This window comes from Nesoenas mayeri, assembly GCF_963082525.1.
Source record: "Nesoenas mayeri genome assembly, chromosome: 1".
NCBI lineage: Eukaryota > Metazoa > Chordata > Aves > Columbiformes > Columbidae > Nesoenas > Nesoenas mayeri.
Window position 1 is genome coordinate 2,984,382 of NC_137541.1, and position 276,397 is coordinate 3,260,778.

Genomic DNA, 276,397 nt, shown 5'->3' on the forward strand with positions numbered 1-276,397 from the left:
GGGGGGAGAGGGAGGAGCAAAAAGGGGGAAGTGGGGGAGGAGGTTAACAATACATCTGCCAGGGTTTTATTGTCACCCCGCAATCTAAACCCCCGACAGCAGTTCATTCTGCAGTCACTTAGACCTTTCTGGGTATTACAGAGACCAGTTGTAGAAATAAAATCAATAAACAAAGCAGAAACGAAAACCTCCCTTTTCGCCCTGGATTACCAGAAGCATCTCAATTTATTAAAACCAGATAAAACTAAACTTTCATTCCTTGTTTTCTGCGGGCTTTTCGAAACTGAAGTGAGGTGAGGTTCTGCCCTGTGCTGTGCCAGATTTGAAGGTTGCTCTGTATGTCCAGACACGTTTGTTTCTCCCAAGTATTTTTGCAGGTCTAATTTTTCATTCTGTGACCTTGTCACATTTATACTATAGCCTAGTAAAGATGATTTTTGCCATCAAGACCTTGGGCACTGCATCAACCTGACACTGGGGACTATCAGGACATCCCTGGGCTTGCTGTGCCCTCAGCTGGGTGTCCCTGTGACCACAGTGTCCAATGGCCAAGGGCCTCATGCCCAACTAACAATCAATTATGAGCTCTAGTCAGGAGGTGTTTTCTATTATTGCCCATACCATGAATTGCAGTGTAAAAGTGTCCTGAGTCTGCCATTACCACCTCCAAGTCTTCCCTTAAACTTGTTTTCACAGAAAATATCAGGAATGCCGGCTTGCTGAGAGCTTTGCTGCAAGAACCACAGCTGTCTATGTTGTCTATGCTTCATTTCATCAGCACAGACATTTGTTTGACTAACTACATCCACAGTGCAAGGATGTTACACCACTTAATTTTAGGTGCGTATCTGAGATGTCTTATTTAGCAAGGCAGTTGCTCTGGGTTGCCTCTGTAATTAATGACGAGTCATCTCGAAAGGTTGTTCAGGTTTTGGGTGCCTGAATTCTTGCTAATATTCAACAATAGTCTTTTATAGAATCATTTGTTTGGAAAAGACCCTTAAGATCATCGAGCCCAACTGTTACCATGTCACTAAGCCATGTCCCCAAGAATGTCATCTATGCATCTTTTAAACCCCTCCAGGGATGGTGACTCCACCACTTCCCTGGGCAGCCTGTTCCAATGTCTCATGAAGAAACTGTTCCATAATATCCAACCCCAGCCTCCCCTGGCGCAACTTGAGGCCGTTTCCTCTGCTCCTGGCGCTTGTTCCTGGGGAGCAGAGCCCGACCCCCCCTGGCTCCAAGCTCCTTTCAGGCAGTTGAGAGATCAGAAGGTCTCCCCTCAGCTCCTGTTCTCCAGCTGAACCCCTCAGGTCCCTCAGCCGCTCCCATCACACTTGTGCTCCAGCCCCTCACCAGCTCCGTTCCCTTCTCTTAACTCGCTCCAGCATCTCAAGGCTTTTCTTGGCGTGAAGGGCCCAAAACTGCCCCCAGGATTCGAGGTTTGTTCAGATAGAATCTGTACTGGAACCACTATTCCTGGTATGGATTGAAGACAAACCATTTCCCTGGTCTGCAGGAGACTCTGTCCCTTTTCTTGACCCTTTCCTTTAGCTGTATCAGCACTGAGCACCACGACACTTCTGGTTTTCAGCTTCATCCATCAGTGTCTAGAGAATGCCAAGAACATATTTTTGCTGTGCCTTTGTGCTTGCAGGCCTTTATGCAGTGCTTGGGAATTTCAGAATTATTTACACAGTCGTTGCTTGGAATTGATCAAATCAGGTGCCTCTTTCTTTTATTAATTCGGTCACCCGGGACGGCTGAGTTCATCATTTGAACAGGCCACCCAGATAAGACAGGCTTGGGAAAGATGGTTTATTGTTCCGAAGATTTAGTATTTAGACATTATAGACTTGAGTAAATTCTAATTGTGTTTCTAACTCTACATTTAATAAATGGACCATGGAGAAGCAAAAAATAAAAAGAGGAGCTGTGAGTAGTGGGAGGAAAAACAGGATATGAGACCATGAATCAAATCTGGTCTTGGAGATGACAGTGAGTCCGGCTACAAATTCTGCAGCTCACTTGCTACTGATGTGAACCACACCAGCCAGATAAAAATATATCAGCATAAATAATCACATAATAATATGACATAATATTAATATATTACGCTTTGAAGTCCATAGACAGATCTGAGGGTCCTGAGCTTGCATGATACGCATTAACTAAATACGATTTGCAACGGTTTGTGCCGCAAGGCTTGGAATCCAGGCTGTTCTCTGCGGAAAGTGGGGTGATGGATGTGGTCATAATCCAATATACAGCGCACAGCAGGCAATAGAGAAATAAAGACTAATAAACTATCCCAAGTACTCTAGAAATGATCTGGAGGAAGCGGTACAGACAGCACATATCACATGGAGCCATCTCAGTCACCAGTTAGAAATCCAGCCTCACTCCTGCAATGAATATGACGAGTTTAACTCACTTTTGGTTTTTTCACTTTTTTTTCTCAGAAAAAGAGGAATAATTCATCATTATTCATTGGTCAGCTTGTTAACCTTGATGACTTAGGAATACGAACCACGCAGATATGAGTCTCTGTGTGGTATCAGGTGGGGAGCGCTGAGCATGTGGCCAAATTGAAGTACGCGCTTGTCTTGAGCTACCGAGAAAAACACAGACTGTGAAAAGCAAAGCGATGATTGAAACCTCCATTCCGAGATCAGTCACGAACCTTCAGCCTCTGCAGGAGCCGCACGGGGATCAAAAGGGACGGTCTCCTGCTCGTTGTATAACCAGGCCTTCAATTACATTTGAAAAGCTCATTTAGCAGAATTCAATGGTTTAGCTTAATTTACCCTGCAGTTGTCACAGGTACTGAAACTTGTGCCAATAACACCAGCAGCAGCACGATTTAGGACACCAGGATTGCGCTGAAAACACATTTTTTCCTCATGAAATCTCATCTTAAGGCAGAAGGCACCGCGGACCGTTGCATCCGACGAGAAAGAGCAATTTCCAGATTTTGAGAACTTGCAGACTTTGCTATCACGGTCACTGCTGATAAATAAGGAGGAACCTCGGTACTATCAAAGCCCTTCCATGCTGAACATTTCCAAGGAACAGACGACTATCGAGGGATAACCAGGTAAAAGTCATTCAGTACAACATGCTCACCGTGGCGGTGACCGAGCACCATGATTCTCCGCAGAATAAAACCTCACAGCAGGTGTTAAATGAGCCTTTATATGTCAGCTCACCCATCAAGCGTTTTCATGGCATTTTTTAAATCCTGAGACAAGGGTCTGAAATGTAATAGTAACTTGTTCCTGGGCTCATTAGGATTTATTTGTTTGTGAGTATCTGGCAATGATGTCCTTCAATACTTTCTGGCTGTACTTATAGTGAACAGTTTGAGTATTAAGTGGCGCAAGAAATATGAAGACTGGACAACAACGTTCCCTTTTAATAAAGGATTAAGCATTTACAATCTGGCTGCAAAAATTTGCGTGGCATTTGGAAAAGCACATTGCACCACAAGAAGTAAATGTTTTTAACCTAATACGATACTGCTTGTTTTTCAGCCACACAATGAAACACCTCAAGTTTACTGGCTTGTGATGAATTTTCCACTTACACGATTCAGAAACAGGTTCAGATCAAACACGAACCAGAAGCAGATAATGGGTTTGCATTGATTGCTACATTTTTATTTGTCATTCCGCTCTTGCATTATCTTTTTTCTCTTGATAGAAATGTATTCTCTGGTAACCACTGCAGAGAACTGATACAGAAGACCAATGTCCTGCTGCTTTGGCGCTGAATGACCTTGGGCAGGTCACTTCACTATCTGTGTATTTGGAGAGTTTTGCTCCGACTGGAGCAGGACGCCGGTATTTGAGGTAACACACGTATCAGAAACGCCTGGCACAGAACTCCTGCACACTGATTAACGCTACCAAATAGGAACAAATTATGCGGTGCTGAGCCCTGTTTTGATCTTTTGATTGCTGCTGCTGCCTGCACTAGTTAGTTTAAGCTAGCTTGTGTTTTTCTGTGCCACACAGCAGCCAAATCTGTGCACCACATTGACAGACACGACTCTTAAAATATTATAATATTACTAATGGGAGCACACAAATTGTTTGAAGTTATCTGCAAAACAACTTCTATTTCTATTTGCAAATTGGTTGTGAGAGGTGTGAACTAGACATGAGTTTATTTGCCAGCCGCTAACGAATGGGTTTTGGACTGCAAATTTGTTGTAGCCTTTTCTAACATTAATTTCTAATACTTTTTTCTTCTAGCAACGTCCTTGAAAGAGCTCTCAAATATGCCTGGCAGTCCACAGGGAAACACTTCTGACATACAGATAACTCTGGCCTGCAGCGCAGCCTTTCATTTCCACCTTTTACAGGGGAGCCATAAATTCTGGGATACCTCAGTCCTGCTCTTTCTACAGCGACTGGACCTCCTGGACACAGCAAAATGACCCAAAGCAATCTTGAGACGTATTTCTGCCCACTTGTTCCTTAAGAATGTGCTTTCTCCCCCTCCTGAAATCTATGTATATGTCCCAGTGTTCTGTAATTTCAAGTCATACAAAATAATCATAAAAAACCCCTGGCAGAAAATAGCTGTTGTTAAAACCTTAATTCCTAAATCTAAATCTTTCTGTTCGGCGAGACAAGAGTATTTTCTCAAAACTCTCCCAACAGAGGACAAATAGATTAGAAGAGCTGCTTGGAGATGGCCATTTCCACATCAGCACCGTCACTAGAGAGCACTTAGAGAGCAGTGTAGGGGAAAGAGACCTGGGGGTCCTGGTGGACAGTAGGGTGACCATGAGCCAGCACTGGGCCCTTGTGGCCAGGAAGGCCAATGGCATCCTGGGGTGTATTACAACGGGGCTGGTTAGTAGATCAAGAGAGGTCCTCCTTCCTCTCTACTCTGCCCTGGTGAGACCACACCTGGAATCTTGTGTCCAGTTGTGGCCCCTCAGTTCCAGCAGGACAGGGAACTGCTGGAGAGAGCCCAGCACAGGGCAACAAAGATGCTGAAGGGAGTGGAGCATCTCCCGTGTGAGGAAAGGCTGAGGGAGCTGGGGCTCTTTAGTTTGGAGAAGAGGAGACTGAGGGGTGACCTTATTAATATTTATAAATATATAAAGGGTAAGTGCCATGAAGATGGAGCCAGGCTCTTCTCGGTGGCAAACAATGATAGGACAAGGGGTAATGGGATCAAGCTGGAATACAAGAGGTTCCACTTAAATTTGAGAAAAAACTTCTTCTCAGTAAGGGTGACAGACACTGGAACAGGCTGCCCAGGGGGGTTGTGGAGTCTCCTTCTCTGCAGACATTCAAGACCCACCTGGACATGTTCCTGTGTGACCTCACTTAGGCGTTCCTGCGCCAGCAGGGGGATTGGACTGGATGATCTTTTGAGGTCCCTTCCAATCTCAAACATACTGTGATACTGTGATACTAACTGGATAAATACACTTTGACTCCCTAAAAACATTCCTGGTGCAGAAGAAAGGAAAATTCAATCCCCTCAGTTTGTTGGTGCTTATGCCATATCAAGACAGATAGGCACACAGTCCATTTATTCCCTTAAAAACACGCAGCTGAATTCCTAATAGTGCCCCCTCATAGAAACTGGTTTAACATCTATAAAAACAGGCATAAACATCACGTCATATACCTCAAGAGAATGGCTCATATGTCCTTGATATATTTTCCAGCAATTTTTATTTGGTAGTACAGTGGCTATCAGCCAATGCTTCAGCAATATCTTAAGCCCCAAGGAAGGCAGATACTGCTGAAATGTTGCCTGACAGACACTTTACATCCAAATAAAAACCGCTGGAAAATATATCAAGGGCACGTGAGCAGTTGTGTTGATGCAGCCGACATGATGCTTGCATCGATTCCGAGAAATGAAATGCATCAGTTGACACAGGCTGCAATAATCCGTTCTGAGCGTTCCGTAAGCACTTTGGGACAAATTTCTTGCAAGAGGAGTGGAAGGATTCGGTGTCACTTCAGTACAAATAGCTGATCTTTTCTCAAGCCAAAAAGATGAAGGACTTGGAAGGGGGAGCAAGAAAAGATCAGGTTTCCCAAATATTGTGGTTATTATTATTTTACGTTGCTCCGCTCCAAATGTCTCAGCAGGAGTTTGGAGCTTCATTGGGTAAAGAAAGTGAAGAGACCAGATGGTATGAGAGACAAAACAATATATATTTGTATAGTCTGGCTATGTAAAGGTACTTCTTACCTCATGTTTAGGCTGGAGGAGTTCAAAGATGTGGCTGACACCACTGGCATCCAGAATGCAACACTTTTTCTTGTATTATACACTAAATGATAGCTTTTCTCTTTCCAGATGTCTTCCCAGCACACATCTCTGTGATTCTGGCCATCCAGATAGGCCGCGGGATCTACAGGGGGGATTTTCCTCACAGAACAGGCAGAAACTGTTGTGGTCTATACAGTAGCCCGAAAAGAAAACGTATTATGCGTCACTAACGTAATTCATCACTTGGAAAGGAAATTACATGCCTGGAGGGGCTGTGCTAATGGTAATTTTATGCCGTTATGATGTGGAAAATGGGATGAAGGAGCAGCTCAGGCCCAGCAGAATCCTGGGGCTCCCACCTTCACAGTTGGGCTGTGTGAGGCACCATTGGCGCGGCCTCGCTCATGGAGGGGGGAAACGCACCCCCCGTCAGCCCCAGCGGGACGAGCAGAACCTGGAGGGATCCCGAAAGTCCCCTCAGAGCGGGGCCGTGTCCCGGGAGAGCCATGAGGGACGGACGACACCGCCCCGCCCGCAGAGCGGCCCGGGGACGGCGGGAACTACATTACCCAGAGGGCACCGCGCGGAGGCGGCAGCTCCCGCCCCCGCCTCCTGCCGCTAAGCATCCTGGGACTTGTAGTCCGCGCCCCCGCTGAAGTTTGAACCGAAAAAGTTCCCTCACCCTTTCCGGGTAGCGCCGCTCTTCAGCAGGTGTGCGCGGTTTCCGTGGCTACGACCCCGCAGCCAATAGAGAGCGGGGTTCTACGCGCGGGGGGCGTGGCGAAGCCAGAGGCGCGCCAATAGAAGGCGGCATTGTTGCGAGGCGCCCTGGCAGCGGGGGCAACGAGTCTCCTTGGGGCTGTCCCTGGGCCGCGGCCTGGAGGCGCCGGGCGGAGATGGGCGGCGGGAGCAGCACCCGGCGCGTCACCTTCGAGGCGGATGAGAATGAGAACATCACGGTGGTCAAGGGCGTGCGGGTGAGAGCGGGGACCCCCCTGGCCCTTCCCGCTGGGGACACAGGGGGTCTGGTTCGGCCCAGGCTGCCTCGAGCTGGGCCCGGGCCCCTTCTCGCCTTTTTCTTCATCTTCTGCCCCCGCCGCCCCGTCCCCTCACGGTCGCTCCTCCGTTTTCTGCCACTTTACCGCTCTGATCCCTCCGTCGGGTTTTTCATGGCACCGGTGGGTGCCGAGGTGTTCGGGTTGGGTCTAGAGGCCTCTGTCCGTGCAGGAGTCACCCCCTGGGTGAGGGGGGATCTTAGGACAAGCGGCTGAGGGACCTGGGGGGTTCAGCTGGAGAACAGGAGCTGAGGGGAGACCTTCTGATCTCTGAACTGCCTGAAAAGAGCTTGGAGCCAGGGGGGTCGGGCTCTGCTCCCCAGGAACAAGCGCCAGGAGCAGAGGAAACGGCCTCAAGTTGCGCCAGGGCAGGTTGAGGTTGGATGTGGGAACAATTTCTTCCCCAAAGGGCTATGGGGCATTGGAACAGGCTGCCCAGGGCAGTGCTGGAGTCACCATCCCTGGAGGGGTTGAAAAGACATTTAGGCGAGGTTTTTAAGGACATGGTTTAGTGCCGGAGTTGGGTTATCGTTGGACTCAATGATTATGAGGGTCTGGTCCAACTGCTGTTGTTCTATGTTTCTATCCCCTGCCTGGATACCAGGGTTGGGTGGTAAAACACTTGTAGGAGGGATGTGTAACTGTAGAGTGTGTCTTGTCTTTCCCTGACCTCTATGTGTGACAGCTCCTCCCTTTCCTATGTTCTTTTCTGACTTCTCATGTACCTGCAGAAACATTCCCATTTTTTCCCAATTTCCAACATGCTGTTGCCTGTTATATACCAGAAGGTGGTTTGTGACACAAAACACTGAGAAACCTTCCAGCTTATAAAAGTTTCAATGGAAGACACCATAGTTATATCAGGAAGGAGAATAACTTTTCTTAGAACTGTTTTTAAGTTATTCCTTATACGGAGGAGTGTTGCAGAATGAACCTTGATAGTAACTGCTGCTGATTTCAGCATACTGATATTTTTCTGTTCTGGTCATTTAATGCTCTCAGGCAAATAGGTGACAGTTATTTAAGTGTTCACAGCAGAGTTTATCTGCTCTGAACTGTGTTGAGGTACTGGGAAGTGCTATTGAAGTGTCTAAAGTATCCTGTATCTTGAAATAATGGAAGTAAGAACTGAATGATATTACAGCCACTGCGAAGATGTAACTTCACTGAATAAATAGTGTTGGTCAATAGGACATCCAAAAGTGGATTTGTTTACATATGTGAAACTACCTGTGAGGTTAAGCTGAGAGTTTTAGTACTGGCTTAAGAAATGTATGCTGGGTATAGTATGCTGAAGGGATTTTTACACTCTGAGTTGTGTTTTGGGTTACAGATTCTAGCAATATGTAGGTAACAGATTTTTGCCAGTGCAAGACATCATGCTGTAGGTTTAGTAAACAGTTTGCTAATGGAATTAATTCTCATGGGCACTCAAAACAGTGTATTGATAAGAGCTGGTGTTTGAGGGAACCAGTAGTAAGTTACACATTGGAAAACAGAAGCTTTCATGTTAGAACTTCTTTATATTCTGTTCTTGTTTTTCCTGTGGGCTACAAGAATCTGCAACTGGACACTTCTCCAATTCTGGTTGATTCTGCATAATTTCTGACAGTATTTCTATGTGTGCCGATGTCAATATTAGAATGAACTCAATGGCTGATGGCTCTTGCTGTGACCACTGGTGTTGCACAAGTGTTTTAAGGGCTTGGTCAGGATGAGGTTTCTCCTGGGTTAAGTGCTCTGCACTGTGTGATATTTGACTGTCAGCCCAGCAAGTGAGAAAGGCAAAAAGGCTCATTAATTACAAGTGATATTTGAAAGGGTATTTTTAATTGTTCTCTTCCCTGTATCTTTTACTTTGTCATCAGTTTCGTGTGTTCTGTGAGAGCCCAATAATCTCTGTTTATATAAAGTTGTATTTCATTTTGTTTGTGGGAAGAGAGTGGTAATGGGGCTAAAGGAGGAGATGCAGTCTGACTCTGGGTTGGGGTTTATATTTTTCAGCTCTCTGACAGCGTCATTGATCGTATGAAGGAACCTTCTTCACCCGGTGGAAGAGCCCAGTCTCAGCACCGATCAGGATCTGGTGCAGGTACGCCCGTGGTTTTCTTGTCTTTAATGTACAGAAGAAAATCAAATGTACTTTCAGAGCATTGTAATGGACTCATTGCCGTTTTGTAAGGTGTTTTTTTTTTTAACATTAACTTTTTGCATGTCGTCTTTTGAAGAAGTAGTTTCTAGGCTTTTAGAGGAGTTCAATGACTTGTTGTTTTCTTCAGACATTAAAGTGTAAAACACAAGTGTTTATTAGACCCGGTTTTCTGAGGTGTTATCCGTTGTTGAAGGCTTAAAGAAGTAAAATAATCCAACAGAAAAAGCACATATTCATTCCAAATAATCTTCCCTTCAGAGCCTGATGCATCTTGCATACTTAACTGACACTGAATTTTAGTATAGTGAATTTCTGTTGAAATATACTTAGGCAAACACTGTAAGAGAAATATGCTATTTTCCTATAATGGAGTAGCGGAAATAAGTCACAGTTTATACAGATCAATGGCTCAAAATGATGACTCGCTTAATATTTTATTTTTCATTATTGACCCTTGTTCAAATGCATCAAACAAGCTTTGTGCCAGGCAGCCTGGAGTCTAATTTAAAATATTTCAGTACAGCAAACATGACATAATTACTGAAAGAGGGAAAATGAATAGCCAAGGTTGGAGCATGCAATTTGTATTTTTTGTCTGTGTGGAACCTGTAAGGTTCAAGTAAGGCTTCTTGTCAGTGCTCTAGAAATATTAATGATATCACTGTTCCCTAAGAAATTCCCTTTTGCTTTGAGACTTCTAAAAAATCCCACCAAACTCAGCACTGATTGAAAACCAGTCCTGTGGCTGTAGTGGGTCCTGCAATAAGACCTGAATGATTAGAACACAGCATCTTTATTTCATCTGAAGCTTTCAATGTTAGTCTTCTGTTGCTTAATTGAAGGAGGTGTAGATGTCTATATCTGAGCTGGGCTCCCTCTGTGGGCAGAGAAAAGATAGAGACATTTTGGTGGACAATTATTCTGGTTTCTTTGAAAACTCTACTCCAGGATGAGATGAATTGCCCTCCAGCAATACTGGGGTGAAAAGGAGCAGTGTGAGCATCTAATGATGTCAAGCGAATCCAGCACAGGGTGTTTTATAAATATTGAGGCTCCCAAATGGTGCTATTTTAGGAGATGGTTTTTCAGTTTTCACAGAATCACACAGAATGGCAGAGATTGGAAGGGCCCTGGAAAGCTCATCCAGTGCAATCCCCCCATGGAGCAGGAACACCCAGATGAGGTTACACAGGAAGGTGTCCAGGCGGGTTGGAATGTCTGCACAGAAGGAGACTCCACAACCTCCTTGGGCAGCCTGGGCCAGGCTCTGCCACCTTTACCATGAAGAAGTTTCTTCTCAAATTTAAGTGGAACCTTCTGTGTTCCAGTTTGTACCCATTACCCCTTGTCCTATCATTGGTTGTCACCGAGAAGAGCCTGGCTCCATCCTCCTGACACTCCCTCTTTAGATATCTGTAAACATGAATGAGTCCCCCCTCAGTGTCCTCTTGTCCAGCTCCAGAGCCCCAGCTCCCTCAGCCTTTCCTCACACGGGAGATGCTCCACTCCCTTCAGCATCTTTGTTGCCCTGCGCTGGCCTCTCTGCAGCAGTTCCCTGTCCTGCTGGAACTGAGGGGCCACAACTGGACACAAGATTCCAGGTGTGGTCTCCCCAGGGCAGAGCAGAGGGGCAGGAGAACCTCTCGGACCTACTGACCACCCCCTTCTAACCCACCCCAGGTCCCATTGGCTTCCTGGCCACAAGGGCCCAGTGCTGGCTCACAGTTACCCTGCTGTCCCCAGGACCCCCAGGTCCCTTTCCCCTGTGTTGATCAATTTTATTATTAGGAAGACCGGCATAGTTCAGACAAGGTAAAGATCAGTGGTAAAAGTGACTTAAATTGTCACCTGGCTTGTAAAATGTAGTTTGCCAAATAAATTTGCTTCTTATTTAATGAATGGGGCAGAGCTGTAGTTTCTTGTATGTGCTGCCAGATTGTCCGTCTTGTTTTCTTTTTTAGTAGTGGCCTTCTCATTATGTGCAGGTGTGTTACTCTAGTGAAGAAATGATTCTAGGTTGAAGATTTATATGAAATAATAATTGCACTTCTGAGCTCATTTCATGGTTGTGCTTGTTTCTTTTTTATTCTTCCACCTGAGTTATGGAAATGATCTTGTGAATAAGCATCTGATTTTGTGGTTTAGTGACTAGAGATTATGGCTGCAATAACCTGGCAATTCTTTGCTAATTCTTGGTGTGTGTTTATCTTGATCCATAATTTTGTTTCTCTTTGTGTGTTGGAAATAGTCCTTTTTTTATTCATTGATAGGCTTAATGAATTGCTTGGCTCTTTGCAAGCTTGGGAAACCTCATGCCTATTTGTGCTGTAAGAACTAGTGATTTAGGTGAATTGCTTATATTTCCCCAGGGAAGTATAATTGGTCTCATATCTTAATTGCTAAAATTATTTATATTGAAGACCATTAAGTTATACAGAAGTCTATGTTTCCATACCATCCATTCCCCTTTCATTGAGGTTTTTTTGTAGAAGAACTACAAACTATAGAATTTCTTTGCTGTGGGTCAAGCAATTTGTTTATTTTACAGCTAAATTGAATATGTCAGAGTCCACATTTGTCTGAGAAGGTGTCGTTACAGGAAGGGCCCTCACTTTGAAGCTCTGACTTAATGTTGAACTAATTGGTGGCTGTGGGGGTGAGATCCCACCTCTGAGCATCTTCCTTCCATGATCTGGCAGTGCTGGGGCTTTGTTTCTTGGTGAAGCTCTTAGTGCTGTTAACAAGAGCCCTATTTCCAGATAACTCCTTCCTTCTGCTTGATGAATCTGGTGTTAAAGACTTTGCATTTCTGACAGTGCTTTGCTTTTCTGCTGCCTCTGAAGAGAGTTTTCCAAGAGCTGGTGGCGTTTGGAAGCTGCCTCTGGCTTTTGGATTACTAGCTGGGCAACTTGAGACTTGACAGTTTGTTAGCCTGCATTTATATCTTTTTATATTCCAGACAAGTATAACTTTTCTACAAAAATAAAGGTGTCTAGAGGGAATCAAATTGAAGCTCCTAAAACCAGCCCTTGCTTTAAATCAAGTCTTTGATAGCTTTTGGTGGAGCAATGAGGTATTAGATTACATGAGAGAATGTGTATCTTACTGCTTGCCAATACATGATGAATTTATTGACTTCAGTTTGGGGTTGGAAAATGAAGTTACATACACTTAGAGTGAAATCTGACATCTAAATACTACATCTTAAACCATCCTAGTTGGCCCGGATTGTTTTTTGACTTCAGAGTAATAATATTAAATGCACTGAAATGTTTAACAAGTGTAGAATCTTTCAAGTATGTCTGTAATTCCTCAAGCAATATTGATGAAAAGTAATTTGGTCAGACAATGAGATTTTTTTTCCTGAGTGTGCATTATACCTAAAGCTTTACTCATAACAGACAAAGGAAATAGTTTAATTCATTTTAGCTTAGTGGATATCTAAAACGCTAATAGTCTATTACAGAAAAAAAGAACAAATGGTATACGAAGAGTCTCTGCATCTCACACAGACTTTTTTTCCCCTTTGCAGAAACAGATTACACTGAGGAAATGGGATTTTTCTCTATATTGATATATTTTTAAATTGTTATTTGTTTTTTTGCAACAATGTTGTCCTCATGAGAGCAAATTGGTAAAGGACCCATGTCATAAAGTACAATGTATTGTGTAGGTGTGTAACAAAGTGAGTTCTGCTGATAGCTCCTCAGAAATTGGGTTAGACCTTGTGTATTTCCAGTGGAGAAAAATCTCTTAGCCTTCCTCATTTGTGTGGTATAATGAGGACTTTTGATTGTGTACCCTCTTCTGTTGATGTCTCTGCCTTTTGATGGAGTTTTGGTGGCCCAGGGTATGTTGGTGCAATCAAACATGTTATCAAGTGTTGTTGAGGTGTACAGGAATGAGTATTTGAACAATTTGGTTCTAGCTGGAGATGTAACCAGGATTTAACTCAATTTTAGGAGAGGAAACTTCAGCTTGTGAAAAGAGTTGGTGGGATCGCATGATGGCAGCTCTGAGGGATAAGTTCAAGAAAGCTGTGAGGTTCTTAAGGACAACCTGTTCTTAGTGCAAAAATGGCCCATTGCGGTACTCAAGAAAATAGTTATTTTTTGGAGGCTGGTTTCGTTAAACAAGGAGCTTGTGATGGAACTTCAGTGCAAAAATGAGGTCAGCAGGATTTGGAAGCAGAGACAGGCTATAAAATGAGTGGATTTTTGGATGAGAGGAGGACAGTAGGTGTCATTTCCTTCAACTTCAGCAAGGTGTTTGACACCACCTCTCCCAATATTCTTACACCCAAGTTAGGATGTTGCAGTGTGGATGACCAGACAACAGGTTGGTATTAAAATACATTAAGTGGTTGGATGGTCAGGGTCTGGGTTGGTGCATCTTATTCTACCTGGAGACTGGTATCATGTGGGGCTTTGCAGGTATCTGTCCTGTTAAACAGCTTTGTCAGTGTCCTGGAGGAGGTGGCGTACGTGCTCCTCAATGCATTTCATCCCAAATTGAAGAGCTGCAGTCAGTGTGTTAGAGGTCAGAGCTGCTACCCAGAGGGACCTGGAGGAAGGAGCCAACAGGAACCTCATGGAAATTAAGATGGTGAAATGAAAATCCTGCCTGGAGGAAGGAGCAGCCCCTGGGCTTGGGGTGGGCAGGGATAGGGATTTGCTGTCCTGCAAATGGGCTGAGCACCCCAGTGGACAGCATGGTGTGTGAGCTAGCTCTGTGTACAGGTGGCAATCCATCTAAGAGCATCCTGGACTGTATGAGCAGGAACACATCTTGTAGATGGAGAGATTTGATTATCCTTTTCTATTCAGCGCTTTACAGATAATTTCTCAAATACTGCATCCAGTTTTAGGTACCCTCAGCCATTTAGTCAGCTGGAACAAGTTCAGCCAAGGTCAGGGGCTGAGGAAGCTTGGCTTGTTTGAGGTTGAACAGAGAAGGTTTTGAAGATGCCTGATAGCAACTTTCTCTGACCTATGGGGCTTGTTGAGAAGCTGCCAACACATGTTTGTGGTGATAAATCATAGAGATGAATCAAGAGTTCAGAGGAGGATGATGAAGCTGGTGGGAAGACTGGAGAACAAGTCTGAGGAGCAGTTGGCACCTGGGGGTTCATCCTGGAGAACAGGAGTTGAGGGGAGACCTTCTGATCTCTGAACTGCCTGAAAGGAGCTTGGAGCCAGGGGGGGTCGGGCTCTGCTCCCCAGGAACAAGCACCAGGAGCAGAGGAAACGGCCTCAAGTTGCGCCAGGGGAGGTTGAGGTTGGATGTGGGGAACAGTTTCTTCCCCAAAGGGCTGTGGGGCATTGGAACAGGCTGCCTGGGGCAGTGCTGGAGTCACCATCCCTGGAGGGGTTTTAAAAGATATGTAGATGAGGTTATAGGGGACATGTTTTAGTGTTCGAAGTGTTACGATAAGTTCTCTTCCAACTGGGATGATTCTATGGTTCTGTGTGAGGTGAACACACAGTGGACATGAAAGCAGGAGAGGTTCAGAGTAGCTTGAAGGCAAAATAGCCTTTGTCATGGTGGGACCACTCATGTACTGGAAGAGGTTTCCTGGTGAGGCTGGGAAGGCTCCATCTGTGGAGGTTTCCAAGGTGTGAGTGGATCAACCCTCGAGCAATCTGGTCTGATCTCAAGGCTGATCCTGCTGAGAGCACAGAGTTGGACAAAATTAATTCCTGAGGCTTCTCTCAACCTGAATGATCATATGATTTCATGATAGGGTGTGAAGATAAGTTTACTAAGTGCAACGGAGCTTTTTTAATCCCTATAATGTGGACAGAGACCAATGTGACCACCTGGACTGGTCTCTTGCAATGTGCAACCCAAGAGAACGTGGCTGAGATCTTAAAGTCATTCCCCTTCTTCCTTGTCTGGCTTTTATTTGAAGAATCACAGCATGTATGGGGGGTACTAGTCATTATGGATAGTCAGCTGCTAATGAAAAAATAGGACTAGTCTACTTAATGATGAACGTTGTGGGAGTTTCTGCTTTATTGCTTGTAAATTTTACTTGTTGTTTTATTTTTACTTTTTGAGTATGTGGAAGTTTAGAGAGTTTGGTTGAATTTATGCCAATTTAACAGAGTGGTCTGCAAACAAATCCTGTTAGTTCTGTACCCATTAATGTATTAATTTGCTTCTACTTTGTTGTAACAATGCCATATGTCTGCACATGCTGAAAAAGGAAGTGAACTATGCTGTTTAGTTTGCTGTGAGACACCTGTAAATATGTCGAGCATTTCCATTCAGCCACTGATGTTGGTTTTCAGCCTTCCTTCCTGTAGCAGCAACCAGGAGAACTTGTGACTGAATAGAGAGAGCATTTACTTGCCCTCCTCAGGTACAGCTCTGGCTAGTCTTTAGAAGGAGGTTTTAAACTTAAATGGTACTGAAAACCTCTGTGAAATAAATCAAGTAGGAATCCTCAGTCAGACCAAGCTGGCCTGTTGCCCACTTGTAGCCTGGAAGGCCAAGATTTGCATTATTTAGAATAATTCTGGTTTTGTTTGATATTATACTTGTGGCTTTGATTTCTTCTAGACTCTGGGGTGGGCAATAAAGATTTCAAAGAGGTGCAGAGAAATACTGATGATTTTTGATAATCTGAAAGTCATGGAAGCCTCTAATGCAGCTGCTGCAGCAAGAATAAATTCCAAAGAGTATTTGGCAGTTTGGGTGAGGATCATCCTACTCCTGTTAATGAAGGAAGCAGATAATAGGCTATAATGCATGCAATTTTATATATAAAATGCATGGCTATATAATGCAGTTCCATCAGAATGTCATTGATGCATGTTTTAAATTGGAGCAAGCTGTCCTGGGTATTTTTGCGTGTGTGATGCTGCAGCGCTCGCTCCTGCTCTGTGGCTTCTTCTATTGCCACTTGCTTGTCACTGAGTTTCTTGCAGGTAACCTGATTTTCAGTGCTGTGTATTGATGTTCTTTGGGTTAAAGGTTGCCTGTTGATGGAAGTATTTTATTATCAAAAGGTGAAACGTCTTGTAACTCCCTAGACTGCTAAAGACGCCCAACTTTAATGCTGTCACTGGAACAGCAAATCTTTAGTTCACTCTGACACTTGTGTCACTGGATTGCAGGAGCGTAGGGAAGATGGAATTACGCATGGGAGATGAAGCAAGTATTGCATAAATTCCAGTTTTTACTGTCTTTGTGACAGGCAAGGTGTTCTGTGAATGCTTTCAGGTGGATGGGTATGTCCTTGTAACAAGCTATTGAAATTAGAAGGAAAAAGTATCAGATGAAGCAGCTTATAGATCTGTTTCTTTTAGTTGATAGTATTTTGGAGTTGAGGGCTGTGGAAGGGTTTAGTTCACTGTGTCCTTAACATACAGTATTAATGTCATTGAGAAGGTGGTGTGTAATGAATGGAGGGTTGGGTGGATGTGATGAGTGTATTAGAGCACGCAAAAAGTCCTCATTTCATTATTGAGCAGACTTGGATTGTTGAATGTGGAACAGGTGCGTAATTAGGAAAGAGGGACATCCTGAACCTTACAAATGCTCATCTTATGAACAGGAGTTTTTCAAGGTGTGAATGGAAAAGCCTGGGTGCTCCCTCATATTATATCCCCAACATTTGTACTATTGCAAAGTGGTTTTGTCCTCAAGACTGTGCCTCAGCTGCCACTTCAATTGCATTTTGAGTGTCCTGTGGAACAACACTAATACTGATAGAATATTTTATGCTCTTCAAGGAAAGAAACTTTTTTCTAAACAAAAACTTTTACCAGTAAATTAGTAGTAACAATTAAAGAAGCCAACCCATCCAGCCCCCTGAAATACCTTATTAATATTTCATTGTAGCAATGGACTGCATGACATGCACACACTTAAATATGCTTCCAAATGGCATTTGTAAAAATGTTAAGCCGGAGTTTAGCACAATATAAATTTGGCTGAAGTTTGTGCAGTTGTTTCCTCCTTTTATTGTAATGAAATGATTATTTTAAACCTCATATGAAAAAAAAGTGGTTCATGCGTGGGAGGCATTTAAGGCTGGAATTGCAATAATTGGTTCCAACCCCCCTCTTCCCTGCTATTGCTTTATTTGTTGTTATTCAGTGTTGTAAAGAGAACTAAAGAAATGAATTTTGAGGCTTTCGAGGGTTCTGCAAATGGAGGAATTAAGTTTTTTGAGAGCTTGTGGGACTGAGTTGTGTGTGTGGTTCTTGTAGTATTTTCCTTCTCTCCCTACTCAAGGGTTGGGGTAAGAAAGCCATGAATATTGTCAAATCTGAAATGGAGATTTGATTGATGTGTTTAGGGTTTATCACTTTACAACTGATGGAGAACTTTTGATATTCTAAATGAAATCTCAAGAAAAATCACCCAGTGTCAGGTCCAGTCCTACTCGTATGCATAAGTAACCAGGTCTTTAGCTGAGGCAGATTTATTGCCATGATAATCTGCTTCCTTTATAGCTTTTTTGTTTTACAAATGGTTTTCTGTGTGTGCGGCTTTTTGCACACAGGCAGAATTTATCTTTCCATGGGCATCTATTTACAAGTGTCACTGTTATTTCCCTGTATTCTTAGGAACAGGTAATTCTTAGGCACCGCATACTGTGCACTTTTCGGTCTCAAGTGGATTTGTCCAAATTAAATTTCATGCTATTCTGCTTAAGGCTGCATGTGCTCTATTAGGGATTTACTGAGCACAGATGTTTTCTCTAAGAAAATAATCTTTGAGTAGTTGTGCAATACACATATAAAGCTGTTTTTGTCATAGCTGGTACAACAAGCACATCCAAAGTATTTGCGTAGGAATTACTTTGAGTTAGAGGTTCGAATCACCTGCTTCTTGATGTGGAATTCAATATTTGTATGTGCTAAACCAGCATCTTGCAGCGGTTAGTGGAAAATCATGTTGAAAAACTATTGGTGGCTGGCATGTGATAGTTGTATTAATTTCTAATGCTGCAATAAGCTTAATTAAGTAAGCCAGGGAAACTGTAAAGGTAGAGCGAGAATGTGCACAGTTCACGGAGCATTTTGCGAAGCAGCGTGTAATAATGAGGTTTAAGCACTAAATAGTGATGCATTTACACATGGACTTGGTGCCATTGCCTTTTACTAGTTCTGAGTACTGAAATGTTTTGTGGTTAAATCCTGGCAGAGTTTGGGACCTTTAAGCATAGACTAAGCCCTGACTTAGGCTGGACTTCTTGAAAGTGCAGCCCGAGTTTATCTAATGTTTGAGACAGACTTGTGGAAAGAATTGTGTTTTTGTGTTAAAATTGAATAAAAAGCTGTCTGACAAGATGCTATTGTTTTCCCCCTTTCTCTCTACTCCTTTTTAATGTTCTTAACCTCAATGATATTATCCATTGGAAATCAGAATTTGACAGAAGATGCTTGTTGGGGACACATTGGTTGCAATCTCTGTTTGAAATATCCCATTGGTGTTCTTGCAGACATGGGAGTTCTCGAGTTTTTGGATCCTCTTGAGAGCTGAATGTGCTGAATGTTGCCTGTAATAGACTCTGATATTAAATATATCCACTGGCATTTTAGCCTTTGCCTTCTCTAGTCCGTGCTGTGTCTGGGCAACAGAATAAACCCCAGTTGTTTCTCCTTCATCCGTCTCAGACCTTTTTGGGATTATAGGTTGAAACATAAGGTTTGAACACAAGCCCTATGGGGGAGGCTGAGGGAGCTGGGCTTGTTTAGTTTGGAGAAGAGGAGGCTTAGAGGTGAGCTCAGCACTCTCTAGAACTACCTGAAGGGCAGTTGTAGCCAGGTGGGGATTGGGATTGGGCTCTTCTCCCAGGCATCAGCAATAGGACAAGGGGCCATGGGCTTCAACTCTGCCAGGGGAAATTGAGGCTGGAGATTAGAAAGCAATTCTGTGCAGAGAGAGTGGTCAGGCATTGGAATGGCTGCCCAGGGAGGTGCTGGACTCACCGACCCTGGGGATTTTGAAACTGAGACTGGACATGGCACTTAGTGCCATGATCTAGTCAATGGGCTGGAGTTGGACCAAGGGTTGGACTGGATGATCTCTGAGGTCTTTTCCAACCCAGTCGATTCTATGAAAAGTCCAGATAGCTGGCTAAGATAAAAGGCTATGTAATTTAAAGGATTGTTTGAATAGCAGTCATTTGGAGTAGTTGCAATGATTTAGTTATTTTAAAGAATAAAAATCATGATGATGAAATGAAACCAATGCCTGAATTAGAAGTGTTTGCTTTCACCAGTATTAGTCTTAATAACACTGTGCACGAAAATTGTCATTCTACTCCATAGCATCGGCTCTGGTTTTATAAGAATATATTCTTATGCAAATTATTTCTCCACTGACTACAATTGTCAATAAAATGACAAGTGAGGGGCTGCTATAAGGGGAAAATATATCAAAATATTCTAAACCAAGTCTCCAGTGAACTAATAAGAGATTGTGCAGGACAAGGAGACCTGCAAGTAACAAAACCTTCTGGTTTTAATAGTAAATACTATTTTTCCATTTCAATTTATTTACCTGTTAGAGAATCTCCAGTGTGATATTAAAGAATCCTTTAAATGTATGGTTTATCACATTACAATGAAAAGCAAAGCTGTGCTTTATTCTTTCATCTCCAGGCTGCAGTGATGTGTTACTAAAACTCTTAATCGCTTGTCAGATCAGGCAGGTTAAGTGTGTTCTGCTGCTTCTTGAAAGCATTGTACTAAGTTGTTTTTTAGTTAAACAGGAGGTAAGAAGACTTACTTTCTTCTCCCTCAGGGGAACACTGTGCTCTTGCAGCCACTGCTACGATTTACTGTGCTCTCAGATGAGTTTGCATGTGTGTGGATTTTCTGTTTTTTCTTTGAATCATCTCATGTTGAGGTAGATCATGAAAGATTTGGGGAACACCAGACTGAAAAGTACAGTTTTTGGATGTTGCTACTTGGTTTTTGAGATCTAAATTTAAGAAAGAGAAGGACATGGAATGCTAGAGTAGTTTGGGTTGGAGGGAGCTTCAAAGCTCATCCAGTGCCTCCCCTGCCATGAGCAGGGACATCTTCAGCAGCTCAGGTTGCTCAGAGCCCCGTCCAGCCTGGCCTGGGATGTCTCCAGGGATGGTTCATCCACCACCTCTCTGGTCAACCTGGGCCAGGCTCTCACCACCCTCAGGGCCAACCATTTCTTCCTCGTATCCAGCCTGAATCTCCCTCCTTTAGTTTAAAACCATCACCCCTTGTCCTATCACAGCAGGCCCTGCTAAAAAGTCTGTCCCCCTTTTACTTATGGGCCCTTTTTAAGTACAGAAAGGCCACAATAAGGTCTCCCTGGAGCTTCTGTTCTCCAGCTGAACACCCCAACTCTCTCAGCCTGTCCCCCAGCAGAGCTGTTCCAGCCTTGGATCATTCCTGTGGCTCCTCTGGCCCCTCTCCAGCAGGTCGATGTCTGCTCTTGAATCATTCCATCACTTTGTCCATTAAATTTTGACGGAGGACCGTTGTGCGGTGTCTGGCAGTCTGTCTATTGAAGGGATTGCTGAACACAGCGGTTTCTTTTAATCTGTGCCATTTGCACAAGAGATTTTAACTCCAAGTGAGCCTCAACTATTTCTCTATTAGCTGGAAGCATCTTTCTCCTTTGGAATGTTGCATCTGGCCTCTTGCCTTCTAGAACAGACTATTTTTCCCTGCACCTTTTATTAAATTTCTGAATTCACTTTCTAGTATTTGAAGTGCTACTGGCTCTTGTATTTTCTCATTCATGCTGGTTAATGTGCTACTTGGTGGTGACTCAAGGCAGTTAATTCCTAGAATGGGATTGAATCTGAATTCCTGAATGGAACTGAATCCTTCTGTATCTTTTTTTCTTACTACTTAAAACTAGTAACACTAAAAAGCTGTTGGTGGGGATGCCCTAAGTATTTAGAGACCAGCCATTTGAAAAACTTGTTAACAGATCTCATTACCTGTTATTAAAAATGTAGCTGTTGGTTTACGGTTGCAAGAATTTAGAATGTTTCAACATTTGTCTTTTCTATAATTTCCGAAGAATAAAAATAGCTGTAAACATTGCAGTTTCATATTGTTTACAGTAAGTTTCCAGTTATTATAAAGAGTAATAGATTGCTAAATATTGGGCCGAAGATATTTCAGGTCAGAATTGACAACACTGTAGCTGCCTGTTGATGATTAAATATAAAGATGTGTTGAAGGAAGACGCATTACAAAGCTTTTAAAGTCACCAAAATATCCTTGCATGGCGTCCAAATGCTCTTGGTACTTGTTTGGTGCATATATTTGAAATGTCTCATCTGGCTTCTAATGTCCTACCATTAATATTACATGCTATATATGTTCTGTCACTTCATTACTAAAGCTTGACTTGGAGGTTATTCTCTAAGATCAACGTGCTGCTGTATGGGATGTAGGAAACTGGAAACATTATCCTCAAGACATAAGAAAGTACTTACAGATTGTCCTGTGTTTCCCTTTCCAAGTCAGTGATTCTCATGTACAGAACCTTGTTAAAATGCTGTTTAAATTCTTTTCCTTGTATCCTCCTCGAGTCAGCAATGATGGGACTGAATGCTCTAAGTTGCATCTCAGCTGAATAAACAAATTGGGGAATTAGTGTCTTTTTCGCACTGGTACTAACCACCCATGTATCAGCCTGTTATAACCTGAATGAAAGAACAGGTGATGAGATTTGAGCACACAACAGCTGCTTTATCTACTTGTTTATCAGTGCGAGCTTCCTTGTGCCTAATTTGAGGTGAAGTGGTTGCTTTCCGACTTGGTGCACAGTTTTAGTGCCCATCTCATGGATAGATTAAATAATGACTTGATATGGTGCTGGTTACACTTTATTCTGAACAGGGAGCTTCTGCTGGAATTTTTTCACTCCATTTAAAGTTTAGCGTTAAGTTTTTTAGATTGCTTTAAGCATATGAAGTAGAATTCTGGTGTTTTGATTTACTTCTCCATGTAACTCCAGCCTCTGAGAAATCTGGTTGATGGGATAAGCAGATTATTTGAGTGATATCCTTGGATTAAATTATTATCAGAGCAGTAGATTTCTCAAGGATAATTAATGTACTTACATGTTGTCAGAATATTTGTAAATGGATCAGTGACACTGCTACTATTGCAATGTTTCCTGATATGATTAATGACCAGACTTACATATCATTGACCAGTGTTATATGACATTATCTTCATACTGGTGAACCAGGTTGTCATTAGTGTAGTTGCTCATGGGAAGGAAAATACTGTTGGTTTTAATTTTACAAAGCAGAGAGACAATTTGCTTTGGCATTGGGAGTATGTAGCTGGTTTGGAAATGGTTTAAGCTGGGGTGTCCAACACATTTTCACTGGGGGCCACTGCAGCCTTGTGGTTGCTGTCAAAAGGCCATATGTAATTTTAGGACTGTATATATGTAACTACTTACACATGTAAGTGGTAGTGAAGGGCTTGAATGTCAGGAGGCTGCTGAAATATCTTGGTCACAAAGCTGTATGCTCCAGCAAATAGCAGTTTGTAGTTATCGTTCTTTATTTGCTCGCCCTCTTGCTACTGGTGATTGTTCAGACTGGTTTGCTACAAAAAGATGGGCACAATCATAGGGTGTAATAAAATCTTTTCAAGTTAGAAGTGAGTGCGAATGGAACTCAAATATAAATTTAGGTGGAAAAGTGGGGTGAATAAAAGTAGATCTTCTGCAGATACTTTTTGTAAAAGAGGAAAAGGTGTGCAGGGGTTTTGTGTGTGTACAGTTGTTTGCTCTGTGTATCTAGAATGCACAGTATCAGGAAATAACATGATTCTGCACCCTTTTACCTATTCATGTGAACTTATCCCATTCAGTCACTTGTAACAAGTTTTCATTGACCTTTTTTTGGTAGCAAGGGCTATACCCTGTATTTTGAACCACCGAGCCCCCTGCCCCGCAAATGGTTGGCACAGAGACATTTGGCAATAAAATTCAATACCCAGAGCTACTCTTGTGCTCCCACCAGTGGGTAGGAATGTGAAAATAACCACAACAATGACTTTTCTGATAAGCAGATTTGTGAGTCTTCTTATTCCTGTCCAAGGCAACTGCAATCTGGGGCTATAATTGGGGAAAATAGACTTTTCAGTGCTACTGATAATGTGCAATCACAGCTGGAGAATTGTCTTTAAAGATGATGGTGGTAGATGAACTGAACATAAAAATTTGCTGTTTGTGTAACCTTGAGTCCCATTTGAGAGTGCTGGCCTGTGCAATAGCAGTTAGTAATTCTTTGCAATAAGTGGTGATGTTAAGATGTAAATCTAAAGAGAGACTTTTAGTTTATAAACCCTTCGACTTGGCTATTATGTGTAGAAATACGTGATTATTGCACTGTGTTCTACAGCGGTAGGAGATGTGCATTGAAATACATGTGGTGGAAGGATTTAGAGATGATTGTGTCCAAGGGAATATAAGTGATACCAGTAAATGTGAAGGAACTTGAGCACAAGCCCTATGGTGAGAGGCTGAGGGAGCTGGGCTTGTTTAGTCTGGAGAAGAGGAGGCTTAGAGGTGAGCTCAGCACTCTCTAGAACTACCTGAAGGGCAGTTCTAGCCAGGTGGGGATTGGGCTCTTCTCCCAGGCATCAGCAATAGGACAAGGGGCCATGGGCTTCAACTCTGCCAGGGGAAATTGAGGCTGGAGATTAGAAAGCAATTCTATGCAGAGAGAGTGGTCAGGCATTGGAATGGCTGCCCAGGGAGGTGCTGGACTCGCCATCCCTGGAGGTTTTTAAAGTGAGGTTGGACATGGCACTTAGTGCCATGATCTAGTCAATGGACTGGAGTTGGACCAAGGGTTGGACTGGATGATCTGAGGTCTTTTCCAACCCAGTCGATTCTATGATTCTATGAAATTTCCCCATGTTGTTGGATAAAACAGCTTTGTGGTGAACTTATGAACCGGAAAAATCAGAAACCCGACAATTCGAGTTGCCCCCAGGGAGCGGTGTGTGCTTCATCCTCTTGAAAACAGAAGCCTCATGTCCTTCCCATCCTTGCTTAAAATATAATTGTTTCAATTGTGGCATCCTGATGCTTTTATCCATTGTATCCAGCAAGAAAAGCATTACAGAGCATGTATAGAAGGAATTACTAGCACAGAAAGCTGAAATAGCAACTGATTTTCCATTTAAGGGTGTTCTGCCAGTGATAGTGTTTTAAAGATCTATGATATTTCTATTTCATTATTACATATTTTTTATATGAACAGGACAGCAAAGTGACTTATGGCTAAATAGTTGCTGAATTAACTTATTTAATAATATATCTATATAGATATATTGTGGAGGTGGGTGAGAAGGATGGGTTATTAATACGGTTTGGTTGAGATGATTCACAACTTTCTAAGGGTGTTGAGAACAGTTTTAAAAGTTACAGTAAAACTTTCCATAGTCCTGTAGCTGATACAACAGGAATTCCAGGAGAAAGGAAGAATTATCTGTATTTTTGGTAACTGTCTTTAACTTAATCAACTTACTGGTGGTAAATGACTTATTTTAGCTGCTGTCATGTGTTTCAAGATCATTTGACCATATCTCATAGTTCTTCTCTTGCAGGGCTTCCCTGTATCTGTCACCCATTGTATCAAATTTAAGTCTCGTACGACAGGATGTTTGTGCTGTGGTAATTATGCTTATTTTTTGTAATTAATTGGAAGTTTCTGGAAGAAAATTCTTGACAGTTTTTTGAGAATTTGCTGCTCTGCCTTGAATACCTGTAATTTTTTTTTGAGTAATTGTAAAGTCTGGCAGAAGAATTTAACGAATAACATATTATTATTGTGAAGTGCAGCTGTTAAGTCCAGGCGGAACCCAATTCAATAAATCACAGGGAAGAAGCTTGTAATCCTCATCACCCCTGTTTTCTCCAGCCCTTCTCATAAGCTCGTTGTTGCGATTTACTGCTGAACTTACCACTATAATGGGATACTGAAAAGAGGATTTTCTGAATATAATTTGAACTAACTTGGTTCGTTCTTTGTAGATCACGTATTGTCTTATTTTTAATTTCAATCAGTATTAATTGATTGATATCCACATTTACATTACATTATCTATTTTACGATGTATGCAAGAGCGCCTTTGGAAAATAAAATATTCAATATTTCTAAGTTATGCACACTTAATTGCATTGTTTTCGCATTTAATTATCCTATGAGCTTAAGTATTGCTTCACATTACCAATATTTAACAGTTAATACAAATTTCTGTCCTTGGAGGCGCACTTTATATTTGGACTGAATCTGTGATGATAGGAAGTGCCTGGATTCTGAATTTAAATGGAGGAGTTGCTTTGTGTCTTGATAATTAAATTTGTATGAGTCTGCAAATAGACTTTATTCTTATACTATTCTTCAGAAATAATAATTAAACTTAAAATAAAAACCAGTTTAAATGCTGCTAATGCCCTGATCCTTGGGTCATGATAAATGAATATGGGCAGTGTGTAATTCACACAAATCACACACAGAGAATCGACTGGGTTGGAAAAGACCTCAGAGATCATAGAGTCCAACCCTTGGTCCAACTCCAGTCCATTGACTAGATCATGGCACTAAGTGCCATGTCCAATCTCAGTTTCAAAACCTCCAGGGCCGGTGAGTCCAGCACCTCCCTGGGCAGCCATTCCAATGCCTGACCACTCTCTCTGCACAGAATTGCTTTCTAATCTCCAGCCTCAATTTCCCCTGGCAGAGTTGAAGCCCATGGCCCCTTGTCCTATTGCTGATGCCTGGGAGAAGAGCCCAATCCCCACCTGGCTGGAACTGCCCTTCAGGTAGTTCTAGAGAGTGCTGAGCTCACTTCTAAGCCTCCTCTTCTCCAAACTAAACAAGCCCAGCTCCCTCAGCCTCTCTCCACAGGTCTTGTGTTCAAGTCCCTTCCCCAGTCTTGTTGCTCTTCTCTGTAATTAGGTCTCTCATGGCAGCGACTGTTCCTGCACACACAGGTTTCTGATCATTTACCTGTACAAATCTCAGTCAACTTCCCAATGGTGTCAAAAGGTTGCATTTGTTATTGAAGCAGGTATTTTGGTCTTTAGAACATATAACTTATTTCTGGAGTTTATTTCATATTAACGAGCCATCCCTTCATTCTGCTATTTTTTGCGTAGAGCATAAGGCTAATTTGGGCTGTTTATAGGGTAAAAGATGAGAAACAGTGTTTGAAATGCATGCTGGAAATACCGATATACTAAGTGTTCCACCCCTTGTATGCTGCCACCAGCACCTCCAGGCTCTTCCAAAAATAATTCAAGAAGGAAGAGTATATTTGATAGCGTCATTGGCTTATCACCTAATTGAAGCACACTGAATACTTTTGCTGTGCCTTCAGTTGACATTGAAATACTAGTTTGACTTCAGCACTAGAGATCTTGCTTTTTGCTGTAGCGTGCACTGAATATTTACATGGCTTTCTTAAAAATGGATGTATTTAGGAGTCCTGGATAGCGCTACTGATATCCAAAGCAAGCTGAAATTTGGAATTCTATATTTGAATTTTAAGTTTTCTGTTAGCTGATTGACAGCTCTTGGGAGCTGAAGCTTCTCCATAAAGACACATCATGGGTGGGTGTACGTGGGCTGATTTCTGTTGATTTATTATAACCTGGACCTCAAGTCACCTATTTCAGGAGTGAGACCCTGTCATTTATATAGTTGGCCGTTCTTTTGAAATTAAGAGTGATGGATTTGATGTTTTAGGGTTATTTTCTCCACTGTTCAACTTAAATGGCTACTGTTGATATTGATGTCTTTTGTGTGATGTATAGAATTCAGATATCAACCAAATCAGGGTGTTTATTAAGAGTCAACTGAGGATATTTGCATATTTGCATATTTTGCATCTTAAATTGGAAGGTGGGTGGGAAAAGTGTTGTAATTGTGTAAGACCCTTGATGTGTTTCTAAGCCCTCAGCTTGTGATGGTACCAGCTTCCCATCCCGTGTTTTCTGATTCAATATTTGAGGCTGTTAGAGCTTGGCCATGAATTTTCCTTGCGACACTTTCAACTTGACCATCTCCAAAGCTGCCATTGCTTTGCCAGATGGTGCGTTTGAACTCGTCATCCCAAACAAGCCGATTCGTGTGCTCGGGGACACCAGAACTGCCTTGTTGGATCAGATGGATGGTTTAGATGCCCCGATGCTCTGTCCATACCAGGTGCAACAGCGATAAATGCAAGAAAATACTCATTAAGTGATTATGAAATAGTTTTTCCAGCAAAAATGAAGTTGTCTTGTTTCTGGCAGTGGCTGGTGTGGTGCTATTAAATGTGACTTTGTCAGTAATACAGCATATTGGTCTTTTCCCTCCTTGCTTTTTACATTTGATTTCAGCAACATACTGTCCGCTGTACATTTGAAATATTATGGAAAATATGACAAATCCTTTTAAGTACTGCTCTGTCAGCTTTGTTGTGATCCTTTCTAATAGTGTGATATAGAAGAATGGATAGAAGCCCATAGCTACTTATTTTAAATTATGATATTCTATACCTTGTGTCTTTGTGTTGTGCCATTTTGGGTTTTCTTTCCATGACTCCCTAGTATTTTCCCAAAGGAAAAGAGTTGTGTGGTAGTGTTGTACATTTGCCAGTTACTTTCTGATAATTTGGTGTTTTATTTGTTAACTTCTACTAAATCTAATTGGGTTGGGGGGCTCAAAGATTCAAGGCTCCAACCCTTTTCTAGGTTGGGATAAATCAAGGGCTGGGTAGAAAATGGTCAATAGGATAAATACCTTTATGGAGGGAAGGTTTTCAGTCTTTTGGGACAAGAGGCATCAGCTTGATTTAATGTGAAGGGGAAGAGGAATGTGCAATGCGGATTTGGGATAAACCAGTTTGTTAGTGCTTCTGATGGAGAGAAAGAGGACAAAACCACCTCCAAAATAACAACAACCTACCAGTAAATCAAAACAACACAAACAAGGCAAAACCGAAGAAAACCAACCAAACCAAAAACCCAAAAGTGCACAAAACAAAACCTGTCCAAGACAACATTTTCTAATGTTTCCTTGTTGGAATAAAAAATATTCACATAAGCTACTGGACAAAATAGTTTGGAGAACTTTTCCAAGGGTTTTTTGTGCTAAACACAAAAATTTAATGTAGAACTAAACTACATCTGAGCTATTTTTACCCTTGATTTTAACCCTTATATGGAAAGACAGATAGAGGAACTGTGAAAGTGCATCATCTTCTATCTGTCACTTCCCCCCCTTTTCTTTATATATTCTATACTTATGTTGGACCTTCTCTTCCCCTTCTACTGTCCTCATTCATGCCCAACTGGTTGTTAAGCAGATGTTCTTTGAGCAATACTTAGGATTTGGGTTTTGCTTGGTTTTTAAATCAAACATAATCACAACTAAGATAGAAATCTCATTATGCTTTCTACTGTGTGACTATTCATTTTTTCAGACTTCACTTGTATATCGTTTTGCTGCTCAGCTTGTTTGGCCTAATTTTCTCCCTTTTAAAGTTTTCCAGTCTTAAAGTCTTGATTTAAATGATTTTAGACTGTTGACATGCAGAGTTTCAAGTCTGTTTGCCTTTCCTATTGCTAGTGCTGTGCCCTCTAGTTTGTTGTAGCACATTTCTAATCCCTGGCAGTAATTAACCACTCATTTTATAATGATGCTTTCCTAACAGCTTCTGCTGAATGGCCATGTAAAAGATGAACCAAACAGCATCTACAGATTATTATTTGCTGTTGTTGATGCATTCAGACGCTCATTTGGAGATTGTACCTTCTGGTTTTTTATCTTACCCTGTGTTCATTGTCTGGGTTGCATCCAAGCCATATAATTAATTTAAACGACTCGGGGAAATCCTTCGTTATGAGTGATCAGGTCTATTGGGTGTTGAAACCTGTTGCCCAGAGGGGCTGTGCTGTTCTATCCTTGGGGGTATTTTTGCTAAAAGTACATTTTTATAGCTTAAGGAAAATGGTTAAATATGCTGGAGAATATCTGTGTGATTCTGTTCTAGCCTTTAAAAAGTTGCTTTCTGGAGGATGTCCTGTTCAGTGGATGCTTTAATTAGCAAAGCTGGATGGAAAGGAAAAGTACAAGTAGTTTTTGCTTTGTAAATGGATTCTGTGACTGTTACTTAGCTAAGCATTTTCTAAAACATGCTTGATTGTATCAAGTCTAAGTGTCTCTTCATTAATAACTTAATGCACCTGCCCTTTTAAGAGGGTTTATTTAAGGTGCCTGATAACAAATGCTGTTTCCATTAATGACTGTTTTTGCAAATCCGAGACGAATGGGCAGCCTCCCAGCTCTGCATGCGAGAGGGTACTTGATTCCTTTGTATTTTATTCCTAATTTCTTGGGCCAATTTTTTGAGGCTGCAGGTGTCTGCTTTACCTCATGTGTGGTGCTTGGAGCTTTGGGTGCTGTTTTCTTGCTATAATCTTAATGTTGTGCTGAGTGTGGGTTTTCTTTCTGAGGCAACTGATTTTGAGTGAGAGGAGGAAGGTATGGATTTAAATTGTGACTAATGAGGATAGAGGTGTTGGAGAAAAATAGGAGAACAGCAGAGTTGTACCAACCTCTACTAGACTTAGGAGATAAAATTGCTGATTGATTCTCAAGAATTCACAGAATCCCAGAAAGTCAGGGGTTGAGGGGCCCTGGAAAGTGAAAGCTCATCCAGTGCAATCCCCCCATGGAGCAGGAACACCCAGATGAGGTTACACAGGAAGGTGTCCAGGCGGGTTGGAATGTCTGCACAGAAGGAGACTCCACAACCTCCCTGGGCAGCCTGGGCCAGGCTCTGCCACCCTCACCGGGAAGAAGTTTCTTCTCAAATTTAAGTGGAACCTTCTGTGTTCCAGTTTGAACCCATTACCCCTTGTCCTATCATTGGTTGTCACCGAGAAGAGCCTGGCTCCATCGTCCTGACACTCACCCTTTAGATATCTGCAAACATGAATGAGTCTCCCCTCAGTGTCCTCTTGTCCAGCTCCAGAGCCCCAGCTCCCTCAGCCTTTCCTCACACGGGAGATGCTCCACTCCCTTCAGCATCTTGGTTGCCCTGCGCTGGACTCTCTGCAGCAGTTCCCTGTCCTGCTGGAACTGAGAGGCCACAACTGGACACAAGATTCCAGGTGTGGTCTCCCCAGGGCAGAGCAGAGGGGCAGGAGAACCTCTCTGACCTACTGACCACCCCCTTCTAACCCACCCCAGGTACCATTGGCTTCCTGGCCACAAGGGCCCAGTGCTGGCTCATGGTCACCCTGCTGTCCCCAGGACCCCCAGGTCCCTTTCCCCTACACTGCTCTCTAGTAGGTCATTCCCCAACTTATAGTGGAACCTGGGGACTTATACAGGAACCTGGGGAGTTGTTGTAATTTTGTGAAGCCCTTGCTCCAGTGCCGCTGGTGGGTGACCTTTAAATTTCCAAGTTTAAGTGCATATTATATACCTGAAATCTCAGTAACTATTGGTAAGTGCATAAGCTCTTCAGTACCCTGAGCAAATTTGTTCTCACCTGCTGTCCCCACAATTATTCAAAGCCTTCTGGAGTCTGGAAAACAGATAAATTGTGTGTATTCTTATTAATGTCATTTTGAAGCATAAATAGAGAAATCAATACTAAGGGTTAAACAAATGGCTTTGCATGTTCTCTTTGTGTAATTATTTTTTTAATAGCAATCAGGTTAGTCTTTACATGGAAGACAGAAAGCTGTATTGTATCTATACAAGTGGCTCCCAAAACCATTTTCATAGTTCTTGTGGCCTTTTAATAAGGTGGCAGATTAAGCCTCCTTGAGGTTTTCAAAAGGATGCTGGATGGGCAGGAATATCAGTGTCTTCCTTGTCTGGAAAAGGCTTAATGGAAGAGTATTGGAACCCCACAATGAGACGGATGCTCTTGTATTTCCCTCACTGCGTCCTTTTCAAAATAAAACCTTAAGCAAGATAATTTAAAACCCTTTCTCTCTTGAAACCACCAGCAGTGATTTGATTGAGAGACTAAACGTGCTCTGTTATTTTGGAAATTGCTCTTCATCTGGTTGTTGGGCCTGGCCACAGATTTTGGCCAATTAATATGTATTAGATGTAATTTATCCATTCTTTACATCTCATCTTCGACTGTCTTATTCTTCTTCTTTCATGCTCTTCAAGCTTTGTTTTAAATGTGAAAGAAGCTGAATGTACCTCTGTGTGTATGTAGAGGGGAAGTCAACTGAACCAGGTGGAGAATCATGGAATCATTTCAGTTGGAAAAGACCCACAGGATCATAGTCAAACCATAACCGAACTCTGGCACTAAACTGTGTCCTTAAAAACCTCACCTAAATGCCTTTTAAACCCCTCTGGGGATGGTGACTCCAGCACTGCCCTGGGCAGCCTGTTCCAATGCCCCACAGCCCTTTGGGGAAAAATTGTTCCCCACATCCAACCTCAACCTCCCCTGGTGCAACTTGAGGCTATTTCCTCTTGTATTATCCTGTATTGTAGTACAGTGAAGTGGTGTGAATAAATGATTAATTTATCCATGCTTCTAAAAGGATGTATGTATAACATGATGCATGAATTACTATGTCTTTTGAACTTCTCCAGAAGAGTAGGTGGACAAATAAGAAAGGTCAGATAGTGCAATGCAGAGACCAACATAATGTTCATGGACAGTCACTGCTTGGTCTCCCAAGATGTAGGGAAGAGCTTTGTGGGTTTTATCCAATGCTGATATTTGGTGGTGGTGTCATGTGCAATGGTTTGGTCTTTTAAATATTGGGCAACCTGCTGTTCACTGTGAGTGTGGTAATGAGCCCATTGGTGATACAGCTGGGGTTCTGCTTTGCCATTATCCCCAAGAGAACACTCCTTATCAGACACCCCTCAGCATCCACCCTTCACATGCCAAGAGGACAGAGATAAGTTAGTTCTGGCTATAGCTACTACTGTCCATCTACGTAAAATGTCTTGAGATGTGAACTCTGCATTAGCACACTCAGGGTTGGGAGATGGAGCTACATTCATTTAATGCTCCTGTAGGACAACAAGAAAGCACTGGGATAAAAGTCTGACCTTCCTGTACCTACTTGCCTGAAAATATTCCGAATTTGCTCTAGGATGAACTTATTATGAAGCTGACACTGATTTTAGAACTTAAAATACAAAGCTGGGGAGGTGGTAGGAATGGCCGTGGAATTTTTCGCAAGTATTGTATACTTATTGTCTCCTAATTGTATTTATTTTATCAGTCTTGGACCCACCAGTTTGATATATTCCATTATTTTAATGGTTTTCATGCCCTATAATCTAAGCAGAGATTGCCATTAGAGAGAGGTGTTACTGCTTGTATTTAGGAACAGCTCCTTTTCTGATTTTCTTTATAATAATAAATGAACTTTTCTCTTTTTAAATGCTTCTCCCCCTAGAACAAATCCCTCCTCCTTGTAGAACTGCAATTTTTTACCGAAACATCATAAAATTCCCATTTGGGAGCTACTCAATTACATCTTACAATAATTCTATTGAATGATCTATAGCTGCACTTTTATTCCCTATTAGTATTTGGCTGATCGATGGGTAACCTAATTGATTGTTAAGGTCAAATGTCTTTATTGGCTGCTGCCTGAATCTTTTCTCATTATGACTTAAAAATAACGTTCTATGGTCTGCTGGACTTCTTGTACTTATTTTTGCCCAGCAGAACAATAAATTTCATGATGTAGATGCTGGTGAACAACACACTTATGCCACATTTTGTGTGTTTTTAGGTCTAATGTTAAAAGGGCACAGAGAGGATCCTTGCGTAGCCTTGGAGTGGTGTCAATAGCCGGATAGTCTCAATAAAATGGGGTTCTGCTTTTTCATCCTGGGTTTGTGATAGTCATTTGTTACGAGATTCATATTAATATATGTGAAAAGTCATAATTAAATACACTTTTAGGATGGGATCTCGTTTGCCATTCACAAATGTCCCCCTATTTTTCCCCAGCCCATTTCTGGTTCTGTCATCTCAGCATTTGCCGCATCTGACAGGATGGAGATCGATTCATTCCGCTGGCCTTAAGATGCTCATAACTGAATTAGTTGGCCAAGACTCCCATAAAGTTGATGAAGCTGCTTTGTTCATTCATAAAATTCACTGTTTTAAGTCTGAGGATGAGAATTGTGCACTGGACACAATTAACTATAATGAGAACATGGGCTGTTGTTGGATAATATTTGCAGATAAAGCCAACTCCTGGGGATGAGGTCACTGAGATCCGTGACTATTTGTCACTGGCTTTTTTTATCTCCCTTAATTTTAAATCTGATTGTGTTTATCTCACCATCACTTTGTCTTTTACCTGGAAATGTAGTTTTCTGGTGTTTCAGCTACTTAAGCAAGTGGTTGGTTACCTGAGGGTAGACCAAGGAGTTGTATCACCTTCTGGAGTTAAATTTCTATTGTGATAAGAGTTTTGGGGTGACATTGTATCTCTTAGCTCTGTGGTTGCGTGGAGTAGAATTTGAGCCAGATAGTTCTTATTTATAAGGGAATTATCAGTATATACGTATTGGAAAAATAGAGTATTATAAAGGTATAGCTCAGCTAGTGGAGGTATTTATACCTTTATTCCAAACAGGCAGGTCTAAATTAAGGTTTATATTGAAATAACCCTTGATGTGATGTAATTTTAATCTCTTTCCACACCTGAACTTTATAGTTTTCTCTTCTTTAGGAAAGCATGCACATTGACTTCCAAATCAACATTTAATGCCAAGTCAACAGCTGAAATCATTATAACTTTTGGTTACTGAGCTCCTATTTTTCCCAAGTGGAAAATGTTAGTCTGGCTATTTATTTTCTTTTTAGTTTCTGCTGTGTATGTGTCAAGTTGTATTTGGACAGTGATAGAACATAAAAAGCATCTCCCAAGTTGAGTTGGTCTTATTTTTTTGTGTGTGGTGGGTTTTTTTGGGTTGAAACAACCCAAGTATGGCAAGTCTATTGAAACACTTTTTATTGGCACAACTTGATTAAAGGATGTAACAACCAACTCTTGAGCTCCTGGAGTCGTGCTTTTCAGAGGAACGTGGTCACTTATAGACAGTTAATATTGATGGGGATCAGCGGAGGAGCTTGGGAATGGAGCGATTTCTGTGTTTCCAAACCTCACCGAATGGATTTTGTTGATCTTGTAGATGTCTCTCGAGTTTGTAGGATTAGTTGCTTCCACACTTTTCTACCTTTGTGTGGCAAAGTTTGTTTGTAGGCTTGAAGTTGCCTCCCTGATGTTTTCAATCCTTAGACTTTCAACTGCTTCATTTGGCAGAATCTAAATGAAGAAAATAGTGTCCACATCTGCTCATTTGAACAAAATTGGAGAATTGGAGGCAAAATATTAGGCTAACAGTAGAAACTATAATTTCCGAACACTAAAAACTAGAAGTATGGATATGTAGGGTGTTGTAAATGCTTTGTTGGGTGAAATGTGTCTGGAAATACTTGATTCATTTTACAGGAAGATGTTTCCCTTAGTTCCATATGAATAAACCCGTCATTTTATGACTTCGCTATTTAGGTCTTGTCATGTTTCCTTCCCCACCTCCCTGATTTTACTCCATAAAGGCATTTTTCTTAGGAAAAATGTATTTAACATATACTAATTGTACTAATTGCTAAGTTGGTAAATGAGTGAGTTAAGAACAACTTTTAGCATTGTATACTAAAATATGAAAGGTGGTTAAACCAGAAGAAAGCACTTTAACTACTATACAGGAAAAAAGCAAATAGAGCACTGTTTGATGCAGGTGTTTCTGTCATGAGAAATAGGTTGTGTTAACATATTGCTTAATTTTCTTCTAATTGTAGTTGATGAAGAACTGAAGAGAAGAATAGCTCAAGAACTGGCATTAGAACGGGCCAGGAGAGACTCTGAAGCTCAGAAGAGAAGGTTGGTTTGTCAATAAAAATATTCAAAGCAAACATGCATCTAATGCTTTTATTACTGTTTTGTCTGTTTTCTATAAGCAGATAAATTCTGTGCCCCAGGACATAATGGTAGGGAAGAATTTTAGGTGATATAGCAAGTTTTGTTATTAAACTCATGGTAATAACAACCATTTAACTGCAGCCGGGGTTGCTCGTAACCCCTCTGTTTGACCCAAAGGTGAATTTGAACAACAGTAGAAATGGCAATTCTTAATATTTCCATGAATTGTAGATATTTTATGAGCTGCTGTTAAATTTGCAGTGTTTTAATAGTAGGGCATCATGCTTTGAAGATCAAGTACTGTTTTAAAACAGTTTACTAGTAGAAAACTCTTTTGATGTGCTTTCTGTATCTGGATGTATTATTTATATGTGTGTTTCCAGAGATTGTGAAAGCCGGGGTAGAATCCTACAGAATGCAGTGGCAGATTTGGATACAGCTCTTTTAAAACACTCTTCAATGTTGAATATGATGGGATTATTAGCAATTAAAAATCCCTGTTGGAATTGGAAATAATGTGGTGAACTTGGTGGGTTTGTGTTAATTTGTGCTTCCTTTCAGTGATTTTCTTAAGTAGACAATAGGACACACTGAATAGAAATTTTAACCCACACCTTGTCCTCCTTTCTGAGAATGGGAAGAAAGGCTCATTATGATGGATTTCAAAAAATTAGAATGTAATTAGTACTATTTAAACTGCATATTTATCAGTTGTTTCCTACACATCATGATATTATTATTTAATTGAGTTAGGCTGATGAAATATAAAATTAGATAGGACTACATAAATGGCCCAGAAAACAAATCAGGCTGTTTTTTATATCAGCAGTAAAGGAAATCAATATGTTACAGTGAAATCTCTTCTTTTGAACTGTGCTTTGACAGGAAAACTTGCATTACATTGGAGCTTAATGTTGACTGAGGAGTTTAGCGAAATGTGATTACAATATAGAATTGTTTGGGTTGTAAGTTCAGTATTTGGTAACTTGTGAGTTTTCAGTAGCTTTCCTTAATTTCATATTTCAAACTTCAGTTTCCATGGGTTGTGTGTTGGTCTGTGCAAGGTAGGGAGCAGCTTGACTTGTCATATACCTGATTTTCTATTTTATATGGAACAATGCTGGCAGCCTTCCTTTTATTTGGCTAAGGATCGGTGGGAAAGATGTTCCGTATTAAAAGGCTTGTGTAAAATCTGTGTGGCAATTAGGTTGAAGAATCTGTGGTTTTGAAGTGTTTAACTGTAGAAATAAATTAAGACCAACATTAAAAAATAAAATGACTAATATTAAGATTTATTAGCCAAGTTCGTCTTGTTCTAGTTGTGATTTAGCATAAGGAAGGATTTTTATTAGTGCTTTCTACACAGTATAAAAAATATATATTAAGTGTATTGTAAAAGCTCTTTTCATATTGGATGAAACAACTTGAAAAGACATAGATGTTTAGTGAGCTGTTACTTCAGGTCTTTATGGGCCAAATGCTGGTTTGTGTTTTAAAAACATCCAAGCATTGAGCAATTGTGCAACAGTTCTCCATGTCGTGTTCTTCTGAGAACAAGGTGAATGCTGCTCTGCTGATCACTTTAAAATCAGATTTATGTTGCTCGGTTTCAGCACACCTACCCTTCCTGTTCTATTAGAATTAGTCATGGTGGTTGGAACAGATCCTCAGGATCATTGAGTCCAACCATAACCCAACACTGGCACTAAACAGTGTCCCTAAGAACCTTTTCTGAACACCTTTTAAACTCCTCCAGGGATGGTGACTCCACCACTGCCCTGGGCAGCCTGTTCCAGTGCCCGACAACTCTTTCCAGGAAGAATTTTTTTCTAATATCCAATTTTTTTGTAATATCCCATCTAAATCTCCCTGGTACAACTTGAGGCCCTTTATTTTTGTCCTATCACTTCCTGCTTGGGGAAGGAGGCCAACTAGTTGAGAAAAGAATCTCTCTACAAGGCATGGACATGAGAAAAATGTTTGTGCTATGTTCTTTTTCATGTCCCTAAGAACTTCATCTCCATGGCCTTTCAAGTCCTCCAGGGATGGTGACTCCACCACTGCCCTGGGCAGCCTGTTCCAGTGCCTGACAACCCTTTTGAGGAAGAAACTGTTCCCAATATCCCATCTAAACTTCCCCTGGCACAACTTGACACCATTTCCTTTCATCCTATCGCTTCTTACTCAGAAGAGACCAGCACCCACCATACTACAATCTCCTTTCAGGTAGTTGTAGAGAGTGAGGAGGTCTCCCCTCAACCTCTTTTTCTCCAGGCTAAACAGCCTCAGGTTCCTCAGCCACTGCGAGGTGTCTGTTTGCCCATGGGCCACATTGCAAGCATGCAGCCAGGTTGCGCATGGGCCCTTGTGGCATCAGGGCATCCATCGGTGGAGTTGGCCAAGGCCAGAGCTTCAATATACTGAGCACGCTGTGCAGTATTTTTGGCATCCTGAGCTCTGGCCAAAGGAGGGCACAAGCTTAATTAGCTTGTGGGGTTGAGCTTGGCATGTTGTAAGAGCTTCTACCTCCCTGAGTGATGTACAGTGTACCCATTATCCCTGGTTTTGTAGACTCTGGTCTCATGGTCTGATGTGTTGATGAGTGAGGCTTTGCTTGTTTGGAGAAAAAAGAACATCAACACAAGTTACATGCTCCATTCTTTAAGCTGAAAACATATATATATATGTATTTTCTACAAGCTCCTGTGCCCATCTGCTGGACACTCCTGCCCTGATGGAGCTGGTTAAATTCTTCATTGTTACTGGAATTCAATTTTCAAGCAAGTATGGACTTCAGAGCTAGATGGACATTGGTCAGATGTCTTGTGCACAATGTTCTAGGTAATAAACATGAAAACATTACTATCAGTTTTAATTGTTAATAATAAACACACAAACACATGGGTATAATATTGGAAAACAGGGTAAAACCTGAGTTACCGGCTGTACTGATGTTATAACTTAGAACAGAAGGAAACAATTTATAGTTTCCGTGTGTCAATAGTTGCACAAGAAAAGCAAGTGTAATGCAGGTTTCATGGAAGGATGTAATCAAGAAATGCGCTGGGGCTGTCCCAGGCCTGTGGGACTGAAGCGTGATGGTGTCTGAACAGCAACACATGGAACTGTGACTTTGGTTCTCTCAGCACCCATGTCAGGCCCTTGGATGGGGAAATAACTAGAGTGAGGTCTGACCACCTCAGGAGTTGTAACTTTTATCTAGGAAATGCTATGTGTTATAGTAATAATATAGTAATAATGCTGTTATTGTTCAAGTTAGTAATACCAGAGCGCTTCTTCATCTTCTCAGACCTATGGAAGGAACAGGCTTTTTTGCCCCTTGTCAAACATGTGCCACAGCTGCTGTTGTTCAACTCTGTAAGAGAAGACTAAAACACTGAGACAATAGGCTCAAGAACTTGAGTTTGACAGTAGTGACAGGTAATAAATGATGATTGTTGACCTATTTCTTTTTTCACGAAATTCTTAACTTCATTTGCAGTGTTGTCATAGAAAGAGATGTTTATGAAACCACTTATTTACTGTGACACGGAATAATGCAACATAACAAACTTATCAATCCTTTAGCTGTTTGGTTTCCCACCTGAAGCAGAGTCTTCCAAATGGAGATCATTCCATTGCCTTGTCACAGCTGTTGAAGTTTAATTGTTTTGTTGATGATGATGATGAGAGAGTCTGAAATAGCTGTTCCTATAGAAGTAATATAGAAGGATATAATAGAATCAGAGTTGTTTTGGTTGGAGAAGACCTTTAAGATTGAGTCCAACCATTGAGTGACCACTGTCAAGTCCACCTCTAAATTATGTTCCTAAGAACTGCCTGCAGTGTCCAACTCTTGAACTATTGCTACAAGCCTGCATTTTCTTTTCCAGTCTAATTCTTTGTCCAGCTTTCTGGACCTTCTAGTGGTTGCCTGGTGTGATACCTCTTTATCCCTTCCCTGTATTGGCTTCTGCTGATTTTTCTGGTATGGTCACCAAAGGGCCAATGAAGGGAACAAGAAAGGCGTGGATCTGTTAGAGCAGGTCCAGAGGAGCCCATGGAAATGGTCGGAGAGCTGGAACATCTGTGAAGAAAGGCTGAGAGTTGGGATGTTCAGCCTGGAGAAGAGAAGGTTTCAGGGAGACCTTTCTGGGGTCTTCCAATATATAAAGGGGGCATATAAGTAAGACAGTGAGAGGCTTTTTAATCAAGCCTGTAGTGGCAGAAGGAGGGACAACATTGGTTAACAGAGGGGGAAAGCTTAGACTGGATGTGAGGAAGACATGTTTTATGCTGAGGGTGGAGAGAGCCTGGCCCAGGTTGGCCAGAGAGGTGGTGGATGAACCATCCCTGGAGACATCCCAGGCCAGGCTGGACGGGGCTCTGAGCAACCTGAGCTGGTGAAGATGTCCCTGCTCATGGCACGAGGGGAACTGGTTGGGCTTTGAAGGTCCTTTCCAACCCAAACTATTCCAAGGTTCTACAAACCCAACCTCAACCACTTCAACTCAACCTCAACCTCTTGAACCTTCCTTGACCCAACTTCAACCCCACCTCAACCTCTTCACCCTGAGCTGGTGAAGATGTCCCTGCTCATGGCGGGGGTGGCACTGGATGACATTTGAAGGTCCCATCCATCTCATATCACTCTGTAATACTCCAGTGGCTTTTGGTAACTCTTAGTTTTCGTTATCTTTTGACTCTCTAGTCTCCTATAATGCCTGTGTTAACTTTTGTCTTGAAAAATGCTTTTCTTGAGTAATACAGATAATAGATTTTTCCAACATGCTTTGGTAATGAGTCACTGGAGTCTGTTCTACTCAGCTTGCTGGGCTCCATATGGTGTGACATTTTATCTGTCATTAGCAGGATAACTTATTGCAACCTCTGTATTTCTGAACATTCTCATCTGTTAAGAAAGATTTCTTAACTCTAAACTAGCTTTTAAAAATATGTACACTATGATGCACGAAGGTGGCTCTCGGTGGTAGGTTATTAGATTGCAGCCATTAGCTTTATGGGTTTTATTTCTTGTTATGTTTTGGTGCTTGAGGGAGGGTCTCTATATAAGTGCAATTCACTTTATGGTTTAATTGATACTCTGATGCATCCGAGTGCTTCCCCCCGGCCTTGTTTTGTCACGTCTCAGCGGTATATTGTGCATATGACAAGCTCTTAGTAAACTTCTTGGCATAGACAGTTTTTGCAGCGGAGAACAACAAATTGACCGGCGAGAATGTAAAGAAGAATGAAGAACCATATTACAGGAGAACCCTTTGGGAAACTACCCACCAAATATGCTACTTTAAAATCAATACTGGGGCTTGACCTTTTTGTACTACTGTGTATTTTCAAGCTTAATATTGATTTCTGTTTTAATAACATGTTTATTCTAGTTTACTGGCATAGGTGCTGGAGAACATAAGGAAAATTTCAAATGATTGATTTACTTACAATTTTCATTCTACGTTTTAGCGAGGTAAATTTATGAAGAGCATGTTAATCTTCAGTCTATATGGGTCATATATTCAATGTAGGGAAACCTTTTTTGAAGTAGGTTTATTTTCTTGATAAATGTTGATATTTTCCCTGGTAATTAACCATGGTAACTAACATGGTAATTAACCATGTTAAATTGGGAGACTGGCTTTTTCTTGCATTATTCTTCTTATGTGGGACAAAACCATACTGTGTTTCTAAAGAGTTGTACTGTAATGTTCTGCCACAGGGACCTCTTGAATAGCGTTTAGATTAAGTTTAAAAAGACTCAGAAAAATAATATAATATCTCCTAATGACAGTAGGATTGAAAGCTGGAAATAACTCCATGAAGCAGTAAAAGTGATTATAATTTAAAAGTGATTATAATTATTTTGATTTCTGACAGGTGAAGAATAAGAATTTAATGTTGTGGGGCAAACTCAACCCCAGCTAAAGGTATTTCCCAATTGATAATCCCATTTAGGAACGTGAGAATTGATACCATGTGCTTGCACCAAAACTTGTCTTCTCTTCTTGTCTTTTCTCTCACCAATAAGTATTGCAGAGAGAGATTCAAATGCTGTTTGAAAATACGATTGAGAGAAATTAACTTGGATAATCTAGTGTGAAAAGGTCTACTTTTGAAGTAAAGCTCTGTCAGTACTGTCACTTTTATGTAGCCTATGGATAATTCTCTTTGTTGCTGTGTTTATATAGTGTGATTTGTCTTCTCCATCTGCTGGGAAGCTTAACCTTTTCCTAGTATGACATTCAGTGTATCAGGAAGAAGACCTGGCTATTGATTTGTGAGAGTAAAACTTGGGTATTTTATAGTGATAAACAGGACTTGGCAAGATATGTCATCCAGTGGAAGATAAGTGATAAACTGCATGTGAACTGGAAAGAAAGGCTAATGTGACATCTAAAAAGGGCCTGTTTGTGTATGTGACACGTGTGTGTGTGTGTGATTCTTGTTCCATATCTGAAGATGTAGAGTTGATCAAGAGAGGACTTAAAAGAGTAGTTGGGTAAGATTGCAGAGCTGACTATTCTAGAGTGCAAAATCAGGTAATGCTGGGTGATGGTGAGGGCTATTTACCGAAACAAAGCAGTCAAGTTTGGATTATATTAGTGATTTTATAGAAATAAAGTCAACATATTTCTTTTGAGCGTCTAGAAGGTCACTTCAGTGTCAGGGCTGGGAACATGCACGGATAAAGTGGCAAGTTTTGGTGTCACTTCCAGAGCTTGAGTTTGTCCTATTCTCCCTTCTCAATAAAACACATTATGTTTTCCTCTCACAGCAGAAGCTTCACTCATCTGATCTCACAACCAGTAGATGATGGAGTGATTTTGTTCTTTAACAGCCATAGTGTTAATGAGGTCTGGCAGATGATGGGATAACATGGGACAAGAGGGAACGGGAAAGCTGAGGCTGGGCCAGGACTGTCTCTTTGCAGGCGAGGGAAGAAGCCAAGATTAACTGTGAAGACATCATGAGATTGAGCCAAGATTTACCTCTAAAACAAGTTGTGGGATCAGGTGAGTGGTTGTAACTGGTACCTTTTTGGAGAGCCAGCTGTTGTCAAGATAATCCCATTAGGGAAGCGTAAATCACCTTTGGAATTGCGTTGTACCCTTTTTAAAACTGTATAACTTTAGCACATGAGCTTTCCTGCAAAATGCCAAGGAAATGTCAAGTTATTTTAGAAACCTGTTCTACTTGCCTTATTGTTTTTGAAGAAGAACAAACAGTATTTGGCAATGGTGTAGTTATTTTCCAAGATGTTTGTTACTGGTCTGATTCTCCATTAATACAATTATGTCTAGTTCTTGGTATGTATGGAGATAAATCGTGGCGATGGGAAGCGGAAATTGGAGTAAGCGGTGCTATAATTCACTCCTGCTTTTAGAAATACTGCTTTTCGAGGGATTATTTTTCACTTGGATTTTCAAGCTTGCCATCTCAACTGACAAGTTGTATACCAAGCTTCTTCTTGATAAGTTTGTTTCTAGGAGAGATGTGGAAATGACTTGAAGCCATTGAGTTTATTTGGAGAGAGCATCAACAAAAATAATACTGCTTCGTAGGTTTGGATTTAAATAGAGAGGAGGGGAATTATTCCCTGCTGGCAATTTTAAACAAACCTTTGCTTTCAAACCACTGAGCTCTTTGATTTTGAGAAGCAGCAAATGAGTAGACATAGCAGAGAAACACAACTTCCTTTCTTACTATTATTTTTGACTGTCACTTCATTTTAATAGATAATTAATGTTGTCGTAGGTTCAAGGCTGCCTTTGCAGATCCCAAGAGGAGTGATATTAAATTTGAAAGTAATTTCAAGTGGAGTTGTGTGGATTTTGGGGAAAAGGCTTAGCTAAATACATCTATAAATTATGTAAACCAGTATTACTATTCTGACGTGGGGTCTCTGCTTGCCGCTGGCAGAAAGGTAGAAATTGGTTCTTCTGTCTCTATAGAATACTGATCGATATGCATATATTTATGAAGTATAATTACCAAGTCCTCTCAACCAACCTTCCCCAAAATACCTTCTAATTCAAGTATCTTCAAGTCAACTCAACCATTTCCATAGGGCATGAGCAGCCCTCATACTCAGAAGGGTCAGTGTCCATATTGCAACATGTATTAATAAGTTCTCCGTGGACATATTGTTGATAAATTGAAGAGCTGTATATAATTGAGTTTTGAAATGAGTGTCTGTGTTGATCAAGGATTGGCGCATGAAATAACGTGGCCATTAGTGAGGATATTCCAATTTACGGGTGTTATACTGAGGCTGGGAGGCAGCTGGAAAGTGGAAATGGATGAACGTGTTGAACTGAATGGAATTACTGGGCTAATTCTTACAGGTGATTTGGGCCATGTCACACTTGAAATAAGGGGTAACAGAGAATAGTATGAAATGGTGAAGTAGGGTGAGGTGAGACATACTCGTAATGAAGATAATTTGTATTGAGTTCAGTGTTTTATTGGGTTGGATAACAGCCCTCAGCCTAAAGAGAGTAAAGCAAAGCACTTAATACTTTGCTCTCCTTGTTATTACGAACGTGCCCAAAACTTAAGGAATTTTCTTATAATGTGGGACTGACAAAGACAAGTATATAATGAGACATGTTAGATGGAGGAGTTAACATATGGGAGAAGTTAACTTGCTTGCTTAGGCATCAATTTCAGAATCACTATCACTTCACTTTTAGTAATATTTATAATAAATGAAGCACTAATTTATATATGTGTATGGCCAGCATTAAGGAGGAACAGGTTACTGTGAGGAGGAAGTGGATATGGGAATAAAGCAGCAGAGTTCTTGTTAAAATTCATAATATCAATGGCAAGCATAAGTAACTAACAGTAATTATATATAATATAGTAGAAAACCATAGGAAAAGCTCACTTGCGTATGCAGTCCGAGGTAGAAGAGCCAAAAAGCCTCAAGATTTGTCATACTTTTCATATTTCTTTTCATTATATTGTGGCGCTCCTGTGGCTGCAAATGCTATTGATATCTTTGATCTCTTTCTGTGTGCACCATTATCATGCGACCTCTTGGTGATTTGTAGTGAATTTGTCCAAGTGTTTAGGTTGTGCTCTATAACTTGTAACTGTGTAGTCACCTGTGAATGGTTCGACACTAAACACTCATGAAATGATCACAATTCTGGCTTTGACCTACATGTTTCTTTTTTAATATGCCCATATTTTTGAAGCCTTAGACTTTTGATTTGCCTTCCATTTTTTCCTATTTTAATAGTCCTGATTCTCTTGTACTTAATGAGTGAGATGTTCAGTATGCCAATGTTTCAAAACCCACTTGGATAGAATATAAGTTGAGCAAAATTTGTCCTTTTTATGCCATAACTTCACAGTTTAGAAGGTTATTTTCTCTTAATGTTTTCATGATCTGAAATACAGGGCTTAGAAGTAGAGTTTTGACACAGAAGTTTAAATGAAGTGGTTGCTACTAATGTTAGGAATAGCTCCCTTCACCTGTAGTATGCAAAGACTTCTGTGAATAGAAAAGAACTGTTTTAAATGTGTAAATAATGTGAAGAAATGAATGTAGAAGAACTTCGTGTTGTCATTCTGAGACTTCTGTGAAGCAGACATTACCTTTCGGGTAATTTGTATGTATATCTTAGTCCTTAACCATCTTTTGCACAGGCAGCTGAATGTTACATGATTAATCTGACTTTGCAGCCAGGTGAATAATCTGTTACTAGAAATGGAGTAGGAGAAATATCTATTTCACACTTCTCAGGCTTCGGTTCAGGTTAAAGTTGTTTTCCTGATGTCTCTTGCATCTCTTTCAGATGCCTTGTCATCTCATTAAATATTTAAACTCGGCACTCCGAAACATTATTCATTCATTAATATTACATTGTGGCCTAAACTGCATTGTTAGAAACATTTTGGGATGTTCTGTGAGTCTGTCAGAATCCATTAACGAACTTGCTGGTGTCAAACTAAGCAAAAAACCTGATTAAAAGTTTCTGCTCTGAACACAGAATCCCAGAATGTCAGGGGTTGGAAGGGACCTGGAAAGCTCATCCAGTGCAATCCCCCCATGGAGCAGGAACACCCAGATGAGGTTACACAGGAAGGTGTCCAGGCGGGTTGGAATGTCTGCAGAGAAGGAGACTCCACAACCCCCCTGGGCAGCCTGGGCCAGGCTCTGCCACCCTCACCAGGAACAAGTTTCTTCTCATATTTAAGTGGAACCTCTTGTGTTGCCGTTTCAACTCATTGCCCCTTGTCCTACCATTGGTTGTCACCAAGAAGAGCCTGGCTCCATCCTCCTGACACTAACCCTTTAGATATCTGCAACCATGAATGAGGTGACCCCTCAATGTCCTCTTGTCCAGCTCCAGAGCCTCAGCTCCCTCAGCCTTTCCTCACACGGGAGATGCTCCACTCCCTTCAGCATCTTTGTTGCCCTGCGCTGGACTCTCTCCAGCAGTTCCCTGTCCTGCTGGAACTGAGAGGCCACAACTGGACACAAGATTCCAGGTGTGGTCTCCCCAGGGCAGAGCAGAGGGGCAGGAGAACCTCTCTGACCTACTGACCACCCCCTTCCAACCCACCCCAGGTCCCATTGGCTTCCTGGCCACAAGGGCCCAGTGCTGGCTCATGGTCACCCTGCTGTCCCCAGGACCCCCAGGTCCCTTTCCCCTACACTGCTCTCTAATAGGTCATTCCCCAACTTACACTGGAACCTGGGGTTGTTCCTGCCCAGATTCAAGACTCTACACTTGCCCTTCTTCTATTTCATTAAATTCTCCCCGCCCAGCTCTCCATCCTGTCCAGGTCTCTGGCAGCACAGCTTCCAGTGTCACCACTCCTCCCAGCTTGGTGTCATCAGCAAACCTGCTGACAGTCACTTTATTCCCTCATCCAAATCATTGATTAATATATTGAATAATACCGTCCCCAGCACTGCCCCCTGAGGCACTGCACTGGATCCAGGCCTCAACTGGACTCTGCCCCATTGACCATGACTCTCTGGCTTTTTTACCTCACTACCTGATTGTCCAGCCCGCATTCCCCCAGTTTCACAGCAAGGATGCTGTGGGAGACTGTGTCAAATGCTTTACTGAAGTCAAGGTAGACCACATCCATGGCTCTGCCATTATCTGTCCACCTCTTTTTGTCCTCATAAAAGTCAATGAGGTTGGTCAAGCACGACTTTCCCTTGGTAAAGCCATGTTGACTGCCCCTAATGACCTTCTTGTCTCTGATATGCCTTGAGGTGGCACCAAGGATAAGCTGTTCCATCTGTTTCCCAGGGATGGAGGTGAGACTGACTGATCTGTAGTTACCTGGGTCCTCCTTCTTGCCCTTTTTGAAGACTGGAGTGATATTTGATTCCCTCCAGTCCTCAGGCACCTCTCCTATTTCCCAAGACTTGGCAAAGAGCACCTTATGCTCTTATTTTCAGTCAGCGTCAACTTTTTGAATAGGAGGGATATCATATACAGGTATTAGTGATTGGAAATGAAAGATGAACAGAAGTGGATAAAATTAACTAAATCCTAATTGTGAGAAAGAGTATGGATTCTTTTATATGTAAATGTTTATGCTTTCCTTTCATGTCATGTGGAGCTCATTTTTAAGGATCATTTCCAACTTTAAAGAGTGGTACTTCTTAATATTTTTTCTATGTTTTATAGAGAAAAGGAGGGCATGAATTTCCTGATAGTGGACTTAAAAATGGGAAATATTTCAAGTTTGGTTGGTTGGAGGTATTGGAAAAATGACCCAGTTCATGCTTTGGACTTGACTGAATTTACCTTGGGTCACCACTGATCCTTTAGGACTGTAGTAAAGATGGAACAACTGGCAGGTCGTCATTTCCGTGCAAAATAACAAAAAGAGAATGTATGATCTTCAACAGCATAACAGATTTTCAATATCAGTAATAATGGCTGAAAATATTGCTCGTTTTGCTTTTAATGTACTATTATTTACCAATTTTAGATTTCCTATGGATTCTGATTAATGTAGAATAAGATGTGTAGTGGCTGTTGAAGCACAAAGCTGTTTTTAATAACACTTCTCAGCGTGTTGCTGTTGTCTTTGAATTAAAAGGTGCTTTTTGCCTTCATGATTATCTTTAATATCTGCAGGTGTTTTTCAAGAATGACAGAAATGAATGTTTGGAAGAAAACAATAGAGTGAAGTGTTCTGGTTTGACAATTAAATTCTTCATTTTGTTAGTGTGGCTCCAGTTGGGTGCTGTGCAGGGTTACACGACCGAGTCAGAAATTCAGGTGCTAAAATGAACAATTCTCTTGAATTCATTTAAGAAAATGGGTTGGAATAGGATGCAATTCTTTGTTGTTCAGAATGCAGTGAAGTTTTACCATGCATTTTTTTTCTAAGTATATTTATATCTCTTGGGACAAGTCACCTGTTTTCTCTATCTCCTGTCAGAGGTATTTTTGCCTCTGAAACTTCAAATTCTGCTGTGCAGTAATTAGGCAGACGACCTAATTGTGTGTTTTGACCTCACTTATTTTGCTGGACGTTATAGTTGCCAATTGTTCCTTTTATGTCATTACAGAATTGAGGGATTATTTTTGTTGCTACTATTTTTAGTCTTATTTTTATCTTGTTATTTAATACTAGTTTTGTTTGAATATAAATAATTTTTTAAAATTGATTTATACAGAAAATATAAGATTCTGAAGACCTAAAAATCACCTTTCTATGGAACCTCTTTAATATAGATGTCTATAGTCTATTCCTTACCATGCATTAATTTAGGCGGATTTATTTTAACTCCTCTGCTAACTGCAGTAAATGGCCAAGATGAACTAAGCGATTGAGATCATTATATACTTCTTTCATGGTGTTTGTGATGGTCAACCATGGTTGAAGAGACTGTTGCATCCTGGTTGGGTGCTCATGCCTGGTTTTTGAGTGACAATATATGGTGGAATGTCACTGCTGTGAAGTTCCCGCTGTTCTTATTGGGGCTAAATCAGTACTGCTGGTTTGGGGAAAAGCCATAATTTGAATTTATTTGGGCTTTTCCATAGCTATAGACAAGGAGGTTTTCTTCCTGGAGATGTGGGGTGGGTGTTCATGCTCTGAAATATGTGATGTATTCACATAGAGATTCTCTGTTTACTTCAGTTTGCATCAAGTATGTTCATAGCTACTTCAAAAACTCTGTAATATCTCAGAATCTCAGATTCCCTGCTTTTGTAGGGGGAAATAAATGAATAAAAGAGAAGAAGGCAGAAACAAAAAGGTTATTGTGCTGAAATCAGGTATTTCCCCATGGGTTTCACCCTAAAGATCGACTCCAGGAGATGGTTGGGAGACTTAAGCCGTAGTGAAGGAGCGTCAAGGTAGGAACACTTAAATAAGACAAAGTTCTTTGGGGAATGGGTAGCTCCCATGAGTGAGGTAGCTCATGTCATTGTAAGGCCACTCCTGATTGTCTTTAGGTGGTCATGGTGTTCGGACGAGGTTCCTGGAGATGTTTAGAAAGCAAATGTCATTCCCATCTACAACAAGGGCAGTTGGGGAGATCTGGCCATTAGGACAGGAAGCAATGGCCACAAACCGAACCGCATGAAATTCCATCTGAACACAAGAAAATACTGTGGAAGTGGCTGCACACTGGATCAAGTTGCTCTAAGAGGTTGTAGAGTGTCCATTTGTGGAGACAGTCACAACCCAACTGGACACAGTCCTGGGCAACCTGCTCTGAGGGACCTGCTTGAGTGGATCATCACACAAGGTCCATCCAGCCTGAAGAATCGTGTGGTTCTGAGAGCTGTGGGCTGTTTTTTTGAGTTTATAAAGTAAGGGGCAATCATCAAGCATTTAAAGGCTGAGTGAAATATGTTGTAATGCAGAATTTAAAGGCGCCAGAAGCTTTAGGGGTAATAGATAAGTGACTTAATCATAGAGTGTTTACTACACTGCACTAAGTATCAGTGTCATGCAAGAATAAATGTTCTTTATAGTGTTAACGAACTGTTAAAGTCCTCAAAGACGGTGCTGTAGATAAGCAAGAGTTTTTGCTTTTTGGGTACGATTGTGCTATAAAACAACTGAGCATGAAAAACCGAAGCGTTAATCCAAACTTTAGTACAGAAGAATTCTTGTTAATGCTTTATGTGTATTTTCAAATAGTGCCACGGCCAGCATTGCATACCGTAGTTCGTTAAGTCAGCTGCTATAACTAAATGGCCGTACGCTTCTTGAAACAGTAACGCATAATTACTTGGAAGTATTTTATTTAAACTATCAACTGTGTAGAGAAATGTATAGCTGGCAGCTTTCTCTGCTGTTTCAGCAGCTTTTTTAGAAATGCTTCCTATATAACAGATCAGCGTAGGGCCTAATGTCTCTCATTTAAGCTTTGTGCTTAAATGTGAGAATCATTATATTGAGTCTTTATATTTGTTGTAATTAAAAATGTCATTTTAAGTGGGCTGTTGGAGTCGTGGACTGTACTGATAGGCTGTGCTATTTAAGTCCTTTTAAAATGCACGTGTGCATCTATTTTTTTTTACTTTTGGCAAGATAATATAATTTATTACTGTAGATTTAGCTGATGTTTGCCTTTATTCCGCAGCAGTATACGCTGAATGCCAGCGAAATGAATTTGTAATGTCAAGGAAGAAAACTACTGTAAGTTGATGCAAGCAAATGTTTGAGATCAGCGCCGATCTGCCTTGTGTTTGTTTCATTAAGCTCCTACAAGCCACCCAATTATGGAACTCAAATAAATGAAAATGACTTCAAAATCCTGCTTCCTTTGTTAAAACTCTGGTGAATTTAAATCAGGTGAGATGGGTAGTTAGGACTTTTTTGGAGAATAATAGTTGACGTAAGTGAAGAGGTCTCAGGAATTTAACTGGTTATGTTTCGTTCTATAGGAGGTGGGATGTGAGATTCCTGATAACACAAATGAGGATTAGAGTAGATAGGAAAGACTTGAAATAGTTTATTTAAGGTGCTGCTATAAGCAAGGCCAGCTTGAATGTTATTGAGGAACACAAAACAAGTACCTTTATGGCCTAAATTGTTTAATATATGACACTTGGGCAATTAGTTAATTGAAATGAAGAGCTGCTCAATTCATCATGTAGAGGAGAATTGGAAATTGTAAGACAGATTCCAAGAGTTGACAAGACAGAACTGTGAAAACCCCCTGGCATTTCCAAGCCAAATAATAAGACAATTCCTGAATGGTTCTGTCTTGATCCAAAGGTCCACAAGACAGACAGACATTAAGACAGAGGGATCAGCCTAGAGGGGTTTGTGCCAAAGATCAAGGAAAGGAAGCTGAGAAGTCAAAATGAAAATTGCCAAAAGCGCAGGTTTTAATTTTGATCTTTCTGGTATGTTTTAAACTAAATGGATGTTTTTTTTCCTCACCAAAGAAGGAAGTTTTTGGGGGAGTACAAGGCAATCCAGACAACTTTGGAACAGTTCAAGTAAAGTTAGTGGCAAAAATGTAACAAATATTTAAGATTTGTTACTGAGAAGGGAATGGGAAGACGCAAAGTACATTATACTTAAGGGAAATAACAGCAGAGAATAAGTAATTGCATTCCCCCCAGCATAAGAAGGTATCTATTTCAAACAACACATATTGTCAGTGGCTGCTGAAACATTTGGAGTCTTCAGAAAGTTACTGGTTCAACTGGAGAAGCTGGAGATGTGCTGTGAATGAGAAATGCAGGTGATAGATCTGGAAGGTGGTTAGTAATGGGGTTTCTCGGAAAGCAGTCTTGGAGTTCATCGTAATATTATTATTTCCAGAAAATGCATATGGTACAAAATATAGTATAGGGAGATAAAGGTTCGGGTGTTATATGTGAGGAAATAAATGATTGATCTCAGTAGCTGAGTGGTATGGAAGTACCAAGGTACTTCTGCTAACAAACTTAAATATGTTTTGGCATTGTAAATATTCTATGTAGAAATAGCTGGGAATTAAGAAACTGGGAAGTATTGGTTAATCCAAGTGAAATCCTCTGGAAGTGGAACATGTATTTCTGTAGCTGGGGCAGGGAAGAGCTGATGGGTTGATCAGGGAAACATTTCTTACAAGAGGCTGAAAGTGGTTTTTGTGTTGAACATGAAGATGGAAAAGCAGATGAGACTTGTCTTGAAATGATCTTTGGTAAAACATTATTGGTCCCCAAGTGAATGTGTTTAAATAGGGTAAGTACAAATGGTTTTGGAGATGACAAGTGCTTTGGGGTTTTTTTTGGTTCTTGTTTTGAATTAAGTTTATCAATTTACACAAAGTATTACCTGCAAAACTGGTAACTGCCTGATGACCCAGGACATGCTTAATTTTGTTTGCATATTCATGCTGACTTTTTCACCATTCTAAGTACATTTTTAAAGATAACAAGAAATGTGACTTGAAGGAAGAAAGGTGGTTTGTAGCTAAGAAAATTGCATTTGGATGCACTGTGTTATGAGCGATGTAGGTAAGACGTTTCCATTTATGATATGGACACTTCACATCATTATTGGTATCAATGAGCAAGCTAGGATTAAATATTATTTGTCACCTTTGTGTGTGGGGAGAGAACTGTTTAGAAATATTATTTTACACATGAAGTTTGGGGAAAAGGAGGTGGGCAGAGGTGAATTGGTTAAAAACATACTTAATTACTGAAGGTAGGAGTTGGAAGTGAGGGTGTCTCCTCCATTCTCTGTTGTGATGGAAGTTCTTTGGGGATTAATCTGGCAATGCCAGTGAGATGGGATTTCCAACAGAGGATGGCATAGAATCCTTTTTTTGGGATTTTAATCATGTAATTTGCTTGGAAGGTCATAACTTAGAGGATCAGCTATGAGGTTCTACAACTTTGGCAGTGATTTTCTAGGTGCCAGTTCTGGGTGTCCTAACTCCATCCTGTGGTAGGACACAGCTCTTCATGGCCAAGAAGATATTTGAAACTGGAGTGGTTACTAAAGGTAGTATCAAGATACATGAACTGATTTTAAATGGATGGATTAAGGTCAAAATAACAAGTCTTGCCATGAGTTCTCTACATGTGGAGAGTTTTGGCAAAACAGGATGACCATGAGCCAGCACTGGGCCCTTGTGGCCAGGAAGCCAATGGTACCTGGGGTGGGTTAGAAGGGGGTGGTCAGTAGGTCAGAGAGGTTCTCCTGCCCCTCTGCTCTGCCCTGGGGAGACCACACCTGGAATCTTGTGTCCAGTTGTGGCCCCTCAGTTCCAGCAGGACAGGGAACTGCTGGAGAGAGTCCAGCGCAGGGCAACAAAGATGCTGAAGGGAGTGGAGCATCTCCCGTGTGAGGAAAGGCTGAGGGAGCTGGGGCTCTGGAGCTGGACAAGAGGACACTGAGGGGTCACCTCATTCATGGTTACGGATATCTAAAGGGTGAGTGTCAGGAGGATGGAGCCAGGCTCTTCTCGGTGACAGCCAATGGCAGGACAAGGGACAGTGGGTTTATTCTGGAACACAAGAGGTTCCACGTAAATTTGAGAAGTAACTTGTTCCTGGTGAGGGTGGCAGAGCCTGGCCCAGGCTGCCCAGGGAGGCTGTGGAGTCTCCTTCTGTGCAGACATTCCAACCCGCCTGGACACCTTCCTGTGTAACCTCATCTGGGTGTTCCTGCTCCATGGGGAGATTGCACTGGATGAGCTTTCCAGGGCCCTTCCAACCCCTGACATTCTGGGATTCTGTGAAACGTAGAAAAGAGTATCTTGTCCCTCTGTGGACACTTAGCAGGGAAGTTAAATGTAACAGTGATTGGGTTAAGCCATCAAAGGTCTTACCCTGTCATTAGGAACCCATTATTTAAGTGTTAGTAAAAGTGTATTTATTTTGTTTTTGCGAGAGAGGTTGAGAGGAGACCTTGTGAAGGTTCATAATTCCAGAGGCAAGAAGACAACTTGAGAAGAACTGAGCTTGTGTCAAATGTAGAAGCAATTTGCCAAGAATTAGATGTAAACATCTGAGGTTTATTTTTCTTTAATTTTGGAGAGTTAGTAATGTGGAAACCTCTTGCAACCTTTTCCAAATATTGTCTGATTTTCTATAGTTTCTTTGCTAGGTACGGCATGCATAGTGAGATGTTTTTAGGGGAAAACCACTTGTGGGCAGTAAAATCCAGCAGGGAAGGCGCTTCCCTCGGTCTCTGGCAACACTTGATGCCTTCGCTGCCGTATCTCACCAGGAAATGCTGCTGAGGCTTCTATTTTGACACATTTTTTTGCTCTTTAGACAAAACACGATTTCCGCAATGGCAAAGACAAGCAGCATGTTTTGACTGCGCCATCGATTGTGAGGAGGGTTTGTTCTATCAATGCTGCCGCAATAATTTGGGGGACCTTGGGAAATCACTTAATGGAACTTGGTCCATGTTTGCATAATGTTATTTTTTTTTTCCTAGAGTAATTGAAGATGCTGCTTAATAAACTTTTTATAAAGATTCCCAGTTGGTTGCTGCATTTCCAAGGGTTGTGTCTGAGCACACAACTAATACATCTTGTAATTGTCTTTTCTTTCTTACCTCCCCACCTCACTTAAATATTTTCCCTGGGGAAGAATCTAATGCACTGTAATGCTGGTACCTTTTACCAAGTGACCCTACTCATTATGATTTGTTCTCTGAAACTCCCTTGACAACATCTAAATGCACTGAGAATACTTAAGCTTCCTCTCCATCACTCTTTCAAAACAATCTATTTGAAAAAAGGGTGTTTCATAGTGTCATTACTCTTCTGAGTTCCCTAATGCTGACTCTGTGTTCAGTGTCACAACATACATGCAACAGCTGAGTTTTATTAGCTAAACAGTTTATATTGATGTATTTTCATGGAAATTAGATGCGCTGTGCTTCTATCAAGCGCTACAGTGAATATTTCAAATATATTGATGGTTGGTGACATTTAAATGTTGGAAATATTCTGGGACTGGAGCTGCCATTGTTAACTTGGCAACAAGTTCAATACTTGTTTTCATCTCATGTTTTGAAATTGCTGGGAAAGGTTTATTATGGGTTTTTGGTCTTTTTGCAGCTTGGTAAATGCAGTATTTAGGTTTATGGTATGTCCAGGGTTAGGCAAACATGGTCCCATTGCATAAAAGGAGGATTTACCTGGAAATCGGATGCCCCTGGCTGGTAGGAGAAGGATTTTCCTGGATAAAATGGTCCCTAAAACCAGATCAAAACCAACTAGAGCTTCACGAATGTTCTTCTTACTTAATGATATATATTCATAAAGCTCTTGAATTAGTTGTCGTTATATCATTTAACAAATAGTGGTGCTAAGGTTTTTGCGTGTTCCGATTTTGACACTTAAACCTGAAATAAACTTGAATTTTTAGCCAATATTTTTTAGGTGCCTTAAGCTGATAATCATGCGTTACGATGAGCGCTCTTAAAAGTGACTTTATCCTTTGAAAATACATTTGGAAAACAGCCCTTCAATGTGAATTTCCCTCCGTTTCCTGCAGACTGAAGCAAGAACAAGCGTATGTACGAGATGAGTTTGGGAAACTCCTGGAGCAAGAGCGGATTTCATCCAACGAACACCTGACTCGAGCCATTCTCCGCGAAAGAGCCGCCACGGAGGAGGAGCGCCAGAAGGCCCAACATTTTGTAAGTTCACAAACCCTTCTACAACTCCCAGATTTATTTTCCAACCATCCAGCTCTTCACACTTGCTTCAGATTATTGGTAGAAGAGGAAAGGAGGTATTTACTACTTACGTCATTTTTATTCCTTCTTCTCAAATATCCCTGTCGGAAGAAGAGACGATTAGAAAGGGCCTAACCTTTCTGAATGTTATAAATGTTATTTTTTGTATGTGGAAAATATGAAAAGCAATTCTTTTCCGGAGGGTGGAGTGGGGTGATAGTCTTGGTCTTTTTGATCCATGTGCTTATTCTGTGTTAAGAAGTTACAGAATAGAGAATTTTTCTAGGAATTCATTAGTTCATATGTCAAGGAGATCCATGATATTGCTGGTTAACAATAAGAATTCAAGAAGTAAGGTTTTTGAAGTCTGTTGGTTTTGTTCTGGTGTGTTCAAGTTGAGCTTAGATTGGAAGGAGCTTCGTGAAAAATTTTGCGTCAAAGCATCATATTTCATTAGAGCTGATGTCTAAAAACTTTGACAAGGAAGTTGTAAAATACGACTGTTTTCCTCTGGAAACTGACAGTATATATTTCAGTCTATTTCGACTGTCTGGCAGACTTATAACTACTTAGATATTGTGGTTTCTTGCTATATTGAGCTTCTGTTGACTCTTCTTTTTAACAATAATCATTACAGTCATCATTACAATCAGCATTATTCTCTGAGGTATGAATATGCCTTTTTCAAATATAAATAGCAAACCAATTGGTATTTTCAAAGAACATACTGATGTGAGCATTCCTATTGAAATAGATGGCGTTACGTGGGTCAGCATGCCTATAAATTTTGTTTGGCCCTCTGTATCTGAAATAAAATCAAAGCTTTCAAAGATTTATTGGTTGGTAACATAGTAAACCAATCACTTGGATAAGCAATGGCTTTATGTCGACTGTGTGACTAAAAATCTATCACCCATGGGGTTTTTCCCACAATTTAAAACTGAACAAGTTTTAACTAAGTGCACGTGTGTATAAGTATCTTCTGCAGACATTTCCTGATGCTTTTTCAGCTCTCTGGTCATGTTAGTGTTGAAGAAAAATTACAATATGCTGAACAAATATTGACTCTTTTGTTATATTAAAATATGGGAGCAAAGGAAAATGGAGAGCAATGATGACCAAGGTACAACCTTTGTCTTGGGCGTTAAACCCTTGGATTCCTAATATTATGCAAGAGAGATAAGGGATTTGTAGCCTCAACCTAATGAGCAGCTGAAGATTTTTAATGGAGAATATTAATTTGCATAATTACTGGGAGGTTTGCGTCTTTCACTTATTACTGCACTGAGCAGCACACGCTGCCTTTCTCATTGGCCAAACACTTGAGAGATTTCTTATTACGGATATTTATCTGGTTTATTTAGCCATTATGTCAATTTTATTGTTGGTTTTCACTGACTCTAGGATATTTGAATTTAGCAATCTCCATTAACTAGTGTTGAACTTGATCAACATGGGGAGCAGTGGCGCAAGGTGGGTGGTTTTGTTGCGCGTTGAGTTGGAAGATGACTTATATCTAATTTTTCATCATCTTACTGTTTTGAGCTGTGGAAACTGAAAATGTCTTTGAAAATCACTATGCACCTTGGCTGTTCCTACCGCAAATTTGCCATTTCCGCTATAGCTTGTTCTTTCTTTCAAGTGCATCATAAGGTGACAAAGTAGCAAGTTGGCTTTGCCTGTTTGTTTCCTTAAAATGGGTCTAAATATGAAAATGCTGAGTGATTCTGACATGCCCTTCTATAAGTTGCCTCCCTTATTTTCTTGCAGCTGTCTGGTTTGTATTTCCTTGGCTTCATTTTTTCCTCTTCTGGCTGTTTCATGTATCCAAGCTGAATTTATAAAACGTGTAACACAGAGGGATATATCAGTGTGTACCATTGTCAGGTAGAATGAGTAATTCCATGTTCTAGTAGACTTCTGCAGTAGGTTTATATTTTATGTAGGCTGGATTTGATTTAGCCTGTGAAATCCTATTTTTTGAGGAAAAAGTGTGTTTCTGATGTATCAGTAGCATTATCCACACAAGTAATTCCTCTGCTACTGATTCATTTTAAGTAGTGCACAGGATAAGGAATTATGGTTAGAAAGGAAGAATTTTATGTACTCTTTTCTTTGTAAAGATTGCTTATTCAGTTATAATAAATAGACATATTGTTAAATTGGAGTGTTATTGCTCATTCGTACACAATTTTAATACCAACTGCTAATTATAGATCCAGAAAGGAAAAACTTGAGTGTTAACACCCTATGAGCTCTTTGTACAAATGTAACAAGTGGGTAAAATGAAGCTAAAATGAACAGTTAAGTGAGTTAAGGCTTTTTAGGTGACAAGAACTACAATAACTGTTATTGGTGTCTTTAAGTTCAAGTGTTCTCCTTCTCAAAGCAGAAAAGCCCAAATAAACCAAAAAAGCCCAAAACCCGAAATGTAGATGTAGTCGGCAGGGCTTGGACAGCGAGGTAAGGCGAAGAAGGAAGGAATACTTTTAAATTATGTTGTTTTTTTCATTAAGCAGAATGAAGAAGGTTATGATACTTCTTAAGGGTGTTCATAAAGCTCCGAAATAAATTTGGAGCTGCTAAATGAGTTAATGATGGTTGATCTGCTGATGTGCTGTTGGAGCTGGGGGGAAAGCTCCGTGACTCCCTGTGGACTGGAAAATCGCCGTCTTCAAGAAGAGGTTGTGGGGAGGGCCAGAGGTTTAAAAACCGATTATTCTGATGTTTGTACCAACCAAGGTAGAAATTAGTTTGTTCTGCAATTTCCAGACTCTACACAAATCCTGAGAAAGCCCTTCTGGAGTCAGTGTGAGGATTTATTCAACTACTGGTGCTCAAATTCAGCAGAAATCAACCCAGCTGCTCTTGATTCCTTTAGTGATACCTTCAGATGTCATTGACATTGAGGAGTATGTTCTTATTTGTTTTTCCTTCTCCTGTCTAGCAAGTGATGTGAACTGTCTCATTCCAAAGGGTCAGATGTGCATCAGTGTTGGGTCTTAACAGTTGCTTTGCTCTGGAAGAGTTTCCCTACCTTTTTTCCTACCTGTTTCCATCTCTGCCCTGCAGTTCTCCTCCTTTTGTTGTGCCAGTGCCCATCTGGACTCAAGGAAATGCAACGTAAATCCATTGTGGAGGGTTTTTCCAATGTAGACGTGACCACAATCTGCTTTATAGCTCAACTAGAGAAATAATGGAGCTGAGGAGGTGAACTGTGCATGGAAGGCAAGTTGCCGGGGCAAGAAAATGACAACTTTTTGGTGGCGAGGCCAGTTCAACTAGTGGTTTAGTACCTTTAGCTTTACTTGTAGCCCATTTTCAGGTGTGGTATTTGCAAACTATCAGTATTTTCAAAGCACAAAACACCACGTGCTTCAAGTTGTACATGAGAACTGTCTGTATCAAGGTGATACGTATTTCTTCCATACCCTTAGCATGTATATGGTATTTTTTCTGCCCATCCTTCTTCAAGGAGGATGTCAGAATAAATCAAGTCTTATTTTAGTCCAGCCATAAAGAATTCTGGTACTGGTGTGATCCTCCTTAGCAAATATCAGTGTGGTTGAAGGCCCTGGACTTCTGAGCATCCCAACAATATTTCTATTAGATAGGCAGTGATCTAATCCTCCTTTGCCATATTTAATATTAGGGATCTTTGCACATCTAAAAATCACGTATAGTTGAGTTGGGCATTGAGTGGCTCTAAATGCGGTAGCTTTGCCATAAATAGCGTATTGATGTTCCATCACTTGAGTTATTATGTGAGTCAGGGTGAGACGTAGTGAATATGGAGGAAGAAATCAATAGTTATCCCAAGTGCAGAGGACCTGTTGTGTTTCCATCTCTTTATAATGAGCTGGAGTTTCTGGTTAACTTATTTGCTTCTCTGTCGGGACTGAAATGAACTGTCATTAAGACCCTGTATGTTAGAAAATGGTTTTATTGAGCTGCCAATGACATTAAAGTCTCATTTCCCTTTGAAGAGGCACAGAAATACTGTTTTGTTCATTTGCTGTAACCATAACATTAAAATTTGATTATTGCTATCATTAGAAATTTGTTTTCATACTAATAAAATTATCTCTATTTCCCCGTGTATTGTTCAGGCCTTGAAGTACCTGTTAGAGAATGAAGTCTCTTGTTGCTGAGGTATTTTTTGCTTTGTAAACTTATCTTCTATACAAGAAGGTCTATTGATAAATTGTGTTCAAAAATCCATTTGACAGGAGTGTCCTTATATTAAAAGGCCCTTTTTGTTCCTTAGGTGCATGTGGTAATCAGATTATTGACTATTTTTTCCTAGTGAAATCACACGAGATGTATAATTCTTCTTTTAACTTTTCTGAGCACGGAAATCAATAGACAAAATACATTCTGTGATATATTAGAGGCGAAGTGTGTTGAGTTCTTAGTGAATTTGTCCTATTGTCATAATTGAATACATATTGTTAAAATAGCGTTTCACTCCTCTGTGTCTCAACCATTTGATATTTCCCTTGTCATCCTTGCCTGGCTGGTCCTATGTACGCTACACAATGACCTTTGCTTCAGCGTTACATTTATTTGTCCTGTCCCCAATTCATTAATTTCATCAAGAGCAGGTCCCCTATTTTCCATAAACAGATTATTTAGTGACCCTTCCTGCTCTTTCCCAACAGTCCCGTCCTAACCGTATTTTAAGGCTGACTTCACCAGTAAATACCAGGGGGCAGAATTACTAAATGAGTTAAGGCATTAGTTCTCGGGAGAAAAGCAGCCTGTTTACAAACCTACAGTATTTATTACATACCTCATTTAGCTCATTCATCATCCTAATAGAAAAAAAATGCATCTTTCTAGATGAATCTGAAATAATTTGAGGTAAGCTACATAGCCCCAGGCAGAACATGATTGCTTACTGGAGCTTGTCGGAGAAGTACAGTACGATTGGTGCCCAGAATAAAGATACTAAAGGCTCCTATTGGAAAATTAAACTTGAATTTGGAAACTGCACGGTATAAAATGAAATCTAGTGCTGGTTTGTCTCTTGTTCTTCAGTTTTAGACGTTATAAAATAGTTATTTCTCCTCTTTGAATCATCAGAATATCATCAATGTGACTCTTCTTGTCTCACCGACTCTCCCCATCTCTTTCTGGCATTTCTACTGAGATGACTGGGACAGAAATAAGACTTAATATTTTTGGGATGTTAAATAGATGGTGTAAAACTCCACTGTATGAAAAAGCAGCTGTTGCTGTGCAAATAGAGATCAAGAACATTTGATTTCCAGCAATGGGGTTTCCTACCAGATATTTGCAAATCAGGAGTTTTCTTCTTTAATTTGGAGAAATAAATGTGCCTTGAAGAAACAGTCAAGACCTATTTGCATATCTAGGATAACTTGATTAACAAGAGCGAACCATTTTCCCTTCCTCTTGGTATAGTTAAACAGTAAAAATAATTTAAAATAGCCTGTGGGTGATGTATCTTGATGCTGTAGGTTGTAATCCCGGTGCGATATGTCATTTGCTGTTAAGGAGATGTTTTATTTTATCTTTGAAACTGCCGTTAAGTGCCTGTGAACTAGAAGTTTCTTACCTGTGTCTCTTTTCTCTCCCTTTACAATGTCCATTCCAGTGTTTAAAATACTTGTTTCAAGGGAACAATACAAATACTTCTGTCCATCAGCTTTTCACTTGGCAACATGTTATAGATATGTGTGTGGTTCTTAAAAATAATCCACCCCAGGTATTCGTTTTTCCAGTTTAATACCAACTTTTATATAATTTTTACATATTTGCATTCAAATGTACAGAGAGGTTTTTGGACTAATGAGTTTTTTGTGGCTTTATATGTGTCCTTTGATACTGAAATCTTTCATTAAATAAGAAGAAACCCACCCAAAGCCCAACAAAACAGTGTTGGAAAAATGGAACTGATCAATGGTTATTTTTTCCATGTCAAAGTTTGATGGGAGAAACGTAGTAAAACCAGAAAATTTTGAAGGCAAACAAGGTGCATATGGGGAAGATTTATTCTCTTGAAAATGTAGTTTTGAGTGTGTTGAGAAGAATGTGTTTTGATAGTCAAAAAGCGTTTAAAAGTGTTATTTTAATTCTATATAGCAAACCCTAAGATATTTGACGAGCAAAATGAATCACTGCGTTATCTCAGCATCCAGATGAAGATCTAGTGCTTTCCAAAGCCTGCTGCTCCAGCAATTTGTTCTTCTGCTTGAATTCCAATTGAGTTCATTTTTATAGATTCACTGCATAATGCTCTGCTCTCTCCTCCCTCATTCATTAACCAATTTGTTCTTGCTACTCCCATTTTATTGAACGGCGAACGAAATTGCCGTGCTAACTTCTCCAATGAATATCATCATTCCTTGTCATGCATGGGCAAAAAGTGTATTAATCTTTTGTACATATATTTTCCCTTCTTCCAGAGAGAATATCAAGTTGTCTTGAAAAGAAAGTTTTAAATAATGTTCTCTTGAAGCTTCGAGCACAATATTTATGTATAAATATTCCAATTCAGCTTGGTTTTGGTGATTTCTGGGCCTTGGGAGCACGTACACCCTGCCAGTTGTATTGCCCAACAAAAGGCAAATCCAAGGGTTGTCAAGACATGTCCTTGTACGTGATGTGGTACAAATACCTGTGATGGATTAAAATTGGGTAATTCACCCCATCTTAAAACATGAGACATTTGCCTCCATTTCAACACAAGTTTGGGTCTCGGAACTCCCATTCTAACTTGAATTTCTTCTTTAGTTGCTCTCAGGTTAATTTTGGTGAGGTAAATAGTGTCTCTCTGTTACTCTAGTTATTGGTCTTCCTTTGGGTTGAATTAGAAGATGTACAAAAATAAGGGGAAGGAGATTAAGGGGGAAGGAGATTAAGAGCAGTTTGGTTTACTAATGACCACCTCAATAATGAATGAAAAGCTTTACTTTATAGTATCTATAACTTACTGAGGACTTGTCACTGTCAGACATGGGTAACACCAGCTGTGAGAGGACCAAGCCATTGAAACAGGACAGTTTGGGAAGGATTCAGCCATCTATCCACCAAAAAGTCACTATTTATTAACAAGTCACTATACAGAGTAGTGGACTTCATGTTGCTGTTTTATGGTATTTGCTGTTTGCGTTGTGGTTGTATTTGGTACCAACAATTCATGTCATGACTGAAGAATCACGGTGATGTTTCCATGTATCTGCTATTTTAGTGCAGGAGGAAAATATCTCTAGAACATCAGATTTTCTTTCAATGCTTCCTGAGGTCAGCAAGAGGGATGTTGGTTCTGCTGTAGTAATGTGAGACTTATAGACTGGAAAAATGGGCCGATTCCAATGGGATGAAGTTCAACAAGGCCAAGTGCCGGGTGCTGCACTTTGGTCACAACAACTCCCTGCAGCGCTCCAGGCTGGGCACAGAGTGGCTGGAGAGCAGACAGACAGAAAGGGACCTGGGGGATTAATGGACAGGAAGCTCAACATGAGCCAACAGTGTGCCCAGGTGGCCAAGAAGGCCAATGGGATCCTGTCCTGTATCCAAACCAGTGTGGTCAGCAGGACAAGGGCAGTGATCCTTCCCCTGTGCTCTGCATTGGGGAGGCCACACCTGGAGTATTGTGTTCAGTTCTGGGCCTCTCAGCTCAGGAAAGAGATTGAAGTGCTGGAGCGGGTCCAGAGAAGAGCAACAAGGCTGGGGAAGGGACTTGAGCACAAGCCCTATGGGGAGAGGCTGAGGGAGCTGGGCTTGTTTAGTCTGGAGAAGAGGAGGCTTAGAGGTGAGCTCAGCACTCTCTAGAACTACCTGAAGGGCAGTTGTAGCCAGGTGGGGATTGGGCTCTTCTCCCAGGCATCAGCAATAGGACAAGGGGCCATGGGCTTCAACTCTGCCAGGGGAAATTGAGGCTGGAGATTAGAAAGCAATTCTGTGCAGAGAGAGTGGTCAGGCATTGGAATGGCTGCCCAGGGAGGTGCTGGACTCACCGGCCCTGGAGGTTTTGACACTGAGATTGGACATGGCACTTAGTGCCGTGATCTAGTCAATGGGCTGGAGTTGGACCAAGGGTTGGACTGGATGATCTCTGAGGTCTTTTCCAACCCAGTTGATTCTGTGATCTTGTGACTTGAAAAGTACTCATCTGAGTAGGTTCCTTGAATTTTTTTGTTTCACTTTCCTAGTAACTTGTGCAATATTTTAATTTTTTTCTTGTATCTGCCTGTTTGAAGTGTGGGGAAAAAAAATCTTAGTTATTTATTTTGAAAGTAATGATATTATAAGAAGATACTGAATCTGAGAAAATTCTTTGAGCGCCCTACCTGCAAGTGAGTTATTGTACAGAAAAATAGTGCCCGGCTTTTCTCCCCAAGCTCTGATGAAAAATGATTGAATTGTTGAGTCTGAGCAGTGTGGGGTGTGTTGTGGCCTTTTTTGTTTTAGAGGTTGATGGATGTTTAATTCGATTTTCCTGGAGGTAGGAGGATGTTCATTGAAATTGGTGCTATAGGCACCGCTGTCCTGGCAGATACCAGATTCCTTGGGAACTCTATGAATGCTCCAGCTTCTCAGCTTTTCTATAGATGGTGCAGACAACTGCTTATTTTCTTGATAGCTTTCAATATAAGTCCAATCAATAAATCAGTGGAAAAATACAGGGGTTCATTTGCAATTACTCACAAAAGGAGTTTTGCTACCTGTTCAGTTTTACTTTCCCATGCATGACAGTTAATTATACAGAGGATCAACCTAAATAAATAGGATTGTCTTCAATCTCTGCTGCCTTAAAAGCTTAGTATTGAGTTGTGTGTATGTGTGTGGTGGTGTTACTATCCCCTTTTAACCAAGTCTGACTGCCCTGTTCATTGGCAAGCAGAGGTATATTAGTTTTTAGCTGGTTACTGGTCTGCTCAACTGTTCCAGAACTGAGGATCTCTTCATGATCAAAGTGAAACAGGAGCTTTTAGGATGTGATTCTGACCTATTTTGCTTGTAAACGTGATGATCAAGTGTCCTTTCCTTGGCTTGAAGTGTCAATGTCTTGTTCTGTAGACAGTTTATTTGATTAAGGTGATTTGGACCCAAAAGGTGTAAATATTGCAATGGTGCCCGTATCCACATCCCACAAAATGTGCTGATAATAAATTAAAAAATGACTCACAATGGAAACTACTCCCATGCTGCATTTTTTTCTTATGAAGCATCTCCCTTGTCCTTAATTTAGTCTTGGAAGACTTCACCTAATGCTAACAGAGTTGGACAACTTCATCCCAGAGAAGAAGAGGTGATAGGGAGACCTTCTTGGGGTCTTTCAATGTATAAAGGGGACTTAGAATGAAGATGGAGAGAGAATTTTCACCAAGGCCTTTAGTGACAGGACAAGAGACAATGGTTTGATTTGGAAACAGGGTAAGTTTAGATTGAATGTAAGGAAGAAATGTTTTACGGGGAGGGTGGTCACAGCCTGGCCCAGGTTGGCCAGAGAGGTGGTGGATGAACCATCCCTGGAGACATCCCAGGCCAGGCTGGACGGGGCTCTGAGCAACCTGAGCTGCTGAAGATGTCCCTGCTCATGACAGAGGGGGAACTGGAGGAGCTTTGAAGGTCCCTTCCAACCCAAGCCATCCTGTGGCCCTAAATCAGAACACGTTTATTCTTTTGTGAATAATGGTTCTTAATCATTTGTGAGGAACTGGTGGGACTGAGTGTTTCATACTGGCTCCCTTTTATGTATGTGATGTACATTACACTTTGTAGTTCTGACTTTCTAAAGTTTTAACTGTTAGGTATTGAAAATCCCTTTGGTCTCACTAGTAATCACACTTTTATGCTCAGTCACCAAGTCTCTTTTCCCAAGTAACAAGATGGAGTACAAGAAGAAATGGCCTCAAGTTGCGCCAGGGGAGGTTGAGGTTGGATCTGAGGAACAATTTCTTCCCCAAAGGGCTGTGGGGCATTGGAACAGGCTGCCCAGGGCAGTGCTGGAGTCACCGTCCCTGGAGGGTTGGACAGACGGACATGAGGTTCTCAGACATGGGGCAGTGCCAGAGGTGGGTTATAGTTGGACTTGATGATCTTGAGCGTGTCTTCCAACCAAAATGATTCCATGATTCTATGATACTATGATTTCCTAAGGCTGAAGCGTGTTCTGCACAATTATGAAGTGCTGGTGGCCATGGGGGAGATTGAGGTTGGGCTCAGTGCACCATCCCACAGGGGTGGTTTTGATGATGGTCTCAGGCCATATGCAGGTTTTGATACAAGAATTTTCCTAAATTTCTGGAGGAAGTGACACCAGTCTTGCAATTGACTTGAATTTCATGCAGTTCAACAGTTTTCTGCTATGATAGCACTTTAAAAACATAACAAATAGGTGGCATACATAATTCCTTTAACTTAGTGTGTAGAGATCAATTTTAAAAATTGTTGCATCTGCCATAATTGTAAATGTGTAGAGAATGTTGCTGCGTGTAGGGGTGACAACAAAAAAACCCAGAACTTGTACTACCAGGGAGAAGAAAAAAAGCTATTTTATACTCCATTAAACTGTTACACATCATAAATAATTTATGCCCAGCTTGCTCTGTTCTGTGGCAATGATGATAAACTAGTCATTTCAGGAGCATTTTAATGAATATAATGGTTTTCCTGACTTTCTCTGTAACACAAACCCCGTTCCTCCAGTATTCCCCTGGTCATTATATGTATGTAACTGGGTTAAATTATAAGAATACATTAAAGTAAATTCTTGAGTCTTAGTCTATGAATTCCGCAGGTATCTAAGAATGCATTGAAAATCTATGTAGTTTTGTTCATTTCGTTTACTATAAGAAGTGTATATTATGGGTTTATGTGTCTACTTTTTGTTACCAGAAGTGTGTGAGCATGTCATCACAGAACTCCAGAATGTCAGGGATTGTAAGGGCCCTGGAAAGCTCATCCAGTGCAATCCCCCCATGGAGCAGGAACACCCAGATGAGGTTACACAGGAAGGTGTCCAGGCAGGTTGGAATATCTGCAGAGAAGGAGACTCTACAACCCCCCTGGGCAGCCTGGGCCAGGCTCTGCCACCCTCACCAGGAACAAGTTTCTTCTCATATTTAAGTGGAACCTCTTGCATTCCAGTTTGAACCCATTGCCCCTTGTCCCATCACTGGTTGTCACCGAGAAGAGCCTGGCTCCATCCTCCTGACACTCGCCCTTTATATATCTGTAACCATGAATGAGGTCACCCCTCAGTGTCCTCTTGTCCAGCTCCAGAGCCCCAGCTCCCTCAGCCTTTCCTCACACGGGAGATGCTCCACTCCCTTCAGCATCTTTGTTGCCCTGCGCTGGACTCTCTCCAGCAGTTCCCTGTCCTGCTGGAACTGAGGGGCCACAACTGGACACAAGATTCCAGGTGTGGTCTCCCCAGGGCAGAGCAGAGGGGCAGGAGAACCTCTCTGACCTACTGACCACCCACTTCTAACCCACCCCAGGTCCCATTGGCTTCCTGGCCACAAGGGCCCAGTGCTGGCTCATGGTCACCCTGTTGTCCCCAGGACCCCCAGGTCCCTTTCCCCTACGCTGCTCTCTAACAGGTCATTCCCCAACTTACACTGGAACCTGGGGTTGTTCCTGCCCAGATTCAAGACTCTACACTTGCCCTTGTTCTATTTCATTAAATTTTCCCCGCCCAGCTCTCCAGCCTGTCCAGGTCTCTGATGGCAGCACAGCTTCCAGTGTCACCACTCCTCCCAGCTTGGTGTCATCAGCAAACTTGCTGACAGTCACTCTATTCCCTTATCCAAGTCATTGATGACTATATTGAATAACACCAGGCCCAGCACTGCCCCTGAGGCACTGCACTGGATACAGGCCTCAACTGGACTCTGCCCCATTGACCACAATGTAATATTATGAGGGTGTGTGAGACTAGAATATTCATTTTTTTCCAGTTCATACTAAACTTTTATATAATTTTTTTATGCATTTGCATTCAAATGTACAGAGAGGTTTTTGGACTGAAGAGTTTTTTTGTGGCTTTAAGTATGTCCTTTGATACTGAAATCTTCTTTCATTAATTAAGAAGAAACCCACCCAAAGCCCAACAAAACAGTATTGGAGAAGTGGAAATTGATCAAACTTAAGTCCTTTGTATTCCAGCATCTCCTAAATATACAATTTGAAGTTGAATTTGACTCAGATTTCCAATGTTATAGATAAATTCCTTGATATAGCTGTAGTTATGTTTATTTGTATAGTATTTGGCGCTTCTGAGCGTGCCTCTTGTGTCTTGTACCAAAACGCGCTGTGTGTTCTGAGAATCGAAATAGCTGCAATTGTACTTAGTTTTTTCATTTGCTTTTGATAATGATAATATAAAATGTGATTCTACCAGGTACTGGGCTGTTTATGTGAGTAACTCAGCACAAGAGTCTTGGACTCATTTCGTTTTCAGCAATGCTGCTGGATCTAAACCTGAGTCTAGAGAGTCCTGGTTCCAGAAACTACTGTTGAGGATCAAGTTTTGGTAGCATGGGTTCATCCTTAAACTTGCAGCTCAAATACCATCAACCTTTGCTCTATTTTATTTTGCAATGAACTGAAATATTTTTGGAATTCATCTTTCTGACAATTTTTCTTGTTTGTTCTGCTACACAAAACAAAATGCCCCATATTCACTGATACACTAATACTTCTGGTAATACTATTGTAGTGTATTTAGGTTTTAATTTAAAATTGTTATAGATGTGTTTTCTCTTATTTTTTTTGTTATTACCTTCTCATTTAAAACCTTTTAAACTTTGCAGGTTGGATAAAATATTGCAGAAAATAGCGTATGGAGAATTAAATTCATGGTCTTGTGTAAGATGATTGGGAACTGTCCTGTAACAAATTAGCGACCATTCCCTCTCCGTCGTACATTGCAGAAACAGCAACCGCCATATTAAATCTTAATCAATAACGATGTCTCCCTAATTACTGGAGCGGGTTTATATATTGGATAAATTGCTGTTTGTAAATGTTGTATTATATTAACTAAAACAGCTAATTACCAGCAGCAGAATAAACATAAGGTTGGCTAAAAGCTTCCATCCGTAGCTTGGAGCAGTTGCTGCTGCCTAATATTTCAGTCAATGTGGAAAATAAGGTAATGACATTATAAATACATTTATAATGCAGGACAATTTCTTCTGAAATGCATGTAAGTATTATTGCTTTGCTATGAAATATGATTTATTTAATGCATTTCAGCCCCCATAATATTAAGATATAATTGAGATGGGGGGGAAAAAAATGGCATGTAGTCAGAGGCTGCATGAAAGTGAATCATAGTCTAAATTGCTTGTAATTTTAAAGGCACTTAGGGGAATCATGAAATTTATATAATGCAGTCTTTTGGTTTAAAAAAATGTGAAGATAGCAATGGGCCAGTCTTTCAAGTTTTATTGGACTTGAAGTATTTTGTTGTGCGCTAATGGGTCTGGCTCAGAGCGAATAAACAGAAATGCTCAAGTTTTACACCCGTATCGCGATGAAGAAATGGATCCAGATATGATGAAATGTGGAGATATATAGTGAATATTCAGTAAAACAGCCGGCAGTGCTGTGTAATTTGGCCAAAGCCACTAATCCAGCCATATGATGGGAATGAATGATCACGCAAATGATGCTGGAGATCCCAGACAGGAGTAATTTGAATGGTGCTGGGATTTCTGATGATTATTGCTTTCAAAAGACTGAAAATCACAGGTCTAAGGCTTTATGGTTTAATTACTTGCTAAACAATTGCTGCTGATTTGACTAAATCACCAAGCTCCCAAACAAGTAACAGCAGCAACTGCAGCTCTGTCTGAGCCGTCCCAATGGTTTTGATAGTGACCATCAAACCATGTGTAGCCAAACATGAGATGTTTGACAGAAACGGGTATCCCCAAGCATGTTTTTTAGTCTAAAGATGAAACACAATTCTTAGTAACTCATACTTTGGTGGCAAGGTTCGCTGTATTTAATATATGATAAAATGAGTGCCTGTAAAATAAAGCTTTTTGATTCTTTTTAATGATACGTCATAATTCCACTTGTGTTAAAAAAATTACTTGATGCTTTTAAGACATCTGTAATTTCTCGTGTCAAATATATTAGTAATCCTGCAGAATATACCACTGCATGTCATTTCACTTGGCAGCCACACCATCGTAGGGCTGAAATGAGAGTTCAGGTGACGTCTCATCCCCATCATTTACTGCATGGCCAGACCCCGGTTGCTTTGGCCAACATCATCTCCTAGATCCAGTGATATCAGTGGAGCCATGTCAAGGTTTCGGCAGCTCCTCATCGTTTCCCCTTCCTAGGGGTGAGTGTCTCTCACCAACCGGATGAGTAGCAATTCAAGCGAGCGCTTTTCTAATTTCCTTTGGGCAAAATCCCTTTGGAATAATTGGAATGAAGGGGGTGAGCCGCAGCGATTCCCTCGCCGCTGGATTCGCACCAATTCCGTGAGCAGTCAGTGCCATCAGGAACATGTTCAGCGGGAGCAGCTGTACCTGGAAGATGATGTCGAATCTCATTTGACCCAAATTAATTTAAATCTCTGCGAATGATTAGTTACTGTGTTAGTATGGACTAGAGAATTCTATAAAGCCTTTCTAATATTAACTCCAGATTACTGGATGTAATCACTTTTTTAATAAAGGAGGACTTTGAGGCTGGCAAACCACATTGGTTTTATTTTGTTTGATTAATTAAAAACCATGGTAAGGATGAATAATAAACATAAAGAATTGGTAGCTCGACTGAAACGCAACAGCTCCCTTGCCTCTGTATAGTTCCTGTACGCTGTTGCCAGGAGATTTTGTGAGGATTGATTAAAATAGTTTGAAATAAGGCACTGTCTATAGAAGTTCAAAGTAATTGGTATAAGTACTTTTATTAATAAAGAGAGCTTCCAGAGAATGAATTCCATCTTGGGGCCTCTCAAAGGGCTTTTACAAGTTAAATGTATAATTATATTATCTCACAGTATTCAGAGTTTGTTTTTTGTTCTGGGATAGAACACAGTAGCAGCTTATGGTGTGAAGGTCTATGTGAGCTTTTGCTGTTAAATGAGGAAAATACAGTAGCAGTATTGTTGAAATTCAGTGTGCCCAGCTGACTTAGTGCTAGAACAGAAAGAGGCAGACTAATAAAAGCTGAGCCTAAAGTCAATCAGCAGCATGAGTTTAGACAGGCAAGTATTGGTTTCAGAATAGAGGACGGTTAATTAACATCCATTATGGTCTGCAATTTTGTGTGGAGCTATAATGACTTCTAGTCGGGAACTTAACTATATCTAGAAGTCGTAATTGCAGGGCTATTCGTGTTTAACATAATGCTGTGCCGTGTAGCCATATTTCTGTGTTAGGTCTTATCTGGTTTAGCAGTAGAGATTGATTTGGGACCAGCTTTTGTGTACAAGTGCTAAACTGAGCAAGATCTTGCGTAGCCACAGAACTCTTAAGTTTGAGTTAGTGGAAACAACAGCGACACGTGAGGGAGGATGAAATGGAATCTGGGGCTGCTTTGGGCAGTGAGTTGAAGTTTCATCAGGGGAACTGTTGAGTGAAGTCCCACTAAGTGGCCTCAAGTTGCACCAGGGGAGGTTGAGGTTGGATGTGGGGAACAATTTCTTCCCCAAAGGGCTGTGGGGCATTGGAACAGGCTGCCCAGGGCAGTGCTGGAGTCACCATCCCTCGAGCTGTTGAACAGACATGGAGATGAGATTCTTAGACGTAGTTTAGTGGTGGACTTGACAGTGTTGGCTTAATGCTTGGTCTCAATCTTGAGGGGCTCTTCCAACCAAAATGCTGATATGAATCTACAATAATAGGGTTTTGAATAGATTGATTTGGTTAGTTTTTTCTAGTCCCTCTTTGGCTCTTGTATCGGTGGCTTTTCCCTCTTTTGTCCACCCTGGGGTTGCCAAATTCTTTGTTAAAATCCAGAATTAGTGGCTGCTGCCCATCTCCTGGCCTTACTAGGACCTGTCAGTCCTGCCTTAGTCTTGACCTTTGTGATACACTTGATGATGTCATAATGCCCACCTGTCTCCTGGCCAATCAGAGTGGTGTAACAGAACTGGCATCACAGCTGATGTCACCTTTAGGTGCTTCCTCTCCCTCCTCCTCCCCATTGTTGCTGTGACACGGGATGGGGCCAGTCCCAGGTAAGGCAGCAGGAGGTCGGTCTGTCCGTAAGGAACAAATGCTCCAAGGAAAATACGGTTGGTTGATGCCAAAACTAATAGTCTTGGTAACCGTCACCTAATGAGCAAAGATGTATTGAAAATACAGAATTGAAGACATGATGCATTTCCACAATGAAACAATTCCCCTGGCAATTATTTCTACACCAAAACAATTTCCCTGGGAATTATTTCTCATCTTAAAGCTTTTTGTCTTTCTTGTACCTCCAAGATTTTTATGCTCTTTAAACCTTCTGCTGGTTGTTGTCGTGACTACACGCGTAGTAGAAATGGGTTTATTTTCTCACCCCACCTACTCGCTCAGTGTGAGTCTTGTTTTGAAACGTATGAAGGTGGTTTAGCGTGTGTAAGTGTCTATATTGGAGTTTCTCACTTTGCCATCATTGATTCATTACCCAAGTATACTGCGGAATGGGGGAAAATACAAATTTCTCTTTACTGGGTGAACTATATTGTGCTGGATTAAATTGGTTTCTCAACACGAGGTAGTTCTTAAGCTGTGTACCGAAGAGTTACTGTATTATGCTGAGGCTTAGATCTAAAATCCTGTTTGAAATAACTCAGATAAATGCAGTTTTTTATCAATTAGTGTCCGAAGAGTTGTGGTGAATGGAGCCCAATCCAGTTGGTGACTGGTCATGAGTGGTATCCCCAGGGCTCAGTATTGGGGCTGGTTCTGTTTAGTCTCTTTATCGGTGGTGTGGATGAGGGGATGCACTGCACCCTCAATAAGTTTGCAGATGACGCCAAGTTGGGTGGGAGTGTTGATCTGCTGAGGGCAGGAGGCTCCACAGAGGGATCTGGATCGATGGGCTGAGGCCTATTGTCTGAGGGTCACCAAGGCCAAGTGCCGGGTCTTGCACTGATGTCACAACAACCCCATGGATGCTGCAGGCTTGGGGACAAGTGGTGGGAAAAGGAGCTGGAGGTGTTGGTGCCAGCGGCTGAACATGAGCCAGCGTGTGCCCAGGTGGCCAAGAGGCCACCAGCATCCTGGCTGGGACCAGCACTGGTGTGGCCAGCAGGCCCAGGGCAGTGACCGTCCCTGTGCTGGGACCTGGGGAGGCCAAACCGCTGATCCTGGGGGCAATTCTGGGCCCATCACGCCAAGAAAGGCCTTGAGGTGCTGGAGCGAGTGGAGAGAAGGGAACGGAGCTGGTGAGGGGCTGGAGCACAAGTGTGATGGAGCGGCTGAGGGACCTGGGGGGTTCAGCTGGAGAACAGGAGCTGAGGGGAGACCTTCTGATCTCTGAACTGCCTGAAAGGAGCTTGGAGCCAGGGGGGGTCGGGCTCTGCTCCCCAGGAACAAGCGCCAGGAGGAGAGGAAACGGCCTCAAGTTGCGCCAGGGGAGGTTGAGGTTGGATGTGGGGACCAATTTCTTCTCCAAAGGGCTGTGGGGCATTGGAACAGGCTGCCCAGGGCAGTGCTGGAGTCACCATCCCTGGAGGGGTTTAGAAGGGATTTAGATGGGGTTCTCAGGGACATGGGGTAGTGCCAGTGTTGGATTAATGGTTGGACTTGATGATCTTGAGGGTCTCTTCCAACTGAAATGACTCTATTTTACAATTTCAGTAAAATCCACTTCCAGATTGTTAATATAGTAAGATAAATGGCAATTGATAGAGCTGAAAAAAATCATTATTTTACCAATGTCTTCTATCAGTTACCTTGTACAATAAATGTTTTTAATGTTGCCATTTCATTAATTATGTGGTGGGGGGTGTTTTGAGAAGCTGACACCTGTATGTTGAGCATTTTAAGTTGAAATGGATGTTAAAAGAATTGAGAGTGCAAAAAGTACAAATTAGTATCCAAATTATTGGCAAATTATGGGTAAGAACCTGTTTTTCCTTCTGCTCCCACAGTCCCAAGCAGTGGAGTGAGGCCAGATTGCCTTCCCTTAAAGTATCAGATTTATCAAATGTGATTTAGTATAGACCTCAGACTTATTGCAAAGTGTCAATACATGTGAGTTCTTGGAATAATATTGAAAATAGTAGAAGATATGGATTTGAAATACATGTTAACATGCATTTGGGGGGGGGGGTGTATGTACATATATATAATTTTTCTGCTTGACATCTCTGCAAAGTAGAAAATATTCAAACACTGCAAAGAGGGAAATTATTGAAGCAATATACAAATCTAAGTCTAATATACAAATCTAAGTTGACTTTTCCAAAGCAATAAGTTAATGAGAATTATTTAAGCCGTCTGTAGAAATGCAGGTAGTTAGAACTGTTATTTTAGGAATTAATTGTCACTTTTTAACCTTTTCCGTGTCATGATCCTTGTGGCTTTTTCCTCCCCGTAACTTTTTCAGTCATTCCCATTGATTTGCAATCCCCCATGTGGCAAATCCCTGCAGCGCAGCGACTGCTGCAATTGCCACAATCCGGCGTTTATATACGTTGTCAGAAATAGCGGCGAGAAGGGATTGAGGTAATATATAATCAATATTTACTAATAGAAGTATTTAAGTATTCTTTAAAATTAATTCTTATACTCTGGAATTTCAAACGGAAAAGAGTATTTTTTTTAATACTTAAAAGTAATTTTATTTAGCACTATAGAGAACTAAGGCATGTGTATTACATTCAGTTTAACAATTTTAATCTTGCACTAATAGAATCACTGATTTCCCCAGCATAGCTATTTTATTCCTGTATTTTTCCTGTGCCTGTGAAGATCTCCACGTGTGTGCAGATTTATTGTGTCGAGGTTTTATTTCTAATAGTGCTTCTCATATGATACTTTGCAAAAATGAGCAGAATTACCTGAAACCAACTTTATTCAGGCTTGTTGACTTGGTGGTTGGGGATGATGTTGAGCATGTAGAATGTTCAGTGTAAGTTGGGGAATGACCTATTAGAGAGCAGTGTAGGGGAAAGGGACCTGGGGGTCCTGGGGACAGCAGGGTGACCATGAGCCAGCACTGGGCCCTTGTGGCCAGGAAGCCAATGGGACCTGGGGTGGGTTAGAAGGGGGTGGTCAGTAGGTCAGAGAGGTTCTCCTGCCCCTCTGCTCTGCCCTGGGGAGACCACACCTGGAATCTTGTGTCCAGTTGTGGCCCCTCAGTTCCAGCAGGACAGGGAACTGCTGGAGAGAGTCCAGCGCAGGGCAGCCAAGATGCTGAAGGGAGTGGAGCATCTCCCGTGTGAGGAAAGGCTGAGGGAGCTGGGGCTCTGGAGCTGGACAAGAGGACACTGAGGGGTGACCTCATTCATGGGGATCAGTATGGAAAGGGGGAGTGTCAGGAGGATGGAGCCAGGCTCCTCTCCGTGACAACCAGTGACAGAACAAGGGTTAATGAGTTCAAACTGGAACACAGGAGGTTCCACTTAAATATGAGAAGAAACTTGTTCCTGGTGAGGGTGGCAGAGCCTGGCCCAGGCTGCCCAGGGGGGTTGTGGAGTCTCCTTCTCTGCAGACATTCCAACCCGCCTGGACACCTTCCTGTGTAACCTCATCTGGGTGTTCCTGCTCCATGGGGGGATTGCACTGGATGAGCTTTCCAGGTCCCTTCCAACCCTTGACACTCTGGGATTCTGTGAGCTTTGCTAATTTAATTGGAAGAGTTTTGCTTGGATCAGCTGTTTTCTCGTGTTTTTATTAGCTCAGCAAAATTATTATGGAGGGCTACACTTAATAATAAAAATTTTGTTGAGGAAACTGGACTGTGGCCTTAAACTGGTAAGTGCAGCTGATAAGTCAGCGAGTGATTTCAGACACTGAGCTTCAGCAAATTGAGCTTTCCTTCCATAATCACATCTCCTGTATTTAATTTCCGTTGACATGACCTTCCCTTATCATTTGGATGTAATCTGTAGCATGGTAGATAATCATCTAACACCAACTTGTGTGTTTTAGAATGAAAAAAAGAAATGAAATACCTTATTTTAATTTTTCCCACTGTTTTCTGCAGTGTTTTCATGTACAGAAACGACAACTTTAGTGAAGAGCTAGGAAGGTTTCTTCAATACTTGTTTAAATTTGGAGAGGAATCAAATGGACATGAGGAATTTCCCCTTTATCCTTAAGTCAAAACTTCTATGGGCTGAGCTGAGAAATCACCTGTTTAAATCTGAATATTTATGGGGGAGAAAAGAGAGTGAAAATGTTCAGGTTTTACTTGGAACTCATTAAACTTTGAGTATTCAAAGGCTTTCATATGTGGCAAGATAAGTTAGGCCTGTTCTAATGGGTATTTTGTTCTCCCTTTGGTTGTTTCGGGCTCTTTATGTCCAAAGGTGAATTTTGATAGTGGAGCTAAAGGAAGAACATTTATTAAGGAACGGATAATTTTGGACCAAAAGCTCATTTTTTGTGGTCAGTTATGGTTTGACTGAGTTTCTTCAATAGTTAAATTGATTTGTAAACTTGTGCATATGAGCCCCTTTGCGATGTTTTCTGGTGCAGAAATGTTCTACAATTAGGCAATAGTGGCAATTCCAGACCAAAATTTAGGCTTCCATAAATATTTTAAAGCAAACTTAGACTTATAAAAGCAAAACAAATCTTGAGCTCTTCCTGAAGATACTAATTTTTCCCAGACCAAACTAGAGGTCACATCTCATGGTGTTTTGAGTTGTACTTCCTATTTTGGGGTTTGTTCAACTTGCAGAGCGGTGGATATGGTCTACCTTGACTTCAGTAAAGCATTTGACAGTCTCCCACAGCGTCCTCAGAGCTAAACTGAGGGAGTGCGGGCTGGACAACCGGGTAGTGAGGTAAAGAAGCCAGAGAGTCGTGGTCAATGGGGCAGAGTCCAGTTGAGGCCTGTATCCAGTGCAGTGCCTCAGGGGGCAGTGCTGGGGCCGGTATTATTCAATATATTCATCGATGACTTGGATGAGGGAATAGAGTGACTGTCAGCAAGTTTGCTGATGACACCAAGCTGGGAGGAGTGGTGACACTGGAAGCTGTGCTGCCATCAGAGACCTGGACAGGCTGGAGAGTTGGGCGGGGAAAAATTTAATGGAATAGAAGAAGGGCAAGTGTAGAGTCTTGAATCTGGGCAGGAACAACCCCAGGTTCCAGTGTAAGTTGGGGAATGACCTATTAGAGAGCAGTGTAGGGGAAAGGGACCTGGGGGTCCTGGGGACAGCAGGGTGACCATGAGCCAGCACTGGGCCCTTGTGGCCAGGAAGCCAATGGTACCTGGGGTGGGTTAGAAGGGGGTGGTCAGTAGGTCAGAGAGGTTCTCCTGCCCCTCTGCTCTGCCCTGGGGAGACCACACCTGGAATCTTGTGTCCAGTTGTGGCCCCTCAGTTCCAGCAGGACAGGGAACTGCTGGAGAGAGTCCAGCGCAGGGCAACAAAGATGCTGAAGGGAGTGGAGCATCTCCCGTGTGAGGAAAGGCTGAGGGAGCTGGGGCTCTGGAGCTGGACAAGAGGACACTGAGGGGTGACCTCATTCATGGTTACAGATATCTAAAGGGTGAGTGTCAGGAGGATGGAGCCAGGCTCTTCTCAGTGACAACCAATGATAGCACAAGGGGTAATGTGTTCAAACTGAAACACAAAAGGTTCCATTTAAATTTGAGAAGAAACTTGTTCCTGGTGAGGGTGGCAGAGCCTGACCCAGGCTGCCCAGGGGGGTTGTGGAGTCTCCTTCTGTGCAGACATTCCAACCCGCCTGGACACCTTCCTGTGTTACCTCATCTGGGTGTTCCTGCTCCATGGGGGGATTGCACTGGATGAGCTTTCCAGGGCCCTTCCAACCCCTGACATTCTGGGGTTCTGTGACTCAACGCATATGCTTACATGGCATTTTGGTGATGGTGGTGAAGCAGCTGGTGATTTCAGTGCTTCAGCTTCCTGGATGCTCAAAGTGAATAGTTTTTGAAGGGGGACACTTTTCCAGGGATGGCTGTTGAAGCAGATAACCCCCAATTGCCAATTATTTTGTTTCTCAATAAATGAGCCCTGAACTTGAGGTTCAGGCTGTTTAGCACAGCTTGGTGCATTCAGCCTCCTCCCCAATGTTACTGGAATGAATAGAAGAATTGCGAATTCTGCAGAGACTTCCCAACAAAATTTAAACAGGTCTTTTTTTCTACATGTGCAGATATTAAGACTGAAATTATCTGCAGTTTGTCTGTAGCACATGCTAGTTTTAAAATGTTCTCATGTTAAAGCAGCAGCTGATCAGTTGCTTTTCTTGAGAAATGGATAGTTTGGCACCTGATGGTACCCAAAGCTGTGCTGGTATTCCCGAGGGGTCAATAGTTAAGAAAGCAATGGGTACAACTTCAAATCTGCCAGAAATCAATAAAAATGTGAGTGGTAAGATTACCAGCTTTTGGTGGTTAATAGTTTTTCCGAATGAAAAGGAAATGTTTTCGTAGAATTGCAGAATAGCTGAGGCTGGATGGGGCTGTTGGAGGTGATCTAGTCCAGCCCCTCTGCTAAAACCAGGCTCAGCCAGACCAGGTTGCTTTTTCTCAATTGATTTTTAGCAACGCTTGTAAAAAGATTAAAACAGTTAGAAGCCCATTGCTGAAAAAATAATAAATACTATCTTTTAAATTACAATATTTTCATTGCTTTATGATGAATTATAATATGAATATGAATTATCACTACTTGGAGCACAAATGAATAAAAATGGCTTCTGAAAACAAACTCTAAGGTACCCGGACGTTGAATTATCAACCTATTTTGATTTTTTTAATGCATGTTACGTTACCTTGCTTGGATAGAAGAGCTGAGAGTTGCTTTGCATTCACAGCATCCTTTTGTAGCAGCCTGTCAAATGCCCTGTTAAATAGTTACATATCATTTTGTCTTTGTAGAAATAGAGACAGATATGGAGGAATTAAAGTTCACCCTGCAGTACTAATAGGGGGAAAATGCAACTCTTGTCCTTCCAGTTTTTGATTTTACAATATAAAAGTGAATGCTGCTGCCTCCAGTTTGATGTAGTCGTTTAATCACAGTTGCATTCGAGTTACTACAGAATGGCACATTAGGTACAACCTGTATTTTAATGTGTATTCTTTTCACTATGGTTTTCATATACGTAGTGATTAAAAGTAATTTTTTTTGAAGCAAGATTTTGCATGTGAGAAAAGCATCTGGGATGTGGCAAGAGCGCTGTAGAAATTAGTAATATTTATTAGTTTTTCACCCTCTGATTGTCCTAAACACATTTAATCCATGGAGTGCTCAGCCCTGCTTTCTTCTATTATAAATGATTTTCATTTGAACGTGTCGTTTTGCCTTTTCTGTTCCAATGCAGATCAAAGTGCTGCAGGTTCACCAGGAGCGTTCGGCCGCTCTTTGTGGTCCTGGACCTTGAAGTAATAGGATTAAGTTAATTTGTTCCTGTCTCAGATCTCTCTCAAGGCGCGTTGCCCTCGAATGGGTGGTTATTATTGCATGCAGAGCGCTTGGCTTTTTTGTTGTTATTTATAAAGAAAAATACACTCCATAGTTTGAAAGAGAATATTTGTAATATTTTTTTTAAAGCACTTACAAGCTCTGCAACGAGAATCGCTTAATACTCTTAAATAAGGAGTGTTTGTAACTGAACACTTCGACGTAATTTTATCCTTCATGAAGAGTTTGGAGAGTTTTGGGTCCACCACCAAAAATTTCAGAAAGGAGGATCCTGCCACAAATTTCTCCTTTTTTAAGCCCTATTTGCAAATATAGGCAATGATGGCATATTAGGTTATTTTTTTTGCTTGGGGGTTTATATGTAGATTGTTTGGGGGAGAAATAGGAGGGCAGATGGGAGTTGGGTTTTATGAGTTTTATTGATTCACTGCCATAATGTTATTGCGAAGATTGCTTGAATCAAGCCATGAGTACTAATAGTGAGAACAGCTTAAAAATCAATGGAGAGGTAGCTTCACTCTCCACTGTATTTCTGATATAATATTGTTAATAAGCAGATCATTAATTTTTAAAAAATTTAATATTTAGAACAGTGGGTAAGGTTGTAGACAGAATTTCTCTTTTAAATCTAAATTTCCTTGCTACTATGGTTTTATGACTGTATAAACCTTCGTGATAATACAAATTATTAACCTCTTCCATTTAACTTAATCTCTTAGATGTTTTTATTCCTTTTTATCCAGAGTATTTTAACACCAAGGCAATATTTGAATTGCTTACAAGACTAATTATGAATTCCTGAATACTTCCTATATATTTGTTTTTCCAGTGCTGATAATATTAGAAGTAACTTCCCCTCAGGCGACATGAGGAAAACAGCAGCGTGGTTGTGTCTTCCACCTCATGTTGTGTCTTAATGTCAGAAAATCCATCAGTATCCTAAAAAACAAGACCGATAATCAAACCCAAACCCCACACCCCACCGAGTTCCAATTCAGGATTGGCCTTTGACAACGGGGCTTATCAAACTATAGTTTATTTAGTTCCCAATGGCCTTTGTTGGTGACCAGGCCTCATCCAGTGCTGCCAGCCCCCCTCTGACCCTCAGCCAAAACTTGGCACTATCATAATTTCTGATTGATTTGCTCTTTTTTGACAGTTTTCACTGGTGGTTCGTCATAAATCTCATTTGGGTAGACTGAAAGTTTTTCTTGTCTCCTGTGTGTGGTCCTTGAGGGGGTTGATTACTGGTGAGAAGTGAAAGAGGCCTTCTGATCTGCCTCCTTCACTTGACACTTCATGAGCTGCATTATCATCCACTATTCATATAATCTTGTAAAATTACACCCTGCTTTGTTCTTTGCCCATGTTCGAAGTTTAGAGGGGAAGCCGTATGAGGAGCGGCTCAAGTGATTTGGTTTGTTCAGCCTGGAGAAGAGGAGACTGAGGGGACATCTCATGGTGGCTGCAGCTTCATCACAAGGGGAGCAGGAGGGCAGGGCTGAGCTCTTCTCTTTAGTGACCAGTGACAGAGCCCAGGGAATGACAGGAAGATGTGCCAGGGAGGGTTAGTTGGACATGAGGAAAAGGTTCTTCACCCAGAGGGTGCTGGACACTGAACAGACTCCCCAGGGAGGTGTCACAGCCTCAACCTGACAGTGTTCAAGAAGAGACTGGACAACGTCCTCAGACACACGGTGTGAACTGCGGGGTGTCCTGTGCAGGGACAGGAATTGAACTTGATGATCTTTGTGGATCCCTCGCAACTCAGCACATTCTGTGATTCTAAGTTGAGTATTTAGATGTGGAGAAGCCTCTCACCCCACTGTACTGCGGAGCTTTGTGCTTTAGCGTGCAGGATGCTTGGTCTCCTGGTAAGGCAGGGCTTGAGTTTTGTCCCTGTAGAAATAGAGAGAAAAGCATCTTTTCTAGCACAAGTTTTGGTTCTCCCACCAGCACCGGCCTTGGTGTTATCTCTCACTTGCTTTGGAAGGAATGTCTTCTACGTTCTCACTATATTCTTTTGTAGCCTTCAGGGCGAGGATTATATCAACCCTCAACATTTTCTGCAGGATCTCTTTTTGGTTTTCCCCATTTTGCCCTTAAATACTTACGCATTTCCGTGTCGTCGTAATTTATGACAGTTTTGATCTGAGAGTAACATCTGTGGAGGTTCAGGTGGCCCGGAGCAGATGGGCTGTGATGGCACTTGTACCTGAACCATCTCTGGTCCTCAGCCTCACAAATGGCTTTTTGCTGGTGATTAACTTGTAAATGTCTCTGAGCACACAGAGAAATAAAATATTTGTCAGAGTTTTTCTTCCATTAATACCAGACAGAAAAATGAACTTATATGCAGGGATTATGATAAAAGCTCTTGCTCCCTGATTGTACCTGCGCTTACATTTCTGATCTTCATTTGTACTATTTCTGTGTGCGTTATCCTTTTGAACCTGTGACTTCTAGGCTAGTTCTTCTGTCTTCTGATGGTGTTTTTTATTGTGCAAAGAAAAAAAAAGCATTTAAAATAGATACTGTTGCTACTTTTGGACATTTTCATGTTAATGCTTTGAAAAAAATTGGGTAGCTCAGAGATCAGTCAAATATTCCGTGTATTTGGTACTCCCTGTTATATTAAAAACAAACAGAGAAAGCCCTGCAGAAGTATCGAGGCTCTAGTCTTAGTCCCAGTAAATTCACTGGTAGATTTGTAGTTAAGTTTTTTCACAAAAACGCTGATCCTGTTGAAAATTTTGCTATTTACATACCCCATTCCCTCCCTATCAGTGCTCTTGCTGTATTTTGATTCCAATATAGTCCAGGTATCGTTTGGGAACATGGAAAAGAATTAGAAGATTTAGTCCAAATCCCTGCCTGCCTTTGTTATTTATTCACAGCTAAATGAGCTCTGCTTAATTTGGGCGTTCTGAATGTTAAATACTTCTATCAGTCCTTAAAAAAGCACTTGCTTGCTACTAGAATATAGATTTTGGAGTAAAATGATGTTGTCTACAATATTTCTTGACGATGACATCCAGCCTGTTGTTCATCTCATGAGATGATGGTCGGGGTGGTCAGCAATGGTGACCGCAAGTGCAGAAGACACGAGGCAGAACTACCTGATGTTAACACAGAACTGCAGCTGAAATTAAGAGGAAACCGTTCTGAATTAAGAGTTTGGATACACAGATTCCAATCTGATAATTACTTTGTTTTATTTCATTTTGGGTGGGTTTTTTTAGTCTTGTTTGATGATGCAGCTCCGTTTACATGTAGCATGGACCATGTGCACTTTGGGCTTTTTGCTACAGATTTTAAATACAAAAATCCATGTTTTTCTTAAAATAAGTTGTTTCTACCATAGTAAAGAGCTTAGATTTCAGGGGAAACTCCTTGATCCTTTATTTTGTGTTTTTGGTATTAATTCTTGTTAAGATATGACGCTATTGCCACATCACTGAAATAATTCTGCTCGCTACATGTTCCAGATTAAGGTTCTATAAAAGCAAACAAGACTGTCTATAATTTTAGCTTATAGGAGCAGAATTTATGCATCTGTGACAATATTATACATAATGTAGATTCATGTCTCCATCTCTCCTTTGGAGTGTGTGAGCTGGGACTATATGTCATGGGTGGTAATAACACTTGTGCTTTCACCGCAGTTACCTTGTCAGGATTTCAGTGTCCGAACACATTTTAACTTCTGCATGTAAATCTATTGCTTCCTCCACCTATAAATTGAGGCGGTGAAAGCAGAATGTGGCAGAGTTCTAATAGTGCTCGATGGCATAAAGAAAGAAGTGACAAATAGTCCTTACCGGAGACTGCCTGGTGGATTTGGAAAGGTGAATTACAGGTAATAAAGCTGAAATTCCCTCCGGGCAATGGGGGAATCTGATTTTTGCAGATGTCTCTAGATGTTTTGCTGACACTTGGTTAGGACGCTGTCGTTAAGTTCTATTTGAAAACAGTCTGGTGGTTTTGTAGCACCTTTTTGAGCCGCTGATTCTGTATCTGGAATGAAACCATCTCAGTTGCTAAAGTGGTGAATGTGGATTTCACTGTCTCACTCTAACTAATCTCATCTCCTTAAGTCATTGAGCTTTAGCAGGATCACACTGCATGGTGATGAATATACCAGGTATCTGTGTTTTCTCACATAGAAATAAATTGTGTGTCATTGTGAGTGGTCAGAGATTGCAAGATGAGGTCTGTTCTAAGAAAAATCTGTTTTCTGGTGGAAATTCAGCTCTTTAGCTTTTCCATCCCTTGGTCTGTTCGTGTTAAAAGCAGAATATCAGGTAAGCTTGAATAGCTGTGGATAGAGGTGATACCTTGCAGATAGTAGCAATATAATTAAATGTATTTATATATGTAAGATATATAATTTATTGATTTTTTTTCTTAGATGGTGCTATTTTTTGGTTTTGGACATTTTTCTGAAATCTTTTAAGTTATATTGTATGTCTTATTCCTCTAGACCCAAAATCATAATCAAGGAGAATCTCTTTAGAGTGGCTGTAGATACTTGCGCTCATGAGTGAACAATCGCAAAAATATTTCAAGAGCAGCACATGAAGTCTATATTTCTTTTCTACTGTTTGTTTGAAATCTGGCCGACTTTACAAGGTATAATGCGGTATAAAGGGGCCTCTCAGTTCCAGCAGGACAGGGAACTGCTGGAGAGAGTCCAGCGCAGGGCAACAAAGATGCTGAAGGGAGTGGAGCATCTCCTGTGTGAGGAAAGGCTGAGGGAGCTGGGGCTCTGGAGCTGGACAAGAGGACACTGAGGGGTGACCTCATTCATGTTTGCAGATATCTAAAGGGTGAGTGTCAGGAGGATGGAGCCAGGCTCTTCTCAGTGACAACCAATGATAGGACAAGGGGCAATGGGTTCAAACTGGAACACAGGAGGTTCCACTTAAACTTGAGAAGCAACTTGTTGGGGGTGAGGGTGTCAGAGCCTGGCCCAGGCTGCCCAGGGGGTTGTGGAGTCTCCTTCTGTGCAGACATTCCAACCCGCCTGGACACCTTCCTGTGTAACCTCATCTGGGTGTTCCTGCTCCATGGGGGGATTGCACTGGATGAGCTTCCCAGGTCCCTTCCAACCCCTGACATTCTGACATCCTGTTAAAGTGGATAAAACAAGAGTTCTGCCCTTTGCTGATATTTTTCAGTCATTTTTCCGGTCAATCTGCCTCCATTGTTTCCCTGTGACTTCTGTTTTAATCTGACACCAGACCAAGCCACTTGAAAGACAAGAAAAGCCCTTCAAACCTTAGTCCAGGTTTTCTTATTTAATTTCCGAGCTGTATCTTGCTTAATAACCTGAAACCCCAACAGGGTCTTGTGTACTTTGTATTATGACCGATGAATAAACATATTGTTAGGTCTTTTTGCCTATTTATGATCGGTCATGTTTTCTTCTGCGGAATTATTTTCTTTCTTTAAGGACAGAGCAGAGTTGTTACTCTTGTATCATTTCAGAATTAATCTAATTGGAACAATTCTTCGCTCTCCTTTATTCTGTGCGAACACCGGGGCCGTTAGTTCTGCAAGTCTTTGGTATGTCTCTCCACGCTTAGAAAATTAAGCGCTAATTCTCACCGTAGGCTGGAACAGTCTGTATTGCATGACAAATAAGGCTTAAACATGTGCTTTAAAACAAAAAGGGCACTTTACAAATGCAGAGCTTTACTTTCTAGCACTCTAAATATTGGGCAGTACACAAAGTAGTGTAAAATTGAGACGTTTCAGCAAGTCCCAAAATGTGAAAGTGTGGTTTATTTTTCCTTTTGCTGTTATGATAAAAGTACTTGGCAGCTCATATTTTCCTGCAGCCGTCTATTGCCTGGGATGAAACCTCTTTTCTCAAATGCATTTTTAAGTGCTTGCTTTCACTCACAGGCTTTCTCACAATGTACAATGGTCCTGTTAAAATACTAGTATAAATGTATAAAATGTATGGATTGTGGGCTCTCCAGGCACTGTGTTCAGACTTCTTCCAAACATCACAGACAGCCTGAAAAAGGTAAAAATAAGCAGGGAATCTGAGATTGCACAAGCAGCTGGACTGAGGCTTCGGCTCCTGCTCCTTGCCACTGGTTTTACTCCATTTTAGGGTCACTTCTCTTGAGATGCACAAAGGACCTTGTGTTGATGGGGAATGTCCGTGAGCCAGAAGCCTTTCTCAGTCCTAATTCTCTTTTGTTTCAAACTGTTAAGAAAAAGTAGTGAGTAGGCAACAAAGATGCTGGAGGGAGTGGAGCATCTCCCATGTGAGGAAAGGCTGAGGGAGCTGGGGCTCTGGAGCTGGACAAGAGGACACTGAGGAGTGACCTCATTCATGGTTACAGATATCTAAAGGGTGAGTGTCAGGAGGATGGAGCCAGGTTCTTCTCGGTGACAACCAATGATAGGACAAGGGGTAATGGGTAAAAACTGGAACACAAAAGGTTCCATTTAAATTTGAGAAGAAACTTGTTCCTGGTGAGGGTGTCAGAGCCTGGCCCAGGCTGCCCAGGGAGGTTGTGGAGTCTCCTTCTGTGCAGACATTGAAACCCACCTGGACACCTTCCTGTGTAACTTCATCTGGGTGTTCTCATCCCCTGCTCCATGGGGGGATTGCACTGGATGAGCTTTCCAGGTCCCTTCCAACCCCTGACATTCTGGGGTTCTGTGAGTATCAGGATAGTTCTGATGACTGATCAAATTTACAACTTGAAGTCGGTAGCCCAGGTTTCTTATTTGTTGTGATGCCTTTTACCCCTCACATGGAATGAAAAAAAAAGAATCCTGAAATACTTCAAAGAATGGTTTATTGGATGTTAATTTTTCTCTGATCTTTTCCTTACCTTTGTATCTCTTGCATAGATATTACATTAACTCTTGCAGGTGTTCTTCATTCCGCTAATTATCCATATTGTGTTTGTGCAGTGCTGAACGCAGCTGAATCCTCCTCCATGTCTGAGGTTGAGCTGCTCTATTTGTGATACAACAATAAACAATGAGGAAAAACCAACACAGTAATTAATAGTTTCTCTAGCGGTGGATCGTAGTGGGAAATTCTCCTCCGTTTCTACCCAACCCTTACAGTGATAATATTTGATTTTCAACTGATTGACTTGTTAATATTTAGATTGAAATTGCAGTCCTAATTTAGACTCACCCTTGATAGTAATTTAAGCAGCTGCAGTATCAGTGCAGAGTGTGAGTTAAAGCTGTGACAATTGTACTTGTTTTTGTGTTTGTGAAGATGAAGAGAAGAACAGAAATGTGAACAAGAGGCCGGAGAAACCATCGTGGTTGGTTTGCTTTGGCGAACTCAAAACACGGATTCGCTATCGTTGTCTTTGTGCTTCTCAGCTCTTTTTCTCCTCTTCAGACTGGAAAATGGTGCTTTTTGCGACCTAGATTTCTCTGTTTTAAGAATAATGGTAGGAAATAGAACAAGAGCAAGTGTAGAGTCCTATATCTGGGCAGGAACAATCCCAGGTTCCAGTTTAAGTTGGGGAATGAGCTATTAGAGAGCAGCGTAGGGGAAAGGGACCTGGGGGTCCTGGGGACAGCAGGGTGACCATGAGCCAGCACTGGGCCCTTGTGGCCAGGAAGCCAATGGGACCTGGGGTGGGTTAGAAGGGGGTGGTCAGTGGGTCAGAGAGGTTCTCCTGCCCCTCTGCTCTGCCCTGGGGAGACCACACCTGGAATCTTGTGTCCAGTTGTGGCCCCTCAGTTCCAGCAGGACAAGGAACTGCTGGAGAGAGTCCAGCGCAGCCACCAAGATGCTGAAGGGAGTGGAGCATCTCCCGTGTGAGGAAAGGCTGAGGGAGCTGGGGCTCTGGAGCTGGACAAGAGGACACTGAGGGGGGACCTCCTTAATGTTTGCAGATATCTAAAGGGTGAGTGTCAGGAGGATGGAGCCAGGCTCTTCTCGGTGACAACCAATGACAGGACAAGGGGCAATGGGTTCAAACTGGAACACAAGAGGTTCCACTTAAATTTGAGAAGAAACTTGTTCCCAGTGAGGGTGGCAGAGCCTGGCCCAGGCTGCCCAGGGGGGTTGTGGAGTCTCCTTCTGTGCAGACATTCCAACCCGCCTGGACACCTTCCTGTGTAACCTCATCTGGGTGTTCCTGCTCCATGGGGGGATTGCACTGGATGAGCTTTCCAGGTCCCTTCCAACCCCTGATGTTCTGTGATTCTGTGAAATGTGCTGAGCAGATAAACTCTGCATTCTGTCTTTCTGTGAAGTCATCTGAAGCGGTTTGGCATTCTGGTTTCTGTCTCAGCACTATTTTATTTTACTCATTAGCTATTTTTTTTCCTTGTTGATTAGATACCTTGTTTTGGTTTATACCTTGAGTTTCATTTAACGCCAGCTCCTTACGCTGTTTAGCTCTTCCCAACACACAAATTAGAGGCAGTTCTGCAGGAAAACTGGAAGCTTTCTGTCTAGATCTGTGTGATCTCTATATAAATCATCATCTTGATTGTGAAAGAAGAAAGTTGGCAAGGCTTATTTAGGTCTTTTTAATCTTTTTTGGGGCATGTAAATACAGCAGCCGACTCTAAGTGGCTGAAATTTTTGACTCTAACATTGGTTTTGTCATATATCACAAGAAACAGTAGTTCTGTGGAGACACTTGGCAACATGCAGATGGTACAGAAAGGTCAGGGAGTTTCCTTTTAATGTATTTTAACTCATGCATGACACACTGAGATACTTTAAATTATTGTCAGATTGAGGGTTCCTCAAAGGAATCCAGAGCCTCAGCCACCTTATAGGTGTAACTCTGGATATTTTCAGAGTTAATACAAACATCTCAACTTTTTTGGCTTGTGTTAAGCGATTGGCTTCACTGATAACTTGTGGCAATGAGTTCTGCAGGTTAATTATGCATTTAATTGGTTTCAAATCTGTTGCTTTTCAATTTCACTGTTCGCTGAATATCTCCTTGGTCTTGTATTATGAGAAGGAGTAAATAAGAGCCCGACTCACGTTCTCTGAACATTTAATTATTTCTGTGTACCTCTATCATGTATCCTATGTACAGAAAGAACTTTTGATGGTTTTGGTGTTTATGTATCTCCAGCTTCTTCCTTTGAAGCTTTTGGCTGTAGAGACCAGACCCGTATGTTGAATAATGTGGTCGGCAGCAGCTCAAAGAGGTGAGAGAAGGGAACGGAGCTGGTGAGGGGCTGGAGCACAAGTGTGATGGAGCGGCTGAGGGACCTGGGGGGTTCAGCTGGAGAACAGGAGCTGAGGGGAGACCTTCTGATCTCTGAACTGCCTGAAAGGAGCTTGGAGCCAGGGGGGTCGGGCTCTGCTCCCCAGGAACAAGCGCCAGGAGCAGAGGAAACGGCCTCAAGTTGCGCCAGGGGAGGTTGAGGTTGGATGTGGGGAACAATTCGTTCCCCAAAGGGCTGTGGGGCATTGGAACAGGCTGCCCAGGGCAGTGCTGGAGTCACCATCCTTGGAGGGGTTGAACAGATGCAGAGATGAGGTTCTTAAGGACAGAGTTTAGTGCTAGATTTAGGTTATGGTTGGACCTTATGATCTTAAGGGTCTCTTCCAACCAAAATGATTGTGTGATTCTTACAGTAGTGAGCAAGTGAGGGCAAACCCCATGTTGGTGTCCATCAACCACCTTAGAACCAGCTGGTTAAGAAAGGCGTTTATCTCTCTGTATTCACCTTGGGTTCCTATGTGCAGTGCTGGGCTCTCTGTTTTAGAATGATGTGAAGGTCCTTGAATGTGTCCAGAGGAGAACCTTAAGGTCAGTCTCTCAGATTCATCGTGCCAAGCTCCTTTGCTTGTGCCGACCCTGCTGGGATGACAGTGTGCTCTGTGGTCATCGAGATGGAAGGAGAAGAAGAGTCTTTGTGTCTGCTGCCAGCACAGAAGGTGTGAGACGGGAACACCAACCTCCATCTGTGCTGGTGAACTAACGTGGGCAGGACTCGGGCTGGCAGCACCACAGTGTAACCTGTGAGCATGACTTTTGAGCTTGTGGTCCAAGCCCACTAGTAGAGTGGTGAAATGATGCTTTGTCAGGGTTTGGGGTGCAGCAAATATCTCATCACCCCACGTTCTCTCAGTATCTGCTTGTGTCAAGGTTGTCTTCTAATTCATTCCTGTTCTGTTCTTTACGCTTGCTGGTGAAAGGTTTGGACAGAATGTCCTAGGAGGTGTGGCAGAGGACTCTGCATTTGTCTACATTGGAGAGAAGGAGGCCGAGGGGTGACCTCCTGGCTCTCTACAGCATCCTGAGGAGGGGACACATGCGGAGGGAGGTGCTGAGCTCTTCTCCCTGGGATCTAGTGACAAGACATGGGGGAATGGCTCAAAACTGCACCTGTGGAGGTTTAGACTTAACATGAGGCAGCATTTCTTTACAGAGATGATGGTCAAACACTGGAACAGGCTTCCTAGAGAGGTGGTCAATACCTCAAACCTGCCAGTGTTTGGGTGGCATTTGGACAATGCCCTTAAGGACACGTTTCAATTCTTGATCAGCCCTGAAGTGCTCAGGCAGTTGGACTATAGATGAGGTCCCTTCCAGTTGAAATAGCCTGTTCTAGTCTAGTCTAAGTTCTTGTGATGCTGTACATGGTCTTCATGAGCGAAGATGATCTCCAGTTACCATCATCTCAGCATTTCCCTGTTTCTAAATGGCTGAAGTTATCTCAGCTGTGAATTACCTGAAACATGGGACGCTGACCATGTCATCTTCTCTGCTTTGATTTAATTTTTTTGGTGTGTGCCATTTCTATCAACAAGTTTTATTAAGCCTTTGAGCGTCTCATTGGACGTTGTGATTATTTGCCTTTCAGTTTCTTTGTGTAAAATATTGTTGAATTATTTTCGAATATCTCATTACACAACTGTTTTGTTCTTTCCTTTTGCGTGAAAAATGTTTAGTAAAATGTAGACATGTGCTTTTCTAACAGCCACTCTCACCTATGTTAATAACTCTAAATATTTTGTCAAATTTGCATGACGAGGATGTCGGAGTGAGGAATAGTAATAGTACCATCTAACTCTCCCTTAAATATATTTCCTGCTTCCAATTACTAACTGGTATTTATAAGTTTGGCCTTTTTTAGTTGCTTGGTCCCAAATTATTAACACACTCAGCCGTGCACCATCCGAACTGGGCAGGACTTTAAAAAAACCCCATTATTTTCATTTGTTTTTCCAGCTCGATCTTTACAAAATGAAGTGTTTGTCTCCCTTGCTGTCTTGTATTAAGTCTGCTGTTTCCATCAGTTTTATATCTATTTTCTCTGCTTAGAATATTATTTCTTTCTGTTAGAGCAATACAGATTTCAGCAGAGCTTGAAGTATAATGATGTTAACCACTGCACAGATGTGTAGCGGCTTCCAGCCTCTGCCCTGGAGACTTTACAATCAAATGAGAAGAGAAATAAAAGTGCAATGAATGAAAGTTGGACATAGAAATTCAATGGCTCGTGTTATGGAATTAAACAAAAGGAAGATGCTCACCAATAATCAATCCGTAAATCAATCCGCACTCATTGCAGAGATGCTCTGTTCAAGGCATTTAGTCTCTTGTGGGTTTATTTCAGAATAAGTTGGTCAAACTTAAAAGAAAATTCTGATAGACCGGCATTGTAATTTGCTAATTAAAATACTAAGAGCATTACATCTTGCTGGATCCCCACAGATGCTTCCAGCCCTTTGCCTCCACTTTCCCAGGGCTTTGCTTGATCGTAGTTTGCATTTAATAATTTAAACAGGTATATTAGCTTTGCTTATAACGTGGGATTTTCACAATTAGTTAAATGCTGTAGAGATGTGATGACAAGGACTAATAATCCTATTATTGGCTGGAACTGAGTTTTCCAAGTGCTGTGAGGAATGAAAGAGAAGAGCTAAAAAGCAATGACTTGTCATTGGGATAAATGTTGTATAGCACTGATATATATGCCATATTAATTAGCTATGAGTATTTTCTTTACCATATCATTTCTTGTGTATCTTGATGGGAAAAGTCTTTTGTGAAAGCCGTAGCGTTCCTAAAACTGATACTCCCTTGGCAATGCTGAGGTTAAATACCTGAATGTTTCACTGTTAAGTCATATTTCTAATTTAAAAGATCATCTTGTTTCTGAGTTACAGCTTCTGTCTTAAATCATTTGCTATTTGCAATTCTTTTATTAGCAAGCTGTTTAGAAAAACCTCTGCTTTGCAATAATGGTAAACAGTATTGCTGCGTTATTGAAGAGTCAATGAGTTTTGATGGTTTGTTTATTATGAAAGAGAAGAGTTCAATTTAACAAGATCTGATTTAAAACAAATAGAAATAATCTATTGTCTTAAAGATATTTTGCAGCAGTCCCTTCTTGAACACACAATAATGAAAGTACTGCTTATATTGTATCTTTCCAATTGAGAAACACCTGGTGTAGTTATAAGTGATTCAATTTTGTGTCCTAAGCAGAAATCAATAACTTGAATAGCTGAGAAGAAATAAATGTACTCTTCTTTTGTATTCCAAAGCGGGTTTACCTACTTGGGCATCATTCTTTTTTGCCTTTAGTGGAAAGTGGTTACCAGGATGACAGATGGAGGAGCCAATTCCAATGATGCAACTTCTGTTGGAAGGAAATGATATAAATTCATGTATAGTTTTGATCAGTTGATACAAGAAGTAGGATATTTGCTGGTGGACAATAATAGTGGAGAACGTGGGGTCCTGATGCTGCTGAACCTCTGAAAAACTGAGATCAGATTAAGTTTAGTGTGGGATTTCAGATGAGATTGACTTTGAAGTAGGTTTCAATGAGATGTTGAGTTTCCATTGCCTATATTAGTGCGGTGTCTATAAGAATCATTGAGTCTATTGACTCTTTGGTTTATAAGGCAAAAGAAAGAAGTTGTGGCTTTTAAAACTATAATAATAATATAAATTCCACGTGTTGACAAAATATCCTGCATTCCTGAAGCAAAAAGTCCCGAGATGGAAAGCTTAGAGGATTTCCAAATTTTCTCTAATCTGAATATTGAGATATTAAGCAACAAATTTCTTCTTAATGATTCATTTTTGGACATCAGTGGTGATGTGGAGTGGGAGTTCCTTCTGGTTCCTTATGTTTTCCATGATATATTGTTTTAAAGTATATCAAATACTGGCTCATAGTGCTTACTAATACCTTTTCTTTCCCTTTCTGTTGTTCATTTCACCCAGGAATTTCCAAGTATTGCTTCAAAATTGTAGTTAGATCAATTCTGAACACAGTAAAAAGGACACAAATTTCTATTATTTATTACAATAGCGGTACAACAACAAAGGTGCAAGTAGAACATAGTCCTAAATCTCTTTAGTGGCAGGTTTTTTCATAAATTTTACAGCATAATAGTTCTCTTGCTCCATTTTTATAGAGAGAAATCCACACACAGAGCAGTGTATGGCTGCTTCTTGAAGATTAGTGGAAAACTGTACATATTTGACATATGACTGAAACATCAGAAGCTGTCAGAAATGGTTATAGACATTATTTGAGTTGCTACAAATACCTGGCAGCAGTACAGAAAGTCTTTAAAATGTTTGATCTTTTTGGACTGCTTTAGTTAAGTGAAAAGCGTGTATACAGCTTCAGAAATAAGTCATGTCTTTCTCTTATTCCTGTTGACATGCATATATGTAATACAGATCTATTTATTGTCTCTCTTTTTTTCTCTGAATTATGATTGGATGGAAACATGAGGCTTTTCTGCATATTGCTGATGTATATAATAGTCATGAATATATTTCAACTTCATTTTCAAGAAAATCTGTTGATCTCAAACTGATGAAACCAGATGGTTCCCTCAGTGAGGAGCAGAGTTGAAGAGAGCAGCTTTTCTTCAGTGCTCACATTGCTCATTTTGTGGTAGCATTTTGTAGGACTCATAGAATCATTTTAGCTGGAAAAAGACCTGTCAGATCATTGATCATTTGAGACCACACCTGGAATCTTGTGTCCAGTTGTGGCCCCTCAGTTCCAGCAGGACAGGGAACTGCTGGAGAGAGTCCAGCACAGGGCAACAAAGATGCTGCAGGGAGTGGAGCATCTCCTGTATGAGGAAAGGCTGAGGGAGCTGGGGCTCTGGAGCTGGACAAGATGACACTGAGGGGTGACCTCATTCATGTTTACAGATATCTAAAGGGTGAGTGTCAGGAGGATGGAGCCAGGCTCTTCTCAGTGACAACCAATGATAGGACAAGGGGTAATGGGTTCAAACTGGAATACAGGAGCTTCCATTTAAATTTGAGAAGAAACTTGTTGGGGGTGAGGGTGGCAGAGCCTGGCCCAGGCTGCCCAGGGGGGTTGTGGAGTCTCCTTCTGTGCAGACATTCCAACCCACCTGGACACCTTCCTGTGTAACCTCATCTGGGTGTTCCTGCTCCATGGGGGGATTGCACTGGATGAGCTTTCCGGGTCCTTCCAACCCCTGACATTCTGGGGTTCTGTGAGTCTAACCATTAATTCAACACTGCCAAGTCCACTGCTAACTCATGTCCCTGAGAACCTCATGTCCGTCTGTCCAACCCTCCAGGGATGGTGACTCCAGCACTGCCCTGGGCAGCCTGTTCCAATGCTCCACAGCCCTTTGGGGAAGAAATTGTTCCCCACATCCAACCTCAACCTCCCCTGGCGCAACTTGAGGCCGTTTCCTCTGCTCCTGGCGCTTGTTCCTGGGGAGCAGAGCCCGACCCCCCTGGCTCCAAGCTCCTTTCAGGCAGTTCAGAGATCAGAAGGTCTCCCCTCAGCTCCTGTTCTCCAGCTGAACCCCCCAGGTCCTTCAGCCGCTCCCATCACACTTGTGCTCCAGCCCCTCACCAGCTTCTGGTGAAATAGTTCAGACTGGAAGGAACGTGGAGGCCTCTCAAGTGTTTGGTGACTAAGTACTCAACTACTTCTGCTACTACTTTTCCTTGAACCCTGTGTCTGCACACAGAATCTGGGAGACCTTGCTGATGAAGACAACGTCATTGAGCTTGGTCAGTCTCACACTTGGAGGCTTTCAAAACCCACCTACATATGACCTTGAGGTACCAGGTCTGGCCTCTTGACCCTGTTGAAAGCAGCTGACCGTGTTTTGAGCGGGAGCTGCATATCTCCTGAGGTCCCTTTGAGAACCTCAGCTCTGTGTTGACTTTCATTAAATCATCCACCTTGTTCAGCAGATGTCCCTGAGGCACGGAATGACCTTACAACCCTCGAGGTTATAAGGAAGGTATGTATTTATTTATGATGCCGGACACACGGGGAATCATTTCACCTAATACATGTGTAAAATTACAGTACCTGTGAGCTTGGTTAAATGCAGTACAGTGTTACATATTCATGAAAGTTTTAGGAATGCCTATACATATTCATACCCTGTCCCTGAGAAGGTGGTTCTTACTACAATGAGTTCCGGGAGACCATTTCCATAGTCTCCACCTCCGGCTCCTCCTGGTTGCAGCTGCGCAGTGATCGTGACCCCGGGTCCTCTTTCTCTGTACACGGTACCTTTGGTCCAGTGTGATGAGTTGGTTGGGTCTCAGACTGCTGAGTTGGTTAAAACTGGCGTATCTCCTGTCCTGTGCCCAAGTTTCTGTAATCTAGTTCACCCAAGGATGCACCAAGGATTATTATCTTTGCAAGGCGTCTGTGAAGTCCTGTTTCTCATACAATAAGTTACACAGAGCTAAGCAAGGCTGGGCAATAGTGATGTGGGTTAAAGGGTTAGCTCTCTAAGTGTCTTTAGTGATGTGGGGTAGGGTTAGTTCTTTAAGTGTCAAGTCTTAGTTTTTTTAAGTGTTAATTAGTTAATTGTTAATTTCCTGTATCATCCCACATCTTCCTTGTTAAACTTTTTGACTTCTGATCTCATAGAACCTCTTCTTGTTGGGACGAGACGATTAACAAAGTTCTGTGTTGCTGAATAGCAACATGCCTCTGGATTTCAGTTACATGTTGCTGTGGATTACATTAAAAATGGGAATCCATAACTCTTTTGTTTGACACACTGTACATTTGCATTTTCTCCTTTGGTCTATAACTAGATTTAGTAAATGAAGCTTAATGTTACATGTTCTGTATAGACTGGATCTAACTTGTTCATAAATTTGTTTAATTTTCTCCATTAGCCTCCTCTCCATGTGATCTTTTTTATCTACACTATTTCTTTTAGGACTTCATTCTTTTTAGAAAATGTACTGTAGCACATTTCCTGGTAATTACAGAAGCTTGTTTTAATTACAGTTGTCAAAGAATATGTTTTATGCTGCATTATTGTTGCTGCTGTTTTTAATGCTTAACTCTTCCCTACACTTAGAAGTGGAAATGAACATAGTTTTTTGTAAGTGGTGTGTCTGGTTATTTTTTGTGGTGAGGAATGATCTTGGGAATAGCAATAGCTTCAAAAAAAAATCATTTTGTTGAGGGAAAGGAGAAGCATATGTTCCTAAGAATACCCATAAGTTATTTCCATTGCCCATTCGTAATGGTTTATGTATATATTTTGAAATAGAAGGTTAAAATTGAAAAGTGCTATAATCTGACATACATTAAATGTAGAAATTGAGAATCATGTTTATTTGGACACTGTTTTAGTGAGTGAAGATCAGTTTGGCTGACCATAGTAATTTATGGGTTATGAACATTTTCGTGTTTGATTTTGTCAACACGCAAATGCGAATGCCCAGGGCTGTATATGATGGTTGAGTGTAGGTTGTTACAGAAGAGTTTCTGGGCAGAACAGTATAGTGGACATTGAAAACTGAATAATTGCTCTACAACAAGAGTCATAGTACATGAGTGACATTACTGTCAACGAGCTCGTGAATCCCCACCCTGCGTGAAGCTACAGATGCGTGCGTTCATTCATCCAGCAAACCTCAAACTGTAGAACAAACAGAAAATCTCCAGCAGTGTAATGATGGAACATCTTTTTGAGATGTGGTGGTTGGTGCATCACATCAATCCTGACCTGCTGGCAGTTCTGTGAGATGCTGAAGACCAGCCCTCTGCCACCGCTTCACTTCATGAGTTTGTGAACCTTCTCTTCAAAGCACATGGAATCCTTGGTCCAACTCCAGTCCATTGACTAGATCATGGCACTAAGTGCCACGTCCAATCTCAGTTTAGAAACTTCCAGGGCCGGTGAGTCCAGCACCTCCCTGGGCAGCCATTCCAATGCCTGACCACTCTCTGCACAGAATTGCTTTCTAATCTCCAGCCTCAATTTCCCCTGGCAGAGTTGAAGCCCATGGCCCCTTGTCCTATTGGTGATGCCTGGGAGAAGAGCCCAATCCTCACCTGGCTAGAACTGCCCTTCAGGTAGTTCTAGAGAGTGCTGAGCTCACCTCTAAGCCTCCTCTTCTCCAGACTAAACAAGCCCAGCTCCCTCAGCCTCTCCCCATAGGGCTTGTGTTCAAGTCCCTTCCCCAGTCCTGTTGCTCTTCTCTGTAATTAGGTGACTCACCACAGCGACTGTTCCGGCACACACAGACACTTGATTCTGATCATTTACTTGTACTAATCTCAGTCAGCTTCCCAATGGTGTCAAAAGGTTTCATTTGTTATTGAAGCAGGTACTTTGGTCTTTAGAGCTCCCTCAGCCTCTCCCCATAGGGCTTGTGCTCAAGTCCCTTCCCCAGTCTTGTTGCTCTTCTCTGGACCCGCTCCAGCACTTCAATCTGTTTCCTGAGCTGAGGGGCCCAGAACTGAACACAACACTCCAGATGTGGCCTCCCCAATGCAGAGCACAGGGGGAGGATCACTGCCCTTGGCCTGCTGACCGCACTAGTTTGGATACAGGACAGGACACCATTGGCCTTCTTGGCCACCTGGGCACACTGGTGGCTCATGTTGAGCTTCCTGTCAATGAGCACCTATTCTATCTTATTGGCATTTCAAAATCAGTGTTGCTGTATGTTCCAGCTCATGGGTAAAATGGTGTGAAATACTGTTGAATTACACAGAGTCACAGAATGTTCTAAGAACTAAAACTTGACCGAATTCTCCCGAGCATTATGGAACATTAATTTTACATTTTCTTTGTCACTGGCCTATTTAACTCACACAAATGGAATGTTCTTGAGTTTGCAGATATTTCCCAGATCCTGAGGTGGTTATACAGAAAGTGTTTGTGTGTAACTATGATAATACATTGGAATATTGTTTGGGGTATTTGGAAGATGATGATTTGGGGAGGCAGAACCTGCGGGGGATTTTCAGCTGTTTGTGGAACAGCAGCAAGAGGTGATACAGAGATTATCTGGAAAAAGCAAACCTATGATCAATATGAAGCACACTAGTTAGGCCATAGGATATTTAGTGTAATCAGCTTTGGAAAAACCTATAATTAGTTTTTACGTAGTAAATAAAGGCTGATTTCAGTGGTGGTGGGCAGGGCTGTATCATCTGCTCCATGACATTATACTGGAGATGAGATGGTTGGGTGAGGATTGTTTTGTCCAACTGGAATTCAAGTTTGGCTGTGGACTTTTGGGAGAACAGGGAAATTTTGGTGAAGTTTCATTGAAAAATAACAAAAAAAACCAAACTCAAAACAAAAAGCAAAAAACCCACTGTCGAGGGTTTAGATTGCGGGGTGACAATAAAACCCTGGAAGATGTATTGTTAACCTCCTCTGCTCCTCTGGCTTCTCCCCTTTGCTCCTCCCTCTCCCCACTTCCAACTCAGCACAGGTGATCAGGGGGGAAAGAAGGACACAGAGAAGAGAGCTGGAAGAAATAAAAATGTTTTACTAATGCTACTAATAAAAATAGAGAAAATAATACAAAATATACCAAACCAATCTTGAAAGTCTCAGCAACTGCAGAGCCGGCACCCAAAGTCCTGGACTGGACTCTGCAGCCAACCGGAGCTGGATTCAGTCTGTCACTGGCCTCAGTTCGCAGGGACGACTAGCAAGGTCCTCTCCTTATGTCAGCCATAGCGAAAAGGGACGAGATCCTCATGATCTCCCACTTTTATATGAAGTATCATGTGAATGGGATGTTATACACAGTTGGTCAGTTTCTTGGTCACCTGTTTCTCGTTGCTCCTCTTGCGAGATGTCCATCCGTGCTTATCAATAAGTTTGCATTCCATTGCTGTGTTTACCAAAACATGTATCTGGTTCTCCAGGAAAATGCAGCGAATATGAAGCTTTAGCTGACAGGCAAATTCACTAAAAGAGAAACTTGTTCTTTAACAACACCAGGACACCCACCAAAACCCAAACCAAATCACTGCAAAGCAGTTTTCTGCTTGACACGTGTACACTCTTCTGCATTCTTTCGATTTGATATTATATCATTAATTCGACTTTGGTTTTCATTTTACATGCTTCAGGATATAGAGAAAAAGGTAAGTAATTAAGTAAGAAACAACCAAAACGCCCAAGTTATTTTATTCTTCATCTGTCTGCAAAAAAGTGCAAATCTTGACCAAGAGAATTAAGTTCTATATCTATAGAACAAATATCGCACAATGTATAAAGTAAGTTTTCTTACATCTGTGAGCATGACCTGTTAGAGTACAAGAGTTTATCATTTTCTGTGGTCCTGTAGAATAGGACTTTTTGCTGTTGGCTTTGTAGCATCACTACCTGGGTGAATACAACACCTTAGAGGTTAATGATGTTGAGTGGGCAATTGTGGTAATGACCGCTGGTAGTTAATTATTAGTCACTAAAGATGTTTTATTATTAAAAGATTATGAGCCTGGAATGAATCTGCGCTGATTACTCAGGCATTAAATCCTCCGCAGCTTGTTAAAAATCACTTGTCTGATATTTCTTTTGGAGGACTTGTAGCTTTGTATGTGTTTTGTGTGCTCTTAATGCGTTTTAGAATTCTTTGAGTCCCCTTAATACTACGTATTGGAACGTATTACAGATGAAAGGCCAAAATAATATCAGCTTGCTCAGTAGAGCTGGAAGCAGCATCTCTTAGATGAATACTCAAGTCATAGTAGTATTGGAAAGGTAGATATTCAAACCTTTTCTATATCTTTTGCATTATTGGCCATGGGAGGGATCCTGCAGGGAAGGGTTTTGGCTTAGTTGGACACCACAACCAATTTAGGAGTTTCTAGGAGAATAATTACTGATTAAACAGCGGGTTTAGATGTACTTTTTAGGTTTGCTTTTGCAAATATATAAGCTTTGGGTTTTTCCTTATCATTTGCTTAATAGGATTAAGCACACGCTGAATACATTCCTGAAAAGGGTTTTTTTGAGGGAAACAAAAGCTACTTTAAAAAAGTTCCTTATACCTCTGCCTACAAATATGTGGATGCAAGTTCAGCTCTTTTCATATCAAAACATCCACTTGATTAAGAAGTAAAGTTAAATATTCAGGCTATGTGTGTACTCGGTAGCTTGAGAAAGTTTCCTTAAGTTCAAAGTTTGCAAAGTTAATTAAAAAATATAATAATCTCAGCAAGATTCGCTTGGTTCTGTCTTCCCGGTGTTTCCAAATACATTTGGACAAACGGCCCAGCTGTTGAGGAGCAAACCCCATACAATAGACAATCTCTTTTTTCAATACCGCAATCACCGTCTTATTAATGCTTCGTTTGGCAAAAACTAATAGACCGCAGTTCTCAATCGGGTGCGATTTATAGGGGATGTTTATCGGGCTCACTCTTGATCCAGTTTTCTTTTTCCATATCTTTTTTTAGGCCAAGCAGCTGGAGGAGAAGGACCGAGAACTGAAGAAGCACGACGCCTATTACAAAGAGCAGCTGGCTCGGCTGGAGGAAAGGGTGAGCCTGTTTTTCCCTATTAATAAGAGTTCACTGTTCCCTTTTGCTCCTGACTTTCTGGTTATGTTTTACTGTTCAACAAGATGACTTTTCCAAAGATATAAAGATAAAAACTCTGACCACAGGGGTGCGGTTTTGGTATTAACTGCTGTATCTTCTGGCTTAACGTTGACAAGATGGAGGGTTTAACTAAGTACTCACGTTTGCAACGCGATTTCATGTCATCGTAATTACATACAGAGAAATAATCCCAGTGAGGTCACTTTTATACCAGCACTGACATAGTCAGTGTAAGCGAATAAGTATCACCATTTTATCCTTCAAATTGTATGTGAAGTGTGCAGATATATACTGAATACTTATAGTATATTGTCATGGTCTGTTCGGCGATGGACTTGTGATGGTTCTTTTCCCTTGATCTCAGAGCGCAAAATTAAGCTGACCAAAAAGCCAAGGGGTTATAATTCAATCAAGCAGTGTTATTTTGTTAATTTGCCCTTAAAGCAGCATGCGATAGAGAGACAGAGTGAGAAAAAGGGGAAAGAAATAGGGAAAAGTAAGGGTGAAGATGAGAAATCAGGTTGTGTTTATCACCATCCAGTTCCAGAAGCTCCCTCTGGTCTCCGGTCCCGTGGAGTCTGGCCGATCCCCCATCGTGGTTTGGGATCCTCTGGCGGGAAGATCTTCAATGGTGTCCATTCTGGAGTCACCTTGTATGCTTCTTCACCCTCCCTTGCTCCTATTGTTTCAGGCCAGTCTCACAACCCGGGCTCGTACTGCGCAGGCTCAAAAGATCCTCGCTTTCTTTTGCCAGCGCTTACGTGTCCAGCATTCAGGGGTCTTTCTCTGGTCCATTGGGTGAGCTCAGGCCCCTTGGTGAACTTCTGGACATGCTCCTTTTTGTTGGCCATTGTTTGGGGGAGCATGTGGGGGACATGTGTAACTGATGCTGCAGGTGAGAACACATCTTCTGGATGGCAGCTCTTGTCCCTGAGTCGAAGAGACCCTCATAACAACAGCTTTCAGGAGGCGGGGGCTGGTTTGGCTGAAGTCCATGCAACAGCCATTGTGAGCAGCAGCCCCCCCATATCGGATAAACCAGTGCAACACAATGGCCTCAGGCCTCTCTCCAAGTCATTGTCCATGGGTTCTTTTGGTCTCGGCTTCAGTTCTCTGAGTCCTTCATGGTGATGTTCAGGCAAATACTGCTCCATCTTCAGACTGACTCTCACATATATATACAGAATTCCTGCTTTTGTTGGGTGGAGTTGGTGTTTCCTCCAAAAGCCACCAATATGTGGGGGGTTGAATGTTAATCGCAAGTTGTTTGTGCCGTGTTCAGAAAGCACTTATGTGTCTTTTTGTCGCAGTCGGCTTGAAACTAAACGCACAGAACAGCTTGGTGAGCCGTGTGACGTGCTCACGATGTTTTAACATATTGCTGTGAACAGCCTTAGTCTTTACAGGTTATTATTTTATAGGATGTTAATTTCAAATAATTACCGCTGTCATCATTTTCTAGATCCCAGGTTGGTTGTAACCTTCAGTCCCCCTCTGCCTTCTTCCTGAGCCTGCCCGTTGTTGATTAATTTGGATATTTCTTTAGTTAGCTTGGAAAATGATATTAACAAGTTACATATTCATTTATGCAACGTAGCAGGAGAGAAGAAAACCCCTTGTTTTTATGGATTAGGAAGAAGAGCATGTTGCATGAATTATCAGTGTATATAATTGGTCTTAATGAATATTTTAAATAGAGGGCATATCAGATACTGTCTCAGTGTTTTGTCCTCCCTTTTTGAAGAGGATGTTAATGAAGCCATGTTTTTGGCAATGAAAAATAGTTTGAAAGGATGAGTGTAAATTAGTTTAATGATGGTAATGCTGCATTATTTAAACACTTAAAAATTAAGATCCTTCACAAAAAACCCACAACACAATCCTCACAGAATACCTTTCCTGTTTGCAAATAATGTTAGAGCACAAATCCACAAAGCAGACTCTCAGGAGGCAAAATTCTTAGGAAAGGCAGATTTAACGGAGTAGAATAGCAGAAGGGCCGGTTCAAGCTGGGAACCTGCACATAGAAAACTGCAAACTTTTGTATCTTTGCAGGCCATTCACACCATGATTCCGTCCGATAGTGATATTTCACGTTGAGGTCTTCTTGCTTCTCATTGGGTCTTTTTCACTGATTCCACGTGGGCCTTTGTTTTCAGCTGTAGATATTGGTTATGGTCCATAGCCTTGCAGATGCTGTTTTGTCTGAATGAATCCTTTCTTCTTAGCCAAGTGCAAAACGGGCCCCGTTTTGCCAGTGTCTGTAATGTCTCTGCGTTAGCCTTGGACGGTTCTTTTTCCCAGTCATTTATATTTTTTTTATCCCAGCAAAGTTCAAAATAGACCTTATCTTAGTGACACTCACACTTTATATATTTATAAATGTTAATGAGGTGACCCTCAGTGTCCTCTTGTCCAGCTCCAGAGCCCCAGCTCCCTCAGCCTTTCCTCATAAGGGAGATGCTCCACTCCCTTAATCATCTTTGTTGCCCTACGCTGGACTCTCTCCCGCAGTTCCCTGTCCTGCTGGAACTGAATTGGCCCAGAACTGGACACAAGATTCCAGGTGTGGTCTCCCCAGGACAGAGCAGAGGGGCAGGAGAACCTCTCTCGATCTACTGACCACCCCCCTTCTAATACACCCCAGGATGCCATTGGCCTTCCTGGCCACAAGGGCCCAGTGCTGGCTCATGGTCATCTTGTTGTCCACCAGGACCCCAGGTCCCTTTCCGCTACACTGCTCTCTAATATGTAATTCCCCAACTTACACTGGAACCTGGGGTTGTTCCTGCCCAGATACAGGACTCTACACTTTCCCTTGTTAAATTTCATTAGGTTATTCCCCACCCAACTCTCCAGCCTGTCCAGGTCTCTGATGGCAGCACAGCCTCTGGCGTGTCAGCCACTCCTCCCAACTTAGTGTCATCAGCAAACTTGCTGATAGTGCACTCTATTCCCTCGTCTAAATTGTTAATGAAGAGCCTTACAGGCTCTCCAGCCTGTCCAGGTCTCTGGATGGCAACACAGCTCCCAGTGCCACCTCTCCTCCCAGCTGCTCTTCTCCTTCCCCGCATGTCTCCTGGAAGGGGTTCTTGGCCTGGCTGCAGCTCAACCCTTTCCCTCCTCTGAGACCTTGACCAAACTGCTGCTGGTTTGGTCGGGGCGTCGAGCACATCGGCCACAGCAACAAATAAGTTGTTCTTCTTAGTTAATGTTACGTTAGGCTGCTGATACAACACGCTCACTTACTACTGTTCATTGAAGACTTCCAACGTGGAATCATGCTTTAATAGGCATGTGGAGTTATAATTCTTGTGTACAAATGAACTATAAGCAAGTACATTAGAGTACTAAAGTGTTATGCCCTGAGTGATGGGAAATAGGTGTTTGTTACCATCTCTTGCTATCTCTTCTTTGGCTTAGAAATCTCCAGGACTGCAGTTGTGAATTGAGTGTCCTGTGCCATGGACGATGTTTGCTCTGTCTTCAGAGTGGAGCTCTTGTGATATTAAGGCTTGTGTTTTCATTCTGACTTATTATTTGTAAGCTAAGGATCCTTTGCTTTGCCAGGGCGGCATCCAGGTTGTTTTCCAAGTACACGTGCGTATCTTTTCCACACAAAATAGAGTCGTCGGAGCTCTGAAAGGAGATGAACTCTGTGCTCACATCTGGCATTGAACTTTGTCAGAGATGTGACGATTACAGAGTGCAAAGCTGCAGAAGCAGAGGGGTCGCGTTTCCTGCTATCCCAGCTTTGCCGTTATTAAGGTCATTTGTGAGATTCTGCATTGGCCATTTTTGAGGCTGGAAATAGAGCTTTACGTAAAAAGGGAAGGTCTGGACAGGCTTAATGTTTTGGAAATTACAGAGCACAATAATAAGCTGCTTGTTTGTTCCTAAGCTTGTCCTGATTTCAGAGGTACACGAAGTCAAGAGTATGGGCTGTTCAGCAGAGAAAAATATCAGAAAAGGGGGATGTGAAGCAAGTGGAGCTCAGAGAAGTTATGTCAGTATGAAGAAATGTGCAATACGAGTCTGTCACCTGTGACAAAGAATGCTAATTACCTTCTCAGATCATTCGTACATCAAATAAGCACACTTGAAAAATACTTAAGTTATGCATATGTGGTATTTCTGTCTGTTGCATCATGGAGTGTCAGAGCTCATCTGTATGATTAATTGGCTTTTTGATTACTTCGCGTTTTCAATTAGAAGCTTCGTATTTGTGTTCTTCAGTGCTGCTGGAAAAACAATGGAGACATTGATAATAAAGGGAGATGACAACAGAACAGATTAGTGTCGGCGCAGTGTGCTCCTTATGGAGAAAATTACTCTACATATTCAGTGCCAGATGAAGTCTGTCAATTATAAAATATTTCAGTGACTGAGTGAAGATGCTCAACCTTTTCAGAGGATTAATACGGGACAAACTAACTGTGCACCAGTGACAGCTGTGATACTAAACCATAAACAATTCTATTCTCCAGGGCAATATCTCTTCATAAATTTGGTTTATGTGCTAAAAACCTTTTGATACTTTCCAAAATCCCAGCGATTCCCCAAACAGCTGCCAGTGTTTCTAGGTCAAAGATGGCACATGAGCGATGAGTTATTACATGCTCCACAGCAGCAAAGCCAAATGAGATAGTTTAACAAAGGAGTTAAAGAATAACCTTCTCATACTGTATATCTCACTGGGATGTAAAGCTGTTATTTAAGAGTTTGCACTTTGAGAGGAATTTATTGGTGTTTTTCATAGTCTGCTGACAGGCTAATGGTCCTTCTTGACTACAGCAAAAAACCCAGTATTCAAATCATTGACATACGTGTACCCTATGTTGTCTTAATTTACTGTAATAAGGTGACATTGATGGTATTTTAAACCACTTGGTTTTCTTCTTTTAAAATAGCAGAGCGAGAGAAGGGAAAACTGACAGATTGAGCAGCTGGAAGAACAATCCTGTGGCCTCTTTCTCTGACACCATCTCATACGGTTCTGTCCTCTTGTATCCATCATCGCTCTGTTCAGCTCCTCCACATCCATCACCCTTTCGTTGCATCACTGCTTTCACTGTTAATTCCAACCCAGGCTCCGTAACCATCTTCACATCTCTAATGTCACTGTGATCTGTAGGTTCCAGCCAACATCAACAGTTATATTAATTTTGTCTGAAGAGGAGGAGACTCCCTGTGATTTCTTCACTCAGTTGCTTTAGCTTCAGAATCTTTTCACAGAACCCCAGAATGTCAGGGGTTGGAAGGGCCCTGGAAAGCTCATCCAGTGCAATCCCCTCATGGAGCAGGAACACCCAGATGAGGTTACACAGGAAGGTGTCCAGGCGGGTTGGAATGTCTGCACAGAAGGAGACTCCACAACCTCCCTGGGCAGCCTGGGCCAGGCTCTGCCACCCTCACCCCCAACAAGTTTCTTCTCATATTGAAGTGGAACCTCTTGCATTACAGTTTGAACCCATTACCCCTTGTCCCATCACTGGTTGTCACCCAGAAGAGCCTGGCTCCATCCTCCTGACACTCAGCCTTTACATATTTGTAAACATTAATAAGATCTCTCCTCAGTGTCCTCTTGTCCAGCTCCAGAGCCCCAGCTCCCTCAGCCTTTCCTCACACGGGAGATGCTCCACTCCCTTCAGCATCTTTGTTGCCCTGCGCTGGACTCTCTGCAGCAGTTCCCTGTCCTACTGGAACTGAGGGGCCACAACTGGACACAAGATTCCAGGTGTGGTCTCCCCAGGGCAGAGCAGAGGGGCAGGAGAACCTCTCTGACCTACTGACCACCCCCTTCTAACCCACCCCAGGTCCCATTGGCTTCCTGGCCACAAGGGCCCAGTGCTGGCTCATGGTCACCCTGCTGTCCCCAGGACCCGCAGGTCCCTTTCCCCTACGCTGCTCTCTAATAGGTCATTCCCCAACTTACACTGGAACCTGGGGTTGTTCCTGCCCAGATTCAACACTCTACACTTGCCCTTGTTCTATTTCATTAAATTTTCCCAGCCCAACTCTCCATCCTGTCCAGGTCTCTGATGGCAGCACAGCCTTCTGGCATGTCAGCCACTCCTCCCAGCTTGGTGTCATCAGCAAACTTGCTGACAGTCACTTTATTCCCTCATCCAAATAATTGATGACTATATTGAATAATACCGGCTCCAGCACTGCCCCCCGAGGCACTGCACTGGATCCAGGCCTCAACTGGACTCTGCCCCATTGGGCACTGTGTAGGAAACGTGATTGGATCCTCTCTTGCTTCTGCTCGAGGTTTTGGCATCACGCAGACACGAGATGTGTCTCTCCCTGATTATGTCCCTTTGAGAACGATGCAAATCCCCCCAGTTCAAATTTTCTTCAGCAAACCCAACTATTTTCACGTTACGCTGCTTCATAATGCTATTAACGCATCATTACAAGAATCGTGCCTCTAGTCATGGGAGCAGAAGGAAATTAATTTTAATACGCTTCTGTATGACACAACTACTTAGTTTATCAGTGTGAATGAGCAAGATATGTATCCCAATATTAATCAGGATGTTTCTCACTTGAGCGCCGTTTCTATGCGAGTTTCTTAGAAATCCTTTAAGTGTTGAGTGATATGCCTATGGAGTAAGGTTAATACAATTATTCTGTTAGCGTTTAGAGGTTTCAGCTTTATGTTACATACGCTACAGATTTAGCGGCCAACAAGTTGCTGCCCCAATAGTTTTTCTTGCCTATTCTGTCATTTCTGTGCGTGTCCTTGCTGACTTGAGTGGCCTTTGTGCATCGGAGCCTGAGAATATAGACCTAAGTTCTGGAAATGTGATCCTCTTATCTGCAGCCATTTTTTCCTCGGCTTAAACTCCGAGGCAGGATTTGCAAATCGTAGGTTCGCCACTTAATTTGGGGATTCTACTTACCATGTAGGCTGTCAAGGAGCATTAACCTTAAGGTAAGATGAGCACAAAGCTGCGAGCTGATGGCTCACACTATACCAGGTGTTAAATAGTATTATCCATCCTGCTCGCTACGGTAAATAGGATTTTGCTATTATGATGTGTCAGGATTTTCAGAGAAATCAAATTTACTAGACGCTAAACTGCCATCCTCAGTACTGAGCGGCTTTATTCTGGGATCTTGCGTTCCCACTAATCCTGTTGGTAGGAAATGCTTATACCAATTGTGTGGGGAAATTATAATTTAATGATCTCTTCCTTTTTTTTCCTATTCAAGGCTTAGAATGGACCGACATGCTTTGCAGTGATAGCCCCAGCGCTCAGGGAAGATGATTTACAGTTCAGCTTCACAGCCAAGTATTGGCTTTTTGTAGGTGTTTATAATGAACATAAGTGCTGAGATGCAAACAAAGCGAGTTCCACGTTTGTTCAGATGCTTCAGAGCCTTGTTTACCTTTTTACATCTCAACAACTAAATAATCACAACCTGTTTGCTGGGGTTTATTGTAAACCGCAGTTTGCGAGATGCAGATAACAGAGGGGGGACTGTTATAAGGCAATAGAATAACCACAAACAATTTTATTCCCTACAATGTATTTTAGCAGTTCAAACGTTTTTGCTTCTATTTATTTTACCAGTCTGTTTACGTTCTTCGCTTTTGCATGACTATATCAGCAAGAATTTCACAACCAGAGGATGATCTTGTGTTTAGAAGTTTCTATTCACTAGAGCAAATGTTTATTCTCCACGCATTTGTACTTCATTCTCTCCTGGTTTTCAGACTCAAATAGCAGTGATGTAGGTACAGAGGTTTAAGGTTTCAAGCTGGATCCAGCAAAATAAAGAAAGGTTTTGGTTGACGACGCTGTTGGGTTTTGGTTGACGACGCTGTTGGGTTTTGGTTGACGACGCTGTTGGGTTTTGGTTGACGACGCTGTTGGGTTTTGGTTGACGACGCTGTTGGGTTTTGGTTGACGACGCTGTTGGGTTTTGGTTGACGACGCTGTTGGGTTTTGGTTGACGACGCTGTTGGGTTTTGGTTGACGACGCTGTTGGGTTTTGGTTGACGACGCTGTTGGGTTTTGGTTGACGACGCTACTAACTTTCAGTAGCAGCTTTGATTTATATGGCCAACTTTCAGAGTTCCTCCAGTTCGTGTGTATGGAGATATTTTGTAGTCCTGTCTGGAGAGGTACATTTAGTAAATGTGCTACAACTAAGAATACTTGGGTATGTTTTTGGCTGTTTAACCTGCTGCTTTCAATAATACCTTTGTCTTGGACTGAACCAGACTCCTGTACTTGAGAAAAGACTGAAAAGCAGTTTGTAGACCTTCATTCTCTACAAATTTTAATTAAGTGGCTATGCCTATGTTGTATTACTTAACCATAATTTTGAATTCTACCCAACAGTTTCTAAAATCAATAGTTTGAAAGCAAACAGTTCCATCCCCCTTCTGTATTTATGAGACTTTCTCAGCGTGTTATCTGTCTGACTATATTTCTCTCCTTCCCCATTCCAAATACGTGTCTGTATATATATCCTCCTACCCTTATATATATATGTATATATACAGCCTTATATCAATACATAACCCTATTTTTCTAACACTTTTCAAGTAGAAGCAATAAAATAGAATCTGTCAAATGGAAGCCATAATATATTATATATCAAATTATTAGCGAATTGTGTTATTTCTGTGAAGTTATTGATACCTTTTCGTTTTGAAATGGACTTGGGGCTGCAACAGCAGGTTCTTAGAGTTTTCCCCAAATTGTTGCAGCACGAGACCTGAGTATAAAATCAAGATATATTAATTTCTCATTTTGTTCTCGGGCCAGGAGACTTTTCTGTGTCTGAGCTCACACGCTGCACCAACGAGATAAAAGTCGGAGTTCATCAGAGTTTCCCAGTGCTTTGTATTTCCAGACCGTTCACGAAAACCACCTTTCTTAGTACTGACCGGAGCGTAATGTTTGTGTCAGTTTAGCATAATAAAGCTGTCAACTCAACCTGTGATCTTGCTTCATGTTGCCAATATTAGAAAATTTCTCTCTTCAAATCCCATTATATTTTGGGGATGGAGCTTTTGTTGCCTGGCAGGTTGAGATTAGGAAACTTGCTCCCAATTATAATATCTGAAACCTCAACCTGATTGACAAAGACGGAGCCTTCAGATTGGCACGTTGCGTTAATGCACCACCTCCGTATCTCGCTAAGCCACCATCGTTATTCTGAACAATTGTCTTTAAACCTCTATTTTATATTTTTTCTGCTCATTATAATTTATTTACTGTTTTCTGACCTGAGAGTTATTCACTGCACGTCTCACCCATATATTTTTCTTCATAAACCCACCAAAAGCACGTGGCTTTTCTGCGACATTTTTCCTATTAAAAACCACCTGTTTCAGTCTCATCTCTCACTATCACACATCCGATCAATAGCGATGCTGAAATGCCGCTTAATAACAAAATAAGGAGTTGTTCTACGCTGTATTGATGTTTCTCTAAATGTTTGTTTATAGATTATTTTTCCATTCTATATGTGTGTCTTTCATATAAATGGAGACAATGCAATAAGGAATATTCTGGTTTTTCCGCTGTGCAGTCAGACACTTCAACTTTTAACATGTAACCTGTAGCTTTGTACAGGTTGTTTGCAATCTTTTTGTTTTCTTACTGAATACATTCAAATACATGGATGGTTTTGATTTTTGGTAGTTTAAGTTTGGGGCTATAGGTGAGTAAGTCCGTGGAAGAATTCGCAGAAGACCAAGGGATAATGGTAAATTCGATGCAAACTCATAACTTTACAGCAGCGGGGAGGTATCTATGCAATTTCTCCTGGCTTTTCAAATACTCTCTGCTTTTTGTAATGCATTTATGTGGGTTTTATCCTCTATTTTATCTCCAATAGTACATCCCTCTAATGCATTGTCATTCTTATATCTTGTTTTCTGCAGTAGCTTCTGGTTTACAATATTTTCCTTGCATCACTGACCAGAGCCGACTCTATTTTCCCTCCACTCATCCTGCTATATTTTATTCTGTTTTTTGGCCTAAAATGCCGATTTAGACTCATCCTGAAGTGTCTTTTTTAGCCTACAATACGGTTTCCTACAGAATTCCAGCGCTGACATTTCCTCAGGTAGGGGGGCAGTGGTTTTTGGGGGTTGCACTGTTTGTATTACACAGAGATGCCCTCAAACTTTGATTGGAAATAAGGATGCTCAAAACCTCTGAAATTCAAACTCATTGAGATTTTGGTAGTTAATAAGGGATTTACTGATCCAAGGAACAGGAGAATTATATTTTTCAGGAATTGGCTATTTAATGCTTTGTGTTTCTCCAGCTCTCAAGGAGCTTTGTGAAGACTATTTCTTTGATAAGTGTAGAGTCTTGAATCTGGGTAGGAACAACCCCAGGTTCCAGTATAAGTTGGGGAATGACCTATTAGAGAGCAGTGTAGGGGAAAGGGACCTGGGGGTCCTGGGGACAGCAGGGTGACCATGAGCCAGCACTGGGCCCTTGTGGCCAGGAAGCCAATGGGACCTGGGGTGGGTTAGAAGGGGGTGGTCAGTAGGTCAGAGAGGTTCTCCTGCCCCTCTGCTCTGCCCTGGGGAGACCACACCTGGAATCTTGTGTCCAGTTGTGGCCCCTCAGTTCCAGCAGGACAGGGAACTGCTGCAGAGAGTCCAGCGCAGGGCAACAAAGATGCTGAAGGGAGTGGAGCATCTCCCGTGTGAGGAAAGGCTGAGGGAGCTGGGGCTCTGGAGCTGGACAAGAGGACACTGAGGGGGGACCTCATTCATGTCTATAAATATATAAAGGATGAGTGTCAGGAGGATGGAGCCAGGCTCTTCTAGTGACAACCAATGGTAGGACAAGGGGTAATGGGTACAAACTGGAACACAAAAGGTTCTACTTAAATATGAGAAGAAACTTCTTCCTGGTGAGGGTGTCAGAGCCTGGCCCAGGCTGCCCAGGGGGGTTGTGGAGTCTCCTTCTGTGCAGACATTCCAACCCGCCTGGACACCTTCCTGTGTAACCTCATCTGGGTGTTCCTGCTCCATGGGGGGATTGTACTGGATGAGCTTTCCAGGTCCCTTCCAACCCCTGACATTCTGGGTTTCTGTGAGAATTATTCTTTTTAGGAGACAAAATGGAACAAGCTGAAGAAAGCCGTTATTTGAATGTGAAAAGGCAGTTTTTATCGCATTTCATAGGGTATGGCAAAATGTTTTAACATATGGGTGGTTAATGAATAAGCAGCTTTCATTTCACCCAGGTCTGTTTTCCCCTCCCACCCTCTTTCCTTCACAGAAGTTGAAGTCTGGGAACAAATAGTATTCTGAGTTAACACCATATTAAGGCAACACTCAGTGAGATGGTTCGCTTGGAGTTCTTTGTGGAGGTAACACATTTAGAAAACACTGCAACTCTAGATTGAACCACCTGACAAGCAAAATACTGAATTTTTAGGATACCTTCTTAGCGTTGTTACTGGTTATATGATATCTGGAATAATTCCACAGGAATAATCCTTCAATCTCTTTCAATTCCATGAGACTCTGATAGAAATATTTTCCCTTAAATATATTTATTTTTTAATATGTTCATAGCTTTTATTTGCCCAGTAATTTTACTCTTTGGGCAAGATGAGTGTTGAATGTAAAAAAGTGGAATACAGACCAGTCCATGTTATCAGTTGTTTTCTGTTGTCTGTCCTTTGTGCAATTGCATTTCCTACCAAGAAGAGCCTAATTTTGGTTGTGGTGGGTTGACCCTTACTGGTCATTCGGATCCCACCAAGGCTGCTTTGTTGGTCCCTCTTCAGCTGGATGGGGGAGAGAAAATCCAATTAAATGCTTGTGGGTGAGATAAGGGCAAGGAGATGACTTAGTAGTTATGATTATGGGCAAAACAGATGCAACTTGGGGGGAAAAAAGTTAATTTATTACCAATCAAATCAGAGTAAGGTATTGAGAAATAAAACCAAATCTTAAAACCAGCTTCTCCCCACCCACCTCTTCTTCTTTTCCAGGCTTAACTTCACTCTGATTTTCTGATCTCCTCCCTCTGCTCAGCAAAGGGGGACAGGAATGGGGGTTGTGGTTGGTTCATCATGCGTTGTCTCCATCCTTCTCATGCTCCTCCCCTCTTCCACCTTGGGGTTCCTCCCAAGGAACACAGTTCTCCACGGACTTCTCCAACATCTGTCCTTCCTATGGTCTTCAGTTCTTCATGAACTGCTCCAGCCTGGGCTTCTCTCTGTGGGGCCACAGGTCCTGCCAGGAGCTTGCTCCACTATGGGCTCTCCATGGGGTCAAAACCTCATTTGGGCATCCCCCTGCTGTAGTTTGGGGTCCTCCATGGGCTGCAGGTGGCTTTCTGCTCCACCATGGACCTCCATGGGCTGCAGGTGGCTATCTGCTCCACCATTGACCTTCATGAACTGCAAGTGGGTCTGCTCCACCATGGACCTCCATGGGCTGCAGGTAGGTCTGCTCCACTGTGGACATGCATGGGTTTGCTCCACCATGGACCTCCATGGGCTGCAGGTGGCTGTCTGTTCCACTGTGGACTTCCATGAGCTGCAGGTGGTATCTGTTCCTCCATGGACCTCCCTGAGTTGCAGGGGGCTATCTGCTCTCCACCATGGACCTCCATGGGCTGCAGGTGGCTATCAGCTCCACTGTGGACCTCAGTGGGTTTGCTCCACCATGGAATTCCATGAGCTGCAGGGGGCTATCTGCTCTGCCATGGACCTCCATGGGCTGCAGATGGCTATCTGCTCCACCATTGACCTTCAAGAACTGCAGGTGGGTCTGCTCCACCATGGACCTCCATGGCCTGCAGGTAGGTCTGCTCCACTGTGGACATGCATGGGTTTGCTCCACCATGGACCTCCATGGGCTGCAGGTGGCTGTCTGTTCCACTGTGGACTTCCATGAGCTGCAGGTGGTATCTGTTCCTCCATGGACCTCCCTGAGTTGCAGGGGGCTATCTGCTCCACCATGGACCTCCATGGGCTGCAGGTGGCTATCAGCTCTACTGTGGACCTCCATGGGTTTGCTCCACCATGGAATTCCATGAGCTGCAGGGGGCTATCTGCTCTGCCATGGACCTCCATGGGCTGCAGATGGCTGTCTGCTCCACTGTGAACTTCCATGGGCTACAAGTGGATATCTGTTCCTCCATGGACCTTCATGGGCTGCAGGTGGGTATCTGCTCCACCATGGACCTCCATGGGTTGCAGGGGACAGCCGGCCTCACCATGGTCTTCTTCACCATGGGCTGCAGTGGCACCTTTGCTCTGGTGCCTGGAGCACCTCCCGAACCTCCTTCACTGTCCTTGGTGTCTGCAGGACTGTTTCTCTCACAAATTCTTCACATATTCACATATTTTTCCCTATTGTAACTGTGTTATCCCAGACTTGGCCTTGGCCAGTGGTGGGTCCATCTCGGAGCCAACTGACATTGGTTCTGTGGGACATGGGGGAACCTTTTAGCAGGTTCTGACAGAAACCAGCCCTGTAGCTTCCCCGCTACCAAAACCTTGCACACAAACCCAACACACAAGTGTATTTCCCATTTAAACAAGTATCAGTGATGTGCTTTAAAACCTCCTCTGAACACACTTTCTCTTTAAAACAATCCTTTATCTGCCTAAGCAGTAGGTGGTAATTTTTCTCATTATAAAGCAATAATGTTTATGTGAAATGTTGCTCTGCTTCTTTCTCTTTTTGGAAACAGTCTTGTAAACCTAAAGGCTGAAATAGCCTTCCCAAGCACATACCGGCTTAATTTTCACTGCTGTCAATCTGAGTGATATTTTAATTCTTTTCTGCCCCTAAAAATACTCCAGTCCCGCAACCGATAGATAAATGAGAGAATCCCCGGGAAACGCTGCACCATGTTTCCATTTGCCAGCGCAATAAATGCAGGAGCTAATAAATGTCTTCTTCCATCAGGAGGAGGCGTATAATGAGTAAATGATGGGAAAAGGAATTTGGGAAATGAATGATCAATCCAATCTAAGTCGACAAACAATTTCTTAATAACTTGGCCTTGGGTGGGAGTGAGGGCTCCGTGTGGACCGCAATCGCCGCTGAATTCTGGAGATGGAGCCGTTTGCATCTGGCAGCTGATGCGTTTTTGAGGCTTTTTTAGCTTTGTGGAACAATAAGCTGTGATTTGGATACAGCTTTTTGCTATGGGAGGTTTTGATGGTTCACCATTTGTGTATACGTGCCTATAGGGAAAAGGGGCAGCAGGTTGAACGCCTGTTTGTTTCTATAGGGTAAGCACAGAGGACGCTATTTTTGGGGGGAGTTTTGCATCAAGGACTCTTTTCACACTGTGCCTGAGGAAATTGGTGTTCTGTGTTATATCCTGGTGTAGGCATGTTGTCTTTTTAATCTCTTTTTATTGTGATTTTCATGTCTAAGACCTCAAGTCCAGACCAGGAACATTTGCATCTTTGTGATATTGTGAACATCAGGGCGAGTCTGGCCATGGTAAGAGTTAAACAAGATCTTTGGATGCGACCACACTTGAAGCCAACTGCAGCGAGTGTGTCACAGTCCATTCCATGATGGACTCGTGATGGTTCTTTTACCTTGATCTCAGAGCGCAAAATTAAGGCGACTGAAAAGCCAAGGGGTTATAATTCAGTCAAGCAGTGTTACTTTATTAATTTGCCTGTAAAGTGGCACGTGATACAGAGAAAAAGAAAAGGGAAAGAAACGGGGAAAAGTAAAGGTAAAGATGAGAAATGAGGTTGCGTTTCTCACCATCCAGTTCCAGAAGCTCCCTCTGGTCTCCGGTCCCGTGCAGTCCGGCCAGTCCTCTGTTGTGGTTCAGGATCCTCTGGTGGGAAGATCTTCAATGATGTCCATTCTGGAGTCACCTTGTATGATTCTTCACCCCCTTGCTCCCATTGTTTCAGCCCAGTCTGCCTTGATTTCGCAACCCAGGCTCGAAAGATCCACGCTTTCTTTTGCCAACACTTACGTGTCCAGCATTCAGGGGTCTTTCTCTGGTCCATTGGGTGAGCTCAGGACCCCTGGTGAGCTCTGGACATGCTCCTTTTCGTTGGCCATTGTTTGGGGGACCAGGTGAGGGACACGTGTGACTGAGGCTGCAGGTGAGAACACATCTTCTGGACGGCAGCTCTTGTCCCTGGGTCAAAGAGACCCTCATAACAACAGCTTTCCAGAGGCAGGAGCTGTTTTGGCTGAAGTCCACACAGCATCCATTGTGAGCTGCGGCCCCCCCATATCGGATAAACCAGTGCAACACAATGGCCTCGGGCCTCTCTCCAAGTCATTGTCCGTGGTTCTTGCTGTCAGGGCCTCAGTTGTCTAAGTTCCCAATGGCGATGTTCAGGCAAATGCTGTTCCATCTTCAGACCGACTCTCACAGGGTGAGATGGATCTACAGCTTTTATATCACATTAATTGTGGCCCAGATCTCAGCGTTGCTGCAGTAGGAGTGGAAGTTTCACTCAAGTTATTATTCTATATTGCGAACTGAATACAGAAATTCAAACTTCTCTCTTCTGTATTCTGTGAAACTGCCCAGAAACTGAAGTACCAGCTTTAAAGGTGGCAGAAGGGTCTCAGATTCAACATGACCAGGAGGGTTGAAGGAAGAAAACTGGGGGAAAAAGGGAACAAAATTGGAATAATGAACTTCATGACAAGCCCAGTGACAGCTTCTCTTGAGCCAAGTTTTTGCTTTCAATAGCGCGAAGCCAATTTCTCTTGGGCATTACCCGCATTCCTTTAAAATCCAGGGCTCCCATTCCTTTTAAAGGGACAAAATAAGCGGCATTGACTTTGTGGATTTGCGACATCTTTCCTGGAAAAATCATGTATCATTGTTACACTAATATTTCCAATTTTCTAATATTTCTTATATTTTATTCTAATTGTTTTCCTGGCTATTAATGGGTTCTGTATCTGGTAACTTGCTCCGTATGGAATTAGTTCAGCTGCAGGAGGGACTCGTCATTGCTTTTCTGGTTTTTAATTGGGATGTCAACACCCACAAGTGGTCGTGAACCATCAGTGGCTGCGAGAGGGGATGGAAATGATAATTCAGGGCTGGTTCAACTCTTCTGTGAATGTGTCAGAACTGAAAGTTTCCCCATCTTACGCCTTTTTGAGACTGAAAAGCATTTTACCTGAAAGCCGAGGCTTTTCGCTGCGTTTCTATTCACATGCAGATTTCTGTGCCTCAAAAGGCCTTTCCCTTTGAAATATGGGAAGATAATCATGTGTTTGAAATCACTTCGGAAATCTTTATGTTCTATTTTTCCCCCGTGTCACAGTTTAACTATTTGTGTTGCCGTTGGGCCATAATCACATAGGAATATGTATTTATGCTGACTAAACCACAGTAATTAGGAAGCCAATTCAAATGAACCATAGCAGAGAAGTTCAAACATATGTCTTAATTCCCAGAAAAGAATTATAGTTCTTTAAAAAGTCTTCATAACATTTCAGTGTTTTCCATATCTGCTACCACTATAATCTAGTTAAGCAATTTTTTCCCCTGCAACACCATTTATTGCTTGTTTGTCTATATATTTATCAAACATGAAGCCTAAAGAAGCTATTCCTTGTTCCCAATAGACTGTGAAAATAATACAGGATATTTTTTGGTGCTTGATGCCATATGTGTTTTTAAAAGCATCGCGGATAATGTTGTTCCATGGCAGCTCAAATGTTTGTTTGTGCCAAATCTGCTCCCGATTTCCATAGTTAATCCTCACTAGTTTACAATTTCAAAAGTGGAAACATATTCCTGCTTGATAGTGGTTAATATGATTTAAACTATAATTACTGCTTTCTCCATGTGCAAATAGTTGCTTTTTGACCTACGCTATAGAAAGTGCCTCTGTTCTTTGAATAAATGACAATTTTGTCTTTGAGTAACAAGCAAATGTTTGAGCAGAAAATGTTTGAAAATCCAGTTTCTGCTTCGTACCTTGGAAAATCTGCCCTTTTTTCATTGCTTCAGTTTTTCCAAGCAGGGGAAGAACAAGATAATCATCAAAATATCATCTCGAGAGTGAATTCTGTCAAAAGAGATATTGCACAATTGATTGTCTTGAGGAGTAAGCAAATTAAAATAAGCCATCTTCTCTATTAACCAGTTTATTCAGCGAATGTGTAGATGTGATTTTAAGTTACTGTTTACTTGTTTAACTTGCCTTACAGCCTTTTAAAGTGTTCATGGTAGCTGTGTTTTTGAACAGAAGTCATTTTTAAGGTGACAAATGGTTATTTTTCATATTAGGTGGCCGTGGTGTTGCATGTGCATTGGTGTTTAGTGTCATACGAGTTAGAAAAGCACATTTTAAACATGGTTCTAGACGGTAGCAAATGATACCTCATGCATTATTTTTCAGCAAACCCTGCTTGGTGGGATTTGCAGTGGAGTTGGGTGCTGGATGTTATGTGTGGCTTTTATGATTACAATAATAATACAGAGATTTTCAGTTCTTTATCCCCACCTCCCGCTGGGTTTGTTGAGCAAGGTTGGTATTCAGCAGGTCACGTTGGAATGATCTTTTTTAGTATATAGTAAAGCATAAGGAGAAAATACAAGGTCTTCTGGCACACAACAAGAGCCGCAGCCTTTAATCAGGACTCCAGGAGCCCCATTTTCCACAGGTCGGATGCTCAGGTGCTCTGTCTGTCCTTACCCAAGACACCTGGATAAATTAATATATATTATAATTATTTCCTGTAGTTGAAGCTGTTCAAATTGGTGTTTTTATAGAATAACGTGTTGCTCTCTGTGCTATCTTGTCCTCTTTAATCCCAGTTAACAGGTACATTATTTCTTTGACTTAACGCCACCAAATAATTCATTGCCAGCGTAACATGCTCCTTGAAATGAACACAGAGCAGACTGTGTTCCTTACACATTTCAAACAGCTTTCAGGATCTTCTTCCATCTTAAGAATTTACTGCTGCTGCTGTCACTTAATTATTTGAAACTTTCTTTAATTATATGTTTAAAATAACATGCAGAACACAGAAGCCTTGAGAATCTCTTACAGCTGAGCATGTGATGGTATTTCAGTAGGCTTTCAATTAAACAAAACAATATATTGCTGTCTATAGGTGAGATGGATTATTGGATAATGGGGAGTTGCGCTTCCTTTTGTTAGAAAATTCAGAGAAGTGTTTTAAAAAATGCTGTTTCAAAAGCAAAAAACACAGGCACAGAATCACACAGAATGTCAGGGGTTGGAAGGGCCCTGGAAAGCTCATCCAGTGCAATCCCCCCATGGAGCAGGAACACCCAGATGAGGTTACACAGGAAGGTGTCCAGGCGAGTTGGAATGTCTGCACAGAAGGAGACTCCACAACCTCCCTGGGCAGCCTGGGCCAGGCTCTGACACGCTCACCGGGAAGAAGTTTCTTCTCAAATTTAAGTGGAACCTTTTTTGTTCCAGTTTTGTTCCAGTTCCATTACTCCTTGTCCTGTCACTGGTTGTCACCGAGAAGAGCCTGGCTCCATCCTCCTGACACTCACCCTTTAGATATCTGTAAACATGAATGAGGTCCCCCCTCAGTGTCCTCTTGTCCAGCTCCAGAGCCCCAGCTCCCTCAGCCTTTCCTCACACGGGAGATGCTCCACTCCCTTCAGCATCTTGGTGGCTGCGCTGGACTCTCTGCAGCAGTTCCCTGTCCTGCTGGAACTGAGGGGCCACAACTGGACACAAGATTCCAGGTGTGGTCTCCCCAGGGCAGAGCAGAGGGGCAGGAGAACCTCTCTGACCTACTGACCACCCCCTTCTAACCCACCCCAGGTCCCATTGGCTTCCTGGCCACAAGGGCCCAGTGCTGGCTCATGGTCACCCTGCTGTCCCCAGGACCCCCAGGTCCCTTTCCCTGACGCTGCTCTCTAATAGGTCATTCCCTAACTTATATGAGAACCTGGAACCTTCTCGAGATGGAACTAAAAAACTGTTCAGACTAATGAATAAATATCCAAAAGGCTGTGCATGGATGGAGAAATACAGGTGTAAATATATAAAGGGTGAGTGCCACGAGGATGGAGCCAGGATTTTCTTGGTGGGAAACAATGATAGGACAAGGGGTAATGGGATCAAGCTGGAACACAAGAGGTTCCACTTAAATTTGAGAAAAAACTTCTTCTCAGTGAGAGTGGCAGACACTGGAACAGGCTGCCCAGGGGGTTTGTGGAGTCTCCTTCTCTGCAGACGTTCAAAACCCACCTGGACATGTTCCTGTGCGACCTCACCTGGGCGTTCCTGCTCCAGCAGGGGGATTGGACTGGATGATCTTTCGAGGTCCCTTCCAGTCCCAAACATACTGTGATACTATGTGTAACAACTGATCGCTTGGAATGGAAAGGAAAAATAAAGATAACAGGGGGAGAATATACATATATAGGACTGAACATACTCAATACCTGTGGGATGATTGGAAGGCAGAACAACAGCTCTGGCTTGGAAAGATGCACCAAGCTCTGCAGGAGGGAGAATTGAAATGGATAGTAGGAGTAAACAGAACCTGCGAATAATGCAGCAAAAAAGACGCCCACTAAACAGTGCGTATCATCTTTAGACATCACAAAATGTAGTTATAAATTATGATTATTTTTTTTTAGCACTGCATTTGAATTATTTCACCTAGCGTATCATCCAGCTGTAGGGATTTTGTGGCATGTTGCCTTATTACTTAAGAGCAATACAACTGCTTTTTTAACTTCTGAAGCAACGTGTTTGGTTCTAATGATGACGCTGTGGCGTGCTGAGACACTTAATCGCTCTCTTTTTCCGAGGTCCTGGGTTTTTTATTGAGCTGGTTGTTGAGTGAGGCCACCTGCCTTTGATTCTGGCTGCACTTCTTTCCAAAGGCTGCATTGACCAGAATGGCTCTGCTGGGACATGCTGGTTTGAGAACATTGAAAAACTCTCACGTTAGTTTGATTTAAACATGGTCGGAGCTTGTTTCGTTTCTTGCTTCACTAAATATGAGCGTTACTCTCAGTCCACATTGAGTATAAAACGTGGTTTTCTTAGATATAAGTACTTATCAATCATCCAAACAACTACATATATTTTTCACCGAGCAGTTGTTTCATATCCTCGGCGTTCTTGTCATACATGTCCTGAAAGGCTGAGGGAACTGGATCTCTTTAGTTCGGAGAAGAGGAGACTGAGGAGTGACCTCATTCACCTTTACAGGTATGTAAAGGGTGAGTGTCAGGAGGATGGAGCCAGGCTCTTCTCGGTGACAACCAATGATAGGACAAGGGGCAATGGGTATAAACTGGAACACAAAAGGTTCAACTTAAATTTGGGAAGGAACTTCTTCTCAATGAGGGTGATGGAGCACTGGCCCAGGCTGCCCAGGGAGGTTGTGGAGTCTCCTTCTCTGCAGACATTCCAACCCGCCTGGACATGTTTCTGTGCTACCTCACCTGGGCGTTCCTGCTCCAGCAGGGGGATTGGACTAGATGATCTTTTGAGGTCCCTTCCAATCCCAAACATACTGTGATACTGTGAGACTGAGGAGTGGCCTTATTAGTGTTTACAAGTATATAAATGGTGAATGTCATGAGGATGAAGCCAGGCTCTTCTTGGTGACAACCAATGGTAGGACAAGGGGTAATGTGTTCAAATTGGAACACTGGAGGTTCCACTTCAATTTGAGGAGAAACTTCTTCTCAGTGAGGGTGATGGAGCACTGGCCCAGGCTGCCCAGGGAGGTTGTGGAGTCTCCTTCTCTGGAGACACTGAAAACCCACCTGGACATGTTCCTGCGTGACCTCACCTGGGCGTTCCTGCTCCAGCAGGGGGATTGGACTAGAAGATCTTCTGAGGTCCCTTCCAATCCCAAACATACTGTGATACTGTGATATTTCCTCACTGCTCGCACATGATGTTCAAAGCAGCTGCAAAAGACCTTCCTTGAAGTACTTTAGTCACTTCATAATCACCAAAACCTTTTATTGGTACGTAGTTTTTTACAGTTTGGTTCAGCTCTTGTACAGCATCAGCTGTCAGTTGATATTTTGCGATGCAAAGACTTTCTCTCTTGATACCTTGTCCGTAGTTTGACAATATATCATGAACTTCATGTCATGACAGGATGGTCTCTGTGTTCCTGTCCTCTTTAGGGACCTGCTGATCCCAATATTATTGAAGTCCTTTCACCAGATGGTGATTTAACAACCAGGTATCAACATTTAGAGTATTTGTGCCAGCAGTATCCGAACAAGTTTGTTGGTCTGACCAAATGCAAATATTAACGTCATCCTGAATAATAAGCTTATCCTACTTGGGTACTATAACTCCTTAATTCTGTGATATTGGGGCTTTGGTTGTATCGATCAAACTTGTTCTTGAGTCTTAGTGTAGAATTGAAGCTGGTTGTGCTGGAAAAGGTAACTGACAAAGTTACCACAACCTGGTATCAGTTCAGAAGAGCTAAGACCAGACTTTTTCCAGCTGTGATACAGGGCCAGGAACAAGCCTGGGGGACAGCAGGGTGACCATGAGCCAGCACTGGGCCCTTGTGGCCAGGAAGCCAATGGGACCTGGGGTGGGTTAGAAGGGGGTGGTCAGTAGGTCAGAGAGGTTCTCCTGCCCCTCTACTCTGCCCTGGGGAGACCACACCTGGAATCTTGTGTCCAGTTGTGGCCCCTCAGTTCCAGCAGGACAGGGAACTGCTGCAGAGAGTCCAGCGCAGGGCAACAAAGGGAGTGGAGCATCTCCCATGTGAGGAAAGGCTGAGGGAGCTGGGGCTCTTTAGCTTGAAGAAGAGGAGACTGAGGGGTGACCTCCTTAATTTTTACAGATATATAAAGGGTGAGTGTCAGGAGGATGGAGCCAGGCTCTTCTCGGTGACAACCAATGGTAGGACAAGGGGTAATGGGTTTAAGCTGGAACATAAGAGGTTCCACTTAAACTTGAGAAGAAACTTGTTCCTGGTGAGGGTGGCAGAGCCTGGCCCAGGCTGCCCAGGGGGGTTGTGGAGTCTCCTTCTCTGCAGACATTCCAACCCGCCTGGACACCTTCCTGTGTAACCTCATCTGGGTGTTCCTGCTCCATAGGGGGATTGCACTGGATGAGCTTTCCAGGTCCCTTCCAACCCCTGACATTCTGTGATTCTGTGACACCAATTCCAGGGCTTCTGGTTTGAGAGAGACGGAGTATTTTAGAATTTCTTTCAAGGACTTGATCTCTTGAGGGTTGGTGGGTAATTGTTATTTGTGGCAGCATTGTGCTTTTCAAAAAATGGTAATGTTGCTCTCATTATGCCCTCAGGCAATGAATCTCGCTGAGCAGGGATAGTGGTAGATCTAATAAACAAAGCTTAACCCAGCAGTTTTCCATTTATTTCAAAGAAGATGTAGCTAATCTGTGATTCTTTATGTTGGGCTCCTGCCACAAGATGAATTTTGCATCCAGCTGCAGAGCACATTGCACATCTACAAGCCCAAATAGGTTTTCTTTCTGATGTCAGGTATATTGTTGAGTGTTAGCATACATATTCACAGAATTATTTGGATTGGAAGGAGCCTTGAGAGGTCCAACCTTCTGCTCAAAGCAGGATCAACACTGAGACAAATGAGGTTGTTCAGAGCTTGGTCCGGTTGGATCTTGGACAACTTCCAAGACTGGAGGTACCGCAGCCTCTTTGGATCCCTGTCCTCCTGCTTACTTATCCTTGGGGGGAAATATTTTTCCTTGTATTTATTGGAACATCTGTTTTGATGTGCAACCATTGACTCTTGTTCTTCCATTGCACATGAGTAAAGAACCTGTTTCCATCTTAATAACAGCAGCTTTTAAGCCCGAAGAGAAGATTAAGACCCCCCCTGATCTTCCTCTCCTCCAGGTTAAACAAGTGAGGTTCCCTTGGCTTCTCCTCATAGGGCATGTGCCCCAATTTGGTGTCACCTTCAAACGTGGTGGGCATGAACTCCAGCTCCGGGTCACTGATGAAGGATGTTCAACAGGGAAGGCTGTGGTGTGGACCCTTAAGGAACTCTACATGTAACTGGCCTCCAAATACAGCCTTGATGATCCAGCCATAATGATCACCCATAATTCAAAGAAGCGTTTTTCTCTTATTCCTTTGACCACTTTAATGGGATATGTCTGCCTCTGAAAGCTGCCCAAAATGAGCTTGAAACAGATGGTGTTTCAAGCCATTTTCCCAGACCATTCCTATGACCGCAGAGGATTAGCAATGTGATCTTAAAATTCGGGTGACTTTAGTCCCCAGGAGAGCTACCTTGGACTTGGAGATGTCTCTGTCACAGTTTTGCAGCAGCAGCTTTGTGGGGAAGCTCTAGTTGTGTCCCCTTGAGTCTCCAACACCGCTGGACTTTGTAAGAGTTATTCATGGAGCAGACAAGCTGCAATCACATGTGAATGTCATGGGAGACTTAAGGTAAGTTGACTTTATGCTACTGTAGCAAAAATACAGATTTTTTGCTACTAGATGGATATATACAGCTATATAGGTTGAAATAAAATACAGGAGTATCCTTGTAACCCATGGACAAGCATCCAAGGCTCATCCTGATCCTCGTTTGCTTGTGAGCTGATGTAGCTCCATGTGGTGCAGCTTTTGTCATGTAGAAGTGGCCCATTGGATCTGTATTTAAGAATTAATTCCATAAAGGCAACCGACAATGGGAATTTTCAATCCTTTACGAATGTGCTGTTCCTAGTGCTACAGTCTGTACCTGATGCCACTGGGAGGAAAGAATTCCTTAATGTAGTATTTTTGGGGCATCACCTCCTCAGCAGCAATACCCATTCCTACGTGCCTCAAGGAGAACACTTGGCAGTTTGGCATGTTCATATGATTTTTGGGGGCGAAAGTCTGCTTTAGAATGTAGAAAAATAATACCCATTGGTACCTTAGGGAGAATGTAGTTTTTGATATATAACAGTGAAAGGGATGAGACTGAGAAGCTGTAAATAAGAATCATTTGAGGTGATGCATCTTGTCAACAGCAGGAGATGTAAATATAGTTGTGCATTTACACGTGCATCTCGAAGACTGAGAACATTTGTATTAAAGACTCTACTACAATTACATGCAGATTAGATGCTTGGCTGAATAGCTGTAAGAACTTGGAATAGATTTGTCCTTTGCACAAAGGTTTTCATTTTCTTTGGCAGCTCTGAGCGTTAACAAATTAGAGATCAATGTTCTATTGGGGCAGGGAAGTGAAGCGAAGCATATCTGGGGAGAAACTTCAGAGATGTTAATAGTTAAATAGTATTTGCTAGTGGTGCCTGAAAAACAGGACTGGAAATTCAAAAGAAAAGGTTGGAGAATTTGCTTTTTTCCCTATTTTCTGCCGATAACTGAGTTAGATACTTGGCTCCACTTGCTGCACACTGGATGTATAGTCTTGGACAAACACACACATCATAAAATCAAACAAATGATGTTGGGAAAGGAATTGTTTTCTTGCAAAACGTTTGCCAAGATACAGCGTATGTTTCTGTATCTTTTTCTCTGGCATCTCCAGCACTGGTTTGAGTACCCGTTTGCCTTTTCGTCCTCTGTAGTAAAGCTATGTGGTGGCACTGAGTGTCCAAAGTCCTCCCTTCAGCCCGTAATAGTTCAGACATCTGTTCTGTCAAGGGGACACTCTGGTCTAGAGCCAATTTCTTCCAGGACATAAGAGGGAGATGGGGTTTTATGAAAGTTTGGGAGTAAAAGGCAGAAGAGAGGGAGTTGTACTTGAATTTGAGCCAACGCAGGCAATATGTTGCTTTAGGCAAACTCCACCAAAATCCTCAAAATTAGTCTTAGCCTTAACTTCCTTAACTTGCTTACCACCTGGATATCTTCTGTACGCTTAGTCCAAGATCCCCAATCATTGCCTTAACTTTTATAGCTACTCTTCCCCCTTCTTGCATATGAAAAAATTCTCCTCTGCTATGAAAGCACATCCCCAGATCTCTCCATTATCTTTTTCTCTCTATTTCTGGATTGTCCTAAACACCCTCGTTTCGTGGGCAAAGTGTCTCACTGGGGGATCTCTTGGATGCTTTTCTGTAGGTTACTTCATCTTGGGATGGAGGCAAAACAATACCGAGGGCAATTATTCAAACAGGAGCTCATAATAGCATGTAAAAACCCCAAAAAGGCAGAAGTCCTAAGCTATATGTAGGTTCCCTGCATGAGGAGTTGAACATCCTTTATTTCATCTTTGGAGTCGAAAAATAGAACAATTGCCTGAATAGTGCGGCTGGACCAGATGTTAGAAGTCATACCTTGTATAAAAAATAACTTATCTAAAAATGTGAGCAAAGGCCTGATTTGATGACTTTTCAGAAGAAATTACTTCATTCATACATCACTTTAATAGCATTTGAGGTAGAATAAAGATGTGGTGTTACTTGGGCAACTGGGTGATGCTATACCCTGTGTTTTCTGTAGCTTATTAAAATCAATTCAGACACAAATAGAGGGTTTTAATTCAAATAAAGACGCCATAGAAATGGTCATGTATTTATGAAGCTGTAATTTAATTTGGAACTGAGATGTATACGCACGGCAGTAGGTAATCTGTTCTCTTTTTGTTATTTCTCCTTTCCCAATTCCTCCTCTTGCTTCATTGTTGCCTTTAGTGGCAGCTTCACAGATGAAGCGTGACTGGATGTTTTAAGGCTATTTCTTCTAATAGTTAATCTTTCCTTTTTTGTTGTAATTCACGTGGTCTCCTTTATAGTTTATATAACAGTGGGGCCTGATGTAGTGATGCTTTCTACAACTGCCTGAAAGGAGGTTGTAGCATGGAGGGTGTTGGTCTCTGCTCCCAAGTAACAAGCACCAGGACGAGAGGAAACGGCCTCAAGTTGCACCAGGGGAGGTTTAGCTTGGATATTAGGGAAAATCTCTTCCCGGAAAGGTTTGTCAGGCATTAGAACAGGCTGCCCAGGGCAGTGGTGGAGTCACCATCCCTGGAGTGGTTGAATCCCAGAATGTCAGGGGTTGAAGGGCCCTGGAAAGCTCATCCAGTGCAATCCCCCCATGGAGCAGGAACACCCAGATGAGGTTACACAGGAAGGTGTCCAGGGGATTGGAATGTCTGCACAGAAGGAGACTCCACAACCCCCCTGGGCAGCCTGGGCCAGGCTCTGCCACCCTCACTGGGAAGAGGTTTCTTCTCATATTTAAGTGGAACCTCTTATTTTCCAGCTTGAACCCATTACCCCTTGTCCTATCATTGGTTGTCACCGAGAAGAGCCTGGCTCCATCCTCCTGACACTCACCCTTTAGATATCTGTAAACATTAATGAGGTCCCCCCTCAGTGTCCTCTTGTCCAGCTCCAGAGCCTCAGTTCCCTCAGCCTTTCCTCACACGGGAGATGCTCCACTCCCTTCAGCATCTTTGTTGCCCTGTGCTGGACTCTCTGCAGCAGTTCCCTGTCCTGCTGGAACTGAGGGGCCACAACTGGACACAAGATTCCAGGTGTGGTGTCCCCAGGGCAGAGCAGAGGGGCAGGAGAACCTCTCTGACCTACTGACCACCCCCTTCTAACCCACCCCAGGTCCCATTGGCTTCCTGGCCACAAGGGCCCAGTGCTGGCTCATGCTCATCCTGCTCTCCTCATATCCCTTTCCCTGTGGAGATGAGGTTCTCAGGAGCGTGGTGTAGTGACAGGTTTGGGTTAATGGTTGGACTCAGTGACCTTCAGGGTTTCTTCCAACCGAAATTGTTCTATGATTCTACACCTTCCATGGTCCCAAAAAACACACTCCTGGATGGGTTTCCTTTCCACAAATGCTGTAGTAGGTCCCTTTGGATAATGGTGGCCAGTCCAGACTTCTGGTCCCTATTCTTGGACTCCAGTCTGTGGAGCAGCTCTACAGGTATAAGGCTTATTCCTTCTTTCTTGCTCTGGAAATCTTCTCTGTTAAGGCCATCTCAAATCTTAGGCTGCATGTCAACAGAATGAACGAAACAAAATGCTTCGTATTATCCACAAATAGGTTCGTAAAAGATGCCGAGATGAAATGGCCAGAAGTTCAATTAAGGCATGAAAGCAAGCTTAACTTCAGCAGAAATGCATTTGAAAGAGGCAAAGAAAACTTTCCAATTTGCCATTCAGGGAACGTGATAATCTTTGCCTGCTGATGCTTTGAGTCCTTCCGTGGGGGAGGATGACAAGGAAAAAAAGTCTTTAAATTAAAAATTCTCCCCTGATTCTCAAAGGTGCTAAACAGCCCCAGCTCTTGGTTCTTTTGGTGGGTGGAGCAGGTGCTGAGCTGCTCTCAAGTCAAGCCGGGCTCATTTTTGTCTTTCACAGCACTAACTTGAAGCCAAGGCCAGATTTCTCTCTTTTGTGTGGAAGTCACACATCTTTTTCTTTGTCAGATAAACTGTTAACTACATCACTATTAAATTAAAAAAAAATAGGTTGCATGAATCTTTCTCTCATATTGAAGCTATTCAGGGCCAAGGGGCTTAAAAGAAAAAATTCAGTGCCAGGAAGAAGTGTAGTAAAAACAGTTTCAGCACATTTGGGATAAAATAGTGCATATAAGCGATGTAGCTTTAGTGAAATTAAATGAGGGCGCTCAAGTTCTCCTGGTTCTTTTGATAACCTTTTATCAGCTTGGATGACACGAGATCCTTCAGAACTTTATCTGGCTGAAAATCTGAGGATTTTCAGCAGAGACTAAACCATGCACTTGTGCTTTGAGGTCCCACACGCAGACAAAACAGCTGACCTGCTGAGCTTCAGCAAGAATTGATGTTCTTCAACAGACCTTTGAAATCAGAGCTGTCTGGCAAAGTAATTCTTCTCCTATTCCTCCACAATACGTTCTTTAAGAAACTTCTGCTCTTACTTTTGTTCGGGGAAGATTATTTTGGGTGCAAACATGATGAAAAAACTTCTGTCCATGGTCACATCTCATTTTTATCTACCGGAATTTAGACTTTATCTATTTATTTATGCTTGCTATGATTCTGTCCTGTCCTGTATCCAAACTAGCGTGGTCAGCAGGACAAGGGCAGTGATCCTTCCCCTGTGCTCTGCACTGGGGAGGCCACACCTGGAGTATTGTGTTCAGTTCTGGGCCCCTCAGCTCAGGAAAGAGATTGAAGTGCTGGAGCGGGTCCAGAGAAGACCAACAAGGCTGGGGAAGGGACTTGAACATAAGACCTGTGGGGAGAGGCTGAGGGAGCTGGGCTTGTTTAGTCTGGAGAAGAGGAGGCTTAGAGGTGAGCTCAGCACTCTCTAGAACTACCTGAAGGGCAGTTCTAGCCAGGTGGGGATTGGGCTCTTCTCCCAGGCATCAGCAATAGGACAAGGGGCCATGGGCTTCAACTCTGCCAGGGGAAATTGAGGCTGGAGATTAGAAAGCAATTGTGTGCAGAGAGAGTGGTCAGGCATTGGAATGGCTGCCCAGGGAGGTGCTGGACTCACCGGCCCTGGAGATTTCTAAACTGAGATTGGCCATGGCACTTAGTGCCATGATCTAGTCAATGGACTGGAGTTGGACCAAGGGTTGGACTTGATGATCTCTGAGGTCTTTTCCAACCCAGTCGATTCTGTGATTCTGTATTTATCAGGACAAATTAGATGGATTTAAATTAAAATTCATGTCTTCTTTTCTTTAGCTTCTTTTACACAATGCCAGCCTATGCTTCTCTCCTCTTTTGTTTTTTGAATATAACTCTTAACAAAAAAGAAGCAATTTTTCCCCAAGAATTACAAACCCTGATCTTTTTTTTTTTTTCAAAGAAGGATACTAAGTGAAAGGCATAGAAAATACTACTTGATTTGGCTGTATCCTGTGTCTTATCTTTGGGCCGGAAACACTTAAGTAACTTAACATGTGGTCATCCTATTCAGGTCAATTAGATTCAAGTCACACCTCAAATTAGTCACTTGACTAAACACTATGAGCTTTGCTAAGTTGTTTTCTTTCAACAAAACTCTTCTGACTGGCATTCTGCCTGTATGGTAACTAACATGAGGCTACAATAATTGAAAAGAAAACCTGAATAGATAATTTTGGAACTGCATTTTAAGAATTTTCTTTAAGGAAGCTAAAATTGGGCCGAGTTTGGATGCTTTCTGATTTCTGCCATTCCTGGGAAAATGCGCCTTAGCTTGTTGATATGGATATAAATATCAATTCACACATTTATTCAAACAGAAGTCTATCTCCTCTGGTTCAGATTTTGCTTATCTTGCCAAAAGCTTCTGCCATGCAGATCCAGGTGGGTAAGGAGAGAAAAAATACTGTTCCCTATGGTGTATTTATCTGCTTGCTGTTGCCCAAGTGCTAGTGAAGGTTGAGGATCACTCGCTCCTTGAGAACTTCATTCTCTGGAGACATTCAAACCCGCCTGGACACCTTCCTGTGTGATCTGCTCTGGTGACCCTGCGTTAGCAGGTGGGTTGGAGTGAATGATCTCCAGAGGTCCCTTCAACCCCAACCAGTCTGTGATTCTGTAACTGTCACTCTTGGGCTCTCAAAATACACGATGGCCAGTGCAAATTCTGGATGGTCAGAAGAACAGCCCAAGTACAACGTTATCATGCCAACATCAAGAGACTGAGAGGGACAGAAGACTTCAGCTGAGGACATCAGAGGAGAAGTGGGTACAAAAAGTTAGAGGCTTTGAGAAAGGAGGAGTTGATTATCAGGAGAGTCTCCTGTTTTGGAAATACAGGGAAGAACCTGATGAAGTTCACCAAGGGTCCTGCAACCCCAGGTTCCAGTACGGGTTGGGGTCAGACCTGCTGGAAAGCAGCTCTGCAGAGAAGGACTTAGGAGTTCTGGTTGACAACAGGGTGACCATGAGTCACCAATGTGCCCTTATGGCCAAGAGGCCAATGGTCTCTGGGGTGTGTTAGGAAAAGTGTGACCAGCAGGTCAGGGAGGTTGTTCCTCCCCCTCTGCTCTGCCCTGGGGAGGCCACATCTGGGGTTCGGTGTCCAGTTCTGGGCTCCCCAGTTTAAGAAGGACAAGGAATTACTGGAGGGAGTCCAGCGGTGGGATATGAAGTTGATGAGGGGTCTGGAGCATCTTTGTGATGAGGAGACACTGAGAGAGCTGGGGCTGTTCAGCTGGAGAAGAGAAGCTGAGAGGGGATCTCATCAATGGTTATAAATATCTCCAGGGTGGGTGTCAGAGGATGGACCAGACTCTGTTCAGTGGTACCCAACGACAGGATGAGGGGCAACGGGCACAGACTGAAGCACAGGAGGGTCCATCTGAACATGAGGAGAAACTTCTTTCCTTTGAGGTGGCAGAGCCTGGCCCAGGCTGCCCAGAGAGGTTGTGGAGTCTCCTTCTCTGAGACATTCAAACCCACCTGGATACCTTCCTGTGTGATCTGCTCTGGTGACCCTGCGTTAGCAGGTGGGTTGGACTGGATGATCTCCAGAGGTCCCTTCAACCCCAGCCATCCTGTGGTTCTGTAAGAGTAGACCAGTGCAAGAATGCAGTGTCTGGATTGAGGGAACAGGGCAGACAGCTTGATGGCTGTTGGGAACATCAGAACCTGTAAGACAGCTTGGCCAGCAGAACTCAATTCCACCTACTGCTGTGTTAGTTGAGGTAAAACAGGACTGTATTGAAGATCTTAAGCATCGTAACTTTCCAGGTGATGCAAGCTCAGTGTCATGATGTTACAACACAGCCTTTCTAGCATTTGGTGGATTTCTTCTTTGTTTTCCCCCAGCTTGCTCTTCAACAGTTTTCTTATTTTTATTTTATTTTATTTTATTTTATTTTATTTTATTTATTTTATTATTTTAATTTTTAAGCTCTCTCTGCTGGAAGAGTAGCCAAGTGCTAAAATCAAATACTTTCAAGCTGGAACACATCAGTATAGAAGGCAATGGGCTCCTTCAGATGAAACGGGCCTCTAAAGTATTGCCCTACCCGCTGGTGTAGTTGTTAAGGTTCCTCCATATGACTCAGTGTACTGCGTAGTGTGCACGACATCCATTATTTATTTCACAGCTTCGAAACTTTGAAAAATTGCTAGTTTCCAAGAGATCTTTTTGTTACCTTTCCTATAATAGTCAAGAAATGAAAATAAATTCCCTAATTCCTGTGGGAGGTAATTAAGACTGAAGTTCTTTATGCATGGAGAAGGCATGGTGAGTAATGATCACAAGTACCTTTTGTGCTCACATAGAGGTCGGTAAGACACAGTGTCTTGGAATCCATAGATTTTTCTGGCATTTTGTGTGTTGGACTCTCAGTTATTGGTGACGGTCACAGTGTAGTTTGGACCATACCCCTAGGACTAGATTTAATCCTTGTATGTGCTGGAGGATCAGCCAGCAAGGCTGAGAGGGTTGGGGTTTTTCAGCCTGGAGAAGAAAAGCTCCAGGGAGACCTTATTGCGGCCTTTCAGTACCGAAAACGGACCTACAAGAAAACTGAAGAGCGATTTTTAGCAAGGCCTGTAGTGTTAGGACAAGGGGTGATGATTTAAACTGGAAGATGGTAGATGTAGGTCAAATATAAGGAGGGAATTTCTCCCCATGAGAGTGGTGAGACCCTGGCACAGGCTGCCCAGGGAAGCTGTGGATGCCCCATCCCTTCAAGTATTCAAGGTCGGGTTGGACGGGGCTTTGAGCAACCTGGTCTTGTGGAAGGTGACCCTGCTCGTGGCATGGGGTTGGACTAGATGATCTTTAAGATCCTTTCCAACCCAAACCACTCTATGATTCTGTGATCACCATGTGCCTGTTCTGCTCTTTATCCTACACATGTACTGTTAATACTTGCCAGAGTGTTGAGCTCGGTGAGTGTTTTGTTTGATCCAGTACCTTAGTTTTTATTTTAAAGGTGGACAGTGTTTCTTCAGTCAAGAAGATGGGAAACGAGGAACAGGCACACAAGTGGGTTCGTTTCCCCTAACTTTAGCAGCCTTAAAGTTAATAATAGAACTGTAGTCACCTATTAATCATCTAATTTCATTTAGTTATTGAGGCACCTTTTGTGTTGGCAGAGACAGATCCCTGGAGACATCCCAGGCCAGGCTGGACGGGGCTCTGAGCAACCTGAGCTGGTGAAGATGTCCCTGCTCATGGCAGGAGGTAACTGAGGGAGCTTTGGAGGTCCCTTCCAACCCAAACTATTCAGTGATTCTGTGATAATTCAGGTCATTTTGAATACTCTGAGGTGGCAGCATCCTCTGTGATGCTGGAGCACATCTGAGTGATGAGTTTAGACCAGATATTTTGAAGAAGCAAAGACTTCAGTCATCAAGAACCAAATTTGCAGCTTTATTTTCATACTGAGGTTGAACAACATGCCCACATCATGCAAGAACGCCCTAAAAAATATAGAAATAGCATCTATGTAATCTAGGATCATGATTAATTGCCATAACCCTGACACTTCTGTCTTGGAAGTTCTTAGCATCTTTCATAACATATTTCTTGCGCTTTCATACTTCTTGGAACAAAGGAGATCATAGAAGTCTGCACAAAACCATCTCTCTTGTTATATAGCTACAGAGAAGAAATTAAAGAGGCGAAGGTGCTGTGTAACTATGTAAGTGGAGGCTATTTTTATAATGCATATACCTGAGGAACCCAAATCAAAGATCCAAGGGAACTTGTTTGTAGTATTTGCTACTGTTAGTGACTTGCACAGTTAAAAGGATCCTTTGAGTGCATATAGAGCATCTGGAATGTGATAAAAATAGCCGAGGTTTGTATGTTCGTGCTCACGATGCTTGATGCAGAATGGTTGGTGGTATCGCAGTTCTGTTCCCTTCCCTCCCTCCTCCTACCTGTGCAGACTTTGGGGAGAAAACAGCTGTATTTGGAATATTTGCTGGAAATTGTGAAGGCCCAATCCAGAGCTGATGGATCTGCCGCTGCTGTGAACCTGCGATTTGGATCATAGTGTTTTGTTTCTCTACTTCGAGTTGAACAGTATGTGAATATGCAGATTATATAGACAATATAAACCCATATATGTATATGGAGGAAATTATTCAGCAGTGCTATGTTATAGCACCTTTTTTCTTGTATTTAGAGTAATTACCACTGCAATCTTGAGGATTAGGGAGGACTTATAAAATTAAACTTCATCTCCGGATTAAAGAGCCTATATCTCTAAAAAAGAACCTGAATGAATTTCAAAGGGAGATGCGATCCAAGAAACATAGCCCACTTTTTATTTAAGATAACAAATTATTTCTCAATGGCTTGGGTCTACTGTAGCATTTAAAGTTCTTGGCATATATAGCAGCTCAGTTGATCGCTTGAACTGCAATTAAAAAGTAGACCAAGTACACCCAGAATATTGTTTTTATGTCAGAAATGCTCCTTCATACTTGAAAATGATAAAAAATTGCAATCGATCCTTACAACTGTTGTGTTCATCTTTATTGATCGGGCCAAAGAAAGATAAATCGCAGCCCAAATAAGATTATAGTAAATGTTAGCATCGTCGGGGACCGCGGGATGATAGAGGGCGATTCATCATCTCAAACGGTGACCTGTCCGCGCTCCCACCCGCGTCCGTCTGTCGTCTCACCGCGTCCCCATTGATTTCAGCTCCGGCCGAGGACCCTGGACGTGCCCGTCATTGGGCAGCTGAGATTGCGGAACGCGGGGGGAGCGTCACTGGTGTGCGGAGGGTTTAATTTTCGTTCCCTTACGGGCCAACGATGATTTATGAAAAAATAAATAACCCCCCCAGTTTGCACATGTGGAAACCTTGATTCCAGTACAAATGAATTATTAGGTCTGGGGCTCAGAAGCAAGAGCACAGGAGCCCCCCGTGCTCTTTGTGCTCCCTGCCTGACCTTTGACTGTGTTGGATGTTACGCAATTTATTATAATTTGCGGTAAAATATTAGGCTTGCAATACAATTTTACCCTTGCCCAGATTTGGTATTTATTTTCAGTGATTTCTATACATTTCAAGGTTATAATTTAAAGGAAGAACCTCCGACGATAAGATCCTCAAATGGAAAAGTAATTAGTTTTCCTTTTATTTTTGTAGATATTAATACGTTGCCTCTTTTGGAGTTTCCAGGTGGTTTTGCCATAGTATAACCTGTATTCCTTATAACATAATTTGGCACAGATAAATGTTGCTCAGGACATGTTTACTAATCCCATGGTCAAGGACACTATGTCATCTTTGCCTTTTACAAATAAATGATCTCTCCTTTTACAGGGGGTTTTAATTTTTGTTTTCCGTAACAATGTTTTAAACACACCTATTTTTCATACATCAGTGTCTTAAATGAACAAAATTGCTTACTTTACCCAAAAATAAAATTAGAATGATGCTTTCTCCAGGCTGCATTGTGCCATTTGTGTGTTAACTCTTTTAAAGACGCAAAATCACGTTGTGAAATGAATTGACCTTAAACACTCGTATTAACAGGTAGATTGTTAAAATAAGGATTCAGAATGGGGTTTGTATATAATTAGGCGGTGTGCGTGATTGTAAGAGTTTTGTTGCCATGTTAACGTGACTCCCTGGGATGCCAAATGACTCGAGAGCTGCAAAACCACGGAGAAGTTCTTGCAAGCGCCAACCAAACCTTTCTGCATTTCCACGACCTGTTTGTTTGTCCCACTGTTCAGAGAAAAATGCTCTTTGAGAACTTTTGAACTGCTTTAACTTCGCTTTATTCCTCCAACTGTGAAGCCAGGTGCCTTGGTTATTACATCTCAAGTCCAACTGTGCCAAGGCTATAAAAACCTCTTTAAAATACCAAGTATGTATTATCTAGACATGAAGCATCACAACATTATAGTGATTTGTGGTTGAGTATCTTGTGTCCCACTGAGAAACTTGGCCATTTTTAAGCATACGAAAGTTCTGTCGCTTGATGATTCAATCTCGTCTCGCCCGCATTTTGGAAATTAATGATTTGGTGGAACTGAGCGAAATCCATTCCTGGGTTTAGGGGAGATGCAACTATGTTCTGATGTTCAAAATTAAAATGAGCAACTGCTTGAGGCGACCTGGAAGGTTTTAATATTAAAATAACCTTGTGTGATAGAGAAGATAGATAGAGAAGGTCAAGCCATAGTTAATTTATTGTGTAAATTTGAAGTTTGACTCAAATACCATCTGCAAACTAAACGGGGATATGTGTGTAGCACATACAAGGGCACACTAAGAAGTAAGGGTTAGTATTTTGATTTCTTTTTTCCCTATTCTAATGAAGAAGCTTCAAAGGCAGCTTGTACTAAATATGTGATTCTTACTCCATATTTCTTTACAGTTTCCTCCTTAAGAGCCAGAATCCAGAACCCAGAGGACAGGCTTTCAAAATACACTTCTCATCTCCAGAACTTTGTAGAATATCTGATCTGAGCGTTATTTTTTGAGCAACTCAAATTGCTATAGCATCTAAATTAGCATTGCTAATTAGTAACGTGAATAGAATCGATATATGAAGTCTGCATTATTATTTGATTTTTGTTTTCTAGAGCGCCCAGTTCTACAAAGTCACCACGGAACAATACCAAAAAGCTGCCGATGAAGTGTCAGCTCGATTCAAGTAAGTCTTTGCTATTGTTATTTTGGATGAGTTCTTATCCCCATCAAAATGCACAATGATTCCCCTTCCTCCCAGTCATACACCTATCGCTCTGTGCTACTTACTGAAATGAGACCATTTAAAGAATTTGGAAACCAGTTCATGGTAACTATAAGGTGTAGTAGTGTACTAATCATTTATGTTTGACAAGATGCATGAAATATTCTAAAAATATATTCCTTAATGTTTGTTTTTCTAATGGAGAACCAAACTGGAGGTGAACTTCATGTTACAAGAGTGTTCATTGCTTGCGCGATGTGGAAGGATTTAAATGAGCAACGTCGCTTTGCCCTTAATAGTGAAGGTCAAATTAAATAATTGTTATTAGTCCTGAGGATGGGTAAATGAAGATACAGTAATTGATGGATCAAACTGGCCATTGGACTCTTCTCTTTCTGCTGCTTCATCCATTAGGTAGAAGGTTCCATTTATCATTTTAGTAAGGATGCACAGAGAACTTTTTACAACCTTTTAGTATCAGTAGTAACCAAGTAACGCTGCATAAAGTGAATTATTCTATGATGATTTTTAGACTCATGGAGGGGTTTTTCTTTCATTTTGCATTTTGGGTTGTATTTCAATGAGCACGAAGAGAAAAGGCCTTTTTGATCTGAAAATGATACAAACAAAATTCTTTACTGTAAGATAAAAATAGTTTCATCTCTTAATATCATGAATTGTTAAATATTCTCTAGTGTATATATAAAGTCTTTGTACTGGTCAATAGTGCAGAATATGTCGAGGACTCAATTCATGTGTCAGGAGGGACAAAGAGCCCATTGAATCACAGGCTGATGGAAGCAAAGTTTGGAGGGTTTCCCAGTACATATGGGAAACCTGAGATGTTATTATTCCTTGTAATGTTTTTCATCTGTAACAAGACCCCCATCAAGGGGGTATCTCTCCTTCCTCTGTTCTACTGGAGTATTTTCATGTTGTAAAACCTAATTATTGCCTAATCTGACTTGCTTCCCAAACAAGCTTTTGTTGTGATTTGAAGTACTAGTTGAGAGCTCTTGGTGGTTAATGTGGCCAGAGGTGGGAAATGGCTCCAGCTTTGCCTTTTAAAATGATTTCCTAAATAAATCAAATGCTTTTGGCTCTTTTTTTGCACAACTGAAGCTGGTATGTAGAGCAGCGGCCGGTCCTTATGATCGGACAATACCAAAAAATGTAAGAAAACCATTTTTGCGAAGGATGTTTTGGTCCATCTGCATAAACCAAAGAGTATTTACTGAAGAGGGATTTGGAGAGGGAATCAGGTGTTCTCAACACTTGGTCTTTTCTTCGTTTTCTGGAGAGTAGAGCTATAAATAGAAATCACCTACGCAATTAATCTTTGCTGAAATCCTATTAGTGAAATTGCAGTGCTGCTTTCGCTCTTCAAGCCAAATTTCATGAAAATTTATTTGCACACCTGGAATCTTGTGTCCAGTTGTGGCCCCTCAGTTCCAGCAGGACAGGGAACTGCTGGAGAGAGTCCAGCGCAGGGCAACAAAGATGCTGAAGGGAGTGGAGCATCTCCCGTGTGAGGAAAGGCTGAGGGAGCTGGGGCTCTGGAGCTGGACAAGAGGACACTGAGGGGTCACCTCATTCATGAGGATCAATATGGAAAGGGTGAGTGTCAGGAGGATGGAGCCAGGCTCTTCTCGGTGACAACCAATGATAGGACAAGGGGTAATGGGTTCAAACTGGAATACAGGAGCTTCCATTTAAATTTGAGAAGAAACTTGTTCCTGGTGAGGGTGTCAGAGCCTGGCCCAGGCTGCCCAGGGGGGTTGTGGAGTCTCCTTCTCTGCAGACATTCCAACCCGCCTGGACACCTTCCTGTGTAACCTCATCTGGGTGTTCCTGCTCCATGGGGGGATTGCACTGGATGAGCTTTCCAGGTCCCTTCCAGTCCCTGACATTCTGGGGTTCTGTGAACTTTTTGACCAGTGGCTCCAATATAAAAAAAAGGGAAAACATTAGTGAAAATAAGATATCTGAAGTACGTGCATAAATTGCAGTAAACTTGATACAGCGCCTGAGCGATCAACGTTACTTCACAATTTAAAAGTTTTCCTTTTCTAAAATCCTTTTAAATGTCTTTTTCTTGTCGGTTTAAGTTTGGCAGGTGTTGTTTTATCGCTGCCTTTTGTATGTGACTTGATGGGTAAATGATGTATGATTTAGTGGAAGCTGAAGATGATGCTCTTTTGGTGTCACCAGCCACTTCTCATGTGCAGTTTAATTGCGTGTAAGGATTGAGGACAGGGTTTCAAGCATCGGCTTTAAAGAGCCTGTTTAATTGGCTGTAAAAGAAGAATTAAATAAGGTTGAACTGCTAAATTTTGTTAATGCAGAAGCCAATGTGCTGCGTGTCAGTGTGATTTTGGCTTCTAAGCGTGAGATTAATAGATCTAATTGTGGTATTATTAGGAAATAGTCTTGCTGTATTTTAAACATGTCTGGAATTAGTTACTAAGTTTTACCAAGAACTTGCATTTCTTCAACTTTTTAAGCTACGTTTCCTTCCAGAGCAAAGCAAAGTGGATAATTACTTAAATATTTCCTGGATTTTCCTTTTCCTTCCTCCATTTAGTCCCTGAAATGATAATAGCTGTGGCTTCATCAGTCATCAGGGATAATTTGCCCCATTAAAAGGGGAAACAAAATAAATATGCCATATAGACTTGTCTCAGAGAACTGGCAGATATTCTGTATTTTCTCCGCAATCCTCATTGATGCCTCTTTATTACCTTCCCCAGCGCTGCCTGGATTAGCCTGATATTCCAAATGTTCATGATAAATGTTTTATCTCGGCGAGGTCCTGATTCCCATTGATCAAATTCTGAATTATCAAATGGTTCATCTGCTTCGGCCGCTAATTCCCATTGATCATCTCCTAAATGACCAGGTTCAGTCGGTTCCTGCAGTACACAAATTACATTAAAACAACATTACTGGGGCATGCTGCCTTTCCTAATGCAGGAGTTATGTTACCCGCAGTTACATTATAACCAGAATTATTATATTATGAAGATGTCTCTGCTCTAATGAGAAGTGTACACAAGAAGAAAAGAATGCGCTATTACAGGAAGAGCCGGGCTTTGGGCAAAGATTTGAACTTTAACTAATCAAATTGTACATTCATATTGTGTGTTTTTTCCCTTAATTTGAAGGGCTGGGAGTGGGAAATTTGGCAGCTGCGGTGGTGACATTTTATTCCCCCGTGGTGTCTAGAGCCAAGTAACATCTTGATTATTCATTTAGGAATAGAGTGAGCAGACAGGGCAAATTCTGCCGAAAATAAGCGTCTTTGCTTTTCTCTTCTATGGGTTTTGATTTCTGGTGGTAGATAATAGAGTTCAGAGCTGTGCACTGCTGCTTCTTCCAAATACTTTGCTGTTCCTGTCCTGTTTCAACGCTCTTAGACAACTTGGAATTGCTCCTTGCCGCTGGTTTCATGGCAAAAATGTATTTCCCAGCTGGCCAGACTGATAGAAAACCCAAGTCATCGATGGGGATCGACTGTTCATTTTGGTTCCTACTACCCCAGGTAGTGTTTGTGCAAAGCAAAGCAAGGGTGAGGTTTTCCCTGTAACTCAATGTGTCACTTCTAAACTCCTGTGTTTCCAAGAAAAGCCAAATTCTGGATCTTGTGCATCATGAGGGTTTTGATGTGTCTGTGTGTCTCCTGGATGGAATTGTCCATCTCTAACTGCTTGAATCACAGAGGATTCTTTGCATCGTTTGGAAGCTTGGGTGTTTATTGTGAATTACAGATTTTCATAGAGTCCCAGGATGTCAGGGATTGGAAGGGCCCTGGAAAGCTCATCCAGTGCAATCCCCCCATGGAACAGGAACACCCAGATGAGGTTACACAGGAAGGTGTCCAGGCGGGTTGGAATGTCTGCAGAGAAGGAGACTCCACAACCCCCCTGGGCAGCCTGGGCCAGGCTCTGACACCCTCACCATGAAGAAGTTTCTTCTCAAGTTTAAGTGGAACCTCTTATGTTCCAGCTTAAACCCATTACCCCTTGTCCTATCATTGGTTGTCACCGAGAAGAGCCTGGCTCCATCCTCCTGACACTCCCCCTTTATATATCTGTAAACATTAGTAAGGTCACCCCTCAGTGTCCTCTTGTCCAGCTCCAGAGCCCCAGCTCCCTCAGCCTTTCCTCACACGGGAGATGCTCCACTCCCTTCAGCATCTTTGTTGCCCTGCACTGGACTCTCTGCAGCAGTTCCCTGTCCTGCTGGAACTGAGGGGCCACAACTGGACACAAGATTCCAGGTGTGGTCTCCCCAGGGCAGAGCAGAGGGGCAGGAGAACCTCTCTGACCTACTGACCACCCCCTTCTAAGCCACCCCAGGTCCCATTGGCTTCCTGGCCACAAGGGCCCAGTGCTGGCTCATGGTCACCCTGCTGTGCCCAGGACCCCCAGGTCCCTTTCCCCTACGCTGCTGTCTAATAGGTCATTCCCCAACTTACACTGGAACCTGGGGTTGTTCCTGCCCAGATTCAAGACTCTACACTTGCCCTTGTTCTATTTCATTAAATTTTCCCCCTCCCAGCTCTCCAGCCTGTCCAGGTCTCTGATGGCAGCACAGCTTCCAGTGTCACCACTCCTCCCAGCTTGGTGTCATTTTGGTGGCTTTTCATGCCTTACTATGAGATTTTTGGTCACGAACCTCGCCATCAGGAGGAGGAACATCTCTCGAGAGCTGGAGTTGCTCGTTGGATGAAACGCAGAGAGGTTTGGGGTTTGCTGAGGCTGCTTCATGCCTTACGATCTCCACACATTTTGTGATGTTTTAAAAACAGTTTTACAAACCAAATCAATACGTTTCACGTGATCCTTGGTCATTTCCATTGCTCTGATCACTGATGGGTGATCTCCGGCCAATAGGCTATTACAGCCTTGAAAAATATATTCAGCAGGGGGTTTGATTCAGTTTAGAGTGAGTGGGAATAGCTGACAAAACATCAATATTGTGTCTTCCTTCAATTGGTAACTTCTGTATCGTGAAGCTTGGTTTATTAATGCTTACTGAAAATAAAATCTAATGCACAGTTGTGTTTGCTGCTTATCTGAAAGCCACAGAAACATGAAGCGTCCTTCCTTTAAGCTGTGTTTTACTTAATGTTCTTCTGAACAGGGAAGTGTAGCCATGTTGAATGAATATCCGTGATGCTTCAGTATTGAAAAGCAGTGATACCTTTTTTCTGGACATTGAAAAAAATGCAGTATAGAGAGAAAATGCACTTTTTTAATGACAACATTGGACCGAGACCAGGGAAGCGTGGGTTTATTTCACTGTTCGCTGTACCCTCGTGGTGATGGACACATATGGTGACTTTTAAAGGACTCTTCTGTAGATTAGGAATAATATTGATGGTTCCTTAATGTAAATATATTCAGTAGCTATCACGTGGGACTCAGATACAACTCTAACATAGAAATCCATGTTGGAGATACCAAGGCAAATGGTTTCTGCTTGTGCAGATCCACTCGGGAGAAACTTCTATTTGCTGGCAGTTCCTTTTGCTACCTGAATTAGCATTAGTTGGTTTTAAAAACTAAAGTTAAAAGTACAATCATTTGGGAAAATACTACATAGTACGTTTTCAGTGACAGAAAATAGCTGATTTGAAATCCTTGGGCAGAACCTGCAGTCTTGTCGTCTTCTAGTTGAGCTCAGCCAAAGACAATGGGCTCTAAATAGAAACATCCTGATTTAAGCTTTCCTCTCACAAACACAGCACATATATTTAGTACTTTGTCTTGAAACAGTCATTTCAGTCTTGTCTGAACGTATGATACTGTTGTTTTCTTCTTGAATTCTTTCTTCAAGTATTTCAGCTGAGGACAATGATCCCAAGTTATCCACAATGTAGGATTGGTATGTTTTTAAGTTATAGAATCATTTTGGTTGGAATAGACCCTCAGGATCATTGAGTCCAATCATAACCCAACTCTGGCACTAAACCATGTCCCTGAGAACCTCATCTCCACACGTTTTCAACCCCTCCAGGGATGGTGACTCCATCACTGCCCTGGGCAGCCTGTTCCAATGCCCCACAGCCCTTTCAGGTAGGAATTGTTCCTAATATCCAGTCTTCACAGTAGGAAGGAGCTTGAAGGAGTGTGCAATGTTAAATACCATAAACTCAGCTTAAACCAGGGAGCTTTTCTTAGTGGCGAAAGGTCCTTGAAGAGTGTGGCACAGCAGCGAGAGTCGCTTACGTTTGACCACTGTTATTCTCTGGTATTTAACGGCTCGACACTTAACGAGTGAAGTGTAAATGGTGTTTTGCAGGGTGGATGTGATATTGTCAGCTCTCATAGGTTTAAACCGAGCGGGATTCAGGACACGTAGAGCTGCTTCGGGTAGGAAGGGAAATGGATAAAGAGACTCCAAATCTTTCAAGTCTCTATTTGTCTTGTACATCGCAAATCCTGTTCCTTTTGAATGCTAACGGAATAAAACAGGATCTGTTTTCTTTGCTCACTCCTTTCAGCCGGTGCTTGATCCCGATAGACTTACCCAGGAGCTGGCAGAGCTCGTTCAGGCAACATGTTTGACTTTACTGCTGCTTTGTAGAAGTGATTTTGCTTTGACACAGTGTTCGCTTGGCTGGTGAAACCCTTTACACCCTGCATGCCTTATGGGTGCAGTTGAATCGGAGTATAGAAGCAGGAATTACGTATTTCTGCCTTTGGGATGGAGTTGCTTATTGCTTCATCACTTTGGCTCAATGAAGGGACTTGGGTGGTCAGTAGTTACCCATCTCAGTTGCTCTCCAGCCTATAAACATAGAGAAAAGGGTGTTCTTTGGATAGTTTTAGAATATAAAAATTCTATAAACCCCTTATTCAGTACATTTACCTATGAAATATGACAACTTCAGTTTTCCCTACAGCAACATAGATGTTTAACTTTCTTCCTTTGATCAATACAGTCCATTAGGAATGAGAGTACTCAACCGAGCTGGATGAAATATTAATTGTGCGCTTCTTAGGTGGATGCAGATTCAATCTAAACGAAGTGGGAGCAGGGGATTCCAGCGTAATATCTGTGTGTTTTTATGTTAAGCCCAGAACCATGAGTCTGTTTGCATGGGGACATGTGTTTTCATTGCAATATTTGAGCTGTGATGTGAAATTTAAATGCTCTTATGTGGTCAGGAGATAGGTTTGAAGCATTGAATGTGAGTCTTTGAGAGTTATATTAACTTTTAAAATCCATTATTCAAAATTTAGGCAGCACATTGATTAAGAAGGTTAAGCCAATTCTTTCCACGTTTGCCATAATCCTTTTTCTTTGTTTCCCTTCTAGAAATCATGGGTATATTAATTAAAGTTCCCCTTGGGCTATCACCAGTTTTTCACACAGTTAGATACTTTACAGTCTGGAATGAAGAAAACCATCTTAAAATTAATTGTAGCCAAGCACAAAGTCATGACTAGGAGTGGGTTTATTTTAATATACAAATTAGTACTTAAAATAACAAAATATTTTCTGGAGTGGAGTGTAGTTATAGTAGGATATAGGTGTAGTTATGGTTGGATAACCAGGTGGGCAAACATACCTCTCAATCCGAACATCCCTTCCCTCTCCAGGTGAGTCTGGTCGGTATGTTTGAAGGGGAAAACACGCCACAGATTCTATTTGCTTACATGTTAAATAGTTTTATAGGCTTCCTTATGAAAGCGAGCGAGCAAAACCCTTCATGCATCACTGGCCAAGGGTTAAATAGGCGCGTTTTGTGTGCTGGTGATCAACCGAGCCCCCTGAAAATTGCTGGGTGCCCTCGGTAGGGGCAGCTCCCGCTCGGGACCGACTCCTTGTGGCGTCGCCGACCCGTAAATCTCTACCACGGCACATCTGGCTCCGCGTTCCCTTTCAAGGACTAAAGCCTCTTGTTTTAATACGTTAAGCATCCTTTGTTGGGATTTTGTGGAAACACAGGTAAATAATGTCCAAATTACAGCATTAAACCAAGGAAGGTTAAACCCTACAGTTTCTTCATTATTAATTTGTTGTGTGTTTTGTAATCTTCTGTTGCTGAGGTTTAAAAATACCTTTTCTAAGGATGTTTTTGGCGGGTCCAAGCCATCTGTAGGATCAAAGCCTACAAATCCCACAGCCCCCACTTTGCAGCACGCAGCAGCAAGCCTCTCTTTCTGGAAAGGAGCATGTTTTGCAAAGTCAATGGTACATTTTATTTCAAGCAGCATACACCTGTTTCTGGTTACAGGCTGAAGAATGAATCACTAATTACCTGTACACGTTAGAATACAACACTTCATATTGCAGGAGGTGGTGCGATCTGTTCAGTGAAGGCCCCCAACTATGGAACCATCCGTTCCGAAATCACGGGCCGGAAAGACGGCGATTCCCAACCGACCCCTGATATTTGTGCGTTTGAGCTGCGGGGTGGGAGGTCAGTGCCACCGACCTTTGTTTTCCCATCGGAGCTCTGGAAGGAGATGAAACAATCCGATTGGGATGCCGGGACACCGGCACCATCTCGTTGCTTCGCAAGCTGCTTCACAGATGCTGCTGGTGCTGCATTGGTCATCACTGATTTACATTCACAACACCATCGTTACAGCTCATTTGCTGCTACTTCTAATTAACCACTTCTTCCTTTTTTTTTTTTTCCTCTTCCAGTAGTATTGAGATAAATCCCAGAATGTCAGGGGTTGGAAGGAACCTGGAAAGCTCATCCAGTGCAATCCCCCCATGGAGCAGGAACACCCAGATGAGGTTACACAGGAAGGTGTCCAGGCGGGTTGGAATGTCTGCACAGAAGGAGACTCCACAACCCCCCTGGGCAGCCTGGGCCAGGCTCTGCCACCCTCACCGGGAAGAAGTTTCTTCTCAAATTTAAGTGGAACCTCTTGTGTTCCAGTTTGTACCCATTACCCCTTGTCCTATCATTGGTTATCACCGAGAAGAGCCTGGCTCCATCCTCCTGACACTCACCCTTTATATACCTGTAAACATGAATGAGGTGACCCCTCAGTGTCCTCTTGTCCAGCTCCAGAGCCCCAGCTCCCTCAGCCTTGCCTCACACGGGAGATGCTCCACTCCCTTCAGCATCTTTGTTGCCCTGCGCTGGACTCTCTCCAGCAGTTCCCTGTCCTGCTGGAACTGAGGGGCCACAACTGGACACCATATTCCAGGTGTGGTCTCCCCAGGGCAGAGCAGAGGGGCAGGAGAACCTCTCTGACCTACTGACCACCCCCTTCTAACCCACCCCAGGTCCCATTGGCTTCCTGGCCACAAGGGCCCAGTGCTGGCTCATGGTCACCCTGGTGTCCCCAGGACCCCCAGGTCCCTTTCCCCTACGCTGCTCTCTAATGGATCATTCTCCAACTTATACTGGAACCTGGGGTTGTTCCTGCCCAGATTCAACACTCTACACTTTCCTTTGTTATATTTCATTACATTTTTCCCTGCCCAGCTCTCCAGCCTGTCCAGGTCTCTGGATGGTGGCACAATAACCACAATGCAGTTGTTCTGCTTCAACTCCATCCAAGTGAATTCACAGTTGCAAAGCCAAAGTGTACATTAAACATTTTGGGAAATAATATCTAATAATATGCTGTGTTGCGAAGTGCTGTCATACTCAAAAGAATAAGGTTTGTTAAAACAGTGTTAAGATGGCTCATGAAGTGATTATTCTGTCTTCTGTTGCCTGCTAGTTCCCGTGAAATTATTTCAGATTTACAACTTTTCTCTTTAGGTGCTGGTAGTAAAAGTTACTACTGGACGTGAAAATTGTGGCATCTGATGGGTGTATTGCACCTACCTTACTCTGTAGCTCTGAAAACCTAACTGGTATAACAATATATTTTATGTATTTATTTTTGCTGTGGGAAATTGCAAAGACATTGAGCATGTGGATAACAGGTATGTTCTAGTAGCTCCTACTCTGTGCGGAGCTGCCCTTTTAATTGCAGTTTATCTTCCCATATTACTTTTTATCTGCCTGTTGGCTCAGGTCAGTCCAAACGGAGATGAATCTCAATCAGATTTGGACCTTGCTTAGCAGTTGGGTTTTCATAATGTGTCCATCAGGACTGGAGTGTTCATCAAGCTCCTCTGCATCTTCTGATGCTCACCCACCTGGTTCATTTAACTTCTAAAAATACGGTCTTCGTTGTCAATACAGCAGAAATGCTGCTGGTACTGGAAGCAAATTGCATTTATTTTATCCTGGTCCTTGTATTTGTGTCTCAGCACGTTGCAGATGTTGTGATGCAGAGCGTCAGCTGGCAACATCTGGAGAAGGGGCTGCTGCAGTTGTTGACATCTAGGAGGTGACAAGATTATCAGGTCACGGGTGTCGCTCCTCTGTTGCGATAAAGGTGCAAGTTCATTCCTTCGCTCTCATTCTGTGCTGCCACCAGGCTCAAACAAATCAAACTGTGCCCAGTTTCACTTGATTAAGTCTCATTTTTTTGCTGAATAGAGCAAAATTGTGCAGCAAGCAGCTGGCAACACGGATGCTCCATGGGTGTTGGGTCATGGAGAAGCCTTTATAAGTCTGCTTAGGATTTATGCTTTTTTATGTACTAGAATGCCTGACAGATTGGCTGCCTGATGTAAATTTACCTTTAATTAGTCCATCTAGGTACTACTGTAATAAAAATAATGAAAGGACCTGTGTAATGTGACAACAGTGCATACAGTTATCTCTTCAGGTTAGGGGACTTGACTGAGGCCATTTTTTACACAAACTTTATAGACTATTCCTCCTAATACAGTTTATAATTTTTCAGTGACCTAATCAGTTTGGGTCTCATTTACAGGTATGATAAGAGTCCCCAAACTTTTGTTTTCCCTCTTAATTAGAATCAAGCAGCAATATTTTGGCTTTGTGGTTCCTGTCAGCAGAACTTCCAGTGTAAGATAATTTTCTTTTATAAGAATATAATCTTAACAGAATCCCAGAATGTCAGGGGTTGGAAGGGCCCTGGAAAGCTCATCCAGTGCAATCCCCCATGGAGCAGGAACACCCAGATGAGGTTACACAGGAAGGTGTCCAGGCGGGTTTGGAATGTCTGCACAGAAGGAGACTCCACAACTACCCTGGGCAGCCTGGGCCAGGCTCTGCCACCCTCACCAGGAACAAGTTTCTTCTCATATTTAAGTGGAAGCTCTTGTGTTCCAGTTTGAACCCATTACCCCTTGTCCTATCATTGGTTGTCACCGAGAAGAGCCTGGCTCCATCCTCCTGACACTCACCCTTTCCATATTGATCCCCATGAATGAGTCACCCCTCAGTGTCCTCTTGTCCAGCTCCAGAGCCCCAGCTCCCTCAGCCTTTCCTCACACGGGAGATGCTCCACTCCCTTCAGCATCTTGGTGGCTGCGCTGGACTCTCTGCAGCAGTTCCCTGTCCTGCTGGAACTGAGGGGCCACAACTGGACACAAGATTCCAGGTGTGGTGTCCCCAGGGCAGAGCAGAGGGGCAGGAGAACCTCTCTGACCTACTGACCACCCCCTTCTAACCCACCCCAGGTCCCATTGGCTTCCTGGCCACAAGGGCCCAGTGCTGGCTCATGGTCACCCTGCTGTCCCCAGGACCCCCAGGTCCCTTTCCCCTACGCTGCTCTCTAATAGGTCATTCCCCAACTTACACTGGAACCTGGGGTTGTTCCTGCCCAGATTCAAGACTCTACACTTGCCCTTCTTCTATTTCATTAAATTTTCCCTGCCCAGCTCTCCAGCCTGTCCAGGTCTCTGATGGCAGCACAGCTTCCACTGTCACCACTCCTTCCAGCTTGGTGTCATCAGCAAACTTGCTGACAGTCACTCTATTCCCTCATCCAAATCATTGATGAATATGTTTCTTAAGCGGTACCATTCTTGGCAGCCCAACTGATGTGACCACACACACACTTTACACAGAGTATTACACCACGTCGTAGGAGACAGAATCTCTGACCCATAGACCACAAAATCCAGATTGTAACATGGCTCTGTATCTAATGGCTCATATGAAATGAGCCTTTAGATATTTAATAAGGTGTTATTGTGCATTTTAGCCATGGAGCCAAGGGTAAGTTGGAAGTCCTCGGGTCCAACAAGATAGTCCATCTCCCTAGCCGAAAATTCAAGTTTTATTTATTTCCCTTGAAATACTATGTTGCCATTTACTGCATGTCCTGTACAGATTTTTTCCCTTATATTCTAGCTGTATTTTCTTTCATTTTGCCCTGTTATTGCCGGTCCTCCTCATTGCAAAATGCTGAATTATTTTCCAAACGTGCTTTTTGATTCTTTCAATGGTTATCAGTGCGTTTTTAAAGCATGCGTCCTGACATTTATAGGAGAAAGCACATCTATTGATCATGAGATATCCTAACCAATATTTAAAGCCTTTCACAGTATCTACTCAATGCATTATTTAATTCTCTTGAACTTGAGCTTCATTCTGTAGCAAATGAAAACTCTGATTTTGAAGAGGGGGTTTCCTAAATATTTTCGCCTTCCTTTTGGCATTTTAAAACATTTTGGCTTCTGTAAATGTGACCTGATCTTTATGTTCCGTGCTGTGCACTTATAAGCATAAAAAGCACAGCACATTCTAACCCTAAAAACACGACATGAAGCTGGTCAGGAGGAGAAATTTTTCCCCATTTAATGGAGAATAATAATAATAATAATAGTAATAACGATGATGATGATGATAATAGCAATGATAAAGATGCGTGCGCTCTATCAGTACCCTTTGCCTTTCCATCCATCTGCCCGCAATCTAAAATCAAAGTACAGCCCTGAAACATTTAAAACACACGTTTAAACCTGGGGGAAAGGAACCGAACCAAATAGATAAAACTAATATGTGTATCTTTAAAGAGACCACTCAAGTGCCATGGCTGGGGCTATAAAGTTTATAATGATGGACTCCCCTGTCAAGGGTGCGTTAAGACGGATAATATTGCGTAGCAAGTGCTGTACTGCATTACGGGAAGACGGAGAATATCAGGATCGAAAGGTTTTGCGAGACAGGCTTTATAGATCTGTGTGTAATAGACCATTTCTCTGTCTGCCCTGCTTTACCGTTAGTGAAATCTCGCTCTTGCATGGGCTGATGGAACACAGTCTTTTTGTCTTCCATCATGTATATTCTTCTCCCTTTGCCTTGACTAGACACAGTACTTAGGTCAAAAAACTGGTATAACCCTCTCAATAAAAAGTTGCAGTCGACGTGGTCAATATAGATTTTGAAAAGGAGTTATTTATAGATTAATTCAGTGTCAAATGAATCCAGTTTGCTGACACTACTAAATATTTTGGCTCTTTTAGGTAGGGACATTGCAAATATTCCTCTAGACAGTCTACAAAATGTTTTTTTGTGTGTTTTCTTTAGGAGGGTTGGTTGAGGATGAAGCAAATAATGGCTCTATCCCAAGTTCTCTTCATCTTAAAGCTGGAGACTTGTTACTCCTCTTTGCATCCTGACAATATGCATGTGTGAAGGTCAAACTGCAGGACCAGCCTCTTCTTCTGGATCTGCACTGTAAACTAATTGTTTTCAGATATTAAAATACCCAAATTAATGTGGATTGAGCATTACCCCTTAATAAGACGCGTGTACTACTGAAATAGTTTTGCTAATTCTGTCAGACTTTGAGCTCTTAGTGTGAAAATCTGTGTTGTAGTACAATACACATTTCTTGGGCTAGAGCGGCTATAAAGTGCAATCATTTGATTGCGTATCGAAAGAAATGAGAAAAGCAGTTATTCCTTTAAAACTTCCCTCACCACTTAACGCAGGTCCTAGTTTCAAGCCATTTAGGAGATCCATTAAGCCATTGGGTCGCTCCTGTGCATGCATTAGGAACAGACTCGCCGTAATATGGAACGGGCTTTGCTATATCATGGACACATTTATGAAGATTGATAACACCAAGGGTTCAGTGTTAACTTTTATTGTCAAACAGGCTGCAGGAGAAACTGCCTCATATTGCTTTTGCTTTGATTTATGAAAAGGTTGCTGCATGAAGAAGACATCACATAAAATAGCTCTGCTGGCAGTAGCGGTATAAAATAGGGCTGTAAGTAGACCAAACAATAACTATAATTATGTTCATTATTGTCTCAGCTCTCCGTGCCTTTTGGTAGGGTGTTTGTATTCACTACCACATCAGCTTTAAAGTGGACTCACCTTTCCCACTAAGTGGGATGAGTGATAAAATCCTGCTGGTTTTTATAGGCAATACCCCTAAAGGAGACCTTTCTTGTTTGTGCCGTGAAATGGAAAAGGTTGTTTAGGTTTTACCTACTAGGAGGAAGAGGAGGGAAAGGTCTTTAGTAAAAAATTGCTTTTCTGTTACAGTTTCCATTTGGTCCTAAATTATTACTGCTCTCCTGGAAGGGTTATTTCAGACTGCGTCGTATTTAAACTCTTGAAAACAAAACCGACAAGCCCAGCTTGATGGCAAAGATCACCAGTTTCTCTTAGCCATCCTTTCTAACAAGATGTGCCATGAATCAAGTCGAATTCTTCAATTAGCAGCAATTAGCAGTAAAACTTGAGTGAGAACCAGCTGAAATCAAGGGCCGTGACCCAACTGGGGAAGATTCAGTGGTTGATCTAAAGTTTGTCAAACTTGAGATACTTTAACTAAAAACCATTCCACTACCAAACTATCTGAAGACGTTGACAAAAAAGCGAGAAGGTTATACGGTGACGTGATAAAGTTATAAACCAGAGTCACTTTATTGGATAAGACTGAAGTTCGTCAATTAACCCAGTGTCTAATTAACGCTGCCAACACACAACAGGTGTGTAAGAGACTTTTGGAAGATCTTTGTGAGCTGCCAATGATGTTTCCCTGCAATATCCTCCGCCTTCTGGTGTTCAGCTGCTTTCCAGGTACCATCATGTCTTATAATAACCCAGAGAAATGTCTGTCCAGTGAAAAGTAATGTAAAATAATGAAAAAAAAAAATGGAAATTATATAAATGTATGCTGTGCTTTACAACTCATCCCTCAAATTTCAGTTCATGGTTTGTTCATGGTGAGGGGTGAATTTTCCCTACCAGGATGCTAAAGGGATGTTGGGGGCGTTATGGTTTAATATTCTACAACGCACTGTAAAAGCACATTAAAACTAAGATGTGCTACAGTGAGATCCAGTGCTCATGTTCAGAACATGATGATTATTCTTCATGTGTGTTTCCTAACGCATTGTTGGTTTGGCAGCCCAGCTGATTGTATTTTCTGAAAAAGGTGGTCATGAAAGACCTGGGGAAGTGCACGTAGCCTTTGTAGCTTATCAGAATGAATCCAAGCCTTTTTTTCCTTAAATAACTTCATGCCCAGATGAAAAATTGGCATTTATTCTACTATCTCTTAAGATTACAACCCTCAGCTCCCTGAAGTTATTGGAGCCCACAGGAGCGGCAATGCTTGAAGTGTTTAACCGTTGATTGCTTTTTCTGTTATGCTAGTTCTGCTCATAATATCTCTTATTTTTGTGGTCAGCAACAGGCTTTCAGGCCTCTTATGGCTGAAGAAAATAGTTAAACATATATTGCTCTAGAGAGCAGTATTCGGACAATAATGTGCTGGGTAATAATAGTATCTTGTGGTGCTTTGCATTGAGTGCAGTAGTTGACCTTTGCTATAGATGAGAAACGTTGTCTCCTTATTAAAACACATTAAATAGCACCTATATAAAGGAAAAACTCTCTTTTTAGTGTAAAGCAGTGTAAGGTGCTGTGAAGGTTTTATTACGGCGATTTTGGGACAATCGTGTTACTCCTGAGTTTACAAAGCCTGAAGTGAGTTGTGCAGCTCTTGGGAAAAAGCAGCAATAATAAATCTACAACGTGCGACACTGTTGTGTATTTAGTTTATGCTGCACATTTTGGTCTTTAAGTCTGTCTATATTCTTGTGTGTGCGCCTTACATAGTAGTGGAACATTGTAGAAAATTTAATGCAGGGACAGGAATAAAATTCAAATGGAATAAAGTGAAATGAATTGAATTGAAAATTCAAATGGAATAAAATAAATGAGTCTTGAATCTGGGCAGGAACAACCGCGGGTTCCAGTATAAATTGGGGAATGACCTATTAGAGAGCAGCGTAGGGGAAAGGGACCTGGGGGTCCTGGGGACAGCAGGGTGACCATGAGCCAGCACTGGGCCCTTGTGGCCAGGAAGCCAATGGTACTTGGGGTGGGTTAGAAGGGGGTGGTCAGTAGGTCAGAGAGGTTTTCCTGCCCCTTTGCTCTGCCCTGGGGAGACCACACCTGGAATCTTGTGTCCAGTTGTGGCCCCTCAGTTCCAGCAGGACAGGGAACTGCTGGAGAGAGTCCAGCGCAGGGCAACAAAGATGCTGAAGGGAGTGGAGCATCTCCCGTGTGAGGAAAGGCTGAGGGAGCTGGGGCTCTGGAGCTGGACAAGAGGACACTGAGGGGTGACCTCATTACTGGTTACAGATATCTAAAGGCTGAGTGTCAGGAGGATGGAGCCAGGCTCTTCTCAGTGACAACCAGTGATAGGGCAAGGGGCAATGTGTTCAAACTGGAACACAAGAGGTTCCACTTAAATTTGAGAAGAAACTTGTTCCTGGTGAGGGTGGCAGAGCCTGGCCCAGGCTGCCCAGGGGGGTTGTGGAGTCTCCTTCTGTGCAGACATTCCAACCCGCCTGGACACCTTCCTGTGTAACCTCATCTGGGTGTTCCTGCTCCATGGGGGGATTGCACTGGATGAGCTTTCCAGGGCCCTTCCAACCCCTGACATTCTGGGATTCTGTGAAATATCCATTGGAGTGGATAAAATTATAATGGTGGGTTTTTTTGGCCACTTTTGTATAGAACAGGTTTCAAACTGTTGCAAAATTAATTTGAATTTACATGATGAAACGCAAACGTCGATGTGCTGATCACATATGCATGAAGATGGGGGGGGTTTGCTCAATTCAGACCCAGCAGATTTGACTCTTGTGGTGGGATTAGTTTGGTTTTGGTTCTACTGAGTGGTTGAATGGATTTATCCATGTTCAAGATGATCCTTCTTCCTCGCTGAGTTCCATCATCGCAACACCAAAAAGTCCTTTTTGCAGTGTATATAGAATATAGGTGCCTTACATGGGCACGGTACATTCAGTGTAGATAAAACTCCTCCTTCCGGAGTTTCTGCTGATTAAAGATTATAGTTTCTCTTTTATTCTACGCTATAAGACATGCACACCCCTGTTAGGAGTCTGAAATTTGTGTCATTATCATCCATGTGTTTGTTTATTTTAGTATCCTGGAAGTCAATACAAACTATTCGTTAAGCTAAAAAAAAATGTGCATCCTAATTTTGGGTAATTGCAACATGTGGTTCCCTTTGCAGCTGCAAGGACCAGCTGTGCGTAAGGTACATTTCTATAATAATACGTTGATGTGCTTTGTATTTTAAGGGGTTTTTTGTTCTTCTTTTCAGGAGGGGAATTTTATAAACAGTTTGCAATAATCAAAGTCAATTAATATCAATTTAAATGAAAGTATCCAATCTGATTTTGCCTGTTGGGGTTGATGGGAGTCTTGTGTTCACTGAATGACTTGCTTGTCAAGCTGTTGGGAGTATAAGCAGCCACAGCAGGTCAGATCAGAGGTTTCCCTGGGTTGTTGGGCAATAGCCACGACTGGGATATTTGGGGAACACTGTAAAAATCAGGGGAGTATGCAGTGATACCATTTTACCTCCAAACAAATAGTGGAGCAGGGCTTTCCTGACCCAAACGTATTTTTGCTTATAATCTCTTGATGGACATCTGTTATTTTACTGTATAATTATCTTTTGAACCCAAATGTGCTTCTGCTAACCCCCGTATCCCTTAGCAGTACCAGCTTTTCATTGTGTGCTGTTTGGAAAAGGCTTGAATTTCTTTTTTCATTGTAAATCTACTGCTGGAAAACTTCATTGGTACCTCTCTTCCCTATGGTGATTTCACAGATCCATCTCACGTTCGCTTGTGATCGTCTTCCTCTAAGCTGAAGAAATCCAGTCCTAACGTAATGTCCTAAGAGCCCGAACACATCCCTTGGCAACTAGTTCGTCAGTCTAATTAGGATTCACAACCAGGACGTCTTCTCTGATCCTTATCCTAATTTCTTCCTGTTGTAAGTCCCAGCCCAACAAGGGGTTTAAGGATGTGCATAACTTTGCACATGCAAATGTGGGATTACTCACTTCTCCAAGTCCTGCTCGTATTTCTTTGCTTTGCCAGATTTAAGGCCGTAAATTCTCTCTGTTAGTCTTTGAGGTGCTTTTTCCTCCCCGGCTGCAATAAATAAGTTGTTGCTATACAAGGAATGGTTTCTACTTATGCTGAAAGCTGACCCAGGTAGGAAACATTCACTAGGTGGACAAAATGCATCTAAAAAGGTCAATAGTACTATCAGCTGGTCTTTGTTGTTAAGCCAGGTCTTTGTCAACATTTTGAACTTGACTTAGGACTCTCTAGATGTAATTAAATGGGAGTGTGGGGATACGCTGGGATGTGCCTTCCATTCTCATCTCCATCCCAAAATTTCAAAGGCTAGAAAGATTGAAATGGATTTTTGTTCGACTGTGTGATAATTGGAAATAAATGAGAAGGTGACAAAAGTTTGTCAGCACCAGGATTTTAGGCAAAAGAATCTAAAGATACCATTGGCAATATTAACACTGGAACTGATCACTGGTAGCACAAAAGCCGCGTATCAGCAGGTGGATTAAGTTGGATTCCAACTTCTGCGTAAGTCATTTATTTAGTGATATTACACCCATTTAGCATTCTTAATTGTAGAGCAGAAAGGACCGCGCGTCCCTTCTATTTTATCATCGATTCATCAAGCAAATTCTTTCTTTTACACATGTTGCAAAAGTCCCAGCGTGTAGTCAAGTGTAAATAAAAGCAAGAATCAGCTCTGCTGCGCTTGATCTTTGCTGGCAGCGCTTCCCACACGGTAATTTGGAGGGCTCTGTGTGGGCACAGTTTGGTTAGGGACCGCTTCATAGCATCACTTGGAGATATTCAGCCATCAGATCCTCGCTATTCCTTTTAGCAGAACGGAACCATTTGGTTTGTGCTGTACACGTTTCATAATGCGCTTCCAAGCCGTCGCCTATTGAACGCGTGCAGGCGATTGTTAAAAATAATTTAATAAAAGGAGTAAATTAATTTAAAAACTAAAAATAATGATGCGGCAGTAAGGACCTTTGTTACCGTATGCCCTTTTGTCTCTTTTCCACTGTTTTCTGTTTAGCAACGATTTTCGATACTGTAAGCAAGTCCTGCAGATTCACTGCTGTTGGAAGTGGCTCTTTTTGGAGGAGGTAATATTAAAAAAGGAGAATAATCCCCTCTCCACCACCTTTTTGTGTCGTGGTGGAAAATACCACTGTCTTGCTGCTGGTTTAGATTTATCACTTACACTTTGAGCTGACCCTTCTGTTTGGGTTTGCTCAGCTAGGCGTAGGTTTTATTCTTGCTCACCCTATGCAAAATATCTCAGACGTTTCTTTCATGTCCATCTGCTCAGCTAAATCCATCATAACTCAGGCTACTAGTTACTGCTTCTCCATCAGTTTTATCCCGTGCAAGTCGCACGTCTTCACTTTTGAAGCCCTTTATGTCCCTTTTCTGCTCTTTCAAACTCCCTATTTATTTCCCTCTGATGCCACTTTCCATCCCTCACTCATCCCGGTTTCAAACAAGCACCGAGTTTCTCTTCTTCTTGTTCTTAGAAGGAATTTCCGCTCAATGTAGAAAACATTAATTTATTAACTTCCCACAAATCCCTCTAAAAATCCTCTTGGCTGCTCGTAAAGCACTTGAAAACCATTAGTCCGTTGCTATACTTAGCAGGCTGCCCGTCACGAGAGCACAGATTTACTCAGTTTCCTTTTGTTTCACCATCAATTTGGTGGGTTTTTATCTTTGCGAGCATTATAAGCACATCGAGAAAAGAAACATCCTGCTTTATTTTTCTTCCTTTTGCATGTTGTGTGGCACAGTTGGGTCTGCTCCGAAACCAGCAAGAGAAAACAAAACAGGTCAGGGCATCATCTCCAGCGCTGGTACGTCGGGTTTAATTAGTACCACGCTCATTTACAGGGGTTTGTTTTGGAGCTAACGCTTCCCTGGACGCCACCAGGCATGGCCTGGGGAACAAAAGATGCTGGAGACCTGGTTTGCAAGTTGGACGTGGGTTTGCTGTTTGGAAAGGAGGATTTTACACTAAGAGATGCCGCTTGGCTGTGGACCCAGGGGATCGTCTCTGGGCTGGTTTATTTACTAGTACAGAGGTAGCCTTAGATGCCAAGGGTTACACAAATAAAAACAGATGCTTTTTGATAGCTGTCAGCATTATAATGAGGAATAAAACCAAGCCCTGGATACTTCTGGCCATCTAATGGCAATATTATTTTGTAATGCTCGCTCGGCTTCTTTTCCCCCCCCACCCCGTATTTTATGACAACCGCCTCAAGTCCTGATCTGATGGGATTACGCCAGATACCAGCACAGTGGGAAACTCATCAGCGATTCAGATTCCTTCAGTCAGAATGTCAGTTTTATCACAAAAACTTGCAAAGCTTACCGTGGCGATATCAAATTTCCTCTTTAGTCGACATTTTGTTTGAATGCCATGAAGAGGCTCCTTTCTCGGAGCCCCCAGCAGTACAATAAGCGATGCTCTTTGAGGGAGGCTCGATGAATACCAAGTTACCTTCATTAAATTTCCCCTTCATGCCTTAGCATGGAATATTTCTTTTTAAAGCGCTTTCTCATTTTCTTTTGTGTCTTCATCCTATTACCTTTATGAGATTGCGGCGCATCAGCTTGATGGAAAAGGTGGGTGCGCGACTCCCTCCGTGGTTTATTCCAGCGCTCAGAAATATTCTGCTGGCGTCTGAGGTGCTTGAGGAGCAGCTGGGAAAGCGAAAGCACATCAAGTAATTGTAAACTTAATAAAAACACCGCGTTCCTGGCGTGCCGTGTGGCGCACAACGCGGATCAGCCTGTTGCTCCTATTGACTTTTGTGCAGAAAAGGCCGGTTTAGATTTCATGTGTGTTTTGATTCTCTAAAGTAGTTATTGAGTCAGGGTTCCCCGGCGCTCCTGGTTCGCTATTATGTTGTATATTTTTATTTTTCCTTCAGTTTAGTTGTGAAATTCCCGAGTGATTAAAAATATGTATCATAATAATGGGATATTTTCCCTGCCATGTGTCCCAAAACACAAATCTCAGGACATGGGACAGTTCAGGGAAGGGACCTCCAGCTCAAAGCAGGGTGAGCTCTGCGACCAAACCAGGTTGCTTTAACCATTCAGGTATTTAAAGCCTCCATGTTTTTACTCCAGACACCCCATAATTACTGGTTTTGCACTATCCCCCTTTTCCTACAAGCCTTTTTTTATCAATCAAGCCCCACAGACCCTTAAGTGCTTCTATAAAATTACCCTTATTTATAGGAACATTAGAGAAGTTTTCTTTTAGGGAGATATTTCATTCCCTTTTGAGGAGTTTCCTCACTGTTGGCTGCTTCTGACCGTCCATCCGAGAACCGTGTCATCCATCACCAACCAGAAATCAATCGCAAACCCTTTGCCGGGGTTACCATAATGCACATCGCGTCTTCTTTCCTGAACGGGCGATCCTGCAGCACGTGGTTTACGGCCATCTCATCTTAGACAATAATCTCATTTAGCGTTTTCCCAACAGCGCAAATGGTGCATTAGGGGAGCGCAACAAGCTTGGCAGATCGATACGGAGACGACGCTGTCCTTCAACAGATTAATCCAAGAAAATGGGCTTTGTTGACTTGAAGGAAATGGTCCCGTTGGCATTGACCCACGTTGGGTCTGCGATGTCTGGAAGGACGGGCAGCGCTTTGATAAATCACTAGCAAACTGTCATAGTATGAAAAGAAGTAACTGGGGCAGGAGGTGATGATTCTTATATCTCAACATAAAGAGGCCATGGATGCATTCAAGTAAGATATGATACATGGACTTTGAATGGTCACTGATCATAGAATCATTTTGGTTGGAAGAGACCCTCAGGATCATCGAGTCCAACTATAACGTAACCTACTGGCATGGCTCAGGGAGAAAAAGTAATCTAAAAAGCTTCTTGATGTGGGTTACAGTACAGAATTTATTCATTTTATTTATTTACATAATTTATGTAGCAAGTTTACAGCAGCCCATTTCATTTGCTCTTGACTTAGAAGACACACTCTGTGGAGTCACTTTACAATCGGTTATGAAAAAAGGCACAACTAGGTTTACTGTGCATATTTTTTTTGTTAAGTCATCATTTATTGTATTGCTTTATCAACCCAGACAGGCATTTCAGGCATTTAAAACCAGCTCTACTTTAGTTGGACCTAAATCATCGCCGCTGTGAGTCTTGGGTCTACAAAGAGCGTACGTGGAGCTTCCTCTTGTATTCCATCCGGACACACACCTTGCCATGATCAGGCAGCATATAGCGGCTTATGGACATACATTTTGATGCTTAACACACTTTTGAAGCACTTGCTGATATCAGCAGAGGGGGGATTAAGGGAAAATCCTCATCCGTAAGACTCTACAGAAGTTGGATGTTTCGCATCATACAGTGTGTAAGCACCTGGGACCGCATTGAAATTCTGGTTTAGGCATTTCACAGGTGTATGGTAATGAATGAAAAGAGTAAGAGGGGTGTTTTATATCAAAGTATATACTGTAACATCAAGGTAACTTATTTTTTTTATTTATTTTTTTGGTACTACATCTTGAGTGGTTGCCAAGAAGTCACTTCCCTTAAGGACCAGCATTGTGCTTCGCATTTCACGTTTTGACTTCAGTTAAATAGAGATTCACCTTGGACAATTGGCAAAAAAAGCAAGGAACAGAATATTTATCTGAGCAGACTGTGGCTCATGAGTCTCTTCTTTTTTACAGCCTTATTTGAACTAAAAATAATATAAGCTGGAATGGATGTTAGAGCAGCCGCTGTTGGGCTTTCCTAGCGGGGTAAATGGGAAGCTGCATTAAGTATTAAGTTCGCACATATAAAGCAAATGGTTGTCCCTTAATTTTCATGTGTTTTTCTATTTTCTCGAGCATTGGAATATTTGATCTTTGACTTATTTTATTCCCATTTTAATTCTGTGTTGCTATCAGTGTGGATCATGTTTTATAGATTCATGCCAATGACAAGATTTTTGTCCAAAAGAAGTTGGATTTCCCAGGATGGACTAAAGAATCTTCCATTCCTTTGGCTTCCATCGAAGGCAAAATGTGTATTGCATTGGGCAAAAAGATGGCAACAGTAATGAAGCTATACAGGAAATAAAATTTAAAACAAGCAAACAAACAAAAACCAACTGAATAATTTGCACATCTGGTGTCAAGATTAGAATTGAATGGATGGGAAAGAGGATGCAGCAAAAATAGAGGCTGTTATCAGATCCGCACAAGTCGGTTGTGTAATTTGCTGACGTGTTTTTATATTCTCGAGGTCAGCCCAATGGTCATTTCATTTGTATGCAGGAGCAATATTTAATATTATATGTAGCAAGACGATATGGTCGTAGGACTGTAGAGCCATTGAAGCTTTCCTGTGGCTCTGTGGCTGCTTTTCTAATGTGGGTGAGGTCAGATGCGCTTTGTCGTTGCTGAGATTTTCAATTAAAGATGTATGTTTATATTAATTTGAATATTAATTTTCTTTGTCCGGTGGAACCAAGGCAGTGGATCAGGAGGACACTTGTTGTCCTAATAGCCAAAGTTCTACAGTTCGCCTTGATGTTTGCTTACCTTAATAAGCTAAATAGCTCTACAAACAGCATTTCTTTATAACTTTAAAGTGTTTCTCCTCACTTCTATTAGTTCGCAGGAAACCAAAAGGTCCTTTTTCTCTTTCCCCAGGCGATATGAGTCTCATCCCATTTGCGCGGATCTGCAGGAGAAAATTCTCCAGTGTTACCGGCAACACGCTCAGGAGACGCTGAGCTGCTCTGCCCTGGCCAGCCAGTACCTGCGCTGCGTCAACCACGCCAAACAGGTGAGGGGGGAAAAATCATCGCTTAATTAACGGCGGAATGAAGAACACACTTGGATTATCCAATTAGTCCTCCTTACAGTGCAGTTCCCAGTCTGCGTGTTCTCCCAAGCTCTGCGGAGTCCACTTTTGATTTATTTAAACGCTGGATTTTCCATCTCTTCCCTTGGGAAGTTCTAGTTTAGTGTATTGTTGCTCTTTGCAGATCTTTCCTGATTATCTGCAGTTTTAGCGGTAAAACAAGGTTTAAACTACGTGCTACTGTTTGTCGTAACGAATGAATGGATGTCTCAAACTAGATTGCTCATCAGTTGGAAGTCTCAATTTCTTTTGTATTATGTACTCTCATAGTCTAATATTGCCATTTACATGCTCTTGCCCTCCTCTTATCCATTTTCCTAGGGTATGGGTTCTTAGGGTAAATTAAAACCTTTATACTTTATTAATGCAGCATAAAAGAAAATGATAGTAATACCCTGTTTCTCCAATAATAACACAGGGTCTTATATTAATTTTTGCTCCAAAAGATGCTTACTTTTTTACATGTATAGCTGCCTGGACACTATTTAAAATGACTTTTTTTTTTTTAAATGAACTGTAAGTAGGGCTTATTTTTGGAATAGGACTTATATTTTGAGCATCCTGAAAAATCGTACTAGGGCTTATTTTCAGGGTAGGTCCTATTTTTGGGGAAACAGGGTATGTATATTTTCCAGTTAAAAGAAGCTCAGATTTCTAAATATTATTCTTTTCCACAAGCTTATGTCTTTCAAATGTAGAGAGATTCATATATTGACCTCAGTTGTATTCTTAAAGAAGTGAGCTGGAAACGTGCTTATAGCGTATGCAAAAAATTGCTTAAATAAGTCTGTTGATCGTTATTTCTGCTAAAATCTATGAGTTAATATTTAAACACATGAAGACACACGCTCCAATGCGTTAGCAGAGACCCGCTAAGCGCATCTGCTGTTCAGTAATGTCTACAATCATTCTTGGTGACTTTGTCGCGGTTACACTGGTGCTATCTTGCTCTGGTATTACTGAAGGCAGCTCTAAAATCACTTTGTGACATTAAACATCGTTATAATCACTGAAAACTGTAAAGAGGATCCATATGATGAAAAAGAAAAGCCAGTGAGACCACCCTGTCCCTTTCAAAATCGCCTCCTTCCATATATCCTTTGTCAATATATTAGTTAAAGGTTGGACTTGGTGATCTAGGAAATTTTGCTCATCCCTAAACTGTACAGTTCCCCATGAACTTCTGACCTGGATTCTTAAAAATTTAAATTGAATTTCAATTTTTTTCATTAATTAAGTTTTCCTTAAATGTGATTTTTTGTATTCCCAAACCCAGTCTGAAGTTACTGGACCATGGGTGGGTTTGAGATGTTTTAGAAAAAAGGCCAGTGAATAATATTAGGTTGTTATGTAGTCAACTCGATTTTCCCTGTGCTTTGCATCATCTGGAACACTAGTTTGCTGTATTTATAATTTTATATTCTTTTTAAAACCAAGAAATTTAGATTAATTTCCTATCCACGTTTAAGTTTGTATCTGATAGGAATTTCTTCAGAAGACTATGATGAAGGCGAATTAATTCACGTTCAAAAGTTGCAGGAAAAGGAAATTGCATAAATATGAGCATTAGGTTTTTGAACCCTTTTAAACACCTTTTTTGTTGAAGATCTTCAAGCAAGCCTGTCAAGTAGTTAAAAGTGTTTCCTAAATGCTGCTTATTCTCTTTCACACATGCTTTAGGATGAGAATTCAGAGAGGTTTCTCTTATGATAACAGAGAAAGCGAAGCCTTTTATGATGGAAATATTTGCAAGCAGGAGCAATTGTTTTTCATAATGAACATCAGTCCTGTGTAGCTCATCCTCCATGTGTCGCGGCATAATTGTAATTATTTTATGGTACTCGCTGATTGCCCAGAAGTCCAGGCAAACAGTTACTTTGAAATAATTGCTAAACACTGCTATAAAATACTGCGGAATTACCCGCTGCGTTGCGCTTGTTTGGGAGACAGAGGAGCGGGATAAATAGCGGCATCAGAAATGAAAAAGTGAACTGATGCTGGCTACAAGAACCGAAGAAAGAAGGAAATTTGCTGGAGGGAATAGACCAAGATATTGAAAAGCAAATAAGTGAACTAATCCGATTTCCTGGCAGTGAGTCTGGGCACTTGTGCTCAGGCTGAGCACACTCTGTGCTTTTCATAAATTGAATTTATTGACTCCTCTTTCTTCCCTATCTTGCTTATAATTATCTCACCCTCTCGTCTGTGCGCTCCTTATTTCTCATCCTGTCTGTAATCTCATGTCTCTATCTGTCCTTTTCTCCCCTTGTTAGAAAGGCCCAGAGAGCTGTTAATTCAAAGGACTTTGACACATTGTTGTATCTCCACTTTAAATCTTTTCCCAAAGTCATGAGAAGCTGCCGAGATAAATTAAACTCCATTATTAATGTTTGCATTTTATTCTAATAGCAACGGAGAGAAAAAAAACCTACTTAATGGAGCCGTTAAGGGGAAGATATTAGGATTGTGTGTGTGTATTTGTGCTCCCACTGCTGAAATAACTCCAGCCGGACCAGTCACTAATATGGGCCATCCAGCGGTGTTTTTATCACTTATCTCAGTCCACTATCCACTGATATGGATACAGTGGCTGTTAAAATACCCTATGAAAGTTATCTTTATGTTTTTCTTTCCTTTGGGCTATAGGGAGTCCCAATTCCTATATGGGAACACAACTAGACTATAGCTTAATGAAGTCTGCGCAATAGTTTCCCCCTAGACCATTGAATTTCAGAGGGATTCAAGTCTCCACGGGCAGGTGAGATTCAAATGTGCTTCAAAGAATGAAACCAGCAGCCTGGTTATAAAATGTTCTCTAAGCATTATTTTAATCTGTAGGATGGAATGGTCCTTTATCACACTTCCTAGTCAGAATAAACCCATTATTTTAGCCTCATCCTTCAGTATTGTTGCTAGAGCCCATCCTCCAATCTAATAGAAAAATATGTAAAATTAATCTAGCTGGAAACACTGAACTGAAACGCAATAAAAAGATATTGTCTTTTATGGCCACCATTTAGCATTCGCTTGACTGAAAGGAATTTATCATGGAAGAGTCAAACCAGGTTCGCTTCACACCTATATTGGTGTAGTGACAAAAACACAAGGACAACATTTGAAATACATTCATTTCTTAGATGATATTAAATGGCAGGGTCAGTAAAGGCAAGTAAAAAGCCCCCAAAATGTAGAAAACCAAAGCAAGGCCTGGAAATGTCCCAGCTCTCTGAAGATGAAATTTTGGGGGCAGAAATACACACGCGCTGCACAAATACCTGTGATTCCTTTCCTTAGGACGCTAAATAAAAGTAACACGATTTCTCTTGGATCTTTGGGGAATTTCCTGCGTTAACTTATGCAGTATTCAATTTATGTAAAGTTAATATTCACCCCAGCGATGGCTTCAAGCAAGTTTTATAATACCAGTGAAAATAAAGAGTCTTCCAGTTCAAGCACACCCCATCAGTTTTACGGAAGTCTCCATGGGGATGCTGTCAAACCAAGACTGGAGATTTTGTTAACTAAAATAATTTTCCCTTATTTTCTTCTGTTGTAGCATCTAGGGACTCCTTTTATTATGTCAACGTGTGCTTGATCCTGGAGAATATCAGAGACCACAAGGACGTTTACCACCTTCTCCCATGCACACTGTCCTGCCCCTTGGTGCATCTCTTAATCCTCACAGAAACGCTGCTCGATCTAGTTGAACAGTTTACTGAGTTATATTTCGAAATACCATGAGAATTTGTTTGAAGGCAAACGTGACAACACCTTTTTAATTCCCTTTATTTGGAATTTCCCCAACCCGTGTGGCTCTGATGGTGCAGTCTGGACTCACAAGACAACGTGCCCTGTCTGGCCAGATACTCCTCGGATACTCAAATCAGCTGTTTGTATGTGTCCTGTAAGGTTTCAAGGTTTACATCTGGTCTTGCTCCTGCCATAAACCCCAAAATTATCAAATCCCTTCCTACCATTTCTTAGCAGGAGACTCTTAAGTACTTTCTTCCCCGTTGGCTGCATTTTGAAGGCAAGAAGTTGGCCAAAGTCTTAGTCCTCCAGCGAACATAAGTGACCTCTGGTGTGCTTTTTCTTCCTAGCCTGTCACTGTCCTATTAGATCCAACTTTTCTGTTCTCCTTGCTGATCTAGGCAAACAGTATCCGTACATGTGTCTGTAGACACTTTATTTCTAGATGATGCTGTAGGAAGTTCTTAGTAGAGCCCTACGTAGTGTCCTTGCAAGTCTGTGTTGTTGTGGTAGAGGCCAGGACCTCTCTGAAGAGTCAGGACCTTGATGGCAGAGCTCTGACGTGTGGCAGGAGAAATAACTCTTGGATTACTTGACAAATCTATACTTTTATCTCTTGGTGGCCTGATTGCACAGGACATGATTCATAGAATCACAGAATAGTTTGGGTTGGAAGGGACCTTCAAAGCTCATCCAGTGCCACCCCTGCCATGAGCAGGGACATCTTCACCAGCTCAGGTTGCTCAGAGCCCCATCCAGCCTGGCCTGGGATGTCTGCAGGGATGGTTCAGCCACCACCTCTCTGGCCAATCTGTCCCAGGCTCTCACCATGAAGCGCAAGGTCAGTGCAACATGTTCAGACTTTGAGATTTCGATGACGACTAAGACAACAGCTTGGAGGTCGTCTGGGGAGACACTTAGCGTTGTACGACTTCAGGATATATTTGCTTGAGTATGTAATGGCTGGAAACACGATTTATCTTATTGGAAGGCCAGACGTTTTAATTTCTTTAATAGCCATATCAAGACTAGACCTGTGGCAGCATAAGGATGGATGAAAAGTAATAATTCCTGCAACTCTTCAGGTTTCCAAATGGCTCAAATACCTTCATTCTGCCACTGTGTCTTCTCTCTGATGATGTGCATATTGGCAATGTTTCTTTTTCTAGATTTTACCTTAAAAAATATTCATTTCCTAGGGAGGAATTGTAGCCTGACTTTACTGGAATAACCGTGAGTTACTGAAATATGTGTTTTTCCTCTCTCTCCCCTGCCCCCCAACCTTGTTTTTTTAGCAGAGCATGCTTGGGAGAGGAGGATAAAGGCATCGTCCAAATCAAGCACAAGACCATCAACTCTAATTTCAGCAGAAGAGCATTTTTTCCCCCAAGAATGATATGACAGCCCATTTACAGGGCAGACCAATAAGGAGAAGAACTGGAAGGGCCATTTCGAGAGCAGCAGCCATCACGGCTCAATCAGTGTGACCATTTGAAAAGCCAAGACCTGTATCTTATTACATCAGAAATCGCACATCGGAAGATACTGTTCAGTCTTAGTAAAATCCACTTATTGGTGATTGAAGGAAGGAAAAGAAAAGAACCTTTCACTGACCTTAGAAAGGGGAAATATCCTTCAAATGCTGCTATTTCACTGTAGAATCTCCTCAAAAAGTTGTCGCTGTCAAAGGCGCAGGTTTGTAACACTTGGTGTGCCGGGACGCGGCGGCACTTTGTGAGTCAGGCAGCTGCTGCTCCTCACTCTACAGCCGCGTTCATCGCTCGTATTAAAGTTTTCCTTACAACGTATAATGATATAAATCATACTTTAACTTATTTCACGAATTATGGAACTTAATGAAGTCTCTCTCTGGGCCTTCTGCTGGAATGATGTTAATGATCCAACACTCAAGTTGTAACATGGCCTTTATTTACGTTAAATGATTCTGTTGTGCTCCTCCTATCAAGTACTGACGAACATGCCTCTCTCTTTACCAACAATAAATATATTTTATGCACAAGATTGAGGTTTCAGTCTCTCTTTCCACCTCTCAGAGGCGGGTGATGTTCCCTCTGCTGTGCCAGTCATGTTTTTCCAGGTGATGTTATTGCTGCAGCTTTTAAGGCACAGACTGTGATGCATAACCAACCTTGATTTCGGGAGCGGTGCTTACATAGAACTGTTTTCCACGTGACAGCGCCGTGATTCATGCACCACGAGATCTTCCTTTCTTGGAAAGTGTGTGTGAATGAAAGGGCAAACCGCCCGAAACTGCAAACCCTCCTTATGCAAGTACTTCCATTTAATTGTTTGTGCTCAGATAACAACTGCAGCATTGAGCTTACCAAGCGATCTTAGCAAAAAGGTTTTACACAATAGCAAGTGTCGAATGAGCAATGTGTCCAGAGCCTTCTGCTATTTATTTACCTGTTCTGTTTCTCTAATTAGCTACGTTTGAGCTGCATCCTGCCGTACAACTGCGAGCGCACCTGTGGATCTCATTTGTATTCAAAATATTGCCAGTGACTCTCCTATTCTAATTATCAAGATGCTTTGCGAGTACTTTTTAATTAAGAAATTTATTTTTTAATGCTGCAAAAAGAAGCTGAGCTGCGAAGCAACTGTGATATCAGTAGGAGGGGAAGATCCTGAAGTTCAACATCAGGTGCCAGGTAAACTGCTTGACAGAAATAAGAGGGATGTAAGCGACATGTTTACACGGTGACTTGCTGTAGTGTTTACAGATCAGCTAACTCGCAAATTCTCCTTTATAATGTTCTCTTTTGTAACAGAGAGCCAAGAAGTTGGCAGATCCACCCTTGCCAGACTTTGAATTGGCAGCAAAACGCAGCGTAGAGGAAAAGCAGACGTTTTTAAGGCCAGATGATTCTGTAAAATGAGGAGAAGAGCTGTGTCGGGAAGGAAGGTCTCTGTTATTGCCAAATGTTGATCGGTTTCCCGTCCTGACAGCCTTGAGCAATGGGACTCAGTCGTGCTTGCTTTGTTCCAACCGTGTTTCGGGCTTCAGTCGAGATGTTGCGTTCTTTAAACATCTTCTGTGTCATCAGCAGCATCATCTCGAGTGTGTGTTGCTGGAGCCTGGGGGAAGCTGATGGCAGCAAACAGGGTGTAGGTTTTAAGTTGTCCACACTCTGGACAACTTTTTCCTTTAAAATAGAGCAGCATGGTTTTGGAACGAGCTTCAGTTTGTCACCTTTTCTGCCTTTGCCACCCCTCCTCCTGCGTTCCTGCATCCTGCTCCTCTTGTCGGTCTGTTGATTCTTCCTTCTTCACACTTGCTGGTGCGGCCATCAAGCAGGACACACTTCCATTGAAAACAGAGGTGATGGTGGACATCAGCAGTGGGGCTGCATAAAACAGAGACATCAGCCGTCTTTTGTTTGGAAACCAGACTAATGATATTAAGTAATAGAAAAAGCAAGGTTCGTAGGATCTGAAGCACACAAACAAAAGGAGTGTTTGCAGCTTATGGTGCTGGGGCGAAGGAGGAAAAGTGCTGGGTCTAGTCTGTTTTGGACAATGTTTTCCCAGCCAAAACTTACCGTATAGCTGCATTTCAATATTTTTCTCTGTTTTTTTTCCAACGCAAAACCTGTGGGGAGGTCTCGACCCTTCTCAGAAATAACCAGATCTCTCTAAGATAACTCACTGCCAAACTGAGGGTTTAAACTCAGCTTAATGGATCCTGATCTCAGAAGGGATGATAGAGGTGATATTCTCTAGGGATGAGATATATAGGTATAGAATTCTTTAGGTTGGAAAAGACTTTTAACATCATCGAGTCCAACTGTTATCATGACGCTCTACCCACAGTAGAGAATAGTTTCAGATGTTCCTGTTGGTCATTCACAAGCTCTGATCAGCTGTAACCGAAGGGCAATTTTACATAGGGTTTTAAATGAAAACGCAGTGTTTTAACAGCCAAATCAAAGCTTTGCATTGTTTGGTGTCAGTGGAACAAATCGCAGGTCTTTCAATGGTGTCAAAATAATCAGCGTTATCTGGCTCTCATGTAATTTAGCAGCGTTAGACTCTTTCAAATACTGGACTTTTCCTCAGGAGTTGTGTGTGTCTGAGACACATCACATAACCTTGCATTGCTGGGGTTTTTTCACCTGCTAGGATGTTTCTGCATTACAGTTTAAAGCAGATATTTGGAATTAGCTTTAATATGGAGGTGGCTGTGGGTTGGGATAAATGTTACAGCTCAGACGGCCACTGCTTTGTTCTCTTTCAGATCCTGTGCCCTTTTCTAAGAGAATCTAAAGAGGGGAATGGAGTTTCAGGTGGATTCCATCTGATGGAGTTCCACGTCATCTCTCAAGCCAAAGAAGCGATAGCACGGGGAGCCTTTCCCTTTTCTATCCTATTTTATTTTCCCTTTGAAAATTTCGGAAATTCTAGACAATATTCTTCTCTGCAAACTGTTACAAGGTCTTCCCTCCAGCTGCAAATGCTGAACAGGTTTGGGCAAGGCAAACAGATTATCTCTAGTGTTTTCTTTACATACGTCTTCCTATTCTATGAGAGCCTGGAGATCCGTAATCAAACCCAGCTATTCCGTGCAGTAGATCCTGCAGGGATAGAACAAGACAGCCTTGCTTCCCAAGTAGCAGAGACAGAAGACTGAAGGGTGCCAAGTCATTTGCCCATTGTGCTTAATGTCATTTACAGGACCCAGGAATCACCAGGCGTTTGTCCCATGCCTGTTAATGACGCACTGCAGCCCGTAATGTTTCATCAAGTGGTGGGTGTAAGTTGGCTGAAGGCACAAGAGAGGGGAGAGAGGGCATGTGCAAGGTGGGCTTCCATCCTACAGTCATGAGGGTCCTTTTCTGTTCATAGAATCATTGAATCATTAAATCATTTTGGTTGGAAGAGATCCTCAAGGTCATCAAGTCCAGCCCAACACTGTCACTACCCCATGTCCCTAAGAACCTCATCTCTGCATCTGTTCAACCCCTCCAGGGATGGTGACTCCAGCACTGCCCTGGGCAGCCTGTTCCAATGCCCCACAGCCCTTTGGGGAAGAAATTGTTCCCAGATCCAACCTCAACCTCCCCTGGCGCAACTTGAGGCCGTTTCCTCTGCTCCTGGCGCTTGTTCCTGGGGAGCAGAGCCCGACCCCCCTGGCTCCAAGCTCCTTTCAGGCAGGTCAGAGATCAGAAGGTCTCCCCTCAGCTTCTGTTCTCCAGCTGAACCTCCCAGGTCCCTCAGCCGCTCCATCACACTTGTGCTCCAGCCTCTCACCAGCTCCGTTCCCTTCTCTCAACTTGCTCCAGCACCTCAAGGCCTTTCTTGGCATGAGGGGCCCAAAACTGCCCCCAGGATTCAAGGCTCAGGCTCTAACATCTCTTCACACCAAATCCTCTGCAGGTTACGGTCGGCATTGATGAAACCATTTGTCCTCCTGCTTTAAGAACAATGATTTTTGTTTAAAGAGCTGGGGGCTGTTTCAGGGCTGAGCACCCAGTCACATGGACGTTCAGGAGAGTGATGAGTGACTACCAGACCCTGGCTCTTGGGAGCCCAAGGTAAGATTCAAGTAGAGGTCTGGAAATGAAGAGGGAGTACCTTTGGGGTGGGGACTTGACCTTGATGTTCACGTTGGGTTTTACTGGGTGATCACTCTGCTCATTTCAGCTCTGTGTTGGGGTTACGTCTGTCATCTCAAGTCACCTTCCTGTTTGCTCTCAGCTGCCGTTCTCATTGGAGGGAGCAGCATCAAACCGGGCCTGGAGGCAAGCGCATCTCTAGTTTGATCATCAGCGCGGTGAGGATCTTCTCACCAGAGAAACCTGCGTATAGCAAAGGTACTTCGGTCTGCCTGGCAGAAAACGGTCACTGCAATGCAAAATTGTGTTCACTAACCAGGATCAGCATCTACCCCTCCATGAGGAAGAGGGAAACATCCTGAACCTGGTGTGAGGAGAACCGTGGTGTGAAGAGGACCATGGCGTGAGGAGGACCTGAGTCTTCAGGTCATTGCAAAAGAGCCAGGCAGGTTCCCAGAGACCATGGAGCACTGAGCCAGTCAGCTCCATGTGAACAAAGGAGCTGGGTAATTACAGAGGTAATTAGTTTGGTAATTACTGAGGTAATTAGTTTGATTCTCTCTCAAGCCAATAACTGCTGGGGAGAGAACACTCAGCCCTCCTGCTGGAGGGAGCACCTTGAATTGCAGTGCTGCAGCCACCCCCCACCTGGTTAACCCTTCGCCCTCCTGTACGGGAGGTAACATCTGATGTATTGCGGAGAATGGGGAAAGGGTGCATGTCAAGAGAGTGGGACCAGACTCTGTTCAGTGGTGCCCAACGACAGGATGAGGGGCAACGGGCACAGACTGAAGCACAGGAGGGTCCATCTGAACATGAGGAGAAACTTCTTTCCTTTGAGGTGCCAGAGCCTGGCCCAGGCTGCCCAGAGAGGGTGTGGAGTCTCCTTCTCTGGAGACATTCAAACCCATCTGGACACCTTCCTGTGTGATCTGCTCTGGTGACCCTGCGTTAGCAGGTGGGTTGGGCTGGATGATCTCCAGAGGTCCCTTCAGAGGTCTTGTGCCCTAAAACTTTTGATCCACCTTCTGGTGACATCCAAAAGTTCTTGTGCTGTAGTCAGGGGAGGACCTAAGGCAGCAGGTAGCCCAGTGGTGATGTGGTATTTGTTATGAAGACTTTATATATTGTTAAGAGAGCTAGGGACACTTTTTGGGTAACCATTTTGAAGCGTCCCCATGTCATCATTGCCGCTCATCGTTGAGATGAAGATTTTTCCACCGCTCCTTGTATCAGATCCTCCACATCCCCTCACCATGGGTTGTCTTGCTGGTTTGATGCAGGTGTTTCTACCAGCTTGGGGTGTAAATCGACAACTGGAGGTGAGGGGTTTTTCTGTTGAGATGTCATATGAAACCACAGTTATTTTCTGTCCACCCTGTGCAGGAAAACCTTCCCTCCTTCCTTTGCGGATCTCATGTGGGGACGGGGACAGCAGCTGTCCCTGGTGTCCCCAAGCGAGAGTGACAGCACAGATCGAACGACAAGTGCTCATTTGGGAAATGGCATTGGAGCCGCAAGAAGCAGATCAAATTCCCAAGTAAACTGCAAGCTAAGCAAACTCTTCTTTGCGTTTATCTGGTACTCATATAGAAATAGCAGAGCTGGAAGAGAACTGGCAAACGTTGGAATCCACTTCTCCACTCCTGCATAAAACCGAATACCAAGAAATTGTTCTCATGTTCCTTAAACCAGGTCTTCTCCTTGCAAAGGTGTTCTGAGGTTTGTTTGATCGTGGCAGAAGGTTTTAGGTCTGCAAAGGGTTTAGTGGGAGAAGTATAATGACAGGCAAGGAGATGAGGTGCTGAAGACCCATGAATGGACAAGAACATTTTTGGCTGGACCAAAGAATTTACTGGATCTCTCCCATTTCTTATGTCAGGTAGCAAGCTTTTTTGTTTTCCCCCTCTGTTTTAATATTATTAACACTTGGGTTGTTTTGAAAACGTCAAAGTCAACTTAAGTGTCTTATAATCTGACTCTTCTTAAAAAGAAAGCAAACAAGAAATCTATATTCGACTGTAGCTGCCTTTAAATAGCAGAGCCTGATGTTTGATAAAGGAGATACTTGCAGAGGTGGGTAAGGTCTGAGGGCAAGCAAATGCTTGTGGGTAGAGAAAGGTCTTGTATCTCTTTATTTTTGCTGAAGGTTCCTGATTCTTGAGGAACTTGAGGCCATTTCCTCAAGGAAATGGCCTCAAGTTGCACCAGGGAAGGTTTAAATTGGATATTGGGAAAAATTTCTTCCCAAAACCAGTTGTTGGCCATTGGAACAGGCTGCCCAGGACAGCGGTGGAGTCACCATCCCTGGAGGGGTTTAAAACACACGTAGATGAGGTTCTTAGGGACATGGGTTAGTGCCAGTGTTGGGTTAATGGTTGGACTCGATCTTAAGGGTGTCTTCCAACCAAATTGTTCATGCGATTCTATAATCCTGGAAACAGGCGGACAAATTAAAATCTCTGCTTTTGCCTGGAAATATTAGCGTTGCGGGGAGGAAGTTTGTGAACAGGATCCAAATACAGCTCCAGGAGCACAGAAAAGGCGAACGGAACAGGGCACATCTCTATTTGTGGTTTTACTCCTTAGAAGCTGATCCTGTTGCTGTTATTAGGACTAATGTGAGATGCTGGAGAAATGCTGAGCACGGGACACACGAGCGGAGGCTGGAGCAGATAGATGGTAATGCGGTGACTTATGGGGCAAATTCCTTCTTTCTTTAGCATCGAAGAGGAAGGAAATCTCCCAGCTCCTGTTCTTTGGTCCCGATTTACCACCTCGGAGGGAATGCCACAGCAAACCTGTGCCCACAGGGTTTGTTCTTGCAGGTTTTGGGGGAAAGCGCAGACAAGAGGAGGCGGTGGAGAGGCAGAGTGTCAACACAGAGAGAATATTAAGTAGCCTCTAGTAAAGCGAGAAGTGGCTGCAGATCCACTTCAGGCTCTCAGGATGGGTGATGTGCGGCTGCTGCTGATTTTACCGTAAGCCGCGTGTGTTCTGGGATCTGCCCATCGACCCGAGCGCGCTGCTTTGTGGCACGGAGCCTTGCAAAATCATTCACTCGACGCACCGTACATTTTCCTTGAATGGAGAGTGTACCCATTAGGGAGACGGTAAAACAGCGTCATTATGAATCACTACCAAGTCTCGCCTTGTTGTTGTTGTGGTGGTTTGGGTTTTTTTTTTTCTTTAAATGGAAGCTTTTTAATCTGACGTTGTGGCACTTTTAGGGGTTTAGAATGAAGCTGATTGCTGCCGCTGCAGCGTGGTCTGTTGTTACCAAGGAACCAAACAGCAGAATAAACCCATGTGAATCCAGCACTGGTGACTCAGGGTTCCCCCGAGAGGCAGCGCTATTTGCTGTGTTGCACCTTCTGCTACCTGGGGTCAGACTTTCAGACCTCATGGTCTTTCATGTCATCTTCCTTATGCTGTCCAGTTGGGTTTGAGGTTCCCACAGGCCTGAGGGGGCCCCATGCATGAGCTGAGATGGTGGGTCTCAAGGCAACGAGTCAAGAAGGGTCTCACTTTGCTTCCCCAGGAGGGGAACAACCAGTTTGTTAGAGCGAGATAAGGACTAAGCAAAACAAGTCGATTCAATGTGAATCACGCTAAGCCATTTATTACAGAAACAAGTCTCCTTATATACGTAACTATATTCTAATCACGCATCCACGCTCCAAGCATGGATTCGTTAAATGAGTATCGTGGGCTGTCCATGCTCTGGAGTCTCACTGATGATACATCTGATGATTCACGCCACGCCAGGACCCCGGTGGTTGAGGAACGCCCCTCTTTCTCACAGTAGATTCTGTTCTCAGCTTCTCGAAGCGGCCTTGAGTTCCTTTGAGCCTGACTAATTCAGCAACAGATCTTTATCTATCAAAACCCCTCCACACCAATTGAATGATTTTGATTCACACAAAGAATGCTAAGTGCTCCATGGGGGTCACTGAGGCACAGAATCATAGAATGGTTTGGGTTGGAAGGGGCCTTCAAGGCTTATGCATTGCAACCCCTGCCATGAGCAGGGACATCTTCACCAGCTCAGGTTGCTCAGAGCCCCGTCCAGCCTGGCCTGGGATGTCTCCAGGGATGGTTCAGCCACCACCTCTCTGGCCAACCTAGGCCAGGCTCTCACCACCCTCAGGGCCAACAATTCCTTCCTCATGTCCCGCCTGTATCTCCCTCCTTTAGTTTAAAATCATCACCCCTTGTCCTATCACAACAGGCCCTGCTCAAAAGTCTGTCCACATCTTTCTTCTCGGCCCCTTTTAGGTCCAGAAAGGCCGCACTAAGGTCTCCCTGGAGCTTTTCTTCTCCAGCTGAACACCCCAACTCTCTCAGCCTGTCCCCCAGCAGAGCTATTCCAGCCTCGCATCATTTCTGTGGCTCCTCTGGTCCCTCTCCAGCAGGTCCGTGTCTTTCAGGCATCAGGCTATTTGGTTTCTATTTTAAGTATTACTGTGTTTTTCATGCCCCTATTTCTGCAGCGAGGTGGAAATGGAAGATGCTAAAAGACTGGCCACTTTCCCCAGCTTGATTTAAAAATATAAAAATATGAAACTATCCAGTGTCATTGCTGTCCCCAGTGCCCTATGGGAGGTGTTTAAAAGACGCATAGATGAGATTCTTAGGGATATGGTTTAGAGGTGAACTTGGCCGTGCTGAGTTAACAGTTGGATTCGATGATCTTGGGAGACTTTTCCAACCTAAACCATGATTCTATGTGCTACTCGTTTTGTTTCCTTGGATCTCAGCCTGTAATAACGCGATGCACCTACTCAAGACTATGAGGTGCTGAGGGCAGGCACGGGGGTCCTCCAAAAGTCACGTGTGGGAAGTTAAAACCCATCGAGCAGAGCCAGCCTTTTATATTTAACATATAATGTACAAAAGCAGTTGGGTTGGGATTTTTTTTTGGTACATCATGTACAATGTGGCAAGTTTTGATGTCCGACAATGATAGGACAAGGGGTAATGGGTACAAACTGGAACACAAGAGGTTCCACTTAAATTTGGGAAGGAACTTCTTCCTGGTGAGGGTGCAGAGCCTGGCCCAGGCTGCCCAGGGGGTTGTGGAGTCTCCTTCTGTGCAGACATTCCAACCCGCCTGGACACCTTCCTGTGTAACCTCATCTGGGTGTTCCTGCTCCATGGGGGGATTGCACTGGATGAGCTTTCCAGGTCCTTTCCAATCCCTGACACTCTGGGATTCTGTGTGATTCTGTGAATTTAAAAACGAACAGCAGAAATGCCACACTGATATTCTGCCCCTCGAGGCACCTTCAGCCCCTCCGTGCCCTTCCGAATTTTGCCCCTTGATTCTGCCTCTGGTTCTTAAGCCAACGCTTCCCCTGGACAGATGTTACTCACTGGTTGATTTATGGGATTTCAGAGACGTTCATTTCACAAAGGTGCATCTCGGCTGTCTCTGGGGGGCTCATTTCCTCCCCACTGCAGGAGAGGAGGGGGAGCAGAAGGCTCTGGACTCCAAGGCACACTCTAAGTGGGCTCCTTAATTTTTAAATCAGCTTTCTGCTCAGAGGTTAATAATTTCATCTCTGATCCTCCTTAAAAGTGGCGATTCATCCCCTGCACATAGAATAGGCACAAAAAAAACGTGGCACTGGGCATTTTTTCCACCGGTAATGAGAGCTATTCATAACCCAGCATCCTTTAAAGATTCCAGTTACCGTGCAGAAGACAGCATTGTTCATAAAAAACAATTCCAAGGTGTTCTGCTCCCCAGTTTCCTGTGGGGAAAAAGTCTTCGGAGAAAAGTAATTGTTGGCTTAAAACTTCAGGCTGCATTCAGCAGCAATCCATCACCTCCATGTGTGTTTTCAAGCTTGGGTTACTCAATATTCAGGCTGGGAATACTCGGTAGGAACGAACGGACTAGGAGCGGTGTGGAATATTGCCAGCGAAATTCTCTCTAAGCTGCTTTCATTTCATGCTTTTCTCTTTGCTGACTCTTGGTCTTGGGACTCCGTGGAGGGAAAAGGAACAAAATCAAGATTCTTTTTTGTGTTCCCATCCTAGAAAAAGTAGGAATGGGGTGATGTGTGGACCCACAGTCTCCAGCTCCTTGATGCCTCTCTGGGATGCTGAAGTGTCCCCCATCCCTGCAGAGTGTTTGTGATTCTGCAAAAAAAGACCAAAATGGCCTCAATGTTATGGCAAGAAGCATCAGATGAGCAGTTTTGGAGGGGAAAGAGTTCTTCATTCTCAGCCTTCTCAGAAAATACCATTTTTCTGCTCTGCCTTTAGAGCCACGGCCAAGGGATAACTCCAACACACTCCAGAGATCAAAGCTCATTAGCTAAGTACATAATTACAAGCTCTGCTGGTCTCAGCCGCCGTGTCCAAGGGCTCTCCCAGCCCTGTGTCCTCGTTGCCCAGGACCTTTTGGTTTGTACTAAAGTTTCTGACACTCCTGAAGGTGTTTGCAAAAGCAAAGATGGGAAGAGGCGTGTGGACATGAGGAGGACGAAGTCACATCCTAGAAATGTGTCCCTAAACTTGACTTACTCATTTTTTGCTTCGTAACTTAAAAAAAACACTATAAACCATGATGTTTTCCCACCTTACAACTCGCCATGCTTTTGCTATGTGCAAGGATGCGTGTGCAGGATCTGGTCTGATCCCTTATCCAAGATGGGGGCTCACCTTGGCGATGTTGGATATCCAAGACTCCCATATCTACAAGTTTTTAGTTCAATAGGACGTGTTTCTCTTTCTTGTTGATGAAAAAGGGTGTTTTTCCTGAGGGCGCTTCAGCTACTGGGTTTGTATGAACTGCTTCTGAATGTGCTCCTTCTTCCCATTATCTTGGAGGGAGCCTGGATGATTGTCTCTCATGCAGGGACTTGAGGTGAATCCCACCCGATGGCAAAAGCTATTTCAGAGAAGCATTAACACCATCCTTGGAGGGCCAGAAAGGACAAGAAGTGTCTTTCTTGTCATGAGGGGCCCAAAACTGAATATAAGATTCAAAGTGCAAGGTGCCAAGTACAAGGGGAATATCTTATCATGGGGGTTACAGCAAATGGGGATGGAGTAAGTCTGGACAACCAGGGATGGAGTCCTTGTGCTTTCTCTGTCCCCATGTTGTCCTTATGATGGGTGAGTTGTTTTAGCAAGGCCAAAAAAAGATGGCTGTTTAGGAACCAAAAAGCCCATCAGACCCCATCTGGGTCATGCCACACACTCCCAACAGGGACCATGGTCCCCAGGCTGGGAAGTTGGATCAGAAAGATTTCCAACCCAAGCTCTGAACACACTCACCTCTGTTAAATAGACCTTTAAATCTAAAAACCTAAAAAGTCTGTAGTTTCAGATGACCACCAGCATCCTCGGCAAGAGTAAATAGAAACGTGACCGACAGTGTCTTTGTCCCATTAAAATAGACTCGGAAAGAAGCCAACCGAAAGTAAAATGCTAAAGAAGGAAACACAAAACTCACTGGTACCTCATATAAATTTACATCATAAAGGCTGTTTCAGGCTCCAGTGTATCAGAGTTGTGCCTTCATTTGGAACCGGCCTTAGTTTCATGTTAATTTGCTGTAGTTACAGCTACCTAAGTGGATGTGCAGTGCCAAGCCTTTCATTTCTTTATGATAATTTTTAAAAGCTATTATTGATCCATTTGGTTTGAAAGCTTGCTGTAGCTCGAGGAAGCTGGGGAGATGTCTGCTCTGCAGCACAGACAGGATATAAGTGGGTTTTAAACCAATTTTGGTCTCTCCTTGCCATGGTGGGCGTGAGGATGATGTGCAAATCCCGTGCCATTTTGCATCTGAAGCTTCACGGTGTCTGAAGGTTGAGGATGGCTGGTTTGTTCCTGGAGTTCATCAAAGCAACACACGTGCATGAGCACATATGTACCCATCTCTCCTTAAGCCCTACCTCTTTCTTGTTTCACAGAATCACAGAATCGACTGGGCTGGAAAAGACCTCAGAGATCATCGAGTCCAACCCTTGGTCCAACTCTAGTCCATTTATTAGATCATGGCACTAAGTGCCATGTTTAATCTCAGTTTAAAAACCTCCAGGGACAGCGAGTCCAGCACCTCCCTGGGCAGCCATTCCAATGCCTGACCACTCTCTCTGCACACAATTGCTTTCTAATATCCAGCCTAAATTTCCCCTGGCAGGGTTGAAGCCCATGGCCCCTTGTCCTATTGCTGATGCCTGGGAGAAGAGCCCAATCCCCACTTGGCTAGAACTGCCCTTCAGGTAGTTCTAGAGAGTGCTGAGCTCACCTCTAAGCCTCCTCTTCTCCAGACTAAACAAGCTCAGCTCCCTCAACCTCTCCCCATAGGTCTTATGTTCAAATCCCTTCACTAGTCGTGTTGCTATTTACTATTTTCCATCCCATCTGGAAAAACAAACCAGGTCCTCGTGAAGGCAAAATTTATATTTCTTTATTTTTATGCAGAGAAAGTCTGAAATCTGTTGCTGTGCATCCTTACATGTTTTTTTTTCTGAGCTCAGGGTCTGGAGAGATGTGGAGATAAATGACTTGCTGGCTGGAAGAGGAGTATTCAAACTCCTTCAAAGTGTGTGTTTAGGATGGAGGAGGAGTTGGAGAAAGAAGCAACATTGATTCAAGGGCTCCAAGCTGTAGGTAATGAGGGGATGGTAAAACCATCAAATAAAATTCTCCTGATGTTTTAATTTCCTGGATTTATCTCTGTGTGTCTGATGTCTCTCAAAAGCCTGATGTGACCACAGCAGCTGAGAGATGGTGACACCTTGGTGGTACTGAACAATCTTTCCTCAAAACAAACAGGTTTATAATAACCATTGCAAGGATAAGCACCAAATAAGAGAGTTTCTCCTGGAGAAAGAATCCTTTGAGTCTTCTGCCACATTAGTAGCTGCACTAGGACCAGGTTCAATGTGTCTCAAAGCGGGAAAGTTTCCAACTGTGGGATGATGGAGCAGGAATGGTCAGTGGCTGGACAATGGCTTCTCTCAATTCATCGCACCCTTTTTGGTGGAAAAAGAGGTGGGAGAAAGGAAGAATTTAGTAAGCTTGTATGTATGTTGCAGTGACAGCCTTATATGACCATCTCCAAAGAGGGTCTGGTCACAATTGCTAGGAAGGGAGTGGTGAGGACTGTAACCACCGCTTTGGTCCATCAAGGTGAACGGACCCTCAGTAGCTCCTGAGGCCAGCAGAAGATGCCCACTTGAGGGAGCTTTCCAGACTCTGCTGTATGAAGTGCATTTATTCAGCCAGGCTTTGAGAATACCAAATCCCATCTCTTCACCCCATGCAACAGGCAGACTTCAACCATCTTCATGTTCAGTGCGACAAGGGAAAGAAGAGGAGGTACAAGCCACACAAGCTGAAGGGTTGTATTGCCACAAGAGCTGGCCTGAGCTCACCAACCTTGAGGTACTGATGTCTTCTCCTGCTGCCACGTGTGGCAATTGGAGTTGTAGCCACCTCATGAGGAAGAAACTGTTGGCCCTGAGGGTGGTGAGAGCCTGTCCCAGGTTGGCCAGAGAGGTGGTGGATGAACGTCCACCTGGAGACATCCCAGGCCAGGCTGGACGGGGCTCTGAGCAACCTGAGCTGCTGAAGATGTCCCTGCTCATGGCAGGGGGAGAACTGGGTGAGCTTGGAAGGTCCCTTCAACACAAACTGTTCTGTGATTCTTTGCAAGCATCCCAGGGACTGAATCCACAGCTTCCCCATGAGAACCACCTCTGATCCACAGCTGCTGGGACAGGCACAGACCAGCAGATACTTACAGGCACCATGAACCTCCCCAGAGGAAGCTGGAGCCATTCTCCTCTTTTTGTTTCATATGGAAGAAATGGCAAGTTTGACGCATTTAATAAGACTTGAATCACCATATTGGCCCCAGTGCCCTGTTATGAAGGTGACTGAAACGCCAACGGAGCCACCCCTGTTGCTCTGCTTTGCTCCTTCTTCTCCAGACAGCTCGGGCACCTCACTCTTCTCTCTGCTGGTAGATGCTGATGGGACCCCTGGGAATTGCATACACCCACATACAGGTCCACAGACTGTTCTGGAGGAGGCTGCTGGCTCCTCTTTTCTTGCCGACTGAGCAGGGTTTGGCATCACAGGCTGCTGCAACCCATGCCAGATAATCGATTGCTAATCTGTGGCATAAAGCTGACCTGTAAATCTGAGTTATAGGCTGGATCACAGTACAGAGTGATTGAGCGGGTTGTCACTTGGGGTATTATAACGGTTTATGTCTGGTAATATCTTGTAGAATAAAAATAAAATCTGACATAACATCCTGAACTATCATCCGATGGAGATCAGGATTCTTGGCTGGATGCGGTCTAGTATGCAGTGATGTCCGCATCGTTACTGTTGGCCATAATTAGCTCCCTTGTTGGCAGTATGAGAAAGGAGGCTGAGCATTGAATTTGCTTTTGGATACTCGACTACTCTTTTGCCTTAAGCAACAAGATGAAGACATGCAGACGAGGATGTTTCCAATGCAGGCAGACAATTACCTTTTGGTGCTGTTAATTCAAAATCTCTCGTCAGGATTAAATAGCAACAACAAAAGTTTTGCTCAGCTCTTTGTAATGGAAAGGAAGGAACAAAGCAGCATTTCTTACTCCCCCACAAATTGTTTATTGGATTAGATTGATGCTTCTGGGAACAACCTGTTTGCATATGAGCGAAACTTGAGTCTTGCTAAACATCTTCATTAATTAACTCCATCTGGCTTGCCTGCTTTTAGATATAAAAGATATATTGCTTTGATCATTTGCTGTTTACATATCTCTTGCAGTTTGTTAAAACACAGCAGCAAACACACAATAAATACTCTGCGGAACAAAACAAACAAAAAAACCCTGAAACATGCTGGAAAGACAAACACCTACAAAATGTGAATCCTGCTCAAGTGTGGGCTCAGTTTCCCCTGAGGACTGCAGAGTATCAACCTAAAAACTGTATGTGTAATTTAAGGTGGGTTTTACCACCTCCAAGCATTTCTTCAGCCCCTCCAAGAGACAATGGTGTTGTCCCAAGAGCTGACCCCAGCCTGCAAGGACTTATATCAGCCATTTGAGATGGTGGAGATGGGATCTGGACCACAGGTCCATCCATCCCCACCTTCCTGGGAGACAGAAGAAGGAGAGTTTTACTGCTCCCTGTGAACAGCCTTAGGGTTTGGGATGTTTGTCAGTGCTCAGGTCAGTGTTGGCTCGAGTGTTGGGTGAGCAGAAGACACCAGCTGCCCTCAGGAGGGCACCATGGTGGGCAGATGCATGAGGGCAGCTGACATGGATGTGCATGATTTACTGCTAAGCAGGATACTTTATCTGGATATTTTAACTATACTACTCGCCTTACCCTCACCCCTTCTCTAGCTGACCTGAGCCAGCAGGTCTCCTGGTTGTCTGTCTCCAGGAGGACATGCCCCATGATGGGTAACTCCAGAGTAAGTGACCAAAGGGACTTTTCTTCTGACCTTTTATCAGTTGACAGCATCCCCAGCTGACACTTTTCCACCACTTGCCTCCCAAAATGCCCTGGTAGGCTCTTCAGAGGCTGCCCAGCCTTCCTGCTTAGTGCCAGGGCTAACGCGGGGATTGACTCACAGATGCGCATGGCTGAGGTGTGCAAAGCCTCATCCTGATCTTGTCGTTTCCACTCTTTCTTTGCTGCTTCTGCCCCATGGGGTGGTTCTCCCCTGGGGCTCTATGGCCACCCCATGATGTGCAGAGCCATCCCTTAGGGCAGCTGAGATGCTGGGGAAGGAGTTTCCATGGCGACAGGCAGTGCATTGAAAAACTCGCAGCATGTTCTTTTCCCCAGTCTGGTCAGTTTGAATGCCAGGAGGAGATAGGAGAGCCAGGATATCCCCCACAAACATGCCCCACCATCACATCTGCCCCATCCACCGCACAGCGAGGGCTGCCACACAGCTCTCCTCCCCAGGGATGGCCCATGGTCCCCTGTCACCTTGCTTTCCTGGAAAGGATTACATCAAAATCCCCTGCATGCCTCCTTGCTGCTTTCCTTTCCATGAGCCGTCTTTTGCCACCCCCAGGCCACCTTCATGCCCTTGCTTTCTGTCATAGAATCATTTTGGTTGGAAGAGACACTCAAGATCATTGAGTCCAGCTATTAACCCACCCCTGGCACTACCCCATGTCCCTGAGAACCTCATCTATGTGTCTGTTCAACCCCTCCAGGGATGGTGACTCCACCACTGCCCTGGGCAGCCTGTTCCAATGCCCAACAGCCCTTTCCATAAAGAAATTTGTCCAAATGTGCTCTCCCCATTGCTCCTTCTTGTGCTTTTGCATGTTGTGCACGTCCCACAGGCAAATGCAGCTCACAGAGGGTTTCTCAGTTTTGCGCTTGACAAAGATGCAACGAGGTGACTGTCAGAGGCAGGTATGTGGCTGCGTGTTGTATCACCCTTTGGTTCAGCGGGATGTTTGGTGACATGGAGGATGGTCACCGATCACAGACACGTGTCACACTGAACTCTTCACACTGAGCGTTTACCTTTCTCCAGCCTTTGCGTGTCCACATCCCATACAACCCATCACAGCAGCAATGCCCTCTGCTACTCCAGTCCATGAAGAGGCCTTGTCTTTCTTTGTAACACTACAAAGAGACTGTAAATTATAAGTAAAAGCACATCAGGCACTGAAGACAGCCAAGTGTTGGCTTGGTGTGCACAGGGACAGGTGAGAAGGATTTGTTACAGCTCTTCCAAACCAGAATCACAGAATGTCCTGAGTCGAAAGGGACCCACAAGGATCATGGAGTCCAACTCCTGTCCCTGCACAGGACAACCCCACAGTTCACACTGTGTGTCTGGGGACGTTGTCCAGTCTCTTCTTGAACACTGTCAGGCTTGGGGCCGTGACACCTCCCTGGGGAGCCTGTTCAGTGTCCAGCACCCTCTGGGTGAAGAACCTTTTCCTAACGTCCTGATGGTGAGTACGGCTTTGTCCTCAGCCACCAGCTGATCTCTGGTCAGAGCTGTAGGACGGCACTTGAGATGCCATGCTTAGTCACTAGAACTCATGGTGCACAGCATGGATGTCTGCTCTCTGTGCAGAAGGCAGAATTCCTCTTTCAAACCTCTCCTCCACCTTCTCCTTTTGTTATAAATGAAGTTATATGTGACTTCCACCCTTGGCAATTCCTTGGTCCAAGCAAGGAAGTCATTTTCAAAGGAGAAGTTGCAGAAGAGCCCAGGGCTGTTTGGCTCTGACACAGTGTGGCATAGTTATGTCTTCATGCTTAAATTTTCTTTTCTCCAACACAGGGTGACCAAACCCCGTCTGTGTTCTGGGAAAGGTCATTTGGCCTACATAGACCTCCAAGGTCTGGCCACTGTCTGGGAGCTTGCTCATCATGGTCTGACTGTGACAGATAGCCCGCCAGTAGCTTAAAAGTATGTGTAATTGTGTGCTGGAGTTGGATCCTGTGCCCTGACCCTGTCTAGTTTGCTATAATAGATGTAGCTTTGTACATCTGCTCCTGTCAGGGCGGCGGTGGGTCGCGGTGGTGAATGTCAATAGGGTTTGGATTGACCTAAGGACACATTTGTTCACAGCCGCTGGGCTCTCCCCACCAGTGAATCCTCCTGTGTGCTCTTTTTAATAAGTCAAATGCTTATTCTAGTCATTTCCTGAACATTCTGGGGGGGGTGAAAAGGATTTCAGAATTTAAGATAAATATATAAAATGTGATATTGGGGTCTCCTATACTGAAGGTGCAGAAGAAAGGAAGGGTGAGGTTATTGTGACTGGGGGGTTGGGAATTAGATTTTGGGGCAGGCGTGCAGCGTGGGGTGCTTAGGGAGAGTTTTATAGAATCACAGAATAGTTTGGGTTGAAGGGACTTTCAAAGCTCCCCCAGCTCCCCCCTGCCATGAGCAGGGACATCTTCAGCAGCTCAGGTTGCTCAGAGCCCCGTCCAGCCTGGCCTGGGATGTCTCCAGGGATGGTTCATCCACCACCTCTCTGGCCAACCTGGGCCAGGCTCTCACCACCCTCAGTGTAACAAATTTCTTCCTCATGTCCCACCTGAATCTCCCTCCTTTAGTTTAAAACCATCACCCCTTGTCCTATCACAACAGGCCCTGCTAAAATGTCTCTCCCCGTCTTTCTTCTCAGCCTCTTTTAAACACTGAAAGGCCGCAATAGGGTCTCCCTGAAGCTTCTCTTCTCCAGCTGAACACCCCAACTCTCTCAGCCTGTCCTTGTAGGAAAGCTGTTCCATCCCTCTGATCACCTTGGTGGCCTCCTCTGGCCCCTCTCCAACAGGTCCATGACTTTTGAGGCAGCAGACCCTGGTAACTGGTGTGCACTGGTTTCCATCTCTTTCGTAATTGGCTCTGTGTTGATGGAAAAGGAATATTAGCTGATAAGGGTGGGTGTGGTGGGAGAGATGCTGCTTTGGCTGCATGTTTGTGTGAGAATGACATGGAATTAAAGGACCTTTTACATATTTCAGTGCTTCCCGCAATTTCAAACAGTCTGGTAAATAACAAAATAGCTGCTTCTCTGCAACTAGAGCTGTCAGGTGTTAATTTATAGTGTTTGGGGCATGGGTGCATTTTCTACAGAGGATGCAGCACTCTCAGCCAAGCTGGACATGGAGGTCCCTTGATTTGGGAGGATGGTAAGCAAAAGGTTGAAGAAAAGGCTTTGGACTCTTTGGACAAGACTCTGTGTGCGTCTGGATAGGTCCAGAGGGGATGTCACATCTTTCTCTAAGCTGGGGCCAGATGAACTCTTCCTCACCCTTTCCTGACAGATGTTTGGCCACTGCACAAACTCTTAATTTTGCCCATTAAAGGGGAATTATTTGCGATCATCAAAGCATCTCTGGTCACGCCTTTGTGGTTAGCACCACATGGACTGGCACCAGACATGCTCTCTGTGTCCAAGAGTTTACAGTCCTAGAAATGTCCCTGAAGAATTAATCTTCCAAACCTTCTGTTTTCATATCAGCATTAGTTAAAACATCCTGCACTAAGCCTGCTAGGCCTTGCCATAAAGTGGATATAAAGGGGAATTGCTTGAATTGGTCCCAGCACAGATGGATGACCTCCCATCAGGACATGGGTCTCTGTGGTCTTGGAGAAGCAGTCCAGAAGAAGAGCTGCAGTCTCTGATGGAGATTCTGTTTCTGTCCTTTGCCCTTTTTAGGAAAACAAAATGATTTATTCCTTTTGCTTGCAGGGGAAGGGAAATGAATGCAACTCCTCCATGGTCAAGAACAAGCATCGTCAAGAAGATGCAACTTGTCAACGTGATTTCAAACCCATTTGTCTCCTCTTCTCCCCAAGTGCTCTGAACATCTCCAGCCTGGAGATGGGGGAGATAAGTCTCCCCTTCCTCATAGGGATTAATTAGTTAATGTTTACACAACACTTTGAACCTCTAGCCTGTTGCCAAAGTGCTAAGTAAGGGTCTCAAAGCACCCTGGATAGACAGGCAGATGAGTGAGACAACCCATCTTCCTATTTCTTTTTACAGATGCTCTTCCTGACACCCACCATCCTGCTAAAAGAAACAACTTATACGGTCATTGATGCCACTTGATTGCTGCTGATCCAGGTCCTTGCAGTTGCTTGGAGTTTGAGGTGAATCAGTGATGAGTTCCCCACCAAGCAGCAGAGCAGAAGGACAGGAAGGACTTGAAATGTCCTGGTTGTGACATGTGTGGAGTTATGACTTCAAACAGCTCTGACGTGCACGAACTGTTGATGGTGGTAACAGGTAAACAGTGCTCCCCATAATGTGTGTCCTGGTCTTCATGAAGAACATGGGAGTGTCCATGGGGCTAACTTCAGGTTTTGTCCTTTCACTGGATCTCTCAGGCATTTGAGGAGCTCCTGCTCCAGCCCCTCTCTTCCTCCTGAGCTTGGGAATGACCTGAAAGAGCTGTGGGATTAGAAGTGAGGTTGTGGTTTTAAATCTAAGTTCAACTCCAGGCTCCTCCTGGTCTCCTCATGTGACCCTGGTGAGCCCTGAGGATGCTCAGGAGCCAGTTTCTTACTGATTTCAGTGGGTCTCTGCTTTGGTGTTTCTGGCCAAGATTCAAAGCAGCTAAACTGGGAGGTGGAGGGTGGTCCTTTTTCCCCCAGCGTCTCCCAAATCCAGATGTGCACTTCTGCATTATTCCAGGCAAAGACAGGTTGAAACTGTGACAAAAATATGAGTGACTTAAAATTGCCCACCACAGTGTGCAGGCAGCCCAAAACAAGTGCTCTTTGAGGTGTCTGAAAGGTGGGAAAGTCTCATTAGAGGACTCATGCATCAGTGCACAGGGAGATGTTTTGCAGGGTTCAGTACCTCCTCAAATCTATTTCTTATAAATTTAGACTTTGTACTTAAGCACATTGAATTTCTTAGAGCTGTCTGATAGCCGTGGTCTTAATAAGCTTAATAAACTGGCGCAACAGTTGTTTCTTAGGATGGATTATTTGTGAATTTGCGGCAAGGAGAGGGTGGCTAAGCATGGATGAACTGGCAGGCTGTAAAACACCCTTGTTTCAGACAACTGGGCTGGGGAGAAGACAAACACCTCCCTCAGTATTGCAGAAGTGCCTGTTGTCAGGTAAAACTGAACTCCAGCCTCTGTCGAATCCAGCTAATGCTTAATTTGTATGCTCAGAAAGAAAAAAACCCAAAGGATGCTAATCGCTGAACAGAAGGACTGGAAAAAAAGAATCAATGTTAAACAGAGCTTAATAAACCTTAGACTGTTGCCTTAATAGTCACACATGCACTTCAGCACAGTCTGGCTCCTTAATAAAGCGGTGACACAGAGAGATGGTGACACAGACGGTCCCTGAGAGTCTCTTCTGTACCCCATCAGAGCTAGAATGAAAGCAAGGATACCTGGTTGTCTATGGGCAGGCTTGGTACGTGCTCTCCATCCCCATCTATAAGGGAATACTTGGAGGCTGGGGATGCCTGACTGATCACAGACAAGAACCCAAGTAGCAGCTGAGAGCAGAGCTTCTGTCAGGCAGATTTTGGTGTAAACTTCCGCTTTTTATCTTTTTCTGGAGGGTTGTTTCCATTTCTTTTTCTAGTTTTCCTTCTCAAAGTTCAGCCATGGGGTAGTACTTATCCCCTCAGTGTCCTTTCCTTAAAGTGAGACTAAATCCTTTCATTTAAAGTTCATTGGGAGACTCTGTGTGACCCAGTGACGATGCTGGAGGCAGCTGGGAAGTGTTTGCCTCTTAGGGAAGGGAGAGGGACCTCGTGTCCTGTTACACATACATCCCAATTTGTATTAGAATCATAGAATAACTTTTATTGGAAAAGAACCTCAGGATCATCGAGTCCAACTGTAACACAAACACTAGCAAGTCCACCTCCAAATCGTGTCCCTAAGAACCTCATTTGCATGTCTTTTAACCCTTCTAGGGATGGTGACTCCATCACTGCCCTGGGCAGCCTGTTCCAATGCCCCACAGCCCTTTGGGGAAGAAATTGTTCCCCACATCCAACCTCAACCTCCCCTGGCGCAACTTGAGGCCGTTTCCTCTGCTCCTGGCACTTGTTCCTGGGGAGCAGAGCCCGACCCCCCTGGCTCCAAGCTCCTTTCAGGCAGTTCAGAGATCAGAAGGTCTCCCCTCAGCTCCTGTTCTCCAGCTGAACCCCCCAGGTCCCTCAGCCGCTCCATCACACTTGTGCTCCAGCCCCTTCCCCAGCTCCGTTCCCTTCTCTCCACTCCCTCCAGCACCTCAAGGGCTCTCTTATCTTGAGGGGTCCAAAACTGACCCCAGGATTCAAGGTGCGACCTCACTAATGCCCAATACAGGGGCAAATCCAGCTGCTGCCATTGTAAAAAGCGCTGCCAGCCTTGTGACTGAAATGGACATGTGCCTGAGTGTGACAGATGTGTTGATATTTTCTTTCTTTCTGGAGTTCAAACACTTTGCATTGATTTGTGTCTTTGTTTGTATATTGTATGAGCGGCTCAGACTGAAGGCAGCTCCGCTCGTCATCCATCAAAACCTCCAAGTGCTTTGTCTTCATTTCAACTTGGCTGCTTCTTCACCGGTTTGTGGCCGGGCTTCTTCCAGACGGTGGTGGGTCTAAATCTGCTGCTGGGAACACTTCACCACAGGCTCACAAAACAAGCAAAAACATGATATGAAAACCACCCCTTTGCTCACTGTGCTGGCTGCTGAGCACAGCTCATTGTCTGGGGGTCCGGGGGTGCTTGTCTCTCATGGAAGGTGGTGGGTGAACTCCTTTGGTGTATGGATGGAGCATCTGTGTTCAGATGAGTCCTTTGAAACCTGAATATGGAGAGATTTATCCCTTCCCTCTAAAGTTCTGCTGTGTTGCTAGAGGCTTGTGATCCCTGTTTGTCCCCATCTCCATTGAACGTGGAACAACAGCAGGGTGAGCGTTGGTGTTTGTAATAGTAATAGTAATAGTAATAGTAATAGTAATAGTAATAGTAATAGTAGTAGTCATAGTCATAGTCATAGTCATAGTCATAGTCATAATGATGATGAGGATGATGATGATGATGATGATGATGATGTCCTGGAAGTACCAGCTACTGGGGTGGGAGCTTGTTTGGGCAAATAAGCCTATCCTCATCTTCCTTGCTGATACTGTTTTTTGATGAATGCAGCAGCTTTCTTCCATGAGACTAGTTTTATTTATTTTCCCTTTTCACAATGAAACTGGGCAGGGAGAGTCTGGAGCACTTGGTGCTCATTTGATGCTGTATTTTTTTCTGTCCCAATGACTTCCTTGGTTAGGTGGGTATTTTAACCTAAAAAAAATTCCAAATTTATTGGTCTAGAAACTGAAATTACTTTCAATTCTCCCTTTATTAGAACGTGCACAGTGTCCATCATGTGTCACACAACCTCTTCAGACCCTGTGCCCAGCTTAGGACATCCCTGCCCAATATTAAGTGGACTAAGGCGACTGTTGCCTTCTGCAGCTGTTGCACATAAAGCAGATGCCACATTCAGCCCTGACACATTTCTCAACAGTCCCCAGCAGCTGTTGTCTCAGTAATACAAGAAAGGGGCACAGAAATGTCATAGGACAAGGTCTCCTGGGTAGTCCTCATAGCACCCGTGACTGCTCCCAGCGCAGACTGGCGGGCGCGGATTTCACCCCACCCCAGACCAGCGATGCTGTGTTGAAAAACCATATTGAGAAACAAAACTTGCTGTGGCCACACCAGAGTGTGTGTATATCTGTGTGCTTGTGCTTTGACATCTCTCCACCACACAGCACAAGTTCTCATCGAACTCAGTAAGTGCTCTTCAGATACCATCACTCATCTGCGCACAAAAGCGTGCAGACCTCTTGCTAGTGCTGTTCACTCTGGATTTAGCTGAGAGAGATTTGTACAGAGTCACTAATTGCTCCCAGCATTGGTGGCCATGGCAGAAGAGCCAGGACCCCCGTTATCCAGGGAAGATGGTTCTCCTTCCCCCATGGTGATACACCAGGGCTCTATGTGATCTGTGATGATGTAGCAGTGTTGCTCTGGAGACAGAAAACACTTGCTGTAAAAGCCTGAAACATGGAAAGGATCTCCAATGAGAAATACCCCCAAATATCCCCTGTTTGGAGGCACTAAGATAAACCTTCCCCAGTCAGGCTAATACAACATCTCTTGGCCACAGGCCAGTCCAAGCGCTGGTCTTGAAGGCACCTACCTGGAGATGGTGTGGCTTTCTGTAACCTTAACACCACCAGTTTCCAGGAAAACAAATGACATGGGGCACTGGGGTGATGCAGGAACATCTCAGGCTGAAACTGGCAATATCTTGGGGCTGTCTGCCTTGGTTTATGCTCTAATGCTTGGAAGGTGTCTGCAGGATGGGTGATGTGACCTGCGGGGACACACGTGTCCATGCTGGCAAGGCTGAGCTAAACAAAAGGTCAGATTTGTGACCTGAAGTCCGAGGCTCTCGGAGCTGAGTTAGTAGAGGAAGTCAATCCTCCCATGATAATGATAATTTTGAGCTGTCTCTTTCTTTCCTACCATCTAGGAAGCCTTATCACGAGTATTGATTAAGCTTCATTCATTAAGTAGCAGTGGTGGAAAAATAAATAGTCAAGAAACTTGCAGGCAAAGCGCCAGGGGGTCTGCCCAACATTGATGGGCACCGAGCCACAACCACTGAGGAGACACTGGTGAGGGTGGGAGGCGAAGGGTCCCAACTCAGCTGTAGTGCACGTTGGCCCTTTTCGGGCTGTGGCTTTTATGTGCTTCGCTTGAAAAATCGATTTTTGTCATGTTGTTGCTGTTGGTTGTTTGTTGTTGTGGGGTTTTTTTGGTGTATGTGTGTGGTTGATTGGTTGGGTGTTTTTTGTGGTTATGGAGAGTTTTTTAATTTATTTGTTCGGCTTTTTTTTTTTTTTAAGGTGAAATACTTTGATGTTTGAGACATTTATAGGGTTGTGCCTTGTTTAGCTTTAGAAGGGTTGGGCATTACATAACAGCATTTGATTTTGTTTTTGCAGCAAGGGGCTAAGCTTTGTAAAGCCCTCCTCCTCATCTTAAAAGACACATGCTCAAGCCTCCTCCCCTGCTTTATCATGCTGCCCATCCCCAAACTAACTCTGTCTTTTAAGCCCCAGCAGTGTGGTGCGGCACCAGGGATTTGCAACCTTGACCGTGCTGCGGGCAGCCTGTCCTGGGGCTTACCCACTTGCAGGCACCCCCCTTTCCTTACCCCGTGGATTAGGGACCCCCCTTTCTTCACCGCATGGATTAGGGATCCCTGTTTCCCCACCCACAGATTAGGGACTCAAGACTACACAACCTTGCATTCGCTGTGATGAGCCCCATGTAGCTTAGCAACAGTCAAATCCTTGTTTGCCAACATTTACCCTCCACACAGGAGACAGGGATAGAATCATAGAATCACTTCGGCTGGAAAAGACCCTCAAGATCACTGAGTCCAACTGTTAACCCACCCCTGGCACTACCGCATGTCCTGAGAACCTCATCTCAGGTCTGTCCAACCCTCCAGGGCTGGTGACTCCAGCACTGCCCTGGGCAGCCTGTTCCAATGCCCCACAGCCCTTTGGGGAAGAAATTGTTCCCACATCCAACCTCAACCTCCCCTGGCGCAACTTGAGGCCGTTTCCTCTGCTCCTGGCGCTTGTTCCTGGGGAGCAGAGCCCGACCCCCCTGGCTCCAAGCTCCTTTCAGGCAGTTCAGAGATCAGAAGGTCTCCCCTCAGCTCCTGTTCTCCAGCTGAACCCCCCAGGTCCTTCAGCCGCTCCCATCACACTTGTGCTCCAGCCCCTCACCAGCTCCGTTCTCTTCTCTCAGCTCTGGTGGCTCAGCACCCCACTGACTCCAGTGCAGCTCCAGTGAATATCTGGATACTGAGCTGCCCTGGCCACGGCCACCCCCCCCAGAAATGTTGTGTTTTTTTCCAGGTGGATTTTAAGCTGGCAAAACAAATTCCAGCCTCTCCATGCTAAGTGTTACAATTCTGGGGACAAGCAGCCCAGATAAGGTCTCAGCCACAGGCAGTTGTGCCAATGGATGCTCGTCCTGCAGTACATGCAGGGCAATCTCAGGTTCAGCTTCCTGGGATATGATGGAGGGATTTTCCAGCACAAAGAGAAAAAAGAATAATAATAAAAAAATCCCAGAACTCTGCGGGGGGAACAAGATCTGACCTATATTTTATCTCATGACCTGGCTACAGATGAATCCTTGATTCCCTAGAGAAAAGCAATTTTTCCAGGCCAAATGTGACATGACACATGGGGAAGAATGTGGTTTTCCACCCTGAGGTGTAAAACTTGCATATCCCCCTCGAACTGCATGCAGCTGACTTGGTGCTTGCAAAGATATGAAGATACTTATCTTTAAAATTCAGACTCAGGGCCAAACTGAGTGGACGTGGACTGGCTTAGTCTGGCTTTAAGTCGTCCTGCGCTGCCTAATGTGATGAATATCTGGGTGGGCAAGCTCAGTGCATGGTGCCTGTATGCAGCACTACAGTGAGCTAATGGCCATAAATGAATATAAAATGAGGTTGAATACTATCGTAATGTAACGCAGTGCTGGCACAGAATAAGAAAGTAGAAAACGACTGTTAAAAGCATGTAGGTCATCTGGAGTAACATCAGGGTAATCAATGCTCATGCATCAGGATCTCATCTAATCACAGCGGTCAGGAGGAAATTGTACTTTCAGGCCATGCATTGCAGCCTTGCTTGATTTTTTTTCTTAGCCTTTTGAAGCACCACCAGCGCCAACCTTATCTGGGAGAATGCTGCGGATGGAGGGGTTGATGCTCCGCTCCCTTGACTTGCCTTGGTGTTGATGCATGTCTGTTGTGCCCTCAGTAAGGACTTGATTGTGTCCATCCTCATCACTTTGTCCAGGATGCTGACAGGGAGCTGGAGGATCGGAGCAGATTCTTATTGTGGGAGCAAACTCATCCTCTTGCCAACTGGAATGAGATCTGCTCTTGGTAAGCCTCAAACTTGCATCTTTCCAATCCCACTTTAGCCAACGTTTCTCCTCCTGGCCCTGAGGACATTTTGGGTGATGGTAGGTGTCTATTTCCCCCATGTAGGCTGCAAGTGGTGGGTGAGCAAGTACTATTGGTGCGATATTTCCCATTATCACATCAATACGTTGCATTATAAATCATAATCACAACACCATGACGGTGGCCGTGATCATTTCTCACAGCTCAGCCTTCACTCAGGCCAGGGCTTGATAAAACAAAAAGCTGCCTTTGGCTTTGCAGGGACCTGACATGCTAAAATTTTCCCTAGGTTTCCTTTTAGGATGGAAAAAGCAGCAAAATTGGTGCAGAGGCTGGAGTTCATCTCACCGCTGCTCTGCAGCTCAGCCTCTCCTCCTCTCCCATGCACCTCTACATCCACCCCGATGTCTGCTGCACCCCTACATCTACAATAATTCAGCACTTCTGGGCATTTTCAGCAACAAGGGCTTAAGCAACTGCCTCCATCAGTGTTTTCTTTAGCCACAGACTTATATTTTTGTGGGCTGTTTTATCATCAAGGACTGCACTCTGACCTCTAATGATCCTCCTAATAACATGGGAGGAAAGGAAGGATGACTAGCTGCTGAGGCTTAGTCCGTATTTTAGAGTTTTAGGGATTCCTGAGGAATAAGAGGGCGAGCCACGAGGAATGTGGATTTTCTTTGTTTTCTACTTTGTCTATTTATAAAGCCTTTTTTTTTCTTTTAAAGCAAACAAACGAGAAGTACCAGCACACATCTCAAGTACTGAAGTGCTCTACACCAGGAAACGTCTAAAGATATTTATTCCTTGCCTGGGTACCCAAGTTTTTTAAGCACACAGAGACTTCCTGGGCACATATCAAAGCAAAATAACGGAAAGGAGTGGTAGGAAGGGCGAAGACGAAGAGAAAAAGCAGGGAGGTCGATATGGATTTATTTCGTGCCTTTCATCTGGGTCTCACAAGGGTTCTTTGGTCAACGAAAAATCACCCTGTGTGGCTTGAATGTTCACCTTTCTTTAAAAAAGAGGTCCCCTGGTCAAGTCACCGTGCCTTTTGGGAGGGTTTTCTGACACAGCGAACCCCTTTTGCAACCCACAGTGCTCCATTTGACCATCCACTTTAATGTGACTCTCACTACTGTTTGATGGGTGAAACAAAATCCAGCCTCCTGCAGACCCCTGAGATTGTGCTTTGATACGAGAGCAAAAGCTCAGGATAAAAGGGCACAGCGAAAAAACATACATACAAACACAGCTTTTCGGCGGTAGCTTTTGTAACCATCACTTGTGGTAGGGGGACTACAGTTTTAACTTCATGGAGGTTTTTGGGGTGGTTGTTGTAACTTAATATTATTTTTTCTGTTGTTCCATAAGGCACAGCCAAAGGTCCAAGGCCATTTCTTTAATTGCTTTATTCCACTATGGATGACATATTTGCTGTTAATTCTTTATCCCATTCATGCCTCATTACACTCAGATTAACTCTTTGGTGGGTCATTAGGAAATAACACAGCAAAGCAAGTGATCTGGAATGGGAGGGAACCTGACTGTGAGCATTACCTGGCTAAAATCTGGACTCAGGAGATGAAGGCTTTGAAAGCTCATTTCTTGGCAGCACTTCCTAATATGTATTGCAGTTTATCAGATGTAAACTCTAGGATTTGTAATCACTGTATATATAAAAACTGTATCATATTTATTTTATTTCAAATTGTGGCCCAGGATTCCTGTGAACCATTGAATCACGGAATGGTTTGGGTTGGAAGGGACCATAAAGATCATTGAGTTCCAACCCCCTGCCATGGGCAAGGTCACCTTCCACTAGACCAGGTTGCTCAGAGCCCCGTCCAACCTGACCTTGAACACTTGCAGGGATGGGGCATCCACAGCTTCTCTGAGCAGCCTGGGCCAGGGTCTCACCACCCTCATGGTGAAGAATTTCTTCCTTATATCAAATTTAAACCTACAGTTTTTCAGTTTAAAGGAGTTTGGGCTGGCAAAATAAACAGGTCAAGATGAGACAGCCTAGGTAGGTGGCAGAGATTAATTCTTTTGGGAACCACCTGTAGCCTGCACTTAAAAACATGTGTGGGTGAAAATATATTAGTATTACAGGTGTTCCCTCAGTGTTTGCTGACTGATGTTTTATATCCATCCAGTGGCTTCAGGCTCCGTAATGCTTCTGTGCTCAGAAATTTCCCTCTGATTTGGAAATCTAAACTCCATTAGTTCCATTGATAACTGAAATTGCTCAAGGAAGATACTTGGTGCTCTTTGTCTAACACCGCTTTCATTTGATCAGTTAATTTAGGAAACTAGATCCGGATGTCTTGGGGCATACCACAAACATTTGCGAGTTCTTTTTCATTAGACCAAACCAGAAGTCTTTAATTGTCTATTTTATTTTATTTTATTTTATTTTATTTTATTTTATTTTATTTTATTTTATTTTACCTTTATAAATGGAATATCAGACCGTGACCATCAGCAAGATGAAAAGACGAGACCGGAAATAACTAATTGCCTGCCAGCCAAAGTATTCAGCAGGAATGTGCCCAGAAATGGATAAATGGCTATTCTTCAGTGAATACAGCTTTGGATGCTGAACACAGATATATGAAAGTTCCTGCTGAAAGTTTCAATAAAACCTTCCTCTGAAAACTATTTGTTTTGAAATATTGGCATTCTGCGATGAATAACAATGTCACTGAAAAAGTGCTTTTGGTGTATTTGCAATGAAGTCCCCTGAGTCTGTGTATTAATCCAGGTAGCATGTTCATTTTTATCAGGTTGATTCTTCCCTAGAGGCTGAGCCAAAGAGCTTCCAATTTACCCAGGTCATTAGTGATTTATATGATAATTGGATCTAAGTTGATTTTAACTATTTGCTTTAAATCTCTGGAGATTTGTATTCTTAGACATTTTAATGCCATTGGAAATTTTACTGATTAAGCAAAGCCAAGTATATGTACTTAATTAGTCCTGAAACCAATTAGTCCTTTGTCAGTCAAATTAATCTTGTATCTGGACCTTTAAATGAGTTCTAATAATTTAGGCATTGACCTTTTCGGGCTTGAGAATGGAGTCAGACCATTGCCTACATCCAACTGGGGTACAGCACATCCACCCCAGCTGGGAATCATTTTGATTGGAAAAGACATTTAAGATCATTGAGTCCAACAATTAACCCAACACTGTCACCAAACCATGTCCTTAAGAACCTCACCTACATGTCTTTTAAACCCCTCCAGAGATGGTGACTCCACCACTGCCCTGGACAGCCTGTTCCAATGCCCCACAGCCCTTTGGGGAAGAATTTTTTCCTAATACCCAATCTAAACCTCCCCTGGTCTTCCTGCTCAAGAGGCTCTGTCTAGTGCTAGGACAGACTATCAGATCCATAGGTCCCCTGTCACTGTCTGACTGAAGCTTGAATGTATTAAATGTGACCTTCTTTCCATGCATAATGCAAGTTAATACCTTTTTTTCCAGTCTTTTAAAATAGGATTGGGTGAATCATAGAATCACAGAATGGTTTGGGGTGGAAGGGACCTTTCAAGATCCAACCCCTCCTTGAATGAGCAAGGACATCTTCAACAGGTGTGCAAGATCAAGAGAGGGAGGCACATTAGTAAGACTGATGTCCCAGAGAAAAGGAGGAAGGTGCAGATGTGGGGTATGGATTTTAACTGTGAGGAAGTGGAAGAGGCTGTACTGTGGAGAGCTGTGGTGTGGAGACAGTGAAGGTACGGCAATAAAACTGCACAGTTCTTCAATTCCTCCCAGTCCTTGGCCGTCTGAAACGCTGGAAAGTCCAGAATTAGATATTAGGCTCAAGTGCATCAATATAGGCTCCAGCCAAACTGCATCCTCCACCCTTTGATCTTCCTACTGCTACGGGCACTTCCAGCAGATGCCCACCACAGCAGGGTACGACCCTGTGCAACCCAGGAATAGACAGAAAAAGTCATTTTGTCGCAGGCTGGAGAGGAAGTGTGTGATGGACCCAAGAATAGACCCCTGCTTGGCTCAGCTCCCAGTTGCGTGCTGCCTCCCCGCTGCTCTTCTTCCTCCCGGCGAGCTACGAGACAAGTAGCTGGACACATCAAATCCAATGAGATCAGGAGCCGAGTCAAAGGTCAGTGGTTGGGCACAAAGATGCTTCTGTTCACAAGGCGCTAATCTGGGCTGCTGCTGAGCATAAAAGTTGGTTTCGCCATATAGATGAGGTCTGGGGTGGGAGGTCGTGGCGGCATGATGATTAGCTGCTTTGAGGAAAAGAAACTTGGAGAGACAGAAGCATGAATGGATGAACGGGTGGAGACGGGGCAAGTTACGGCTCTATGGACCAGGCAGCATATCCCACAATGAGCCTCTCAAACCTCCCTTCCAGCCCTGTCTGTCAGTATAGCCTTCCACTTCCTGAGCAATGTGGACATCCTGCTTGCCATGGACCTCCACAACCTGAGCTTTCATCCCTGTAGATCTCTACACCATGATTCCCATCATTTTCAGGAGAGGGCTTAGAGGGCTTTGCTGTGTCGCAACCTCATGGAGGAACTCTGTGGTTTAATTGTCCTTGCTGGTCCAGCACAACCATCCACGCTCAACCTTCCTTGGTGAGTCCTTTGTGGAGATGCTCAGGATTGTCCTTCTGACCGGGAGAAGGTTTTAGTATACATATGACAATTAGTATAATAATTTTTGGCATATGAAAGGGACAGAAGCCCTGTGTGGATCCTTCAGAGGGAAAGGCAGTAAAGGCAGACAGGGGAAGGAAGCAGAATCAACTACATTGGCTTTGAGGTTTAACTCAGGTTCTCTCTCCATGGCATTTCTTTAGTTAGCCCATGTACTTGTGAAGCACTGCTTGTTGGCCTTCACAATGCGTTTTCCACCTTCTTGCTGTGCTACCTCCATAAAGGGCTTTGTGAGGTTCCTTGGACACCAGGTTTACCAGTCTGTGGGACTGCCTTCAGCACTGCAGCTTTTTGAGACCCTCATCACCATTTGGAGCCCTCTACTCAGCACACAGAGAATGACCTGGATCTCCAAATCCTGCCCTCAGACTTTAGCATTTGTTGCCCACCTGGACTTAACTAGCTTTTAACCACTAAAGGGCCTTAAACCACATAGGTATTAATGAATGGCCCTTCTTATTCCTCCCCTGATAACCATTCCATCTGTGCAGGACAGGAGAACAGGCACTCTGCCTTCCTTTCACTCCAGAAGCTTCATCTCCTTCCCCGACCTAATCCCACATCCTTCTGAATCGGTCGTTGTCTCATCCTGTATGAGGCTGTGAACTCCATGTTAGAGGACAGAATCTGGCAGATTACTTTCTGATCAGGGATTTCCTTAACTAAATGGTGACACCCCCAACCTTAGGACAAGCCTTTAGCAGGGTTGCCACCAGCAGAGGAACAGAGGGTGGTAAAATACTGGTCCAGATTGGCCAGAGAGGTGGTGGATGAACCATCCCTGGAGACATCCCAGGCCAGGCTGGACGGGGCTCTGAGCAACCTGAGCTGGTGAAGATGTCCCTGCTCATGGCAGGGTTGAGACTAGAAGAGCTTTGAATGTCCCTTCCAAGCCAAACTGCTCCATGATTCTACAACAGCTCAGCTTGTTCGCAGATGCAGTGATGGAGAATTGTGGACCAACTGGCCAAAGAGCCAGCTACACCATCTACAACAGCTACAGGTGGAAGTGTGTGCTGGATGGACACTTGCAGACCGTGCCTGTCGTCAGTCAGTGTGCAAGGAGCCAAATTATGAAAAGCAGCCTGCAAAGGTGCTACCCAGCACACAGCCTCACAGTATCACAGTATCACATTATGTTTGGGATTGGAAGGGACCTCAAAAGATCATCCAGTCCAATCCCCCTGCTGGAGCAGGAACGCCCAGGTGAGATCGCACAGGAACATGTCCAGGCGGGTTTTGAATGTCTCCAGAAGCCTCTTGTCCTCCGTCCAGCTGGAGAGGAGCCGGCTGCAGAGAGCTCGGGTTTAATTCATTCCCGAGTCTGAATGTATCGTCTGCTCCTGCATGCCAGTTGCCATTAGAAGCCCTCTTCTAGGATGTCTGAGAGCTGTCATTTATTATACATAGGAAACTATAAGATGAAAACTATAGCTGCAGCTTCAGTCAAGGATAATTCACAAGGGCTTGCCTGATGGAGATGAGAGCTAATGCTGTTAAAACGTGACTCTTCCTGAAAAAAAACCAACCCTTTAATGACTCTTAAATGCAGCTTATACAACAAACACAGCACTTACATCCTCTCCAAAGATCCAGACTCTGCTAGATGGATTAACTGCTTAGTGAACTCTCCCAATGTGGTGTCCGAGCTCCGACCTCATAATGGACCAATTAAAAGGTCATCGTTACTTATGGTTGCAGCTTCCTTACATGAGAGCTTCCCCACTCCCATCTGGCACTGCATGCCACCGAAGGCAAATATTGACATTTTAATGTGCTAATAATAGAGCAATAAATTAATCTTTGAGATTCCTCTCTTTGCTTTCTGGAAGGTACTAAAGAGTTAATTTGAGAGACACTTACAAAGCTGGGAAGCACAGGCAGCAATGAAACCTTGTTGTCAAGGCTTTATCATTAATGAAACTCTTTCCATGCTGGGGAGATGCTTTGTCACCTGGTCTGGAACTGAGCAGAGCTGGGCTGGATTCACACCAGGCAGCTCCTGCCCCCACCAAGCTGATTCTATTCTTTGACTTTTTGGCTAGAAAAGGCATTTCATGTGGTCCCCAAGCAGCATGAAGCAAAGAAGCCACCATCAAGCCTTACCCATGGAGGTCGTTACACCCCGGTCCTGACCTGTCTCTCAACAGGAAGGTTCCAATGGCCTTGGATGTGTGGTACCCTTCAATCCATGGTTAGATCTTCATGTCTAGTGGCAGGAGACCCCAAAGCATCTCTGCTGTGTAACAGCTCTTCATACCAAGCCACCCAGATGGTTGATTTCTGGGATGCATGTTTTCCTCCAGGCTGTTTAAAGAAACCCTGCTGAGGATGAGAGATGAAGCCTTTCCCATCTTTAGAGGACTCTCCCATTCCCATTTTTTATTTTTTTGGCAAGCAATGAGGAGGCTAATTCCTGGCAGAAACATTGCCATCCTTCTGCTGTCACCTGCCTGTCCGGTCCCTAACCTTGAATGATGCACCCTGGTATCCCAAGGGGCCTCCTGTGATTGATTGATCCCTATCTAAGTTGGCGGATGAGGGAGGATATTTACTACGCAGCGGAGAGCCCTTCAGAAAGATGTTTTATTAAGGCTGCTCACAAAACAGGAAACGCAATAAAGCACCAAGAGACAAACGAAGAGAGGTAAATATACCTCCTACCTATCAGTCCAGCCTAACAGCTATAATATACCGGCCTGCACACTCACATAGGTCATTCTTTGGCCATCACCTGAAGAAAGGAATAGCTTCTGTTTTCCAGCTGATGTATTGAACCAATAAAAGGTATTATTACATTGCCCATCACCGCTGACTACAGAAGAACATTTTTAAGAGAGTGATGGCTCCCTTTGGAGAGTCACAGAGCAGGAATAAGCGTGTATGGATGCAAACATGTCAGTGAGAGAGAGATTCCTCCATCTGGAAGGAGCAGGGCTCTCCAAAGACATTTGGCTGGGTTGCTTTTACTGCAGGGTGACAGGAACAGCTTCTCCTTCCTGGGGTGGATTTTGGAGAAAGTGGAACGAGACCTTTTGCCTTTTTAATTGAGGTGTAATCTGTTAAAAGCAGAGCCAGTTTAGATCCCAAGAATAGATATTCACTGCTCCTGAGTGTTTGTTTCAGCGAAGAAGATCCCAGTCTGTTTTAATCAGCAAGTTTATTCCTGCAGGTGATATGGGGTGACCCACTGGATCAGAAACATGCTTATTGCCAGCCACAGGTATGCATTCATGCACAGTCACACACACATGCTCCCATTCACCTTTCCCCACATAAGATGTGCTTCTTTCATAGCAATGAGGAAATGGGGGATTTAGGAGCTGCTGAGATTGCTCCCAGGTTTTGCTCATTTCTTTGATGCAGTGACTCTGTATGAGAAATACATGAGCAGCCCAGACACTCGCACAGCTCCTCTCCCTCCCCTCAGATACTATGAGCACAAGGCTACAGCCTCAACCATCCTGTTTTTCCTTCCCCCTGGCCCTGCAACTTGCACCTTGAATCCTGGGGTCAATTTTGGGCCCCTCATGCTAAGAAAGGCCTTGAGGTGCTGGAGCGAGTGGAGAGAAGGGAACGGAGCTGGTGAGGGGCTGGAGCACAAGTGTGATGGAGCGGCTGAGGGACCTGGGGGGTTCAGCTGGAGAACAGGAGCTGAGGGGAGACCTTCTGATCTCTGAACTGCCTGAAAGGAGCTTGGAGCCAGAGGGGGTCGGGCTCTGCTCCCCAGGAACAAGCACCAGGATGAAAGGAAATGGCCTCAAGTTGCACCAGGGGAGATTTTAGATTGGATATTAGGAAAAATTTATTTCCAGAAAGGGTTATCGGGCATTGGAACAGGCTGCCCAGGGCATTGGTGAAGTCACCATCCCTGGAGGGTTGAACAGATGCAGAGATGAGGTTCTTAGGGACATGGTTTAGTGCCAGTGTTGGACCAGTGTTAATGGTTGGACTCAGTGATCTTGAGGGTCTCTTCCAAACAAAATTGTTCTATGATTCTATGATTCTTAGTGTAGCAGCCTGGTACTACTTACGGATTAGAAAGTGATTTCCCTTCCTAGCCAGTGTATAAAGTCATGGTTAAGACCTTTTCTCAAGTGATGGAGGAGACGGCAGTCTCATGGGTGAGCTGTACCACTGATGCTGTCCCATCTGCAGGGCACAGGGCAGAGGGTGCTTTCCCATGTGGGTTCTGCATTACTGGTCAATAGGGTCACCACTATACCATCAGCAGAGAGATTTGAGTGTGCCAAATGGCTCTCTGCTCTATGGCCTCACCCCTGGAGTTCATTACCTGGAATTATGCATAACGAGATCCTGGTTGATGTAAGAGCTGCTCTTGACAGCATAATCCTTCCCGCTTCCTCTCCTGCCATAGGGCACATGTGACACACTTCAAGGCATGACCCAAGAGGATTAGCTGGACGTGGCTTTGTTCCCTCCACTGGAGGTGGATGGATTACACGGAGGGGCACGGGGCCAATTAGTCATCACTGTGATACTGTGATTATCTCATTCATAAAAATGTTCCTTTTGGAACTTCAGATGGTGCTTCCGAGCTTTGTGATGCAAGAAGTCACAGAGAGACAGAGAGGGATTCTAAGCAATTCAATTCAGAGCTTTTGTGGCCAAATGCACTGGAAATGCTATGGTAATTATAAAGCTTGCTGCACATTTCCAGCACTTTGTGCCTGCAAGGCTTGCAAACACCCTTCCCCCTCCCCTTTTTATTATGTTTTATTTTTTTGTAAGGGCTTATATTATATATGTATATTTTATACACATGCAGACACATGCACACTGAAAGGAGCTAATAGCAGCTTTAAATTCAAAATGGATTTTCTCTCCCTATAAATCATGGAGTAAATTTGCTATAACAGGCTGAAACAACCTCCCCCTTCCCACCCCGTCACGTTGCTGGCTGGAGGGAGAAGCAGACCAGGCTTTATGGCTCACGTTGATCAGCCAGGACTCCACCACCAGCCACCATGCCCCAAAAACATCTGCAGCAGAGGTCAGAGCCGGTTCAGCAGCAGCCTGAGGTAATTCCAGTTGAGATGCTGGAGGTAAAATAAAGAAGAAAAGGAGAGGAACTGGCAGGGAGGGAGCGTTAATGGAAGAGTTTCCACTGTTTAGGTTGTGGATGAAGGCTCCTGGTGGCCCTTAGTTACCTCTAACAAGTCCCTATGTTGCTGGATATAAAAGCAAGTGCCAAGATTGCCTTACTAATGCACGGCCTGTGCTAAGGTCCTGATGCCCTCCCAACACACACTGAGTGCTCTTTTTTCCTGTTTTCCCTCTTTATTGCTCACTCTCATCTGTTTTCACCCCACAGGGTCTCTCCAGCTCTGTTTTTCCTTTCTCAGTGGGAGAAGTCCAGTGCTGGTCCAGTGCATGGTGGTACCAGAGCTGGGGCACAGGACAAGCCAGAGAATCATTGAATCTCCTGCCAACCTCTTAATGCAAAAGTCCTATGGTGAAACTAACCTTTCATTTCTCATGTCTCCACCATAGGAGCTAAGCCCTGCTTCACCAGTCTCCATCCAGGCTCCACTCTACATGGAAGTTCTCCAGCTGTATCCCTCTTAGGATGCAGCGTGCGATGATCAGTTAGGGTTTTTTTGGGTTTTGCTGCATTGGAACTCTGCCTCTTCCCTCCATGCATCAAATGTGGAAGGATGGAAACTAGCTGGAACATCAGGATGTTCATCTTGATTTTCTTTGACCATGTTAGCGTGGGTTATACACCTTCAGGACATGGCCACATGATGGTACATCAGAGTTTGGAGGACGGCAACAAGGCTGGTGAGGGGTCTGGAGCACAAGCTGAGGGAACTGAGGCATTTGAACCTGGAGGAAAGGAAGCTGAGGAGAGACCTTCTTGCTCTCTGCAACTCTCTGAAAGGAGGTTGCAGCATGGACGGTGTTGGTCTCTTCTCCCAAGTAGCAAGTGACAGGATGAGAGAAAATGGTCTCAAGTTGTGCCAGGGAGGTTCAGATTGGATACTAGGAAATTTTTTTCCTGGAAAATGTTGTGAAGCAGCAGAACAGGCTGCCCAGGGCAGTGGTGGAGTCACTGTCCCTGGAGGTGTTTAAAGATGCATAGATGAGGCTCTTAGGGACATGGTTTAGTGCTATATTTAGGTTATGATCGGACTTGATGATCTTAAGGGTCTCCTCCAACCAAAATGATTCTATGATTCTGTGATTTAAACTAATTTTCCAGGGTCCTCAGAGGCACAGGTTCATGCCCCTTTGCCAGATGGGCAGAGGACTGCTGAGCAATGCATGCATCACAGTTTTGACATGGTGGACCATCAGAAGGGACTCTCATTCAAGCAGTCAGTGACTTTCCACAAGAGCAAAAAGATCTGAGGTCTGTTTCCATGCCCACAGCTTCATGAGCATTCATGAGAGCATCTGGGCTCTTTTGAATAGCTATGGATTATCAACTGTAAATGAAGGATTCACATCCTTACGCCCAGACTCTGGTACAGTTCAGGCCTGAAGGTTTTCCCTGTGTTTTGCTTTTCTCCTCTTCTCTTTGCTCCTGAGCAGGTTCACTGGTCTGTCTTTCTTAACCGTACACAAATTTGTCTGACCCTGGGCCAACTGGCACTGAGCCCACAGCCACAGCAGCAAGTGGTTGGAGTGGCTGGATGCCAAAACCTGCTGCCGTGTCACTTGGAGCCAACACAGTTTGCAGGTGTTGGGGAAATGTGGGCAGGGAGCACCGAGAGGAGCCTTGCACTCCGCTCGGCTCACCCTATACCACCTCTCCTCCCTGCAAAACCCTCCCTCGTCCAAATTATCCTGTAGACAGAGAAGTCAAAGATGATGTGACAGGCAGAGCTGTGAACTAGTAAACCTATGAGAACAGGTTGAAGTTAATTCGGCAGTTCAAGGGGTACAACTGAGAAGCAACTGGGATGTCTCAGAAATCGCTGCCTGCGACTCCATGGTTGTTCTATGGAAAGAGCAAAGACATCGATCAGCCCTGTGCAGGCACCAGGACTGTCTGTAAGAAAGGTACTGAACTAGGTGGGTTTTTTCCCAGTGAGGACCCACAGTGAAAATGACAGGGAAGAGTCGTGGGGATGCACTTGGGTGGAAATGAGTCACAAGTCAGTTGTACTTGGATGGGAGAGTTTGTCAAGTACCCCATCAAAGGTGCCAACAAAGGGAAGGATGTTGTGTGTCAGGAACTCAGAGCTACCTCTGTCCACCTCTGGCTCAGGTACCCAGAAGTGAGAACCATAATCTTGTGTAGACATTGACCTGTTAAATAGACTATTGGACTGGGAGGAACAGGATGGACTTGTGGAACTGCAGGTCAACTTTTTGTTTAGCCATAGTTTTATTATATCACTTTGAGCAAGGGCTGCAGAGTCAGGGGCTAGAATTAACATGGAAAACTCTTAGATAGTATTTTAATCTCTTTGTGGAGTAGCAATTGGTAGAAACCAAAATGAAACACATCACTGATCTGCAAAGTGCTGGAACATCTTCATGAAGGAATGAAATGAGCATGCCACTGGTTTCAGCCTGTTTTGCCAGCACTGGGGTTTATTGAAGGGTGACCCACTATATCTTCTGGGGTGATGTATAATGAGCAGTGCTGGCCACAGAGACTGTGTGGCAGTGCTGGGTGTTATGGGAACTTTGCTGTCATCCTGTGATGGTTATGTTAGCAACTCTCTGCTCTCAGACTGCACTGAGCCAGGAACAAGCACCAGGACCAGAGGAAATGGCCTCAAGTTGCGCCAGGAGAGGTTGAGGTTGGATGTGGGGAACAATTTCTTCCCCAAAGGGCTGTGGGGCATTGGAACAGGCTGCCCAGGGCAGTGCTGGAGTCACCAGCCCTGGAGGGGTTTAAAAGATGCACAGTTGAGTTTCCTAGGGACATGGTTTAGTGCCATTGTTGGGTTCACTTGGGATCACTTTACTTTCCACATCTTTTTTCCTTAGAGGAAATCCCCCTGTCTCTTCTAAAGTACCACTTGGATGTGGCATTTGCTCTTAAAGTTCTGCCACATCGCACCTCCAAGGAAGCCATTTCAATAATGATTTATCAGTGCCCATAAGTACTCGAAAGTGTTTTGAAAACTGTCTCTAAGTGCTTGATTTACCTTAAAGCACCCCCCAACAGATTAGAGATTCTTGTTTTTCCCTTCTAGTTCCCCAACAACTAAAATGGTCGTCTACTTTTTGCCCATAAGCCCAGCATGATTAAAAAGCCTTTTTTTTTTTTTCTTTTGTAGTGGCTTGATGATTTATAGACAATGAGATTTTATCAGTAGAGCACCACATTAAGAAAATGCTTGTTAATTATCTGCTGGTTAATATGATAATTTAGCAAAAAAACACTTATTAAGAGCTTCTCATTAGGTGGAATGCTTCTCATTTTTAACACACAAAGTGTCCAAGTTAATGAGGTTCACCTTCGATTTGTAGCTTGCTCAGAGATTAAAAGCTCCCTCCATTTGTAACTCTTCACATCGCTCCATTTGTAAAAGCCGACACAAGCCAAGCTTGAATACCTGACTGCTGCACTGTCTCTTCAAAGACGAGATGACAAAACCCATCTTCCTTCATGAAAGCCTTTCCAGCCCAACACACCTCTCCATCAGTCCTTTGCTGTTTCTATTTTTGCAGAGCTGGTGCTACTGAGGTGGAAGTTAGAACCAGAAAGCGAACCAGATGCCCACGGTGTTAGGAACGATTTGAGGACTACTCTATCAGATCCATGTCACCAAGACCAGCTTCTGATCTCACTAACATCAGTGCAAATCTGACTAAGTTCTCTGAAACTGGTGGAGTTTGTCACTTCCAGAAAAATCAAACTTTAGCTACATGGATTGGAATTCCTTCTTTTTTTTATTCTCTATTTGAGGCAAAACTACTTTGGGGGTTAAGTCTGATATATGCAACACTTTGAGGCAGTTTTGCCATAGACACTGTGGTGAGGTGGGTCTTACATTCTGGAAAATGGACCCTTTAATGAGACACACCCCATAAGCACTATGTTTGCAAATCTCAAGCCCTGCAGAATCACAGAATAGAATCATAGAATCATGTCGGCTGGAAGAGACCCTCAAGATCACAGAGTCCAACTGTTAACCCAACACTGGCACTAACCCATATCAATGAGAACCTCATCTCCACATCTGTCCAACCCTCCAGGGATGGTGACTGCAGCACTGCCCTGGGCAGCCTGTTCCAATGCCCCACAGCCCTTTGGGGAAGAAATTGTTCCCCACATCCAACCTCAACCTCCCCTGGCGCAACTTGAGGCCGTTTCCTCTGCTCCTGGCGCTTGTTCCTGGGGAGCAGAGCCCGACCTCCCTGGCTCCAAGCTCCTTTCAGGCAGTTCAGAGATCAGAAGGTCTCCCCTCAGCTCCTGTTCTCCAGCTGAACCCCCCAGGTCCCTTAGCTGCTCCCATCACACTTGTGCTTCAAACTCTTCACCAACTTGGCATCTTCATCAAATGTATTCAGATGCAACTTAATAATTTTCTCCTCTTTCTGGGCACCTTCTCCTGGATAATGCCTTGTGAATGTGCTGATGCTTTTTTTCCCACATAGTTTTCATGGAGAGCCTGACCTTTACAGGTGGGAGTAGGAGGCAGCTACTACTCTTCAGGAGTCATTTTGTAATTCAGAGATACATCTTATTCCCTTTTTTTTTCACCTGGAGAATGTTTTCAAACTCCAGTAAATACTCTTATTTTCCACCTCTTTCTTCCTTTCTTATTTTGGAGCAGATAGTAAATTCCATCTGCATACTAAAAGCAAGTATCATCCAGCACTTGCATGTGAACAAACATTAGAAAGGTTTAGGGAAAATATTTTCAAACTCTTCTCCCCCAAATTAAGACTTCCTGTTGCTGTGGGCTTTTTTTTCCCCTCACCATTTCTTCCAAACTTCACCCTTCACAATGAATATTCAGGCTGACTTTGTATAAACTAAGCAATCAAAACAAATTCCTTCATCTTCCCCTTTTACATCCTTCCTTTTCATCCTTCAGCTATTCAACCCTTGCCTCTATCCGAACAGATCAGCCAGTTTAATTTCATAGTGGCCCGTGGATTAAAGATTGTATCAAGCCTGTGAAACGACTGTGATAATCTGATTGCGAGGGCCCACGTTTATCTCACTTGGCAAGTAGCAGCTTAGATAAGCTCCACTCTCAAGAGAAGGGCTCTTTTTGTTTTGTTCTTTTTCTTTTTTTTATTCTATCAGTCTTGCAAACTCATCCTGAAATCCGAAACGCAAGTTGGGTCCTCTCTGTCTTGCAACACGTCACTAGTAATAAAGGCTCAGCAGCCCAAATGAAGAACTTCTTGACAGCTCTGTAAAATATACTGTCTTCAAATTATGCCTTTGGGGACCCGTCTCCCACCTCGCTGCTGTCAAGAGACTAGTGAAGGTGTAGCTGCCTGGAAACGAGTCAACAATTTGAGCGGGCAGCTGGAAGGAGTAAAACGCAGTGCACGCTGTATTTGATTAATGCCAAGGCAATGAGAAGGAAAAGAAAGAAGAATTTCCTTTTTGTCGCTGCGGTTAACAAATCTATCTCTGAACACAGACAGCAGCTGCGGCGTGCAGGAAGAGGGCACTTTACGCGTTGCCCTTTTTTAGGACAGATCGCTTTAAACACTTTAGTCACGCTGCTTTAATCATCTTCTGCAAAGCCTGAGTAATCTCAGTCTTCTCACGCAAGCCTTGTAAGCGAGCCCCTCTAGGCTGCACGGTCATGTAAATAAATAATTACATCAAAAATTCTACATTAAAAGGACATTAAAGCTACAAAGACGAACTCTGAAAAGCTGAGGAAGGGCAGGATGATGGTGGCCGGTGCCCACATGGGTACATGCATTAGGATAACGTCTCTAATTGCACAATGGTAGGGGACAGGAGGGTATCATCTAGACTGCCTCTCATAAGATGCTCCCATGGCCTGGCAGATCACCTTTCTCATACATCTGGCTGGTTACGCGCTCGGTACTTGTTTCTCTGGGATTACATTATATTGAACATACTAATGAATAGAATTAAGCGTTTGTGTTTTAGACAGCGTCTGTGAAGTTCTTCAGAGAGAGCAGGAAACGTGGTTTGCAGTTATTCCATCTGTAGATTAAAGCAGGTTTAGTAAAAGTTCATGAAGCTCTTACAAAGAAGATGGAGACTCCCTTTTTAGAAGAAGTCACATGGAAAAGATAAGAGGTGATGGGTACAAGTTACTCCTGGGGAGATTCCCATGGGAACAATCAGGCATTGAAGTAATCTTCCCAGGGAAGTGGTGGGTTCCCCAGCACTGGACACTTCTAAGATTCGGCTGGACAGGCTACTGGGCCATCTTGTTTAGGAGATGGCCTTAAGCAACCTCATCTAAATTCAAAGCTGGATCTAACTTTGGAGTTGGCCTTTCTTTGAGTGAAAAGCTGACCAGGCAGCTCCAGAGGTCTCTTCCAGCCCCTGGTATTCTATGATTCTGCACTTTTTTCTGTTGACTGTGTTGTGCTTTTGCCTAAAGCTTTAGGGTTTACCAAACCTGTAGTTTCTTTGACTTAAGAGAAACAAAACTCTCACAAAATCCCCATTTTCTCAAACAGGTTCTGCCTTTTTTACTGCAGAGGGGATGTGAAGGATACAGTTTGCCATAGGGGTCCACTGCACAGCAGTGGCAACAGATGGGAGCAATGAAGTGAGTGAGATACTGAAGAGGAGAAAAGCTGATGGAGAGATTTAGACTAGGAAATGTAGAGCTGGTTTGAAATTTTGTCCCAAAATGTTTTCTTGATGGAAAAGTGTGACTGAGCAGGAAGGCTTATTATGATTAGGATAGGGTTTTAAGTGGCAGATAGTTAAATTTGAACACTCATTTGAAGACGGGAAAATCCAGAAGCTCAAATGTGTGTGATTGTACAATCAGTCTCTTACTTAGTGAATATTTCAGTTATTTAAATTTTGCTAAAACTTGGAGCAATTTCAGAAGACCTTGATTCTTCTTGACTTGGAGCAGGGACTAAAGCTAGACCTAAGCTCATTCCAGAAGGACAACTTAACCATGACTCTACTTGTTGCCCCCTTGGCCATTGCAGAACATCTCAGATTCACTGAAACATTTTAAAAATGAAATCTTGATTATTCATTTCTCCTCATTCAAAAGAGAATTTTTTCTTTTGTGGCCAGCCCTATTTCAGCCCTGACTCTACCGCAAAAGTCCCTTCATCACTCACACACAGAAAGCAATTTAGACTCAAATCTTCTTTGTTGACCATTCATTGAAACCAAGCAGGCTACTTTGTAAAAATGTTGGATAGTTAAAATTGCAACTAAAACGAATGGCACCTTAGATACCTAACAAAGAAAGCTCTAAAAATGGCTAACCTTTTGGAAAAAAACAGGTCACAGCAAGCTCAAATCAAATAGTCATAATGGATATACATTTTTTATCTCTGTGTCTCAGCTCCTAGCACTTACTATGGGGATCATGCTACAGCTTCATCTCAGGAGAGTGGTTTGAAAGCAAATTCATTCATATTAGCAGAACTGCTGGCATGGGGGATCAGCAGAGAAAAGAATTTGAAATTCGTAATACTGCCTTTTGAACAAGGTTCATATACGGTGCAGAAAAGTAAGAGTTACCTACTGAATGACGAGGAGAAACTTGATGCTTGATTCAATAAGCACGTTGGACCCCATGAGCCAAGTTCTGGAGACAAAACTCATGTAAATGAGTAATTAAGATTATAATATAATGAGTATATAAAAAATAAGTTGTCTTAAAGTATGTACACAGGCATTTTTGGCATTTCCTACCTTTAATTTTAAAAGTGGTTTGTTTTTTTTTTGGCCTCAGGGTTGTAAAAAACTTCCTCTTTTTTTTCTTTGCTCCTTTTTTTTCAAGGAAATGGGCTACATTTCCCTGAATTCCTCCTTCTTTCCCATGCTGTTGATTGTCACTGGGATTCATCTCTCGGATTCATCCTGCAGAGCTCCTTTGCTTGTGCTGACCCTGCTGGGATGACAGTGTGCTCTGTGGTGATCAGCACGTGAGGAGTAGAAAAGTCTCATTTACGTCTGCTGACAGCAGAGAAGGTGTGAGACAGGAGCACCAACCTCCATCTGCACTGGTGAACTAACGTGGGCCAGGGCTCAGGCCACCCAAGCTGTGAGCATGGTTCTTGGTGAGGTTTTGGTCCAAGCCCTCTAGTACAGTCCCAAAATGATGATTTATCATGGTTAGGGGTGCAGTGAATGTCTGTCCCATCACCCCAGGTCCACTCAACAAATATCTACTTGTGTCAAGGTTGTCTTCTAATTCATTCCTTTTTTGTTCTTTGCTCTTGCTGGTGAAAGAGCTGGAAGGAATGTCCTATGAGGACTCTGGATTTGTCTAGTTTGGAGAGAAGGAGGCCAAGGGGTGACATCCTGGCTCTCTACAGCTTCCTGAGGAGGGGATGTGAAGAAGGAGGTGCTGAGCTCTTCTCCCTGAGATCCAGTGACAGGACATATGGGAATGGTTCAGAGCTGCACAGGCGAAGATTTAGACCAGACGTTAGGAAACATTTCTTTACAGAGAGGATGGTCAAACACTGGAACAGGCTTCCTAGAGGGGTGGTCAATGCCCCAAACCTATCAGTGTTTGGGTGGCATTTGGGCAATGCCCTTAACAACATGCTTTAATACTTGGTCAGCCCTGAAGTGGTCAGGCAGTTGGACTAGATGATCTTTGTAGGTCACTTCCAGCTGAAATATCTTCTCTCTTCTTTCTTCTTCTTCTTCTTCCTTCTTCTTCTTCTTCCTCTTCTTTTCTTCTTTCTTCTTCTTCTTCTTTCTACTTCTTTTCTTCTCCTTCTTGTTTTCTTCTCCTTCTTCTTTCTTCTTCTTCTTTTCTTCCTCCTTTCTTCTTTCTTCTTCTTCTTTTTTTCTTCTTTTTTCTTCTTCTTTTTTCTTCTTTTTTCTTCTTCTTTTTTCTTCTTTTTTCTTCTTCTTTTTTCTTCTTCTTATTCTTTCTTCTTCTTTTTTTTCTTCTTCTTCTTTTTTCTTCTTTTTTCTTCTTCTTATTCTTTCTTCTTCTTCTTTTTTCTTCTTCTTTTTTCTTCTTTTTTCTTCTTCTTATTCTTTCTTCTTTTTTTTTCTTCTTCTTCTTTTTTCTTCTTTTTTTTCCTTCTTATTCTTTCTTCTTCTTTTTTTTTTTTTCTTCTTCTTCTTTTTTCTTCTTCTTCTTTCTTCTTCTTCTTTTCTTCTTCTTCTTCTTATCTTCTTCTTCTCTCCTCTCCTCCTCTCATCATTGCACAGAAAACCAAAAGGGACCCCAATGACTTTATGGAGAAAAGTTTCCTTGCTCCAAGTTGTTGTCCTAAATAAGAGGAGACTGCTGAAGGAAAGTCCCAAGCTGCTCTCAGTGTGGAAGGCTGGCAAACCTCCATGGTTTAGCCACCTGCTTTGCTGGATGGCTGAGGGGAAGGACCATGGTCAGTGCAAGCAAGTGCCTCAGGGGATGTAGTCACCATGTACTAACAAACCTTTATTGAGCAACTGGAAAACTGTAGGTTTTGGAGGTTTTTAACTTAGCAAATACACAACACCTAGGGAGTGGGAAAAGCCATTCCCCAGGCATTGGGATGGCTCCATCTCTTTTCTCTCATGTCAAATCCCTATTTCAAAGCAGGTAAGAAGCAATGCTCCTCCCCACTGAAAGCTGTAAGAATATTTTTTTAGTGGTTTGGTCAATTCATTTTGACTCAGAATGAGCTGCATTCAGTTCTTATTGAAACTCCAGTTTCCCCTCCCCACTTCCCACTTCCACCTCTTCTGGCAAGTAAGAACACAACTAACTAACCAGCCTGCAGCAGACACCCAACTCAAGAAGCATCAGCTGGGCCAATTAAACTTTGGCAACGTAATAAAGATCAGAAAACAGGGTGTGAGCAGCCCCAGTTGCCTGACAGCTTTAAGTGGCAGCTGAAAACAATGCTTGGCATCAGGAAAAGCTGAACCAAATGAGTCTCCCTCTAACTACCATAATGGTCATTATCTGAGCCCACTGTTACCCTCACCTGCTTCTCCTGTTGACCTCCTGGAGAGGCCTGACCCTGAGACATTATCTTACATCACTGTACAACGACGATAAATGTTGATTCCCTCAGTTAAGACCAGATCTTATTCCTTTGTATTACTAATTCAGCACCATTTAAAATGCTCTCAGCTCGGAGACTGCTCTTACCCCCATGCATCACTTCACACTTAGTCACATTAAATTTCATATTCTACTTCTGTACCTATTCACCTCCTCTGTTAAGATCAGCCTGCAAATTGGTTACATCCTTCTGATTCTTAACCACTGTCCTTATTTCATTATCTCGAGCAAATTCAATGATCTCCCATGTCTGAGTCATTAATAAAAACCACCACAGCATACCAGCTCAAATCAGGTCCCTGTGAGATTTTATCCTTTTCCAGCTCTGCAGAACATACATGATTCCAAATCACCTTTTTACAAGACCAGATACAAAAATATATTAAAAAGAAAAAAGAAATTCAGTCATGCCTGCATTAGTTTCTGCCTATATAGATGGAAAACGCTGCACAAAAGCCTCTTCCCTTTCTGGCCAAAGGAATGGAGGATTATTCCAACCATGATTTTTTTATCTAGCAATGGTGCATAGCATTGGTCACAACTGTTTGCCATGTTGGACTGGTATCAGGTGTTATGGTTTCTATTTACAGGTCCCAAATGAGGTCAGAGATATTGTTTGAGCCCCTATAAATCCAGACTGAGTGGTCATCTGTATCCCAAAGACAAACACTGCTGGTACCACTGTATTTGATGAGAAGAAGCTGTCAGACCAGTGCCTTGCTTTAAATTGACCCAACTTTGCCAAGTCTTGAGCAAAATATATGAGACACTGGTGCTGTTTTGTCATGTATCTGCAAGGTATCTGCATTGCAGGTCAGCAACTAGGAAAGTGGTGGCTCACACTCTGTGTGGAAAGTGTTATTTATCCTAAATAAGAATGATTTTCTCTCGTGCAGCTACCTCCCAAGAACCAAGATGCCAGTATTCATAATCTGGCATGGTATTAATCTGTATGATTTGGACAAACCAGAGTGAATTCAGGAAAAGGCAGCAAGATGGTCAAGGAGCAGATGTGCAGTTTTTCTAGGCAAAGACAGGAGCCTATCCTTAGACACTAAAGTTCTCTGAAGTGTGTAAAAAACAGAAAGGGAAAGAAAACTATATCGTGCAGTAAACTGGACTGTGACCAGGAGAGAACCGTACTTCAGGCTAAATATCAGCGATATCAGTTCCTGATGATTGGGGTGCAGGGCAGTCTCTAAAAAATGACGGACACTCCAGCACTTGAAGTATTTAAACTTATTACTAAAGGGACAGTCTCTTCGTGCTGTAGCGAACTTGCCTCTGGCTGGAGGCCATGGTGGTATTCTCAGCTCTGAAACTAATTTCCAATATGATCTTGAAAAGTCAGCTCACCTCCTTATGTATCTTGTTCCCTTCACCCATTGTCTGGACTATTTGAATTTTAAGCTCTACGGAGCAGAGATGGTCTACTTAATTGTGTTGTTTCTAACATAAAAAGGCCATGGTTTTTGGCACTACTGAAACAAAAATTGTGTTTTTAAAGATGCTCCGTGGAGCAAACCTGCCAGAGGGAGACTGACTGCCTGAGAGGAGGGTTGATTTTATGAATACAATATAAAGTTTGCCCTTGGGATCCTTCTGTCTGTTGTTACTAATGATCGGTTATTTTCCTGTTCACCTGGCATCGAAAGCAACACAGAAAAGCAGTGAACAGCCCAGCTGCATTATAAATGAGGTGGACATGCAGCTGGGGTTGAGATGGGTTGCCCTGTGTCACTAAGATGTCACCCTCTCTACTTACCCACCCTGGGAAGTCGGATCAGTCACTGCTCCTGCAGCAGCCGTCCCTTCTTAACTAATTGGCTCTGTAGATATCGTAGCTGTTTGCTGGCTTGAATACTGAATGTACAGACCCTGGGTCCTCCTCTGATGGCAGATCTTCTGGGAGGGGTGGTTAAGCGGGGCTGAAGAAAGGCTGTCCATCATCAGAAGAAGCAAAGGCAGCCTCAAGGCTTGGTTTGACTGCAGGAAAAAGTGTATTTGTAGAAGGTTTGAAGCTTCATTATTGATCAGCACCTAAAAGGATGTAAGAAACAAAGGCTTCCTCCTCTTTAAAGTTCGCTTGTGGAGAATGGTATCACTTGTTACTTGGGAGTCTGCTTCCCAGGGAAAGGTTGATGTGCTGCGTGTTCCTGCTTTGCACAGGCCATATGAGGGTGGGAACATCACTTTGTAGCGTGGAGGAGGAAGCACTTGAAAAGGGGAAAGATTCCGCTCTTCAGACCCTTTCTCCACCTGAATTGAAAGGGAGGGCCAAGGCTGGGCTGAGAGCGAGAGATTATTTCTGTTTAAACAACTTCACTAGTATCTGCCACAGAAATTCTCCACAGTGGTGAAGGCTTCCTTCACAGAGACTGTCTATGGGTAAGTCACTTGGCTGACTTACGTTTAGCTTTGATGGTAAACCATCATTCTTTTGCTGGGTTGCTCTCAAATACTGTATTTGATATAGAGGTAAGGTTGCAAATGCAAATACTGCAACAGAAAGAGGACACCCGGATTTTCTCTCTATTACAATGTGGGTTATTGGAAGCCAAGCTAGCTCTCCTCCAAACAGGAGAAGGTGTCAGAGGTTCCCAAATAATGAGTGTTGCTACTCAAGGGGCAAGCAGGACTGTGGCTGGAATAGGATGAAAAGTGACAAGACTGTGGAGACAGCAAATGAAGGAGCAGGGAGTGGACAGAAGTTACATCATGTTTCCATGTCAGGAAAAGAGTCTTAGAAAACAGCAAGCACAACTGGATGAGGTTCAAGTGACTGCTCAGGGTTAGAGAGTAAGGAGCTGAGAAGGGTTGGATCAGTGAGCGAGATATGGACTGGGGTGGGTATAGGACAGGGATTCAAAGCTGACCTCTGCATCACAGAGATGCTTTTCACAAGCTCCTGCTTAGTGTCTGACTGCTGAATACAGATCTGGTGGCATCTGGTTTGGATTTAGCTTCCCGCAAAAGGACTTGTCCCCATGATAGAGTTGCTCATGTTATTTAAGCACCAACCAAGCAGCCAGCATGATATGAGACAGATCCTGCCCCAGAAAGTTTTCTCTACGGTTGTTTCTCTGCCATGCACCATAGCTGCTCACGGCTTTACAGAGATGAAATTCCCAACCTTTCTACCCCCAAAGCTCTGCAGTTCGAGCTATAGGAAGGCTTGTTTGTTGATTGCTATACAGGCTGTGATAAAGCTGTGTTGTTACACAGTTTGGATTCCATCTCCTAGTGGGGTTTTAGTGCGTATTTTTCAGAGCTAGTTTGTTACAGTGCTATAGTAATTTCATTTTTAGAAGCTGTTGATAATTTTTCATAATTCACTGTGCCTCTGTTGAACCGCTCCCTAAGATTTCTGTGTGGTTTAAGAGTGGATTTTTATCCCTAACAAACCCTTGTCCCCTTCTGCTGCTGATCCTGGGGTTTCCCTCAATGGATTTAATAAAAATGCTCTTCAGGCTTTTTATCAACTGAGAAAAATGAGTCTGCCTGCCTTGCTGTGGCTCTGCAAACTTTCCAGCTGATTTTGTGACACTGCAACCAATTCTGTTCTAACGCCCTGCGATGTTGGAAGCCCAGCTTTGAATTTGTTGCATGCTGAGAGCAAACGGGGGATGGAGAGAAAGTTCCCATGTAGATCCTCGTAATTGCACCGAGGACACACAAATAAAATGCAAGCGTGGCATTGCAACAAGCTGGCTGGAGCAGATGGAGTCCCCACCGGCTTCTGCTGGACTGAGCTCAAACTGCTCCAATGTGCACTGCATGCCCTAAACCAATGACTTCTGATGGATTTTGCCTTTAGCCCAGATAATAGGTCCATAATTCTATGACTGAGCTCCAGCTCGAGGGAACAGCACAGGGTGAACTGTGGATTTGTTGGTTTTTGCCCTAAATGGATCATGCTGCAGAATTTGCCCTTGGAGTGCATAGGTTTCCTGATAACAAGATTTTCTGGTTTGGCAGGTTTTAGAAGGGGATTTGGTGATGTGGCTCCATTGTCTGAAGCCCAGTTGATGGTTTGGTCCCAGAAAGGATTCTGGGGAAGGCAGTTACCTCATTGACCTTGTCCATTGTTGTGGAGAGAAGTTTCTTCAGTTCCATGACCACCAACATTCATGGCCTTTTGGGTGAGGTGGCCGCCTGGATGTTGATGTGCCCACTGTACCCCCACCTAGACACTTCTGAAATGTCAGCTCTCTGCCAGTGTCCTGCTACTCCTCAGCTAAAGTGTTTTTGCTGCAGCTCAAGCTGCAGCATCCAGTATGTTATCTCTACCATGGTGTGTCAGTCAGGATGAAGATGCTTGAAGTTTCCTTGCCCCATTGGCCACCAGGGCTCTGTGGGATCCCAGGTAAGGCAGCAATACTAACAAACCTGGTGATCCTTGCATTGGAATCAGCATGAGCACAAGGACTTGGGACTGATTTGAGGAACTTCCAGCTCTTGAAACATAACTATAGAATCATAGAATGTCCTGAGTTGGAAGGGACCCACAAGGATCATCAAGTCCAACTCCTGTCCCTGCACAGGACAACCCCACAGGTCACACCGTGTGTCTGAGGACATTGTCTCTTCTTGAATACTGTCAGGCTTGGGGCCGTGACACCTCCCTGGGGAGCCTGTTCCAGTGTCCAGCACCTCTGGGTGAAGAACCTTGTCCTCATGTCCAACTGACCCTCCCCTGGGACATCTTCCTGCCATTCCCTGGGCTCTGTCACTGGTCACTAAAGAGAAGAGCTCAGCCCTGCCCTCCTGCTCCCCTTGTGATGAAGCTGCAGCCCCATGAGCTCTGCCCTCAGTCTCCTCTTCTCCAGCTGAACAAACCCAGTGACTTCAGCCGCTCCTCATGCAACTTCCCCTCCAAACCCTTCACCGACTTCGTAGCCTCTTCTGGACACTCTCCAGTATCTTCATCTCCTTTTTCTCCTGTGTCCCCAGCCCTGCACACAGTGAATGCTCCAGGTGAGGCCGCCCCAGCGCAGAGCAGAGCGGGACAATCCCCTCCCTGCCCGGCTGGTGATGCTGTGCTGGATGCACCAGGACAATGGGTTCCTCTTGGCTCCAGGGACACTGTTGGCTCATGTTCAACTTGCCATCGACCAGAACCCCCAGATCCCTCTCTGAAGAGCTGCTCTGCAGCATCTCGTCCCTCCGTCTGTGTGTACAGCCAGGGTTGTCACATCTCAGATTCCAGGGTCCTGTAGCTGCAGCAATCTTGCAGGGTAGTTGCCAGGGGAGGAACATAAAACACCCACTGAACAGCAGGTTACACTGAGGTGGGAATGGGAGTGCTGGTGAAGCAAGGACTGCAAGAACCAGGTCTCTAGGCCCTTGCAGCTCCAGCTGTAACACTGACCACTGAATCCTCTCTGCTAATGACAGTCGCTCGACAGTGCTCACCCTGAGCTGAACTGAATTAGCAATCTGTTCCCAGTGAGCCAAGATGTGCATGCTTATTTACCAGACTTCAAGCCTCTGGCGAGCTGCCTGCTCAACATGTAGATGGGAGATATATTAACTCCATCATTGCCACCAATGGGGTGCACAAGTAGTGCTAGGAACTGCCCTTGGTCCTCCTGTCACACTCTATGGCTATGGCTCTTCCTAAATGCCTGAGGTTTTTTTCTGAAGGGTTGAAAAGTACTTTATGGCTGCAGAGTGGCACAGCAAATTTTATTTGTCCAGGATTTCCTCAAATGAAGGCCATATCTACATGATGATTTCCAAGAAGGACTTAAGTACCATCTGCAGGTCTACAGCAGGCTTCCCTATAGTGATGGGCAGCTCAGGTCTTGTGTTGCATAGGACCACCACATCCAGATTCCTCATAGTTGAAGGAGGGAGGTAGGCTTCATGTCTGGAATATGGGCAATAAGGGGATTGCTCAGACAGCCTGCCCACGTCTCTACATTGACAGGAGGACATGAAGGTCTGGCAGCTTTGGATAGCAGAAAGTCAGAATCACTCCTCTCTTGAACTAAAACACCATGGCACAGCTCTAAATTAAACCCCCACACCAGCTTAAATACACTGTGGCATGTCTGTCACCTAGTTGCCTGTCTTGTGGCTGAGTGGTCTCCACAACCAGGAATTTGTCTTCAGATCTACCAAGACAATGAATGTCAAGACCTCTGCACCTCCCGGATTAGAGGAACAAATTTATTTCATATTTTGCTTGTTTGACCTTCCAAGGTGTATCAGTCCCTCCTGATTCATAATTTCCGCTCTCCAAGCTAATTCTCCTACAATACAAAGAGGTTTTATTATTACATTTGCAATGGACATATCTTAATAAACTACAGCAGGTCTTAGGTCATGAAACCAGGTGGCTCAGCAAAGCCACATCCACACACCTAAACTCTATTCTCCTGCAAAACAGAATAGCTCCATCCAAACAGTCTGCTGAAGGCATCCTTTGGCATGAACTTTCCTCCAAAGTGAGTCTGGGTTTTGTCCTCACACAAAGGACGTCTTTCCTTCTCTTGAAACTTGAGTCTGGTACATAAGCTTGAGGTTTCTGAAAGTACTGGACCAGTGCTAAAGGGCAGAGTCTTGGATTTCAGTCTTGTGCTATTTGTATGGGAAGATTAGCCAGGATTTGAATTGCCTGATCATGTTTTGCTCCTGGGAAAGTCACTCAGGAAAATGATGCTCACTGCTGTCTCTTTTTTTCTACAGCAACAGTGAGCTGAACTGCTTGTGAACAGCAACTTCTCCTGCCCCTCTGAACTGGGAACTCAGGAGCAGCAGCAGCAGGGTGTTAAACCGCTTGCAAATAGCAATTCCTCCCTGAGAGCCCAAGCACCGAGTGAAATTGTAATTAATGCAGTTCCACATCGCTTGACTCCATGCTCTGCAGCAGCATGTTACAAACACTGATTCTTCTCCCCAGCATGGAGTTAGTTATTTGAAGATTTTATATATATATATGAAAATTTTATATATATATGATCTATTCTGCTCTTTAAGGCTATAAACCAATGTATAAATGTCTATCTTGTGGTTTCTGGTCATATGAAGGTTGTGGTAGAAGCTTGTAAGATTTTATCTTTGTCTTTTAAGGCTGTGCAGACAATGTCTTTTGTATATACTTTAGCACTTCCCTGGTCAAAAGTGAATATAGCAATCCTAATGTAAAAGTAAAGCCAAACGTGGATCTTCTTTGATGGCTCAGCCCTGACAAATCAAAGGAAGTGTTCCTGACACTCCTATTCTGTGCAAATCTTTCCTCATTTTTCTGCTTGTTTCTAAGAAACAAATGTATTATTATGTAAAACCCACTTGAGACCAATGGCAGACCCTCCTATGGTCTGTCTGATTACTTTCCAGAGGGGAGCAGGATTTTGTATGTGTATATCCACCAGATGAAGCTGGTTACTGCCCTTCTTCATTACAGGATCAAACTTGCTCCTCTCTGTCACGAGCTTCTTGTTCCTCTGAGCACACTGAATTTGTCTTTCATCTCATCTGTGCTTTCAAGAACTAAGAATAATACTGTTCTTAGGCTTACGAGGCTCTGTCCATACTAGCTAAAAGAGCACAGATTCACTGTATGACATACAGCTGATAACTATGCATATGACTAAGACAATGACTGTCTGAAGTGTATTCATCCACAGAGGCAGAGCTCAAGGCAGGAAAAGAAGAAATGTCAAATTAAATCTGCAATATGTATTTGGATGGTAGAATATTTTTTACAGTGAAGGTGATGAGAGCCTGGCCCAGGCTGCCCAGAGAGGTGGTGGATGCCCCATCCCTGGAGACATCCCAGGCCAGGCTGGACGGGGCTCTGAGCAACCTGAGCTGGTGAAGATGTCCTTGCTCATGGCAGGGAGTAGACTGGATGAGCTTGGAAGGTACATTCCAACCCAAACTATTCTACGATGCTATGATTCTATGATTCTACGAATATGTAACAACAGCTTGGATGGGAGTCTGTCCAGCCTGGAACCCCTACTTTTGCCATCCCCTTTTGTGATCATGAGTGAGTGTTGTCCAGCTGAAGGATGACTGTGTAGCAAATGTTTGGGGCAACCCCTGAGATCATCTGGATGCAGGTCCTAGACTGACAAGCCCAGAGGTGAGTGTCAGCAGGACTGAGCAAGTCTGTGCTAGATGGATACAGGCCAGTTCCCACAAGCTGGTGGCCATTGGGGCAGCACTGTGCTGAGCTGATATGACCTGCCTTCCTCATACAGCTCTTATGGTGGTGAAACCAGAAAGGGTTTGTATCTGGCCCACTGGGGAGAGACGAACTGGATCTCAGGTCTGTTTGCCTCCATCTGTGCCCCTGGAGACTGAGCACTACCTATGGAAAGGCAATGCAAAGAAAGGGGGGATGCTTCTTTTAATGTTTCTTCTCTCCTCCCACTAGAAGAACAACTATTTCCAGTAAGTGAACAGGAAGACTAGCCCCTGCCACCAGAGAGTATTTAGAAGTAATTGAATCACTGGATTAGCTAATGCAGCATCCATTAGGAGTCCATGCCATTCCCAGAGGATGCTGCAGCCATAAAGGAATGCAAGGAAGCCCTGTGTATGAATGCACGTAAACCTCCTGCTTCCAGGCTATAACTTGCTTCCCAGGTGACATCATGAAGGTTGGCCCTCCTCCACCTCCCTTAGCACATGGTCTGAGGTTGTCCAGATGGGCCTGAAAGGTAAAGAGAAGCCAAAGCAGTTGCTTGCTCCTGCTACAGCTGATGTGGAGGCAGGGGAAATGACAGCAGAGCTCCCAACTTGGCTCCTGGCTGGGTTGAGAAGAGCAGTTGGAGTGTGCAGAAGCACTTGGACATATCTGGGGCTGGGGGAGCTTGTGTGGGGAGAAGCAGCCGTCACCAGACTTGGCCGGGGGCACGGTGCGCCTGGCAGATGGCAGGAAGGAGTGGGTGTGCGATGTGATGAAAGATTTAAACACAGAAGGCCAAGCGCTCAGCCAGGGGGAATGTGGCTTGTCGAGGATCCATTGAGAGCTATTTCCATTCAGTGGCCGAAGATTGTGTTAGCCACAGTGTTATTTCAGCTGGTTTCTGACACTAAATCTGTGGTGGGGATTTTCTGTGTTTTTTTGAGCTGGTTCTGTTCCTTACGGAGCAGCATCAGCCTCCAGATGCTACAGACTTAGTCTGTGCTTTTCCTGGTGGAGGAAAAAGGAGGAGCCAGCTTGGGTGATGGGGCAGAGTTTTGAGTGTTGTAGGTGGGTCTGCGGCTCCACTTGCTTCCAGGTGGCTCTGCTGGGTTCAGAATGGGTAAAATTGGTTTAAATAATGTAGTTTTCCTGTATGCTTTCCAAAAAGATCAGTGCAAAACCAGCTACTCGAGAGGCTTAAATCTCAGCAAAACAATACATAGGACTGCTAATCCTAATTCACTTGCATGAGATGCTCTATCCTTTCTTCCACTCGTAAGTGTCCTTATTGAACAAGCGAAATAGCTAAAAGTTTGCATCATTGATTCTTTTCCAAACTGAGAGCTGGTGAGCCGTTTCTGTGTCTCCCTCTCTCCCATGGTGACCAGTTCACACACTCAACGATGGGTCGCCTTGTTTTGCTGTGGTAAGGGGAGGCTCTATGGCAATCTAAATATAGATGCACATAAGGAAACAAATGCTACCCTTGTAAATTTTGCCATCAGCAGCTGTGGTGGGACATACTATTGCTTGGCAGGAGATTAGTTTTGTGGGCTCTGTGTGTCTAAAGGGAGAATCATCTATTGTTTGCCATTTAAGATTTATTGCATCTCCATTTAGACTGAATAATTTATCCTGAATGAGCCCTGAAACCCTTTCGCCAGTTAAAGGGAGATAAACACTCCCCAGAAAAGAGCTTCACCCTAATAGGAAAAAATCAGCAGGCGACAGACAGTGCGGAGGGGGTAGGTGATGGGTGGCGGCTGGTTGCACTGTTGGAAACCTCAATGGTTATGTATCTTTTGTCATTACTTTATAATGATGAACTCCATCGTTAGCAGCCATTCATTACCACTTAGCCTGTGTGATCTGATGCTGATTTGATAGGATCCAATTTAGCAGTTCACTCTGGGCGCCATTCCATAGCCATTTGGGTTTGGATGTAAAAGGCAGTTTGATGCCGCCTTGATAGTGTTTTAAACTGCCGTAAAAAATGCTGGCGCCGCAGTTCAATAGACTTCTGACTAGGGGCAACATCGTGGGCTTGCACTTTGAGACAGCTGCTTTTCTTTGTCCCAAAACTTAGGCAAAAAGTGGGTGGCGGGTAGCTTGTGCCTATTTTTGGATCATCTACATGGTGAAGTACTAGGATAGGCAGTGCAAGTAAGTGGGTGGCCCTACAGCTCTCTATAATACCTGAAAAGGGGTTGTAGCATGGAGGGTGTTGGTCTCTTCTTCCCAGTAACAAACAATAGGATGAGAGGAAATGGCCTCAAGTTGCACCAGAGGAGGTTTAGATTGGATATTAGGAAAGATTTCTTCAGAGAAAGGGTTGTTGGGCATTGGAACAGGCTGCCCAGGGCAGTGGTGGAGTCACCATCCCTGGAGGGGTTGAACAGACATGTAGATGAGGTTTTTAGGGACATGGTTTAGTGGCAGTGTTGGGTTAACGGTTGGACTCGATGATCTTGAGGGTGTCTTCCAACCAAAATGATTCTATCATTCTACGATTCTGTGATTCTACGATTCTATGATTCTATACACCCGCTCCTGGGGCTCAAGCAAATTGAGGAAACTTCAGAGGCAAACCAGCAGGAGATCGTTCTCCACCACTGAGATGTGTGCATGGGCATGGATTCTAGTTTTGTCTCTGTTTAAGACAGGAGAAGTGCTCTGAAATTCCATATGTTTTTTGGGAAGGAAAATTAGGGGTGCAAGACCTACCTCAATTGTTTCCCATTTCTTGATAACTCTCAAGATCAAGCTTCCTCCACTGCCAAAACACTGGAGACGGGTGTATGGATTATGAATAGGGCAAGACTTGCCCTAAACCACATCATCAAACTGTTGATTTAGTTTAATTTTTATTTGGATTTGGGTTTTTTCTCCTCCCTCCCCGCCCCCCACTTTGATTTCTCACTTTAATACTGCGTTTGAACTTCCTGGTTCTTGAATCAAATGCAGCAAAGCACTTCTGTTTCCATCCAAATGGAAGTGAGGATAGAAAAGACTCTTCTTTGAACTCAGAGTCATCAGACACATGGACCCAAACACCTGAGGGCAGCTTTTCTCTAGATTACCCCTGGAACATCTTCTGGACTACCTTAATCCAAAATGATGTGTCTACAGACTATTCAGCTTTCTAAATAATGGGTCCCACCCAAGACACTCAATTTGAATAATTTTCACAGTATCACAGTATGTTTGGGATTGGAAGGGACCTCAGAAGAACATCTAGTCCAATCCCCCTGCTGGAGCAGGAACGCCCAGGTGAGGTCGCACAGGAACATGTCCAGGTGGATTTTGAATGTCTCCAGGGAAGGAGACACCACAACCTCCCTGGGCAGCCTGTTCCAGTGTCTGTCACCCTCACTGAGAAGAAGTTTCTTCTCAAATTTAAGTGGAACCTCTTGTGTTCCAGCTTGATCCCATTACCCCTTGTCCTATCATTGTTTGCCACCGAGAAGAGCCTGGCTTCATCCTCATGGCACTCACCTTTTATATACTTATAGACATTAATAAGGTCCCTCCTTAGTCTCTTTTTCTCCAAACTAAAGAGTCTCAGCTCCCTCAGCCTTTCTTCATAAGGGAGATGCTCCACTCCCTTAATCATCTTTGTTGCCCTGCGCTGGACTCTCTCCAGCAGTTCCCTGTCCTGCTGGAACTGAGGGGCCCAGAACTGGACACAATACTCCAGGTGTGGTCTCACCAGGGCGGAGTAGAGGGGCAGGAGAACCTCTCTCAATCTACTAACCACCCCCCTTCTAATCCACCCCAGGATGCCATTGATCTTCCTGGCCACAAGGGCCCAGTGCTGGCTCATGGTCATCCTGCTGTCCTCAGGACCCTCAGGTCCCTTTCCCCTACACTGCTTTCTAATAGGTCATTCCCCAGCCTATAATGGAACCTGGGGTTGTTCCTGCCCAGATGCAGGACTCTACACTTTCCCTTGTTAAATTTTGTCAGGTTATTCCCCACCCAACTCTCCAGCCTGTCCAGGTCTCTGATGGCAGCACAGCCTTCTGGCGTGTCGGCCACTCCTCCCAGCTTGGTGTCATCAGCAAGCTTCTTCCAAGAAGGACACATAATTTCATCAAGCCAATGCCACCGGTTTCTTCCATATTTTCTAGGCTGATGTGAATCAGAGTTAGAATAAGATATTCAAACATATTTCCACCTTGAAGCTACCTACCCACCACATGTGCCACCCCACTGAAGAGGAATCAGAGATGTTTTGTGTAGAACTATGGGTAGCGATATACTTTCCCATCTCCTGCCAAATGCAGCATGCAAGTCCCATGAATGGTATGATGGGTTTGCCAGCATCATGTACTGCAGACTGCAGATGAAGCTTCTAGTTTGCTCTCTTCTTTTGTGGTAAACATAGTAATCATCTGCTCTGTAAGGAAAGACATAACTAATTGTTAAGAATGAAAACTAGTGAGAGCATCCTTGTTCTGTAGATTAAAGTGGTGAGTCCACATCAGACCGTGAATTAAAGCAATTGCACCAAAGGAAACAGATAGACAAGGGACTAAGGGCATGAAATGAGAGACAGAAAAGCCTGTTAGATCACCTCATGACCAGTACAAGACTTCCGTATTTGCAGAGAGCAACCCAGCTTCAAATAACTCTAGTGACCAGCGTATTTACCCGTCCTTTGGGGAGAATGCTCAATGGCAGCTGCCAAGAAATATATCAGTATAAAGCTCCTATTTTCCTTTGCTTAGTTCCATCCAAACACATTATCTCCAGAGCTAATCTCAATAGATTTAGTGTCTCCTTGCTGTTCAGGACTCAAAATACTTGTGGATATGCCCTAATATCCACCATCCTTTTGATCAGAGAGAAGTGGAAATGACAGAACAGAAGAGAAATTGCATCACTGGAATCGTTCGGTATGTTTTCTGTCATTCAAAGTTGGGATTCCAAGTTCCTTTCATAAGAATTAACTTCAAAGAAAATGTGAAAGCCAGTAAGAAAAAGTTTTGTTTTGTTTTCATTTGTTTTGGTTTATTTTTTAGGGGAATGCCATTGCAGTTATAGCCAGATGAAGATGTTTCTACCTCTATCTGCGTAGATGTTTCTGGGAGGAGTTCAGTGTAAATATCAATATGGGGAGAGAGAGGGTCTCTGGTGCGTGAAGAGATTTGCTGTTTTTTAGTCTGCATCTTCCTCTATCATCATAGTATCTCCTGAAAAGAGTACGTAGTTCATTGTTAGAGATTTTTTCCAGACAGGGAATCTCACACTGTGGGAGAATGGGGCTAAAGGCAAATGAGCAAGACTTTCATCCAAACATTTCAGATTTGTGACACTGAGCTGTTGGTTTCGGTTTTGAAGATACTGTTGGAAAAACAGTGTAGTTTGAGGAAAAAGTATGATGGCTTTGAGAAAGGATTTGTGACAGAAATTTTTCTTTGATTAACTTATAGTGTCAGATTTCCAGGAATTCATATTTTCAGAAGTGCCTGACCCTTGAGAGCTCCCAGATTTCCAGACCAGCTCCATACCCAGACTGTTGAGTTGTCCTGAATATTTGTTTCTGGAAAATCTAGTGAGTCTTTTCCCAGTAGTTTGATTTGCTCTTATGTCAACAGTTTACCTAGGAAATGTGGTAGCACAAGAGAGAACATTGGAGGAACATGGTCCATGTAGTATGATTCTCTGTAGGTACAAAGAGTATACTCCACAGACATGGGCATGATGTCAACTGGAAGTTGATACAGGAGTTAGTTTTTGCTAGGTTTTTGTTCCCACTCGAGGGTAAGTTTTGAATGCAACCGTGAGGATGTGGTTATGACATGTAGGAAGGTCCTTTTAACAAGTACATTGTGGATGAGCTCATGGCCAAGAACTACCAGCCTCCAGCCATACTCTACCTTCAAAACTACACATTATTTGTGTTCCCAAACATGACCTACTTTGTTTACTTTGCAAATGCTTTGGGCACGTATGGCACCATGCACTATGGAGTCTACATCAAAGAAAAACCTGTGTGAAGGTATATCTCCAGCTGGGGATAACAGGGTGTTGTGCTGGGGATGGAAAGAACAGTTGCGGTCTCTTGGAGGCCAAATCACAGCTGTTCCATTGTCAGATTAACAACTTGTTGGAGCACTTCAGAGTTGTAACATCACCGTTCTAACCTGGGGAAACTGAAAACATTTTGAAGGGCTTTGTAAGATGAGTATTTGTGGACTGCAATGGCAGTGAAAGCAAGCAAAGGTGTTAGAGAATACTGAAGACAATTTGGGCTTTTACCTATCAGTTTAACCACATGAGAAAAGCCTTTTCCCTCACAGCCCAGACTATCTCCCAGCTTCCACAGGCTCCGAGTCCTTGGGAGCATCAATGCAGGTGTGAGCCAAACCAGTGCATCCACTGCTGGAATTTGTTGAGAAGAGATTTGTCCAGCAAAATAGTTCTTTTCCAGCCCAGGCATATAACTGTATGGACAAAAACGAGGAAGAAAAAGATGCTTTTTGTTTGTTCGGCAGGGGATTTCTGTTTAATCAGCAGTTGTTTTCAAAACCAAACACTGGCTGCCACGAGCCAAGGTCCAGGAATATAAATATCTGGGCCTTCTTCCAGGGCTGTGGCTGAGTTCCAAGCTGTTAGTGAGGAGGGAGGAGGTGGGAAAGTGGCTCCCGAAGCTCTGCAGTTGGCAGGACTGGTGTCTGCAGCAGTATGGCGACAATATTAATCTTTTCTGGCCCATGGTATAGGATTGGGGTTGCTTTGTAAAGCTCTTCACTTATTCCTGTGTAATGGAGCCCCTATACTGACCACCCAAAATCAGAACACAACATCTTACATCCCAAGGAAAGGACCAAGTGCAAAGACTCCAACAAATCTTGTTTGAGTCCCTACAAAACAATAGGAACAGTTTCTGATGGCTGGAGCTTTCCTGGTACAAATGGGGGTTCACTTTGGGAAATCTGAAAATCTGATCTCCTCACTTGGATGCTTAGTAAGGAGCCCTAGAGCTTCTTCCATATGAAGTTCTTGGATTTGTTCACTTAATTTCTGCTGCTATTAAAAACAAACAAACAAAACCACAAGAGAACAACAACAAAAAAAGGGGTTTCTCTGAAAGGCATGTTTTCGATCAAAAGTCTTTTGGAACAAAAAGAAAACGTGAGATTTTCTTCAAAACTGAGAAATACACCTTTTCCAAGTGTATGTTTTTTCAGCAAGACCTCAGCAGGATCTCAACATGTTTTACAGGAGCAACAGATAAACAAATCAAATTGTCGTACAGCTAGCTGAAGAGCTGGGTTCTTTGGGAAATGTACCTGTAAGCAAGTGGTCAGATTAAAATATTTTTAAAAAAAGAGAGAAAATCCATGATTGTCATCTATACTTTCTGAGCTGCTGACGAGTGTTGTAACCAAAAGACTTTCTCACCACTCATAGTTTTTCAGCTTGTATTGTGCTCTACATGCTTGTGTAACAGCAGAAAAGAAGTAACTCCACCGAGGTATTATAAAGGCTCTGTATCTGGATATCTTCAGGGACTTACTCCATTCCACATCAAATACTACATCTTTTTCCTACCTGTGTCTAGTCCAATAATACAGGCATCATCTTTCTTTCCATGCAAGCTTAGCACAAGTGACTTGAACATCCACCAACTTTGTCAGTCTGGGGTACCGTTGTTTCCCTTTCTGGGTCTTTTAATCATTAAAAGAATACTTTTCACCCTCTGCTTAAGCTCTGTTGTTGATCTTCTTGCTGTCTGCTGTCTCATATGGTACTTTAGTGCCTTCGTTCTATGCAGATGCTTTTGTTTTTCATTATAATAACAATTTGATGCTGCAGTTGAAATTAAAGGCCAGTTGAGATGGGAATAGCTGGGGACCCCAGTGATAGACTTCAGAGTATGTAAAGACTAGAAGAGAAGTGAGTTGCTCTGGATTATACATAAGAGCTGAAGGAGGCTGTGAGAGAATTATCTCCCATAGTACAGGGTGTTTCAAAAAGATGGACCAAATTTGAAATCATGAGTAGCTTGAATTGGGTCCATCTTTTTGAAACACCTTATACCTCTGGAAGATACTTCTGGAAAATACGTGACACTGGAAGGTCCTACACATCTAAACAGGTACCATATTTTTGCCTTTGCAAAATTCAAGCTGTAAAAAGTTCATCACAGTCAAGTCAACAGCACAAACACTGCAGCACAGATAGGACAAGAATGAGAGTTACCATCAGCAGCAAGAAGACTGATGATCCAGGAGGTGGTTGGTTTTTTTCTCCCTTTTATTGTTGTTGTATTTTCTCTGAAAGACTTGGAAAATGTCAAGTTTCCATCAGTTTACAAAGGAGGAGACTTGATGTGGCAGATTCAGATTTGGATGCCATGGTAGCCATTGTTGCAGCAGACTCAAAAACGTGACTGTAAGAGGTATAGGTTGACAAGCACACTTAAAATCTTACTGTATCTTTTCCCTATGAATAAATAAACAAAAAAAATTATTGAGAGTGACACTGATGAGAGAAGGTAGTTTAAGAATAAGAAGATGTAAGATTTTTCTTTGTAGCATAGAGGCAAGGTCACTAGGTAGTGAGTGAGGGCATCTACCCCAACCACTGACATTCTGGATGACTTTGGTGGAATCCCAGTCCTTTACTTCTCTTTATTGTTCAGGCCACACGTTCTTCAAACCTGGAGATGCATCTTTCTGTCTGGTGTGCATCTCTGCTGCAAATCAGCTTCATGCTGGAAGGAAGTCCAGATTTTCCCCAGTGCTTCTCCAGCACCTCACCCTGGTCCTGGTGAGAAGAAGGTCTGGCTTTCTTGGCCACCAAACAGCAGTGATGAGGCCTGAGAAGTCCTTTGGTATCAGTCCTAAAGGTGCAGGACCAGGATGGCTTTTTATCCCAGCTGTATAAAGGCAACTGAGGCATCAAGTGTGTTGGCCTGCCCCTTCCAGTCCGGTTACCTGCAGATTTTAGCATGGGTAATAGCAACGCAGCAAGCAGGCACATGCTTTTGGAAAGAAATAATTCTGCTGGCTTACCTGAAGTCACTAAAAAAATATCAGTAGCAGAGGCAGTAATGAAGTTAAGGTTCAGATAAGATCTTTTATTCCATGCTTACTTTGACCACACTTTGGGGCTGAATTTGTTCAGCCAATCTGAGATTGCAAACAGGTGGGGGAGAAGACAGGGAACCACCATAGGCAGTGCTAATAAGGGGCCAGCTGGGCAAACTGCTGTGATGAAAACAATTTGTAGGGCAAATGAAGGTGGGAGAGAGTAGGAAAGTTGCACTTGTGCATTCTCTGTTTTCCTCTCTTTCATTTCTTTGCATGTCAGATAGAAGGAGAGGAAAAAAGCCAAATAAATTTGCTTTGGATCGGCTGACACTTTGTTTAAATTAAAATAAAAAATCTGTTCTGTTTTGTTTTTCCTCCAGCTGAATATTAAAAGGTGGCATAACTGACAATGCAGCCCACTGCAACTTCACCTCCTGTTTGGAGCTAAAATGGAACAAATATAAGTCATTTTCTTACTGTGGGCATAAAAGGGACTGTGGGCCTCTAATCAGTGCCTGTGGGTTTGACTCAGCCATCCATAAACTGCAATATTAACTCATTTATTCCTTTTCATTCAATTGCCTCCAAATTGCTTCAAACAATCTCCATGGCTTCTGGGGAAGTAGCAGCTCTGCCTGGTTCTCATTAGAGTGGACAGGAGAGAAATGGGAGCTCTGTGCTGTCTGTTTGTGTCCGTCCTTCCTTCCTTCCTTCCTTCCTTCCTTCCTTCCTTCCATCCATCCATCATCCATCCATCCATCCATCCATCCACCTGCTGAGCGAGGGTGCTTGAGGACACCCACTGTTTGCTGCTCTGGGCTTTGCACAACCCATTAAACACGTCGCTGAGCAAGTCTGAGTGTTGTGTGAGGTGTAAAGCTGCTTTCTGTGCCTTTGGATGAGGAGTAGAGCAGGAGTAGGTGCTGCTGCTCTGGGACAAAGCTCTCTAGGTATGGCTGGAAGATGTGAGTGGTTGCAATGTGAGGGGTGGAGGCAAGTTCCTATATAAAGGCAGGAAACCACAGCACAATTTGTACATTTCTGCAATTTTTATGCACACACAAACCACTGTAGGGCTGAGTTCCTGCCAGAAGTAGTTGCAAGAGCAATTAATGAGGTTGTTTTCCAAAGGTTACCCAAGAGTTTTGGGGTTGCAGCCTCTCCCTAGAAAGTCAAAGGGATGTGTCTACACGGTCAGCCTACCTCCCTGGGTAGTTCCTACACCCTGCTCCTGACACTGCTCATGGTGCATGTCTGTTAGCTCACTTATTATTTCATATTTCTTGTGTGCAAATCCCCCTGTGCTTTGGTACAAAACCTGAACACTTTTTTTGGGAGATAGATTTTACATCTCAGGCATTTTGGACAATAAAATACACCAGGACATAATTATTATGTCTTAGCACCATGGACAGACATGGGTCTAGTTCTCTGTGACATAGATATGGCCAATCCACACTAAAGGAGCTATGCACGAGGCGGTGAATACAGGCCTGAACCTATTGCTGGCCAGGAAAAATCTGAATTTACCCAGCTATTTTTTCTCCATCCTAGATGTGACAAGCTATGCACTACTAGTATCTTCTCTAATCCCTCTCCACATAAGTTGGCACAAGGAGAAGCATCGCAGTTAGCAATAGGACAAGGGGACATGGGCTTAAACTCTGCCTGGAGAAATTTAGGCTGGAGATTAGAAAGCAATTCTGTGCAGAGAGAGTGGTCAGGCATTGGAATGGCTGCCCAGGGAGGTGCTGGACTCACCGGCCCTGAAGGTTTTTAAACTGAGATTGGACATGGCACTTAATGCTGTGATCTAGTAAATGGACTGGAGTTGGACCAAGGGTTGGACTTAATGGTCTCCGAGGTCTTTTCCAACCCAGTCGATTCTGTGATTCTGTGATTCTGTGATTCAGAGATCATGGTTGAAGTCGGTGATCTTGAGGGTCTCTTCCAACCAACATGATTTTATTATTCTGTTCTTCTATGATTCTCTGTTTTCTGATTTGCATGCTGGTGCTCTGGACAAAAAAACATCCCAGAAACTGGGCTCCCACATCAAACATCTTCACTGGTCCTTTCCCAGCCTTCACTTTGTTAGTAGAACTGGGGCAGAAAATGTCTTCCTCATGCTCCTGCTTGATCACTGGGGTAAACATGGACCCTATGAGGATGGGAATGGCAGCTGCATGCAGGGAGGATTTACAAAGCAAACCCCTCATTATCTCTAGCACTTGCAGGGCTCCAGCGAGCAAAGCAGCTAGAGCAGAAAATACTGCATTGCACCAAAGGCACAGAGACAGGGAGAGAGAGAGAGAAATCCAACAGTCTGACAGGCAAAGGCTGTGACTGTCCCACTCCTGACAGGCTGCTGCGCGATGCGGCGGAGGAATATGCACCGTGCTCAGAAGAGCATCACTCCAGCCCCGCGAGGGTTTATTTTGGTGCATTTCATGATGAGCTGCCCCAAAAGTTTCTGTCTCGATGGAGGGACCGCTGGCATCTGCAGACAGGGAAGGAAACATTGCCAGCTTGCTGCCTGGAAATGAAAACTCTGATATTGGCTTAGCAGAGGGAAAGGGTCAGCGGAGACAATGACAGCCCATTTTCTACAAGCAGTTTCTCTGCTGAGCTTTCCCATTTCTGCCCATTTGTCTCTACCATGGCCATGAGACCCCTTTGCTCCCTGCCCTTGGCACTCTGAAATGAGCTGGGTCAGTCACGTCCCCTCCATCCACCACCACAGAAAGTTTCTTTAGACACAGATAAGAGTAGCTGACCCAAAGTAGAAGCACAGAGTTGGTGGCAAACACCAGCAGCTGAGGCTGTTTACCATCAGTATTACTCTCAGCTCCCTCCTCCCCAGCATCCTCAGACTGGTTCTGGTGCTATGTTCACATCATCCCTACTGAAATCAGGGTGAGTTTCTGGCACAGCGACAGCTGAACGCTGAAAAGGGAAGAGAGCAGGTTCAGACCCATCCTAATGGTCACAGAATCATAGAATGGTCGGGGTTGGAAGCGACCACTGGAGATCATCTAGTCCAGCCCACCTGCTAAAGCAGGTTCACCCAAAGCAGATTGCAATGTCTACGACTGACCCAAAGAAACCTGCAAAGCCAAAAAAGGTATAAAATGTATAATGCTCTGATATTATCAGTGATCAAACTGATAACTGAGAGCTACAGCTTAGCTGATGTTTCAAAATAAAGCAGTCAGCCAATGATTTGATCTCCCAGCCTGGCACCGTGTCCCTTGTGCTAGTGCATGAACATGCATGAGACTCCCACTTCTCACACCTGTCACTACTACACAGCGAGGTCTCAACCGTACCTAGGAAGCTTTATCTTTCTCCAGGAAAGGCTGGTGTGATCTTTCTATTTCATAGTTGGCAGAGTGGGGTGAGAAATCTGACATCCATTTTACACATTTGGAAAAACAGGAGAGGCACATCAGTGCCCATGGAAATGAAGTCATGTATGAAGTTACTTCTGTTTAGTGTCCAGGGAAGCTGGATATTCCCTGCTAGAAGACCATCCTGGTCTTATTAAAATAAATTACCACTGTCACTGGGAGACAAGTCAGGTCTCATACTCAGAGAGGTGATTCAAATTGCAGATCATTAAATTTCAGGCAGGATCTTTTTCTCCCCTTGACCCCATGGGTTATAATTGAGGTGAGTCACTGAATAGCCCTTGGCTGGTGATGCTCCTGTGTTGTGGTACCAAAGCAAGGCACCTAGAGTAGGTTATCTCAACATGACCAATTTTCTTGCACACATGCTTAAACCCTTGCACACATGCTTAATATCTTTGCACACTAAGGATGTGCCATAAGGTTTGTCTCAAAAGTAGTTTGAACATCCAGGTGCTCTCTAACTGGGTAATGAAGGCAAGAGGGAAGGTTGGAGATGGAAAAAAAGACAAACAAATGTAAAAAAAAAATCATGAATTTAAGCTGTGAGAGGCAGTAATATCTCCTGTGGAGACAGTAAACAGAGAAGAGCTGTTTCCAACGAGTACTCGGTAACAGATTCTTGAATCACTGAAAACTCAGTGTAAGGAGGAGGAGGGAGGCAGGAGTACAAACTGTATCTTATTAGCAGTGAAAATTAAGTGGATCTTTTCCTTCTTCATTGTCATTGCTCATCTGAAAATCAAAATCACACAATATTGTGTGTCTCAGGAAAGACAAATCACAGTGCCAGCAGAAAACAGGATGGGGGAAGCATTCAAAACCTCCTTGTCGATGGATTCCTGAGGGAAGCAGCAAGGGTTCAGTCCTGCACATGTATGGGATGGCACCCAATCCATGCTACTCTGGATGGGTGCTGGGTGCGTGTACAGCTGGCGGGCCTTGCCCAAAGTGCTCAGCACCCCCAGAGAGGTAGAAGTAGAGACAGCACGGTGTAATAAGATGATAACAAGTGGTCACAGCATACCGGGAAACCATATCATCTGTTGACTTTGGAAAATGCTGGAGAAGCCCAAAGAGTGGGAGAGCTTCCCAGTTAAACCTGTAAGATTGTGATGCAGGAGACTAATCTTGCTCAGTGCAAATTCTTTTGAGATATTCTCAGCCATTCTTTCTGTTTTCTTCCTGCTTTCCCTTTCAAAACCAGAGAGTAATTCTAGCCCCATTTGTGTAAGGATCAGAGGCTTTAATCTGTTCCAGAACTTCCAGTTATGACATAGTGGACAAACCCTGAAAAGGGTCGGGCCTTATACATTATGGTACATATGGAAAAACCAAGTGCAGACTGGAGTACAGAGACTGAAAATCAACTTTTTAAGGGAATTTGGAGGAGTTAACATTTAGGTGGCCTGTAGGAAACACTTCAGAGGGATCTGACATCCAGAGGGATAGGCTTGTGTTTCCTGAGGCTCCATCCCTTTTAAGGCATTTGTAATTAACCCGGGGAAAAGAAACCACCCAAAAATCTCTAGTTATTTTCGATAATTGGAGAACTTTTTGTTAAGAAATGGTCAAAGGCATAAGATAGGATTCATTATACTGTCAAGCCTAGCAGAGCAATAAATTCATGCAACTCCTCCATCTGGGTGGAGATGTCACATTTCAATTGGGAGCGAACTTCTCCTTCAGCCCTGCTGGTACCTCTCTGCTTAATTGATCTTCATCAGCTTGCTACCTCTACTCTACATTATGTCTACAGTGGGATTTTCTGAGGTGTCATGCCTTAGGACTCCCTTTTCATGAGACCTGACTCCAATAATGCTTTTCAGTGTCTTATGGAGAGATGATATAGATATTGCATCAGAGCTAATCAGCCTTGTTCCCTTTCTAGTCAACGGAGAACAAGCTTTTTCAGGGCTCAGGTTGACTGATCTGTTTACCAGCTGGATTTTAAGATGAGTTACACTTACTTGTGGTTATTTGTCTTGAGGGAGCACCAGGTAATCAGTTTGGATGTGGCTGGTGGGATAGAAGCCCACCCTTAACATCTATGGATTTAAGTGGAGCAACAAACAAAGGGCTGTACCAACGGTGACTTTAAACTTGCTCGGCTGTTGCTGGGGCTGATGCTGTGCAGGGAAACTTTCATTTGCTCTCAGGCTCGTCCAAGGGCAGACAATGATAATGGGTTAATATGGAGATGCTCTCATGTGTGCTTGTCGTTAATTGTGAATGTCTGGCTGAAGACTCAAGGTTCAAACCTTGCCATTAGCAGAAGGGATGGGTCAGCAGCACAACAATGTCCTCGATCTTTCACGCAGACCCTGGAGATTTGTGCTTCCAGAGTAGGAAGTGTCAGGTTCAAATCCCTCCATCAGCCAAATGAGGGGCAATTATATTTGAAGGGCAAGTATCAGGTACCAGTAGCTTCCTCACATTTTCTTTTGCCTTCCCTTATGGCTCATAAATATCTGAGCCGTGTTATCCATCTTCCACAAACTTCCCCAGGCTGAGATCTTGTTTGTCGGTGTCAGTGTCTCTGGATAAATCGGCCAGGGGTGTCCAACCTTTCCAGTCCGAGGGCTGAGTACACTTTTTAACAAAGGCCACAGGGTCATCATCAATGCTGTAACTAAGCCAGGCTCAGCCAGCTGAGCTCCAGCCCTTTTCTCCCTGAGGCTTATGAGCCCTGCTGGGAGAGGTGACAACCAAAGCTGCCCCCATCCTCATCATGTCACGGCAGGCTACCTGCAGAGCCATGGCTCAGGACTGCTCCCAGGACACGTGAAGACAGGCTCTCCTTTCCCCCAAACCTGTGTGGGATGTGAAGGTTCAAGTCTGGGCTCCGACACCTGCAGTGCCCATAAGTCAGATCAACGCCGTTAACAGTGTGAGCAGAGATGACTTAGGGCAACAAGTCAGTGAAGGGACTGGAGCACAAGTGTGATGGGAGCGGCTGAGGGACCTGGGGGGTTCAGCTGGAGAACAGGGGCTGAGAGGAGACCTTCTGATCTCTGAACTGCCTGAAAGGAGCTTGGAGCATGGAGGGTGTTGGTTTTTCTCACAATTAGCATGTGATAGGAAGAGAGGAAATGGCTTCAGGTTGTGCCAGGGGAAGTTCAGATGGGATACTAGGAAAAATCTTTTCCTGGAAAGGTTGTTGGCCATTGGAACCGGCTGCCCAGGGCAGTGGTGGAGTCACCATCCCTGGAGGGGTTTAAAAGATGCATGGAGAAGGTTCTCAGGGACATGGTTGGGTTAATCTTTGGACTTGATGATCTTGAGGGTTTTTTCCAACCAAAATGACTCTGTGATTCTATGACTTGCATGGCTTGCTTTTTGCTGTCAGATCCTCCAAGGCCACCTCTCTTTACCCAGTTGTTCAGAGCAGCTGAGCCGAGGGAGAGAGGGGGAGAAGCTTGGAGTCAGATGTGACAAGGAAAACACCTGCCAGCATCCACAGTGCTATTTGCTGAAGCTGAGAGTGTCTGAGCATCCCTCAGCATCTGAGTAGCGTATCCAATTCCCCGTGCACAGCACGGATGGACCCGGTGCTGCATATTCAATAGGTTAGTCTGTGTATTCCTGAGGATCAGTGATGAGAGGTTTCCAGATGCCAAGTTTTCTCTGTATCTGCTGAACTGCTCTGGACTTGGCTACCGTACATCTACTAGTGTGGTGTTGCTGTGCTTGCGGCTGTTTACAACCGCTCTGTGTGAGTTCACCCTGTTTTCCTGCAGGAATTAGTTGCCTTGGTAGTGAGTAAAGGAAATTCAAAATGTTTTACAGAAAGATGAATGTGAATGTGTGATACAGTTACCATAATCTAGCCTTTAACTGACTCCCACTCAAATACATTCATTGAACAGGCACTGTTCTCAGCTTCTTTTTGGCATATTTCTCCCTACCCCCAATTCCCCAACACCCCTTAAATCCCATGTCTGCAGTTTTCCATGCAGCCAGAGGACAGATGTGTTTATTTGCCTGGTGCCAGACTGTGATTCCTGACTCTATTGCTGACTTTTTGAAGCACTGGGCAAGTTATTTGCCTGACAACCTATATATCCAGTCCCGCTCCTATAAAACAAGCAGGGGATGATGCTGGGAAAATAAACATGGCACTAGCTGGCTGTACATAAAGTAGCAGCGATGGTGGGGAAATTCAAGCACCAAGCTATGTGCTTGTTTTGCTAAGGACTTGCAATGAATTGGGCTTATTTCATTCAGATTCTGTGAAGCTTTGTGGGAAATCATCCTGGGGCTATCATCATCCATCCTGGCCTTTAGAAAGGCGTCAAGGTACCCTGGTTCATACTAATAGAAGAGAAAAAATTTTCTCTCTTTCACAAGCTACCCAGAACTAAGACAACACAGTGTATCAGAGTGCTACAGACTGAGACTACTGTTAGCTGAAGTCTTTGCACATCATTAGTTCAAGAGCTGTAATTGCAATCACAGGTCCCCTCTCGTCATGCCCTGCAGAAGAAACCCAGCTTTCATGTTTCTGTCCCAGTACAGTGAAAAATGAAGGGAGAAGGGGTGGAGAGTGCAGGAAGGATTTGCTTTAGGATCTGAAATAGCCTTGAAAGCTGGGCAAGAAAAAAATCAGAGCTAGGCTTGCAGGGAGCAGGAGGGAGATGGATGCAGCTGCCTTATGTCACCCCAATGACTCTTGACGTTATTTAGGAGGCAACTGAGGTAAAACCTCATATGCATATGAACACTCTTGCATATATATGTGCTCCCCCGGCCTTGCTTCTGACCACCACTATAAGCCAGATTTTCTCCCCATTCCTCCCTCTGGTTCATCTGAAAAGAGCAATATGAGCCAGACCTAAATCAAGGCTGTGTTGGGGGCCTTTAGGGGGATATGGGTGCTTTCTAAGCAAGATGGGGGTGGAAGGGATGCTCTCCTGAGGGCTCCTCCTGACCTCATCACCAACACCGCAGGCACTGCTCACAGGTTGTGGAAAAGGATATCACATAGTCAGGGCAGATCTCTTTTTCTTGCTGTCACTGTTGATTTTTTTAACCTCTTTGGGACTGCAGAGGCTGATCTGGGAGTAAAAGAATAAGAGAGAGTAGCTGCCTTCATCTTAGGATGGAATGGCAGATACTGCTCCATCAAAAGCTTGATTTTTGGAGCAGGGAGGATTTTTAAAATCTTGATTCAAAATAACCCTTAAATACCCACCCCACCTTCCAAAAACACACCCACAACCTCCAGAAGGTTGTATTTTACCCAGATGTCTCAGTGACATGGTTTTTGGCATGGTCTCACAAGTAGCTGTCCTGTCCCACTTTGTGGATGTGGGAAGAAGGAGCTGGACAGTAGAGGCAGGGTTTCCTCAGCTGACTTTGCTGCAGGAGATGAGATGTTGTGAAATTGCCCTGTAAGCAAGATGTACAAATCAAGAGCTACCATCTTGAGTACAGGAAAACCTTCAGAAGCCCTGGAAAACTGTAGTCTTGAAACTTAATTGCAAGGAAATGCTTTGCATGAAATATATCTTTGCCTTGTGCTTCAAAAGTACCCTCAAGATTTGTGCACGTCCAATATTTCTTATCATAGAATAGTTTGGGTTGGAAGAGACCTTCCAAGCTATCCAGTCCACTCCCTGCCATGAGCAGGGACATCTTCACCAGCTCAGGTTGCTCAGAGCCCCGTCCAGCCTGGCCTGGGATGTCTCCAGGGATGGTTCATCCACCACATCTCTGGACAACCTGGGCCAGGCTCCCATCACCTGCAATGTAAAAGATTTCTTCCTCGTGTCTGGCCTGAATCTCCCCTCTTCTAGGTTAAAACCTTCATCCCTTGTTGTATCGCTACGGGCCCTGCTAAAAAGTCTGTCCCCATCTTTCTTGTTGGCCCCTTTTATGTCCAGAAAGGCCACAATAAGGTCTCCCCAGAGCCTTCTCTTCTCCAGGCTGAACACCCCAACTCTCTCTTCAAGAGACTAAAAGAAAATGAGCCTTGTCTCCTCTAGGGTGCCCACAGACAACAGCACATCTGTTGGGCACCAAATATTGAGAAGAGGTGGCTGGTGTTGCCAAAAAAGTGCACTCATGGGACAGTCCCCTTCAGGGAACTAGGCCCATCTGTGGAGCAGACATCATTTGGGATGGTGTCATTAGAGATCATAAATAAAAAGGGACATGTGGACCTCTAGGGAAATAAGCCCTGGTTCCGAGCGCAATGCAAAAAGACAGACGCTTTCCTTTTATTTATAACAATGCTGTGTGCCCATCTGACCCCTACTCACACACACATACACACGCTGATGCATGTACACTATTTCAGGGCAGATTTTTACCTCAAGCAACGGGAAATATACAGTAAGTTCGAAGTGGCAAGAACCAAACAAATATTATTTTCTTGAGAAGCCACTGACCTCAAGCCATTTCAGATCTTACAATGTATATGGGGAAGTGTGGAACCACCCCTTTGCTCCAAAACTGGAGGTATAGGTGCTATATCCTGGTATTTTTTATAAGCAAGGCAGAATAATGCCCCTGACTTGGATATTTCCTATAAGCAGTTCCTTCAGAGAACCCAGGAAATCTGATTTTCTGTCTACCAAAATCTGCGGGCAGCCCAAGAGCAAATTCATCTCTTCTTATTTTCTCACAATGAAATTTAGACTTTCATTCCCAGCACTGCCGAGGGTCGCTGCTGCAGCATCACTGTCTGTCTGTCTGTCTCAATCATTGCAGCCCCATTATTTCATATCCTCTCTCTGCTCTGCTTATTTTGTGCCTTTAACATTTCAGTATCGATATTTCCTTTCCACTATAGCTGAAAACTGCCACCTTAACTGAGCTTACGGTCAATAGCAATAGATCCAGCAGGCTCCGGCTGTCAGTCTCTCTGCTGTCTGCTCTATTTCATTTTCCATATTTTTCATCCACCGAAGAAGATTTCATTCCTCCCCTCCCTTCCTCCCAAGCTCCAGCCCAAGCAGGATAGTCAGCATTTCGTTTTGCACTTCACTAAAGCAGTTCCTAGATGACCAGCAAAACGCTGGGATAAACTGTTCCCTGGTGTCAATGTCCCATCATTGCAAGAGGTGAGGTCCAAAGTAAGAGCACAAGTGTGATGGGAGTGGCTGAGGGACCTGGGGGGTTCAGCTGGAGAACAGGAGCTGAGGGGAGACCTTCTGATCTCTGAACTGCCTGAAAGGAGCTTGGAGCCAGGATGGGTCGGGCTCTGCTCCCCAGGAACAAGCGCCAGGAGCAGAGGAAACGGCCTCAAGTTGCACCAGGGGAAGTTGAGGTTGGATGTGGGGAACAATTTCTTCCCCAAAGGGCTGTTGGGCATTGGAACAGGCTGCCCAGGGCAGTGCTGGAGTCACCATCCCTGGAGGTGTTTAAAAGACATATAGATGAGGCTCTTAGGGACATGGTTTGGTGCTAGATTTAGATTATGGTAGCACTCAATGATTTTAAGGGTCTCTTCCAACCAAAATGATTCTATGATTCTAGGATTCATCTCACCACCAAACTCAGCTTTTCTTTAGCGATCAGTGACAGAACCCAAGGGAATGGCAGGAAAGATGTGCCAGGGATTTAGGTTGAACATGAGGAAAAGGTTCTTCACCCAGAGGTTCTGGACACTGGAACAGGCTCCCCAGGGAGGTGTCACGGCCTCAACCTGACAGTGTTCAAGAAGAGACTGGACAACGTCCTCAGACACACAGTGTGAACTGTGGGGCTGTCCTGTGCAGGGACAGGAGTTGGACTTGATGATCCTTGTGTGTCCCTTCCAGCTCAGGACATTCTATGATTCTATGAGTGCCTACTTCTGTCCCTTGGATGTGAAGGTAGCCAGGGAGGATTTGGTCAGCTAGAAATGCTTCCGTGGTTGATCCTTGAGTATGTGTGGGATATTGCTTTGAGTGCCAGGTGGGAATGCATCTTACTGTTGGGAAACTGTCCTGAGTAAGCTATGGGCCACAAGAAACTGCTTACTGTAGTGTCTACCTTAGTTATTAGCCCTAGCACTTTACAGTGGCTATCTGTAGAACCAAGGTGAGAAAGCTCTCGTGTAGATGCCAGGTCAGTTACAGCATCAAAATTAGGCTTTTCTACAAAGAAGTTTGATTGCAACCCTGCAACTCCACATGAGACCTTGCTGCAAAGAAAAACAGTGGTATTGATAACCACATTTCTTCCCTGCCATTGCCAAGGCAGTCGCCTCTTGGAAGGACAGGATGGAAACTGAAGAGCTGGAATATGGAGCTGCAAAGACCCATCTGATAGGTGTCCACCTGGTCACTGCAGGGCATCCTGGTCTCACTTGTCCCTCAACTTCCTTGGAAGTTCTTCATGAATGCATTTCTCATGATCCCACCCAGACTGTCATAGGTGACAGCAGGTGTCACGGGTGTGCAGTGTCCAGGAGTTTGGGGGCTGCATGGGCAGGCAGAGCAGCTGAATTGGGAGTCTGCCTGAGACCACATACAAAACAAGTTCAAGAAGAGACTTGGAAGGATTTGTTTGGTCAAAACACCCCCTTAAGGAGTCAGAGAACTAGTTTTGGATATGAAAGTGCTGCAACCCAAGGAATCAGGAGCATAAATGTTGCCTCCATCACCAAATCAATCAACCAACCAATCAATCAGTCAATCAATCAATCAATCAATCACCCTTCCCTTCTGTTTAAACTGGAGCTGTTTGTGAGAAAGCAAAAGAAAAATAGAGCACAGACATGTAATTCATCTCATCAAACACAGGCCAACTAACGGTTGTCTGTCCAGGCTAGGCAAACCTCAGGTCTCACTCCAGAAGAGTTTAATTCCAGCCTAAGGTCAGCATGTGGGATGAAACATCCCCTGAAGATGTCTCCTTCTTACCATCCCCTAGCTGAGAAATCAATAGGAGTATTTATTCAAATAAAACTGGGGGTTTCTGAGTTTAAAATCCCCTCAGTCTTTTTCCAGGAGAGACATGTGAAGGTCGTCTCAAAGCCATGGCTGATTCAGAGTCCTGTGATGACTTCCAGTGTCAGGCAATATAAACCAGCTTAGATATCAGCCTAACCCCTGGGGACCTACCCAGCACCCAAGGAGGGTTCCCTCAGGCTGTTGAGACACTGAGAGCAGTTCGATTAAAATTTGATATTCCTTCCGGCACAGTTATGCTGGTGAGGAAAAGCATCCAGGAGGCTGAGGAAGCAGCATGCAGAAAAGCTTGATGAAAGGAAGTCTCAGGGCTCCTCACTGAGAGAGGGTTTGTGCTCAGAGCAAGGGTAGTTTGGTGGTTTGATTACTTTTGTAATTAGCAAAATAGGTTGAAGGAATTGTATTTCTTTAACAAAGAGAATAGAAGGCAAGTGGAGATAGAATAATAGTCTTCCAGGAGACTAAAGGTATTTGAAAAAGAGATGAGAACAATTCTTCTACTCCACTGGGAAAAAAAAATAAGAAGAACTGAGCTTAATTTTCAGCGAAGAAGTTTTAATTTGGATACTGGGGTAGACTAGCAGTTGTGTTCACAACAAAATGCTAAAATGGCTTCACAAGGGAGGCTGTAGAATCTCATTGATTAGGGGTTTTGACAGATAGTATGGATAAACTTCTGTTGAACATGATCTAGGTGTCCTTGATTCAGTTTTGGTCCAAAAGACTCAATTGTATTTCTGTGATTCTGTGGCTCGATACATTCCTTGCAAAGAAAGATGATTACTTTAAAAAATTTCTGGTTCCACAGTTAATTTCTCTTCTTAGTAGGAGCCTTGAGGTTTTTGGTATCTTCTCGCAAGGGTAACCATAAAAGGCTTCGTTCTGCCTTAGTGTAATATATTATCTCTGCACATTCAGATTTTAGGTTGAAACCCCCCAGTCTAGGGCTATACCCCAATTCTGCCTCTGTCTCTCTATATGTTACCTTCTATGGGCAAACTCAGGATTCTTCTCTGTACTTCTTATGAGCGCTCCCTGAGTTACTCTCAAAGGCACTACCAGTCCCTAGTGGGACTGTCAGATTTAGAAGCACCACCTTAACACACCCTGAAGTGCAAATTGTTTCCAAAAGCATAAAATGGGACTAGTCCTGCATGGGCTGACTTGATGACGAAAGGTTTGGGAGTCTGCTGCCAACCCTGTGGCTCCCACTTCCATAATCATGTGTCTTTTTAACGACTTGGCTAGAGGTGCTGCCTGCACAGCAGCTCTGGGAATTCTTCCCTTTTTGAAAAGCCAGGTTAGGAAGATAAAGATATTCAATGATCAGTATATGCTAATGCTAAGCTATCAAGTTACTGACAATTGTCAAGTTACTTCCCTTTAGACTGGTTGTATCTGGTGTTTCTGTACAGTGTATTATAGGCTAATTAATGCTGTTAATGATAATGGTTCTACTGCAAGAAGCCTGGAATATTATCTCTATCTATCTTCTTGTCACCTTGCTTTTATCAAACCATTAAAGGAAAGCAGGCTATCTAATGGGACTATCAGCCCCCAGCACACTAATTCACTTACATCCATATGGAAATAGAAAGCACTCTACAAATGCAGGATGGATGCTTACACTAATTGCAGAGACTACGCATTGGTCTTCTGGCTTTCGCTGTGAGCCGTCCCCTCGCACTTTGAGCCACGATCCAACTCTTCTCAAAGTTGGAGGGCAATTTATCATCTGCAGTGCACATCTTCAGCAGTTCAGATTTCAATCTGTCATCTTTAATATCAGTTGGAGACACATATATTGTACATTCTTCTAAACCACAAATCAGCAAAGCTGCCTCTTCTTTTTTTCAATCTACCGCGAAGCAATTATAGTGGTCGGAGACCATTCGTATTACTGGCACTGCAAAGAAGAGGGTAAGTGATATTTCATTTGGGGAAACTAATACTCAATTGAGATGTTCTTTCCAGGTCAGTCACTACCCCCAAGTGAGAGAGAGCAGGAAATTCATGACATTGGCTCCTTGACAAAAGGAAAAGGGGTCTTTTGTGTTTCTGTGGTGGTGGAAAGAGCCAAAGAGACCTTTCCCAGGGGAGAAATGATCACAGCAACAGAAATCCATCGGACACATAAAAGCAAACTAACCTCATGCTCAAAAGCAGCATAAATAGAAGCTGGGGAGGTCTGAGGCACATGTGGCATAAAGAGCCCCTTTCTGATATGTGTCTCTTCTTGGAGAAAACAGCTTAATATTTTTCTCAAATGCAGGGTTGAAAGCTGACTTTGTAAAGGAAATGTTTAAATAGAAAGAGCTTGAAGAAGATGTAGGGATAATCTTCAGGGATCAGACATTATCGCAAGAAACTTCGGAGAACACAGGTACAATCCAGCCATTAATCTCATCGTTGCCAATCCTGAGCACAAAAATAAAACAGTTCAGGGTTTGACAAGCAGTGACATCTGGGGTCCTTCTACAGCCCTCTGGTTTCACACCCTTGAGGGCTCTCATTTCCAAGTTTGCTCCTTAACGACAACGGCATGACATTTGCTTTTTAATATACGGTCCTTTCACTGATCCAAGACCCCGCTGGACATTGTGAGGCTGGCAGTGAAAACACAAATTTTGGCACAGCAGCACTAGCATTTTTCACCAGCTCTCTACAAACTGTCACCCTATTATTACTTTATTTTTTTTCCTTTTTTTTTCTTATTTTTTTCATACTTTTACACCTGGGGAGCTGTGATTCCTGCAGATTTCCTTCTGGCTGCCGTGCTGGCGAGAGCCAAGTCTCATCTATATGCGACAGAGAGGCCTCGCTTCATGCGACAGCAGTGAAAGACAGATGCACAACCCCGGTTCTCATCAGCTGAGGACAGGGAGTCAGGAACAGCAAAGTGCTGTGAGATGTGAATCAACAGTATAAAATAAAATAAAATCTAAAAATCCAATTAAAGTTAGTCATTGGGAAGACATGCAGTGCATCGAGACACCCTCTTTGGATGTGGTTTCCCCAGTTATGCACTGAGTTTAGTTCCAATACATCACGCGGAGGAGATATTGATACAGGGAATTGACAATTAACTAATTAACACTTAAAGTACTAACCCTTTAACCCACATCACTATTGCCTAGCCTTGCTTAACTCTGTGTAACTTACTGTACAAAAAACCGGACTTCACGGATGTCTTGCAAAAATAATAATCCTTGGGTGCATCCTTGGTGCATCTTTGGGTGAACTAGATTACAGAAACTTGGGCACAGGACAGGAGATACGTCAGTTTTAACCAACTCAGCAGTCTGAGACCCAACCAACTCATCACACTGGACCAAAGGTGACCGTGTACAGAGAAAGAGGACCCGGGGTCACGATCACTGCGCAGCTGCAACCAGGAGGAGCCGGAGGTGCAGACTATGAAAATGGTCTCCCGGAACTCATTGTAATAAGAACCGCCTTCTCAGGGACAGGGTATGAATATGTATAGGTGTCCCTAAAACTTTCATGAATATGTAACACTTTACTGCATTTAACCAAGCTCACAGCTACTGTAATATTACACACGTATTAGGTGAAATGATTCCCCGTGTGTCCGGCGTCGTAAATAAATACATACCTTCCTTATAACCTCGAGGGTTGCAAGGTCATTCCACACCTCAATATAAAAGTCTCAAAGCTTTCCTATGGCCTTGTGGAGGGATTGCAAAGTTCAAGAAAATTAAGAAGATGCTTCTGCTTTGGGAGCATGACTCCTCAACTTGCCTTTTAGTGCATCACCAGACTCAACAGTAAACGAAATAGCTTACGGGTTTGGTCTGAGCCACCAAATTCATAGGAAACTAATGAGGTTTTCTTCCCCTCATTCACCCATCAGCTTGTGCATTTCTCAAAGAATCACTTAGACCTGATCAAGAAAATAACATCAAAACTCATCCAGAGATGAAAGAACCAAGGAAAGTTCGCAGTATGTTCCTGCTGTCTCTGAAATACCCAGCGGACACAGTGACCCAATCTGAATCCTTACCCTGGCACAAAACCCCCAGCCACTGATTATTTTTGGAAATTTCTGAGCGGGACATAACTGTGGTGATGTCTATCAGATCCCAAACTAACGTTCCTCTTCAAGTAGCAAATCCCCGTTGAAATGTTGTGTCTTACCTAAAGCCCTGATACCTGCTGTAACTCAGAGATAGAAGAAAAATATGCTGAAGAACTACAAGTAGCCCGAAAAACTTGAATTGAGAGCTCAAGTTGAAGCTTGGCTATGTTTGGGTATGATTCAAGTCCAGTGCAAACAGCCTGGATGACAAAGAGAAGGAGACAGCTGGTGGGTGACTCTGCAGACCTGAGGTTGTGGATCTGATTCAGGCTCTGGTTGCTCCCTCAGTTACTCTGGACGCACACAGATGTAAACGTGCTCATATCTGGCCCCATGATTGAAGGACTGTGACGCTGGTGTCCTACATATGCCGAAGACGTGAGGAATTGCTCTCATTAGTGAGCGGTTGTAAGACTATAGAAATAAAAAATATAAATCTGCACAGAACTTCCTGCCCCTGAGGCTCTGAATGTACCAGACAAATGGTTTGGCTTCCTTCTAGATCTAGTTTTGGATGGCTGTAAATTGTCTTGAGTAACGTTTAATCTTCATTTCAGTCAAAACACCCCTGATCTGGCCGCGACTTTTGATGCAAGCTGATTGAAGTGTGCCTGTGAAATGATATGAAACATAAACACTAGAGATGGTAAAAATCATCTGAACATGCCTAGCCATCTATTTACATCTGAAAACATCCCAGGAGATAATGTCTGATTTTGTTCCACAAATGAGGAATAATGAGAAAGAGAACACTGGCCAATGGCTGCCATTTTTGCAAACAACAGCCACAGTCTCAACATTTTTCCCCATTTATTTCATAGAAGTATTATTTTTTTAATATATTTTTTAAGAGATCTCACACAGCAAATCACTCTGTTAACTCTCTCTCTGCTTTTTCTCTTGCTGGCATTCTTGTTATAGCTCTGAAATGCAACAGGTTTTTCCCTGTGGGTGAAATAGCCTCGTCCAAAGGCTGTTGAAAACAACAGAAGATTTGAGCTCTCCAGCAGACTTAGAGGTCATGCTGGTAGGAAAGGGACTGATGTCAGTACTCAACATTTAATTAGTATTTATGATGATGATGATGATGATGATGATAATAATAATAATAATAATAATAATGTCATAGTGTCAAGTTATAATTACAGTTCCTTGCTGGATTACTACATATGCCCAGATATGCTCCTAGATAATCCATGTAATCTTCTCTCAATGCCTGCTACGTGCTTGTCACCCTGATCTCTCCTCCAACTATCTGCTTATTTGTTTTCCCTGCTGAGCACATTGTACATTTTGGGATATACTTGCATTGCATGCAAGAGACGTTATTGCAACATATGTGGGAACACCAGAGCTGGCCTTCCACTTTGTTTTTTTGGTGTAACATCACTGTCCTGGGCCTGGATGAAAGGAACAGAATGGGGTCCTGTGTTCTGTGAACCATCAGTGCTCATCAGTCCTTTTCTTTTTTTGTCTTTATAACCATTTTATCTGTTAGACCCTGTGCAATCTTATGTCTTTGCTAATAGCTGTGCTGTTATAAATAAGTGCCAGTTTACTCCTGGACAAATTAGTTGGTGTCATGATGTCCAAGCAAGTACACAAAGAAACCTTGATAAGTGACTTATGGCATAACCCTTGCTCACAACACCATCCAACAGCAAGACAATGTAGTCTTTGGCTCTCTCTGAAAATGTCCATACGTACCATATGGATAAGAAATGTCTAGCACAACGGTGTTGTAAACTTGGTGATGTATCTACCAACAACCCCACCCACAAGCCATAAAAATAAATAATAATTGCATATTTGTCCAGTGTTCTAAAAAATGCATAGAAACATGGGTTCTGTATCAAAGATCTTTAAATCAAGCCCTTAAGGCTTCCCAGAGAAAGCTCTTTAGTCTTTAAGGACTGGAGAAACCAGGCAAATGCATTATGTAGGATAGGGGGGGAAGCACAGGGCATCACATAAATTACTCAGTGAAAGAACAAGGAAGGATTTGAGCAGAGGTGGGCTCATAGGAAAGACAAAAAGCTGGAAGAATCCTTTTTACTAAAAAAAGCTAAGTAGTGTTTTTAACATATTTTGAATCACATTTTCACGTTAAACAAAATTAAGGAAGTTTCTTTGATGGTCTTACTTGTTTGTCTTTATGGATATGCTGGGTCTGGTTCTCATTTCTACCAAGGTCTCATACCATTCACCCTGAACACAGTGGTTTTAGAGTGTGTTCACCTTCCCTTAAAGTACCCCCAAAAAGGCTTTTTGTGTAAGAATTGACTCAATCTCTCCAGTTTCCCCACATTTTTAATTTCCCCTTTCACTCTCAAAAACCTCCCCAAGTTAAATCATGGGGAAGAAAAATAAGAAAAAGAACCGTTTTAATGGAACATTAAATTATGATTTAAACCCACAAGAGCCAGAAAATGCAGACTTAACCTTTCAAAGTCCAGGGTTATATTCTCAGGTAATGAAAGGCCCTATGTCTAAGCATAATGATTTGGAGAAGGGGTCAAAATTACAGTGGTCCAGGGAGCTTTAACTCTTCAGCTTTGAATCACAACCTGATCCTTCTGCTAATATACTTCTCCCTCACTTTCCAACACATTTCAAGCACTGTAAAGAGAAAACGATCCCAATCTCTAGTATTCTAAATATATTCCATGTGCTAAATGCTACTCTGTTTAATACCACACAATTTGCTAATATCATATATTAGGTTTAATGGTCCAATTTGTGAAAAAATATACCAGAAACACACTTTCAGTGGGCCTTCTGCATTCATCTGGAACTGATATAAACAGGTATATGAAGAAAGGGAGAAGACAGACTTTAATGGAGGGGGTGGAAGGTAATTCTTGAACCAAGTCTGGTTCTTCTTCCAGAAAGTTAGAGAAATTTTATTTTAGAATGAAAAATAGATGAGTGGGTAGACACAGGGTGTAAACTGTGAGCAGGATGAAGAGACCAGCTGCCTGTGGGTATTTCACTCTGTAAGATGTTTAGGGTATCTTTTTGGGTGATATGAGGTCCTTCCTCCTATCATTTGATGCGTATGTTTCCCTTTCTTCTTCTAAGATGAGCCTCCATCAGATCAAACCCTCTTCAGGTTTTCACTTCTGCCATTTCCCAGGGTCCCATCACACCTCAGAAAGCTCCAGAGATGCCCCACAGATACTGGGGGATTCTGTGATCTGGTGCAGGAACCAGCAGCACTGGTTGGTCATCAGGGCTGAATAGTAGCTATAGGTAGGATTTTCATGTAAATCATAGAGGGGTTGAGATGCTGGATGGAATTCTTGCTCTAGAGAATGCAGTGGAGGTTCCGCCGGTCACTTTGGTGTGACCAGTTCCATCCCAGCCCTGTGTGCATGCACATACTCATACACACACCATTCTTTTCCAAGATCTGTTCCCAAATCTGCAGCTGGTTCCATGCAGCCTGAGATGTTTTATGTCTCTGCTGCACTCATCTTTCTCTTCATGCGTAATACAAATAAAACAGTATTTCTCTGTCCTCCCTGATGTTCTTTGAGATCCATCCCAACACCAAACTTCCGATCCTGTTTTCATAGAGGTTCTGGCTCGTATGGACTTTGGAGGCTGCAGGTGTTGGATCCCATTGAGCTGGGCTTCCAAAGAATCCCAAAATCATGAGGTTTTCCATTTAGCCCCAGTAAAGTATCATAGAATCATAGAATGATAGAATAGTTCGGGTTGGAAGGGACTTTCCAAGCTCCCCCAGTGCCACCTTTGCCATGAGCAGGGACATCTTCACCAGCTCACGTTGCTAAGAGCCCCGTCCAGCCTGGTCTGGGATGTCTCCAGGGATGGGGCATCCACCACCTCTCCGGGCAACCTGCTCCAGTATTTTATCACCCTCCTTATCTCCTGTAACTAGGTCCCTGTTCATGTGCATTTCATTGCAAAGACAAATACAATGTGTAAATGATGGTTTCCTACTGAGATTCCTGAACTGGTGACCCTATGCCATTGGTGGCATTGCAGTGTTACTTGGCACCTTCTGATCCACAACTGCATTGGTTGATGCAATGAGCCGCTTGTGACCCTGCTGCTTTAGGTGCTGAGCTGAAATGAGGGATGTCTAGCTTCTTTGCGGACACAGAGCTTGTCCTCTGTGTTGTACAAGGGGAAGTTCAGGATGAACCACATGGTGAGGAGCTGGAGGAAACATGTCTCATGTCCGTTAGATGAAGGCTGAAGGCAACAATGTCATTTCTGGGGACATTGCTGACTGTGGTGGGTCCTCCCACCACAGCAACAGTAGAACAACCCTTGTGAAGATGAGGAAACATGAGCTTGGAGGGATACTGGGTGTGAGGAAACCCACACTGCATTTTCCACCAGTCACAACTGTGCTGAGCCTCAGTCTTCTCATCCAAGTAAAGAAAGATGAAAATGTCATTTATCTTCCTGTTTCTGGCAGTGATGCCATCATTCAACAGCCCTACACAGGGGGAGTGAAGTTTTCTGGCTTTTGTTTTAATGGGAGGGCCATTCTTGCCACCAGTGCAAGAATACTGATATTAGGGACATGGTTTAACAGTAGACTTGGCAGTGCTGGGTTAACGGTTGAATTCAATGATCTTAAGGGTCTTTTCCAACCTAATTGATTCTATGATTTTACAATTCTATGGTTCCATATCTGTTCTGGGAAGACCCTGGTGCTTCCTGTTCAGTGATAAAGGGTTTTGGAGCGGTGTTTCTGGTGGACACTAGAAAGGCACAGCAACAACCTGCTTTCCTAGAGCATGGAGGAAAAAAACACTGTACAAATGCAAAAAGTAGAGGGACATGGGGACACCACAGTGTAAGCAGATTGCCGCATCCCAAATATAAGCTTTTCCTCTCTATCTTGACCCACAAAACAGGTGTGATTTATTGATTTAGGCCATTTTACAGCTATCCAGCAAAAAAATCCCAGAGTGGACAAAACATACATACAGTCCTTGGAGTTCATGGAAGCCTTTTGACCTATCAATATCCATGAAATCAGAATTAACCTATCTGGACTGCTCATTTAAAACCTTTGGCCAATCCCATGCAGCACTATAATAGATGTATTGACCTTCGGCCAAGCACAATCTTACATGCTGCTTCCGCATCCCACTGTGACACTTGTTGACAGGCCCCATGATGTGAAAATATCCGTGTGCCTGCCTCTCTTCCCTGTAAGAAAAGAGCTTGAATTACAGTACTGAGAAGGCAATGATCTTCATGAATTAATCCACCAACACATCACACAAATTTAGCCGTGTCCATAAAATTGGATTTCCTGATAGCTGGGGGGATTTGCACTGTGCTCAGCCCTGAGTCAGGTATTATAGGCATTCAGCTGTGCACACAGCAGACATGATGCCACGCAGCTGCGGGCAGAAAAAGCCCAAAAAAGCCTTAAGTGGCATGTATGTTCGGCACTGGTTAGTGACACCGACCAGACCTGAACCAAGAGAAAGGCTCATGGGCCAAAAGCACAGCAAAAAAACATGCTGCAAAGAAGTTTGCATCTTCCTGATTTGTTTTGACTCACAAAAGAACATTAACAGGGCTAACACTCCTTTCCACTTCTTTATGATTAAAAAATAATCTGAAAAGTTATTTTTTAGCTGTTTGTGGTTGTTTGGGTTTTTTTTTCTTTCTCCTGTTTGCTTTTTACCTTCCAGTACTTAAAAGGGACCTCTCAGAAAGATGGGGACAGACTTTTTAGCCCGGCCTGTAGTAATAGGATAAGGGGTGATGGTTTTAAACTAAAAGAGGGGAAATTCAGGCCAGACATGAGGAAGAAATCTTTTACATTGAAGGTGGTGAAACAGTGGCACAGGGTGGTCAGAAAGGTAGTGGATGAACCATCCCTGGAGACATCCCAGGCCAGGCTGGACGGGGCTCTGAGCAACCTGAGCTGGTGAAGATGTCCCTGCTCATGGCAGGAGGGGAACTGGATGAGCTTTGAAGGTCCTTGCCAACCCATGCTATTCTATGATTCTACCTTAGAAATAGTAGAACCATGAAGGAGCAGCAGTGTGAACACAGAAGAGGTCTCAGCTGTGCACTGCTGGATCTCTTGCCCTTCATCAGAGAGGTTAGTAAATTAGTAGCAAAACTCCTTCCTCCTACCTTATTCTTGAGCATTCAAGCCAAAGTGGAGCTAAGAATGAAAACAAATGCCAGCTGGAAGATTAATCAAAATTCCCATCTCCTCCTCAATTATTCACTGTCCATCTCTTTTGACATCCTGTCCCTTCGAGCCACAGATTTGCCAAGTAGCTTGCCTTTAAAAAAAGTAATGTGGAAGTACTTCCTGAGAATGGTGTTTCTACAGTGCTATCCATCTTACCAGCACTTTGCAGCCATTAACTAATTGAGCCTCTAAACAATGACATGAGGTGGGGAAGGTGCCCGTGTTTGTACAGATGGACAAACGGAGGCATGTGAGGAAGGGGCTGAGTTTACCACCCCTAACTCTATGGGTGGCATTCAGCCATCTGTGATGTAGGTACCTCTGCAAAAGCTGGTGATTGAAGTCCCTTGACAGTCCGCAGAAGGATTTATCTTCCCCTAAATCAGGTATCTGGGTTTGGCTTGCAAAATATGTCAAATTTAGGCAGAGTCAGGAGGGGTGAATCCAGTTTCAAGTGGTTTGTGTAAAGCAAGTTGCTGTCAGAGACAAGGGTGGGCTGTAGCAAGTCAGGAGCATTGGCATTGTGAAGACAGTTTTTCCTATTTCCTTGCAAATTCTACTCAGTTTGTGACTTTTAGCCAGAAACCAGTTCTGGATAACGCAATATAACTATTTTAAAGAAGAGACGGCTGAGAGCAGTTGCAGTAGATGTCTGTAAAACAATAAGTGCCACTGAGGAATGAAGAGATGAAGCTCATTCACCATCTCTTCTGATACAAGAACAAGGAGTCATCAGCTCTGCCAGGCAGATGGGACTTTGCAGAAAGCAAGCTGAAAACAAACACAAGGACATCCTTCAGATGGCAAGTTGTTCTGCCAACTTCCTTCTCATGGCAGACACTAATGCAGGTTCAGAAAGCCATTGGGCAAATTCCTGAAAGAAAACCAAAAATTCTGAATGCCTTCTAAATATAGAGGTCCCTTTCCCAGGCATCTATAGTGGGGCCCTGGTGGATAAGACATTGTCATGGTAATTCTGGGGCTTAGGCAATGGTAAATGCTGGGTAACATCTCCATCCATGTGTGGATCCATCCATCCATCCATCCATCCATCCATCCACCTATCCATCCAGGACTTACGGTGCTTTCAGATCCCATCTGAAGCTGGTGAACAGTTCTTAAACCCACTATGAGAGACTTCACTGGGACCAGGGGACTCGTCTGAGCTGCAGTGGATGCTCTGCTCACTAACAGAGCGGTAAAGGATTGATCTGCAGGGGTGGGTTAACCACACAGCCAGGCTGTGGGCACGCATGTGTGAGGGAAGACCGCAAAAACCATTCCCCAAAATGCACCTGCTATGCGACTAAATAAAGCTGCAATGGTCTGGCAGCTTTTGCAGATGCTAAACTTGCTCGTTATGCAGGTTTAATAGCAGAGGCAGAGCTGGGTATCAAACCACAGAGAATGGGTTTGGGCTCCGTTCCATCCATGAACCATGAAGTGTGACGATCCGCTGGCGAGCCAAGCCCTTAGACTTAAATGTTCTGGCTGGAGAGACCTGTCGTGAATGGAGAGCAGAGAGAGCAATATGGGATCCACATCTGCCATCCAGATGCAGACTAAGCACTCTTTAAAATGCTTCATTGATGCAGAGACAGGAATATACCAGGGTTTCTCTCTTTTGAATATATCGGGTTTTCTCTCTTTTGAACATACCAGGTTTTCTCTCTTTTGCTATTGTAGACTATACATTAGCAAATGCAAATCACACCCCTGCCAAACTTCAATGAAACGCTGTCTTTATTTCTCAACGCACAGCTTTACGCAGTGTCAGGCATTGACTTGCCAAAAGGATTAAAGCTGCTTCAGCGTCTACCCTGCATTAACAGCTTCTCCTGTGTCCCTTATTTGGACTCTCCCATCATGATGCTGGCAGCTCTGGAGCTTCAGTTGCTGAGTTTTGCTGTCACGTCCCTGCAGCTGCTGCAAAGCCACAGAGAGAAGCCTCAGTGCATCATGGCCCTTGGGCACATGTGTTTGCTCTGCTGCCTTTCCCCTCCTCTTGTCTTTGCAGTCTCTTGCAAGAAGGCAGCCTGCATCCCATGACTGAGATGGGAGAAGAGAGGAGAAGGATGCAGCCTCAAAGTGGTTCTGGCTTGTTTTTTGGGGGTTTTGCTTTGTTTGTTGGGTTGTTTTTTATTGGAAGTATTTCTAAGTACCCTATTCCTTGCGTAATTACTCTGCACACTGTTAATTTGTTAATTCCTACTGCAAATTCCCTTACTCCTTCCTGGGCATCACAGAAGACTAGAGGATTCCAACGACACCCTAAGGAAATAAAATGGTGCCTTTTATGCTCCATTTCCATGGGAGAAAACCTCATATATTTTGTATTGTTTTGGGTTTTTTGGGTTTTTTTTTTTTGAGTTCATATCAGGAAGCGGCTTTTCTTTTGCAGGAGGTCTGAGTTGCACCCCTCAGCCCAACACACTGCCTTATGCTCTTATCGGAGACATCTCGGGACAGGAGGAGGCAATAGGAATAGTGGGTTGTGATTGCAGCTCATGGTGACGCCAGGAACGACTCTCAGAGCAGAGTAGAGAGCTGGTTTGTTCCAGGCTTCCCTTTGAAATGATATTTGGGGCGAAACTATGGGTTTTGCAAAACTGAAACTGTCAGAGGTAATTTTTACTTTTAGTTTCACCCACATTTCACTTTGTACCATCGCACTGGGGATTGCCAGGATGAGGGCTGGCTGCTGTCCTGCCCCAGGGAAATGTCTTCTGGGGCTGCTGGGAGGGAAGGATGCTTCACACCTCCCTTAGAATCATAGAATCATTTCAGTTGGAAGAGACCTTCAGGATCGTCGAGTCCAATCATAACCTAACTCTGGCACTAAACCATATGCCTAAGAACCTCATCTAAACGCCTTTTAAACTCCTTCAGGGATGGTGACTCCACCACTGCCCTGGGCAGCCTGTTCCAATGCCTGACAACCCTTTCAGTGAAGAATTTTTTCCTACTATCCAATCTGAACCCCCCCCGGTGCAACTTGAAGCTATTTCCTCTCATCCTATCACTTGCTACTTGGGAGAAGAGACCAACACCCTCCATGCTACAACCTCCTTTCATGTAGTTGTAGACAGCAATAAGGTCTCCCCTCAGCCTCCTTTTCTCCAGGCTAAACAGACCCAGCTCCCTCAGCTGCTCCTCGTCACACTTGTGTTCCAGCCCCCTCACCACCTTCAACACCTCCACTGCGCTCTCTCTGGTACTTCAATGTCCTTCTCTGAGCTGGACGCTTTGCTCCATGAAATCTCCAGTGACACGACTACCTCCCATCTGCCCAGGCTTCTTGGGTCATGTCAGGAGCTTTCTGACTACACAGTGACATCTCCCAGCAGAGCTGGAAATGTGGCTGCAGAATATACTCTTAGCCATGCTCGCCTCCAGCTGTTTCGGGCGCTGAAGGAAAATACCGAAGCCCTGACCTGACTAAAGAGCTGGAGAATTACGTGAAATAAATAATGATAATAATAGCAGAGTTACTCCTGCGTGACATGCGCCCTTTTGTATCTGATTAATGTTTATCCAGGATGCACAGCCTGGGGAAGCTGCGTGTGAGGTTGCACACCCCTCCCCACACTCTGAGAGCAGAAAATCCACTTCAGCATCACTCTCACAGTTACCATGATACTGTTATTGTTCCATGCTTCTTCCCTCTCTGTCCCCATTGACTTTAGGCAGATGAGAGCAGAGAGATGATGGATGGCTGGATTAGATGCTGCACACCTACTTCAGGCTTATAAAGCAATATTTTTCTATCCTATTTAGATGCATCTCTCCCGTTGTGAGCACAAAACAGAGAATAACAGGGAACTATTGTTGCTGGGCAGTGCCTCTGGTTTACACATACGTGCAGCATGAATCCATTCATGGCATTTTAAAAAAAAAAGGAAAGCTGACAAATATAATCAATTACAGCAAGCCAGCTGCAAGGTGAAATGGAATAACCATGTGTTTCACCATTCAAGGTTCAGTGAACGTCCCAGGCAGGGAAAAAGGAAAGATTACTGTTGGCCTTTAAGGGGAGTTACCTCTTCTCTGTTCAAAGGCTGAGTCCCACGTAATCCAATTTCACATCTTACCTTTAAAATGTTATTGGATCTCCCTGGAACTGACAAATGTTGAAACTCCCAGAGGGGGAACAGCGTGAACTAGCCAGAAGCTCAGGTCTCCAATCTGTATTTACAGGGCTGGAGTAACACAGGTGAGCCTCTGAGCAAAGCTTGCAATTAAAAGTGTCCTCTCCAGGGCTAGATCTGATATTGAGGGTCTATATTGTGCCACTGAGTTTCAAATGGAGCTCTTGGTTTCAGTATGGAGGTCTTCAGGAATCACTTTCTGTTTATATGTCATCCAATGGCTGGAAGAGCCCATATGGACAACACACAGCGTGACGCTCCTGTCTCCTTGTTTGAACACCAGCAGCCTCTATAGGCAAGCCTGCTGGTGACCCATATGCTCATGGGAGTGTGATGGACCTTGTAGTTGCATTTGGGTTTCTGTGGTTGTGTGTGGGGTAACTGAGATGCTTTCACTGCAGCTGGAACTGCAGCACTGGCTAAGAGCAGCCAAGACCTCAGGTCCCGTTCGGATGGCCAGGTGGCTTCAATAGGTGTAGCAGCCGTGTTCTCGCTCTCTAGCACAGTTGCCCCCTTGAACTTCTGTTTTTTCTTCCTTCTGCTTCTCCATTAACTGCTGGAGAAAGCATGTCCTCAGGGCAAAAACAGTGTGGATGCTTAAGGGCACAAGGCAGTGGAGTCTTGGCATGATGCCCATGGTTTGTTCCTAAATTGGGAAGCTCACCCAAACATCCAAGGGGCCCTGAGATTATTCTCCCTTTCTTCTGTAAGACTTTATTGGATTTATGTGAAAGTGTTATGGTTTAATATTGGTAATAATGTCCATAAATTGCCTTCAGGGATCCTCCTACCACACTACTAGGACTTTTAGGGGGTCTCACATTGTGACTGGGGGCAATGTTACTTCCAGGGCATGACATGGCTGATATACAGAAAGCTGAAAGATAATATATACAGTGCAAACAACTGAGGGCTATGTTTAACCACAGAGCAATGATTTCCAGCATCCGTGCATGTAATGAGGATAGCATTGCCAGAGAAGGAGGAGGACGGTTGGGTAACACACCAGAGTCACTTCTTGCCACTGTCCTCTTGCTCCATGTAGGAGCAGAGCTGGTGATCACAATCCATGTTGGATCTGGGTCTAACGTCATCCTGAGATATAGAACCTAGGGGGAAAACACAAAATAGAAAGTAGTCCTCAACTGGCTCATATGATTCTGTGTTCTGGGGCATCAGTTTTGCACTGGAGGCATCAGCCGTGCTGGAGCTTTAGAAGACTCTTGGTCTGGCTGCACTGCGGTGTGCTCATCTTTTGGTCCAGCATGAGTTATGGCACCTATAAACCTCTTATTTTATTGCTGAGGCTAATGAGCTCTGGGTCTTCTAGGTAGAATCTTGCAATTACACGGCTCCTTGGGATGCTGATTTAGGGACTGCACCAAGTGTCTCCTCTCATCAGCCACTGCCTTAGTGCCTTTGTTGCCAAAGGCTGATCAAAACACCCAGGTGGGCTCTCAGTACCATTAGAACTTGTCAATCCCTCCCCTCCACCCAAAAATAAAACAGAATCATAGAATCATTTTGATTGGAAGAGACTCTCACAATTGAGTCCAACGATTAACCCAACACTGGCGCTAAACCATGTCCCTAAGAACCTCATCTATACATCTTTTAAACACTCCAGGGGATGGTGACTCCACCACTTCCTAAATATCACAAGCAACCAGAAAGATCTATCTGAATCATCAGAGATGTGCTAGGAACCTGTTGGAGTGGCTGGTCTTTCCAGCACCGTTGTCACAGCAAAGAGAGGAGAGGGGACAAATATTTCTGAATTTCTGGCTGTTGTAGCAGCAGGATTTTGAAAGGCAGCATTCATTTGAAAATCCTACAGTGCCTTCTTTTACAAATATAGGCCCAGAATTTCCAGGGAAGGAGCTGTCTTAGGAAAGATCTGGCACACCCTAAATAATAATCATTATTATTAGTATAATTATATTAATTACTGTAATTACAAGGAGGGCAAGACACTGTGGGAAACATAGATGAGTAGGGTGCTATACCGATGCCAAGTGTGATTGGGTTTTCCCTTCTTCTCTGCAGTCTAAAAGCAGCTGCATTGCTTGCAAAAGAGGAGGAAACAGTTCCAGAAATAAACACACACACACACACACACACTCGCTTCTTCTGTACGTGTGTGTCAAGATCAAGAGTGTCAGGTAGAAAATGCTGCCAGAGCCTGGTAGGCAAAAAAAAATTGACAAGGGAATCCAGTGTTATCTGGAACTGCTCTCTCCAGAGAGGCTGAAAATCTTTGATGGGTTCACTCCAGGGGAAATAACTTCGGAGGATAAGAGGCATTGATGTGCGCCGAGCAAAAGGCAACCCGTGTGCACGCCGGCGCGGCAGCGGGGTTGGAGCTGACATGCATTCTTCTCTTTCTCTCTCTCTTTTTTTCCTCTGCTCTTTTTCCCTGTATATTTTTTTATTATTTTTTTTTCCTTTTTTTTTTAGTTTTCAAAGCAGCCCCCGGTCTCCCAGCGATGGTGAATGCTATAAAGAATCGAGTCATGCCAGTGCCTCCGCGGAGTGGGGGAAGCGAAGAGTAGGAGACGGAGGGAAGAAGGGAGGGGGAATGTCAATAGGCAAATCTGAAAAGTAAACCTGGGGAATGACTGTGTATCTAGTGTGTGTGTGTGTACGTGCTGGTGGAGCCTCCAATGGAGCAGAGGAAATGTTTTTTTCAGAAATGTTCCTGTGTTTGAGAAGGAGGAGAAGGTGGAGCCTCTTTTGTCAGGAAAATCTGCAGCAATATTCTAGTCCTTTTGTAATTCAGCGGTCTGTGCTTGCATCTCTGGGAGTCAGATGCTGTTCTGGCACAGAATCTTAGAATGTCCTGAGTTGGAAGGGACACACAAGGATCATCAAGTCCAACTCCTGTCCCTGCACAGGACACCCCACAGTTCACAACGTGTGTCTGAGGACATTGTCCAGTGTCTTCTTGAACACTGTCAGGTTGGGGCTGTGACACCTCCCTGGGGAGCCTGTTCAATGTCCAGCACCTCTGGATGAAGAACCTTTTCCTATGTCTAACCTGAACCTCCCCTGCCACATCCTCCTGCTATTCCCTGGGGTTCTGTCATTGGTGTCCAGAGAGAAGAGCTCAGTCCTCAGCCCTGCCCCTCCTGCTCCCCTTGTGATGAAGCTGGAGCCCCATGAGCTCTGCCCTCAATCTCCTCTTCTCCAGGCTGAACAAACCAAATAACTTTAGCTGCTCCTCATACAGCTTCCACTCTAAACCCTTCACCAACTTGATGGCTGGCACAGCACAGCCCACACCACCCTGGGTGGTTTCGCATCCTCTTTAACACTGTTCAACTTTCCCACTGCTGCAAAATCCAAACTCAAATGAGTGCAGCTCCTCTGCCATACCACAGCCCAAAATTCTGGTCCCAAATTCTGGCACTATGCACTAAATTCAGAGTTTGGAGCAGGTCTTTCCCCAGGTTAGATAAATTCAGGACAAGAGGAAATGGCCTCAGGTTGTGCCAGGGAAGATTCAGATTGGATAGTCGGAGAAATTTCTTCACAGAAAGGGTTGTGAAGCAGTGGAATAGGCTGCTCAGTGAAGTGGTTGTGTCACCATCCCTGGAGGGGCTGAAAAGACCTGTAGATGAGGTTCTTAGGGACATGGTTTAGTGCCAGTGTTGGGTTAATGGTTGGACTTGTTGATCTTGAGGGTCTCTTCCAACCAAAATGATTCTATGATTCTGTGATAACTTGACCATGGTCGGGGACTTGTGTTGGTTTGACGTTGGTAGAAAACATGCTGCTGAGATGAGGTTCTCCCCTGGATGTTTTAATTCTGTTCCACCACAAGAGCAGTTTAGGGAAGCTGGCAGTTGTTTATGGGTTATTTTGAGCAGGACTTTTCTCAGCTAACTGCAGCTTGCAGAGGGGTAGGCGGTTATGTCTGCACTGCTTTATTGCCGTAACTTTGTTTTATGGTTGGGAAAGAGAGACAGTTCCTTCTAGAGCACAATTCATCTCTCCCAGCTGGGCTGAATTGCACCCGGGAAGTTCTTCTTTCCCTCCATCAACTATAAAAGGCATCTAGACAACTTGCTCAGATTTATGCATCTGAACTGATGACACATAAAGTTAGATGGATGAAATCTGGCCAGGCATCATTCTCTCCCTTTCATACTGTGAGTGTTTTTGATCCTACTCTGGCTTTTTCTGCTCCTACTGGGCAGGAAGGGCTGGAGAAAATGGTGCCCTGGGGGGCAAACACCGTGGGGAAATGGCAAAGCCTTTGGATGGAGAGGTGGGAAGGTACAGTACGGTCTCCAGAGAAGCTCCATGAAGTGCCTTCAGACCTTTCCTTTTTGTATGAAGCCACAGAACTCTGAACCCAAAAATGGACAAACAAATAAAATGGGGGAAAAACAAAGCAACTCTTGAATGTTGCCTTTATTTTCAACTCTTTTGTAACGCCATGCCATAAGCAACTCCAGGAGGGAGTTATTAATATCTTTTCATGATCATTGATTAAAAAAGGTTGAGAAACACCTGCATAGGTCTCTCCGACAGCTGCAGATGGAGAGATGCAATCGCTGTGTTAATCTCTGTATCAAAGCTGCTGCAAAATGTTGGGAAGTGCTCTTTGTTTGGGGACTTTTAGGCAATAATGGTTCACCTCATGGGAACATATCCCATTGCTGACAGTAGACCAGGGTTGGTGCAGATGGATGCTGAGTCTTGGTGAGAAGCACCAAACAGTGTCCCTTTAGGGACACTGATAAGCCCTACTCCAATGATGGGATTGTTGCTTGGGGACCCTTCCCCAGGTTGTAACAAGGTGATGGCAGCTGTGCTCGTGTTTTATTCAGGCTAAGCCAGGTCAGACTTGCTCCGTGAGCAGGTAGAAGGTGCCAAACACTATCTGGACAACTTCTGCAGAAAATAGCCCTCCTCTTTCCGCATCACTTCTGAACTACTGTTTAAATCCCAGCTTTTAATCCAATTAATATTGTCCGTGAATGCTCACATACGATCTTTTTCTAACATGAAGTTGTGCAGCCTTACCTAGTTGGGCATGTACGAATGCAAGGAGAGATAATCACCCTTTGTCAGCCTTTTCTTTTCTTAAAGATATTCAGAGATGAAAGCGAAGAGTTTGTTGTAATCAATGTACACGAAACGGGTTTCAGTTATTTTCAGTTCTTGAGAGTCTGAAAAAAATGAGCATTGGTGAAATCCACCCCAAATATTTCTTTGCCTTTTGTGTGTGTGTGTGTGTTTATTTCAGTTATGGAGCTTAAAGGGTCTTTTTTTTTCCGGGAATCAGTGCTGACAGTATATCTGCAAAACCATTTGGGGAGTACTCAAAGAGGCTGGAAATTATTCCTGTCAAAGAGGACTCTGCAGACGGACACCACCACCATGGTTAATGTGGTCAGCCTCAGGAGAACCAGCCTCGAGGCACAAAGGTTCAGTCAGAGCAGAAACCTATGACCTGTCTGAAATAATGAATAGGTCACAACTGTCAAAAATCTGAAACAAACAATGGGAGTGGGTGGACATGATAAGAGATGGCATACAGTAACCTGTACCAAGGCAAAACCTCCTTCTTGGAGACACTGGGAAGATCACAGTCTAAATCAAGGTGATCTGGGCTGGGCTTTTTTTTCAATATGTTTGCATGGTGCCACTAACATTATCTGACATTCATGAATATGCAAGTTATGAGCTTTACTACATCACTAGCTCGGGGAATGGAAAAGAAGATGAGATAGAGGGAAGTAAAGACGTGCAGATGAACAGACTTCCCTTGGATGTGATCCCTTCAGAAGAGAGACACCAGGGGAATCCTTCTTGGTCGTCTTTATCTCCCAGGTGGAGCTGAGATTGACCCAGGCAGGAGAAGATGCAATAGTCAGGGGGAGTCTGGTGTAGTAGAAGGCAGGTACTTTGGTTCACAAGAGGTTAAAATACAGGAAAAAACAATTTCCATGTCCAAGAGGCTCTGCTTTTTTTGTTCCCTGTTTTCTTGCAGGCCCAATTCCCAGGCAGACAAAAGGGGCTGGAGCTTCACCTGTATCACCTCTTCTCAACTCCACACAGCATCCTCAGCCACAGCCTGGCTAAAGTGGTCTCCCGTAGTCTTCATATGTAAAACACCAGTTCTGCCAGAGATTTCCTTGTTTCAGCAAGCTCAGAAGGCTGAAGAAAGAAAATAATTGTGATTATTCATCATATTGCAGTAAATTTTACACGTGCCAAGGAGAATTACCATTCCATCCTTCTGGGAAGTGTGCAAACACTACTGCCCTCCCTGGTCTCCATAATCCAAATGCACAAAACCCCCCGTAATTTGACCATCAGAGAGATGGCAATGGAAGACGTGGCAGGAATTGCTCTTCCAGTTGACGTAAAACAGTGTTTTAACCACAAAATCGTCTATCTTTTTTGTGTCTCTTCCAGACTCCTAGGGTCTAGCATGGTTAGGCAGTGTGGTTGATTTATCGCTGTGCAGGTCTCAAAAGGATGATGACCACTGTATTTAAAACCAATGGAATGACCATTGAGAACCTCTGCTAAATGTCCCACTAACATCTTTCCACTCTGGTTAAGTACAGTGAACATCTTGACTGGCATTATAAAGGGAATTATGAGTATTAATAACTTGGATGGGTATCTAAAATAGCTGCATGTTGTTTGAAATTAACATCCGTGTTAGTTCTAGTGTATCTTCGACCTTACCAGAGCAGGATCCCCTGTTCCTCCAAGTCTCTCTGTTACTGTTCATGAGATTTCCAGAAGGCAAAAGCCTTATTGCAAGAATCTGTTGATTTGGCCAATGTCAGCAGCATCTCTCCAGGGACGGTGGTCTCCTCATGTCAGAGCTCTCCAGCAAGAGATAAGGGACATTTGCTCCATGGGTGAGTGGTGGTACCAGCCCTGCAGTGTGTGCAGCTATGTCCCAATTTCCTCAGCATGGCTAAATCGGTGGGATGTGAGTCTTCTTCATTGGGGTATGAGGAGCTCAAGCACACCTGTGGTTCACAGGTGATACAGCTTCTTTTGGAAAAGCACTTGCAGCCTCAAAATTTGCAGTGAAGTCACCTGGAACACATGAAGCATAATTAAGAGTTGGCTTGGAAGTCACGATCCTGTCCCAGGAGACATTTGCCAGCTTCAGGAAAATAGAATAAAAATAAAAAATCCTACCTTGCCTTTGAAAAACTATCAAAACTCTCAAATATCTTCCTGGATGGACTCTTGAAAGAGTGTGGGTTGAATTATATGAAACATTTCCTCCAAGCTATTGTGGAAAGACTCAGGCTGGAGCTGGAAATGCCTTTCCCAGTGTCACCCAGCAAACCTGTAGCTTCTGGCTTCTTCCAGTACAAAGAATATTTCTGGTCTTGGATTCTAGTTTCATGTTCAGGAGGCCACATTTCTTCTCCGGATGAGGCAAAGAAGGCTACATGCAGGCAAACTTTTAACCTGATACCATTTGCCACCTGGAAGATGTGGGATTTGATCCAGAAATTAGTTGGGCAAGAGTTATTTACAATAAAATGCTTCCCAGTGAGGTTTTGCACGGACCTTATAAACCGTGCGAGTGAATTTTTGGGGTCCTTCCCTCCCTCAGTGGGATTAGCTCCACACAATGCTTTGCAGTCAATTCCTTGTGGTCTGCATTTATACATATTTTAGTACATAAACATACATTTAATGTCCCACTTCGAAATTGTTTCCTGCCCATACTTAAACTTCTGCATCATCCTAGGGCAGCGAGTGGATGAAAAATAATTGAAAACATTAAGATCAGCCTTTCTTTCAAATTAAAAAAATAAAAAGTCATTGCTGGAATGTTTCTTTTTCGAATTACGCTGTCCCCAGGATGCCTCTGCCACTGGTGTGTTTTCATACTGTAACGAAATTACAACCCATTGAGGTTTTTCAATGAGTTGTAATATTACATTGCTGACCACGCGGGGCCACGGAGACCCGACAACACCTGACTTGCTGCTGTCGGCTCCGAGTGGGGATTTACATCCACAGGCTGCTTTCGGGCATCAATTATGCTCCTACGTTTCCCTTAGAATTGCAATTGGATCTGGGACTCTTGCTCCCCAGTTTTCATCTTACCCAAGTGTAGCAATTATAACCTCTTGCTGTTCCTGACTTAATGTTAAAAAAAGTAGCTTCGAGTTGGCACTGAATAAAGTGAGGGCTGCGTATTCATACCAAATAGATTTTGGCTACCTTATATGATTTCCCTTTTTAAACAATTTTATGCCCAAGTCTGCATGAGGTTTAACATGTTTGTACTGATATTTTCTTTAGATGGAACTGGTGTGATCGAAGAGGGGACTTTAAAAATAAATCAATAGCCCAGATTGATTGCAGATGTGCACACTCCCGAACATTATACTGTAATTACTAATTTTCTCTGCTGGGGAGGTGAATTCACCTGTGCTGGCATAGAATGCTTTTATACTGGGATAAATACCACATTTTTACAGAGAGTTAATGGATGCAAATGTAGCTTTTTGCTCCTTCCTCACTTTTCTCCTGAAAAATAGTGGTAAAATAGGATTAGAAAACTAAATAAGCTGTGCTTGGGGCTGGTTGGCAGTTTGGTTAAGCACACACACGGGATACTGAAGAAATCCTGGCTATGGTATCGGTAGCAACTCTGGGACCTCCCATCCAGACCCATCCCTTGGGCAACACTTTGGAAAGGAGTGTTTGTCCCCATTGATGTGCATTTCTAGGACCTAACCAGACTTTTATCCATGGTGAGACACCCGATGGTCATTTCCCATTGAATCCCAGGCTTCCAGCCATGCCAAATATTTCCAGACTCTTTCCTATAGCTCACACCTGGTGCTGCCGTTCAGTTTAATTACAGATGCTTCTGCTCTTCATGAACACAGATCCTAATTAGATGAAAGTGGGAAAGAAAGAAAGCTTAAGAGCTGACGTGAGCTGCTGCTTGAGAAATATGGCCTGGAATAAAAGAAATTGGGGTCGTCACCTGACTATATTTCTTTAATGGGTGTTGTTGATTAGCTTGTGTTTACCTGTGGGGCTAAAGTTCCAGCCTCCATGGGAGGTTTGCAGCTTCTCATCAATGACTGGCAGCAAAAAGTGCTGGGCAATGAGCATCTCCTGATGTACTTATCAATTCACAGGTTTTAATTGTTTGGAGGTGCTTCAGGACTCTTGATATTGGGAGAAATCTTGATGATTATAATATTATTAAATTATATTGAGGGGCTGGAGCACAATGTGATGGGAACGGCTGAGGGACCTGGGGGGTTCAGCTGGAGAACAGGAGCTGAGGGGAGACCTTCTGATCTCTGAACTGCCTGAAAGGAGCTTGTAGCCAGGGGAGTCGGGCTCTGCTCCCCAGGAACAAGCGCCAGGAGCAGAGGAAACAGCCTCAAGTTGTGCCAGGGGAGGCTGAGGTTAGATGTAGGGAACAATTTCTTCCCCAAAGGGCTGTGGGGCATTGGAACAGGCTGCCCAGGGCAATGCTGGAGTCACCATCCCTGGAGAGGTTGAACAGACGTAGAGATAAGTTACCTAGGGACATGGTTTACTGCCAGGCTTAGATTATGGTTGGACTCGATGATCTTGAGGGACTCTTTCAAACAAAACAATTCTATATGTCCATATTACTACAACCTTCTGGGAGAAACTGAGGCATGGTCAGGTTGAAGCAGTAATAAGAGCACAGCATTAATCAATCAAATGTGTACTTTGGGTATTGTGCATTATCCCCAGAATGATGGAGAGATTGTTTTGATGCGCAGCTCAACCTAATTCTTTCATAGAATGAGGCATTGCAGAAATTGTTGCCCAGCTTGAATCTCCCCTCTTTTAGTTAATGGTTTTAACTAAAGGAGGGGACATTCAGGCTGGACATGAGGAAGAAATTTTTTACATTGAGGGTGGTGAGAGCCTGGCCCAGGTTGGCCAGAGAGGTGGTGGATGAACCATCCCTGGAGACATCCCAGTCCAGGCTAGACGGGGCTCTGAGCAACCTGAGCTGGTGAAGATGTCCCCACTCATGGCTGGGGTGGCACTGGGTGAGCTTTGAAGGTCCCTTCCAATTCAAATTCTTCTATGGAAGTCATGATCCAATGGTTCCTGTTGAATTAAGGCCTGGAGAAAGGGTTTCAGTGGTCATGACTTTCTCCTAAGTCAACAAGCGCTCAGGGAAAGAAGAGTCCGCCTGAGAAGAACATCTTGGAAGGGGAAAGTTTTGATTAGCAATAGAGGATGAGCCAAGCTAACAAAGAACTAATTGCTACAAGCGCAAGAAAATAAACCAAACAAGCTCCAAAAGTCTGCTGATTCCTGTAGCTGTTTGTGAACTGCCACGGCACAAGATACGAATCACTGTTGCATACAGACATGGACGTTGTGTGGGTTTATATCTATGCAATAGTCATAAGTTTAAAAATTTATTCATTTTATAATTAAAGAACTCTGCAATACATAAAGTTAAAAGCCATGCAAACATATACACGGAGACCACATAAAGACAAACAAACATTTAGATTTTACACAGCATAAATGTAATAATCACCCATAAATGTAGTAATCACCAACTGTTTAATATAGATCAGTAGCAAACAAAAGAATAGATGGAATTGAAATTATTATTTGTACTAGAGAAGCTGTAGAGGCCACAACCAAGATCACATCTTCGTTATGCCAGGCAGCACCCACATACATAATCAGAGGCAGCCCTTGATGCAAACAGCTCCAAAACTAAGTCCAAACTTGAGAAAAAAAGTAGCAGGAGTAGAGATACGCTCCCATCTCAAGGTTACCAGCCTGCCAGGGAAAAGCTGATGCCCAGATCCATCTCCACCACACGGCAAACAAATCAGGTTAAGCTGGCAGATGGTTTTGTTTCAGGCATATAATAAAATGATCAGGAAAAATAACACGATTTCTTTCTTTCTTTGGCAATGGTAGGAATACTCTTCAGCCGGTGACTGTGGGATACCTGAGCTCATGGACCACCCACACACAAGGACATTGGTGTGTGGGAAGAGCCTCTCCATCTCTTCTTTAATGCTTTTCTGCTCTTTAGAAGTCACAAAATATTCACTGAGCAGGATCTGTGAACAGGTGTCGCAGCAAGAAGCTCACAGGGTTGTTTTGCTTCTACTACATCAGTCACAGGGTAGGATTAATCTTGTTTAACCAGAGATGTTTATGTTTAAGATACTCACCTCAGCACCTCATTTGATGCTCAGAAGAAAAAAATAAATAAGCAAATAAATAAAGTTAGTCCTTCTTAGCATTTTGGGGAATATTCAGACATTCTATCCAAAGTGTTACCCTGAGTGTTGGCGGAGGGATATCTGCAGCAGGGTATCACAGAATCCCAGAATGTCCGGGGTTGAAGGGCCCTGGAAAGCTCATCCAGTGCAATCCCCCCATGGAGCAGGAACACCCAGATGAGGTTACACAGGAAGGTGTCCAGGCGGGTTGGAATGTCTGCAGAGAAGGAGACTCCACAACCTCCCTGGGCAGCCTGGGCCAGGCTCTGCCACCCTCACCATTCTCAAATTTAAGTGGAACCTCTTGTGTTCCAGTTTGTACCCATTGCCCCTTGTCCTGTCACTGGTTGTCACCCAGAAGAGCCTGGCTCCATCCTCCTGACACTCCCCCTTTATATATCTGTAACCATGAATGAGGTCACCCCTCAGTGTCCTCTTGTCCAGCTCCAGAGCCCCAGCTCCCTCAGCCTTTCCTCACATGGGAGATGCTCCACTCCCTTCAGCATCTTTGTTGCCCTGCGCTGGACTCTCTCCAGCAGTTCCCTATTAACTGTATCAGGGATGATCATCTTGTAGGTAAACACCCCAAGCCCAAATCCTCTCTCTTTTTAGCCTCAGCAGGGATTTGGTGAGAGCTTTCCCACCTTCCAGGGGAGCATCAAGAGGGGCTGCAGGAGAGCCAGGCTTGGCCTCGGTCACCATCTTCTCCATTTGACCCTTCTTTCTGCTGCATGGTAATTTTCTCTGCAAGATGCTGCCTGTTGCATCTTTAGCATTATCCTCTGATGAATCTTTCATGGTTTTTCAAGCTCCTTGAAAATAATGGAGGTTAATTTATCACTTTAAATTACCGCAGGATCTTAAAGCCATAAGAAAAAAAAATGTATTTTATTTCTCCTGTTTCCCACCCTCTCTGCCTGTGTTCTAGAGAGGGAAGTGATCCCAGGACATGCAGAATATATCAAGTTTCATGTTGTCTGATTCCCCCAACCATAGACAGATTTTTCAGAAACAAAAGACAACTCCTGTAGTTTTTTAATTAAATGTTAAAAGCCCTTGATTAAAGAGCCATAAATCACTGAGGGGGCTTTAAATTTCTATAATGTCTTATGGCCTGGCATGTACCATTTGCAATCGCATGCTCATTTGTCTGGAGTGGTAAGAGACAGGTACCTCCAAATATTGGCCATCAGCCATTGATGTCCTACAAGATAAAGAACAAATGGGAAGAAGTGAAAGCAGCACTTAAATCAGGTTAATAAACATGCCCTAGCAGGACAACCCCTGAGCATTAGGACTTGTGTCCTGGAGGAAATGATATTTCTTTTGCTGTCCTGGTACAGCAAATGCAGCAAAGGGGAAGCTGTACAAATTAATATCTGTTTTTAGCGCGGTGGCTTGACCGTGGTCCGTTCTATGACTCCTGTGGTGGGTGAAGGCAGGGCTGTGGTATCTGCAGGGTTGATGATGCTTCCCACAGTCCTGCGCGGTCTAAACCTGCTGCCCTAGAGAAGACTGTAATAAAGTTTGTTCTGCGCTGATGCAGGAGTGAGCTCCTGTACCAAAGTACCTCCAGTCTCAGCAAGCACAGCTGACCCTGGCCTAAAGTGGACCATAGATGCAGAGCATCCAGGGTAGGTCCATATTCAGTGAGGCTCCCCATGGCTGTGCCTCTTTCTGCTAAGGCCTATCTGATGCTCTTTAACTTCTCCTGATGATTTAGCCTGCCATGAGTCTATTCCTGATGTTCTGGGCTGCATGAGGGAGATGGGCATATATGCACTCATGCTCTCTGGGCGTGAAGACTTATATATCATAGAATCATAGAATAGTTTGGGTTGGAACGGACCTTCAAAGCTCATCTAGTCCACCCCCTGCCATGAGTAGGGACATCTTCACCCATCTCAGGTTGCTCAGAGCCCCGTCCAGCCTGGCCTGGGATGTCTCCAGGGATGGTTCATCCACCACCTCTCTGGCCAACCTGGGCCAGGCTCCCACCACCCTCAGGGCCAACAATTTCTTCTTCATGTCTGGCCTGAATCTCCCTCCGTTAGTTTAAAACCATCACCCCTTGTCCTGTCACAACAGGCCCTGCTCAAAAGTCTGTACCATCTCTCTTCTCAGCCCCTTTTAAGTTCGCACTAAGGTTTCCCTGGAGCTTCTGTTCTCCAGCTGAATACCCCAACTCTTTCAGCCTGTCCTCCCAGCAGAGCTGTTCCAGCCTCGGATCATTTCTGTGGCTTCTTTGGCCTCTCCAACAGGTCCATGTGTGTCCTGTGCTGAGGACCCAGAGCTGGACCAGCACTGTGGGGAGGTCTCACCAGAGCGGAACATCCAGGATTTGGTCCTGCCCAGTGCATGCAGCCTGTCCAGCCTGCACAAGAACACTGAGCCAGGAAAACATTTGCAAAATATAACCCTGTTTTGGAAACCCCCTAAAACCTCATGCCTGGTCCATCAGAGAATTCAACACGACTCACCAGTCAAACGCATGGAGCAAGGCTCACCTTCTCTGCTGATCCTCTGCCACAGGTGAATTTAATACAATGTCTCAAAATGCGGCAAGGAATTTAATTATTTGGAAATTATATGAAGGAAGGGAGGGTCAAACCTACTGGATAATTTATTCATTACTAATATTTCCAGCGGCTATAATTGAGGTGCTCTTTTAATTGTCCAAGCCACTCCAAAAAAACAGCTTTTCTAATAATGGCTTGGAAAGTAACTGTCATTCAGCTGTATAAACCTCTATCAAAGTTGGCTTTTGATGGGCTGATGGTATCACCCATTGCCTTGACTTTATTTTAGCTTATTAAAATTGATCCTAAATAAACCTGATATGCCCCAAATCATTTTCCTTAAATTAATTTGAATGCAATTTGTTCTCAGCTAGATTTGCTGCCATGTTAAATCTCGCAGTGCAAACACAAGTTTGTTGGGTCACTCTAATTAATTTAATTTTGTATATCTCAGCCCTCCTACCCATCACCAACACTAAATGGAATTATTTAGAAATAACAGAGAGAAAGCTGACAAAATAATATGCTGTGACAGGACGAAGGTTTGCCTCTTTGGGAGGGAAAAAAATAATACGCAACATGTTGAGGTGGTTTATTTTTGATTAAATGCTTTTGCTTTGCCTTGGCATTTATCTTGCAGAGACAGCTCCAGATCAGACAAAACGCATCACTCCAATAACATTATCTCTCTATATTTGAGTGGGGTTCCCCAGATAATAAAGGGTTACATGTGTTGCTGGTTTACACCTCCAGGGGCTTTTATTTCTTTAGTGGGGATTTGCACAAATAGGTGTTAGGAGGTGGAGAGGGAGGGGGCAGGGATGCTGCTGCCAAGTGAGAAGTCAAATGGCTTCAAAGAGACGACATGAAGCTATTTAATCCAAAGGTCCTAATGGAGACGTTGGTGCCAGGAGCTGTACAAAATGACACGGGTTTGAAGAGATAATGTTGAGTCATTTTATTCAAAGACCTTGAGTAAAGTGCTGAGTGACTTCAGAACATGAGGTAGCCCCTCCATCTGGAGAGCTTCGTGTAGGTGGAAATAGAAATGGAAAGAAGTAGATGTTGCAGATGTTCAGAAACACGGGAGGAATTTGGGATGAATAGACTCCTGAGAGGAGCACGTGATGGTTTGGGAGAGTGGTGGAAGATAACTGAAATAATCAGGGCTGCAAGAAAGATCAGTCGTTCCTGGTTTTGATGTACCTAAATGAAGGAGATATTCCCATGAAGTTAGGAAGTAGAGAAAGTGGAAAGATGAAGATCTCAGTGTGACTCAAAAAGAAAATAAACAGAATAGAATCATAGTATCATAGAATCATAGTATCATAGAATCATTTTGGTTGGAAGAGACCCTCAAGATCACTGAGTCCAACCTTTAACCCAACAATGGCACTAAACCATGTCCCTAGGAAACTCATCTGTTCATCTTTAAAACCTCTCCAGGGATGGTGACTCCAGCACTGCCCTGGGCAGCCTGTTCCAATGCCCCACAGCCCTTTGGGGAAGAAATTGTTCCCAAGATCCAACCTCAGCCTCCCCTGGCGCAACTTGAGGCCGTTTCCTCTGCTCCTGGCGCTTGTTCCTGGAGAGCAGAGCCCGACCCCCCCTGGCTCCAAGCTCCTTTCAGGCAGTTCAGAGATCAGAAGGTCTCCCCTTAGCTCCTGTTCTCCAGCTGAACCCCCCAGGTCCCTCAGCCGCTCCCATCATACTTGTGCTCCAAAATACTGGTGATGGGAACATCCATAGGAATAACATGGGAAGTACAAGGATATTCCCCTACAGAAGGGAAGCCCATTGTCTCAGATTTTGCTTATTTGAGTGTGGGTGGTGACTCCAAATTTCAGTCTTCATAGACTACTATCCTGAACTACTTGGCAATTGGTATATACTCAGAAGTTGAAATGAGGTCAAACTCCTTCATTTTAGAAGAAAATAAAGTTAGAATTTGCAGTCTTGAGATGTTGCACCATCAGTTTACAGCACTGCAAAAAGGTCAGAGTTCTTTGGAAATGGTCTCCAACAGAGTCTGTTTTCAGCACAGGCAAATCCATCCTGCACAGGATAAGAAGAAAGCAAACCAGTGTTGTTTTGTATAGGTCCTACTAGTAAACAAAGCAGAGAAGGCAGCAGTCCTGTTTTTATACATGCATATGTGTGTTGTTTTTTTCATGTTTTGAAGCTTTTAGGAGGAACTGTTCGAATAAGCCCCATTTCAGCATTCTGGAAAGGACATACTCTTGTGAATACGGGATCATTTTAAGGGATGCTTTAAAAAGGGCCTGGCAGCATCATTCTGTCTTTAAACCCAGGGTACCAGAGTGACCACACTGCAATGATTTAACAAGTCATATTGTTCATTGGGGAAACGACTTTTGCTTCTCCATCCTGTTCCTGTTTCTTTAGTCACCCTGCTCCACTCCCCCCTGTTTTCTGTCATTTCTCCTTCTGTTCTTCCTTTCTGATACCATGGTGATGGAGCTGACATATAAGAATAGCTATTCTTCACCGGGGTTCCCACAGCATCCCTAGATGAGCTTATGCTTCTCCCCCTCTCTGTCTCCCACGTTCTCTAAGTGGGTAACTCCACGTGTGCTGCCAACCTCACATGCTAAAAAACATGGGCTAGCCTTCCCCCTTCTCCCTCCCTCCTATTTCCATGCAAATGGCACAAAAATCATGAGTTGCACCAGAAAAAAAAATCATGAATATCTGGCTTGTTTTGCTTCTTTTTCTGTTTGTTTTCTTTTTGTTTGATTGGGGTTTTTTTTCAGCCTGGTGTTTTACCAAACCAAAGCTTTTGCCACTGTGCTATCCACCAGTACCCACCACTGATTTGGGGCAGTTTGGGGCACATTTGACAGGCAGCGAGATGATCTTGTTTCTAAAAGTTTTGCAGAAGTAGGTGTAGATGTTCTCCGAGTGAGGAAAATGCCAAAGCTACGTAAGAAAGCGCCTTTATAAATATCCCCAATTCAGAAGTAGCCGCGATTGACATCCGTAATTAACTATGCGATTTGGTAGGCTGTAAAGTATACTTTGCATTTCCTTTCCTTGCTATCTGAGGGAGTCAAACTTCCCAAAAAAACCCTTCCAAATTTATTAATTGCATGGGTTGGGCAGTTGTGAGTCTTCCTGGGAAAATTCTTGTAGGTTCAGCCTGGCTGCTCTCCTCACTCCTGCCTTTGTGGTACCCACGGGAGCAGCATCACATCAGCAGCCCAGGAGCTTCATCACATCAGCGATCCTAACCTGGACACTCAAATCCCAAATTAAAGCCCTAATCTCTGGATTAGGCCCTTCCCATCTTTAGGCTGTCCTGATTTGTGCTCTACTTCTCCTTGGTTGAATCCAGCAGCCCCTTTTCGACCCCACATGCCTTTGGGTGTCAGTATCCAGCATCCCCCTCTCTCCTTCCAGACAGTCTCAAGCTTCTCCTGCATGTCCCTGGCCCATTTTCCTCTGCCTCTCTACCCATTTCTCCATCTCATCCCTCCACCTCTGAAACCTCCCTTGCTCCTTATCTCCCCCCAGTGCTCTCCAGCCCTCCCGAGCAGGGATTGATTGCTCGTCCCACTTGCATTATCCTCCGAAATTAAAAAACAATGAATTTGCCTGACTTTCTCTGGTTGTATCTTATCGCTCCACCTGCCTGCTCCCGTATTATTCCCTTTTTGCTCATGAAGTAGCCCCTCTCAGGCGTCCCCTCATTTAATTCGACAGCCCCAGCCTGTGTTTTATATTCTCCTTATCATTATGGCCTGACTGCTCCCCTGGCTCTCGTTTCACCCTGCCTCGGTCCATCTGCCCCTCTCCTGTGGCCGTTCCCCTTCTGTTTTGTTTGGACAAATGACAGCCTGGGTGTGACCGGCGGCGATAATGGTCGACAAATATTTGAAGGGAGAAGGAGAAAAATTGTTCATTAGGGAGTTTCAAGGGGGAGGGCAGGGAATGGGTTGGCAAGGGGAGGCTGGGACAGGGAGAGGGCGGCTGGGTTGGGAAGATGTGCAGATGATGCTGTCGGCCTGAGTACATCATAAATCCCCTCTGGGTGGACAGGGGATGTGGAATGAGCATCTCTCTCATCCCTGGGTCTGCTTGGAAGGACAGGGTCCACCTGGCAGTGGCACCTTGCTGGTAAAGTAGGGAGGGATGAATTGGAGCAGGGGGAGAAAGGAGATGGAATGGGAAGGGAGGCAAAGGTACCAAAATTACAACAAAGATGGGAAATTTAGGCTGAATAACTCTGGAAATCTTCGTGTAACTCAACCGGGATTGATGACCTAATGTTTGAATCCAGATGCTGACATGGACTGGACTGATGGGAGGGAGCCCTAAGGATAAAGTCAAGGGAGGGGACACTCAGGTCCGTGGCTCCTGCCGGTTTCTGGGTTTGTTCCATGGGACAACGCAAAAGGGGATTTTTATTTCCCTCAGAAAACATCCAAACAAGTGGTACATAAAATGAAGACAAGCCTCACCTCTGGTTGACACTACATTACAGCTGCTGAAGAGCTAGGAGAAGGGGAAGACTGTAGATAAAGGATGTAAACATCATTTAATAAATGTGCTACTAAGAAATCTGCTGGAAAAAGTACACATGCAAGGACTAGCTGGGAAATCAAAGCTGCCAGAAATGTGCAGCAAATCAGTGACAGAGCAGAAAGGGCACCTTGCACAGTTCTGCTCCATGCGGTGACACCGAGGGTTTCCCAGATAAACCAGCATGCAAACCCTTGGGACTCCAAAAACATACTGGATAAAGCAAAACAACAGATTGTTTGGATGGATCCTCTTAAGGGCTTTTTCTTCACCTGTCATTAGAAACTGGTTGCAGGGAGACCCTGACCAAAGGGGAAGACAGTGGCTGGTGACTAAATGACACAGTCCCGCTCTTCTCTGCAAACAACTTCTTCTCTTGCAGGTATTTTTGTAGCACTTTTGTCTCATTTTCTATCAGCACGACCTTTCCTGAAGCTGATAAAATTGTCAAAATCCCAATAGCATAACAACCCTGTCAACCAGCACCCAAATCGAAAACTGTCTTTGGGGGCAGAACTTGTCCCGTCCCCCTCCGGGGTGTCAGGATTGACAATGCAAATCGCCAGACCAGCTTTAAAACAGCTCGCAATGATTTTTTCCACCCTCCAAAAGCATGATAAAGACATCCTTTGTCAGCGGCGGGGACGGTGACAGCTACCCAGGAGACACCAATTTTCTTGCAGTTCTCAGCAGAGCAGGGCAAATTGTTTAAACCTTCAACACCCGAAAGACTGGAGGGCAGAAGAGGATGAAAAAGACACCTGGAGGAGCAAACTCATAAGCTGGCAGCCCTGTCCTCGGGCTTTTGTTTTTGAGATTTCCCCCGGTTTTCGGGGTTTCCAGAGCTGCCACCAAGCGCGGTCGCTGCAGGTGGCGCTGCGATGTTGGTTTTGAGCGGTGCCGGCGCTCGGCACAAGCCCGGAGCTGTTAACAAGCAGCTCTGGCTTTTAAGCAACTTAAATACCAGGTTGGTTTAACAAAACTTGTAAAATGGCGGGGGAAATAGAAGAAAAAAAGGCCGCCTAAGTTCTTAGAGCTTTCGTGTGTTCGTTTGTTTAATTGTCTCCCTTGTTTTGTCACTGGGGATCATTGAGTCTTAAAGCACTCTTGGAAAAAAATAGGTGTTTTCTGTTCTCTAGGTGTTGTTGGAAGTGATTCCTGTGTGTAGCTCAGATAACAAGGCATGAAATGAAATTAAATTAAATGAAAGGTCGTCTGTGCTGTCAGCATCCAGGACTTTGTAAGCAATGGGGACCAAAGCGGGTGTTTTGGGGCAGAAATCAGGCGCTGGAGGTTGGTTGGATGTAACCAACGTGCTTTTGCCTCTTCCCAGATGATGCTGAGAGCAGCTTTGGTGCTGTTTGGTGCTGAGCCTCGGTTGGTTTTCCCCTGGGGGTGGAGCAGTGGGGGTGCCCAGCACCTCTCCAGAGTGACCCGTGATCTCTGCTGTCACCGCAGCTGGGGGCAAAATATCCACTTGATGACAACAGGGTGAGCCAGGGCCCTCCTTGTCCTTGGGCCCTTTTACTGCAGCTATTCACAGGTCAGGGGAGGTCACTTGGGTTTTTCAGCCCTAACCCTTTTCCACCCCCGCTGCCTAGTTCACGAAAAGGCCTATAAATAAAGTCTCATTTGTCACTGACTCCTTTATGAACCCAAACAGTGCGGGGGTATATTGACTCACGCCATTGTCTTAAGAAGCAGAAGGAATTCGGATTAATTTCTTCCTCCCTGCCAGATAGAGGGAAGTAATCTCGGCGTATCCAGATTATCCCTTTTTAGCAGAACAGTCTAGTTTTAAATGCAAGACCAAATTTCCCAGAGATTTTCATATATTTTATTAAATGGAGCTGCAAGCCAGACTGGACATTAAATAATACAGTACTGCTCACAACAGCAGTGATCTTTAGAGGTTACTAACCTGCCATTGTATCTCTCAGATTTCCGTCTCGCTCTTCCGTTGTCATTTTGCTGTGTTATTACTCTTCAGGCTTCGCATAGTATTCATTTCTCTGAATGAAAACAAATGACTCCTTGCAAGAGGCAGGAGATAAAGAATAATAAATACATTTTATGCACCACCTTAAGAAAGGGCTCCGAATCCCCATCCATCCATCAGGAAATGTAAACCAGAGCTCAGGCAAAACACACACGTGCACACAGGCACGCGCCGAGGAGATAAAACTTGTTTTAAGGAAAACATGATATTGTTGAAAAATAAATATCTTGAAGGATGCAAATAGGCAGCCCCCGGCCCCTGTGTTTTGTGGCATAAATTTAAGATAATTAAAAATACAAAGCTTGGGATTAAGCCTGTTTTTTTTTTCTGTGAATGGTAGAGGCTGTGGGGAGGAGGGGGAGTCCTGCTGTGCTTGGTGCTGTACAACATCCCTCTCGAGAGGAAATCCCTGCCTGTGATTGTGGCTATTGCTCATTTTGAGAGGTGGGACCCCCGTTACCAGCCTCTGTCTGCATCCCTGCTGGATGCCTTCATCTTGTGTGGGGTAGGGAGAAGCTGCAGGATCACCCCCAGGGTTTTCCCCTCTCTGCCCTGATGTGAGGATGGCCAACACCCCTGGAAGCAGAGGAGGTCTCCCCAGTTGCTTCCCCATATGTCTATGAGGCGCCCATCCCCGTGGCATCAGGGCTCCCCCATCTCTACAGGGGAGCAGCCCTGTTGCTACGTGCGGCTATGGACACCCCGAGAGCATCGCTTGTTCCTTCCCACCATCTGCTGCCTGCTCTGCTCGCCGCTCCGACAGAGCCCAGATATTATCTGCAGAGTTCAGGTCTCTGCATGGGGAGAACCAACTTACACAGCAGTGTCTGCTCCTTGGGGCAACCCGGCCAGTCAGGCCGGCAACCTGCCGGACACAAAACTCAGGCCGTAAGCACTAATAGCTTTTTTAAAAAAATAAAAAATACTATTATTCCTACGGCTGCCAGGAATTAAATGAAGACCCAGAGAGTAGAGCAGCTTGCAGCCGCTCTCTAGGATTACTGCTCACCCAAGCTGAGAGATTGATCTTCCTCCGAGCCTCCCCATGCCCTCTCTGATCTGCTCCCCTCCTCGTTTTGTCCCAGCCGGAGGAGAGCAGTGGGGCACACGCTGGAGAGGGAAAAGGGAGGCAGATGCCAGCTAGAGCTGCGATGTCGGGAAGGGTTTTCCTGGGGAGGCGATGGAGGGAGCCGGCAAGATGCGTTCGATTCCTCGATTTTCTTATTTTTTATTTTTTTTTTAGGAGGTGGGGGCAGCGACATTTCCCAATTAGCCCAATCAGGCT

The 276,397-nt window shown here is 43.5% G+C and overlaps 1 protein-coding gene across 2 annotated transcripts; it reads left to right on the forward strand.

Annotated features, from left to right (window-relative positions):
* Window positions 1-6,954: 6,954 nt before the first annotated feature.
* Window positions 6,955-164,909, forward strand: CHCHD3 (coiled-coil-helix-coiled-coil-helix domain containing 3). Of its 2 annotated transcripts, none has more exons than XM_080361986.1 (8): window positions 6,955-7,229; window positions 9,312-9,399; window positions 35,319-35,400; window positions 54,918-55,062; window positions 99,359-99,442; window positions 134,930-135,000; window positions 158,953-159,088; window positions 164,212-164,909. In XM_080361986.1, exons 1-8 carry the CDS (start codon window positions 7,149-7,151, stop codon window positions 164,236-164,238), a joined length of 714 nt encoding a protein of 237 aa, XP_080218112.1. In that variant the 5' UTR covers window positions 6,955-7,148; the 3' UTR covers window positions 164,239-164,909. The 2 variants fall into 2 exon arrangements, with proteins under 2 accessions (XP_080218112.1, XP_080218113.1); XM_080361987.1 differs by having other exon boundaries at window positions 164,215-164,909.
* The last annotated feature ends 111,488 nt before the right edge of the window (window positions 164,910-276,397 follow it).

What these genes read in the sequence shown, in the direction of transcription:
- CHCHD3 (XM_080361986.1), top strand. Translation starts at nt 7,149, where the DNA reads ATGGGCGGCGGGAGCAGCACCCGGCGCGTCACCTTCGAGGCGGATGAG. An exon ending in CCGATCAGGATCTGGTGCAG is followed by an intron (nt 9,400 to 35,318) that starts GTACGCCCGTGG and finishes TTCTAATTGTAG; the next exon opens with TTGATGAAGAACTGAAGAGA. An exon ending in TGGCTCGGCTGGAGGAAAGG is followed by an intron (nt 99,443 to 134,929) that starts GTGAGCCTGTTT and finishes TTTGTTTTCTAG; the next exon opens with AGCGCCCAGTTCTACAAAGT.